The sequence below is a fragment of the Xenopus laevis genome, chromosome 2S (assembly GCF_017654675.1).
Source record: "Xenopus laevis strain J_2021 chromosome 2S, Xenopus_laevis_v10.1, whole genome shotgun sequence".
Classification (NCBI taxonomy): Eukaryota; Metazoa; Chordata; class Amphibia; order Anura; family Pipidae; genus Xenopus; species Xenopus laevis.
In genome coordinates, this window is record NC_054374.1 from 133,312,484 (window position 1) to 133,592,542 (window position 280,059).

Below are 280,059 nucleotides of genomic sequence, written 5' to 3' on the forward strand. Positions count from 1 at the left end.
CAACTCTGTAAAATGCTTCTCTGCTTTATGCATAGCTTGCAATACAATTCTTCAGGCAAATTAGCTTTATAGTTTGCCAAAAATGACACTTCGTTAACAAATATCCCCTTGTTCCCTGTCCTTATCAATAGACTCTTAGAAGACTCATTGAGAAGCCTCTTCCTGACATCTCCATCGGAGTTGGCTGCCGGAGTGTGCCCGAGCCTGTGTTAGAAGCTGTGTAAGTGCTGTTGTGTGACAGACTCAGGCTGTGGAGAGGGAGAGAGAGAGAAGGAGTACTAATGGATTCACATTTCAGATCCATGCAAGTAAGCTGAGAGCCCTGTTGCCAGCAATCCTGCTATGACTCACCTGCTGTGAGATAGGCACAGGCTATGCTAATGTAATATTAAAAGCAGAAATGAGTCTTATTTGCTGTTACTAAACACCACAAACACATCCAGTCATTACAGCCCTAGCTGCCTCGAACCTAAACACTTGACCAATATATATATATATTTATCCAAAAACCCATTATCTAGAATGCACACAACTACTGGAAGGTCATTCCCCATAAAGTCCATTTTAAGCAAGTAATTCTATTTTTAAATAATTAAATTTTTCTCTGTAATAATAAAACAGTACCTTGCACATAATGGGAACAAAGCTGCAGAGCCGGGCCAGACCGACTAGGTGCCCTATGCAACCTGGCCTCTCGTTGCGAGCGTGAGCATGTGCGCTCGCACGAGAGTTGGCTCATGCGCAAATCAGTGTGCACACATGCGAGGAAGTGCAAAAAGACGCTGAAATCACACACATAGTCGGGGAGAGATGGGATAGAGCAGGTACGTGCTTGCCCCCCCCAGTTTTGCGCCCTAGGCAAGTGTCTACTCTGCCCACCCCTAGTTCCGGCCCCACCAAGCTGCATGAGTCCATATTGTTAGTAAAACAATGATTTTTAGCAGACTCAAAGCGCAGTTCAAATTACGAAAAGATCACCTATCTGGTGTATTCTGATAATAGACAACAGATTTCTGATAACAGATCTTGTACATGTGTGTATATATACATATATATTATATCATAATAGACAATACTCACCAAAGTCAGTTACAATTAGTGCTCAATGATTTAATTTCTGTCAGATAACTCACTGAAACTTGTGTCTTATAATAAATAATGGGATATATTTTACTCTATATATTATATATATATATATATACTGTATATACTATATAAACTGGATTTGCTTTTTACTTTCATTTTATTCTCATATAAATGTTTACTAAACCTTAAAGGGAAACTGTTATAGTATAGTTTTTATTTCTAATTTACATTGTTTACACTACAAATAATTCACTCTTCCATATAAAATGTTATTCCTGAACCAACAAGTATATTATTTTCACTTGTAATATTAGTGTGTAGGTGGCCATATCAGGACATATTGCCTGGTCATGTGCTTTCAGAAAGAGCCAGCACTTCATGATGAAACTGCTTTCAAGCAGGCTGTTGTTTCTCCTACTCACTGTAACTGGAGGAGTCGCAGTGGGATGTGGATTTTTACTGTTGTGTGCTATTCTCATGTCTACCTAGTTACCTTTCCATTGTTCCATTGTTGGACTGCTGGGGAGAAAAAGGAGAGGGCCAATATCACTCCTTGCAGTGCAGCAGTAAAGAGTGACTGAAGTTTTTCAGAGCACAAGTCACATGACTGGGGGCAGCTGGGAAACTGAAAATATGTCTAGCCTCATGTCAGATTTCAAAATTAAATATAAAAAAATTTGTTTGATCTTTTGAAAAATGAATTTCAGGGCAGAATTCTGCTGGATCAGCACTATTACTGATGGGTTTTGAAAAAAAACATGTTTTCCCACGACAGTATCCGTTTAAAGCATACCTCCCAACATTATGGAAATGGAAAGAGGGACAAAAATATTTGCGCGTCAACATTTCTTTGACCATGTCCCTTTTTCGTGGCCACACCCCTAATTACCATGCCCATTTTACAAAATTTGCCAGGTTATGAAAGTTTAAACATATTTCTGTAGTTTTTATGTTTTATTACAGTTTTACTAATGAAGGTGAACTGCTCTTTAAGTGTCTTTAAGAGTCTTTAAGAGTCTAACTTCTCCCTAGAGACAAAACTATTACAAATGTATCTTAAGTATCTATTCTGGGCTCTCTGCCAAGAGCCAATTAAGTTAGAAACATTGTATCCTTTTTGGCTGTTCAGTGCAGAGAAATTGGGACTTTCCAGTACAAATGCGTGACTGCGGGTTGAGCTGTCAAAAGAGGGACTGTCCCGCAGTTGGGAGGTATGGTTTAAAGGGATTCTGTCATGATTTTTATGGTTTACAATTTATTTCTAAATTACACTGTTTACATTGCAAATAAAGCACTCTACCATTTGAAATTTTATTCTTGAACTAACAAACTTTTTTTTTTGTAGCTGTAATATTGGTATGGAGGCAGCCATTTCATTGTGCCTGATTCTAAACTTTGAGGAGCCAACACTTGGATGGAACTTCAAAATAAATTTGAATTTCAGACAGTGTTGAGCTAAAGTGGGTCTTTAGCTCGACTCTGCCTGATATTGAAATATTCATTTTGAAACCAATACTGTTTATACTGAATCACTTTTCTTGCTGGGTAAACTAATATATTGCTTATGTAACCCTATCATGACACCTTGTGAGCTAATGGCTTACCACTCCGGCACTGACACACTGTTCCCCATGATTAAAGCTGCCACCATCTCCAATGATTACCGCAGCCAATTATTGCATAGCATTCAGGCGTCCCATGTGCCAGGACCAGGGTCAGGGATGGATTTCCTTATTTGGCACCCCTAGGCCTCCAGGTCCTATCTCCTGCCAGCTTTCATGCCCCCCCCCCTCGCGTGTAGCGCTGTGGCTCCCCAGTGCTCCCTAGAATGCGGCTGGGTGGCACACCCCTGACATTTTGCCGCCCTAGGCCTGGGCCTAAGTTTTGTCCCAGTGCCCTGACGAGGCAGTCTCATTCTGATCACACTTAAGACACGCACTTTAAAAATATTTTTTAGTTTTTAAAATATGCATAATATATTTACTATATCGTTTGATATTGTGGTTCCTGATTTTTCTGTTTGACTCTCTGATTATACTTATGTCAGATATACATTGGAGGTCAACTAGATATCTTTCAGGAAAGTTTAAAATCCAATTCGCTTTGGACTGCATGGCCAAAAGATTCCCACCACCGGAGTGTCCGTACTGGCAACAAGCTTTGCATGCATGGCTAACTTCAATCTGGAACTGACTCAAAGTGGCATGTGTGTAATAAATGTGTTCCCATTATTGTTTTAATTAAAATGATAACGTTCTATTTGTATAAAACAGTGTAAACGTAATACACAAATAGATTTCAGTTTACAGCTGTTTCTCCTCTATATCCAACTCATATTTTACCAGAAACAGAAAATCAACCTATAACTCCCATGCACTTATTTGGCTTATTTACTAATATTTGAGGTAGAGAAAATCAGATTGAAAAAGAACCCTTAAATTTTTTGAGTTTATTTAAAAAAGTGTCCAAAAATATGAATTTTCAATTTGAATAGTTATACGGCTTTATCAAATGGTCACTCTAAAAACTCGAATGTATCGAGTTCCCAAAATTCGTGAAGGTTAAAAAAATCTTCAAATTGTTAAAAGGACAGCTGCCGTTGTCTTATACATGAATTCATCAGGTTTTAGATGGGAGTATTTTCAGATTCTGACATTAAGCAGCTTGAAAAAAAGTTTTTTCACTAGAAAAAAAAATAGATTTTAAAAAATAACCCCATTAGTATCAGGGCTGTATTTAGACTAAGTGATGGTGAGGTCACTGGACCTCAGCCCCAACCCCTCAGCCTGCAATTGGTACATGCGCAAAGGGGCCTACTATACTGCTCATGTACCAATTACAGAGGATCAAGGTGCCCCCTTCCACCCCTCAGTTCTGCTTCCAGAATATCTGGGGAGGTTTCTTTATTCTATGAAATAGGCACATTTGGGGCTCTCTCTCTAAAGCCGCCACCCTAGACACCGGCGCTTGGGTGCTAATATGATAAATATGAACCTGTTTCTCATCACTTTGGGAGGAAGTGATTGTCTTGTATAAGTAATCCCCCTTTATTTGTTTTATGATTTATGATGGAGCAAGAAAGAAGCCCATTACCTGTCCTTGCACTGACCCTGCAGATTCCCAGGGGAAAAAAAAATTAAAAAACAAACCAGACATTGTTGACACTTTGTAATTAGCTTGATAAAGGGACATTGTTTGGCTTGAAACGTTGTAACTGTCCTGATCATTAAGCCTAAGAAAAGCAAAATAAAGGTTTTTTAAACAGATATTCCTGTTGGTGCTGTCTGCTACAGTGTTTGTGGACTCTGTAATTATCATAAAATTCGAAGAAAAATTACTTTTAAATTGACAGATTTGTGTAGATTAGTGTTAGGATGTGCCGCATTCCCTCTGGTACAGTGAGTTTCATTGGATAATGGCCTACACTCATTGCCTGTCCCTGGAGCTGTCCAACATGACTTATAAAAGACTCCATAAATGGAACAAATGCAGTAACATCCGCACAACAAAATAGATAACGTAACACAGTCACCATATGGAAAATGATTCTATTACCCAAAGCACAGCTCACCATCTGGCTCATTGCAGCTAAACTCTGTTGAAAAACAAGCGGAAAAAAAGCCATTCCTTATCCCACTCAATGCAGGACAGACAGGATGGGTTGCGAGGTGAACATCTCTACTGTTCCTGGCTGCTCTGTTGCCAAATGCACTCTTGCCGGATAGGATGTGCTCCTCTGGGACATTGTTAGAGCTGATACATTCACCTTGCTTAATCTGTTGTGGGAACCAACACTAGAAAAGAAATACTTAGTGTCATTAATGCAGAATTGCAATCACTTGTCTTTCCATGGTGCTTTGTTATTGTTAGTTTACAATTTAATTTCCCACCAGCGCAAACGCCCTAGTGTAAGAATAGAGCCAGACGTCTATGTCCCCATCGTTTCTTTTGGAACGCACCAGTACATTGGATCTCAGGTTAGAGAGAGAGTTAATTGGCAGGTCTGTCACAGCTCCTACTGCTGAGCTTGACAATTCAATCAATTGGTGACAAGGGGATTCAATCCATTGCTGAGACAACAGCTTGTGCGAGTATGTCAGCCGGGGAAGGGTCGAAGGCATATGATCGATTTTCTTTCTAATAAATAACGGTCATGGTGACTGAAAGATCTGCTCCTGTCTCAAAAGGGTTGGGAGGCCATGACATTATTAAGGGAATGACTGCAAGTGGGAGGAAATATATAGATAGAGTCCAGAAATATATCAGGAGGAGGGATGGAGGCAGAATATGACTTAGAAGGGATGCTGAGAGTTGTAGATTGGCTTTAATTTTATTGTAGCCAATGGGAGCGGTAGCTTAGAGAAATAATGAGATTGTTCATGGGATGCTAGGAGGTGGGGTAGATGCAGGTTGGCTGTTGCTACTTGAAGAATAATGGGCAGGTTTATTAACTACAGACATAGGATCCCTTATATGGAAACCCATTATCCAGAAAGCTGCAAATTATGGGGAGGCCTTCTCCTATAAACTCTGTTATAATTCAGATTTTTAAGAATTATTACCTTTGTCCTTGTAATAATAAAACCGTACCTTGTATTTGATCCTAACTAAGATATAATGAATCCATATTGGAGGCAAAACAGTCCTATTGGTTTTATTAATGTTTAAATGATTTTTTAACAGACTTAAGGTATAGTGATCCAATTACGGAAAGATCCCTTATCTAGAAAACCACAGGTGCCGAGCTTTCTGGATATCAGGTAACATACCTGTATTAAACCAGGGAATCCAAAAGGTTATGTGATGTTATACCCAGTTTGTAACACTTTCTCAACTGTCCGAATAAGGTCCCTAATAGCAAAAACATTGCCCTGTGTTAAATTGCTGGTGGCAATATGCCCCATACCTTTCTGTTGCTGGCAATGTAAATAGCTACGGGTACTGTATGTCAGTATAATTGTACAGAAATACCTGCTGAAGCATTTTCCTATGATTGCGCGATTACACTGACATACCCGCTGCGATTTACATTGCCAGCAATGGAAACCTATTTTCAGGGGGTTTTGCAGCCAGTGATTTAATGATATCTAAACTGATAAATGTGTCAATTCATCAAAATGTATTTGACTGTGTTATGGGATGTTAGAGACTATTCAGATCATTTTCATACTGAGGGGTCTATTTACTATCATTTAGAATAGTCTTATTTTTGCTTCCCGATGTGCTTCCTTTGATGCCAATTTACTCATCTCCATGACATAATCTTCCTGGCAAGATCATATATTCTGTATTTACATGAATTCCCCATAGAAGGTTTTTGCAGGAACTGAAAAAAAAAGTGTTAACAGATGAACAATCCCTTTAAATGAAAGCCAGAAGAAGTGTTACTCTGGCCATAGGTTTTAATGGTTTATATGCATCACAGGTAAGTGGATAGGATTTAGGCAAATGTATATGTTCTGAAAACAAATCTGTGTGAGTTGGATATGAAGGCACCATGCTGATTATATTGTATCTGCCCTCTGCTCTGTGACCCTCCCAGTTATCAGCTTTATCTGGGTATCTTCTGGGTAAATAAAAGCCTTACAGGTTTAAGGGCTCTTACACATGAGCGTTTTTACCTGCGCTCCCCTGCGTTCCATTTTTCGGCGTTCAGCCGCAAGGGAGCGCAGGAATAGACGCATTTCATTATTTCAAATGGGGCTGTACTCACACAGGCGCATGTAGGCGCCGAACGCAGGTTGAGACGCAACATGCTGCATTTTTCCTGCGTTCGGTGCCTACACGCGCCTGTGTGAGTACAGCCCCATTTGAAATAATGAAATGCGTCTATTCCTGCGCTCCCCTGCGGCTGAACGCCGAAAAACGGAACGCAAGGGGAGCGCAGGTAAAAACGCTCATGTGTAAGAGCCCTAAGACTTCTTTTGTGGTTTGGCCGATCCAATCTTACAGAATAACATCATTAAGAAACCATCACCCTGCTATAGTCTAATGAGTATCTAAGACAGCAAATACGTTCCTTCCACTACATAGGGTAACAGCCGCATATATTGGGAGGCAAAGCCTTACAACATCCCCTCCTGGATGTCTCCAATGGAGAGAACCCATAGGAAAAAGTCTGTTTTACATATCTATTGTGAACAATGCAGGTATCTATTTTATATGCAGCAAATAGAATTTCCCTTCTAGTTCATTTTTATACAGAATCCTGCTCATTTGAATTTTCATTGTGCATTTTATTATAAAAAATAGCATCTGTATTAGCTTGATATTTATCTCCTAAACAAAACGCTCCCGACAATAATTTGCAACTTGGTACGTTTTAGGTGGACATTTCAGTCTAATTCCATTTATAATTCATTTTAAAATTTTGCAGTCCTGCTTGAGCCTTTTTATAAGACACAGGTTCTGTGAGCCAGAACTTGTATCATCTGGCCAATTCAATGATGGATCACATTAGTATCATTTAACAACACACATGTGCTGCCAAATCACACACCTTGCACGCTAAGGGATCTTACAGACGAGCGGTTGAAGCTGCGCTCCCCTGCGTTCCGTTTGTCTGCGTTCAGCTGCAGGGGAGTGCAGGAATAGACGCATTTAGCTTTTTTCAATGGGGCTGTACACAGGCGCGTGTAGGCGCCGAACGCAGGTTGAGACGCAACATGCTGCATTTTTCCTGCGTTCAGCGCCTACATGCGCCTGTGTACAGCCCCATTGAAAAAAGCTAAATGCGTCTATTCCTGCGCTCCCCTGCGGCTGAATGCAGAAAAACGGAACGCAGGGGAACGCAGCTTCAACCGCTCGTCAGTAAGAGCCCTAAAGGCAGAATGCTCAGAGGGGAATCAATCTATCATGGGGCAGAATAATATGTAGATCCTGGTGCATATACAACTATATAACTTATTTTACCCACCTACTTAAATAAGGGCTCTTACAGACGAGTGTTTGAAGCTGCACTCCCCTGCGTTGCGGTTTTATGTGTTCAGCCGCAGGAGAGCGCAGGATTAGATGCATTCAGTTTTTTTCAATGGTGCTGTACTCACACAGGCGCATGAAGCCGCCTAACACAGGAAAAATGCAGCATGTTGCGTCTCAACCTGCGTTCGGCGCCTATGAGAAAATGAGAAAGTTAAAGGGGTGGGTCATCTTTGAGAAAACTTTTAGTATGATTTCGAGAGGGATATTCTGAGACTATTTGCAATTGGTTGGCATTTTCTATTATTTGTGGTTTTTGAGTTATTTAGCTTTTTATTCAGCAGCTCTTCAATTTGCATTTTAAGCAATCTGGTTGCTAGGGTGCAAAGTTCCATAGCAACTATGCACTGATTAGAATAAGAGACTGGAATATGAATAGGAGAGGAGCTGAATAGAAAGATCAGTATTAAAAAGTATCAATAACATGTAGCGTAAGGGCTCTTACTGACGAGCGGTTGAAGCTGCGCTCCCCTGCATTCCATTTTTCTGCGTTCTGCCGCAGGGGAGTGCAGGAATAGAGGTATTTAGCTTTTTTCAGTGGGGCTGTACTCACACAGGCGTGTGAAGGTGCCGAACGCAGGTTGAGACGCAACATGCTGCATTTTTCCTGCATTCGGCGTGTGAGTACAGACCCATTGAAAAAAGCTAAATGCATCTATTCCCGCGCTCCCCTGCAGCTGAACACAGAAAAACGGAACGCAGGGGAGTGCAGCTTCAACCGCTCATCAGTAAGAGCCCTTACAGAGCATTTGCTTTTTAGAAGGGAGTCAGCAACGCCCATTTGAAAGCTGCAAAGCGTCAGAAGAAAAAGGCAAATAACTATAAAACTATAAAAAAAATAATGAGAACAAATTGAAAAGTTGCTTAGAATTGGCCATTCTATTACATAGAGGCGAACCACCACCTTATATATATACTTGCTTTGCAATAAATGAGGGTTATCTCACTGAAATTTGGGGGGATTCTAAAATGATATTCTGTGGGACCCAGAAGTTTAGCAGTTAACTTTCTCAAGAATCCTTCAGAAACCTGTGCACTAATTAAACTTGTATTTATTTCTTAAGTACTATATGCATAAATGTGTTGATATCTGGGCTCTATAAAGAACAAGTGCAGGAACAAAATTGCCCTGCCTTGAAAAAAATGAATACATTTCAGAAAGATCCCTTAACCAGAAACCCCCAGGCATTCTGCAGAACAGTACTATGAAAGAAACAGAGACTCAACTACAAGATTAGCACAGCTACAGGGTTACCACAGTTTGTAGTCTTCAGACTGCACAAATAACATTTTTACAGATTTACAAAGGATCTTTATTATTTTGGAAGTGCAAGGATGGGTACCACTGAGTGAAAAATAAGTGATCAGTTTTTGATTTACAAACATTTTGCTTCATTATTTAGCCATCATTATTTAGTCAACCCAAAGACTTGGGCTGAGTTAGAATGAACACAATGCCCATTCATTGGTGACATTTACAAATCTGTTCCCTGATATCATTCTGTGCAGACTTGCAAGATTTCTGCCCTTATGAAACAATGGAATTCAATTCCTTTAACCTCCAGAACAATTTCTGGCAAAAATGCAGGCGTGGGTAGAGGGAACATTGATTTTAAAGTCTTAGAAATTCGCAAAACGATTGCAGAGTGTTAGCAAGAAAAATCATATTCAAATGTACTTTATTATTTCCCATCTGATTTTTAACCCCCTCAAACCCAAACAGCAAACTCATTTGAGATTGTAGAAGTCAAAAACCTTTTTGTGAAAAAGCCTTTTAAGCAGGGGTGTAACTACAGAGGAAGCAGACCCTGCGGCTGCAGGGGCCCAGGAGGTATAGGGGCCCCATGAGGCCCTAATTCCTATGAATTTCCAAGAAATATTGTTAAAACAAGTCAACCTTTAGACATTTTGGGGGCCTAAAAAATAATTTGCTGTGGGGCCCAGTAATATCTTATTACTCCACTGCTTTTAAGGGAGCTGCACTTTCTGAGAAAAGCTTCCGTCAAAAGGTGTTGTTTGTGCTGCAACTGATGCTGATCCCCTTTCCTAGCAGCACCTAGAAAATTCCCCTTTTTACCCGTTTATTAGAGTTTTCCTCTGCAGGTAGGTTATGGCCGAATGCTAAAAGGTATAAGGGCACCACACATTAAAGGGATTCTGTCATGAATTTTATGATGTTGTTTCTATTTCTAAATTACACTGTTTACACTGCAAATAATTCACTCTACAATATTAAATTTAATTCCTGAACCAGCAAGTGTATTTTTTTAGTTGTAATATTGGTGTGTAGGCAGCCATCTCGGGTCATTTTGCCTGGTCATGTGCTTTCAGAAGGAGCCAGCACTTTAGGAGGGAACTGCTTTCTGGCAGGCTGTTGTTTCTCCTACGCAATGGAACTGTTTTGCAGTGGGGTCTGGATTTTACTATTGAGTGCTGTTCTTAGATCTACCAGGCAGCTGTTATCTTGTGTTAGGGAGCTGTTATCTGGTTACCTTCCCATTGTTCTGTTGTTTGGCTGCTGGGGGGGGGGAAAGGGAGGGGGGTGATATCACTCCAACTTGCAGTACAGCAGTAAAGAGTGATTGAAGTTTATCAGAGCACAAGTCACGTGACTGGGGGCAGCTGGGAAACTGACAATATGTCTAGCCCCATGTCAGATTTCAAAATGAAATATAAAAAATGTGTTTGCTCTTTTGAGAAATGAATTTCAGTGCAGAATTCTGCTGGATCAGCACTATTAACTGATGCATTTAGAAAAAAAATTCCCATGACAGTATCCCTTTCAGTTAGAGATAGACAGGTGGCCAGTAGAGGCCTCTGTCCTTGGCTGGTACACACAGTGCAATTTCTATGATCAAGTTATAAAACTGGCCATGTAAAGGCCATTTTGGTTGGCAGTAAGCATGCAGGGGCTATTTATCTGCAGTAAATTAGTAGTGAGGGGTTTGGGGGACAAGAGGGACACAGGGAAAAGAAGTAATGGGATGCTTAGTAATCTTCTACATAAATACAAAAACAGCACCTTGTTGCTAAATCACCCCACAGTCTTGCCTGGCAGAGCTTTAAATGTCATGCTTATACTGTCATGCAATTTTTTTGTGTATGAGGCATGAATGCTTGTTGAATTTGTTGTGGAAAGGAAACCATGGGAAAATGACCAAGTCATAATAGTCCCATGTATAGAAAAGCTCTCAAAAAATATAAATACCAGCTGAGAGGGGTTACATCTGGTTTTGCGTGGAGAGCACAACTGCTATCTTTATTATTAAAAAGCTGGTCTTGGCTTTTAAATTTACCAGTGGTGATATAGTGGAGCTTGTGGCTAGTTTTTTTAGCTTGTCTTCTGTCAGACCTGGCCTCGCCAACTAGAAACCAAAACATTCATCAGTGTTAGACTACTCTAAGGGAAAATAAGGAAGCACTGAATCCAGGATTCTGCCTAATACTATCACTTTTTGCTGGATTCTGGTTCTGCTTAATCCAAAGGTTTCATCCATACGAAACACAAACCTTTAGTCTTATGACTGTTATGCTTTTCATTTTCCTCAAATCTGCGTATGCAAATGGTATTTGGCTAAATCATTTGTAAATCAGTATCGAACTGAATCTAAAAATAATGGACATGGGGCATCTCTTATATGAATCATTTTCACAATAGATATATTTGCTTCATATTGTTTATATATGTGGGCTCATGCTTTAGCTATTTACCATCTGACCCTGAATAACCCCATCTAAAGGACAGGCCACCTTGCAATGTGCACTAGGCTTCCCCACTCGGCACTACATGATTTAAATGACTCTAGGCAGTTGAGATGTCTTTCTGGCATTTTGCTTCCATTTGTAAATGGTAATATTGATATTTTCATTATTAATATTTACTCTTTGCTTGGTTTTCTTTCCAAATTTAGCCCACCTAAGGAGAGTAAACACTGATATCTGCAAGACTGATATTACCATCTACAAAGTTAGCTTTGTGCTTATTTATTCTGCAAGTGGTTTTACATTTTTCTTTGTAAAATGATTTATGAGAAAATAAAAAGAAACAAATAAACTCAAAAAAATATAGAGAAAATAATGTACCCCCCCCCCTATTGGAAAATATAAGGGTATTATAAGACACCGAGGAATTTCATGACCATATAAAAGCATGAGAACATGTTTTTAGATCTCCAAGGTGACTACCAAAATCCTCAAACATTACAACAGGGGGTACATTATTTAGTTTAATACACAAGTATTAAACTAGTCATGCAACATAAATGACATCATTAAGCACTGGTTATAACTGATGACATCAGTAAGCATGTATGGATAACATAATAGTTATGGCTCCCAGCATATATAGGGGCAAATTCACTAACCTCCAGAAATTCGCCAGCGACGGCTTCGCTCACATCGCCACACTTCACCAGGTGAAAATTGGCCAGGACAACGCTAATTCACTAAAATTCGAAGTTGCGTCCAAGGCGCAGAACGATGGCGAAGTTTTGCTAGAGTTAATTCGGCAATGAAAGCGAAGTTGAGCTAACGTTGGCTAATTTGCATATGCCAGGAAGTTAAATTTCAATGGATGTATACTGTATGTTGCAGCAAATACATTACACAGGGTCGGACTGGGGGGCCCAGGGCCCACCGGGACTAATGTCCAGGGCCCCCTCCGACCCCCTGCCGACCCCTCGCCCCTATATGACGCGCCGAGCGCTCACGGATGCAGGCGCCACTCGTAGCGCCTGCGTGAAGGCGCCGCTCCTAAATCATCAGGTGCTGAGCGCATGCAGCCCTGCGCAGCGCCTGAAAAAACTTTTGTTCCTCTAAATCTGAGCGGGAGAGTTGTTATAATGCCCTACACATGAGCCCAGTGTATAGTTTATGTGCCATATGTAAGGAATGTAGGGGGGAAGCCGGGTACCCTAAACAAAATTACGATATTTTGTAGCCTATCACCCTGAAACTGAAAAGTCGCCAGTGTTTTTTGGGACTTAGAAAAATTTTCATATTTTTTTCGAGGAACTCCTATCTACTCTATTGCACTTCGACCTTGTCTGAGATGGTGAAGGCAAGTCTGGTGCAAGAGGTAACATGCATTAAAAGTCGCATCTTACTGAATTTGCGTAGTTACGTCCATTCGCCAGAGCGAAAATTCGCCTGGCGTTAGAGTGCAAAGCAGCGCCAGTTAGTAAATCAGCAAAATCCTGAAATGACGTCACGCTGGGAATTTTCGCCATCGTTAGTCACTTCGCCGTTTAATAAATTTGCCCCATAGTGTCGGCCATTACAGATATCCAGTTCTTCTATGCAGAGAACTAGTAAAGAAATGATCATGAGATTTATAGAATCAAATTGTGATTTTCTTTCTGTGACTTGGTTCACTGGATAACACAGTTTTAGACTTGGTGCAATGGGCAATGGCCAGATCACAAGACAGAGGGGCCTCTATATGTAGCATGGATTAAACAGTTGGAGATGGTGTGGAATCATTCGATGCTGTAGTAATGAAACTAGACATGCTCCAAAATGTGTCGCCCTTTGTGTACTGTAGGACACGACAATAAAGAAGTTCTTATCCAATGCCAGTGCTGCAGCAATGGATGAAAAAGTAATTCACCTCCGCCTTCCATGGCACTGATTAAAAAAATACATTTTGTTTAGCATAATCAAGTCTGTGAGTGTGTAATATACAGACAGTTTGATGGTTTTGGATTAAATAATCCTCATAGACAATTTATTACAACTTCCTTCTAGCAATACCTTCTATTCCTTACACAGCATCCAGATGATAAGCGTCTAGGCAGCTGTCATTGCTGAAACGGTTCTGTTATTCATTACTCCAACTCCCTGTGATTAATCAGTACATCTAAAGGAACCAGAAAGTAATTAGCAATGTTCGCCATTCAATTTAAAAAAGAGACTTAATTAATAGAAGCTGTCCCATAATGCAACAACTGGATTTCATAAACCAAAGCCACCTTGTTTTTGAGTCTGTTCGGGGGTACGGTGGTAAAACTAAATGTAAAGAGAGTATGCTCACTTCTGATGGATAGGATGCCTTGCTTATATGCTAGGGTCTCTCAATGTCTCTTCTTATTATTGTATACATGATTAGCATGGATTTGTATATGTGTGTGTGTATATATATATATATATACGTATATATATATATACGTATATATATATATATATATATATGTGTATATATATATATTCCATTTGAGGAAAGAATTAGGCACCAGTGTTTCTTAATCAAAAGATGTTTTATAAACACACAATAACTTGAATAAGGTACTTCCACAGTAGAGCAGTGGTAAAGCAGTTTGAAAATGTAGCAGTGTTAAAGGGGTTGTTCAGCTTTCAGTAAACTTTTTTTAATTGGTTTTCATGTTTTATTATTTGTGGTTTTTGAGTTATTTAGCTCTCTATTCAGCAGCTCTCCAGTTTGCAATTTCAGCAATGTGGTTACTAAGGCCCAAATTACCCTAGCAACAATGCATTGGTTTGAATAAGACACTGGAATATGAATAGGAGAGGCCTGAATAGAAAGATGAGTAATAAAATGTAGCAACAACAATCCATCTGAAGCCTTACAGAGCATTTGTTTTTTTAGGTGGGGTCAGTGCTCCCATTTGAACGCTCGAAAGAGTCAACAGAAGAAGGCAAATAATTCAGAAACTATAGAAAATAAATAATGGAGACCAATGAAAAGGTGCTTAGAATTGGCCATTGTATAACATATTAAAAGTTAACCACCCCTTTAAAGCAGTTTAAAGAAGTTAGTGCACCCTTACCCACCATTACCCATAGAAGATTGTAAAGAGACAACTTACCGAAATGGACCCTCTCCAGTGGAAGCTTCTCAGCCAAGAAAATAGTCTTGTTTCAGTCCTTACAATTAGGCTGGTGTCATCTGGGGAGTTCTAATTCTACAATACGTCTCCTTGGTGGAGCAGAAGCTGATTTTTTAAGCTGGAATGTCCATTTTTATAATCTCCAGCAAGTGGTCTATAATAGAGCTGATTACGGTTACCTTTTGCATAATTCAGAGCCCCTGATCTCTCACTTCTCTAAGGTAGTTGGTCATCAATGAGGTTCAATGTTGATAAATGCAAGGTTATGCACTTTGGCAAAAATAATATAAATGCAAGTTATACACTAAATGGCAATGTGTTGGGAGTTTCCTTAAATGAGAAGGATCTAGGGGTCTTTGTAGATAACACGTTGTCTAATTCTGGGCAGTGTCATTCTGTGGCTACTAAAGCAAATAAAGTTCTGTCTTGTATAAAAAAGGGCATTAACTCAAGGGATGAAAACATAATTATGTCTCTTTATAGGTCCCTGGTAAGGCCTCATCTGGAGTATGCAGTGCAGTTTTGGACTCCAGTCCTTAAGAGGGATATAAATGAGCTGGAGAGAGTGCAGAGACGTGCAACTAAATTGGTTAGAGGGACGGAAGACTTAAATTATGAGGGTAGACTGTCAAGGTTGGGGTTGTTTTCTCTGGAAAAAAGGCGCTTGCAAGGGGACATGATTACACTTTACAAGTACATTAGAGGACATTATAGACAAATGGCAGGGGACCTTTTTACCCATAAAGTGGATCACCGTACCAGAGGCCACCCCTTTAGACTAGAAGAAAAGAACTTTCATTTGAAGCAACGTAGAGGGTTCTTCACAGTCAGGACAGTGAGGTTGTGGAATGCACTGCCGGGTGATGTTGTGATGGCTGATTCAGTTAATGCCTTTAAGAATGGCTTGGATGATTTTTTGGACAGACATAATATCAAAGGCTATTGTGATACTAAACTCTATAGTTAGTATAGATATGGGTATATAGAATTTATGTGAAAGTAGGGAGGGGTGTGTGTATGGATGCTGGGTTTTCATTTGGAGGGGTTGAACTTGATGGACTTTGTCTTTTTTCAACCCAATTTAACTATGTAACTATGTAACTATGTAACTAACTATCTTAGGGCTCAAAGCTTTTTCGTGGAACCTTATGCTCCAGGCTTCCAGCACTTCAACCCCTGGTACTAAGTGGAGACCAAAGAGTCATGTGTCCTCTAGCTACAGGAATCGCCACAAAACCTTGGGTAAATTGGGAATTCCTCCAACTTACAGGACATAGGATACAGACCCTGGACTTTCTGAGCAGTTGGGAAAATGAACCCTTTGGGTCCCTTACAACACTTGCTATTCTGCTTGGGTTTGTCAGGTCCATGTTCTGCTTAGCAGCTCACAATTCTTATTCCTATAATTAGAAACCAGGAACACAGATTTTAGGGTCTAAAAAATGTCTGACCTATCTCAACAGGGTTGAATACAAATATAATTTTACATTCAGAAATGTCCTTCTTCTCCCAACGACAGGCCTGAACTGGCACTCTGTAGACTCTGGCCAATAGCAGATGGGCTGCGAGATACAATAGACGGCTATTATTTATAGGGCTGTTTTTGCCACAGTGTACTGTGATTCAAGTGCTCATATTAAATTTAAGTTCAGACCTGCTCAATTGTTCGTCTATCCTGCACTTTCCAATGCTGCCCATAGCATAAGAGACTTTAAATTGCATGAGCTATAGTTCCAAAGGCCCCTCAAAAGGTTGCAGGAACTGTTGGGAATCTCAGGAATTTCCCATAAATATAGGCAAGATAACAGTAAGGTGAGCTGGTGATATTAGCAGTTTTATTATTGTTGCCCAGCCTACAGCTATTTGTTGTTGAAGTGCAACTCCCAGCATCCACTCTCAGTTGATTGGAGAGTGCTGGGAATTATACAGTAGCATTGGACAATAGGCTGGGCATTTTTATCCACATACCATGGCCATTACAAATCTGGAAATAACAAGATGTGTCATGTTTTTATCCCCACAATTATGGGAATCTTCCTACAGAGACTTGTGACGTGCACATCGCAGTCCTTGATGTTTATTTATTTTATGATGAAGATTTAAAGCCGACAGCTACACCAGTAAGTCATTTCGGATTTTTAGATGTTACAGAAACCATGTATTTATTGGAAATGATTATAGTACAAGGCAAACATTTAAGAGCCATAATTGGGCTGTGACAGAGAGTGCAGATGAAATGCATTAAGGAGCCAGAGGCCTGATGACCTATGAGTCTCTGTTTAGCTTCACAGCTACTAATGGCTTTCACCAGCCGCATTACTCCAAGCCAAGCTGCTTAATGGATTTATGGTAGCTTGTTAGGTAGGTGTTAATTACTTAAACACAATTAGGCAATTTCATATTTTTTCAGTGAATTTTTAATTTTAATATTTCTTTCATATTTATGCAGTGTATTATACTGTGTGTTGGATATTCATGAATGCAGTATAATCTATATCATGCATTTGGCCAGAGGTAGAAAACATAGGGATCTGACCAGTGAAGGGGCCATTAAAGGGATCCTGTCACCGGAAAACATGTTTTTTTCAAAATACATCAGTTAATAGTGGTACTCCAGCAGAATTCTGCACTGAAATCCATTTCTCAAAAGGGCAAACAGATTTTTTTTATATTCAATTTTGAAATCTGACATGGGGCTAGATATTTTGTCAATTTCCCAGCTGCCCCTGGTCATGTGACTTGTGCCTGCACTTTAGGAGAGAAATGCTTTCTGGCAGGCTGCTGTTTTTCCTTCTCAATGTAACTGAATGTGTCAGTGGGACATGGGTTTTTACTATTGAGTGTTGTTCTTAGATCTACCAGGCAGCTGTTATCTTGTGTTAGGGAGCTGCTATCTGGTTACCTTACCATTGTTCTTTGGTTTGGCTGCAGGGGGGGGAAGGGAGGGGGGATGATATCACTCCAACTTGCAGTACAGCAGTAAAGAGTAATTGAAGTTTATCAGAGCACAAGTCACATGACATGGGGCAGCTGGGAAATTGACAAAATGTCTAGCCCCATGTCAGATTTCAAAATTGAATATAAAAAAATCTGTTTGCTCTTTTGAGAAATGGATTTCAGTGCAGAATTCTGCTGGAGCAGCACTATTAACTGATTCATTTTGAAAAAAAAAATTTTTTTCCCATGACCGTATCCCTTTAACTTTTAGTACAGTATAAATTTTCTGTTCCTAGCACCTTTGCTATTGGTCTTCATTATTTATTCTTTATTGTTTTTAAAGTTATTTGCCTTCCACTTCTACCTCTTTCCATCTTTCAGATGAGAAGTCGCTGACCCTTGCAGCCAAAAACCCATGAAGCTCTGTGAGGCTACAATTTTATTGTTATTGTTAATTTGTATTACTTATCTTCCTGTTCAAACTTTACCTGGTTGCTAGGTAAAATAAAACCCTCACAGTCAGATTGCTGCTGAAATATCAAACTGCAAAGCTGTACAAAAAGGTAAATAACTGAAAAAAACATAGAAATTAAAAAATGATGACCAAACCAAATTGTCTCAGAAAATACCCCTATGAAAAAAAAAATATTATGTAAATTTAGAAAGTCTTTCTTGTATTTTGTAGAATCTGAGACAGCACAGGTGGGTGCAACTAAACTTTGACATGTGGCCAAGTACAGGAGTTAGGTATACAAGCAGATTAACTGGTTCCTGACAAATCTGAATATAGTGTGTGTAAAGGTCTAAGATCGGAACTTTATAATGCAGGCTTCAGTAGTGCAAGAACTGATGTGAATGGTGTATATTCTCAAATTGTAGCTACCTTGTCTCACTGCTGCCATCTTGCCAGGTCAGGTTTTAAAGGAGAAGGAAAGGCATTTTCTACTTTGGGGTGCCAAAAGTTAGGCACCCCAATTGATTCTATTTACTTACCTGACACCCTGGGCCACTGATCCTTATTTTAGCGAGCACCACAGAGCAATTGGCTTCTGACTTCTTATTTCTTTTCGCGGCTGTGCATGCACAGTAGAGCAAAAATTTCATGAAACAGTTGGCTCTTTCGTTCTACTGCGCATGCGTCTGCCCAGAGAAATTTGAAGAAAGAAGGTGATTGCGTGGGGTGTCAATTAAGTAGATACAGTCACTTGGGGGTGCCTAACTTTTGGCCAACAAACATACACCTGTGAATAATTTCCTTTCTACACTATTAGCATTTGTAGTGCATGTGAATTTGTAGTGTGTAGAACTCCACTAGAGCTCCTGAGCTAAGGGTAAGTGCACAATGGTCTTATTACTCAGTCACACTGGTTGCTGGGGGACTTGATTTTAAATGCACTACAAACTTATAATGCTCACAAACAGTGTAGGAGTCGCGGACTCGTGTACAAATACTCGCGTATTTTGGCCAAAGTGTGGTACAAACACCTAATTTTTTGTAATTGTTTTTTAAAGGCAAACCGAGCACTTGCAATTTTTTTCTTTCCATTCTACATAGTGGCTACCAGTAGTAAATAGCTCATAGCTCATAACTGGCACCTCCAGGAACTTTTTGCCTGCTTATGTTGCTTTCCAGCTTCTTTAACATTTGAATGTGGCTCATTCTACAAAATATGTAGATATTGGTATATATAGTTTACATATGTGAGTGCATAGCTAGGTCTGTATTGGTATTTGTATATATGTACACTGCGTTTCATTTGGAGGGGTTGAACTTGATGGACTTTGGTCTTTTTTCAACTTAACTATGTAACTATATATGTATCTAGAGCATTGTATGTAATTTAATTGTATGCATTTCATCTTTTTATGATTAAACCTTCTGTTGTACAGCTCTCCAGCTCAGCATTTAAAGGTTATTTTGTTGCTGGTTTGAATGACAGACAGACAGCTCAGTGGGGTGTGCCCTGGGCAGCAAGATAAGTAAGAAGAAATTATAGTTATTAACATCTAGCCTTCAATTAGTATACTTTTTGATTACTAGCTTCACAAACATAGGAAACCAAACAGGAGTTTATTTTTTTTTTTGAAGAGAAGTGGAAGACAATGTTGTGTTTTGTTTTATTTTTTTAAAAGAGCTAAAAAGAAAATAACTAAGTTCCATCTAATACATATTTCATTTATTTAGGTTAAGTTCCCCCTGCCAGCATCCTGTATTTTGCATGAATATTCTCAAGCAGGGGGCATCTTCCCACTGGTCTGTTTCAGTTGCTATTTATTTCGCCCCCTTGGCACCGCAGAAATGATTATACCTCATAAATAAATATTATTCACTCCTCTCCATAGCAAGGTTTGCTCTGCCTTAGTGCACTTTTCCTAGAGAGGACAATATTTAGGCTTTACACATTTCCATTATGCCTGTAGTGAATAATTTATACTTGCTTTTAAAAAAAAAAACATTTTACTGGAAGCAATTGTATATTTTAGGAAACATTCTGATTACCAACTTCTAAGGTCACTGTTATGATTTTGTAGCAGAAATCATTTCCCTTTCCTAGATACTTAGCTTTGAATGTTCTGTGACCACGATGTTTGCCACCATCTATCGACCTATTAACTATTTAACAACCAATTTTTCCAGTTTTGATGAGGACAGCAATCCAGAATAGCACAGCCCTACATCTGCTGTATACATACAGTCACATGAAAAAGTTTGGGAACCCCTCCTAATTCTTTGGAGTTGTGTTTATCATTGGCTGAGCTTTCAAAGTAGCAACTTCCTTTTAATATATAACACGCCTTATGGAAACAGTAGTATTTCAGCAGTGACATAAAGTTTATTGGATTAGCAGAAAATATGCAATATGCATCATAACAAAATTAGACAGGTGCATAAATTTGGGCACCCCAACAGAGATATTACATCAATACTTAGTTGAGCCTTTTGCAAATGTAACAGCCTCTAGACGCCTCCTATAGCCTTTGATTAGTGTCTGGATTCTGGATGGCTGTATTTTTGACCATTCATCCATTCAAAATCTCTCCAGTTCAGTTAAATTTGATGGCTGTTGAGCATGAACAGCCTGCTTCAAATTATCCCATAGATTTTTCATGATATTCAAGTCGGGGGACTGTGACAGCCATTCCAGAATATTGTAATTCTCCCTCTGCATCAATGCCTTTGTAGATTTTCGATCATTGTCATGTTGGAATATACAACCCCAGCGTAACTGTGACTAATGCTGGAACATTATCCTGAAGAATTTGTTGATATTGGGTTGAATTCATCTGACCCTCGACTTTAACAAAGGCCCCAGTCCCTGAACTAGCCACACAGCCCCACAGCATGATGGAACCTCCACCAAATTTGACAGTAGGTAGCAGGTGTTTTTTCTTGGAATGCGGTGTTCTTCTGCCACCATGCAAAGCGCTTTTTATTATGACCAAATAACTACATTTTTATCTCAACAGTCCCAAGCACTTTGTTCCAAAATGACTGTAGCTTGTCTAAATGAGCTTTTGCATACAACAAGTGACTCTGTTTGTGGCGTGAGTGCAGAAGGTTCTTCTTTCTCATCACCCTGCCATACAGATGTTCTTTGTGCAAATCACACTGAATTGTAGAACGATGTACAGATACACCATCTGTAGCAAGCTCTGCTTGCAGGTCTTTGGAGGTGATCTTTGGGTTGTCTGTAACCATTCTCACAATCCTCCGCATATGTCACTCCTGTATTTTTCTTGGTCTGCCAGACCTGGGTTTTACAGCAACTGTGCCTGTGGCCTTCCATTTCCTGATTATATTCTTTACAGTTGAAACCAACAGTTTAAACCTCTGAGATAGCTTTTTGTAGCCTTCCCCTAAACCATGATACTGAACAATCTTTGTTTTCAGATCTTTTGAGAGTTGCTTTGAGGATCCCATGCTGTCACTCTTCAGAGGAGAGTCAAACAGAAGCACAACTTGCAATTGGCCACCTTAAATACCTTTTCTCATGATTGGACACACCTGCCTATGAAGTTCAAGGCTTAACAAGCTAATTCAACCAATTTGGTGTTGCCAGTAATCAGTATTGAGCAGTTACATGCATACAAATTAACAAAATTACAAGGGTACCCACATTTTTGCACATTTGATTTAATTTCATACAACTGAATACTACTTCACTAAAAATCTTTGTTCAGAAAACACCCCAGTACTCAGATGTTCCTGGGAAATGAAAGACATACTACTGTGATCTTATTTGTTGAAAGTGGAGTAAATTATTATGCAGGCTGAGAGGGGTTCCCAAACTTTTTCAAATGACTGTATCAGTACTGGGAGCAATAATCAGCTTTCCTAAGCAATGCACACCTTGAATTTTGTTCCTAAACAAGAAGCTGCCCCATATGGATGGGGTTCTACTTCAGTGCCCTCTTAAGATAATTGTCCCTGTCAGTCAAATAGCCCAGAGTGTTGGTTGGTTTATTGTCATATTTTTCTCTGGATAAAATGCAGATGCAAAAATAGAACTGCAACACACTGCTTATCAAAGAGAATCACGTCAATCAGCAAAAGCATCACACACAAACCTAAATGTGCCACAAGCAGAGTATTTATAATATAACTTGTGAATAATATAAGAGGAAACATTTTGCAACAATTCTTGGTATTTTATTTTTAAAGATAAGCCTCCTTGTGTCCCCTGCACTAAAGAGAAGGTGGATAATCTCCTCTTTCAAATGAGATTAGACTCAGAGGTCTAGGAGCAGTGGGAACTGTAGTACATCTCTCTTCAGTCCACCTTACATTCTTCTCTGGAAAGAGGGATGTTGTAAACCTTAGATCTCACCCTCCCATTGCTCCAGCAAGGGCTTTCCCATCTCTATTCCCTACTAAGGGTAAACACTTGAGCTTTATTTCCCTGCCAATCAGATCCACATGATGACTGAGACTCAAATCCTATTGGCCTTTATTAAATGGGTCCTGTATTCAGTATAGAAAGGACTTCTCGACAGGTCCGCTATTCACCTGACTTCTGGCTTTTTGTTTTAGTAGCCAGAACTAGGAACAAAAGATACTGATTTTAAATGTTCACCTAACATTAAAATCATTAGAAATGTTTAATTAAGGCATATTGGAAAGTTGATTAAACGGATATTTTATTTCATTAGGCAAAATTTTATTTTTGGGCTTACGTCTCCTTTACACGGGTACTTGCAGCCACATCAATGCTGAAAATAGGAAAGATATAACATTGACATTCTTACAGGGCTCTTCGGTTGTACATTATGGTGGGCAATGCTGTAAAAAGCAGAGAGCAGACCTTGTGATTGTGCGTTCTGGCAAATGCCATAGAAAGTCAGGTGCCATAGAAAGTCAGTATTATTTGGCTGGTGGGGAGCTGATTGGGCCTCTGTGTACCTGAAATGCCAGGGCCTATTTTGATTCTCAGTCCAGACCTGGTTGCTACGACTCCCAGCAGCAGCAGCGACTCCTCCTCTCCTCAATTCCACAAGTGCCGGAAAAGATGTGCACAGTGTCAGACTGGGACACCAGGGCCCACCCAAAAACCTTTGACTAGGGGCCCACCAATTAATCTTAGACCAGGGGCCCACTCTTAGTACTATTATTCTTCCTTTCCTCACTCATCTCTTCTCCTTTTCTTTACATACTGTAATCCATTATTACATCTATTAAGCCACTTTGTTTTCATAGAAATAGGGAATGACCATGAAATAGTTCAAATGTTTAGCAGCATGAGGGGCCACTGACACCTTGGCCCACCGGGAGTTTTCCTGGTATCCCAGTGGGCCAGTCCGACACTGGATGTGCAGCAGCATCAGGTCGGCAGGTAAGACAAGTGACTGGCTACTACTCCATTTCACATCTCCCGCCCCTCACACACGTCAGGCCTAGGGATGTAGCGAACGTCGGAAAAAAAGTTCGCGAACATATTCGCGAACTTGCGCAAAAATGCGAGCGGTTCGCGAACGGTTCGCGAACCCCATAGACTTCAATGGGAAGGCGAACTTTAACATCTAGAAAAGACATTTCTGGCCAGAAAAATGATTTTAAAGTTGTTTAAAGGGTGCAACGACCTGGACAGTGGCATGCCAGAGGGGGATCAAGGGCAAAAATGTATCTGAAAAATCTGCCTGTGTGTGCTTGGAAGAGATAGTGTAGGGGGAGAGCTGTTAGTGATTTCAGGGACAGATGATAGTAAGTTTGCTGGCTAGTAATCTGCTTGATACTGCTCTGTATTGGAGGGACAGAAGTCTGCAGGGATTTGAGGGACATTTTAGCTTAGGTAGCTTTGCTGGCTAGTAATCTACTGTTCTCTTTAAACAACTGCCATACGTTGACCTTGTAGGCATTGTTTGCCCAGTTTTTTGGACGCAGCCACTGAAGCACAGTTGCCAGAAAAAATATGCCATATAAATGCTGAAAATAGTCATTTTTCGCCATACGTTGACCTTGTAGACATTGTTTGCCCAGTTTTTTTGGACGCAGCCACTGAAGCACAGTTGCCAGAAAAAATATGCCATATAAATGCTGAAAATAGTAATTTTTCGCCATACGTTGACCTTGTAGACATTGTTTGCCCAGTTTTTTTGGTTGCAGCCACTGAAGCACAGTTGCCAGAAAAAATATGCCACATAAATGCTGAAAATAGTCATTTTTTGCCATATACGTTGAGTCAACGTATGGCAAAAAATGACTATTTTCAGCATTTATATGGCATATTTTTTCTGGCCTCTGTGCTTCAGTGGCTGTGGCCAAAAAAACTGGGCAAACAATGCCTACAAGGTCAACTTATACACTACTACAGCGGTAGTAAAATAAAAAAAGTAAAATAAAAAAAAAATGAATATTAAAAAAAAAAATTAAAGTTGGTGCTGCTGAACTACTAGGAGCAGCAGATTAGCACACCAGTCCCACTCCCCAACACTGCTAGACTAATAGCACTGGGCTCTTATAGTAGTAGTAGTAGTAGTAGTAGTAAAACAACAAAAAAATAAATAAAAGCAGTCCTTACAAGGACTACTGTTATTGCAGCAGTCAGCAGATGAGATCAGAAGCAGGACAGCTGCCCACTGCAGCTACATACAGAGCACTGCAGTAGAAGGTAGATTACTAGCCAGCAAAGCTACCTAAGCTAAAATGTCCCTCAAACCCCTGCAGACTTCTGTCCCTCCAATAACAGAGCAGTATCAAAACGATTACTAGCCAGCAAACTTTCAACTGTCCCTGAAATCACTAACAGGCAGCAGCTCTCTCCCTACACTATCTCTTCAGCACACACAGGCAGAGTGAAAAAACGCTGCAGGGCTTCGGTTTTTATAGGGAAGGGGAGTGGTCCAGGGGAGAGCTTCCTGATTGGCTGCCATGTACCTGCTGGTCTGGGGTGAGAGGGCAAAAAAAAGCGCCAACAATGGCGAACCCAAAATGGCGAACGTCGCGCGACGTTCGCGAACTTCCGGCGAGCGCGAACACCCGATGTTCGCGCGAACAAGTTCGCCGGCGAACAGTTCGCGACATCTCTAGTCAGGCCCCCCTGATACCCCTCTGTGCGGCTGCAGTTGCTCAGCACCACCACCACCTCCACCAGGCATTGCACCTCAGCAGCACAAACACTCTCTCTCTCTCTCTCTCTACACGAAATGTTTTATTTAATATACCACCACACCGGAAGCAGTAGCCATATTTATCCATCCAGCCCTTAGTGCAAAGACTCCCCTTCCCTCCTGTGCCCAGTGCAATACAAACACACTGTCTCTCTATGGAGGAGCCTCATTAGCTGCTCTCTGTGTGTGTGTGACCCTGTAGCACTTACACACCACAGCCAATGAATGGTAAGGAACTGTTACTGTATGTACTGTATGTGTGTGTGTGTGAGTGTCTATATACATATATACATATATAACATGCTCCATGCACACACATGTATACTGCATGTCACAATGAGGCTGAGGCTTCCCCTGTACAAAAGAGCTGACCTTCTATTGCACTGTATGTGTAATATATATGTAATGCAATAATGTCATGTGTGTGTATTGTATGTGAGTGTGTGTATTGTATGAGTGTGTGTCAGTGTGTGTATTGTATGAGTGAGTGTGTGTCAGTGTGTGTATTGTATGAGTGTGTGTCAGTGTGTGTGAGTGTATGTGAGTGTATTGTATGAGTGTATGTGGAGTGCAGCTCATCTCCCAGTGTAACTGCCATTGCTCGGCGCTGTGTTGTTGCTTTGCAGAGAGGAGTCTGCCCGTGTGGCATCAGTAGCAGCAGCAGGAGGAGGAGGAGGAGGCAGGTGCTTGTGATGCGGCTCCCAGTGTCGGGCTCAGTGGATGGGGAGAGGCAGCAGGAGGCTGGGGAAGCTGCTGAGACAATAGAGGATCCCCGCGCGTTGCATCGGAGGGAGAGAGCGGAGCAAGAGAAGGGGAGGGCGGGCGGAAGGATCGCAAGGCTGGAGAGAAGGGCTTATATATAGGTCCCATCCCGCTGGATTATACACAACATCTGTACAGCTCGGAGCGATCCTCCAGGGCAGCAGATTTGGTCCCATCTCGCTGATTGGTCTACACGTCGTTTGTGGCTGTTTTGTACCTTTAAAGCTGGATATATTGTTGGAGGCTTGAGCCCCGTGGAAGGATGTCCGGGGCAATTCATTGTCATTCAGGGGGGCAGTGAGTGGGGTCCTCCAGCTGTCAGTTTACAGGGGCCCCTGTGCTGGTGTCTGGGCATGTGAGCTCTAATGCCATTGGCCGCTTTCTCCCAGTCCGACCCTTTATATAACACTGTGCACTTGCTCTTGGGCTACAGCCCATTGGCCCTGTTTGTTACCTGGTGCATTTCTGGCCTGGATCCCCCCGCGTCCAACTTGCCAGGGTTATTGTTCTGAGCTGACCCCATGCAGTGCGACCCCCTCCCTGGCACCGGCGAGCTGAGCAGCAGAGGGCCACTCGGAGCAGAATCCATGCCTTTCCTCCTGGGACCCGTCACACTCAGCAGCAGCAGCGGTAGCCATAGGGCCCCGGGGCCACCTGCCGGTGAATGATGTTTAAGTACCGGCTCCGCATGTTCTTCAATGAACTGAAGGTTCTGGTATTAACCCGATCCGGGAGAAGCGAGCCGGAGCCGGGCCAGGCCATGCGTGGACTCGGGGTCGGTGGCTGCGGATGGCCGCCCTTTGGCGACTGCTCCTCCCGAGACGACGACGAGGAATATTATGGGGCCGAGCCCAGACCCCGCAGTTTGGGGCTGGAGGAGAAGGACGGGCGGATCGGGGCTGCGCTGGACGCTGTGTCCCTGGGGAGCAGCATTGACAGTGGCATGAGAAGCCCGCAGTGCAGGATCTGCTTCCAGGGGCCAGAGCAGGTAAGAGCCGGGCCTTTGAGTCCTGCCGCGGGGAGTGGGGTGAGGGGAGAGCTGCTGTGTCACCTGAGGTAAAGGCTCTGTCTGCTGGAGTTTATCATGTGAGCAATAAAGTACATCAGGGGGGGACCCTCCAGCTGCTCAGCTGCTACATTTGACTGTGAGTAGGAACTGACAGTGATGCTGCTCAATTGTTACTGGGATGTGACCTGGGTGTGTCCAGGAATCCATAATGCCGGAATATTGTGTACACTGGGGGATCTAGCATCTCTTTTCACCTGAATCCCAGAGATCTACATTGTAGCCATGTGGGGCCTCAGTGAGCCCAGGATACACCATGATGTGTGGGCAGGACTGCAGGGCAATCTTGTTCCCAGGGCTCAGGCATTAAACACTTGCCCTGGGGTCTTTTCCTGTAACCAGAAGAGGCCCCACTCACACTGTAAGGGTCAGGCCACATTGGGCGTTTTGGGGATATTTGGTCGCCTGGCGACTAATCGTTTTTGCGGCGACCAATCTCCCCAAACACCTTCCCTCACTCTGCGCCGGCTAAAATGAAAAAACGCCGGCGCTAATCAAATGCAGCAATTCATTTTCCGAAGTCGCCCGAATCGCCGCGTGTGATTAGCGCCGGCACTTTTTCATTTTAGCCAGCACAAAGTGAGGGAAGGCATTTGGGGAGATTGGTCGCTGCAAAAACGAAGCGATTAGTCGCCAGGCAACCAATTCTCCCCAAAACACCCAGTGTGGCCTGACCCTAATGTTGTGTCATGCACTCACATTGTCCTGGCACTACACTGGGCACATGGCTATAGGCCTAGGTGAAGCCTGTGCTATGAAGCCTCTGTGTGGATGTGATGAAAGATAATGGAAAATTAAAAACAAGCAGTTTATTGCTCTCAGCGCTGTGATGCTCCAATATCTACATTTGAAGTGACTGTAGAACAAAAGCTCTTATACAGGAAAATGACTTCAGCTTGGGGTTTGATACCTTTCTTGTCGCTTGTGATTTGGTTGGTTGACATGCAGGGGGAAAGCTTTGGCTGTAACACATACATAGACCTGTCTCTCTTGCATTCCTTCTGTATTCGCCTTCTTTGTTTCCTGCTTGTTCAGTGCTGCAAAGCAATAGCAATGGGGTTAAGGTTTGGATTTGTTAGAATTTACCTGTGCCTTTAGCTGGAGTTGGCAGTTGAGGTGTAGTCCAACAACAACGTGAGGGAAGCTGCTTGGCCATTCAGTATCAGACTGGGTCTTCTAGGGCCCACCAGAGAAACTGACACTTTGGTCCCAATTTCTCAGCAATTATATATAGTATATGGTAAATAATTATATATAGTATATAATAGTAAATAATTATATATAGTAATGGTAAATAATTATATATATAGTATATAATAGTAAATAATTATATATAGTAATGGTAAATAATTCTATATAGTATATAATAGTAAATAATTCTATATAGTAATGGTTAATAATTATATACAGTATAGTAATGGTAAATAATTATATCTAGTATATAATAGTTAATAATTATATATAGTAATGGTAAATAATTATATCTAGTATATAATAGTTAATAATTATATATAGTAATGGTAAATAATTATATCTAGTATATAATAGTTAACAATTATATATAGTAAATAAGAATGGGGCACTGTGAGTCCACCAGGATATCTTCATACTCTTGTAGGCCATTCTGACCATGTGGGTATTCCTGATATAGGAAAAAAGGTGGATCAGCGCCTTTGGCAACGGAGTCGAACTCACCAGAAACAAAAAGAAGGGAGGAAAAAAAGAATCGACATATAGTATAGTATTTTCGGAAATATTAGTTCCACACCAGGTTTTTGTATACAAAATTTCTATTTTGTTATATTTGTTCCCCTTTTTCCAAAATTTCCTCTATTTTAATCCTCCATTTCGCTTAAAAAGAAAAAGTTAGGATGGTTAGAGAACTAGCTATACAGATAGGATGTATCTTTAGATAAAAGTAAGAATGAGAAAGTACTGTGTAGACGATTGGAAGTGATATTAGAGATTGTATATGCAAACAGCGGTTGCCCAGAAAACTTCGACATGGAAACGAACCACGAAGAAACATCGGAGAGAGGTTTGGACCGCATTTGGAACGCATAGCGGTAGGAAATACAGCGGTAACCATGGCAACTAGCCGAGGAACGGCTTTTTAAGGAAATCATGCGACGGATATCCCCATGCCTCTGAGGAAGCTGATTGGACCAGCGAAACGCGTCAGGCAGTAGGGGACAGGACTCTGACCAGCAGGAACGCAACCACGAGGGATAGGAAAAGCCGGCTCTTTTATTCCTACCCCGGAAAGACCTGGGCAACCTGTTAAGGACAGCTGATTTTATCGAAATGTTTGTGAAACTCGATTAAAATGTGAGTGCAAAATTTTTATGTAAGTTTTTAAATATTTATTAAAACGTATTACACAATATACGTCTCTATTCCATGTGGGAGTGATTGGAGGAACTGAGAAAAGAAGAAAGGGTCGTAAAATAATACTACATGCGAGTCATACATCAAGGTCTTGTAAGTAGGCATTTTAGCCATTTTTTGGTGGAAGGTACAGAAGTTTGTCCCAAAGGGAAAGGAAAACACTATTATACGTGGTTGAAAAAATAAAAAGTCTTGTAAGTAGGCACTTTAACCATTTGTTGGTGGAAGATACACATGCATGTTGAGAAGTAAAAGCACAGCCCCCGAAATGGAGGATTAAAATAGAGAAATTTTGGAAAAAGGGGAACAAATATAACAAAATAGAAATTTTGTATACAAGCACCTGGTGTGGAACGAATATTTCCGAAAATACTATACTATATGTAGATTCTTTTTTTCCTCCCTTCTTTTTGTTTCTGGTGAGTTCGACTCCGTTGCCAAAGGCGCTGATCCACCTTTTTTCCTATATGAAGCATTCCACAGTTGAGAGACTGAATTAGGATCGGCAGGAGGGGACTAAACTAAAGGACTAACTTTTTTCATTTCTGGTACATATTTTGCATTTTGTGCATGTATTGCATTTAGAGAATTTCTGTGTAATTTTGGGTATTCCTGATGTATGTACTAAAATATAAAGAATAGAATTATAGTGAAACCTCAATTTTACACCCACCTCATTTTACATTGTTGTTTTGTGGTCCCACCTATATATTATGCATAATACATTTCCCTGATTTTACATTTTTCTGGATTTTACACCATTTATTTCAAAAACTTTAAAATGGGGGTTCTACTGTATATTGGTTGTTTCTTTTTGCAGCCCAAACACTCAGGATTCTAGGGGCCCCAGCAGTGGCATAACTAGATGTTACTGGGCCCATAGCAAATTAATTTTAGAGCCCTCAACATATCCAGAGGTTTTTAGCAATATATATTGAAATTGTTCATTAATTAGGGCTTCATGGGACCCACTATACTGCCTGGGCCCCCCTGCAGCCTCTGTAATTTCAGCCCTAGGCCCCAGTTATAATTCCTTCTCTGCTCTTTCTTAAAACCAGCTCTGTTATAATCCCTATCTCTGTCTTTAGTATACAGGTATAGGATCCCTTATCCGGAAACCCGATATCCTGAAAGCTCCGAATTACGGAATGTCTCCCATATACTCCCATTTTATCCAAATAATCCAGATTTTTAGAAATGATTTCCTTTATCTCAGTAATAATAAAACAGTACCTTGTACTTGATCCCAACTAAGATATAATTAATCCTTATTGGAAGCAAAACCAGCCTATTGGGTTTATTTAATGTTTAAATGCATTTCTAGTAGACTTAAGGCATGAAGACCAAAATTACGGAAACATCCGTTATCTGGAAAACCCCAGGTCCCGAGCATTCTGGATAAGAGGTCCCATAATGTTCTGTACCCTTCTATAAATACATAGGAGCTTCACGGCTACCATACTGCCTGTTCTTATCACATTGTGTGACTAAATGCTTTCCAATGCTAATAATAACAATTATATGCTCTTAGTCAAAGTATTAGGTACGTGTATGTCTTAACACAGTCCAAAAACATAGTTACAAGTCTTTTGGCAATAGCCAGGGCTGTATATGTGAACCTGCAGTGGCAGAACATTGTTTCTAGTGCCCCACTATTAATTAGAAGAGTTTAGCTGGCATATTAGCTAGGGATGCACCGAATCCAGGATTCGGTTCGGGATTCGGCCTTTTTCAGCACGATTCGGATTCGGCCTAATCCTTCTGCACCAGCCGAACCGAATCCTAATTTGCATATGCAAATTAGGGGCGGGAGGGAAATTGCATGACTTCTTGTCAGAAAACAAGGAAGTAAAAAATGTTTTCCCCTTACCACCCCTAATTTGCATATGCAAATTAGGGTTTGGATTCGGTTCGGTATTCGGCCGAATCTTTCACAAAGGATTCGGGGGTTCGGCCGAATCCAAAAAAGTGGATTCGGTGCATCCCTAATATTAGCTATAGCAATGGCGAGGCCATGAAAGTATCAACTCTTTGGATTTAATTCTTCTGTATTTAATTCTATAAATTATGTCAGACAATAAGTTGAAAAAACAAGATATAATGTATCATACATATTTATTTACAATGCTTTTAAAGCATTTTGCTTTTAAAGATTTTGCTTTTAAAGATTAGAATGTAAGCACCAGGATTCTCAACTGTCAGTTATTTGCCTTTAGATGTGTGTGACTCCCCCTGGCACATAGGGCATTTTGTTTTGTAGTTTTCAGCATCTTCTCAGGCCTCCTTCCATGTTTAACGTGTGATTGAATTGCATGCTTGGCAAAACTGTGACCCTGATGTAGATGTGTTTATCTCTGTAGCTTCAGTATATGTTTGCAGATTGAAAATATGAACAGGCAAGGAGTCGATGATTAGTTATAGAACCTCAATAACATTGGTGAATGTTTCCTTTTCCAAAATGGAGGCTTGATGGTAATAATCATTGCAATCGGATTAAGACCACGGGCACTATAACAGAGACTTTTTTTTTTGTGGACTGCTTTGATTTATTTGTATTTGCACCAAATGAGCATGTTAGAGTTGTTGCTTTTATGTTCCGTAATATTAGTTACTTCCAAATTATGGGATTAGAGTGGGGAGAGGGAGGAATAGTATCAGGGCTGAATTTATCTTCAGGGCGCCCAGAGGCCGGCATCCTCCAACACCCGCTCCTCTGGATCGTGTGTAAGCACATTCTTTTATCTTAAAGGAGAAGGAAAGGTTAAAACTAAGTACACTTTATCAGAAAGGTCTATGTAAATACATCAGTAAACCCTCAAAGTAATGCTGCTCTGAGTCCTCTGTCAAAAGAAACACAGCATTTCTTTCCTTCTATTGTGTCCACATGGGCTTCTGTATCAGACTTCCTGTTTTCAGCATAAACCTCCAGGGCTAGGGCTTGAGCATGCTCAGTTTGCTTCTCTCTCCCTTCCCCCCCTCCCTACTTGATACTGACAAGTTCCCATGATTTTTATAGGAACGTGTTGGTATCGCTTTAAGGCATTTCAATAAATGTTCAGTTGTTAATAAGTATGTACTGTGGATACAATATGACTAAATTAGAATCTATGGAGAATTACTTTGCCTTGTGATACTACAGCTCCCATGTGTATTTATTGTATCTAGTGATGGGCAAATAAATTAGGCAAGCATGGATTTGCCGTGAATCTCCGCCTTTTGCGTCCGTGAATACTGTACATTTGCAAAACTGTGACAGAAATTTGGCAGCGATAATTTAGCTGCAACAAAAAAAAATTGTTGCACGTCAAAATTGTTGAGCTCATAAACTTGTGGCGCCCATTGACTTTCGCAATTTATTCACCGTTTCGCTAATTTTTCAGTGCAGCGAAACAGGACAGATTTGCCCATCACTTAGGGGCAGATTCACTAACTTCGAGTGAAGGATTCGAATGAAAAAAATTCGAATTTCGAAGTATTTTTTGGGTACTTCGACCATCGAATTGGTTAAATTCGTTCGAATTCGAACGAAATCGAACGATTCGAAGTAAAAATCGTTCGACTATTCGACCATTCGATAGTCGAAGTACTTTCCCTTTAAAAAAAACTTCGACCCCCTACTTCGGCAGATAAAACCTACCGAAGTCAATGTTAGCCTATGGGGAAGGTCCCCATAGGCTTGCTAAACTTTTCTTGATCGAAGGATATTCATTCGATCGTTTGATTAAAATCCTTCGAATCGTTCGATTCGAAGGATTTAATCGTTCGATCGAACGAAAAATCCTTTGATCGTTCGATCGAACGTTTAGCGCTAAATCCTTCGACTTCGATATTCGAAGTCGAAGGATTTCAATTCGAGGGTCGAATTTCGAAGTATTTTTAACTTCGAAATTCGACCCTTAGTGAATCTGCCCCTAACTGTATGATGTAAATATGGAGACAATACCACAGACTATCTATAACCCCTTCTCACCTGTACTATTCACGCTTTCTGCTGACAAGTTGAGGGTAGTTGCAGGCACGTACATTTGCCTTTTTTTCTATGCAGTATTGTGGTTTTATGGTAGTAAGAGTTTCTAGTGACACATATACCATGCCTCTTTGATTGTATACTGTATATCTATGCCCCTGTCTCCATTAATAATATCCATAACAAGAGTCTTCTAGTATGTTATCTACAAACACAGATTCCCTAACGCCATTCATTCTATGTAGTTGAATTTTTTATTAGTTGAATTTTTACGTTTGGGTTGGGATTTATTCTTCTTTAATTATGTATATAAAAAAAGCAAACTATTGTTATATATGCAATCCTTTGATGTTTACAGCGTATTGTTATAGTTCAAGTAATAGGTTCTGTTCAGGGTGTTATATTTGTTGCAAATCCAGATACTAATCAGTGGCTGTTTATTGCCTTTGTGTCTAAAATTTTGTTTGGCTTTGTCTGCCTTGTCCTCTGAGGTTGCCAGTTCCAAGATATGTTTGTTTTGTATTGTGTTTACCAAAGGCGTTGTGTTTGGGAACTACTAATCAGACTTCATAGGCAGCAGAAGATGGTTATGGCAGGGGGGCCCAAGAAGAAGTAAACAGGTGGCGCGCATAGTGCGCCACCGCGAAAATCTGGCAACGCCCCCTTTTGGCCGTTCCCTTTGGACTCCAAAAGTAGTAGCAGCAGCGGCCTCTCCGGACCCCGGGTAGTAGCACTTGGAGGAACATCATTTCATTTCTACTATGTATTGTATTTACTGTATAATGACAATAAAATCCACTTAACTTGACTCCACTTACTTTCCCGTGTGGTTTCACTAAATTTTCAGGAAAATCAAACCATAGCATTGGGGGGCAAAATCTGCTTAACGTCTTGCACTGCAGGAAGGGGGTATTAACACCACATGTATAATTTTAACAGAGAGCTGTGAATGCGGCACTAGAAGCACATCATGGGGAAAAGGATTCTGTAACTTAAAGTACATTACATGCAGAGACTGTGAGATACTCAAAAGACACACAAAGTAGCAGTAGGTACTGATCTCCCAAGGACATAATATAGAGAAGGCACCACAAGTAATATAAAGAACATTATATAGTAAGAAGCAGAGGGCACTGGCACACCAAATAAATACATAGACAGCAATGGACAATGGCACCACAAGCAGTAAGATATAGAGAATACTGGTAGGCCAAGCAAAATAAACAGTAAAACAAAGTGGGTATAAGCACAAGAATGCATTATATAGTAAGAATCAGTGAGCACAGGCACTCCAAGCCTATAAGTTCTAGCACCTCCTTTATTGCCAAAATGCAAGGTATGAGGAGCTGTAGGCCTGGAGCATTGTGTAACCTGTAGTAGGGAAAGCCATGCAGTGACTGCATTAGTAATGTGGAAAATTTAAATATCTCTCACTACATGGATCCCTTTTATGCTAGTTAGACAGCAATGCTATATTGTAATGGGACTGTTGAACACATTCTCCAATCTCACTGCATCAGCATAAGAATTATATATAAACATAGTAATTTAGGTTAAAAAAAGACACGTCTAGCCTTTTGGCCTAAGTAAAACCTGTCTAACCTTCTAAAGCTTCTCCAATTTGGTTCAAAAAATTTCTTCCTGACTCCAAGATGCAATTGGACCATTTTCTGGATTAACTTTATACTAAGATCTTTAACCCTGTATTTTCTGTATACCCCCCACCCAGAAAGCAGGATGTCACAGTAGAATTCCTTGTATAAATACCCCTAGAAATCATAGCGGAATGGCAACTTAATTTATAAATACCCCCAGAATTCATAGCAGAATGGTACCCCCAGAACTTATATCAAGATAGCACGGTGGCAATTCCATGTTTAAATACCCCCAGGATTCATAGTAGGATGGCACAGGCACAATTCCATGTATAAATGCCCCCAGAATTCATAATAGGATGGCACTGGCGCAATTTCATGTATAAATACCCCCAGAATTCATGGCAGGATGGCACAGCACAATTCCATGTATAACTACCCCCAGAATTCATAGTAGGATGGCACAGGCGCAATACCATGTATAAATGCCCCCAGAATTCATAGTAGGATGGCACAGTGCAATTCCATGTATAAATACCCCCAGAACCCATAGCAAGATGGCAAAGGCGCAATTCCATGTATAAATACCCCCACACTGCCTATAGTCGGAGAAGAGACAAATAGAGAGGACATTGACAAATTGGCAATGATGATCAGCTACTCACCCTCACCTAGGATGATTCACAAGGGTGCCTGGTGGAGAGGTAGAATCCCAGTCGGGCACAGATTTAGACGTGCTGGCTTTTTCATGCTGTAATGCAATCTCTGTCTTCCCACGGGGGAAGGGGGGAGCAGGGCCTTGGTGCCACTTCTCCCCCATGCCCCCCTGAAGGTACGCTGCCAGCCCGCCATTGTCTCCTGTTCCGGGCTCTGTGACAGGCAGGGCTATGGCACAATCTCAGTTAGGCCACAGGTGAAGGGGTGAATGGGCCCAGGTGCAACTTCTCCCCCATGCTCCCCTGTAGTGACAATGCCAGCACGACTACTGTGTCCTCTTTCGGACTCTGTGGCAGGCGGGGCTTTTAGTGCAATTTCAGGTAGGCCGCAGGGGAAGGGGTTAAGCGGGCCTGGGTGCAAGTGTGTCCCCCGTAGCAACACCACCAGCCTGCCCGCCACTGTCTCCTCTTCCGGGGCTCACACAAATGCACACACAAAAAAAAAAAATTGCAAAAAAAATTGTAAAAAAAAACAAAAAACTTTCCAAACCTAGAGGAGGAAAATTCTGGGGGGCCATGGCCCCTATTCCCCCCTGGTTCCAACATCTATGAATCAGATGTATGATGCCAGTAAATTTATTCTGAGGCTTTCTAGAGTCCAGTTATTTTACTTTGTACCTAGATGGTCATACACTTTAAAATGTATGTCAGAAATATTGCTCAGTAGAAGGTAGTGTAATATTAAAATTCTAGCATATGAGAAGAAAGAAAGAAAGAAAGAAAGAAAGAAAGAAAGAAAGAAAGAAAGAAAGAAAGAAAGAAAATAATTGTTTATTTGTTGTTGTCAGATTCACAAGACACATACCAATATTATTGCTGTTCAACAAACCAAAGAATACACAAGCTTGGTATGTGTATGGAACATTGGACAAAGGTAAACCTGTAGTGTCCTTAGATCCAATGATCGTAGATACTTGGCCTAAATGATGTGGAGGCATATCTGTGGTTACACTTGGCACAGATTTATTAAGCCAGTCCTTGATTTGATGGCTGGATCATAGAGGGTCCACACACACACAGACCAATGCAGTTGTCTGCCAATACCAACCACACTTTCACCTGACAAATTAATATTCTGAACAGGTTTTAGTCTTGAAAAATCATTTTGGTTCCAAAATGAAATGATGTATTGCCAATTTAGTTGAAAACTCGCTCAGCTCGTCTGTCTTATTGCGCGTTCTTTCACCAACTTAATGGTATTTATGGGTAGTAGTCACTGTTTGTAGAGATTGATGCTTTCCATTTAATTACTTATGCTGTCCGATGTGAGAAATTTGGATCTAAGGCTCATTTATGCATCTGTACCTAAAAACTTGTTTTGAGGAGTTATACATTTATTTGCTAAATATAGCAGTTTTATGTCAAAACCTAAATGTTTGATGTGTTCAATTCCAAATTTAGAATCCAATTAATACTCATTGTGCCTCTGGAATATATGAGTATATCAGTTGATAGCAGCTGTTAATTATTGGCTATGTGTCATGTTGTAGATTGGAGGAAAGGGAGGTCGGATGTTTTATGGTGGTTGAGTCTGGATTCAAGACATAAGAACAAGCATGTAATTGGCCGAGAGGTAGGCAGTTGTGATGGCTGGTTTGTATTCAGAGGAAATACAGAAGAGCACCCAAATGATCTCTTATTATTAGTTGTGTTATATTAACCTCAAATGATTGGAACCTTTGTCATCTTAAAAATGACACAAAAATCTTTAAGAAGTCTAATAGTCCACAGGATGTTTATTGATTCTGTTGAATAAGCGAAATGGCCAATATTATGCCAAATTCAATTAAACACCAATAAACACAACATTATGTTTCCGTGAATCAAATATTCCCAGCAGCAGAATTCGAAAGCATTTGCAATATAACTCCCACAAAGTCGAAGCTCAGCAAGATTTCCTATCCGCAGAATACACAATCCTGTACTAAAAAGTCCATCCCATTTATGTCATGCGATGTCTTATTGCAACAAACTTATTGTAATGTTTGGAGTTTTTTAGTACAGCTTCCAATACAGTTAATCGAGATCACCACCAATCTGGTTCATCATTTTTCACTGCAGAAATAGCGTTTATCTACAACTTCTACTTCTAGGACAGTGTAGTCCATCTGGAGACCTACTGTTTAGAAGATGTTGGTCTTCAACAGATTTGATTGGCCCCTGGAGCTTAAACTCCATGCCTAAAACCTGCTAAGATGCTGTAGAAGTCAGTGGGAAGTGTGGTTTGTAGCATTTAAACGAGGGACACACATAAGGGTAATGGAAATATTACAGTGTCTCCTCTGCTTATATTTCATCCGCAACAGCATCTGGCAGCACACGATCTGTATCATCACCATGATTTATGTATGTAGTTCCAGGATTTTTCCATCCCTGATGTGGGTTCACTTTGGCAAGCAAATTGTTCCAAATAATATTTATATAACAGATCTAAAAAATGCAAATAAAAATCTTATCAAAGAACAAGTCTGGATCAGCGTTACATATATCTGTCTAAAAAAAGTATAATCCTAAAGAAAAAAACAATTATTATGATAATACAGGTATGGGACCTATAATCCTGAATGCTCAGGACCTGGGGTTTTCCAGATAACGGATCTTTCTGTAATTTGGATATTCAAACCTGTAATCTACTAGAAGATTGTGTAAACATTAATTAAACCCAATAGGCTAGTTTTGCTTCCAATAATAATTAATTATATCTTGGATCAAGTGCAAGATACTGTTTTATTATTACTTATTTAGATAAAATGAGCCTATGGGAGACATCCTTTCCATAATTCAGAGCTTTATGGATAATAGAATATGTGTATATAGGGCGTTTCTGAAATCACATAAAATAAAACAGCAACAAAAAACGCTAAAGAAAATACCACAGAGTAAAAAAGATCAGCAAAAGAGAAAAAGAAAGGAAAGGAAGGGGCAACCACCAAAAATCATGTAGCATATAAAGACACATTTAACTTCTATAAAACTGTGCATACAGAGCAAAATAATATATAAAATGCCAAACAATAGTGGATAATATATAATGGGAAGGTATTCCATCTATCTTTATATGTGTCCCCTTGTGCCATTCTACCCAGGGAGGCCATTGTAAAGTTGTTTTATTCCCTATATTGTTGAGCCTTATTGCCATTAATTCATACTTGCCATTTGAGGAAATTTCTGCGATCAGTTGGTTTGTAATCTCCATCTTCTGGCAATTAATGACCAGGCTGCAAAAGTAATCTGATGGATTATATGGTATAATGTAATTTATTATCCCCCAAAAAACTAAGGCTGGTTTTATCAAACAGGACCCTTTGTAAATTCTAGTAGGATCCAGTTCACTTTTTTTCTGTAGAGTCATAAAATTTATCTTAATCTCCAGCAAATTTTACCAAAATACATAAGGGCATCAATTCAAATTAGCAGAAAGATGGTTTTATTCTAAGGAGCAAAAAGTGTTTTTAGAACCATGGCACCCAGACTGAAAAATGCCAGTGGAATCGTGCCCAAATGTGGTCTAGCAGCCCATTATTCACAAAAATTTTGTGTCTAATACAGTTTGTAAATGAGGCCTTCAAGGACTATAACACCATCCTAAAGTTGTTCTTTAGTTATGAGATCATAACAGGAGACCAAGAGCACAAATAGTATAATATAAATATAGTATAATATAAAATAAAAAACATGTTATGTGGAAATTCTTTCCTCACAGCTTAACTCTTCTGTCACATCTTTTAAACTGAGTTGATCCTCTTTGTACTTTGCCATTTACCTGTCTCAGTTACTATTTATGAACTTATTCTCATGTATCGTGCATTAAGGATTTATAAATGGAGAAGATTACGCTTTCCTCCCAGGCATATATGATCCATTTAATGGTGAGCTCTACTTTTAAATCTAGGGCTTAATATCTCCCAAATTCTTTCCATTAGGGAGTTTCCTAAAGCATTTCCATTAAATGTATACAGTATCAAGCAAGCTTATTTTTAATTCCCAATGGTAAAACCCATCTATCATTTTTTTGCCTTGCACCCCAACCAAAATACCCCACCAATTCAGTTCAGAGCTCTTTGTAGAAAATCACATCATGGCTTAACTTTATTATTCTGCATATAAACTACATTCAGACATTACTTTCAGTCCCAAATCACTAGCTTTCTTCTATATCATACATTATAGAGCTTCTTCTACAGATTTTTAATTAGGAAGAGGTGCAGAGAGCAGTAGTGCCATCATACAAGTGTTGTAGGAGCATAAGTACAAGTATGTAGGAGGACTAAGGGGTACGATTTTGTGACCCTTAGTGGCCTTGCACTTGTGCCTGGAACATAATTCAAAGGCCCCTTAAATCGCCTTACTGTTCTTTAGGACATGGCCTGGAGTCCTATAATTACAGTAATCATGATAAAAATAAGCCCATTAATATAAAAGAAATGCAGGTACAGGATACAATATCCAGAAGCCACACATTTGTCTATGCTCTATATTTTCTGAGGTTTTCAATGGAGGTGTTATTTCTCTATGCCGCACACTATAAAGTAAATGTAATGCCTAAATACAGGTTTGCCTAAATTATGTAAATCTGACATGCCAAAAATGATCAAAACAATCAAAACAGTATTATAACTATATATACTGTACTGATGAGCAACAAATCAACTGAAGTTGAACTTGTACTTATAGAATTATCATATGAAAACGTTACAGATATTCACAAGTACTCAAAACCGGAGCAGGAAACATTTCCAAATATCAGCCAACATGATGAATGTTTGGCTTGTAAAAATGATCCAGAGAATTATAATAACCCTCCAAAACCACATATTTCCTGATAACAAGAATTCTCTGAGCAGTCAAACTTTTGAGGGGGTGTCTAATCCCTGACGGCTATGGATAATGATAAATAACCACTGTGATCGAAATGGCCTAATTATTTGATTAATAATGGGTAAAATTGATCAATTAGATTTAAATTCGACAAAGATGGAATGGATAGGAATCATGGACTTTACATTTATTATTTGATCTTTTGCTAAATCTAATACAGTATATGTATTTCCAGTTATTGTATAAACATAGAGCATACACATGTACACTTACACTACACACATAAACAGTCGCATCATTAGTATTTTATCCACAACCCACAATTACTACTGTATATAATTATAGGGGAATTTAGGGGACTCTATAAAATTGTGGCAGGAAATAAAGAGACGGTGTGTTATATGTATGATACAAAAAATGTAAATCTGGCATTATTGCTTCATAAAGGTCCCAGTGAGGATCGAAAATTTGGGAATCGGATGCATGAGTGAAATAAAACAACACTTTTTTCACTAAATGGTGTGTGGCTCATGCTGCTGATCATCTATTTTTGATCCAGCACTGATCTTCATAATTTAATTATATAGTTCTAACAATGATAAATTATGATTAGAGATCTATTTTACCTTTAAGGATTACGGCTCGGCTTCTAGAACAGTAGAATACTGATGTATGGGTAAATCTAGTTTCTGAAAATTGATCTGTCGGTTTAGTCACTTAAGTTGCTTAACCTCTTGCTTTTGTGCTGATAATATTAAATTTAAAGACTTGTATGATCCCTAGACAGTAAGAAAGATCTTGTGTAAGCATCTGTTGGAAATCATCCTGAACTTTTAGTATAGAGTTATTTAATGATGACACTGGAGTGATAACAAAACAAGCCGGTGGTTTTATTATTGACAAGAAATGACTGTAATATTCTTCATAATGCAGTGGAACAAGCAGCACAGAGACTTTATGATTCAGAGAAACCTTTGATTGGAGCAGACATTTATTCCTATTCGAGATTAGTTTCCTTTAGTTTCTTATAGATAAATAATAGATTCAACTTTTTCTGAAAATAATGCCAGTCTTCATATGTCTGTTATATCCGTTCCTTATTAATAACATTGACACCAGGGTTAATATTTAGTCACTAGGCTGGTAAAACTAGCTATACTAGTTTTATATTTTAAAACTGCAGTTTGCTTGTCATTCATGTGTGCAATATCTATCTATTATCTATCTGTCTATCTATTTGTCTTATTTCTTTGTCTGTCTTCCTTATATGTAAATATATACCCTTGTTGCTTTTCCTGTCTATTCTGAGGGTTTGGGGTCTGTACAAGAGATGCTCCTCAGTTTTTTCTCCATATCTACTTTAAGGAAATTTTAGGTAAGCCAAGTAAAAATCAGAGATAGTATCATTATGAGTTCTTATCAGCTGTAAGATATTGATATAACAAGCTTAGGGTAGAGACACACGCAAAGATTCGGATAGATTTAGTCGTCCGGCAACAAATCGTCTTTTCTTCGAGCGACTAATCTCCCCGAAATGCCTTCCCGACAGCTAGAATCAAAATCACCGATGGGATGGTACTCGGAGCGATTCAGGTGATTTCGGAAAACGAATGATCCAAGTGCCATCCCGTCTGCAATTTCGATTCTAGCCATCGGAAGGCAGTTCGGGGAGATTAGTCACCCGAAGAAGAGGCGATTTGTTGATAGATCTCCCCGAATATTGGCGTGTGTCTCTGCCCTTAAAATAAGATTGAAGAGAAAGGCACACCAATAAGTGCATATAGAAATGAACATATATTAAGTACTACAATATTTGTCTGTTTCGGAATGATAAAACACAAATGTTAATGTTCTAATTATTTTAGGAAGCCTATTCTTTTTATACTACATTAGAGGAGCAGCAGTGGAGTCTAAAAGCCTTTACAATATATATATATGTATATGTCATTTTTGAAAAAAAGTCATAGTGAAGAGATATGCAAATATATAAAGGTCATGGAATGGAGTATTGCAGTATATTTTAAAGAGGGCTTTGCACTTTATGGCTAATACCTCCTCTTGTCATTTCAGATGAATGTAGAATGAAACTAAAAAGCATGAGCATTCTAATGTTTTTCAAGTGCTATAAAAAATAGTCAGTGGTTTGTTGGTTTATCTATCCTTCCAGCTCTCTATTTTGAAATTCAGTCTGTAGTGTATTAAAATTTCATTATATGCACACTCTGACCTGACTTGTCTAGTCTAGTAGCAACACTGCCTTCTCCTCGCAGTTCATCTAGGTTTCAGCCATGATTCTTCTGTTTATTTCTATGCTTTTGGCATAAACAGGCACCTCTGCAAAAAGCCCTTAAGCAGTTCATACCCACGCCTACTGACTCTCTCCCTGGTCTGACTTTTGTGCGCTCAACCTCATAGTTACAGATACAGGGAATTATGTCTTTAGAAAACAGCAGACTGATGCTTGGGGCCAAAATTAGCAGTGCTGATATAAGCAGACTGTACTGAAGCGGTGAGTATTGAATTTAACGAACAAACCATGTAATTCCTTAGCCCGCTTCCCAGTCCTGTTAATTGTAACTCTTCTGCTCCTGCTCAGCAACTTGTATTATTCTGTAATGACATTATTACTCTAGTTTTGTAGCAGTTGGAGGTAAATGTTAATTTTCTTCATGCTAGGCTCCAGCAAATAGATGTAACCTGCAACAAGATTTGCTGTATTTTGTTTTTCCCCCATAATATTTCCCTATGCAACCTGTAATCTAAACATAAGAAGATTGTAAACCTCCCACGTTAATCAGCCATTATCACACAATTGCAATATCTGTGCAATAGTGACACTTATTATTGCATACATACAGTATGCATACATACACTGTTTTCCAGAATACAGTGGTTAGGTTGATGTGGATTCAAAATACTATATTTTTTGGCATATTAAATGATTGTGTAGAATAGTTTTTCCTTGAACAGTCTAGGAAATGTGCGTTAAAGAATAAAGTTTTTTCTTTGTACAGTGAAAGTGTAAAAATGTAATTCAAAGACACTTTCCATCTAGTTATCAAGTCCAGCGATTTAGTATATTTATTCCAAATGTCATTAAAATTATTTGTAAATGTAATTGCTATTGAAGGCAGTATCTGTCTGGTTTATTTTCTCTGCACTCCTATTTCTGACTCCTGAAACAAAGTCAGACCTGGCGGAGAACTGGCTAGGAGTAACCATTAACAGACTGAAAGATGAATTGGTATGGGTCTGAATATAATAAAAACTTAAAAAATATAAGAATCTAACCCCAGAATGAATCTGCATGCTTGGTTGGCAACTATCACTGGTAGTGATGGGCGAATTTGGGGCGTTTTGCTGAAAAATGTGCGAAAATTCACCGAAACGGCAAAAAATTCACAAACGGCGCCGGGGTCTTGTTTTTTGGACGCTGGCGAAAATGTGTCGGCATCCAAATAAACGGACCATTTTTTTTAATTCTGTGGTGACTTTTCACTACGGTTTCGCAAATTTATTCGCTGGTGGCGAATCATGGGAATTTGTGGCAAATTTGCGCCTGTCGAATAAATTTGCCCATCACTAATCACTGGACTTGATAACTAGATGACTTCTTATATCAGAGGATACTAAAGAGGAAGGTATTTTTTTCTTTCAAGCCTATACAGGTGTTTGCACATCCCTTTCTTCATGGGTCAAGAGGAAACCTTTTTACTTGCATGCAAGTAGGTTTCAGAGTCTGACAGGCTGTTCCATCCTTTTCAGTGCTCTGTCATTTGTTAATGAGACTTGTAACAGTAGATTATTCACAGTAACCTTAGTATAGGGAGGATGTTGGGTTTCACATCCATCTCTGCAAATGACAATGACAGAAGAATGTGAATAGGGGCTGGCGTGTCTTTTTTTAGTTGACATATAGCATTTGTTATAAAGATGCTATTCTTAAAAACCACTATACGGGTATGGGATCCATTATCTGGAACCCAGCTATCCAGAAACCTCCAAATTACGGACTCCATTTTATCCAAATAATCCAACTTTTCTTTTTATCTGTAATAATAAAACAGTACCCTGTACTTGATCCCAACTGATATAATGAATTAATCCTAATTGGAAGCAAAACCAGCCTACTGGGTTTATTTAATGTTTACATGATTTTCTAATAGACTTAAGGCATGAAGATCCAAATTACAGAAAGAAAACCCAGGTTTCGAGCATTCTGGATAACAGGTCCCATACCTGTATATTATTCAGGCAATAAATACTTGCCTTGCCCAGAAAAAAAGCTGGTGAATGGAAAGAACTAAATAACTAGCTTCTCCTCTAAATAAAAATACTACTAATTGGGAAAAGTTTGAAGCATGGTGACATTGCGTTTGTCTTCTTCAGTATATTTCAGTATTCCTCTAGAAGTGGAAAAGTTCTGGCCTATAAAATGATGAAGAAAATGTCAGAAAAGTCTAATAATGAGACAAAACAGACTTATTATATAAAGAAGGACTGTTCAACCTATGGCTCTTCAAGCTGTTGCTGAAATACAAGTACCAGCATATTTATTACAGCCGTAGTTTGTCAGTGAGGGCTGAGAGTTGAGTGTTATCAGCAACACTGATAGAAAATGTCACATCTTACACTCATGTTGCCATCTTTCTTTACTATCTTCAACCTTTCTTATTCAACTGATGCTTTCTGTAATCCACCCCTCTTTGGATCCCCTAATGAAAACCCCTAACAGTCTGATTCAGGGTCCTAAAGATCCAATAACATCCAATATGGTCCATGTATAGAAAGTTGCATACCTCCCAACTGTCCCGTTTTCTGCAGGACAGTCCCGATTTTGACAGCTCAGCTAGCAGTCACTGAAATGTCTGTAGTTTCTCTTCGATCTCCTGCAGTGACTCAAGAAAAAGATACAACGTTTCTGAAACTTAATTAAAATACAAAGCTTTTTGACAGTTTTTGAGAGCCCAGAGCACTGAGCAGCTGCACTTTGTCACATTTTTAATCATTTAAGATAAGCAAAGAAACAATTGTAACAATTTAAGGTAAACCAGTCTCTTGGGGAAACAGTGACTTGCAGCTTAAAAGGCAATTTCAGCTTTATTAGCAAAACTGTTATAATACATAAAACATGGCCTTAAAACTCTCAAATGTGTTCAAGACAATGTAATGTAGTGTTGCACTAACAAAACTGGTATGTTTGCTTTAGAAAAACAACTATAGTTTGTATAAACATGCAGCCATTCAAGCACAGGACACTGAGTAGATAACAGACATGTTCTGAAGAATCCCATTGTTTAGTACAGTACATTATAGTTTCATTACTTTAGGACACTTTTATTTTTTGGTATTACTGTTCCTTTAACATATACACTGCAGTGGGAGGCCGGATAGGCAGTTGCTGCTGAATATGTTCTGTTTATGTCACGTAATATTAAGGGGCACATTTACAAAGCTCGAGTGAAGGATTCGAATTAAAAAAACTTCGAATTTCGAAGTGTTTTTTTGGCTACTTCGACCATCGAATGGGCTAGTTCGACCTTCGACTACGACTTCGACTACGAATCAAACGATTCGAACTAAAAATCGTTCGACTATTCGACCATTCGATAATCGAAGTACTGTCTCTTTAAGAAAAACTTCGACCCCCTAGTTCGGCAGCTAAAAGCTACCGAACTCAATGTTAGCCTATGGGGAAGGTCCCCATAGGCTTGCCTGCGTTTTTTTGATCGAAGGATATTCCTTCGATCGTTGGATTAAAATCCTTCGAATCGTTCGATTCGAAGGATTTAATCGTTCGATTGAACGAATAATCCTTTGATCGTTCGATCACAGGATTTGCGCTAAATCGTTCGACTTCGATATTCGAAGTCGAACGATTTTAGTTCCTGGTCGAATATCGAGGGTTAATTAACCCTCGATATTCGACCCTTAGTAAATCTGCCCCTAAGTTCCCGTGGTGGAGAATATTTCATAACCGAAAAATTATGACAATTATCAGTAATAATATAGACATTTGTGAATGTTGCATTCAACGGATGGTTCATTTGTGGCAGCGTTGCTTTAACTGCCAAATCCCTTTTCTCTGTTGTTAGCAAAATTCCATTAAGCGTATAATCTGCCTTTGGGGTTTCATGCCCTAAATGCATTACTTAGCATTTGTGGCATTACATTTATGATCACTGTTTCTTATCTGTTTCTCAAAACTGTCATTGGTTCTTTGTTTTAGCAGGAATAGCAGTCCTCATCCAATTATTTGTGTCTCTGGCAGATATACACAGATGCCTCCTAGCCCAGTAGCAACATTACATTATGAGCAAATGAAAGAGAACAGCTATCAGCCCTGATCCCTGGGATACCCCACAAGTGTCAGTTCCTCCCTGTGAGGGCATGCCAATAATTAAGGCATTAAGATCATACTGCTTATTTTGAAATCCCATCCTTCCACTAAGCTACTCCTCAAGTGATACAGTTTATACTTGTGCATTGTGTGTAATGCTTACTGAAACCAAAAATATCAATAACCTCTATTTAAATATTCTATCACTTTAGTTGCCCAGTCAGAAATCCATTTTGTCTTTTTTCTGATAGTCCACCTAAAATATTTTTAGTGCTTGTTTAATGCAAGCAAACAAAGCTAAGGCCTATTGTCATGTAGAGACATAATTTAATTGAGAAAAATCTCCTACCACACCAAAGGACAATAAGTGCATCCACATGCTCCACCCTCCTTATGCATTTCAAACCATTGGAGGATGATTAACATATGCAATTCATTCATGTAGAATAGTGCTGTCCAACTTCTGTTGTACCAAGTGCTGGAATTTTTCTGGCCTACATGGTTGAGGGCTGATAATGGAAGCAAGTGTTAGCCACTCCCTGTACCACACCCACTTTAAACCACGCCCATGATACCATAAGGCCATGTCCACATTAATGGTGGAAGCACACCAAAAAACCAAATGGTTGGTTCTAACTGCATGGATATCACTTATCACTCTAATGTGAAAAATGTGTCCTATTAAGATACAGTATACCCTTAAAGCCATATGCCTCATCCTCCCCTGTGGCTAACACAGCACCCACCCCCAGCACATGATTAAATACTTTAGGTGCCCCTAACAATAATTTTCAAATGCTAACAAACCCCCAAAACAAATACCAGGCTTATGTATGTATGGCAGGGGTAGGCAGAGTATGGCACACACAGGGAGCATAGGGAAGGCAGAGCAGGAGACAGGGAAACCTATCAGGCCCACTCAAAGATGTACTACATACAGTGACACAATGCTGGTTCAGCAAAAGTTGGGCATGGGGAGGAAGGGCAGCAGGAGCAAGCCTCCTCATGGCAACAAAGGGGCCAAGATTGCCCCATGCTTATAATCTCGCCTGACTGATATCTGGCTGAAAATCAAGTATCATTATAGTAGGTTTGAAAATTCATTCAGATGAGGACTGTATCAAACAGGCCCAGGCCAAGTAGTATTTGTGCCCTAGAAAATACTACTTGGCCCAGAAATTAAACACAAAATAAAGACAACTAAAATACACATTCTCTGCATCTAACCTGTGACCGTTCTGCTCACCCCTCTATTTCCTTCCTCAGCTGCCTCCTTTTGCCTGCTGTCCACTGTACACCTCCTCTGCCTACCGATACTTTAGTCCCTGCATCTAAATGTTGACGTGGTTCTCTTCAGATGGATTGCCATAGGCAAAAAGTTTTGATTCTTTAGTTATTACAACAATTGGCAAAACTACATACACAGTGAAGAGACTTAAAGGGAACTCCACCTGAAAGCAGTTTCTGTGTAAGGCAAGATAATATAATTCTAAGCAACTTTCCAAAATACATGAAAGAACATTACAATTTCCATAATTTGCCAAAACCGGTGTCTACAATTTTGTTTTAGGGGTGTATGGTATCTCCTGGTGAGAGCTGTGCACAGGTCCAATATCACTTATTGTATACAAATCAAAAACATGCACAGCATCTCACTTAAAACATTTATTTGAGCAATTCAAACAAAATACAATTCACAAAAGCCTTCATGGCATTACAACATTACACATCAGATGATGCGCGAAACGCATCAGGAGGGTGCGGCTGAACTTAAGGTAGGCAGACTGGGGGGAGACACTGCACTGTGGTGTGTAATGTTGTAATGCCATGAAGGCTTATGTGAATTGTAGTTTGTTTGAATTGCACAAATAAATGTTTTAAGTGAGATGCTGTGCATGTTTTTGATTTATATACAATACCAGTGTCTGCTTGGTTGTTTATATTTTCTGCCATTTTGGTTCTTACCAGGGCCGATCCTGCAAATTTTGCCGCCTGAGGCAGGCTTCGTTTTGCCCCCCCCCCACCACGGCACTCACTTTTCCAGACTGGGATGGGGTAGGGGGAGTCTACGTCGCTAGTCCAGAGCACACAGTTGCGCGATCTGCACTAGAAGAGCCGAATTTCCGGAAATTCGGCTCTTAGTTACCAGGAGCGGCATTTTGGTAACCAGGGGGGCGATGCCACCTGAGGCGAGTGCCTCAACTTGCCTCATTGGCGGAGCGCCCCTGGTTCTTACTCCTGAAACAATGTAGCAGATGGAGATGAACTGGCCTGAAGAAGAACTCACTATTGCCAGAAATTAGAGAACAGAAAAGGTTGCAATTACAGTACATCTCCAAATAACTTTAAAACCATTGAAATGTTGTGATTTATTTATCATGGGAAGTTGCTTTTAATTATGCTTATTATTTTGCATAAAAAAATGATGGAAAACTGTAAAATGTCAGGTGCCACATTGGTATGTGTGCAGTATGGGGGCCATTGGAGGCAGTATTTTATTCTTACCATTGCTCCAAACTATGCCTGGGTGCAGAAACACTTTGGTAAGTATGAGAGCTGTAACACACAATAACCTTCACTCCGACTCCCTCCCCTACAGCGTGCCTCACATATCAGCTAATGATTCATTCTCCAAATGTGACAGATTGAGTCAGTGGCAGGAATGGTTGTCGCTATGTTGTTAACCTTTTCACCGCTAAATAAATAACCAAGACTTTTTGATGAAGGGCCAAGATTACTACATAGGGAAGTAAGTTATACAGTCTTAATGAGATCTCCTAAAAACGGTAAGCAAAAAAAAAAAAAAAAAAAAGGGCATTACATTGTGATATCAAACTAACGTGCCGGATAGAGGTGTTTATGTGGAGCTTTGCATCGTATAAACAGGGCTTGATCGGAAATTTCTGAAGGAGCCCAATATTTTCCATTAGCCAAAAATACACTTGTGCGTGGCTGTGGGTTTTGGCAGTGGATGGGGTTAACTACTTTGAACACACTGAGTTGTTTTTTTGTTCCAGCTGTAAACTAATCCTATATTGAAATTCATTCAAATGAACATTTAATGAGGAAATTATAGGTTTACAAGGCTTTTAGTAGGCAGCCTGATTTCAACCGTGTGGTATTTTAGTCTCAATAATTCTCATCTGTTGGAGGCAGACAGTGGGAATCTTTAACACATTAAGGCCTATCTCCAATGCTTAAGAATTTGTACAGGTACGGGATCCTTGTTATCCAGAAAGCTCCTAATTATACGGAAAGGCCATCTCCCTTAGACTCCATTGTAATCAAATAATCCAAAAATTTTAAAATGGTTTCCTTTTTCTCTGTAATAATAAAACAGTAGCTTGCACTTGATCCCAACTAAGATAGAATTAATCCTTATTGGAAGCAAAGGCAGCCTAATGGGTTTATTTAAAGTTTACATGATTTTCTAATAGACTTAAGGCATGAAGATCCAAATTATGGAAAGTTCCCTTTTACGGAAACCCCCAGGTCCCGAGCATTCTGGATAACAGATCCCATGCCTATATATGTATATTAGCATTCATCAGTAGTTACTTCAATAGATACATTTATCTGCAAGATGCTTTGCTAGTATCTATGTGGGAAGGTATGGATCAATAATCACTAATAAATACACTAGCAGTTGTGGTCAGTGTATAGCCCTCCATGAATCACTTGATAATTTCCTGTTTATTATTATAATGCAGGAGCTATGAATATCCTGTAAATGATCTTCTTAGAAAGAGTGCTTAATAATGTCATCAGTTAAAATCTGTTCTTAGTGATGTCATTCGTGTCACATGACTCATTGAAACTTGTATATTATATAAAAAATGTACCCCCTGTTGTAATATATAGTGATGGGCAAATTTGTTCGCTAGGCGCAAATTCGCGACAACTTCCCGCGATTCGCCGCCGGTGACTAAATTTGCGAAACCGCCGTGAAAATTCGCCAGCAAAAATCAAAAAAAAAATGGAAGCAATTTCGCCAAAAACGGATGCTGGTGTCCAAAAACTAGATGCCTGCGCCGTTTCGCGTATTTTTCGCCATTTCATGAATTTCGCAGAAATTCGCTAATTTTTCGGCAAAGCAAGACGCCCCAAATTCGCCCATCACTAGTAATGTATGAAGATATTTGATGTCAACTTGGACTTCCATGACTTGTATTATATGATCATGGAACTCCTTGGTGTCTTATAATTTCCTTATATTTTACAAAAGCTACATTGTGATGATGTTACTTGTTAATGCATGACTATGCAAATCTATATTGTTTCACAATGGGACCTGTTATCCAAAATGCCCAGGACCTGGGATTTTCCAGATAAGGGGTCTTTTTATAATTGGATCTCCATATCTTAAGTCTTCTTAAAAAATGATTTAAACATTAAAGGAGACGGAAAGTCATTTATACCTGGGGGTACCAAAAGTTCGGCACCCCCAAGTGATTGTATTTTCTTACCTGACACTCCGGACCAGTGCTCCTATCAGCAGAAAACTGCGTTGACCAGGGGTTCTTCCAGTGTCGGACTGGGACACCAGGGCCCACCCAAAAACCTTTGACTAGGGGCCCACCAATTAATCTTAGACCAGGGGCCCACACTTAGTACTATTATTCTTCCTTTCCTCACTCATCTCTTCTCCTTTTCTTTACATACTGTAATCTATTATTACATCTATTAAGCCACTTTGGTTTCATAGAAATAGGGCATGGCCATGAAATATGTGAAATATTTAGCAGCATGAGGACCCACTGACACCTTGGCCCACCGGGAATTTTCCTGGTATCCCAGTGGGCCAGTCCGACACTGGGTTCTTCCAATGACCACCACAGATCGATCATCTTCCTACTTCTTCTTTCAGCTAACGGCTGTGCATTCACAGTAGGACGAAAAGCTGAACTTTAACAAAAAAGCCGCTACTCAATTCTACTGTGCATGCATCTGCCCCTGGAAATTTGAAGAAAGAAAAAGCTGAAAGAGGGTCGCTGGTATAAACCCGGGCCGGTCCAGTTTTCTGCTGATACGAGCACCGGCTCAGAGTGTCAGGTAAGTAAATACAACCATTTGGGGGTGCCCAACTTTTGGCACCCCCAAGTATAAAATAGAAATCCTTTTCCATTAATTAAACCAATAGGAATGTTTTGCCTTCAATAAAGATACATTATATCTTAATTGGGACCAAGAACTAGATGCTGTTTTATTGTTAAAGAGGACAAAAGGAATAATTTTAAAAAAATGTCATTATTTGATTAAAATTGACACTAAGGGCTATGGCTTTTCTGCAATTCAGCGCTTTCTGGATAACGGGTTTCTGGCTAACTGATCTCATGCCTGTACCTGTGCCTTACCTTTTATATGGTCATGGTGACTTTTGCTATCTTTGTGCTATATATTAGCGGCTACATTTTGCCCTGTTTATTTTTTTAAACCTGTTACTTGACTGTAATTTATAAAGTCCATAAAGAATTCTTGAAAATAATATTCAACACTGCAAGGTAAATATTCTTAGCTTCCTGATATCCCCATCTCCTTCTGTATGTGCCAGTTCTTCCTTTGTGTTTCGCAGGTAGGATGAAGCATCTGCTTCCTTATAATAAAAGCCTCACATGCCAGATGTCTCCATGACTAGGAAACACAAGCACATCTGTTCCTCTGGCTTGACCCTCACTGTGCTTCAAAATATAGAATTTTTCTTGTTTTTGGGGTGGAAAATACTCACTCTAATAAACACTTCCCTGCTGAGCTAGTTGATTAATACTGTTTGTAGCAATCGTGTTTTTTTTTCTGTAGTTGGCTAGATAACCGTTGAAAGATTAAGAAAAAATATATACCTTGGTTACTTTGTCAAAGACATGTAGTGATACATAAAGGTTCAAAAAGCGTGTAAAGATTTCATGTTGTTTCACCACTTTTATTGCCAAGACATTATGTTATGTACAATATGTGCATGTAATATAAACATTTCATTAGTTTATACAGTAAGTTCTAATAAGCATGATCCTCTATACCTGCGTTGATCAGTATTATTGTGTAATGTGTAATATTTTGTTACTTTATAAATGGTACTTTTATCATAATTTCTACAAAGTGTTTGATCCACCATCAAAGTTTTGCATAAGGTTCATGGCACATGCAACATATTCTCACCCTCATCTCTCAGCTTGCAGAGAATGGCCTGAATCCAGTTGAGGAGCATGTGATTAGTCGTAATGGAAGCTCACTGGTGACAGGTGTTTCCAATGCACATTTTGTGGACAAAATCCGCTTGTTCAATAAAACTAGGGATGCACCGAATCCAGTATTCGGTTCGGGATTCGGCCTTTTTAAGCAGGATTTGGATTCGGCCGAAACCTTCTGCCTGGCGAACTGGAACTGAATCCTAATTTGCATATGCAAATGGAAGAAAAGTGTGGAACTGGGGTTGAGTGTATTTCTGACATTATAACCTACTGTATAACTGGAAATTAGGTGATGGCAATTACAGGGCAGTTTGTGGGATACATTATTTTATTTGGTTACAGTTCAAACCTGTTTATGCCACATGTGCCATTATGTTTAAAAGTTGTAACTAGTGATGGTCGAATTCGCGAAAATTCGCTGGCGTCAAAAAAAATGGACGCGGGGGAATGTGTGCCGCTTTGCAATTTTTTTTATTGTCTATGAAAACAATATGCAGCTGGTGACTTTTCTTTCATTCTGCCTTGGATCAATTAAGAGTTAAACCTCTGTATTTTCCAAAAGTATTCATACGATTCTTAAAATGAATATAATGTATCTGCTATTACAAGCACTTCAGGGAGAGAATCATCTTTACAGTCCTCTCTGCAAAAACGTATTTGCATCTTAAGATACAAACTCTTCTCTTTTGATCTCTGGTCCCTTTATAAATTCATACATATTGATTATATCCCCTTAAGCTCTTATCCTTCTGTGTAAACCTTCTCAACTTGGCCAACCTTTCCGCATCACTGAGACCTTCCACTGCTTTATCAGCGTTGGTTCATTTTTGAGGATTAAAACATAAACATTTTTTAAAAAAAATGTGTTTGTACTTAACGAAAAAAAAAAAACCACCAAGACACTTTTAAGTTTAAATTCGTAAAGTCTTTATTAAGAAAGAACTTAACGATTCTCTGCTTGCGCTCCTCTTCAGAAACGGCGACAGGGCGGCGATCCATCATGCGGCGCTCCATTTTTCCTCCCTGGCTATCTCCTATAGAAGGCAGGGAGGAGAAATCGAGCAGCGCATGACTGATAGTCGCCCTGTCGCCATTTCTGAAGAGGAGCGCAAGTGGAGAATCGGTAAGTTATTTCTTAATAAAGACTGCAAATTTAAAGTTAAATGTGTCTTAGTGTTTTTTTTTCCGTTATGTAGAAACGCATTTTGTTAAAAAAATTCTTTCATGTTAACGGTGTTTTAACTGCATATTCTAGATGGGGACTTACAAGTGCTTTTTTATGGGAAAAATTAACCCTCTAAATCCCTTGAATATACCTGTTTTAGTACAGCCCCCGCTGCTGCTGACTAGCATTGCTACAACTAAGATTATTATACACAAGTCCTATTTACCTAAATTAATCCCACATAGGGGCACATTTACTTAGCTCGAGTGAAGGATTAGAATGAAAAATACTTCGAATTTCAAAGTATTTTTTTGGCTACTTCGACCTTCGACTACGACTTCGACTTAGAATCGAACGATTCGAACTAAAAATCTTTCGACTATTCGACCATTCTATAGTCGAAGTACTGTCTCTTTACAAAAAACTTTGACCACCTACTTCGCCACCTAAAACCTACTGAGCACCAATGTTAGCCTATGGGGAAGGTCCCTGTAGGCTTTCCTAGCAATTTCTGATAGAAGGAAAATCGTTCATTCGATGGATTAAAATCCTTCTAATCGTTCGATTCGAGATTTTTCCTTCGATCGAACGAATTGCGGTAAATCCTTCGACTTCGATATTAACCCTCGATATTTGACCCATAGTAAATGTACCCCTAAGAGTACTTTGTAAAAAGTAAGTATTAACAAGTAGTCTGAATAGTTTTAAAACCCAATACATAACTATACTTTTATCAACAAAAAATGTAGCAGTCACTTAGCTGACGATATTGTCCAACATCCCTGAAAAAATGACATATCCTAGGTGGATGCAGTCGCGTCAAACTACCGTGAATACATTGTGTTACATTCCCTTCTCCATGACCTTAATGAACATAAATCACTGTGTACCTAATAACAAACCTTACAGCACTTCCAACTGTTAACAGTTGGATGTACCAGATAAATATGTATTTATGTCAAAACAATCATGTGGTTACTTAGGGGGTTATTTATCAAAATCCGAAGTTCTCGCTATTTTCTGAAACCGACATCGACCAAATCCACACTGACTTCCCCCCCCCCTATTTATCAATAAATGTTCACAAATGTTTCTTGCGTGGAAAAAGTCACGAAAAAAAAAACGTATTTTTTTTAAAATTTTGTGCTAGAAACCTATGATTTTTTCGTAAAATCACCCAAACGGTACGATTTTTGCAGAAAATCTGCCATTGACTTTTCCATGTTCTTGGCAGGTTTGAGTTGGAGTACTTTTTTCATTGAACTTTTAACACCATTGGACTTAAATAAATCTCGAAAATGTATTTATTTTTTTCTCCATAAATTGTATTTTCCCCTTTAAAAGTGCGACTTGAAAAATTTAGACTTTAATAAAGAACCCCCTAAATGTCTGAACATTTTTTTTTTTTTTAGTAAGTTGATTGAAAAGTGCTAAGCTTCTTGTCCAAGGAATTTCTGGTAGAGGAAAGAGACCTGTTATCCAGAATACTCGGGACTTGGGGTTTTCCAGGTCTTTCTGTTATTTGGATCTCTATACCTTAAGTCTATTAATAATAGTTTAATATATAATTTAAATATAATTTAACCCAATAGGATTATTTTGCTGCCAATAAGAATTCATTATATATTAGTTGGGATCGAGAACAAGGTGCTGTTTTATTACTACGCAGAAAAAGGCAATTGTCTTAAAAAATGTTTATTAATTTGATCAATATGGAGTTTATGGGAGGTGTCCTTTCTGTAATTCTGAGCTTTCTGGATACCGGGTTTCACGGATCCCGTTCCTGTTTACGGTAATTGAAAATCCATTTTGTACTGTACAATGCTAAACAACTTCAGTCTCTTTACATATAGATAAGACATTCAGCCAAAGTGTGCGTGAAAAAGGTATGGGATCTGTTACCCAGAAAGCCCCGAATTATGCAAAGGTTGTTTTCCATAGGCTTCATTTTATCCAAATAATCCAAATTTTAAAAATGATTTCCTTTTTCTCTGTAATAACAAACCAGTACCTTGTACTTGATCCCAACAGGTCCCATAGCTGTATGCGTGTAAATATAAACAATACTTATAGCATGCCAGATAAAGGAAACTGGCAGTTGCTATTCCTAAACTCAATGCTTATCTCCTGGCATTGATCAGTGGCAAAGTCTAACAAGTTTTTATTTTCATTTAAACTTTCTGTTCAAATGATTTGCTAATTTACAATATATAACTGCGGACTCTCGCTGTGATATGGACATCTCTGGCCTTCTTCTTTCAAGGGATTATGCTCAAGCTAATTGCCTATTTTACATGCTGTAGAGCTCTGCCATTGATCTGATTTTCTCTGTTTGCCATTGTACAGCTTAGGCCTGATTTTCTGTCTCTTCTGGCCAGGATTTTGACACTTAATGATTCCTTAGATTCTCTTAATTCAGTGTTGTGACCTGAATTTATTACTCCTTAACAAATATCTTTCAGTGCTAATCCTTTATTAGCTGTTAATAGAATTCTGCCAATTCTTTTGTCTTGTCAGACTTATGAATATTTCAGTAAATCTATTGCCACCAAAGGCTCAAGTGAAAGGCCAAAGAATCAGGAAATAAATTGATATGAACGCTTGTAATTGTAACTTATTTCTGTCTGTTATTTAGCAGAAAAAAGCAAAAAGTTAGTGTATAAGACGTATAATGTAAACCATGGGTGCCCAATCCATAAGGCAGATCTACCAGTAGACCTTTAGTTGATGATCCGTAGATCTCAAGACACTGTCAACAAACAGCTTGACTAAATTACCCTACTATTTTATTCTTTATTTTATTCTTTTTTATTCAGATATTTATTCTGTTATAGTTACATAAGAAATCGTTGTTTTTTTTAAACACAGCAATACAAAAGCTCTTACAAATACAAGATATATAATAAATATATCATATTTAAACCATATTTTCCATGGAACAGAATGCCAGCTATGCTATTATGGATGTAGGTCAAAATGGGACAACTACACTAAAAGTAGACCCCACATTAGTAAAGTATGGACACTCCTGATGTAAACTGTATATTCATTTGTCTGAAAATACCCATTTGCTATATATATTTTAAGAATGAGGACAGGAATTGGTATTCAGCTATACTGTACAGAGTTGAAGGGAATTAAAAGAGAACACAGCCTTTCTGCTTCTGCTGCCTGAGGCAAACAGAGAAATGATACCTTCCCTTCAAAGAACAGAGCTTCCCCATCCACGGGAAAGATAAACATTTTATTGGGAACTTAGGATATTAACCTAGAAGGAAAACATACTCCTGCCACTACTCTATGCTGAGAAGCAATTTAAAGCAATGAAGAACTAGAAACCAGTAAAATATAGAAGGGATCTACTGTCCTATTGTTAAATACATTTTATTAAATTGGCCCTTCATTTTCTGAAATGAGAGTTTAGGCTACTTTAGTAGTTGTGGCATAACAAGATGAATCCTAATGAATTCTACTACTTCATTCTACTACTTAATTATTTGATTAAAATGGATTATAAAAATAGATTTAAAATCGAATCTAAGGGAGGTGGACTTTCAGATTCAGAGCTTTCTGGATAACAGATCTTATACCTGTACTTGGAATGAAGTTAGCAATTATATAAAGATTTATCAGCTTTAGAAAACACATAGTTGTGCACAATACACTCGAAAAAATTTGAATAAAATATCACATAGTCATTGTGACACGCAATTAGAAAAGTAAGACTAACCAAAAATCCACGATTTGGCCTTATTTAGCAATAAAAAAACTTGAAAAAATAAGATCGGGGAAAAGGCGACTTTTTCGGATTGTCACACGCAAACCGGGACTTTTTCAGATTTCGGTGATGTTCGGATTATGGTACAAAACTTAGAGCAGACGATATTATAGGTATAGGACCTGTTATCCAGAATGCTCGGGAACTGGGGTTTTCCGGCTCTTCATACCTTTGATTATACTACTAAATCTTTTAAACATTAATTAACCCAATAGCATTGTTTTGCATCCAATTGAGATTCATTATATCTTAGTTCGGATCAAGTAAAAGGTACTCTTTTATTATAACTTTAAAAATCGGATTAATTTGATTATTATGGAGTCTATGGGAGACAGCCTTTCTGTTGTTTGGAGCTTTCTGGGTAACAGGTTTCCAGATAACGGATCCTATACCTGTATCTTCAAATTGCAAATAGGACATCTGCCGTTGACTTCTACAGGACCTCGACAGGTTGTATTTTCGGATTCTGACTTTTTGCAGCCATTATATTATGGTATAATAAATCTCAAAAAATATATTATGGTATAATAAATCTCAAAAAATTCGAGGTTTTTTTTCCATTAAAAATTCAGATTTTATAGTAAAAAAAACTAAATTATTTTTAGAGTTTTTAGCATTCAGACTTTAATAAATAACCCCCATAATTAATAGCTTCCACAATTAATTGTTACAATACTTTCAGATTTAAGGTCAAGAGGTCAAGAGTCAGGTGTGATATCACCTCTTGACTCGGCTTCAGTACCCCAGAACTTAACCCAGCTTCAGTACCCTAGAACTTAACCTGGCTTCAGTACCCCAGAATTTGACCCGGCTTCAGTACCCCAGAACCCGGCTTCAGTACCCCAGAATATGACCCGGCTTCAGTACCCCAGAACTTAAGCCGGCTTCAGTACCCCAGAACTTAACCCGGCTTCAGTACACCAGAATTTGACTCGGCTTCAGTACCCCAGAACTGAGAAACAGCAAAGCTGAACATTGTCAGCACCATTATGGAGGCATACAGCACTAGTGAATAAACTATTAAATAAGCCCAAATTCACATTCAGAGGGTTTGTCTAATTTGTATTCCGTCTTTAGTTTATCTGAAATGTATTGATTTTCTATTCCATTGTAAATGTTTGTAAAGGTCACTGTGATGATCGGAGACATTAAGCTGCATTTCTCAGGTATTAAAAATAAGGAAGATAATAAACATGCTGCTTCGCCATTAACTTTGAAAGACAGAGTTTTCCACAACATTGAACATATTGAATTCCGCATTAAATTAACACCACACATTTAAATCCAGCCGTTTCTCTTCCAGGAGTTAGTGAAATGTTCAGGCTTAAATAGGCTAAAGATCTGACTTCTACACCACTTCTCCTGAATGCTCAGAGCAATGTGAAATCAAATTAAATGGTAGTGCTTAGAGGAGATTCTTCATTGTTATGTAACATAATAAAAATATAATTCATGCATGTTTTTCATACTTTCGGCTTGCACGTCTTCGGCTCCCTTTATTCATTTTGCATTAATCCTTAACCACCCGTAATACATTAGGGTGTAGTCGCATCCAAAAACTTTGGGGGGTCATGTAAAAAAAAAGCAAAGTTTAGATACTCTGCCACCTAAAACCTGCCAACTTCATGTAGAAGTCGATGGCAGAGGTCCGTTGAACCATTTGAAGATGTTGATTGCTTTCCTGACATTCAAGCATTTTTTTTAAAGGAAAACTCGATTCGAATTCAGTTTAAATTTTTCGGGTCGTTCCTGTTCCATCGAATGTTAGATGTTTGTTTTTTCATAAATAACCTCCCATTCCAGTTGTGAGTACATTCACATTTTTACATTAGAGTAAAAAAAAAATCACATAACTTCAAAATTCGACCTTTTGATAAATGTCCCCCTTAATGTAACTCCCAACGACTTCCCCACTTAATGGATAACTGCGGCTTTTCCACTATTTTTCGCATATTGATGACAAATCTTGAATGGGTTAATCATGTTAAGGTGCAACCAAAAACAAGCCTGTCAAATTTTTCCATTTAACTGAGAATATGCAACTGATGTAGAATCGCAGAAAGAAAAAATTGAATATCAGCTTGCTTGAGTGCTTAAAGGAATTCAGTCTTGATTTTTATGGTGTAGTTTTTATTTCTAAATTACACTGTTTACACCTCGAATAATTCACTCTACCATGTAAAATTGTATTTTTAACCCAACAAGTGTATTTTTTTAGTAGTATAGGCAGCCATCTTGGGTCATTGTGTCGTGTCGTTCAAAGAGAGCCAGGACTTTAGGATGGAACTGCATTCTGACAGGATGTTGTTTCTCCTACTCAATGTAACTGAAGGTGTCTCAGTGGGACATGGATTTTTACTATTGAGTGTTGTTCTCTGGTTACCTTCCCATTCTTCTGCTGATGCCCTGCTGGGGGGAGTGATATCATTCCAACTTGCAGTGCAGCAGTTGAATGAAGTTTATCAGATCACAAGTCACATGACTGGGGAACCTGGGTAACAGACAATTTGTCTAGCAATATGTCAGATTTCAAAACTAAATATAAAAACATCTGCTTGCTCTTTTTAAAAAAACATATTTCAGTGCTAAAGTGTGCTGGAGCAGCACTATAACCTGATGCCTTGTGAAAAAAAACATATTTTCCCATGACAGTATCAATTTAAGATACATTTCCCATTGACTTCTATGATATCTCAGCAGGAGCTAGGTGGCATCATTTTGATTTTTTTTCAACCTTCTAAACTATTTTATTTAAATCTTGGCAAATTGCCTAAAAAACCCAGACGCATTTTTTTCTGCAGTTTTGCATGAATCAGAAAATTAAATCACCATTGTTGAAACCCCATTTCAAGTAGATAATTTAGCACCTTTGCTTTATTTGTTAAATAACTCCTCTGTTGCTAAAATCTCTTTAATGCAGGGGTCACCAACCTATTTGTTTTTACCCGTTAGGCACGTTCAATTATAAAAGAGTTGAGGAGCAACACTAGAATGAAAAAAAAGTTCCTGGGGTGCCAAGTAAGGGCCATGATCCTATGTGGACTGACATCCTACAAGAGGCTCTGTTTGGCAGTACATATGGTTTTTATGCAACTAAATTTACCCTCAAGCTAGGAATGCAATGATAAGCACCAGCTTTGAGGCTATTGGGAGCAATATCCAATGGCTGACCACTGCTTCAATGGGCTTTGTATTCCTAGCAAGCCTTATACTGACCATACAAGAATCGATTGCCAGGATATCCACTTGTTCTGACTGTGAGCCATATGAACATATGATTGCATTGATTTGACTAGACTGCCCGTCTACAGTACCAAATCTTGTTGCTCCGAATATCCGAACCTCGAATAATTTGTAGTTTTTGGAGCAAAAAAAAACTACAAATTTTTCGAGATTTATTAAAGTTCGATTGTCTAAAAACTCAGAATCTGAAACCCAGGCATCTATAAGTCTGTATAAGTCAGTGGGGAAGGTCCCAGTGTCTGCGCTGATGTCCTTACCGATATCCAATGATTTCAGGGGTATCTGTGCAAAAAAGTTTTTGCAGAAAACTCCAAAGTTTGCCTGACCCTATATTTTCAGGCTTTTTTCTTCATAAATAAGCTCCATTTGGGAATTCGAAGTTGCTCGGATTTCTAACTTAGAAATACTGAGATACATTTGGACCTTGTTAAATTACCCCCTTAAAGTCAGTTAATGTGACTCTGTTTCAGGTAGGTTTTGCTGTGGTGTTGGTAAAGGTTCTCCAAGCTGACTCACACACACTCAATAAGGCGATAGGACTGTAAACAGTAACCATTTGGCTCAATAGAATCTTCAGATAAGTTGTGCTCTACTTGATCAGGAGTCTCATGACATATAATGACAGTTGCTCTCATAGGTTAGTCTCATTGGTGACTCAAAGTTGTTCAGTGCTCCTTACCTTGAAGCTCAAGGTCCTACTGAAGTTCCATCCGTTCTACAGGGCATACCTACACTAGGGGATGACGCACAGAAGGGATACAATTAATCCCCTTAATCCCCCAACTCTTGAACTATATTGACTGCATTTGCTGCAAAATCAGTTTGTATGTATGCGCTATGTATACTTTAGAAATGTAGCTGAAAAGCTGAAATATGATTCACATGATAAATCTGCAGAGCTATACACCCACCTACCATATGGTTTTCAGTTCTAGGGAGAATAGCACCATTCTGTATTCTGTTATGACTTTCTTATAATGATTAACGGTAGTTTAATAATTTTAGGAAAATGATCATGCATTAAAGACACAGATGCATGTGCTCAGTATTTACTAATCTGAACCTTTGCCTTACTACTGTCTTATGTGCCACTAGGGTGGGTGAATATGCACACAAAGGTTTTTCCCTTTGACATATAACAATCTGTAAAAAAAAATTGTGGTGTGTATACATTTTAAGCCTCCTTAATTTTTTGGGTAACAATTACAATTCAGGTGCAAATTTCAGGGAGCAAATTTTCAGTGCTATAACTGTGGGTGGCCCTGTTGGGTGGCTCCAAAAAAGGGTGACTCTGAAAAGATTTGTGTGAGTATGGCAGGTCTTCTTTTCAGTTTTAGAGATTGTTGAGGCACCCTGACAGCATTTAATTAAAAAGAATGTGATATTAAAAGGAAAAAAAAGTAAAGGAGCTTTTAAAATACACCTGCTCCCTTGACCCCATACCCTCTCGCCTTCTCCACCCAATCTCTGATACACTCTCTCCTGCACTTACCCACCTATTCAATCTTTCACTCTCTACTGGTACCTTTCCATCATTATACAAACAAGCACTAATCACTCCTATCCTCAAAAAACCTTCCCTTGATCCCAGCTCTCCCACTAACTATCGACCGGTCTCCCTTCTTCCATTCGCCTCCAAATTACTAGAAAGGCTTGTTTATAAACGCCTGATCCAGCATCTCACTCACAACTCCCTCCTCGACCCCTTGCAATCTGGCTTCCGCCCATCACACTCGACTGAAACTGCCCTCACCAAAGTAACCAATGATCTTCTATTGGCAAAGTCTAAAGGTCATTATTCCATTCTAATCCTTCTAGATCTCTCTGCAGCCTTTGACACAGTTGACCACACACTCCTCCTTGACATTCTACACTCATCTGGCATTCGGGACACTGCTCTTTCATGGTTTACATCTTATCTGTCTGACCGTTCCTTTAAAGTTTCCTTCTCTAACTCTACTTCTACTACTTTCGCACTCTCTGTTGGAGTTCCTCAAGGCTCTGTTCTTGGCCCCCTGCTGTTCTCACTCTATACAACTTCACTAGGAAAACTCATTCAGTCATTTGGACTTCAGTATCACCTTTATGCTGATGACACCCAACTCTACTTGTCTACTCCTGATCTTTCTAATTCTGTCCTTTCCCAAGTCACAGACTGTCTCTCTGCTGTCTCCTCCTGGATGTCACAGCGCCACCTGAAACTGAACCTTTCTAAAACAGAACACATTATATTTCCTCCAAGATCTTCCCCTGTCCCTCAGATATCACTCACCGTAAACAACACCACCTTTCATTCCACCACACAGGCACGCTGCCTAGGAGTTATCTTAGACTCTCATCTGTCTTTTTCACCACACATTCAAACACTTGCAAAATCTTGCCGTATTCAACTGCGCAACATTGCTCGAATACGACCCTATCTCAGTTCAGAATCAACTAAAACACTGATTCAGTCTCTCATCATCTCCCGCCTTGATTACTGCAACTTACTCCTCACAGGTATTCCAACAAGTCACCTTTCACAACTCCAATCTGTTCTAAACACGGCCGCTAGACTCATTCATCTAGCTCGCCGCTCAACATCAGCTGCTCCCATTTGTATGTCCCTTCACTGGCTCCCAATCTCTTCTAGAATCAAATTCAAATTACTTACACTCACATTCAAGGCCCTTAATAATGAAACCCCTCCCTACATTTCATCTCTAATCTCCAAATACACTCCTTCATGAAACCTACGCTCTGCTTCTGATCTTCGCCTCACTTCTCCTCTGGTCACTTCTGCCCATTCTCGTCTACAAGACTTCTCTCGGGCTTCTGCTTTTCTCTGGAACTCTCTGCCACAAGCTGTCAGACTTTCTCCTTCCTTCCAAACTTTCAAGCGCTCCTTAAAGACCCATCTGTTTAAAGAGGCCTATTCGATGTACCTTAATTAATCATTGCTGTATCAAAAATGACAAAGTGTTTATATAATCCTAATATCTCAATTGTACCCTAACCTTTTAGTTTGTAAACCCTATTGTACTCTGTAATCCTTGTCTGTTATCCACCATTTATTCCCTGTTTGCTATAACTGCAGTAAAGCACTGCGTATCTTGACAGCGCTATATAAATAAACGATGATGATGATGATGATATATATTTCAGAGATAATATTATAAATGATGTGCAGCTACGTCCAGCTACATCGAGACTGCGGGGGTGTCTTTTCCTTTTGTCACTGAATCGCATAGAAGGGAACAATATATTCCTATATAACCTTGCAGAAAAGCAGTAACATCTCCCTGTCACAAGGCTCTGTTCTAACAGGGTGAGGGGGATGCATGCATTGTAAAAATGTTGCTATATAAACTGAACAGTAACTTCTTATTATCTGAAAAGCTGGCAACAATACAATGATTTAAAAAAAAAAAGTTGAGTGTTTGCATTGCCATTGCAAGCTGTTGCCAGCAGCCGTGTCTCACTTTGCCCTGTCTGTCAGCTATTATTCTCTGTCTGCACAGGTCTTCTATACAGGTCTGTCACATAAAAAATGTTTATTAATTACAGATTGGGAGCTTTGCTTTGTATTCTTTATGCTCATCACTAATGATTGAAAATTGCTGAAACCCCCTTTGAGAGCATACTGGGCCAGTAAGTCAGCCAGACTCTTTAATGGCCATCTAATTCTGGTTCATGTGTTTCTATGGAAATAATGGATTCATTGTATAGTGCTTTGTGTTCAGGGGTTAACTTTGGGCATTCCAAACACATTTAAGTGGGAGTATATTGGTAGATCCAAAGACTGTGCCTAATAAATCGGGGTTGGACAGTGACCCAATTATTGTTATACTGTGAACACAGCACCTGCAAACAGCAGAAGTATTTTATAAGGACTATGTGCATCACAGGTATAGGGATTGCATTGCACTTACAGTCATGCCGCCCCTGTTGTAGTCTGCGAACCTGATGATAACCATTTTTCTATGCATCTCTGCTGATTCAGAATGTCTAAAAACACTACTGTTTGCCACATCTAGGAAAGTACCAGACCTTGAGTGTGGGTACAAACACCCCCAAGGAGTGATACTGTCATGGGAAAAAAAAAATCAAAACGCATCAGTTAATATTGCTGCTGCTGCAGCAGAAACCTGCATTGAAATCTTTTTTTTCAAAAGCACAGATTTTTTTATATTTTATATATATATATATATATATATATATATATATATATATATATATGTATAATATATAATATATATTTTATATGAAATCTGACATAGTGCTAGACATATTGTTTCCCAGCTGCCCCCATTCATGTGACTTGTGCACTGATAAAGTTCAGGCACTCTTTACTGCTGTACTGCAAGTTGGAGTGATATCACCACATCCCCCCCGCCCAACAGCCTTACAACAGAACAATGGGAAGGTAACCAGATAGCAGCTCCTTAACACTAGATAACAGCTGCCTGGTAGATCTAAGTACAGCACTCAATAGTAAAATCCAGGTCCCACTTCGACACATTCAGTTACATTGAGTAGGAGAAACAACATTCTGCCAGCAGTTCCATCCTAAAGTGCTGGCTCTTTCTGAAAGCACATGACCAGGCAAAATGACCAGAGATGGCTGCCTACACACCAATATTACAGCTAAAAAAAAATATGCTTTCTGGTTCAGGAATGAAATTTTCTATTGAGTGAATTATATGCAGTGTAAACAGTGTAATTTATAAATAAAAAAATACATCATAAAAATCATGACAGAATCCCATAGAGAAATGGCTAGTTCTGGATTAGTGCTTTAAGGACAAGGAAAGATAATACACTGGGGTGGGGCTGCTGGTATATTATGTAGTGGTGTAAGTAGGTGGCACTCCCGCCCGCCCTGTGCAAAAAAAAAACCTTTTAGAGAGCCCCAGCGCACAGCCAACCCAATCCAGACCCACTCCCCCACCCCCTGCCCTCCTTCCTTCTTGTGTCCTCAGCTCCTCACCCGCTCTCATATAGGAGATAAGCTTGGGAGGCGGATTCTATATCACGGGTCTGATTCTGCTATAGTTGCTCCTTTAATATTAGGTACCACCCACATTATTCACACTAACATTATTTCCCTGGCCTGTTAAAAAAAGATTTGCACCAGTCTGGAGATCTTTCTTAACCAGAGCCACATTGCCATCTTTTCAGTATATTCAAAATCTTTCTAGGCTTGCTCATGTGCAGTATAGTATCTAGGTTAGAAAAATCTCTGGATTGGTGGATTTTTTTCCAAACAGTAGCATGGAATAAGGTTATTATAGTGTATTACCATTTCCTTGACTTTTTATTGTGTTTTTACATAAAACATGTTCTGCGTGCGCCACAGTTAGTATTAGTTGATGGGTAAAAAACGTAGGTGCTTATGCAAGAGAGAGTGTTACCCAGATATAAATTCCTGTGAATGCAGAGGTTGTATATTTACTAACGATTTCCAGTTGTCTTGTAATATCCAGTGAGCAATTAGCAGAAAAGTATTCTAGTCTCAGAGCCACAAGAGCTATTTCAGTCCATGTGATTGGATGGATTCCTTTGGCCTCTCTGGATTATTATCCTTCCTCCTCTGTGTATCAGTAGATAGCCTCCTTCTGCATTGTATTTAGCAGTGGTGCTCATTGCCGAATATTTCTAGTCTCCTGCTGCAGGACTTTTAAAAAACCAGAGATATTTTAGTATATATGGCAGCAGGAAATCCTGTGTAAGACGCGCCGGGAGATCTCTTCGTTCCCTTAACTTCCGGCACGTCTCCTTGTGCGCAGGCGCGCATTTGCCGGGTTGTGCGAATTAGGACTCCTTGATGCTGGCGTATTGACGCTGGGTGTCATGACATCATCAGAAGGCGCAAAATTCAAACTTGACGCCAAATCCTCTTTAAAGAGCCCGCTCGCCATTTTGTAAGTGCCCAAGCTAGGCTTCAGTTTACCTGTACCTGCTCAAGCATTAATTCTACTTCTTGGATTCCTGGTTTTGACTACGATTATTGCCGCATGCCTTGAACTCTTCGCCTGACTCTGACTACGCCTTCTCTTCATCCCTGCCGGTACCTCGCTTACGATCCTGCTATGCACTTCCTTGTTGGCTTCGGCAGCAGAAAAGGGCCCCAAAAGGGCGTCAGTGAACACCGGAACCCACGGTTTTGCAGTCACCTGTGCATCCGTGGGTACTTTCGCTGAACAAGGTTCCTGATAACGTGGTTGTTACATCCTGCATGTGACATCATATATTCTGTACCTTGCATCTTCCTTTAGTAGTATATACTTTTCCCTATCCCCACAAAATCTAGCTCTGCAACACTAGCCCAGTCTACTAAACATCATTAGCTTTCCATCATATGCTGCAATATGATGCCACTGTGAGAAAGTTAACCCCCCTCCACTGCCAAGAAAAAAAAAGCAACAGCTTGCATGATAATGGCAGAAAGTGGCTGCAATCTACCTATCAAGGTCCTTATTAGGAGATGTGACTGTTTAGCACTAGTTATCACAACCACAAACTTGCTATTAATAAGTGAAAATTCACATTAATAAACATGAAATCCTTCTGAAACACATCATTGCTCCTTTTCCCACCGAATAATTGTTGTAAGTTGCGGCAAATGCATTAATTGAATCTACTACATCTTTGTTTATTTTTTATTAAACCTTTAGACAGTGACTATTAAATAGCATTTGGGTTTGTAAGTGCATTCCTTGTGTATGCTACTAAGCATGCCTTGTATTAAATGATCACCAACACTGATATGTATGTGCTGGGCAACTTCTGAGGGCTGCACAGACCTGTTGTGTGTTTGGGGAAGATGCTCCTCTCTTCCCAGCCATGCACAGTTAACAGATAGGCAAGCAACAGCCATGCAGGGAGTCTTCCAAATAGAAAAGCACTGGGAATTGACCCCTGTACCACCAGGCTTAGGGCTCTTACACACAAGCGTAACAGGGTGACATAGTCGTCTGGGTTGCTTGGCCCACTTGGCCCGGCACTACGAAAAAGTATAATTTTGCTTAATAAAAGGAAACAATTCTAAGAAACAATTTTGCAATATACATCACCCCTGTATATATAATGCTATTAAAAGCAGTGTTTGCTATTTATATTTTCTGCACTGGTGACTCTCTAAGGGGGTTATTTATAAAAGTCTGAATGCTAAAAACTCGAAAAATTTAAGTTTTTGTACTATTAAATCTGAATTGTAAGTGACAAAAAACTCTATTTTTTTATTATACCCCGAGGCTGCAAAAAGTCAGAATCTGAAAATCCTCCATCTCAGATCTGCGGAGGTTGTACAGTATATAAGAGAGGGAGGTCCCTACTCTATTTGGAAGTTTCTGTGGTCTGCACTGGAATTTGCCGAAAGTCCCACTATGTCAGGCTTTTCATGCAAAAATGAGAAAATCTCATAATTCAGGAAAAAAAATCTGAAAAAAATCATGCGATTCAGGTTTTCGCTCAATTTTATCAAGTTTTCCCGCGATCCGATTAAATCAAGCTTTTTTTAATAATAAATAAGTACAAATCATGGATTCTAGTTTGGTTGGACTTTTTTTAATGAAAAAATCAGAAAAATTCAGATTTTGATAAATAACCCCCGTAACTGTTGAGACAATTTAAGACAAGCCAGCTGCTTTAAGGCTCTTACACACAGGGGCACATTTATCAAGGGTCGAATATCGAGGGTTTATTAACCCTCGATATTCGACTATCGAAGTTAAATCCTTCGACTTCGAATATTGAAGTCGAAGGATTTACCGCTATTCATTCGATCGAACGATCGAAGGAATTTTAATCCATTGATCGAATGAAATTCCTTCGATCAGAAATTTGCTAGAAAGCCTATGGGGACCTTCCCCATAGGCTAACATTGATGTTCAGTAGGTTTTAGTTGGCGAAGTAGGGGGTCGAAGTTTTTTTTAAAGAGACAGTACTGTAGTAGTATCGAATGGTCGAATGGTCGAATAGTCGAACGATTTTTAATTTGAATCGTTCGATTCGAAGTGGTAGTCGAAGGTCGAAGTAGCCAATTCGATGGTCGAAGTAGCCAAAAAAAACATTCAAAATTCGAAGTATTTTTTCTTCTGTTCCTTCACTCGAGCTAAGTAAATGTGCCCCACAGTGTCTATTAACTCATGGCTATTAATCGGTATTTGTAGATATTGCAGAAATCGTTTCTCTGTCTGCCCTTTTAATTAATTAAAATGTATATTCATGAATATAAATATATATAATGAATATATATACATGCATTACTGTCTCACCTATTGTCTCTTTTCTGTGGAATCCCATAACTTTACAATAAGTAAAACCCTATATATGCTAATTTCGAAATCACTTGTCCTCTAATGTAAATGGATGTCCTCTTGTTACATATGCTGCCTTAGGGAGGAAAAGGGCTGCATACATTTTTATACTGGCCTTATAATGCATGTTCATGTTCATCATATACTGTAACTTCTACTTATAAAAGAACACTAATATGTTAAGCCTTGTATATTAAATATCAGTTCTCTTAATTAATTGTGCTGCCCTTCTGATAACATTTTTTCAGTTCTCCTATATCTGAGCTACAAAGGATGTTGGGAGATGGTCCTATACTTAAAGGGATTCTATCATGATTTTTATGGTGTCGTTTTTATTTCTAAATTACAATGATTACACTGCAAATAATTCACTCTGCCATGTAAAATGTCATTCCAAACCCAACAAGTATATTTTTTTATTTGTAATATTGGTGTGTAGGCAGCAATCTTAGGTAATTTAGCCTGTTCATGTGCTTTCAGAAAGAGCCAGCACTTCAGGATGGAACTGCTTTCATGCAGGCTATTCTTTCTCCAACTCAATGTAACTGAAGGTGTCTCAGTGGGACATGGATTTTTACTTTTCAGTGTTGTTCTTAGATTTACCAGGGAGCTCTTATCTGGTTTCCTTCCCATTGTTCTGCTGATGGGCTTCTTGGGGGGGGTAAGTGTAGCAGTACGGGTGGTGGCAGACGGGGAGATTAGTCGCCCAGCGACAAATCTTCTCTATGCAGGTGAGTAATCTCCCCGAAATGCCTTCCCAAGGCAGCAAGAATACGAATCACTGGCGGGATGGCATACGAATCGCTTCGGATTTCAACGACTAAGCTCCCCGTCTGCCACCACCATAAAGAGTGATTGAAGTTTATCAGAGCACACTGGGGGCACCAGGGAAACTGACAATATGTCTAGCCCTATGTCAGATTTCAAAATTAGAATTAAATATAGCTAATACATTTTGAAAAAACTTGTTTTCCCATCCCTTTAAGGACCAGTCTAAATAGTGAAGTATTTGCAAGCACAATGCTTGCAAGCAAATATCCATTTATACAGCTTAACGTCCTGTTAGCCTTTGCACCAGCTGATTGCACCATAAAGTAAAACCATAAAGTTTTACCATGAAGTAAAACTTTTTCCAGGAGTATTTCTTGGCAGCAAATGCCCTGTTTAATATATTACAGAGGTTTTTATTTCATCGTTCTGTACAGAGCCCTAAATGCCATCTGGCTTCATCAGGCCCGGATTTGCGGCAAGGCCACAAAGTCCCAGGCCTAGGGTGGCACAAGCTCAGGGATGGCATGCCGCCCGCCGCACTTCAATTTACGCAGAGCCGGAGCGCTAGGGACTATCGGAGGGGAGGGGGTGACAGAGGAAGCTGGCCTCAGGGTGCACGCAGCGCCAATCCCTGGCTTCATTTTTAACTGTTAGGCCCAATGCCCAGTGTTGCCTTCTTAACAGTGTCACCCCCTACTAGCCTCAGTCCCCTGTATTAACTAAGTGACTCTACTCGGCATGGCTGGTGGTCGCATCCCAGACAATGATTACCATCAAGGAGTATTTGCTGTAAAAATTTCAGTGTGGATGCTCCTTGGCAGAAGACTATTGACAAAACACATTTATTTAATACCCAATACAGTTTAGTGGATTTTTTTTTTAAATAAAGAAAGTTAAATTTTACAATTTAAATGTGATTTCTCCCCTCCCCCGTCTTACTGGTTGTTTAATCCTCTCCATTACCGATTTGCTTAATGGCATATCTTTCAAAGTAGGATCAGCTTTACATTTATTAATGTTAAATCCCATCTGCCTCTTCCCTGTCCACCATCCCCCCCCCAAAGTCCGAGAGGACTTTAGGGACAAAATATCTGCAATTTCAAACCTTTGCACAAAGGCGATACTATTTTATTTAATGTATAAATACTGACAGGGATAAGAAATGGGTTAGACGGATGGTGTGCTTGCTGATATATGCCTGTGAGAGTAGCTCAGCTATTAAATATGGAGATCCTGTGCTGGGTGAAAAGGGCAGCAGCATGACAGAAAATGATAGCGGTAGAAAGGCAGACAATTTTAAGCAGAACTATTTCCCTGACAAGGGGGAGAAATATATAGAACTGCAGAATCAATAGAACTAGGAAATCTATTAGAAAGCTATAAACTACTGTTATCTGAGAAGTATTGCCAGCATAGGAACAGGGGAAGCACTTCACCTTAATAGAGTCCAATTCTATGTTTAAGAAGTTTTCGTAATAAGTATCTGTTTTAAAATTCATGATACACTGGGTAGATGACATATCCGGAGGGATAAAGGTCTGTGGAAAAGTGATTCCCAGCATCTATCATGGAGTCCGCAGCAATAAACCCCCACCGATAATGAAATATCACTATTACAAATTGCAAAGTGGGAGGAGGCGTCTGACAGGAGTCACAATAAATCCTCCTTTGAGAAGAAATTGTCAGGCATTTCATGGCCATCAGAAACCAACAGCTTTAATGAGAGAAATATTGATGGTTCTGATTGGACTCAAAGGAGATAAATAAAATGCTCCTTTGTGGAAATGCTCACATATTAACAAGCTGTTTGTTAATATCAAGGCTGCTTGCCTTTGCTAATATGGTAAAGGGGAAGGATGGAGTTGGGACTAGAATCCAAAAATCTAACACTGAAAAAAAGCATAAATGTATAATTATGCCTAGAGCCCTAATGCAAGAATTAGATGCAAATATGGCTCCTTAAAGGGGCTGTTCACCTTCCAACACTTTTTTTTCAGTTCAGTTGGTTTCAGAGAGTTCACCAGAAATAAAGACTTTTTCCAATTACTTTCTATTTTCTATGTGTGACCATTCTTCATTTTTCATCAAAGCAGCTCTGGGAAAGGGGGGGTCGCCGACCCTCTAAACTGTTCTGGATGGATACATTTAGTTGATACATTTCTTATCTGCTGAGCAGAATCCTTGAGTTTCATTACAGGCAGCTGTTAGAATTGATACAATATTGATAATATGCCAGAGATGCTGCTGAGAAATGGATCAACTAAATGTTGCAAAATTGTAGCAGTTCAGAATCTGCACCTGAATTACTGAGCTGCCAGACTGAAGAGGCCATTCAAGCTGGAAAAAAGAATTTTGCCACAACTTTGGGGGCGGAGAAAATATTCGCAAATCAGTTTCGCAAATTGAGAATTTAAGTTACTGTCAACGCTATTTTTGCCCACAACAACAACCTCGCACAGTGGGCGCACTCACGCAAACACCCATCACATTTGCGAGCCGTTTGCAAAAATGTATTCTCAATGCGAATTCTCAAAAACTGGAAAGATGCGCAGAGCAGTGCAATCCATTAGAATTCAGGAAAAAACATGGGCAATACTGATCTTTATAAATGACCCCCAGTATTTTTGTAAGTCCCATTACGCATTTCTGAGGTTCTTAGAGACTTCTTTCATCATTATGCTTCCTGGATGAATCTGCTGGGACAGCCTGCCCTGGGCAAATTTGTAGTTGTCTGACATCTTCTCAACTTGTAGCCAATCTTCCAGACAAAGGAATAATTGGCCGTTTGTTTGGCGATCTTTTTAAAACCTTTCCCAAACCCATAGGCATCTATAACCTTGTTTTTAAAGGCCTCAAAGAGCTCTTTTAGTCTAGGCATGGTTATACTACACAGATGAACAAGAATGAGCAAAGCAAACTAAGTGCCTGAGGTTTAAGACAGGTTTCTCCAAAAACAGGTTCCTCTAAAAATGTGCATCTGATCTGTTTCAACTGATCATTATTTTAAGTATTTGAGTAAGTGATAAATGAAGGGGTGTTTTTGTTACATGTGAACTTTGTATTTTTGTTTACTTAAATTACACCATTAACTGCAAAATGCTAATTATATTTGTTACATCACCTTTATCTATCAATATTATTGAAATTAAAATCAAATATCTGTATGAAGAGTCAAAAGCTGCCATTTTTACGTGACTTTATATGAACATAGAAATATGCACAGCAGTATTGGAATATCAGAGACATTAATGTGCAGTTGGAGGTTGTGTTACTTTTAGGACTTTCTATGCATACTGCATCTATATGTGCAACTGACTTGTACCTAATAATTTGATGGCCAACGCCTTTTCCAATACCACAAGCATCGTCACAATGGAAATGGTGTAATTCCACCCCATACTGATGTCAGGAAAATGATATTTCCATACAGATGATGCGGTTTCATTCCTAAATTGTGTGCAAGTTGTGATGCACAATGCTTAGCAGGGCAAAATCTGGGTAAAATCATTGCAGTGTTCATGAAAAAAATTGAAAACTTTATCTGTTTTTCTGTTTAACACACTACACTAGCATTAGTAAATGAACTGTTATACGTATGTTATATTATATGGACAAAAATATCTAGAACACCTTTCTCTTCAACAAATAACCGCCTGTCCAAAATCCTCTTTAGAAATCAATGGTATAAGTGAGAAGTTTATCCTGCTTTTGCTGCTATAGCATACCTTATAATTCCACAAAAAATATAAAAAAGTCCTTGCTGAAGTTTGGTGAATTGTTTATTGAAGAAATGTAACAGAGTTAATCTGGAACATGATGTGCTACGTTTCTTCAATAAACCATTGAACAGCTTTTTTTTTAAAAAAAAAATGTACAAGGCATTGCAGACATGTTTCCTTTTTGTAGACATAAAAGCTTCACAGTGCCTAAATCTCTGTGGTTAAAGGAACAGTAACAGTATCTGTTATGGCATTGAATGGCTGCCCCATGGCTTCACAGAAGCTTTTTTATATAAACTATAGTAATCTTTCTGAAGTAAACGCAGAACTTTTAGGGTAAGGGCACACGCTAAGATTCAGGGAGATTTAGTTGCTATAAATCGCTTCTTCTTCCTTCAAGCGACTAATCTGCCCGAAAAGCCTTCCTACTGGCTAGAATCTAAATGCCGGTGGGATGACACACAGAGAACTTTGTATTCTGAAGTCGCCTGAAGTTGCCTCACAAGGAAACTTCAGATGACTTTGTAAAACGTTCCGGGTGCCATCTAGCCGGTGATTTAGATTCCAGCCGGCAGGAAGGCTTTTCGGGCACATTAGTCGCCCAAAGTAGAGGCAATTAGTCGGCAGGCGACTAAATCTCCCAGAGTCTTCCTGTGTATCTCCTTACCAGTGCAAGGCAACATTATATTATATTTAATTACGTTGCTACACTTTTCGTTGTATTTAATTACGTTGTTCATTTTTTGATGTTACTGTTCATTTAAGGTCCATACTTTTAATAGATAATGATATTGTACTGCCATTTACAATGAGAAATTTGCAATGAGCTTTGGTTAGCTTCTACTTCTCTGGCATTTTTCGATAGATCTTGGTTTATTGATGGTGTAATTTGATTCCTGGAGGAGTTATCACCCTTTGTCGTTTATTAATTGTAGATGGGGCTTGATTCCATTCAGCTAAAGGGACATTACATTAATGATGCTGGGCACTGATGTTATCACGCCTATCTCTTGGTTAGTTTTCCAGTTCATCCAACAGTTAGGTTCATGCACTGCCATCTCAGCAAACCAAACTGTGTATGGACCTTATTTTGTGCACAGGGGCAGTAAAGCCTGGGTTAGGAAAGGGCCTTCCCCATAACACAGGAAGCAACATTTTAACAAGAATTGTACTCTGTAGAGTTTGCTTTCAAAGAACCTGAAACCCCCAACATAAAACCATGGCAAACCTTTGACCAGCATTCCTCCTACGCCACCAAACCTGTTGGCGTAAGCCTTCAGTAAGTCATTCCTCTAAACCCAGGCTAGTCTGGGACTGCAAGATGCTGAGGTTTCAGTTATCATTTTAAAGTGCTCATGTTATGCTTGCCTATTAAAAAATATTGTTATGATCCCAACAAATACTCTTGTGTTGTTCTATGCACAAACTCTGTAGTGAGTATTCCCTGCATTTATGCACTAGGTAGTTTGGCACTCTGGGGTCTCTTTCTGTGAGCTGTGGATGCAAATCTGCCAAACTGTTGCTGCTCCTAGATTCTAGATAATAGTTACATTTAAATACCAGACTTGACCAGGCAGCTCTATCAAGGTAGAGATTTGACATACTGAAAGGTGGCATCTTATGATGGTACCATGTTGAAAGTAAAGAAGCTTTTTAGTACTTCTCTAATTGGAGGGGGACAGAAATTCCTTCCTTAGCATTACCACTCAAACCAGACCCTGGAATAACTTTTTTGATGATTAGACCACCACAGTGCTATGAAAACCACAACAGTTAAAATAGAAGATTTCCCAAAGGCAGATGCTAGTGGTGACAGGAAGACATTATTTTTGTGAGAGCTCACATTGGTTTCCAAGCAATGCAGTTCCGTCACCACCAGCATCTGCTATAGGCAGAGCATTTCCCATTCTCTTTATTGAGAAGCTCTGAAAGGCAAGAATTGGACTTATGCCCACCATAGGTATCCCCAACAACTGCCTGATGTGCTATTGGCTAATTTGTGCCATACATATATACAGAAAAGATGTCAATGTATGTCTGTATTTATTTACTTATCTCATAAAGCAACACTTGGGGGAAAATGTCATAAGGTACCCTCTTCAAGAGCTTAATGAATAGGACTTGTGCTGAATGTACTTTTGTCTGTTTGTTTTAATCATAAAATATCTAAGCGATAGGTTTTTAAAAAAAAAATATGCCACTTATTTCTATTGAAACAAGTGCTATGATTTAAGGAAATTCTCTGTGTCATTCTCATCTGAGAAAAATTGAGGGCAGATATAACTGTCAGACTAGACATATTGTTTATATCATGTGTCATCTGCTTGAATGGCAAAAATGTATAATGTTTAAAGAAAGATTTAGTGAACATTAATCCCATGTGGTATAAAGAAGGTAGATTAAAGTGGGAAAGGAATGTATTAGCTTTACTCTATGAAGAATTTAATTCTCACCTTTGTCATTTGAAAGCCCTAGTCATTGACCTTGTGCCTTCACTTTACACTTTTTGTATCCAAAATGTTTACAAAGTGTTCTGAAGAACAGCACTATCCTACATATCCTTGAGCTTGAATTTCTCAACAAAAAAATGTTCAGAAGGCCTTGTTTAGTCTGTTACGCTGAACTACCAGACCTTGGTTATGTTTTGTGGAGATGAGGAGATAATGGCAAAAGAACATTTGCAATAGGACATTGTATGGAACTGCTGCAGCTAGACAGATAATGGACATGTAGTAGCTTGGGGAATTCAACACTTATGATATTTATATATTATATGTTACTATACTAAGCCCTTATTCCATTACATAAAAATATACAATTTAAAGGAATAATTTAGGAGACACACAGGATAAATGAAGAATATTAATGACAGACCTTTAATTTAGTGGCTTCTATAATTTCAGGATAAAGACATGACAGTTGCAACATCGAAACTGCACCCATCCCCCTCTGACCCAACCCCATACCACCTGCCCCAATGAAACACCGACAACCTGTTTGGAAAGAGAGGAAAGAGTTGTTTATTTATCAAACAATAACCATAGCTTAACATGTATAACATTAACAACTTGTAACAAAGCGTTTGTATAACAAACATGTTATAACACAGAACCTTATGTAATTTTTGCCTCCCGGGGACTGACCCAACTGCCGAGCCTGGTTCCTGCTCCATTTCACCCTAACCCTAAACTGGGCTGCTTACATTCCCATCAGGACCCCAGGCCTACCGGCTACTTCCGCTCCTTGTCAAATACCCCATTTTCACTTCCCCTGGGGCTCAGTGTAAAGGTACCCTCCACCAACTACGACAACTGTGAGCTGCTGCTGCTTCCCCATCCTGGCGCCGAATGACCAGTAGCTCTGCCCCCTTCTGTACGGCCCGGGAACTCTCAGCCAATCACAGCCCGCCCATACCCGCCAAGGAAAGAAAAAAAAGGGGGGGGTGCCCCTCCTAGCACTGTCAATCCCTGCTTTCCTAATTCTGCGGATCATTGGGATCCAGTTAGTTGTTCCTTACTTGAACCATCAATTACACTTTCTTTAAAATAAAAAAATAGCTCTGCTATGTTTCTTATCCCAAAGGGTCAAAAGGCTAAAAGACTAGTGGCAAAGCAGTGGAGTATCTCCACTACTCTGCCTCATTGTCAGATAAGCCTCAAAGAATTTCTGAGACATAAGAAAAATTTAATGATACCTGAGAAATGACAGGCAGATCAAATGTGGAATGAAAAATCAGTATGCCTATGAAGATTTTTATTTATCCAGATCATGACATATAGGGGCACATTTACTATGGGTCGAATATCGAGGGTTAATTAACCCTCGATATTTGACCATCGAAGTTAAATCCTTCGACTTGGAATATCAAAGTCGAAGGATTTACCACAATTCGTTTGATCGAAAAATCTAACGATTCGAGGGATTTTAATCCATCGATCGAACGATTTTCCTTCGATCATAAATTGCTAGGAAAGCCTATGGGGACCTTCCCCATAGGCTAACATTGGTGCTCGGTAGGTTTTAGGTGGCGAAGTAGGTGGTCAAAGTTTTTTTTAAAGAGACAGTACTTCGAGTATCATATGGTCAAATAGTCGAACGATTTTTAGTTCGAATCATTCGATTCGAAGTCCAAGGTCGAAGTAGCCAATTCGATGGTCGAAGTAGCCAAAAAAATACTTTGAAATTCGAAGTATTTTTTATTCTGATCCTTCATTCGAGCTTAGTAAATGTGCCCCCTAGTATCTAGTAGAATAAATTCTTAAGCAAATTCTTGGAAACGTCTCACCACTCATCCTAGCAGCTTCTTCAGTTAAGTTCAGAATAGTAGGGAATTCCCCAGCTTTTAAACCCTTAGCGCAGGTCATAATATTTCAATGTACATGACTGGAAGTGTGAAGGTTTTTCCAGTTGGGCATAAATGGCCTCCTTCACACAAATTCAACCCTTCTGTCTTTTTTGTCCAAAATATACACATTGCAGTCTTTAACGTGGTTTCCCTTTTCAGTTAGCTGTACATAGATTTCTTAGTATTGTTCTGAAGAATTAGCCATTCTCTTACTGAGAAAAAGAGAACAGTTTTGTTGACAGAAGGATTCACCACAATTTTCAGCTAAATTCAGTGTGCACAGATTAGTGATAAGCAAATTTATTCTCAAAGCATGGATTCGCGGGCAACTTCCGTACTTCGCCACCAGTGAATTTTTACTCGAAACTGCGACAAAAATTAGCTGCAGAAAAATTGCCTATTGACTTTAATGCATTTGCACAAAAAAAGTCTCAGAGACAAAAAAAAGTTGTCAAGACAAAATTGTCGCTGAGACAAAAAAAAATCGGCATAAGAAAAAACTCCCATTGACTTTAATGCATTTGGAGAGAGAAAAATTTGTTGCGCGTGAAAAATTTCTTTAAATAAATTTGCAGACGTGGAAACTACATTGTAAATTTTTATGTGCGAAATAGAACTTTGACTTTATACTTGGATTGCCCTTGACCTGACAATTACTTCATTGGTTTTGGTTACAGCCAGTTCGATCACCTCCAGCTCCATTCTCCTAATTACATAGATTTTCCACAATAAGCTTAATAGCATTCCATCCCATTCTATATTGGGATACTATAAACCTTTTATTTATTATTATGCATTCATACAAAAAAACTTTGGAAATAGGTTTATACAGCTTGGTTAATAAAACAGGCAGTGAAATACATTATAATTTATAAGGCTTTCAGAATCCTGCAAAAGTGAACTGCAAACCAATACATTATGATTAAAATAGGCTGTTAACCTTTGAATAGGTGGCACCTCCAACTAACATCTATGAATGTAATATCAGTCATTTAGAAAGCTGGAATTCGGATTTAAAAGCTTTGCGCAGTCAACCATAGCTGGGTCTCAGGGCAACACATTTGGTCATCAGAATGAGTAATGAGGGTCTCACACATGATATGTATAATTGACCGTGGAAAGTAAAAAGAAATGAGACGAATAAGAAAAGATAAGGGGACATTGTCTATGTCACCAAGTCCCTGCCTTAAATGTTATTGCTAATGACTGAAGAACTTGTTTGTTTGTCTTTATGTAATTTGTCACTTCATTTTTTTCCTTTATTTTGCACAGAATTATCATATCTATTATTGCATTTTGCGCTTTGCACTTGTGTTTGTGTTAGTGAATGAGCCCTTTAGTGTAAAATTGATTAATGCATTTAGGTTTTAAGTTTAGCGATTATCTTTTGTTTGTTTTTGTTGGTGTCTGTGATGCAAGAAGTTTCGTCGTAATAAACTCTGAAGCGCCCTGGACAAACATTTTTCTTCAGGGAAAAAGTCAAGCAAAATAGGGGTGGCAGCAACGGAGAGAGATATGAACCACACAAAATTGTCACACACACGCCCATTGACTTTTATGACTTTTTGCTGTTTCGCAAATTTTCGGCAAAGCAAACTGGTCAGATTCGTTATTACTCATAAAAGCGAGTGCAAATTTGCACCTGTGAAAACACAAATGGAGTAAGTACTTGTGCCTTACTTGTGTAAGTGCAGAAGTATAATTTAAGAAAAGTTAAAATGTAAATGCTTATTTATTCACCTTCAGTTTGTGAATGTGCCCCCTCTTGATTACAATTGGTGTCTGGTTGAAGTTCTACACAGGTAGCAACCGCAGGCCCTAAAGATGGCAGCAAGAAGGAGGTGCTCACTGAGCTGCATTTTGTTGTCAAAGATATTAATGGTAGAACACGCCAAGGGCTGAACAGATCCCTTAGAGGTATCATGCTGTAGCGAAATATGAAAGATTTTTTAAGTATTGCACCTGGAATTGAGGACTTGGCTTTCAGACAGCATTCCACAGATGCAGCTCCATTCAGCCTTATGTGAAATTATCCAGTTAGAGCCTCGTGGAACTGTACAGCTTGAAATGATTTGCTTTTAATTGCAGCTACAAAATCTGAATAAGGGCAAATGTTTCCTGCTAGAAAACATGCAGAATAAATCCCATTGTTAGAGATTATATTCAATCTAAATTCAATCAAGTTTGTTCATTACCAGGAAAATAATTTCCGCAGCTAAAGTTTTCTTGGGTTTTTAGGAACCATTTCACAAGATGTTTTAAATGGTGTCAAAAATGCCATATGCATTTATTTAATAGTGAATGACAGGGCTAGGGGCTGCCAGCTTCAGTTGCCAGCTTGTAGTAGACTGTTCAGTGGTAATTGCTTTTGCCAACTGCACTTGTACAGCTTAACACTTATGTTCTTAAATAAACCCTTATAGTGAGATTAAAGTTAGTGTGAAAATCTTTTTCTCTTCTTGACACTATAACACATATGTAATAAAAGGCACTATGTTTGCCCAGGTGCAGTAACCCATAGCAACCAATACGTTTGCTTTTAAATACAGTAGGTGGTTGCTTCTAGCTTGCTATAGGTGATTAGACCAGTAGCAAACTTTGCATGTTTTATTATATATCACCATTTACAAAAGGCAAGATTATTTTTAAAGTCTTAATTAGTGATCTACTTAGCAGAAGAGCAGAAAGTAGGTAAACCAATACTTGGCAACTATTTATATAATGATTTCTTTATCATTTATTATTTTTGTCATTGCTTCCCTTGAAATCTGACGTAAGGGCTTCTTTTTATGGTTTGGTCGAATTTTTTCACCTTGTTTTGCCTCGAAAATGACGCTCATAGACTTGTATTTCGTTGTTCGACAAAAAAAAAAAAAAAAAAGACGTGCGTCATAAAAATTTTGCCGCACGACAAATTTTGGGAACCCTTTAAATCCTTTGGAGTTTTGTTTATCATTGACTGCGCTATCAAAGTAGCAACTTCCTTTTAATATATAACATGCCTTATGGAAACAGTAGTATTTCAGCAGTGAGCTAAAGTTTATTGGATTAACAGAAAATATGTAATATGCATCATAACAAAATTAGACAGGTGCATAAATTTGGATATTGATATTACATCAATACTTAGTTGAGCCTCCTTTTGCAATTGTTACAGCCTCTAGATGCATCCTTAGAATATCCAACCCCTGCATAACTTCAACTTTGTGACTGATGCTTGAACATTATCTTGAAGAATTTATTGATATTTGGTTGAATTCATCCGACCTTCGACTTTAACAAAGGCCCCAGTCCCTGGAGTAGCCACACAGCCCCACAGCATGATGGAACCTCCACCAAATTTGACAGTAGGTACCAGGTGTTTTTCTTGGAATGCGGTGTTCTTCCTCCATTTGTTATGACCAAATAACTACATTTTTGTCTCATCAGTCCAAAGCACTCTGTTCCAAAATGACCGTGACTTGTCTAAATGAGCGTTTGCATACAATACAACAAGCGACTCTTTCTTCTTTCTCATCTCCCTGCCATACAGTTCTTTGTGCAAATTGCGCTGAATTATAGATCGATGTACAGATAAATCATCTGCAGCTAGGTCTTTGGGGATATTCTTTGGGTTGTCTGTAACCATTCTCACAATCTTACACATATGTTACTCCTGCATTTTTCTTGGCCTGCCAGACCTGGGTTTTACAGCAACTGTGCCTGTGGCCTTCCATTTCCTGATTCCTTACAGTTGAAACTGACAGTTTAAACTTCTGAGATAGCTTTTTGTAGCCTTCCCCTAAACCATGATACTGAACAATCTTTGTTTTCAGATCTTTTGAGAGTTGCTATGAGGATCCCATGCTGTCACTCTTCAGAGGAGAGTCAAACAGAAGCACAACTTGCAATTGGTCACCTTAAAACATTTTCTCTATGCCTATGAAATTCAAGGCTTAACAAGCTAATTCAACCAATTTGGTGTTGCCAGTAATCAGTATTGAACAGTTACATGCATTCAAATTAGCAAAATTACAAGGGTACCCACATTTTTGCACAGCCAGTTTTTCACATTTGATATAATTTCATACAACTGAATACTGCTTCACTAAAAATCTTTGTTCAGAAAACACCCCAGTACTCAGATGTTCCTGGGAAATGAAAGACATACCACTGTTATCTTTTTTGTTGAAAGTGGAGTCAATTATTATGCAGGCTGAGAGGGGTTCCCAAACATATTTCATATTCATATATAATCTATATATTTATATAAGCAAAGTCACATCTGGTGCACCTGGAATACTGCCTGTGTGCCGGTTATATATAACACCATATTTAGTACAAAAAAAAACACACTCACAGGTCTTTCTCCGTATGTTAGAAGGGGATTTTATTCAATGATTCGACCTAAATCCAAGCTGTCTTTAGTGCTGTTATTTTTTTGTACTACATATATATATATATATATATGTAATGGTATTAGAAGGAGACCAAAACGTTGGCATGATTTTAAACTTTTTTTAATAAACATTATGTCTTTTTAAAAAAAATACCTCGGGGAAGACTCACTTTACATGGATCTGTATATATACACACATATATATAGTAAATAAATAAATCCTGACGACAATTAAGAGAGAACCGAAACGCGTTGATGTGGGGTAGTTTGTAAAACTCCAATAAAACTTCTATTTCATGATACCCGTGAGTGCTCCTAAATTCATTTACTGTATGCTCTGCCTGGGACTTGATGGATTGGTGGTGAGTGCCGGTTAATAGTATGACTATATATCTCTATATATATATATATATAGGGAAAGGTGGGTGCAGGCTGCACACCTTAAAGTACACCAAATCACCTGGGTGCTCTGGTTAGAAAATAGAGAAAGACTGCACATCAATAAGGTTTATTGGTTTATTGAATCCGACGTTTCTGTTCCTCACAAACCGAAACGTAACAAAGGTTTATTGAATCCGACGTTTCGGTTCCTCACAAACCGAAACGTCGGATTCAATAAAATTTATTTTTTATTTTCACAATATCAAACGTTTGATCTTTCATGCAAATATATATATTCCCCTTGTAGTTTATCTATATTGCCTTCTGATGGTAAATGGCTCATCAATTTATGTAAGAAGAATTTGTATTTTATTGGCACTCTCTCCTCTTTGTCTCATGTTCCCTGTCCTTGGTCCTGAATTGAATGGAGGAAAACAGCCCTGTGCTTACTAACAGCTCACTAACTACATCTCAGTTCCAGCCTAATGTGTGCTTTTGATCAGGCATTGTGACTAACATGTAGGGCTGAGCTGTTCCTTCTGGCCCCCTGTTGTCAGCTGTCCTTGCTTCACCTGTTCCTTTTATGGGATGCTTTAGGCATTTTGTATCTGTCTATTGCTGAGGCAGAGCACAGTCTCTCTTTCCTATTTCTGTATATTATCTTACTTAATATCAATACCAACTCCCCAATGGCTACAGCACAAGCAAATACTTAGGTTCAAGGTGTTAATTAGTATAGGAGATATTTGCAGTCTATTTCCAGTGAATTTACCACTGTTTTCATTATCTCTGTACTCCAAACAAATGTATTAGATTTTATTATAAAGATTTCCAATATTTTGCAGCCTCTGTAATACTGGTAGCCCCACTCTCCACTATCTTTTGCTTTTCCCTGAAAATCTTTGGAGAACAACGATTTTCTGCAAATGCTTAAAGAGGTAGTTCTTCCAAACAAGCAGAACAATGCGTATATCCTGCCTCCTGTAGCACTTATGGATGTGGGTAGTTAAGAAGGTATTCAAGAGAGGTCCACAGCTTTATATGTCAATCAAGGATCTATAGCATTAAGCTGTAGCTGAACTACAACTTCTAACGCCCCTCCAACGCTAAAGGGAGTTGTTTGAAATTGCAGTTTATCATTATCATCTAATTGGCCACATAATTATGCAAATATGTTTTCTTTTAAAAAGCACCAGGGCAGTTTTACACATGTAAAAAGGCGAGGCTGATTTACACCAGTGATTCTTAAAGGGCAACTCCAAAATAAAAATTTGCCTAATAAAAGAAAACAAAATTCTAAGCAACTTTCCAATATTATTATTATTATTATTATTAATTGGCCACATAATTATGCAAATTAGTGATGGGCGAATGTGACCGATTTTGCTTCTCCAATAATTCATAAAATGGCAGAAAATTAGCTAAAGGCATTGGTCAATAGGTAACAATTTTTTTCTTGATGCACAACAATTTTTTTTTTGATGCACAACAATTTTTTTTGATGCACAACTATTTTTTTTTTTGATGCACAACTATTTTTTTTTTGATGCACGACAATTTTTTCACCCATTGGAGTCTTTTTTGTGGTGAAACCTGCGGCTAAATTTCACTCATCACACGTGGCAGGGTATTCAGGCCATTACTGATTATAAGTCTGGTAATTCAAAATCAATATTTATGGATCTGTCCTTCTTGGATGAGCTAAATGTCTTTTATGCCCGTTTTGATAAGGACAACTTGGAAAAAGCTGTCAAAACAGAATACTCTCTTGATCATCAGATCCTTACATTTACACGTACAGATGTTTATAATGCACTGAGCCGAATTAATACACGTAAGGCAGCTGGCCCTGACGGCATCCCTGGACGTGTGCTCAGAGCATGCGCTGCTCGCTAGAGTTTTTACTGACATTTTCAATCTGTCCTTGGCCCAAGCAGTAGTACTAGCATGCTTTAAGACTACCTCCATAGTGCCAGAGCTGAAACATTCATCTCCTAAGTGCCTGAATGATAACCGCCCTGTAGCACTTACACCTGTTATGAAGTGCTTTAAAAGGTTGGTCCTGGCACACCTTAAGATGTGTCTACCCTCTACATTGGATCCTTACCAATTTGCCTATCGAAGCAATAGAAGTACAGAGGATGTGGGATCTACAGCGCTGCACTGTGTGCTTTCACATTTGGAAAATAAGAACACATATGCTAGAATGTTGTTTGTTGAATTTAGCTCAGCACTGTTGTCCCTTCCAAGTTAATCATCTTGGAATCAATGACCCCCTCTGCAATTGGATTATGGATTTTTTGACTAATAGACCCCAGCATGTTAAGTCTGGTTACAACCTCTCCACCACTATCACACTCAATACGGGTGCGCCACAAGGCTGTGTGCTGAGCCCGTTTCTCTACTCCCTCTTCACTCATGACTGCAAGCCTATGTATGGATCCAATTCCATTGTTAAGTTTGCGGATGACACCACGGTGATCAGACTCATCAGAAACAACGATGAATCAGAGTACAGGGCAGAGGTTCAGCACTTAGCTGTTTGGTGCACTGATAATAACCTGCTCCTCAATACTAGTAAAACCAAGGAGCTTATTGTGGAAGGAGAAGAGTGACACACACACACCCATTCATATTAATGGTATGGCTGTTGAACTTGTCACCAGCTTCAAGTTCCTTGGAATCCATATCTCTGAGAACTTGTCATGGACAATTAACACCTCCAGCCTTGTTAAGAAAGCCCATCAGCGACTCTTCTTCCTGAGGACATTGAAGAAGAATCATCTTTCGGCTGACATCTTGGGTAATTTTTACCGTTGTGTGATTGAGAGCATCCTAACCAACTGTATTACAGTTTGGTATGAGAATTGCTCTGTCGCTGATTGGAAGGCATTGCAGAGGGTGGTAAAAACTGCCCAATACATCACAGGGATCCCACTACCTGCTATTGAGGATGTCCAGAAGAAACGATGCTTACGTCGAGCTAGCAGTATTTTTAGTGACCCCTCGTATCCTGCTCATAGACTTTTCCAGCTCCTTCCCTCCAGAAGATGCTTCAGGAGCCTTCGGACCAAAACCAGCAGGTTTAAGAACAGTTTTTTCCCACAGCAGTGTCCCTTCTGAACTCTGTTCCGCGTTAAAGCTCCAAGTATTTTAAATTCTCATGATTCCTCTTTTTTTTTTCCCAAAGACCATGTTTGTATTTAATTCAACACTTTCGTTTTTATATTGTCAATTGTACCTGTCCATATTGTTCCCTATTTATTTGTACATAATCTACTACAAATTACATTGCATTTTACGGTACATTGTACTATATTGAATAGTATATATATATATTTATAGATATTGCATTTGCTGCTTCTTGCACTACTGATTGGATGCTAAACAACATTTCGTTACCCTGTATTTATACATGTGTAATGACAATAAAGTTGAATCAAATCTAATCTACTCTAATATACATTTATTAAAATTTTTTAGTGCTTTTTAAAGTTATTTTTAAAAAGAATTTCTACTGAAAGCAGCATTTGCTGAACTTCTGGTTGTTACATTTTAAACAGTGTTGTAAAAGTCTTAGTTCCCCAGTAAAGACAGGTCTGTTAATCAGCTGCCTTGTCTTACATTGTATTAACAGTCGAAGCCACCAGGGCAGAGAATAGAAACAGACAAACATTGCTTTCAGTAGCAATACATATACAAATAATTTTAAAAACCATTAAAAATGTGTATGAATGTATACTGCAATTTTACTTAACATTGTAGGGGATATTTATTAAAGATTTTATCTGTTTTTTTTACTTTTAAAGGGGAAAACACCATTTTTTTTTGTAGAAAAATAACCAACTCAAATTTTTCGTGCTTTCTTAAACCCTGATGGTGTTAAAAGACAGAATAAAAAAATACTCCATCTCAGACCTTGTAGAAGTCAATGGCAGATGTCCAGTTTACAACTGGAAGTTATCTTGATCTGCATTGGGTTTCTTACAATAATCCGAAGATTTTGTGGTTTCCAGCATCAAATCAGAAAAAGTCACAAGTTGCAGGTGTCTAATCTAAAAAAGTCACAGTTTTCTGCAACAAATTGGAAACATTTGTTCAATGTGGATGTTTTCACAATTTCATTAAGTCTTTTCATGCACAAGAAATTTTCGTTAAAATTTATTTATAAATAGGGGAGGGGGGAGTCCTTGCGGATTTGGTTGGAGTGGTTTTCAGAAAGTAGTGAGAACATTTGGAATTTGATAAATAACCCCCTGTGTTTTCTTTTATTAAGTAAAAATATTTTTGTGGATTGACATTCTCCTTAAAATATTGGCTAGGAATTTCATCAAATTTTTGGCAACATTTACATATATATGCCAGGATAAAGATGGGCAGTAAAAAAAGGGGCCATAGTTACAGGGAAACTAGCAAAAGTCGTCTTGCATTCGGAGTCCCACCCAAAAAGGTTTAGAAGAATTAATTTGTTCTCTTCTGTAATTTATTGTGCATCAGTTCTGGTACTTGAGTCAAGCACTAACATACCAGAAGGCCTTGTATATGATTGCTTACAAGTCAACTAAAGGTACTAATGGCAAGGTAGTGAGCCAATGGGTAGGGGAAATATCTAGTTATCAAATATGTATTACACTAAAAACAGCACACGAGCCTTAAAGGAGAGCTAAACCTTAAAAATGAATATGGCTAGAAATACCATATTTTATACACTTAGGTGCCGATTCACTAACTTCGAGTGAAGGATTCGAAGTAAAAAAACTTCGAATTTCGAAGTGTTTTTTGGGCTACTTCGACCATCGAATGGGCTACTACGACCTTCAACTACGACTACGACTTCGAATCGAACTATTCGAAGTAAAAATCGTTCGACTATTCGACCATTCGATAGTCGAAGTACTGTCTCTTTAAGAAAAAACTTCGACCCCCTAGTTCGCCATCTAAAAGCTACCAAACTCAATGTTAGCCTATGGGGAAGGTCCCCATAGGCTTTCCTAAGTTTTTTTGATCAAAGGATATTCCTTCGATCGTTGGATTAAAATCCTTCGAATCGTTCGATTCAAAGGATTTTAGCGTTCGATCGAAGGAATAATCCTGCGATCGTTCGATTGCACTATTTGCGCTAAAATCCTTCTACTTCGATATTCGAAGTCGAAGGATTTTAATTCCCAGTCGAATATCGAGGGTTAATTAACCCTCGATATTCGACCCTTTGTGAATCGGCCCCTTATTGAACCAGCCTAATGGTTCAGCATCTGTATAGTAATAATGATCCAGACCTTCAAAGTTATACACAGGAGCTTCCCATTTTTGGTAGGAGTGTCAGTTATATGCACATCCTCAGTGTGTTCTGAGCAGCTGCTGAGAAGCTAAGCTTTGGAGTCACTGCAAATCATCAAGCAGAAAATTAGGGTTGCCTGTCATATAAGCTAATGCTTCAGGGCTGATAAATAAATTCTGATGCTAATTGTGCTGGTTTCTGAGCTGCCATGCACCAGTAATCTGAATTATTGACTAACCAGCCTTGTACTGTGACATTTATATTATATGTTTTCATATATTGTGCATCCATCCCTAAGCTCAGTAAGTGACAGTAGCACAGAGCATGTGCAGTGAATCAGTAGAAAAGAAGATGAGGAGCTACTGGGGCATATTTGGTGGCACAGATCTTTACTGCTAAAGGACTGTGATGGCCTTGGGTTGACAGAGAAGCCCATAACATAATTTATATTTCTGCCCTACTTCTTTATATAAACTTTATTTCTCCTTTAAGAGAGTAATGACTGCTGGAGACATCTACTTCTTGGAAAAATGTTCCAGACATAAGCTTCATCAGTTCCATAAAGGGAGGATTAAAGAAGGAGAAAACAAATACATGATTTGTTAAGCACAGGAATAGTCTAAGTCATTACCTTACTTGAGGCAGGTTTTTCCTTTTGCCACCGAATGATGCTGCCATTCTGCAGCAGGCCTACATTTGTAATGTAGAAACACAATAGCACTTAGGGCTAAAATCAGAGCATAAAAATTCAGATCTTATTTTTTGTGAATAGCAATTAATATTTTGGCAATCACAACTGTTCCATCATAACACTCTGCTTTCCTTGCCTCCTGGCAGAATCACCACTGAACCAATTTTGGGTCAGATTCAATTCAGTGAGAAAAAAGATCTCATGGTTAATCACATGAAACTCATGGAAAAGTTTCAATTCAAAGAGAAAAAAACTTTTCTCCAAATTCAGTTCCAGTTCTTTTCCGATAGACTTCAATAGAGTTTTCATGTGATACACACTTTAAAGATACACTTTTCTGAATTGAATTGCATCTGAAATTGAATCTCGTCCATTAGTTTTTATGTGAATAAACCTTTTGTCTCACTGAATTGAATCTGGCACAATATATGATATGTACCACTGATGTAGTGGAGGTGATACTGTAATGGAACTATCAGCTACAATGTTATTGCGTTTATTTTATGTCTGCTGTTTTTAATGAAGTTCCTTATCGGAGTGGTTTTAATTGTGTATCACTCATCATCCAAATTCCAACATTAATTGCATGCCCTCATACAATTGTCGCTTTGGGAAAAATCAGTAGGAGGTGGTGGAGAGGAGTTAAGTGATGAAAATAGCATTCTGTTGTGAGATGTATTCCATCTGAGATTTCTGCACATGACTTCATTTAATGGTCCAGATATGTCACAAGGTCCAGAATGACAACCAATTCCCTTTGGTTAATGATCTGTATCAAAAAAAGAAAGTGCTTCATTACGACACTTCTAATAAATAAATTAGGGAAACAGGATTTTGTGTGCAAGCATTCTGGATCAAGCATCTTTTCTTGCCTAGTAGTATAAAGCTCACTATACATACCAGACAGAAAGCTTACTGTCCAGGACTACCTGCAAGGAGTATTAAAGCTAAACTTACACACTTTTTAAAATAAATAAAAATAATGTCTGTCTTTTTTATTGTAGTGCAACGTTTATCGGGTATGCAATGTTTTTAAAGGGCAATTTATGTGACACCAATTCGGTGCTGACAGCTGTCAAACTCATGCTGCACTGTCCCACCATACTGATAATACTTTTTAGTAGTCGTTGGGTAAATGTGTTTACAATCAGATATGATGTAATAGTTGAAGATTGCCCTATGATGTATATTTTCTTGACACAGCATTGAGCCCTGCAGTCGCAGGAGGTCACTGTCCTCAATCTGAGTGCCAAACAGAGGTTATACCAGGTACTTCATTGTACAGAACAGAGGTTATTCCAGGTACTGCATATTACAATAGAGAGACAGAGCTGCAGGGAAAACCATATTAACAATCTTTTAAAGAAAACAGCCTCCATCTTAAAAGTACTTATGTATGGGTAATCAAGTGGTGCCATCTGTTGAGAATTTCCAGAATCATTTAAGTTTCTGCAAAGGCATGCAAAATAATTCATAAAGGCTTACGTTCTGCTGTTATTTACTATTATTATTAACATTTATTTATATAGCGCCAGCATATATATATTCAGGACTCACATTTTCATGGACAAGCATACATGCTCAGACCTATTTTACAGACTATGGGGCATATTTAATATGCAGTGTAAAACGAAATTCAGCAAAAGAAATATGTAAAAAGCTATGTAAAATGAATAGCGAATTTATCACGGTATGTGTAATTTTATGCCATGTGAACGCCAGATTTGACTCCATTATTTTACATTGCTTCCGGCGGCAGCCACTCTAAGAAAAAACATATAAATAATTAACATAGTTTTTTACATGGTGAAACCTGGTGATGTGCGGTGTATTATTTTGCTTTTTTTTTTTTTTACACAGCACAATAAACATTCCCCTAAATGTATTATTAAACAGTGCATCACAAACATATAGGTCTATGGTGATGAGATGTGACTTGGTTTAGCATGCCTTGCAGTGACTAGAACATGTGTAATGCTATTTTAGAACAGCCTCTATAGACTCCAGGAAGCCATACAATATACAGGGATCTCTATCTCAGGTGGATTCTCACTGACAAGTTCAGGAAAGTATTGTACTAACTTAGGCATGTGTGATTCTTAAAAATAAAAGAAACATATTCACTTTATTGACTTGTTCTTACACAGTGATGGTACATAGTGAATTATTTCTTCAAGTGAACAGACGGGGTAATAGTTGCGGTAAGTGGTAAGCCTTACCCACTTGAGTCTTTACACTGTGAAATATACTGTACCTAGGGGGACTAACGCTTTTATTTCTCTTGCTGGAGCCTCTGACTGCTTTACTAAATACCCTAATCTATTTTGCACTCATAGGCCAACCTATATGGAGACGCTAACCTTGACACAAGCTAGTCCTCTTTCATGCAGTCCCCTGACTTCCGCTAAGGTGTCTCTTTTACCTCAGGGTTTTCTATTCCCTGGTGCATCCCATTTTTCCTGGCACCATCCACCCTTCTCTGTAAGGGTTATGGAACAGAAACACGTATTCTTGTTTACAGCTTGACATGTTGGTAGCAAAACACTTGCAGTCATCCTGTAGACTTAAACAATTCATTATTGGTCCTCTAGGTACTCACAATGCAGCACAAAGGCTAATGTCACACTAAGCATGTTCTCTTTTGGTGATTTTTGGCCAGTGCCACCCTGTGAACATAGTAAATGAATACGATCTGCCGTTACTGCACACACAGTGCCTTGCTTTCAGTACTGCTTAGGTCTCTTTTTCTGGCATGGTGTAATATAGAAATGTCACAGAATTTATACACAAAATTACTGAGTTAGAAAAATTGTTATAAATCTGACATGTATGTGTAAAACCAATTCCTTTACAGATTTTGATCTGTGTATCTGCACAAAGATACAATTAACACCTACACTGTATTTGTGAGGTGAGAGCCATACTAAGGCAAGTATATTTTAGAAATGTAAAAGGGTCTTTTGACTGGATCCCTTGGGTGCGGAACTCAAAAACCCCATGTTACATATTAGCTGTATTTGTATCTGGGCATAAAGCTTCTGTCCCTGCTAAGGCTGCAATGTAGGAGTTAAAATGTCTGCATGAAAATATATTTACACTCTTTTCTTATAAGAACTGTATACACCTTACTACTCTTATTAAAAAAATGTTGGTTGTTTAACTTTAACTTTTCAGTCCCTTATAAATGAGCATAATACTTTTTCTGTGAAAATTATACTTAAATTATATTTAAATGATAGTGTGAACTAGTTACTGAGATAGCAATGAGATTTGGTATGTTTAGTTTCTCTTACAGAAAAGATACATCAGTCCATAGAAAGCAAGGTATTTAAATTGTAACATTATAGCTTTAGGCAGGCCTAGATTTGTGGGAAGACCACAAAGACCCAGGCCTAGGGCAGCAAGATTTTAGGGGTAGCATGCCTGGTAACTGAACTGAAATCATTTGCTTTTCATGCCTCATGGCACTGCCACAGTTTCACCTTACTGCTGGCATAAGAAAACCTGGGTGTATTCATGCACCCAAAAAGTACTTCTCACATGGCAATGTCTCAGCCTTCGTACATTAATGATACTCCTTATACACAAACTTTACAGAACTGAAAGGCAAATTGTAGTTTATCACAGATCAATATAATACTCAATATAGTATAGTATCAATATAATCAATATAGTACCCCTGACTCCTGCATACTGTAGTATTTTCCCCAGGAAAGGACCAGGCCTGAAACAGGATCCAGATTCACCAGGTGCCATTTTATTCTGAAGCTTAGTGATTAGCACTTCTGCCTTGCACTTCTGGAGTCTAGTTATGTGTGAGCTGGTCTGAAATCCATGGGACCCGTTCAAGCCAACATCCACAAATCCTGATTGAAGCGAATGGACAGTTCACCAGGTCGGGTTAGGGCAGCTCAGCCCGCATTTTTTTTAAAAGTCCCAAGTTTCTATTTGATCTCCTGCACTGATGCCAGAAAAAGATACAACTTTCTGAAACTTAATTAAATATTTGGCTTTTTGTCAGAGAGCCCAGAATACCCAGCACTTAGATACATTTGTTAATATTTAAGATAGGCAAAGATACATTTTTAACGATTTAAGATAAACAGGTCTCTTGGAAGAACTGTGATTCACAGCTTAAAGGACAATTTCACCTTCATTAGCAAAACTGTTATAACACATAAAACATGGCCCTAGAACTCCCAGAAATGTATTCAAGCTTTCATAACCTGCCAAATGTTATAAAATGGACATTGTAATCAGGGGGTGTTTCCATACAGAAATCTTTACCGCACGCAGTGTGGCAGATCTTTTTATCCCTCTTTCCATTTTATAAATGTTGGGCAGCATTAGTGAGAGGTGCAGGTTGGCTTTTTGTCAACCCTAATATCTATTACTCCTATTCGTATGGAGTACGTTTTTTTTTTTGGCCTATTTGAAGGGGTAAAACATTGCTTAGCACCTAGCTAAATGGGCCACAAGAAATGATTATTTCTGCTTTAAATTCAGATAAATTATACTAGCAAGTAAACATAAACAAGCTTCACTGTTGAAACAGCTTCAGAAAAAAACAGCATTTGTGGCTAATAGGGATACAGCGAAAGCAAAAAATAAAACATACAGCTGAGTGTTTATCCTGCAAATTGAATTTGCCTCAGATCTATGTAGCAATTTTTTATTCTCATCATTTGGCTGCGTTTGTTGTAGAATATATTTACATTTTGCCTTCATGAGAGCCTAAGAATATCTTGTGACTATTGAGAGGTGTGATCGAATGTCAGTGTGTTACAGTGTGTCTTTTGCTGACAAGGAAAAACTGGTTGAGGCCTGTACAGTCAGAATCCATTTTTTTCCTGTTACTTCACTAGTGTAGTCACAGGGGAGAGGAAGTTGCTGAGCTGAGTCAATGGATGACAGAACTCCTCCCCTCTCATTTCTCATAGGTCCGCACGGCAGGGCAAAGTGTTGTTGCTATGGGTATAAGGGGACAGCTGGGTTGCTGTGTGTCACTAAGAGCTGCTGACATTCAGAGGCCTAATAGAAATACTGTGTGAGAGCTGTCGAGGCTGTGGCAGTGTATTTGATTACGTGTTTGTATTAATAGGTTGGGGCTTCTGATCAGTGTGATGTGCCCACGCTGTGCATTTGATGGGTGTAATTAGACTGCTGGGTCAAGTGATTCACTAAGAGCAATAGTGATTGGCTGCCCGTGAAAATAAGATGGTGACCTTACTTTGCCTGTGATGCACCCTGGTATATGGTGGATGCTGATGGAAACCTGATTACTTCTGTGCATGTCGGGGGGTCGCAGCACTAATTAGCTAGCAGAGCCTAGTGCTTTCACAGCCAGTCGCTCCGCTGTGCTCCCTTTTCCTCTCAGCTGAAAGCTCTGCTCATAAATATGCTCCTTTATGGGGCTGGTGTAAAGCAGGAATTCATTTTATTTTTTCCGTTTGTCATGGGAAAAGCTTTGAATCATCTGTTTAAGAAGTGATGTGAAATCTGCTTTTATGATTACTACAGAGAAGGTTCTCTGAATATAGGAAAATAAATGCTCACACCACTCAGATCAAGAAAGTCCATGGCAAGCTGTATAAAATTACAGGCATTCGGTATGGCCAGAAGAAGGTGATTTTTGCCCCATAAAGCTTACAATCTTGGCAATGCATTGCTAAGATGTATCATGTTAATTGATTAAATAAACTGTAGAAATGGGAAAGTTGTGCTCACCACTACGTTTTAAACCCTTAGGCATGGATGCGATGAGACTGTGACCATAGTCTTCTGTATAAATCTGTATGAATAAATGAAATGAAATATATGTTGGGACAGTTCCCAGAAGTCCATTCAGATATGTTAAATGACTATAGGATCTGTTATTCAGAATAATTTGACTTGTGGTTTTTCCAGATAAGGGATCTTTCTATAATTTGGACCACCAGATCCATTGTAAACATCAAATAAACCAATAGGATTGTTTTTCCCCAGTATCAATTCATGCAGCTTGGTTACCATATGTACAAGGTTCTGTTTTGATTATTACAGTGATTTTTTTTTTTTTTTTACAAATTAGAATTACTTGCTTTAAAGGGAATCTATGAAAGATGATCCTCCTATAATTCTGAGCTTGGTGGATAACAGGTTTCCAGATCCCATGCCTTAAGAAAGAAAGCATTTTTGTTGCCTTTTTATTGTGATATGTGTTTGTATTTATTGCATATACACTGCATATGTTAAAGGATCACCCATTTTTTCAGGAAAATCAATTAGCCTCAATTAACCCACGCCTCTGGTGGGGGAAACAATTATGGGGTGATATGTGTTTGAAAATGAACCATTACAGCTGCAGCTATGATTGTTTGTCACCATTTTATATATAGTAATTAACGACTGGTGCTATATAAATAAATGATGATGATAATATAGCAATAGGTCACTGTATATCAGACACATTGCTCTCCCTCCATGGAGTTAATGAGACACACAGGGTAAGAGAGTCTCTGAGGGGGCACCTTAGAATTCTGCTTACCTATTTTGTACAGCAGTTCATTATAATTTCAAGTGACAGTGCCAAGTTGCCTAAGTTTGTTTCAAATCTGGGAGGCACATTTAGAATATTTACTCCCATGTAACTGTTGCAACTTTCTAATAGTGTTTAACAAAAGTGCAGACCTCATCTTCTTCTGCATAAAACTTTGAGTAAGGGCTAAACTACACAGGAGATTTTGTAATATTTTTTGGGTCAGGCTTTGGGCCAGATTGAGTTCAGTGAGAAAAGGGTTTATCACATGAAAACACAGGATAGGATTCAATCTGAGATGCAGTGGCGTAACTATAGAGACAGCAGACACTGCAGTTGCAGGGGGCCTGGGGAACAGGGGGCCCAGACTGTGGGGTCTGCTTCCTTTTTAGCTAATAAGAAAACACCCTCCTCCCCAGCCGCTCTCTTACTGGTGAGAAAAGGGACACAAGTCGATGGCGGGACATGGGAGGAGCCAGGGTGGGATGTGGGGTGGAGGCAGGCATAGGGCGGGGCAGGAAGTAGGCGGGATAATGGGGATTGGAGTGCGCTTGGCCCCTCTGAAGGTTTTTTGCATGGGGACCGGCACACTCTAGTTACGCCACTGTTGGGATGCAATTAAATTCAGAAAAAACTTATCTCATGGTTTATCATGTGAAAACTCTATTGAAGTCTATGGGAAAAACTGGAACTGAATTTAGAGAAAAGTGTTTATATCCTCTTTGACCAACAAGATAGAGACTTGCATTATTTATCAGCATTAGACCAGTATAAGCACACCACTGCTTGCTATGAATTATTGTGGAGTGTACTTTTTCCCATTACTAAAAAAAATGGTATTTTTAGTACCGGTAACTGTTTTGCTCTGATTGCATTAGGTACACAGTGCAAGTTCTGTGGGTCACTTAAGTGTATTTTGTTTAATTCAATCCAAAAACTGAGCACAGGTTCTGTGATTCCTAGGTTCATTTCTGAATACCATTTCTGAATGCCACTGCTTTGATTTAACTGTGATGCAGCGTTCATTTTCTGTTCTCAGTGTATTGCTCGTGGTATGCCTCTCTACGGCGCATGTATGGTGTAAATGGCATGGTAGAAAAGTGGCAGTGATTTAGTGAATCTGTTATTGGAGAAAAATAGTAGCAGATAGAAACAGTTTATGGATCTTGAGAGCATTGCGTTCCCAAGGAATAAGCTGAATGTGCAAGACATTCTGGCTGAATGGTCCATTTGTTTTTACACTGGAGTGGGTGAATGGCAGCACAATTAGATTGCAGACTGTATCTGCTGAAGTTTATGAAAGGTTGTGAAACTGTGTTGTCATAACAGATAAGTACATCCGTCAGCTCTCTTGGTACAAAATGTGTGCTCTTGATGTTTGTCTCTGTTTAGAGTGCATGTTAATACTACTTTGGTTCTCACCATAATGTTTCCATTTAATTGGTAATGGGTACAGTATAATAGAATAAATGCTGAGCTAATTCAGCTTGCATATAAATGTTAATTAGCAATCAGATTCGGAGAATCAATTATGTTATTTGGGAATACATTTACGGTGCATATATTCCGTGCAACTGCAACTGTAACAAGCATCTATAGAAGGGATGGGCAACCTTTGGCACCGCAGCTGTTGTGTATGGATCAGCAGCAACCTGCTTTGTTATATACTGGGATGAATATACAATATTCCAAAATTTGTGGGCTTTGTTAGTTTAAAACAGTGTCTCCACACAAGGAAGTCTTTATAGCCAAGGAATAGGCTTAGGGTAATAACATTAAATAAAAGAGCCACATCTGACCAGTTTCAACAATCCTGATCAACATTGTCATTGTGTCACACCTGTAGGCAATCTATTCTCAACACATTCTCGTAACAGTCAAAAATTAGTGTGCCAATAAAATCTAGTTACCTGGTAATCTTAGCTGTTACAATTTTGCTAATCATTTCCATAGCATGCCTTTCTGTTGGGATCAAAACTAATTGTTGTTACCCATGCAGAGAAACCTATCATCACTACTTATTTAAGGTCTCTTAAATACATCTGACCAGATATAATAGAAATGTGATTGTAATTAGCATATTAGGCAGTGGCATTTATAAAGTATCTATTTTTTTAGTCAAGCTGTTTGTTGACAGTGTATTGAGATCTACTCATCGCCAGCTAAAGGTCTACTGGTAGATCCCGATCTACCTTTTGGGCACCCCTGTAGATGCATTGATGATGTTATTGTACTGTGGCTGGGAAGTATTGACTCTCTACAGCAGTTCCATGGTAGACTGAATGAGGCGCATCACTTTGTCGCGTTCATTCGATCTCCATATCATATATTTTTTTGATGTTATGGTTTAAGAAACCTCACTATACACAAATTCCACCAATTGTAATCAGATTTGACATTACAGCATCCACCTCACACTATAAAAATCAATTCTAGTGAGTCAACTTTCTAGGGTACAGAGATCCATGAGTGGAAATCAGGAAAAGAAACAGGAACATAAAATGTGTCTGGTAAGCCTGGTATTTGTTCTGGGGGTTTGTTAGCATGTGTAAACTATTGTTAGGGGCGTTTAATCATGTGCTAGGGGGGTGCTGTCTTATCCACAGGGGAGGAATATCGATTTACGGGTATGTCTTAAAGAGATACTGACACAAAAAAATAATCTTTTTTTTTTATATCCACGTAACATCATTGAATACTATTTATCATTTTGCCGTAAAAGTATTCGCCTGATACTTTTCCATTACCTTTAATATCCCCATGTACCTCTATGAGGGGGCTGCCATATTTGTGCAGCAGTAGTCCACATTAGAAACTCTAACTGACAGGCTGAGAAGGGACAGCCAGGTTGGCAAAACAGTCAGGTTTAAGAAATTCAAGTAACAATTACTTACAAAAGCAGAATTATCAGCAAAAAATGATCAATGTGACCTATAGGTAATTCTTAATGTAGTATGTAAAATCCCTGCAGACAGTAAGCACCAGCCATTTGGTTTTTTGGTGTGTAGACATGGTCTTGTGGTAACATGGGCTGGTTTAATGTGGGTGTGGTTTAAAAACAGGGAGTGGCTAGCACTGGCTTCCATTATCTGCTCTCCACCATGTAGGCCAATAAAAATTCTGGCCCATAGTACCACAAAAGTTGGACAGCACTGATATTGGAAGACAATCTGCAATTGTTTTTTATTAATTGAGGTTTTTGAGTTATTTAGCTTTTTTTTGAGCAGCTGTCCAGTTTGCAATCTCAACAATTCGGTTGCTATGGTCCAAATTACCCTAGTAACCATGCATGATTTGAATAAGAGATTGGAATGCGAATAGAAAAAGGCCTGAAGAGTAATAAAAAGTAGCCATGACAATAAATGTATAGCTTTATTGAGCATTTGAAAGCGTGAAAGAGTTAGAAGAACAAGAAAACTATAAAAAAAGCAATGAAGTACATGAAGGCCCCATTATATGTGCACTGGGTGTTAGGTGCCACACTCTGCCTGCAAGGGGGACTAACACCTGAAAATGCAAAATGAGGTACATGGGGGAGGGGAGTGACAACCTTGTGAGCATGGATACTGTACCTCTCAACATTTGAAAAATTGTGGGGGCTCCACACCTAATAATTGAATATAGTTGCAAAATAGAACAGTGGTGTATTGTTGGACATACTAATACCAACACAATATCATTATTAAACAAACAACAGTAGTCCTATGTCAGTAGGTAACTCACTAGATCATGGAGGAGGCCCAGGTGCACTGCCCTGAGCCTTTAGCAAAGGGAACGGTTCAAACCAGAATTTTGTAGAGCAGGCACTCAAATACAATCTTACATGGTATATTTTAATTAAGGGAAGCGCCCCTTGTATTTCAAACATGTTAATATTGTTATTATATTTACATTCTGTAAATGTTTTTATAATCTTATTTTGAGTATTGCCACATAAAAGGACACAATAAATAAATATATTATTATTTGTATTGTGATTGGTTGTTCTTTGTATAAATGCTCATATCAAAGCCCATGACTAAGTGCCCTGAGTGGGTGCAAAACGCATAGGGCAGATGGAGATGCAAATATACATTTTTAACTTTGTACAAATAAAATATATTTTTTAACTAACTTTCCTTGGTCCTGTGGATCCGTTTGAGTGCCGGTTGGCCCTGCTTTTTCCATATATTTGTTGCCATACCGCTCCCTATAGCTGGCAGTCTGTGGCTCCCACATTTACTATTCGGTGAGCCATTTACAATTTATTCTGCAGCTTTTCTTCCTACTTTTGACACAATAAATAAACCCGTTTAATAATGATGAGTAGTGTTCTGTATCTTCGGGTTTTCTTCAGGTTAGTTCCCCAGCACTGAGCTTGCTGGCACATGCGCAGATGAAGATACTCTACGCCCCAGCAAGCCTTGTGCTGGAATACTGATCTGAAGAAACTCCGCTGGGCTATTATGCATCTATAGGTCAGATTAGCAAACAGGCACACTTTTTCTTGTAATAGACTCAGTGGGGAGGGTATGTTTTTTGGGGGGTAAGTTTTCCTTTGATCATGTATAAATGTAATAATAGTTATCATATAGCATAGATTTTCCAAGACAAATTTAATATGTAGGTTTGGTTGACATTCACTTGGCAAAAAAGTAATATACTGTATGCTGACCTTCTGTAGGCAGGGTAAAGAATGAATGGATTATTAACAGTGCAGTTTGAAAGGCAAACAACAGAAAGAGGGGATCTTTTTAATACTAGGCTGAATGCTGAAAGCTTTACCCAGACTTATAATCAAACGCCAAGCCAGCCAATGTACAAAGCTAGAAAATGTATAGAATGCTCATTAGTGGTTATAGCGGAGCAGCTGGTTCTCGGCAGAGACTGAGTAGCAGGGTCCAGTCCTTACTTGAGTGTATATCTGTGTGATGTGCAGCTGGAGCCCAATCCCCAATTAAGCACAAACCATACCTAGTGCCCATGCTCCGTGGAGACAAAAGGCATATCTGCGGATTCATATTCTGATTCAACTGACTGAATCCTAACTATTTCATTAAGTGCGCAGGCTAAAAAAAAAGGAACATTTATTCACAATCCGCAGGGCAAACAGAGAATGTTGTACCGATCTGAAATAGCTTTATTCACCTGTAGGAAACATATTGCTGAACTCTGCAAGTACATTAATAGACAAAACCTTTCCAAATACAATATACAGGTAACAGCTTTCATCCAAAAGAGGAGCCATGAAATCACTTGAAGGCTAAACAATTGTAAAAACATACCAAATAAATAAAGCTTGCAGATCTCCAGACTGTGTAGGTTACATCTTCTAATGTCTGAGGATGTTGGAACTGGAACATCTGGAGGGATAATGGTGTACAGGTATAGGACCTCGTATCCAGAATGCTCGGGACCTGGGGTTTTCCGGATAACAGATCTTCCTGTAATTTGGATCTTCATACCTTAATTCTATTGGAAAATCATAAAAACATTAAGGGGGTTATTTATCAAAGTCCGATTTTTTTTCTGGTTGGACTCTTAAAGGGGAAAACAGAATTTTTTCGTTGAAAAAAAAAACTTTTTTGGAGATTCATTCAACTCCGATGGTGTTACAAGTCCAAATTAAAAAGTACTCCAACTCAGACCTGCCGAATTTATGTAGAAGTCAATGGCTATGGATATTCTGAACACGGTGTATTCGTATACTGCTGAAATAAATAAAGTTTACTTTGACTTTGACTTTGATCTGGCGTCAAATCCGAAAAAGTCTGAGGTTATGGGCGTAAAATCTGAAAAATTCATTGATTTTGATTTTTTTTCGATGTTTTATCGAGTTTTTTCCGGCACAAGAAATTTTCGAGAAAATATATTGATAAATAGGGGAAAAAGTCAAGGGGGATTTGTTTGGCGTAGTTTTCAAAAAATAATGAGATCTTTTCAGATTCTGATATATAACCCCCTACATAAACCCAACAGGCTGGTTTTGCTTCCAATAAGAATTAACTGTATCTTAGTTTGGCTCAAGTACAAGTACTGTATCACCATACCTATATCACCTCTGTACTAAAAACAGTGCAAAAGAGGAGTTTACTGTGGTAATGTGATGCCAAGGTACTGTTTTTTTTAAAAAAGGTAATCATTTTGAAAAATGTTAATTATATGGATAAAATGAAGTCTATACGAGACAGGCTTTCCATAATTCAAAATTTTCTGGATAACTGGTTTCCGGATAATGGATCCCATATGTGTATTGCTTATGTACTGTTTGGAGCAGGATAGGGGAATTTAGAAAAATATATAAGATATAATGAATCCTTATTGGAGGCAAAACAAACATATTAGGTTTATTTATTACTTAAGTTTTTCAAAACACATCAGTAAATGGTGCTGCTCCAGCAGAATTCGGCACTGAAATACATTTCTCAAAAGAGCAAACAGATTTTTTTATGCATATTTAATTTTGAAATCTGACATGAGGCTAGACATCTTGTTTCCCAGCTGCCCTCAGTCGTGCTTATGCTCTGATAAACTTCAGTCACTCTTTACTGCTGTACTGCAAGTTGGAGTGATATCACCCCCTCCCTCCCCCCCCCAGCAGCCTAACAACAGAACAATGGGAAGGTAACCAGATAGCAGCTCCCTAACACAAGATAACAGCTGCCTGGTAGATCTAAGTACAGCACTCAATAGTAAAATCCAGGTCCCAATTCGACACTTTCAGTTACATTGAGTAGGAGAAACAACAGCCTGCCAGTTCCATCCTAAAGTGCTGGCTCTTTCTGAAAGCACATGACCAGACAAAATGACTTGAGATGGCTGCCTACACACCAATATTACAACTACACAAAATATACTTGCAGGAATTGAATTTTATATGGTAGAGTGAATTATTTGGAGTGTAATTTAGAAATAAAAACGACATCATAAAAATCATGACAGAATCCTTTTAAATTATTTTTTTCTGAAAGAACCTTTATACCGGAAACTCTGGATAACAGGTTCCATACACAACAAACTTTAAAAATATACTTTTAAATTCTATAACATGAGGATTATATAAGTAACACAAACTAAACCAGAAACATCTTTAAATCTTGCCTCAGAGGTAGTAATTCATTTTTATCCAGTCTATATGACTTTCGGTCTGTATCTGCCCTCTTAAACAATCATTTTGAAAGTTCACACAGAAACCCAGGTTGCTAATGATCAACTAATTGTAATAGGGGCAATCACTGTTATATATCGATTTAGCAGTGGGTCTACCAACATATAAGTTCTAATTGGCCAGTGTTTTCATGTATGGCCAAACTACATTAGTGTTGCCCCCCCCCCTTCCTCCTCCCCCCTGGCCTACCTGTCCCCCGGGCAAATGCACCTATCTTGTTACTCACCCCTCTGCACAGGTCCTGTCCACGGAGCTCACAGGTGTCTTCTTCTCCCAAGCGGTCTTCTTCCTGCGTTGATCTGCGTTTTTGGTGCATGCGCAGTAGGAGCATTTACCGGTACAGATCTACTGCGCATGCGGCATGCGCAGTAGATCCGTACCGGTAAATGCTCCTACAGCAGATGTGCCAGAAGATGCCGATTAATCTAGGAAGAAGACCGCTTTGGAGAAGATGGCGCCTGTGAGCTCTGTGGACAGGACCTGCGCAGAGAGGTGAGTAACAAGTTAGGGGCATTTGCCCGGGGGGACAGGTAGGCCAGGGGGGAGGAGGGAGGGGGGAAACACAAGGGAGGGGAGGGATTTTTGCGCCCAGGGGGTTAAGCGTAGAATATTTCATTGGGATTCTCATTATTATAATTAATTTATCTAAATAACAGTAGCTGTATTGTTGTCAGCACTTTCCATGCCTGAGTGTTGGTGAGACACACGGAGAGATCCGCTCATTTGACAATGTCGCCAAAACGAACGAATCTCTCCCCAATATGCCCACCTTGGGCAATATCGGGCTGATCCGATCGTGGGCCCTAGGATCGGATCCTAACAATGGCTAATGGGCTGTCGGATCACGGGACCACATCGACGAACAGATACGGGCGCGATCCGATGGGATTTTAAGTCCCGTCCGATCTACATCTGGCCGACTTTCGGCCAGATATCGATCGGGGAAGCCCGTCGGAGGGCCCCAATAAGCTGCCGACTCGGTCTGTCGGCAGCTTTTATCGGCCCGTGTATGGCCACCTTAAGTTGTAGGGCCTCTCACAGCAATGGCCAAGGCAATGGGTATATGACATAATGAACAGGAAGTAAGTGTGAGATGGTTTTATTTTCGTTATGCGTGTCCTTTTGAATCTTAAAATGGCTGAATACTTTAAAAACACAGGCAATTAAAGGCATCACGTTACCACAGTAAACTCCTCTTTTGCACTCTTTTTAGATAACTAATGCAAATTTTGTTTTGTCGTTTTCAAAACTAAAGGCTATGTAGTAAATCAAAGGCAACATAAAAGCATAAAAAAGGTTCTTCTGGTTCTTTTTATTGTATACTACACAGAATCTGTGCCATGTTGGAATAAAGAGTTTATTTTTGTAATAAATACCAGGAGTGCCATTGCTGTTTGTATAAGTGTGTGTATGTATGTATGTGTGTATATATATATACTCACATACACACACATACAGTATATATAATACCATTTCTATTTGTTGTTAAACTGTCCTTGGTCTAGCAAAGGAAAAGGAGAACAAACATAGAGAAATACAGAATCTAACCTTCGATATGCTTTGTTGCATACCTTCTGAATTAAGGACACTGGCTACTGCTGTATGGTGAGCATTCATACACTAAAAGTGGTGATATAAATTGAGGACAAACATTAGAATATCAAGTCCAACGGACGGTCCTTTAGAGAATTGGTGTCTAGGACTATGTCAGGATAGCTGCACCTCACCTTTACTACCTAGGAAAAAGACAAATGTCAGGACAACCCCTAATACCAATTCTGTTCTGGGTATACAGTCCTATTTGAAGGAAAGGTATGATGCCAGTGTTGGCACTTCCCAATGCCAGAATGGAAAGAAGAAAGTGATAACCTTATGCTATGCATGAAAACTTCAGATGTCTACACAGCACTGAGAAAAACAGTGGATGTATTGTGAGGCACCTGTATTTGTTTTTTTGTTTGTTTGTTTTTTTAATATCAATATCAATTGAATTAAATTATTATCCGTACTACTGGGCAAAACCATAGCTTAACCATAGGCTTGGCTTAGGCTAATCACATGTAGCTCAATTTATGTAATTATACATCTGTGTATCTTCAAGCTAGAACTGTTTAATAGTGCCTTCAAAACAGTGTCCTTTTGCATGCAGTTGGTGTTTTAGAAACTCTTTTATTATTACTACCACTAAAAGATACTCTGTGGAACCAATTCTTAACCTTTCAGCTAATCAAAATAAAAATGAATGGATGCCTATCATTGAACAGGCAGTAAAAGAGAACTAAAAGACCAGTTGCTTTTCCTAGTGCCGGATTGCATTGACGGCCGCCCTTAGGCTGCGTGGTCCGACCAGGCGGCCGCGCGGTTCTAGCGCCCACCTCACCTCCCCTTCCCAGTGTGCTGGCGAAAAAACGCCGGCGCAGCTGCTTTAATTGAATGGGGACGCACACGTCCCCATAATGCGGCTGGGCGGCATGCCGCCCCTATTTTTTTGCCGCCCTAGGCCCGGGCCTATGCGGCCTTGCCGCAAATCCGGGCCTGGCTTTTCCTATGAAAGAAAGAACACTTAAGTAATAACAGGTCTTCATCTTCTTCAACACTCACTGGTTTTTTTTTATATATATATTCTGTTTTTGTGGATTCCCTTTATCAGCCAGAGGGGGGAGTTTAGGCTTAATTTATTGTGAATGCTCCCTATTACTGTCCATAGCAGAGGGAAGACAAAAGAAGTACTAATCATATTAGTCTCTCCAGCCACTGTCATTTAGACAAAGCACTAGATGTGGAAACATCTAGACATATGTTAACCTCATTTAAAAAAGGCATAGTAGAAATATATATGTTTGCATCCATTGTTTTAATTTTTGTTTCTGTGTTTCTTTCATATATGTTCTTTAGTTGTCTGTGATTCTTTAAGCAGTTATGCATTACCAAAAACTGTACATTTCTCTGCCTTTAGGGTGAACTGTTGAGCCCATGTCGATGTGATGGGTCGGTACGCTGCACACATCAGCCCTGCCTAATACGCTGGATAAGTGAGAGAGGTTCCTGGAGCTGTGAATTGTGTTATTTCAAATACCATGTTCTAGCCATTAGTACTAAGAACCCCCTCCAGGTAAGTAAACCACAATACTTTCTAGTAGTATAGAAACATTTGTGTGTGTGTTATTATTTTTGTGCCATGCCCTGTTTCATAAGCATTTAAGATGCCATTGCACAACTAACTTCTGATGTCGACTATAGCTTCCACTTATAGTGCAATTCTAAGGCCACTTCTACTCGGCACAGCATTTCTGACATAAAAGTATGAATGTCTTTAGCAAACCTATGAACATTTTCTATAAAATGCTAATTAAAATGAATAGAGTTTATTTACAATACTATACTATACTAGGGAATATTATAATGCTTAGTTCATTTGGCAGTTTCTGTTGGAACACAGATGTGGCTCACTTGAAGTCATATAGTGTCAAGATGTAGGCGCTCTGAGACCATGTACCTCCCAAAGCCTAATACCTGGAACTAAGAAGCCTTTCCCTTATTAGCAAGAAAAAAACAGACCACCATGTTGGATGTCAAACAGCCACAGATTATTCCAAACTATATAACAAAATTATTGTAACATAATAGTAGTTTTGAATGCATGGGACCTTGGATCTTTCCATAATTTGGTTCACCATATTTTACCTGCTAAGAGTAGTTTAAAAATGTCATATAAAATACAAATTATACGTATGATACCTTATCTGGAAATCCATTATTCAGAGAATTCAGAGTTATGAGAGAGTCATCTCCTGTAGAGTCCATTTTAAGCAAATATTTCTGATTTTATAAATGATTTCCCATTTTATTTGTAATAATGAAACAGTAGCTTGTACTTGACAGTAACTTAGTAACTAAGTAGCATGAGTCCATATTGGAGGCAAACAATTGTGAAATGTTATCATGATTGTAAATAAACCCTATCATGGATAACACTCCCCTTTGGAAAGTTTTTCCAGCCAACACAGATCCACCACATGCCATAACATGCCACCTTATCTACTGACTAATACTTTAGAGGTGGGACGGTGTTGTCATGGAACGGGAATGGGACCTGGATGTGGTGGGGGCAGGGACTGAGGTGGATTGAGGGCATACATTTTTGGGTTGGGGGTATTGCTGTGCAGGACGCCAGGGGTAAGGATGGGGAACAACACATTTCCCTAGCTAAGCAACAGATGCAAAACCGGGAAATGTTTTTCAATGGTCACTCATAAAGCAAAGAATTACTAATTATATCATTAACATTTTCCAAACTATGTTGACGATGTTACAAACTCTCTTAAAGGGTACCTGTCCATGGAAATTTGTTTCCCTCACCAGAGGTGTGGACTAGGTGTGGTCAAGCTGGGACACTAAGCTTAAAGTAATACTGTCATGGAAAAACATGTTTTTTTCAAAATGCATCAGTGAATAGGCTGCTTCAGCAGATTGCTGCACTGAAATCTGTTTTTCAAAAAGAGCAAAGAAAGTTTTTTTATATTTATTTTTTAAATCTGACATGAGGCTAGACATATTGTCAGTTTCCCCAGTCATGTGACTTGTGCTCTGATAAACTTCTGTACTGCTGCACTGCAAGTTGGAGTGATGCGCTATCACTCTGTTACCCCCCCAGCAGCCCATCAGAGGAATAATGGAAAGAACAATAGGAAGGTAACAACTCCCTGGTAGAAATAAGAACAGAACTCAATAGTAAAAATCCATGTCCCACTGCCACTCCTTCAGTTACATTGAGTAGGACAGTAGCCTGTCAGAATGCAGCACTGGCTCTTTCTGAAAGCACATGACCAGGCAAAATGATCTTAGATGGCTGCCTGCACAATAAAATTACAACTAAAAGAAATATACTTGTTTGGTAAGGAATTAAATTTTACATGGTAGAATGAATTATTTGCAGTGTAAAAAGTGTGAATTAGAAATGAAAACTACACCATAAAAATCTTGACAGAATCCCTTTAATTTGCAATGGCTGCCTGCACCAGGAGCCCCAACTGCCTAGTGTGGGGGGGGGGGCATTTTGTATGAAAAAAATTGTATTGTTTCTCTCTCTTGTTGGAGAAACCAATTTTCACTGATAGATGTCCGTGAAGATTCCAGACCAGGTGCTAAAAAGGTTAATTGTTTATTTATTTTTTTTAAAAAATAGTTATTAAATAAAATGTTGTTATTTCTATTTCATATTTAATACTATTGCAATGTTGTTCCCTACTAGAGGATTTCACAACTGAATAACCTTTTCAGGCACATTTCATCTAAGCTGTTAATAGAGATGTGACTGTGATTTCAAAAACTCTTGAGTTTTGGAAATATATTTAGATCTGGAGATGGAATCTTTCTGCCAGGAAGGAGTTTACAGTGATTTTACAAAGAAGACTCAAAGTCAACCAAAGTCCTTCATAAGCAACGATGTTTTGGGAGTATATTTAATCAAAGAGTGAAGAGACTGTTCCACATAAAAGAATACTCCAAAAGCCTGTACAAGTTAAAAGGGTTGTTGAGTGCTCTTCTGGGGAATTTTGTGCTGAATTGGCTCTTCACCCTTTGAAAAAATATACCCTGTGGTAACTCTTGGTTGCTACGATAAAAATATGCCTTGAGGAAAGACAAATTCATACTACAGCAATAGAATACCTTCATTAATTGAAATGGGGCTCCTGCTTCAGCACGTGAGAATATGAAAGAAAACTGCAAGCACCTCGCTGCTGGCAGCTGCAAGGCTTTTGATTAAAGTAGCAGTAGTTTGAGATGGTCAGTATAGAAAGCATACAGCTCAAGGCCAGTAAAATCCATCTGTGAAGATCAAAACAAATCCAGTGGTAAATGTGCTCTTTAAGGATGGTAAAAACTCCAACACATATTTTGCCACCTTTCTGCATCCTGGACTGAATATTCATAGCTCCGTGCTAAGACACCTAATCATCCAATTTAATTGATCCAATAATTTGCCTTTGGCCATATTATTTAGTCTGGCACCTTTCTTTTTTTAGGTAAGGTGTATCCTGACCAGAGCTTTAGCCCTATAGTTGGTTCGTTTATACAAATATGTCTTATATAAGGCATTGTGTAACAGTTGTAGCTTTGTTTTAAGGGTGTTAGCACAATGCACATTTTTGGTCTGCTTTTTTGCAGAATAACGCATGAAAAGCAGACCAAAAAGGTTTTAAAATTCCTTGATATCTTGTAATGGACGTACTTAGGATACAGAAGTAGCAACTAAAAATTTTAGTGCTGTACTAGTATTATGGGTTTTTGTAATAAAATGAACAAGAAAAAAGAGCCACTGGAATACAACCTGTAGTCACAAAAACTCACCAGTTTAGATAGGGTGGTCCAGGTGCTCCAGCCCCTTAGCTTGAGGGAGACAAACTGAAATAATATGAAGAAAAATTGGTATAGGCACTCTGGAAGTCAACAAACAGGCCATCAAAAAAGTGATAAAAGGTAAAAAGTCTTTATTTATACCATTATGGCAGGGGCACATGCACAGACTCGGGGAATCTCCCCGAACTGCCTTCCCCCTGCTAAAATGAAAAATCGCCTGCTGCAATACACTCGCGGCGCTGTGATTTCCGAAGTCGCCCGAAGTTTCAGAGCATGTTTTCCTTTGAAAATATCTCTTTAACAGGCCAACACGATAACAAGATGAACATCTTATAGGCACCACTATGGCTCCATGTTTTGCTGACATCCTCTCGAGGGCAGCGCAATGCCTTGTGCATACTGGAATTTAATTTAGCTGTCTGCTTAAAAATATTGCCACTCAGTACACAACGTTGCCCGATTTTTATATATGAATGCCATTTGCATTTCCTAAAATCCCTGATTGAGTAATTCCTCCAAAATAAGCAAAGAGGCCTAAAATAATTTGTTCCTGTTGTACCTAAGGTAAACTTTTATTGACCCGGTCCTTAGTGATTTAAGAGCCTGTCATAGAAAGAGATAAGGGGAAAAAGGCAGCCAATGGTACTGGCATTTAATAATTATAGTACATCATTTCTTGAATAAGAACCAGGATTATCTCAGTTAAAATGTTCTAAGACTGTGAGTCAGCTGACATCTGAAACATTTTGCTGTGTACATTCTGTAGCCAAAGTGCATGTTATGTATTCAGCTGCTGACTCATCGTCTATGAATGTCTGTTCCATTAAAAGTATCAAGAGTTGATCTATGAAAACAAAAAGAAAACAGCAACAACACAATTCTCATCTAAACCTACAAAGTAAAATAATTTTGCCAGATAAGGTTAAGTCTTTACTGTTTTGTTGGGAAATGCCATAAATGTGATAAGGTTTGGGGGAAAACAAATGTTGTGGGACCCTACTGTTTATGAAACTTTGGCTTCAGCTGTTGTTATACTACCCCGTGCCAGCCTTCAGCTGTTTGCTGTTTGCTGTTGTTAGTTGGAGTGGAGTTCTAGCAGCAACTGAAGTGACACATTTTGGGTAATACCGATATGATACTGTCTAGCCCTACTATCACCATGCTCTTCTACTCCATTCTACAATTGTTGCTCTGTAGTGCCCCTGTATTTGTGGGGCTTTTATACCATTAGAAAAAAAAGCCAATTCCATTAGCCATTTATATGATGTGTTGCCCGTGCCACAGTTTTATCTTATTTGTGTTAACGTATTATATTACAGGTATGGGATCCATCATCCAAAAAAACCTTATTTCATACCTATATATATAAATGGTGTTAAAAGCTGTAGGCAGTAAGAGACATTTTTTCTACCTACAGTATAACGGTCTTTCTGGTTCATATACAGGTATGAAACCTGTTATCCAGAATACTCGGGACTTGGAGTTTTCTGGATAACGGAACTTTGATTTGGATCATCATACTGTTTCTACTTTAAAACATTTAAATATTGAATAAACCCTATAGGATTGTTCTGCCTCCAATAAGGATCAATCATATCATAGTTAGGATCAATTGCAAGATATTGTTTTTTATTACAGAGAAAATATATATATTTTTAAAAAAAATTCAATTAATTGATTAAAATGGACTCTCTGGGCCTTCCCTTAATTTAGATCTCTCTAGATAATGGGTTTCCAGATAACAGATCCAACACCTTGTTATAATAATGTCATTTCTAAACCTCAAGATTTCCAATCATTATTGTAAGACAAGGGCACTGGTGAACCATTTAGGAAAAGACTTCATTTCTCACATTCATTCGTCATCTGTAACACAGCCATTTCTTCTCATCTAACATTACTGCACTCTTATATGCACTCTGGTTTTCATCTCCTCTTTTTCTTTTCAATTAGTTCCTTGTTTCCTCTTCCCTTGTTTCATCTCAGTATCCTTATCTGCTTTTTTCATCCTGCTGTGGTCTTTTATTTAATTGCTTTTCATCATCTGTTCTCTTTCTCCTCTTATTCTTATCCTGTTCAGGTTTGCCATTCCTCTTTGTCTGGTTTCCATTCTTCCTTCGTTCCTCATTTCAGAAAAATCTGTTTCACTTTATTCGTGGGGATAAATAACAATGGGTTGAAATGCTTTCCAAATATTCAATATTTACATTTGTAGGCACAATTGTCATATATGTAGAAAAGTACCATGTTGGGAAATTTTCACACTCAATAATCCCAATGAGCTTCAAGAGTTTTTCTGATCGGTCTGAAGATTTCATTCATTTGCTTCTTTGCCTGCTTCTACCTTTGTGAATGCTTGGAATTAGTATGTGTTCCAGAGTTAATACCTTCTGTAAAGGTTTGTTCTGTCATCTGTAATTGCACCTTTATGGTTTATTAACTCCACCAAATGTTTTGTATTTTACATTTTTATTGCTACAAATTGAGGAGGTTAAGACATGATTTGTTTTCGAAAGATTTTTCTGTGCAAAAACAAAGCAAATTCATGTTTTTTCGTTCATTAAAAGCCTGATAACGCCACATCGTATCATTTTAACGTGTTCAACAGTAAAACAGCGATGGCCTTTTTGTCTCAGCGCGGTGCTGTAATTGGCAGACTAATTTTGTAGGTGAATTAGCAAGCACAAAACCTTTTCACACTCAGCTGAATAGCTTAATCACCGAAAGTTTATTATTTCCAAAGGGAAGCAAATTCACAAAATGACAAATTAACAAAAAAAAAAAGCTTTGTTATTTATGTTAACCCTTAGAGGTAAATAAGGAATTTTGACTCACATAAATATGTTTAGGCCTGGTATTAAATGTTAAAAATGTGTTAAATCCAGATAGCTCCAAATTACGGGAAGGCCATCTCCAAAAGACTCCATTATAATCAAATCATTCAAATTTTAAAAAATTATTTATTTTTTCTCTGTAATAATAAAAAAAGAACCTTGTACTGGATCCCAACTAAGATATAATTAATCTTTACTGGAAGCAAAACAATCCTATTGGGTTTAATTAATATTTAAATGATGGGTCCTATATTTGCATCTTATGTAGGCATTCTAGGGATTAAACACATCCTTTCTGTGTGTGACAGAGAAATAAAGTCTGTTCTCACCTCCCTAATCTCTGACATCGATTGGGAAACATTTTTCCCACTCCTGAATGCAGATTTTTTTTTTAGCTGTGCAATGTTTGAGGGGTTTCTTGCATGCGCAGCCGCATTCCATCCTCCACAGCATCCAAGTGGATTTGGATCTGGGCTTTGACTTGGCCATTTGAGAACCATTCATTTTTTTAGGTAGATTTAAGAGACAGAAATGGGGGGGGGTGAGGAGGGGGCAGCATTGCAGGAGCCTCCTCAGGCAGCTCCTCATATAGAAACGCTGCTGGTTTTGCCCCCTTTTTTTTGCAGCAAAGGTTTCCTCCTGTTGCATCTCTCATCTAATTTGTGCATTCTACCCGCAGAGGAACACGGGGCAAAACGCCTATGGGCGTTTGAAGCTGAGCTCCCCTGCGTTCTGGTTTGATGCGTTCAGCCGCAGGGGAGCGCAGGAGTAGATGCAATGAATTCTTTTCAATGCGGCTGTACTCACACAGATTCATGTAAGCACCGAATGCAGGTTGGGACGCAGCATGTTGCATTTTTACTGCGTTCAGCGCTTACATGCGTCTGTGTGAGTACAGCCGCATTGAAAAGAATTCATTGTGTCTACCCCTGCGGCTGAACGCATAAAACCGGAACGCAGGGGAGTGCAGCTTCAAACGCCCGTGAGTTACACATGGGCATTTTGCCCTGTCTTCCTCTGCGGGTAGAATGCACAAATTAGATGAGAAATGCAACAAGAGGAAACCTTTGCTGCAAAAAAAGGGGGCAAAACCAGCAGCGTTTCTATATGAGGAGCTGCTTGAGGAGGCTCCTGCAGTACAGCTTCAAACGCCCGTTAGTAAGGGTCCTTAGAGCCCATATGCATTTATAATTTCAGACTCTTTCAATTTTAGAATGGTGATACCACACACTTCAGGAAAAAAGAGCAATGCCTGAGATGCAATTAACACCGGTTCCTCCAAGATCCTTCTAACAATATTCTAATCATTTGCACCTGATTGTAATTATAGTAATTGTCAATGATACATATAGGGATGGCCCTTACTTATTTCCTTATGCACAATTTGAATTATATTTTTGGTGATTAGCTAGTGATAAATGTACTTATGATGTCACATTACTGTACATGAAAGAAATGGCAAAGCTACCATTTGGAAATGTGAAAACCATCAAACATAGCATGCTTTTTACTTATGTGTTGCTTATTTATCAGTAGTCATGTATCATTATGTCATTCTTTTTAAATCTGTAATGTTCTGACATAATCTTTTCCTTTTTTCCTGCAGTGGCAAGCTATATCCTTGACCGTGATTGAGAAGGTCCAGATTGCAGCTATAATCCTGGGCTCCCTTTTTCTTATAGCTAGCATCTCCTGGTTAATTTGGTCCTCCCTCAGTCCTTCAGCAAAGTGGCAGCGACAGGATTTACTTTTTCAAATCTGCTATGGAATGTATGGCTTCATGGACATTGTCTGTATAGGTGAGAAGAACAAATTCCATAAACTGCCCTCTTGGTGATGTTTATTTTTTTTTCAATTAGAGGCCATTTGATTAGACTCTTATGTCCTTGAAATATCTCTCAAGATTACAGGGGGGAAATGATGTTCTCAAAGGCTTTCTGAGTCTTTGATAATTCAACCACAGACTCTCAACTCCTCTCGGAGGCAGAATACATGCATACATCCCTTATTGCTCAGATACTTGTGTCCACCCATGTATTCACTGGCTACTTATTTGTACATAGTACTAAAGGATAAGGTAGATTTCCCCTTCAAGGGGTATTGGATTCAGCAGCAACCAGCTAATGGTGGTGTCACCAAAGCCATTCCACATTCAGAACGATTGTACTAATTTATAATGTGCATTTTACACCCAGGTGGTCGGGTGAACAAATTATGCCACAGTATAGCATACCTCCCAACTGTCCTGTTGTTTTTGCGGGACAGTCCCGGTTTTGACAGCTCTTCCCGCAGTCCCAGATCTCTTTGATTTCCTGCACTGAACAACCAGAAAAAGATTTCTACCTTAACTGGCTTTTGGCAGAGAGCCCAGAACGCTCAGCAGGTGCACTTTTGATTCTTTTGTAACAATTTAAGATAAGCAAAGAAACTATTGTAACTATTTAAGATAAGAAAGTCTTTTGGGGACACTGTGTCTTGCAGCTTAAAGGGCAATTCACCTTCATAAGCAAAACTGTAATAACACATAAAAAACACATAAATGTGTTCAAACTTTCATAACCAGCCAAATTTTGTAAGATGAACAATGTTATTAGGGGGTGTGGCCACAAAAATGGGCATGGTCAAAGAATCTGACACACGGCTATTTTTTATTTTTTTTTTGTCCCTCTTTCTATTTTCAAGATGTTGGGAGATATGGCATAGTACAATTATATCAGGGAGAGTAAGCCCACCTTTTGTTTAGGATAGAATTAGCTTGTCTAATTTAACACTGGGCCATAAATGGGTCCATGCTCATTCATTCAGTGTGGCATTCATTCATAGGTCAGAGTATTACAGGACATAAATGAGCATACAGAAGATAAGCACTTTTCTATTATTTGTTCTGCCTGTAGGATCTGAGTTTTTTTTATCCAATATTTTGGTACACTCTCTTAAATGACGATCAACACTTTGCAATCCAGGGCCCTCAATTCTCTTTGCGTATGAAAAATACTGGGAACTGGGATTTACAGCACAGGGCCTCCACCTAGTGGGCACAGAGGAGCACACCTCGGGGGGGGGGAATTCCACTAGGAATATAAAACACACAGCTTGCAGTAAAAAATGTAACTTCATATAGAGGATAAAAGAACAATCTGCCTTGGCCTTGTGCTTTTATATGGTTAAGGATTCTTCAGTGACTAATATAATATTATAATATCCTTATGTTCTACTATAGGGTACATTGTCCAATATTTAAAAGAACCATAACATCAAAAAAGGAAAGTGATTTAAAGTAATACATATATAACACTGTGTTTGCTTTAAAAACACTACTATTGTTTATATAAATAAGCTGCTATGTAGCAATGGGGGCAGCCATTCAAAGGAGAAAAGGCTCAGGTTACACATCACATAAGCTCTGTAGAACATAATGGTGTTATCTGTTATCCACTATTTAACCTGTGCCATATAACCTTTTTTCAATTTCCGGCATTGCTACACAGCAGCTTGTTTATATAAAGCAGGGATCCCCAACATTTTCACCCGTGAGCAACATTCAGATGTAAAAAGAGTTGGGGAGCAACACAAGCATGAAAAATGCTCGTGGATGGAGCCAAATAAGGGCTGTGATTGGCTATTGGTAACCCCTATGTGAACTGGCACCCTACATGAGGCTCTGCTGATCAAAACTTGCCTCCAAGCCAGGAATTAAAAAATAAGCATCTACTTGGAGGCCACTGAGAGCAACATCCAAGGTTTGGGGAGCAACATGTTGTTCACAAGCTACTGGTTGGGGATCACTGATATAAACTATAGTAGTGTTTCTGAAGCAAACACATTAGTTATACCAGTGCAGGGCAACATTACATGATATTTTCATGACTTTAAAACACTTATTTTTTTGGTGTTACTGTTTCTTTAAATGGTTATTAGTCATAGAGATGGAACTTGTTTCGCAACTTGTTAAAACATGTTTTTTAAAACATATTTATTATAAAGAGTAATATATCCCTTGCTGTAAAATATAAGGATTTTCAAAGTCACCACAGTATTTATAATATGAAAGGCCTTGTGTCTTTATATAGTTGTGAAACATTACAGGAAACATCTGTAATTTCAATTAATGGACAGGATACTAAATGTCTTGCTAATCTATGTAGGAATAATAGCTATTTTTCAATAAATGTTCAGAAAAACCATAAAGCATGGAGCCTTATTTTATGTGCTTTTGAATGCAGTCACAGTAGTTTCACAAATTTAATTAGCCGGCGGAGAAACGAGGGAATTCACCAAAAAAATCTTGCCTGCCGAATTTATTCGCCCATCACTATGTATGACCTGTGAATGTGCTTCCATAATACATTTTTTAAAAAAAAACTAAGTAGGGCTCATTTATCAACACTGGGAAAATTTGCCCATGGACAGTTACCTATAGCAACCCATCAGTGATAAGCTTTTTAAAGCCAGCTGCAAGCAGTACAATGAATGCAGCAATCTGATTGGTTGCCATGGGTTACTGCCCATGGGCAAATTTGCCCAGTGTTGATAAATAACCCCCAGTAAGTTTGTTTTCAATTCTTACAAGTCACAGACCCACTTAATGAACAGTTGTCATAGACATTTGTCTTGAGACTTCCTACCCAGCAAAAGTACATTTTTCATGATAAAATATTGTCGGCCGTAGATAAAGATAAATGCACAAGTTGTTATTGTTCTGATGCTATAAATATCACTCAGTTTTACATGACTGCCCATGAAAATATCAGGGAAATTGTGCATTGCAAGTTTAGCTTCTGATATGTGAAATCTTAGGCAGCCTAAAACAGTGCACATTTACATTACTGGATTGAGATCGCTACAGTCACCTGGTGATTGTTGGATTCTGGGACACAATGTTGTGAGCACAGGTATGAGACCTGTTATCCAGAATGCTAGGGACCTGGGGTTTTCCGCATAATGGATCTTATCCGTAATTTGAATATTTATTTCTAAAGCCTACAAGAAAATAATGAAAATATTAAATGAACCCAATAGGGTGGTTTTACTTCCAATAAGGATTAATCATATCTTAGTTGAGATCAAGTACAAGGTACTGTTTTATTATTATAGACAAAAAGAAAATCAGTTTTAAAAATTTGGGTTAGAGATGAAGTCTATGTGAGAAAGCCTTTTTCATAACTTGGAGCTTTCCGTAGAATGGATCCCATTATTGTACACTGTTTGTCCATGTGTCTTATTGAGATTTTTTTCTTCAAGAAAGTTATGGGCGATAGAATGCAGACAAATTACAGAATGTGGCCATGCCCTCAGCAACACCTCCAGGGAAAACAAATTCAAGAGAGCTCATAGGGCCCTTTACGGTGACTGCAAAGAGAATTCAGATGCTAGCTACAGAAAACAGGAGACTGAGAGAGGTGGCAAAACCATACTTTGTCTTGTCTGCTCCCATTAAACGGGTGCTTCGCCTTTAAGTTAGCTTATAGTATGTTATAGACTGACCTATTCTAAACAACTTTTCAATTGGTCTTCGTTATCTAATATTTATAGTTTTTTTTCACTATTTGCCTTTTTCTTCTGACTCTTTCCAGCTTTCAAATGGTCACTGACCCCATCTTAAAACAAATGCTCTGTAAAGCTACAAATGTTTTGTTATTGCTACTTTTTATTACTCATCTTTCTATTGGGGCCCTCGCCTATTCATATTCCAGTCTCTTATTTAAATCAATGCATGGTTGCTAGGATAATTTGGACCCTGGCAACCATATTGCTGAAATTGCAAACTGGAGAGCTGACAAATAAAAAGCTAAATATCTCAAAAACCACAAATAATAAAAAATCAAAAACAACTGCAAGTTGTCTGAGAATATAATTTTCTACACCATACTAAGGGGCAGATTTATCAAGGGTCGAAGTGAATCGGAGGGAATTTTCGAAGTAAAAAAATTTGAAATTCTAAGTAATTTTTTGGATACTTTGACCATCGACTAGGATACTACGACTTCGTATTTACTTCGATTTGAAGTAAAAACTGTTCGACTATTCGACCATTCGATAATCTAAGTACTGTCTCTTTAAAAAAACTTCGACTTCAATACCTCGCCAAATTAAACCTGCCGAAGTGCTATGTTAGCCTGTGGGGACCTTCTAGACCATTTTTCTAGGTCTTCACTTAGTAAAATCGCTCGATCGAACGCTAAAATCGTTCGAATTGTTTGATCGAACGATTTTACTTTGATCGTTCGATTGCCAAATACTGTGAAAAATACTTTGACTTCGATATTCGAAGTCGAAGCATTTTAATTTGAGGATCAAATTTCGAAGTATTTATCACTTCGAAATTCGGGCCCGTGATAAATCTGCCCCTAAAAGTTAACTCAAAGGTGAACCACCCTTTCAATACAAATTGTTCTGCATTCTCATCTGACTATAATAATTAAAATGTTATTTTGTACTTGATGTTAACTAAAGTAGCATAAATGCTTTGGCGGCAAAACAATACTACTTTTTAAAAAGCTTTAAATAGCTTTCCAACATGGTGCTCCACTTATGTTAAACCCAGATCGCTAACAAATCTGCTTACAGATGCCATGCCTGTAATATATACATTATACAACAACAAATTGTGTATGACTAGTGATGGGCGAATTCTAAAATTCACCGAAAAATGCAAAAAATTCACAAAACGCATTGAAGTCAATGGGCATCAAAATTATATTTATACACACGCCTATTTTGTCCAAATGCATTAAAGTAAATGGGCGTCCGAATAATTTTGACATGTGACAATTTTTAATGCATGTGACTACTCTGACGCGGCGGAGTAACGAGGAAATTCACCAAAAAATTCATCCCTGCCGAATTTATTCACCCATCACTATGTATGACCTGTGAATGTGCTGGGCTTCCATAATACATTTAAAAAAAAAAAAGTAAGATTCATTTGTTTTCAATTCTTACAAGTCACAGACCCACTTAATAAACAGTTGCCTTAGACATTTGTCTTGGGAATTCCTACCCAGCAAAAGTACATTTTTCATGATAAAATATTGTCGTCTGTAGGTAAAGATAAATGCACAAGTTGTTATTGTTCTGATGCTATAAATATCACTCAGTTTTACATGACTGCCCATGAAAATATCGGGGAAATTGTGTGTTGCAAGTTTAGCTTCTGATATGTGAAATCTTAGGCAGCCTAAAACAGTGCACATTTACATTACTGGATTAAGATCGCTACAGTCACCTGGTGATTGTTGGATTCTGGGACACAAGGTGCTATATTTAGCCTGGACCAATTACATCCTGTTTCCATGTAACTGAAAACACTGGCACATTTACATTTAAAATCAACTGGAATTTAATGAAAACCAATATAGTTAAATAATGCTCACACCTGTCGAGAGCAAATTGTTGAGAACATATTGCTTATAGCAGGAAGAAAAACCCACATAAGTATTGAAACTTTGTCATAAAAAATGACAAGATACAAAATGCACTGGACCAAAAACTGAATTAAAAAATAAGTACTTTTATGTTCCAAAGATCAGTAAGTTAAAAATTAATACCTGTAGGCAGTCAGAAAAACATATTGTAAAAGCCAGATCTAAGCACCCTGGCAGGAGTAGATGGGTTTCAGCCAAAAGTTTAAATTAAACAAAGTATTAGAAGTAAATGATCTGAAAATGAGCAGTAAGATTAAGAGAGTTGACAATGAAGAAACACAGGGCTAGAACCAGCATTAACTACAGTACTTCAAGCTACCGAAAAAAAGATAGGATTGTGTTACTAGCAACACCAATATATGTTATCTTAGTTACCATCAATGATTGGCCACATTTTAATTATTCCAAATAAATAGGATTAAGAAAGAATTAAAAATAGGACGTTATGGAAAATGGTGATCCCAAATTTAAGAGGTTTCTGGATAATGGGTTTCCAGATAATACATCCATGTTTTCTGGCAATTAGACAGAGTCCACAATGATACTGTGTACAGTATGTGCAGATTATGTGTGTATCCTTGCATTCAGAATGAAACAAATGGAAATGGTCAAGGGTTCCCCATGTCCCTGAGTAGGAAGGAACAGTTACTTAGATCTTCAATTAAGTGTTATTTGTTGTTTTAAAATATGTCTGGCATACAGTATTTAAAGTTAGTAGATGTATTTAAAAGATCCAGCCTGTATCGCCTTTAGGGCTCTTACACACGGGCGTTTTTTGCTGCACTCCCCTGTGTTCTGATTTCCTCCATTCAGCCTCAGGGGAGAAAGTGGAACGTAGGGGAGCGCAGCAAAAAATACCCATGCGTAAGAGCCCTAAATGAGGGTTTTTTATTAGTCACGTTCTCTTCGTAAATGGGCAAAGCTGTGCTGTACTGGTATCTACTCACTGCTGAATGGAGCTAGACATACACCTGGGAAACTTCTGGATCTCTTATAATGTCTTTGGGTTCTAAGCTGGAATTTGTTCTTGCTAAGCCTTTCACTCTTGTCATATCTATTTTCCTGGTTATTGACTCTTGCCTGGATTACATATTATCTTGTTTGCCTCCTGTTGGGCGCAGGCTGTGATATAATAAGAGCAGAGTAATGACATATAAGGGACGGACTGGTTATGGAGCAGATTGCGAAGGAAAAAGCTAAGATTTGGGCAGATCAGGGGCAGGCCAGGGGATAGGGGTTGTTCGCCTTTAAATTAACTTAGTATAATATAGAGAATGATATTGTAAGACAATTTGCATGTAGTTTTACTTTTTTATTGTTGTTGTTTTTGAGTTATTTAGCTTTTTATTGAGCAGCTCTCCAGTTTGAAATCTGAAATTTGAAGTCTGCAATCTGGTTGCTCCCTCTGGCATCCCAGTCCGTTGCTGTAGATAATTCAAATACTATAGAAAAGAAAAAATGATGGACAATTGAAAAGTTGCTCAGAATCGGCCATTCTATTATATACTAAAAATGAACTTAAAGGTGAACCACCTCTTTAAGGGTATTACAAATTTACCGCACACTTTACAATACCGGCCCCAGCCATGGCAGGTGTTTTACAGGCTAGGTAGCAACCCTACTATATATAGAGATGGTTCAGAAAACCATGACTTGCTAGATAGACGAGAACACATGGAAAGATGACATATCTCTTAAATGGAATATTACCCTCTCCGCATAGGGGGGCACTGAGTTCCCCTAAGAGATGTCGATTTTTGTTAGGCCTATTACATAAATGTGCCTGGAATTCTTCCTTTAAGGGGTTGTTCACCTTTTAAGCATTTGTTTCTGTTCAGTTGGTTTCAAACAGCCCTCAGCCCTCAACCAGCCCACTAAATAGTGTCTTTCTATGGCATTGTACAACAGCCCCTCTGGCATTTGCCAGAACCCACAGATTGCTGGGCCTGATTTAGGGGGTTATTTATCCGAATATCCGAACTTCAAATAATTTGTAGTTTTCAAAGCAAAAAAAATTCCGATGGTCTAAAAACTCAGAATATGAAACCTGGGCACCCAAAAGCTCTCGAGGTCCTGTATAGGTCAATGGGGAAGGTCCCAGTGTCTGCACTGATGTCCATACTGATATCTAATTATTTCGGGGCTTTCTGCACAAAAAACCCTGAAAACTCAGAAAACATCGAGTTTTCAGGGAAGGCTCCGTAGTTTGCCCAACCACATTTTTTCTGGCTTTTTTCTTCATAAATAAGGTCGGATTTCTAACTTAGAAATACTGAGTTAAATTCGGAGCCTGATAAATAACCCCCTTAGTTGATACATTTGTTATCATTGTCCCGGCTGAGCAGAATCCCTGGGTGTCATTAAAGGGGTTGTTCACCTTTGAGTTACCTTTTAGTATTATATAGAGTGTGATATTCTGAGACAATTTGCAATGGGTTTTAATTTTTTATTATTCAAGGTTTTTGAGTTATTTAGCTTTTATTCAGCAGCGCCCTAGCAACCATGCATTGAGGAGAGGACTTTTCTAAAAAGATGAGAAATAAAAATTAGCAATAGCAATAAATTTGTAGCCTTACAGAGCATTTGTTTTTTAGATGGGGGTCAGCGACGCCCATTTGAATGCTGGAAAGAGTCAGAAGAAAAAGGCAAATAATTATAAAACTATAAAAAATAAATAGTGAAAACCAATAGAAAAGTTACTTAGAATTGGCCACCATTACATACCAAAAGTTTACTTAAAGGTGAACCACCCCTTTAAAAGTAGCTTTTAGAATTGATACAGGTGTGCTAATATTCCACATATACTGCTGAGAAATATATCAACTAAATGTATCAACAGTGACGGAACTACCGGGGGAGCAGGGGGTGCAATTGGGCCAGGGTCCGCACCCCCTCAGGGCCTCCCGGCAGCTCACGCCCCGCCGATTTCCAGGAAGATAATTGCCTACAGAGGGGGGCGGGGGCCCAGCTGCACGTTTCGCATCAGGACCCGCCCCCTCTAGTTACGTTACTGTATATCAACTAAATGTATCAACTAAATGTAGCAAATTGTAACAGTTCAGAATCTGCTCCTGGGTCACTGAGCTGCCAGATTGAAACACCAGAGACAGGAACGTCAAACTTGGGAAAACATTAAAAAAATAAAAGATGGAAAGCAATTAATTTGCTTATGGTGAACAATCTGAAAATAACTGAACTGAAATAAGTGTTTGGAAGGTGAACAACCCCTTAAAACAAGACATTTTCTAAAATACTATTCTTCTTCTTCAACTAGCAGAGTTTTCAGTCGTGCCCAGCCATGTTTCATTTGACCGAATCCTTTACCTGTGATTCACCAGTCAGAATGTAGTCTGCTAATGAGCAGTGTTTCTTACAGAGAAGGCAGCCATGAGCCTGCTGGGAATCTCTGCCTGATTCCATTCAGTCCTTTTTAAAGATGTGGGTTCTTTCAATACAGCCCACATCCTATAAAATTTATAGTGCCAGATTTGTAGTGATGAAATAAACTGTGCCTGTTATACTGCAGATATCCAGTCCATTTTGCTATAAATAGATACGATGAAAAATCGTTCATTTTATTTTCAGCAACATTTATGGGCTGATATTTCCCATTAAAGCAGCACAATTCCCAGCAAGCTATAGGTCTGCCAAGCTACATATCCAATAACTGGGACACATGAACAGGATTTATATGGTATGCTGTTTTGTCAGTCTAGGGATATTGCAAAGCAGTTTTGCTGCCATTTGCGTGTCTAATCCTCCGACATTTACAAATCTCACAAATATTTTCATTGTGTCTTTATAGAGCTCTGACAATACCCTGCCTTTCACTGAAGGTGCTGCTTAACAGATACAATTAGTTGTGGATGTGACTAAAATGACAATACTAATCCTGAGTGAGTTGTCCGTTGCATATGGAAGAGAAAGCCCTTATCTTCAAGAAATACTTTTTATATGCAGCCCATATTTCACCCTCTACTGCTTTCTGCATTCGTTCTCTATAAAATCATCAGCTGCAACTACCACAGCTCGCAAACTTCATTTATTATGAATGTAGGCATTGGTGTTTTTATATAGACCCAATAAGTCAGCAGCACTTTCTATGATTTCCAAGTATAGAGTTGTATACAGGGATGTGATCTATTCCCTGGAAACCCATTATACAAATGCACCAAATTACAGCAACAGTTTCCCTTGGTGTCCTAGTTTAATAAACAATTCTTCATTTTCTTTCTCTTAATAAGACAATATATTCTACTTTATATTTATTAAACTAGCATTAATCCATGTTGATTGCAAAATTCTTATTTTTTTAATAGTTTTAAGGCATGCCCTGTAAGAACATATGTAAAGAGGTAAAATAATTTATTTCGTATAGTATATAATAATAATATTTTTTTTTAAAAAGTTAAGGTAATGCGCAATTTCAGTCAGCAGGTGGCCTAATGTTTTGGAAGGCAGCATTTAGACTGAAGTGGCCAGACCTACGGGGAGGTTAGTATCGTCAGGGCTAACTAGACAATAGCAGCAGCAAGTGAGTTCACTCTAGATGTGAAAATTAGTAGAGGCAACCGAGCATGGATAGCCTGGTCTCCCAACAAGTAGTGACTAGTTAGGGCAGGGCTGTCCAACTGGCGGCCTGCGACCCCCCACTTCTGTGGGCCCCCACATGCTGTGTCTGTTTACCATATGTACATTTTAAAAGGTATCACTACAGAGATTAACTGGCCCCTGCATTGTTTAAACCTCAAATTCAGACTCTAATCCCCTGTATTGTTCACACCTGTGATCCTCCTGTATTGTTCACACCTGTGACACCTCTATTGTTTATATCCTAAAGCCTGTACTGTTCATACCTGAGACCCAGACTGAAACTGCCCACATTGTTCACCTATTCACACCTTATTCAAAATGCTAATGGTGCACCAGCACTGTGTCACTGTATGTAGTACATATTAGACTGATAGCTTTCCTTGTCTCCTGCTCTGTTCTGCCTTCCCTCCCTGTGTGTGCCGTTCTCTGCTTACTCAGTGCTGCTTGTTTGTGCCATTCTCTGCTTACTCAGTGCTGCTTCTGTGTGCCATTCTCTGCTTGCCCAGTGCTGTTTGTGTGTGCCATTCTCTGCTTGCCCAGTGCTGCTTGGGTTTGCCATTCTCTGCTTGCCCAGTGCTGCTTGTGTGTGCCATTCTCTGCTTGCCCAGTGCTGCTTGTGTGTGCCATTCTCTGCTTGCCCAGTGCTGCTTGTGTGTGCCATTCTCTGCTTGCCCTACACTATCTGTGGAATGTAAGCCTGTTAGGGGTTTGTTAGCATATGATTGATGAGGGATTTCCCGGCAGTGTGCACTAACCATTTGGTTTTTTGGTGTGCTACCACCTTTAATGTGGATACGATCTTAAAAGTTCTTGTGGTAACATGGGTGTGGTTTACAGTGGGTGTGGTTTAAAATGGGGAGTGGCCAACACTGACTGCTTTTATTGGCCCTCCACCACATAGGCCGGTAAAATTTAGTTTGTTAGCATTTGGAAATTGTTGTTAAGGGCCCCTAATGAGTTTAATCATTTGTTGGGGGTTGTTGTATTATCCACAGGGGCGGATGAGGCATATGGATTTAAAGGGGACCCGTCACCCAAAAAAATTATTCAAAATTCTATTTTATCACATAAGTCAAGCAAAATGAACTTTAATTACACTATATAAATTATTTGAATCTTGTTTCCTTCCGTCTGGGAATTCATAATTATAGCAAGCAGGCAGGAGCCATTTTGTGGACACTGTTTTTAAGGCAAGCCTTGCATCATCTCAGACTCTTGTTTGTGCACCAGAATAGGGGGCCCGATGTCCATCCCCATGCCCCTGGCTACACAATTAAATGGTGAAGAGAACGGGGGAATGTGGGGAGAACAGTGACATCTAGGAAGTGCTGAATGGAAAGTGAAAGCAATTGTCTGCCCCTCCTCTATGCCTAGGCATAGAAGAAGGGCAGACAATATTTGATTGACAGTTGAGATTTCTAAATTCGCTTACAACAGCTATGAATGCTTTAATAAAAAATAGAAATTAGATTTCATGTTTAATTTGAAAAGGACTTTTATAATACAGATTTTTGTCTGGGTGACAGGTCCACTTTAAGGGTGTGTTTTAACATGACTTCAATTTTTCACATATGATTGATGAGGGATTTCCCTGCAGTGAGCACTAACCATTTGGTTTTTTGGTGTGCTACCACCTTTAATGTGGATATGATCTTAAAAGTTCTTGTGGTAATATGGGTGTGGTTTACAGTGGGTGTGGTTTAAAATGGGGAGTGGCCAACACTGACTGCTTTTATCGGCCCTCCACCACATAGGCCAGTAAAATTTTGGCCCTCCGTTCCACAGAAGTTGGACAGCACTGAGTTAGGGAATAGAGCTTCTTAAGGCCCATACAAGGGCCGATAAAAGCTGCCAACAGACTGAGTTGGCAGTTTATTGGCCGTGTGTGGGGCCATCCAATGGGCTTCCCCCGATCAATATCTGGCTGAAAGTCGGCCAGATCTCGATCATTCAGGTTAAAAAATCCTGTCGGATTGCGTCCGCATCCGTGCGTTTATGCGTTCCCGTGATCCGACCGGCCGTATCAGATGCATTATGATCCGATCGTTGAGCCCTAGGGTCCATGATCGAATCAGCCTGATATCGCCCACTTTAATTTGGACATTGCCAAATGATCTCTATGTCTATTGCCACCTTAAGGCGATTGTGCGCCGATGTTAGGGAAGTAAGCGTGTAGGTATAGGTTTAGTTAGTGGGGAGCTACAGTGGCAACTTGGACACTGTACGTGTGGTCACGGCAGAGTAAGGTTGATGGTTGGATTCCCCCTCGAAACAGCTAATGGCACTTTGTGCATGCATTCTGTGGAAAAAGGCCCTGGAGGTTTTGGTGAGACATGCTCTAGCTGTTTGTGTGAGTGTGTGTGAGCTAGGTTCAGAAAGAGAGAGAAGGAGAGCATTTGCAGAAGTAATAAGTATTGTATAATTATGTCTAATTATATAAACTATAATAATGTCGGCAGACCAGAGCCCAGGTCTTAAGTTTACCTCGCTGCAAGAACCTGTTCATCAATAAATTGTGTCTGAGTTCATCGCACTTGTGTGTGAAGATGCCTGATTCTTTAAGCAAAGGCTGTACATGTTACAGTAACACACGCACCATACCCCTAGGAATGTAATGTTACACTTAGGTGTAAAGTACAGGTAGTACAAGTACTTGCATTTCAAGAATGACATACAGGTATAGGATCCCTTATCCGGAAACCCGATATCCAGAAAGCTCCGAATTACGGAATGGCTGTCTCCCATAGACTCCATATTATCCAAATAATCCAAATTTTTAAAAATGATTTCCTTTTTCTCTGTAATAATAAAACAGTAGCTTGTACTTGATCCCAACTAAGATATAATTAATCCTTATTGGAAGCAAAACCAGCCTAATAGGTTTATTTAATGTTTAAATGAATTTTTAGTAGACTTAAGGCATGAAGCCTTAAGCAAACCCCAGGTCCCGAGAATTCTGGATAACAGGTCCAATACCTGTACTTATGGGGGCATCAATACTGATGCCCGTGGGCCACCCTTATGCAGACGTATTAGGTGCACTAGGGAGGTGCAAAAAGTTCAGTTCTGTATGGGGGGCACATAGTGTTGTTAGGCACTCCATGGCAGCCATAGCATAAGTCCTCTTGCACTTTTCACCCTTAGTATATAAGCCAAAGTTTGTTTTATCTCTTTAAATAACAAATGTTATGGTTGTTCATGATCACTTTTCCTATGTACCTAAAACACTGCTACAGTTTGTCACTGCCCTGCTTGCATGGGCGTCCACAGACAGGGGCAAGGGTACTTCATAATAAAGGATTTTCCCTTATCATATGTATACATATATTGTTTTGTTATTTTTTTTATATGAACACATTTTAAAATTACCATTAAGAACCAGCAATAATTTTATAAAAGGCTTAAAGGAGAAGGAGAGGATAAAAATAAGTAAGCTTTATCAGAAAGGTCTATAAAAATACACCAGTAAACTTTCAAAGTTATGCTGTTCAGAGTCCTCTGTCAAAAGAAACACAGCATTTCTTTCCTTCTATTGTGTATACATGGACTTCTGTATCAGACTTCCTGTTTTGAGCATGCTCAGTTTACTCCTCTCTCCCCCTCCCTTTCCCCCTTCCCTGCTGTAACCTGAGCCCAGAGCTATGAATGAGCAGGGAGAGACTCAGGCAGGAAGTGACATAACACCAAACTCATATGGCAGCTGCTATTCTAAACAAACAGAGAGAGCTTCTAGAGCTGTTTACTTAGGTATGGTAAAGCTTTCTGCAGAATAAATATAGTGTTATAGCTTGTACTATTGTGGTTAATCTATTGGCAATAAACTGCTTCGGTATCTTTCCTTCTCCTTTAAATCTTGTAGTCAGCACCCCTTCAAGGGGAGGGGGAGGGCTTTTGTGCCTAGGGGGTTTCCTTCTCCTTTAAGGTTTTCTGGTGGGCCCATAGCATCACAGTTCTACATTGATTGTGGTATGTTCTAATAGATGCTTCACAGACAGCAATCATACCTCCCAACATTTTGGAAGTAAAAAGAGGGACAAAAAATTTTTTCCGCATGTAGCGCAGCAATTTTTTGACCACACCCCTTTGTGTGGCCACACCCCCTAATTACCATGTTTGTTTTGCAAAATTTGGCAGGTTATGAAAGTTTGAAAATATTTCTCCTTATCTAAACTGTGTTTTTGTGTCTCAAAATTGTTACAAAGTATCTTATTTGCACCTGTTATCTATTCTGGGCTCTCTGCTAAAAGCCAATTAAGTGAGAAACTTTGTTTCTTTTTCTGGCTGTTCAGTGCAGAGAAAAGAGGGACTTTCCAGTACAGGTATAGGATCCCTTATCCGGAATCCCATAGACTCCATTTTATCCAAATAATCCAAATTTTTAAAAATGATTTCCTTTTTCTCCGTAATAATAAAACAGTACCTTGTACTTGATCCAAACTAAGATATAATTAATCCTTATTGGAAGCAAAACCAGCCTATTGGGTTTATTTAATGTTTAAATTAATTTCTAATAGACTTAAGGCATGAAGACCCAAATTACGGAAAGATCCGTTATCCGGCAAACCCCAGGTCCCGAGCATTCTGGATAACAGGTCCCATACCTGTACAAATGAGGGACTGCGGGTTGAGCTGTCAAAAGAGGGACTGTCCCTCCGAAAAAAGGGACAGTTGGGAGGTATGAGCAGTGATGTACTTGAGTGTATGGAATAGAAACATCTTGCATTTTATCGAGGGACTCCAGTATAGTTTGGGAAATGGGCATTGTTGAAAGCAACTTTAAGTGGGTGCCAGAGTGTAGAATTACTGAGGCATGCTTCTAGAATATGATGGTCTCTAGAGAGAGGTGCTGCAAGTTTAAAGAAATAATTAGGAAGCATTCGCTAGCTATATAAAGAAGATGGTCATCAGCAGAAAGTGGAAGGGAGTCAAGACAATTGAGCTTTTTCTTATTGAATAACAAATGTAATACAGGGTCAGCTGAGTGATTTTAGTAATAGCTGTGGCTTTTGTCATGAACTGCTGAAAAACTGTCCCTCGTCATGCCAACTGCACTTGCATCTGGATCTCTAAAGCGGATCAGCATCAGCATTGCTTACACTGACACTGGTGTTATCACAGCAGTGATGGAAGCATTAAATACCCTTTCTTTGGAATTTAAAAAGATAGCAATGGATAACGAGTGTCCTTATCAGCAATAACTGTAGTGATTTTAGCCTTTTATGTGCCAATAGGTCCAGAATCCAATAACAGCATGCAGTAACTGGAGTTTAGTTTGAGCCCTGTTGAAGATAAAGTATGAAGACCTGTTCTTGCAGTGTTTCTGAAGAAACTGAAGCAATGGAATAATTCAGGCTGATCTAAAATTCACATTTATTAAACAAGCGGTAGGGTCCGGCTGATTTACCCTTAAAATGATCCCACCATGTTCTGCCCTTGCACCCAGATGATTTCATTTCAGAGACAGAGATGCTAGAGCAAGAACTAAACCCTAAAAATTAGTAAATCTCAGTTGCAACTCTACAGTAATAGTTTTACATAATTATTGCCTAATTATTCTCTTGAGATCCACACAGAATTGGCCTAGATTAAATTATATAAAATATTATATGCAATCTTAGAACCATGGGTTTTGTGTCGCTGTAAAGCTTCTTTTTACAGTATATAGTAACTCTGTGGACATTTCTTTGTAAGCATTATTGCTACTTTAAATGTAGTTATAGGCATGATAGGTCCACTTCATTGTAGTTTCACTTAATAATAAAATGTCAAAGAGCACAAAAAAGATTATTAAAGCCACTATATAGCATAAATGAATTTGTCATTTATGGCTGTAAAGCAATTTTCTGGTTAGCCTATTACTGGTATGGGATCTGTTATCCGGAAACCTGTTATCCAGAAAGATGGATTATGGAAAGGCCATCTCCCATAGACTCCATTTTATCCAAATAATCCAAATTTTTAAAAATGGTTTCCTTTTTCTCTGTAACAATTAAACAGTAGCTTGTACTTGATCCCAACTGAGATATAATTAATCCTTATTGGAAGCAAAACCAGCTTATTGGGTCTATTTAATGTTTACATGATTTTCATGTAGACTTAAATTGGACCTGTCAACCAGATCAACCAGATACAAAAATCTGTATAATAAAAGTCCTTTTCAAATTAAACATGAAATCCAATTTCTATTTTTTATTAAAGCATTCATAGCTGTTGTTAGCTCATTTAAAAATCTCAGCTGTCAATCAAATATTGTCTGCCCCTCCTCTATGCCCTGGGTATAGAGATGGGCAGACAATTACTTTCACTTTCCATTCAGCACTTCCTAGATGTCACTGCTCTCCACATATTCCCTCATTCTCTTTACCATTTAATTGTGTAGCCAGGGCATGGGGATGGACATCAGGTCCCCCATTCTGGTGCACAAACAAGATTCTGAGATGATGCAAGGCTTGGCTCCTGCCTGCTTGCTATAATTTTGAAATCCCAGACTGAAGGAAGCAAGATTTAAATAATTTATATAGTGTAATTAAAGTTCATTTTGCTTGACTAATGTGATAAAATAGGATTTGGAATAATTTTTTGGGTGATGAGTCCCCTTTAAGGTATGAAGATCCAAATTATGGGAATATCTATTATCCAGAAAAACCCCAGGTCCCGAACATACAGTATATATATATATATATATATATATATATTTATATATATATATATATATATATATATAAATATATATATATAGTCAAATACAAGAGTCCTCTGCACTCAACCCATTATCAATATATTTAAGACAGCGACATTTTGTGCATACTGCTACTAAAAAATGCCTTACCCTTTAAACAAAACAGGGATTGTTTGTCCATATATTGCAATATATTTAAGCTGGCCAACTACGTCAAAGTCATCCCATATCTGGCCAGTCCTATGCTCAATTTTATCTGATTCATTAAGAATTCTATTGCTTCATTATACATTTTACAAAGGGACTAGGTATTACCTGCAACTTAACTTGCTGCTTTCAAAGTAAACCTCCATACTTGGCTGCCCTTTTATTAGACACCAGTGGGATCACCTGACTATAGCTGGGAAGGGTGGGAGCTACAACATGGAGCTGGTCACTGCTCCTGTATAAACTATAACAAACAAGGGAAAGTTGTGCTCACCACTATTTTTTAAAACCATTAGGCGGGGGTGCAATGAGGCTGTGACCACAAAATACATATAGTCAAATACTCCATGTTGTAGCTCCTACCCTTCCCAGCTATAGTCAGGTGATCCCACTGGTGTCTAATAAAAGGGCAGCCAAGTATGGAGGTTTACTTTGAAAGCAGCAAGTTAAGTTGCAGGTAATACCTAGTCCCTTTGTAAAATGTATAATGAAGCAATAGAATTCTTAATGAATCAGATAAAATTGAGCATAGGACTGGCCAGATATGGGATGACTTTGACGTAGTTGGCCAGCTTAAATATATTGCAATATATGGACAAACAATCCCTGTTTTGTTTAAAGGGTAAGGCATTTTTTAGTAGCAGTATGCACAAAATGTCGCTGTCTTAAATATATTGATAATGGGTTGAGTGCAGAGGACTCTTGTATTTGTCTATATGTATTTTGTGGTCACACCCTCGTTGCACCCCCGCCTAATGGTTTTAAAAAATAGTGGTGAGCACAACTTTCCCTTGTTTGTTATATATATATATATACATACAGTTTGTTGTTTGTAGCAAATCGAATCTGCATGTAGTTTTAAAGGGAACAATAAATTACCTCCTTTTGACATGCAGACAAAGACAAGAGGTCCTCTGCACACAGCCCATTCTCAATATAAACAGGACATTAAGACGTTTTGAGCATTAGGCTACCACAATTGTCCTCTCCTGGGGATTGTTTGTCCATATATTGCTAATTATACTGTATATTCAAGCTGGTCAACAATGTCAAAGTTAAAGTCATCCTTGGTCTGGCGAGTCCTACAATTTAAGCTGATTCATTAAGAAATCTACTACTTCCTTACACATTATACACAGGGACTAAGTTTTACCTGCAACATGCCTGCTTTCAAGGCTTAAATCAGGTGCATAAACACTATCTGAATTTCCAAAAAATATATATATTTGTTTTTTTGTTTGTTCTTTACACAGACATACCCGATTATACAGATTGAAATAAAACCATGATATGCCTTTGGCTCATAGAAACTATTTCCCAACACCACTTATGCTCACAGAGTCGATCAACCCCTTCATTACCTTGCTCCATTGTGAAGTGATGGATTCAATTCAAAGGAACAAGATGAAGCAGAGGTTGTATGATATTGCCAGCCTAATAGGGGAAATGATGCGTCAGAGGCAGATTATCATGGTTTTATTTCAATATGTGGAATCAGGCATCATGGTGTAAAAAAAATATTTACAGGTATGGGATCCATTATCCGGAAATCTAGAAAGCTCCAAGTTACGGAATCCATTTATCCAAATAATCCAAATTTTTAAAAACAATTTCCTTTTCCTCTGTAATAATTAAACAGTGCTTTATACATGACTCAAACTAAGATATAATTAATCCAAATTGGAAGCAAAACCAGATCATTGGGTTGATTTAATGTGTTCATGATTTTCTATCAGATTTAAGGTACTAGGATCCAAATTTTGGAAAGATCCATTATCCCGAGCATTCTGGATAACAGATCCCATACCTGTATATTTAAATTTCTTTTTGGAACATTTTTCAAATATGCCTGATTGAATGAGCACATATCACTCCCCTGTAAGAAAAACATAAAAATTCACATTGCCTTAATTTCTAAAGGTCTTCTATCTACAGAACACACAGTAAAAGAAAAATGCACTAATGGGTTTATGAAAGATTCAGCCACATATACAGTAAATACTGTAGGTTTTATAATCCTTTTCAGACATGTGCTGTGGTTATTTATTCATTTTGTACTCACTGAGGAGCCATTGTTAGCCTTGCAGTTGTAGCAACAAAAGATCAGCACTTCACAGTGAATAATAATCTGTAAAGGATTGGGATTTAGAACCAAAAGTCACTTTTTTCCAACACTTTTTATGTATCTGTCATTATTATGTTTGCAAAAAAATGCCATTGCAGGGATTTGTAGCAATAACTATAACACTACTGGATTTATATGTGAAAAAACACAAGAGCTGATTATTAGTAACGACTGTGGTTCTTTTGCGATTGGTTCTTTCTATTGTTTCCATCAATTTTTGGAATAAGAAAGGTTTTTGAAATCAGGCTAGAGAGAGAGAGAGAGAGAGAGAGAGAGAGAGAGAGAGATATTTGGGGTTGCTATTACATTAAGCTCCTCTTGCAGAAGAATTTGTAAGTGAAACTATATATTGGACTAATAAAAGCATGTTTCTTGTGTGTTTATTAGGTCCAGGGATTGAGAGAAAAGAAATGAAATCTATACTAATGATAAAGTATTAATTATAGTGACCCATCCTTGAATGTGGTGGGAAATGGTAACTAGGGATGCACCGAATCCAGGATTCGGTTCGGGATATGGCCTTTTTCAGCAGGATTCGGATTCGGCCAAATCCTTGTGCCTGGCCAAACCGAATCCTAATTTGCATATGTAAATTAGGGGTGGGTAGACAAATCACGTGACTTTTCATCACAAAAGAAGAATGTTTTCCACTTTTTCCTTACCTGCCCCTAATTTACAAATTCGAATTCGGTTCGTTATTCAGATGAATCTTTCACCAAGGATTCGGGGATTCGGCCGAATCCCAAATAGTGGATTCGGTGCATCCCTGATGGTAACATGGGCCTTATGCTTCAGAAAGCTAAATGTGTTAAAGTTGTCTGTCCGGAAGCCTCATGGTTGGTTAGTGAGGACTGAGTTGGAAGTTGATATTTGGGGCAGGCAGGTTAGGCAAGTACTGGAACAGGCAAAGTAGGTATTGTAGCTAGGTAGAACTATGAACTATGGAGAGAAAGAGGAAACTCACAGGTCCACATCGCGGCCACTCTTTCGTTGTGTCCAGTCCCAATAGTGTGCTGGCTCCCTCTTACTGGTCTCCAATCCAGTGGACATCATATATGGGGGGTTAGGTAGGTGAGAAAGCCAATCCACACACTTTGAATAAAAATCACTGTCCGGCTTTATTGAAATAATTAAAACAACAGACAGGCATCTTTAGCAGTTGTACTCCTACCCTATGACATGTTGAATCACCTGTCTGTTGTTTTAATTTTTTCAATAAAGCCGGACAGTGATTTTTATCCAAAGTGTGTGGATTGGCTTTCTCACCTACCTAACCCCCCACATAGAACTATGAACTATGCCCACAAGGCATGAAACGCATAAGGCCACCCCTTGAGATGTTCCTTTTGTTTAATAAATTACCTTTTATTTGCATCATACTTCGGAGTGAAGTCCGGTTTTTGTGCCAGCCTACAATTGACTGACTTTACAGGCAACACTGGCAAAGCTCGATAGTGAGGTGTAAAGAGTCATTACAAAGGTTGGGTCAAAGTCCAGGTACAGGTCAGGAAAGGCAACGTTCAACAGAATAAAAAGCCAAGGTCAAACACAAGTACAATAAGAGCAGTGTGAACCAATAGGAACAAGGTAGGAGGACCTACAACTTGGCAAAGGCATTAGTGACAGTGGGGACTAAAGGAGAACTAAACCTTAACATTGAATATGGCTAAAACTGCCATATTTTATATACTGAACTTATTGCACCAGCCTAAACTTTAATCTTCTCAATAGCAGCAATGATCCACGACATTGTCATAAGGGGTCACCATCTTGGAAAGTGTCTGTGACACTCCCATGCTCAGTGGGCTCTGAGCAGCTGTTGAGAAGCTAAGCTTAGGGGTCGTCACTAATTATCAAGCAGAAAATGAGGTTGGTCTGTAATAGAAGCTGATGCTACAGGGCTGATTATTAAATTCTGATGCTAATTGCACTGGTTTCTGTGCTGACATGTAGTAATTATGTGCATTGATTACTAATCAGCCTTATATTGTGACATTTATATTCTATTTGTACTGTATATTGTGAGTGGGTCCCTAAGCTCAGTAAGTGACAGCAGCACAGAGCATGTGCAGTGAATCAGCAGAAAAGAAGATGGGGAGCTACTGGGGCATCTTTGGAGGCAGAGATCTTTACTGCTAAGGGTCTGTGGTTGCCTTGGGCTGGTACAGAAACACAAAACATAATGTACAATATTTCTAGATACTTCTTTAGTTAAGCTTTAGTTCTCCTTTAAATATTCAATCTTCACGTGACACATGGTGCATTCCATTTGCACAGAGCTGTCTCTTCAGTGCCAAAATGAGCTTTATAACTTCACAGCACTGGCATGATGCTGACATTATCCCACATACTGTATTTGGTGCAGTGTCAGATGCTTTCACAATATCTTGAGTCATCTTTCTTCGAAACAGTAACATTTCCTAAGGACATTAGAAAATAAGATATTTGGTGCATTCAGAAAGGGTACTATGAAGCTTAGCAAAGTGATTGTTGCTGTAATTATGTACAGTGTTGTGAGATTCCTTAGCCAAGGTCAGATAACTGAGAAACATCTGATGGGTGAGGTTACTATTTCTCAACTGAATTGTATGTTTGGTGTTGTCATTTGCCTAGTATGAACCCAGGATTACTTGGATGACAGTAAAAATAGTAAAGGCAGCCAGCCAGTTAAGTGGTTTTCCAAAGACATTTCTAGGCTCATTGTTGAAACGGTTCATAGAGTTGTGATGCCAATTAAAAAGTTCAGTAATGGGTTTTTTACGCAACAAGAAGAAAATGTGTAGAGCAAAAAACCAAAAGCATAAAGCAAGCATATGATAGTGGCAGGAGCCATGGGTTGCAATGACTCATTTATACCATTGCTCTGGAAAAACATTCATTGATGTAGGGAAGGCCTCCAGACATTGATCATATCTCTTTATTTCTGCTCCTGCTGTAACCAGTAGCCAAACAAGGCAGTGTGTAAGTTGTTAGGGTTATAATACAGAATAATGTGAGGTGAATTTACTAACACTGGTTCCTTATTGCACCCGTTTAGATACTATTAGCAAACAATCACCAAACATTTTTTATCAGTTTCCTAAAAATTAGAAAATTACAACAAAGATCTAATAAGTTGCCAATGCTGCTAAACACTGCCCTAAAATTGTTTTTTACTTCTGTGAGTATGAATCCACATGCATGTGTAAGAGCACTAAATGCACTCTCTAATAAGCATTCTTAAATGCAATGCTGCTAAACACTAGGCAGCTCTGTATTCATAGGGCGAACACAGGTCTCACCCCATAAATACCTGCAGGACACAGGGCACAGAGTGTAAAAACATGGTGATTGGTGCACATTTTTTGCTCATTGAACCCTGCCTTGCATGCAGTGCTATTGTGCATAAAATATAAAAGTATCTGAATTTATGCACATATGTAAAGTATTGAGTTGTCTAATGAATGTGTATATTGTAAGTGTATAAATCATCAATGTGTATGTATTTTGTATTTTATATATATATATATATATATATATATATATATATATATATATATATATATATATATATATCTATATCTATATATATCTATATATATATCTATATATATATCTATATATATCTATATATATATATATATATATATATAAATAGAAGATCAGCATTCACTGTATTATGGTGAAAAAGTGTCGATTTATTTCACACAATTTTACATCTTATCCGACGTTTCGGTCCCACATGGGTCCCCATCGGAGTAAGTTCTGTCAACTCCCCATTGCAAAGGAGAACTAATGCTTAACTAAAGTAGCTAGAAATGTTGTACATTATGTTGTGGGCTTCTGTACCAGTCCAAGGCAACCACAGCCCTTTACAGGGAAGATCTGTATCCCAAAAGATGCCCCAGTAGCTCCCCATCTTCTTTTCTGCTGATTCACTGCACATGCTCTGTTCTGCCGTCACTTACTGAGCTTAGGGACCCACTCACAATATACAGTAACATAGAATATGTCACAATATAAGGCTGATTAGTAATTAATACAGATAATTACTACATGACAGCACATAAACCAGTGCAATTAGCATCAGAATTTAATAATCAGCCCTGTAGCACCAGCTTATCTTACAGGCCAACCTCGTTTTCTGCTTGATGATTTGTGACGACCCCTAAGCTTAGCTTCTCAACAGCTGCTCAGAGCCCACTGAGCATGTGAGTGTCACAGACACTTTCCAAGATGGTGACCCCCTGTGACAAGTTTGAAGTCCTGGACCATTGCTGCTATTGACAAGCTGAAACTTTAGGCTGGTGCAATAAGTTCAGTCAGGGGTGATCCTGGAGCTGCTGCCATCCTCCCACTCTGCGCTTAAAACATCATAGTTGGAGAGGGTAAAAGGGGGCAGTGGCATAACTACCGAGGGAGCAGGGGGTGTAAGTGCAATTGCGTCAGTAAGTAAACCGCACCTCTAGCGTGTCGGGGGGAGGGGCCCCAGGTGAACACCCTGTGCCCGGACCTGCAAGCATTTAGTTCTATTACTAAAAGGGGGCTGCATCGCTAGTACAATTGGCGCAAATAAAACCTGGAAATTCGGCTCTTAAAGTTGTGGTTTTTGCCGCCCCTTGTAACTGGCTCACTCCCGTCTGAGGCAAGGTTCTCACTTTGCCTCATCCCAGGAGCGGCCCTGTGTTCAGTCTGTAGAATATGGCATTTTAAGCCATATACATTTTTAGGGTTCTCCTTTAAAAAAATTAATGATTCAAGAACAGAATATTTGTAATAAGAACAGGTATTTGCTCATTGTGGTGCATGGTGTTAACCTAAGTTTAGAATGGTAATGCAACATATAGGAATAAAGAAACAATTTATGGTATGCTGATCTATAGCTTCCGCTTTTCCAGACCTTCCATTATGATACAACCATTTTTTTTTCTCGTTTGTCTAAAACAGGTTTAATCATCCACGAAGGATCGTCAGTATATCGAATCTTCAAGAGATGGCAGGCTGTTAATCAGCAATGGAAAGTTCTGAACTATGACAAAACAAAGGACCTTGGAGAACCTTTGGGTGGGACTTCAAAGCTGGGGGGAAGAAACTCACGGACGAACCATTCCTCTCACAATGACAGAGGACCTGGTCGGAGCCAGCGAGTTAGGACTATATTGAACCATCACTGTGGTTATACGATTCTGCACATCCTTAGCCACCTGAGGCCTAATGAACATCGAAGTAGCTCAAACTCCAACAGAGAAGTGGTGATGAGAGTGACAACAGTATGAGGGACTTTTTGTTGGAATAATTAAGAGAATGGGTTCGCTGTTATCCTCGACACTTTCCTATGGATGGCAGCTTGTTGTCAAAGGGGAGGGGAAGAGCTTTGCTTTGATGTGGATCACAAGCGAAATGCGTTGGTTTCACCCAGTGAGCAGGCATTCTAAAGCATTCTGGTCAACCTTCTTCTTATACCAAAAGCCCTGTTTATTTTGTGTTTTTTTTTAGAAGTTGGGCCTTTTTTCAGCTAGTGCTATCCTGTGCAATTTTTCAATTACAAAACCGCCCAACCTCAAGAAAAGCTGAAAACGTAACGGCTCCTTCAAGCATTGTAATTGTCTCCGAGAAATCCCACTTGAGCCATTACTTTTTTTTGAATACGTTGAAAGCACAAGCCAACGTTTTAACAGCAAAAATCACAGGAACACAGGAGTCTTAGCATTTTTACCTCAGATTTACCAAACACAGCAGCTCCACAAAAATTGCAAATCAAGCAGAAATACGGTAAATAAAGTGATTTTCCAACAAGCCCATCTTTCCAGAATTGCAGAACCCGAATGCTAATCATGTGTGAGGGGGGAAAAAAAAGACAATGATACGGTTCAGAAATTTCTAAGCGATGAATAGGTGCAATAAAACATATTTTTACGGCAAAATGGGATCTTTGCAATAAGACGCTTGTACTTTTCCCCTGATTTTACATTTTTCGCATGAGTAAATGTAATTTTTTCCCCCCTCTTTTCTCCCTGCGGGAGGATAGAGAAAAAATATTTATATGCAAATAGTCTCCAACTACATTTCTTTCTATTTACATACTGGGATGTGATATTAAAGCATCAGGATTTCCCTATAACGTCTTGTATTCCATATGGTGTCACTCCACAGAGCAAGAGTTACATACGCTATCATCTGACACATCTTATTCTTTTATACACACTTCTATTGAAATGCACGTCACGTCACATGTGAATCTGCCACGTTAAAGTCAAGCTCACCGTATTTTCCACTTTAAAGGGGAAGTTCAATCTCTTTGTAGAATTCAATTTTACCATGAAGGAGGCATACTGCAGATATTCTCGGAGAATTGTAATTATTTGCCTTATTTGTCCTGCCTTTAGTTGGGAATGTAAAATGGTTAGGCTAGATTATTTACTATTATAACCTAACTTTTATTGAAACAGACATTTAAATATTCTAGCCTGTCATTCAAACTCTTGTCTGGCTGCTAGGGATCAATTTTAGTTCTGTGCTGTACTAGGCACCGGACTGCCAAATGGCCCCTCGTCACTGATATATATATTTATATATATATTTATCTGTCTAGTCATAAGCCCTGGTGTGCCTATATAAATACAGCCCTGCTGGTGACTTGGGCAATGGGGCCATTACAACCAGATAACCAACTAATTTACAAACTAGAGAGCAGCAGAACAAAACATCAGGTAACTAAAATGGTAACCTGTTCCTTTAATATGCTGTGGGTTAAGACTACCTGCCTTAATTTCAGTTTGGCCCGAGCAAATCTTTATCTGTATGGCCTTCATTACTACCCTACAGTCATTCCAATACTCAAATAGAAGATGAAGTCACATGCCAGCCAGAGGCACTAATAAAAGGCAAATAATTCAACCAATACAAATATAAAGACAAACAGATGTCAGTATCTTCCATAAAGGGGTAAATACATAAATATCATGTTATTATGCTTAGGTTTCTTTTATACAATGGAGAGCTTTGTACATAGTGTATGTTGGGTTATATTAACCCTTATGTGACACTTTTGTGCTTTGTCCTGGCTTCTGGGATGTGCATCTATACCACCCCTGAGCAAGAATGCCTTAATGCAAATTGTGATTTTTTTTTTGTAGTGGATAAAGTTAGGACTGTCTTTATGGTACTGGGGCCCAGGCCAAACAGTGTATTGGACACCCAAACATTTATTGTCTGGTATTGTCTCATTAGCTGCAATACATTTTCTTTTGGGAGCAGTATGCCCAGAACACCTTAAGGGCTGTAGTTTGCCATCATGTTATAAAGAATTGTTCGACAGTCACAATTAATTTTCAGAGGTCCCCACTGCTACTATAGGCACCATCTCTCCCTACTATACCTGCTATCCCACAGCCACACTCCCTTCCCAGAGACTATTATCCCACTGCTACTATAGGCACCATCTCTCCCTACTATACCTGCTATCCCACAGCCACACTCCCTTCCCAGAGACTATTATCCCACTGCTGCTATAGGCACCATCTCTCCCTACTATACCTGCTATCCCACAGCCACACTCCCTTCCCAGAGACTATTATCCCACTGCTGCTATAGGCACCATTTCTCCCTACTTTACCTGCTATCCAACAGCCACAGTCCCTTCCCAGAGACTATTATCCCACTGTTACTTTAGACACCATCTCTCCCTACTATACCTGCTATCCCACAGCCACTGTCCCTTCCCAGAGACTATTATCCCACTGCTACTATAGGTACCATCTCTCCCTACTATACCTGCTATCCCACAGCTACAGTCCTTTTTACCACTTACCAAGGTTATCTTCTTTCCAAGTGACAATCGAGGGCCTCAAATGGAGATAAAGCAAAAGGTACTGTAAGTGCAGGAGACTGCAAATGAAAATCAGGGGTTTTGAAATACAGGTGTAGCGCTATAATAAATTGAGTGGCATTGTCTCTATTATGAGCTTACTTTCAAATATAATTGTGCCACAGATAAGACCTTTCTCTCAGGTGTAAGCCCTCGCAATGGTGTGGATGAAGAGTGTAGTGCAATTGTAACAATGTACGTATACACAAGAACTGGGTGCCAGTTGTTCTTTTATACTTAAACAGGTACTGAGTTTATTTACAAGATGATCCACATCGGAGTACATAGAACATATAGCATAAAGGATTAGTTTACACTCACAGTACCAAAGAACACAGCTTGATCCCCTCCTGTACCCCAGCTTACAGCCTGTGCCCTAAGTGGAACCTAGGGGAAATTCTACCATCCCTAAGTCTATACATTTAGTCCCTACTTCTGGGTTATTAGTACCCGGGATCTTAATCCCTCTGACTTTCCTCTTCGGAGCCTTGATCTGCTCAACTATATAAACTATCTATCACTCCGAGAGTGATCTATGAAAGAGTATAGCTATCCACTTTACTAGGGCCTAAGCACCTAGGTTCCACTACCCATTCCCTTCCTGCCTGCTTGGTAAGGGCTAAAGCAATGGACCCAGACCGCATGGTTGCCTAGACCTTTATACTATAGCACAATGCCATCTACAGTACACTGTGAGAACTACAGGGGCTTACATAAGAAGCACAATGACACAAGTCCCCATTAGGACCCAATTAGGTGTCTAAAACAGGAGGGAGGCTTTATCACAAGTGGGTAATCTCTCCAATGAGCAATAAAGTTTACAAAAATACCTACTTATCTACATCTATTGGAATTGCCACATTTGAAACACTTTGTGTGGCGATCCTGGGTAATCACACAGAAATGCAGAAGAAGCCATTTTTGTGCTATTATTTGGATTTGCCCATGTAAAGTGTTTTGCATGCAGTGATTCCAGTGACTCTGAAAGGGCATGTATTTTTGGATGGGTAATAAAGCACCCCATCTGCCTTGGGGTACTAAGCCTCCCTACGGCTAAAAGTATCAGTAACTACATAGTCATGTTCTCCAATAGAAATCCTTCTTTTGGTAGCTCCTCAAACAAAAAAACTGTAACAAAATTTTGGCTGAAATTTCAGAATTATTTCTGAACCAAGTCTTATATAAGATATATACAGGTATACTTGTGTGCATTCTAGTGGCACGGACATGATACACATTTGACACTTCTGGTAAGTTCTCAACAATCAGGAACCACAGGCTTTGTATTATAGTCAGGATTTGTGAGTGATGGAAGAAAATTTGTTGATACTATGACCAAAGGCAAAAAAGGTAAGGAGACAAGGGGGTTTCAAACTGCAAATAAATTAATTAGAGACGAGAGAGTGTGCACTATGTGGGCCTAGTCTGAGCTTTACAGGGGTGGTTCAACTTCAGGTTAACTTTTAGTATGTCATAGAATGGCCAATTCTAAGCAACGCTTCAGTTGGTCTTCATTATTTATTTTTTATAATTTATGAATTATTTGCCTTCTTCTCCTGACTCTTTCTAGCTGACCCCCTCTCTAAAAACAAATATTCTGTAAAGCTACACATTTAGGGGCAGATGTATGAAGGGTCGAATATCGAGGGTTAATTAACCCTCGATATTCGACTAGGAACTAAAATCCTTCGACTTCGAATATCGAAGTCGAAGGATTTAGCGCAAATCCTACGATCGAACGATCGAAGGATTATTCCTTCGATCGAACGATTAAATCCTTCGAATCGAACGATTCGAAGGATTTTATTCCAACGATCGAAGGAATATCCTTCAATCAAAAAAACTTAGGCAAGCCTATGGGGACCTTCCCCATAGGCTAACATTGACTTCGGTAGCTTTTAGCTGCCGAAGTAGGGGGTCGAAGTTTTTTTTAAAGAGGCAGTACTTCGACTATCGAATGGTCGAATGGTCGAATAGTCGAACGATTCGTAGTTCGAATCGTTCGATTCGTAGTCGTAGTCGAAGGTCGAAGTAGCCCATTCGATGGTCGAAGTAGCCCAAAAAACACTTCGAAATTCGAAGTTTTTTTAATTCGAATCCTTCACTCGAGCTTCATGAATCGGCCCCTTATTGTTGTTACTTTTTATTACTCAGCTTTCTGTTCTGACCCTCCCCTAATAATATTCCATATTCTCATTCAAATCAGTGCATGGTTTCAAGGGTGATTTGGACCCTGGCAACCAGATTGCTGACACTGCAAACTGGAGAGCTGTTGAATAAAAAGCTAAATAACTCAAAAACCAGAAATAATAAAAAATGAAAACCAATTGCAAATTGTCTCAGAATATTGCTTACTATATCATACTAAAAGTTAACTCAAAGGTGAACAACCCTTTTAATATTACCCTATGCCAAATATGGCAGCTAGCACTACATAGTAATTCCAACACCAACATAAAAATATAAAACTTTTTATCTTCCATTCTGTGTAATAATACTAAGCCACACACACGTCTGTCTGAAATGGGCTGCTGTGCGAATCAACAGTCCACACCTTGCTGTTTTTTTCACAGGGGGAAGGATCCAGTACAAACATAACATCATTTTTGGAAAATATCATATGAAAGCGCTTCCAAATCATGATGACTGGCATTATCAAGTTCCACTTATTAGTTCCATTACAAGCATACACCTAGAGCCACCAGAGCCAAATAAACCAAACTTGTATTGGGAACGCTTTTGCCTTGTCTTTTGATTAAAAAACTAGCATCTTTATTTATTTATTTACTTTCTAATTAAAAAAAATGGAATGTTGAGCAAAATAATTTTTTTACAGTTGCTCACTTCCTTTCTCTTGAATCAGCAAAATTAGTCAAATCCGGAGGAATGCCCTTTTTCCATCTATGGGGCAAATTCTCCAGCGTGACGTCATTTCGTTACTTCGCCGATTTACTAACGGGCACTGGGGTAAATTTGCTAGCGAAGTGAACCTACTCTACTTCGCACCCTTACGCCAGGCGAAGTTGCGCTATGGCGAAGGAACGTAAATGCGCTAATTCACTAACTTGTGCATTTTACTCTACTCTGTCTGCCCTTGTAATAGCACTGCTCTCTACTCTGGCCAGAACTTGCACTAGCACAGCTCTCTACTTTGTCTGCCCTTGCACTAGCACTGCTTTTTACTCTGGCCAGAAATTGTACTAGCACGGCTCCTTACTTTGGCTGCCCTTGCACTAGCACAGCTCTCTACACTGGTCTGCCCTTGCACTAGCACTGCTTTTTACTCTGGTCAGAACTTGCACTAGCACGGCTCTCTACTGTGATCTGCCATTGTACTAACACCACTTACAGTGTATATGCTTATATTACCCTGTAGTTGCTCACAGGCAAGCAGTGTATTTTCTTTTTTTTTTTTTTTCTGCTGCCCTGATAAGCTCTAATGTAACCTCATTTAACTGTTACTATATTCCCTAATGTAAGCATGACTCAGTCATTAGTAGTATTTTAGCAACACTGAAATTAGCACTTTAGGAAAGCAGCAGGAACTCAGAGACTACTATACAGACAGGTGTTTAACCTACTACTTACAATCATGATATACTGAACTGGCCTGAAATGAACTTACATTTTAGTGGGATGGAGCTGACTTGCTGGATTTCATTAGCAGACTGAGGGAGTTGTTTGCTGTAATGTAAACTTAGAGCAGGGTAAATGTGAGAATTGCAAAGGCAGAAATTCAAAGTGAAGGTGCAAAGTAGAGCTCACCATTCAAAAGAGACACCAAAAATTATGCTACGGTCTTTGGAATAACCAGGGAAAGCTCTAGCACAGACAATGCAGTTTATCATTATTTTGTGCAATGCACAGTATAATTGCCAAGGAACAAAAAGAGACTGTGCATGTAATCTTTAGAAAACTGAGTTAGGGAGATTGCAGTTCACAGTAAAATAGCACCAGCCACCTATTATTTTCAGCGTCGCGTCTGACAATGCTTGCACATCACATAATGACTGAGCCATGTGGTCTGACATCTATAGATAATCGCTACCATGCTACTTGCCATTCAGCCAACATCTGAAAGAGCTAGAAAATAACAAGACAGCACACGGAGCTTGAAATTACACCACACCGTTTGCAGTTATTACAAACAAGTGATCTACAGGATCTGGATTGCAGATAAAAATTACTTTTAAAATGCCATGGAGCAGAGCTGTAGAAAATACCTGACCCAAAGGGCTAACAATCATCCTCCTCATCAATAGGGATGTAGCGAACGTCGGAAAAAAAGTTCGCGAACATATTCGCGAACTTGCGCAAAAATGCGAGCGGTTCGCGAACGGTTCGCGAACCCCATAGACTTCAATGGGAAGGCGAACTTTAACATCTAAAAAAGACATTTCTGGCCAGAAAAATGATTTTAAAGTTGTTTAAAGGGTGCAACGACCTGAACAGTGGCATGCCAGAGGGGGATCAAGGGCAAAAATGTATCTGAAAAATCTGCCTGTGTGTGCTTGGAAGAGATAGTGTAGGGGGAGAGCTGTTAGTGATTTCAGGGACAGATGATAGTAAGTTTGCTGGCTAGTAATCTGCTTGATACTGCTCTGTATTGGAGGGACAGAAGTCTGCAGGGATTTGAGGGACATTTTAGCTTAGGTAGCTTTGCTGGCTAGTAATCTACTGTTCTCTTTAAACAACTGCCATACGTTGACCTTGTAGGCATTGTTTGCCCAGTTTTTTTGGACGCAGCCACTGAAGCACAGTTGCCAGAAAAAATATGCCATATAAATGCTGAAAATAGTAATTTTTCGCCATACGTTGACCTTGTAGACATTGTTTGCCCAGTTTTTTTGGTTGCAGCCACTGAAGCACAGTTGCCAGAAAAAATATGCCATATAAATGCTGAAAATAGTCATTTTTTGCCATACGTTGACCTTGTAGGCATTGTTTGCCCAGTTTTTTTGGTCGCAGCCACTGAAGCACAGTTGCCAGAAAAAATATGCCATATAAATGCTGAAAATAGTAATTTTTTGCCATATACGTTGAGTCAACGTATGGCAAAAAATGACTATTTTCAGCATTTATATGGCATATTTTTTCTGGCCTCTGTGCTTCAGTGGCTGCGGCCAAAAAAACTGGGCAAATAATGCCTAAAAGGTCAACTTATACACTACTACAGCGATGGATACGGATTACGTAAAATATATTATGGCTGCTTGAAAAAAGTCACTCCGGTGTTTTTTCTGGAGACGGTAATATTATGGATATTTAGACAGAATGTGAACAAGGTCACACAGCTAGATGGCAGTTGGTTGAATAACACACTGGGCAAAAAATGCCTACAGGGCAAATAATGCCTAAAAGGTCAACTTATACACTACTACAGCGGTAGTAAAATAAAAAAAAGTAAAATAAAAAAAAAATGAATATTAAAAAAAAAAAAATTAAAGTTGGTGCTGCTGAACTACTAGGAGCAGCAGATTAGCACACCAGTCCCACTCCCCAACACTGCTAGACTAATAGCACTGGGCTCTTATAGTAGTAGTAGTAGTAGTAGTAAAAAACAAAAAAATAAATAAAAGCAGTCCTTACAAGGACTACTGTTATTGCAGCAGTCAGCAGATGAGATCAGAAGCAGGACAGCTGCCCACTGCAGCTACATACAGAGCACTGCAGTAGAAGGTAGATTACTAGCCAGCAAAGCTACCTAAGCTTAAATGTCCCTCAAACCCCTGCAGACTTCTGTCCCTCCAATAACAGAGCAGTATCAAAACGATTACTAGCCAGCAAACTTTCAACTGTCCCTGAAATCACTAACAGGCAGCAGCTCTCTCCCTACACTATCTCTTCAGCACACACAGGCAGAGTGAAAAAACGCTGCAGGGCTTCGGTTTTTATAGGGAAGGGGAGTGGTCCAGGGGAGAGCTTCCTGATTGGCTGCCATGTACCTGCTGGTCTGGGGTGAGAGGGCAAAAAAAAGCGCCAACAATGGCGAACCCAAAATGGCGAACGTCGCGCGACGTTCGCGAACTTCCGGCGAGCGCGAACACCCGATGTTCGTGCGAACAAGTTCGCCGGCGAACAGTTCGCGCCATCTCTACTCATCAAACAGTCTTCCAGTGAATCACTGCATGCTAACACCGATAGATGCAAAGAATCTTGGGATTGCTGCGCTGTCACTGTTTACTTAGAAGGATAGCCATGCAGTTATGTGCCGTACCAGATATGGAACTTGAAATGTTAAATACATAGTGCTCAAATCAGTGGCAGTAAAAAAACATGAAAATATATATTTCTGCACTTTGCACTATGCTTTTTAAATAATTGCAACATATTCTGGGCTTCTGGAGTCCAGCCAGTTCTGTATTCATGGGGGGTGCATTTTGGGAGGCAAGCAGCCCCCCCCCTTCCAGCATCTACCTATCCCCTAATTTCGCATTGTTCAGACTTAATTTATGGACAGGCTGCTTTGTGGCATTTGACTACTTTCTTTCACCAATGATTCTACAAATTTTCTTTAATTTCTAATTTACATCTGGGTATCTAAGTTCTTAAAGAACATTAGTTATTATAATATTCAGTATCTGAAAGTAAAAAGATCTTTTCCATGTTTTTTACCAGGATTTTTGGCGTCACATTATACATTTTTGCCTGTAAACTGTGCATAATCCTCCAGAAACTGGCCAAACGCCAATGACTCCCGGAAGTGTTTTGAAATAAATAGTTCCGATAGTGCCACCTTAAGGATAATAACAATATGTTTTCTTTAATCATGATCCCAGCCACTTGATACACCCTGACGTTCAAGTCAAGTCAATTGAAACGATTCAAGTCAATGCCTTGAAAACCCATTATATCTTCTCCTGCTGCCAGCTCTGTAGTTAAAATGGTTTAGTGTCTAAGCTTTCTGGATATCTGCTTTAAATACTTAGCACAAGTCCCCCAAATTAAACTGTTTAGACACTTCTGCATTCACTTGAATTTCTTCTAGGCAGAAACATCATCAATGCAACATCCGAGCGCCTAGGGATCTATTTGCCTTTACTGAATGTTTTTGACTATGATTTGCATCGGCCTCCTAGATCCATGTCCCTTAAATTGTCGGCATAAGTTGTGCACCTACAGGAACAACAAGGCACATTTGAGGATCTGTAGTCAGTACTTGCTCAAGGCATTTGATAAGTGTTGCTAGAGCTGAATGCTCTATTAAAGAAATATTCACTCCTAATATGTCACCCCTGACTGTGCGCCGGTTCAGTGTTATTGTTCACCACTGCATGCATCTTATTCTCTGTACCATGTACTGACAGAATCTTTCATACAAAAGACAAGCAACCCACACAAAAGGACTGTTCCATGGAGGAAGACCCCCTGCCTGCAGGACATCTCCCCACTTGGAATTGCCCTTGTCCTCCATTTGGCGAGAAGCCGGGGGTGGGGGGATAGGTTGCTTCTCTTTTGTATGAAAGATTCTATCAGTACATGACACAAAGAATAGATGCACACAGTGGTGAATAATAGCACTAAGCTCATGCCAGTTTGAGGTCCAACAAAGTTACAGATTAATAAAAACATTGCTTTATCAGGCATTCAGCCATATTTCTGCATCTTAAATGTTTTTTTTTTTGCTTTTTTTTTCCAATAATAAGCTTCTGCTGTGTTTGTACAGAGCAATTGTCGGCTCCATTTAAAGCTGTACTCAGTGTTGGTTTATTACAATGCCCCCAACCTTCCGCACTCTTTCAGATTTCATGCTATAGATTTAGGTTGATGGACAGATTTGTAGTGCTGCATGTATATCCATGAGCATATTCTGCATCTAAAGAAAAGCTATTAAGGAACCAGGTCCTCTGTACTCCTCTCATTATCTATCAAGGCAGCATCATTTAACCCGTTATAGCCAATGAACCTAACTCTTCCATTAAAGTGCAATGTAAATTTCCAAATAATTAAAAAGACAAATATATATATATTAGAACCCCTATTTTAAGTTTTTATGGAAAATTTGAAAATCAGGGAAATGTATTATGCATAGGTGTAAAATAAAAACATCAATGGAAAATGGAAAAACTTAAATTCATGGGATGTAAAATTAAGGGTCCACTGTGTGTGTGTGTTACCTACATTGGTTCAGAAACACTGAGGATGCGCAGAAAAAAAGATTTTTTTTAAATCCCCTGTGCGCCAATCCCCATTGCTCTGGTCCCGATGAAAAAAAATTGAGCAAATAAAGGGAATGTCACAGTCGGCACCCAACACCAGAACAAATGCCAAGCACCCTGGTCTTGGCTCGTGCGTCACCTGTAGTGTGACCGCCATTGGCCTTGGGAGGAGCCCTCAGCTACTTGGATGCCACCAGGACTTAAACGAGAGGTGCAAGGCGAGAGGTTCTGGATAAACAGAGGGGCATGGCTGTTAGCAAAGTCTTTGGGCTGAAGGTCGTGATACAAGGTGTTTGACGGTATCGTAGTCGGAACTGGACGGGTCGAGGCAGGCAGAAAGTCAGCGTAAACAAATCAGGCCGGGTCTGGGCAGGCAGCATTCAAAGCGAGGTCAGGCAGGCAAGGGTCAAAACTGGGAGATTAATCAGAGGGATACAGCAGAAGAGGTAGTCGAAATTCAGGCAATGGATCAGGATACAGAGGTCCGAATCATCAGGAACAGGCAGGGGTCACAACAGGTAGTCAGAATCAAGTTCAGAATCAGAATAGCAAACAGCTAAAGGCACCAGGAACAAACCTATAACGGGCAATGAAAACTAGTATGATGGCCCTTTAAATATTAGATTTTTCGCGCCGTTGCATGCTGACGTCATTACGTCAGCGCGCATACGCAAACAAAAGCAGCAGAAGCACGCCGCGCGCGCCCCTAGAAGACCTGCACCTAGGGGTGCCCGTTATGTAAATCGGACCCTGCACATGGGGAATGCAGCTAGCTTTGAAACCAAACACATAAGCAAAACTGTACCATGATTGTCGATTCCTGCAAAATTCAATGACAGGTGATGGGAATGACAGAATGAAGCAACTTCTTGCAGCCAATAAGAAGACAGCATGTACTACAGAACAAAGATGGTATCATTTTGGGACTTGATTGCGTTGGCGGGACCTGATTGTTTTGGCTCTGTACGTTGGAGTGATTTTCAGTCTGTTGAAATTCTGCAAACCAAACTTTTGGGTAAGACGATTCTCATCTGCCCTGTACAGCCTTTTATAATATACATACATTTTTTTGTTAGTTTATATGTGCATCTTGTGCATTTCCCTAGCATCTTAAATCTGATTAAAGTGAATATTAAGAGCCTTAGCCTAAACAGCTTGTAGTTTCACTGATTTATATCCAATTACCACAATTAGTCTTAGTTTACACATTTAATTCTTGGTTCAGGGTATTAAATATACACTTAAGAATTTAGCGTCACACTATCAATTGCAGAACAAGTGAAACATTTATTCAGCCCTCGAAAAATGTCAAGCAGACTGCTTAACATTTTTGGAAGACTGAATAAATGTTTCCCTTGTTCTGCAATTGATAATATGCCGCTAAATTCTTTGGTGTATCTACAATTACGTCTACAGTTGCAGGCTAGAGACCCATAAGCGAGCACCTACCATCACAACAGGTGGCTGTTATACCTGCATGGGTATGAGCACTCTAACTTTTTATTGATTCAGGGTATTAAATAGATTTGAACATGAGGGGTTTGTTTTCCGCTCCCTCTTCTGCTCTGGTAAGTATTTCCCTAGGATAGAGAAGCTATGACAGCCTCACAAGTGATGCTACTTCTAGTATTTAGTTTCAGTTTTTATGGTTCATGTTTCTATTATGTTATACAGAGGCAAAGCAAAGATTTAGATTTTAAAAAACAACCAACAGTACAAGACACAGACCAGAGAGAATGCACCAATGATCCAATCAACAGAAATCTGACTGTATTTGCTTCCTGTAAGAACTAGTAAAAAAGTGGGGGCAAAGGGCACATAGTTTCATTTAGAAAATTGTGATTAGATACTCATGAGTAACAAAATAGCAAATAACTTCATATCTTAACAATGTAACAGCAAAAAATCTCCCCATGCAAACAGGGGAGAGTATCATACATAAAATTGCTCTTAAACGCAGAGTAAATAATAGTAATGCATAAAAAACCCCCATAAAAAACATACAAGAGTGGAAGGTAAAAAAAACAGAAAAAGAAAAGAAAGTAGTAACTGCTTCCAAGTCCTTAACAGCTTAAATTATATCCAACATAATGGTTGGCTATCTGAGTTTGTGTCATTATAATAACGCATACATTTAATGATCAATTAATTAAAAGTACATAATGGCCTGTTATAATAACACCCGGGGTGAAGAACCCTTTTCTCATCTGGCTTGCCCACGATAGGTGCATATGTGTTACAGACCTGTATATTCAATTAGTGACTCTGCCCGCATCACTTCAGTTAATTTAATTAATAACTTTCTCTGTATTGATACGATCATAAGGTGTAAAAACCCCAAACAGGACTGGTTTGTATGAGTAGTATCTGCCCTTAGATGAGTAGGGGTCTCTGACCAACTCAACGTTCCTATGTGTATGGGATTGGTTCGTACACGACGTTCCTAATATGTCACCAAGTAGCTGTCATATTTTAATGTGTCTTATATGTTAAATAATATAACACATGTAGTTCTTAAATATCCACATAAATCTAACCCACCTAGAACAAGGTGGTACACAACTCTCAGGATTTCGTTACTATACATCATTCCAACGGAGGGACTTGATCAAACATCATCTCAGGCTCGCTAAAGAATGTTTGTGGGTGAGGAAATGTTGGGCAACTGGAGTGTCAGCTTTCCCTGTCTCCAGGACAGACCTGATTGAAGCACAGTGGTTCCCATCCCTTTGTGAACGGTGGTAATTGTCTTGCCCATATAAAATAAGCCACATGGGCATTTAAAGGGGAACTATCGCCAAAATGAAAATTTAATATAAGCTTCCTCATACTGAAGTAAGAAACTTTCTAAATACAATCAATTAAAAAGTCTGCATTGTTTCTGAAATAATCAAGTTTATATTCACTATCCCTCTCTCAGAATCTGTTTCTCTTCATTCTGTCTTCATGCAGCAGTTGGGTGTCAGATATTCATTGACAGTTAGATCCAATATATCTTATAGGGGGGCTCCCTTTCTTAGCAGATGTATTAGAGCTCACTCAAATAACTGATTCCAGTACAAACAAAATCAAACAATAACTGCCTTTGGCACAAATTCTGCATGTAGAGAGACAGGATTTCTGGTGATTTTAATAGAGTGAGCTCTAATTCATCTTCTAGGCAAAAGGACCCCCCCTATATGATATATTGGATCATTCATCTGACTCCTGAACTCCTGAATGAAGACAGAATGAGGAGAAACAGATGCAGAGAGAGGAAAAGTGAAGATGAACTTGATTTCCAGAACAGGTATAGCATTTTAATTGATTGTATTTAAAAAGCTTATTATTTCAGTATGATGAAGCTAATCTTAAATTTTCATTTTCGCGATAGTTCCCCTTTAATAAAATAAACTAGTCTGTGTACAATATTAATAGTTCTTCCCGTATGTGGAAGGAACTATTAGGAACCCAAGATCAGGTTATTACAGGTGATACAAGAAGGGCATTTGAAGCAACCAGTTGTATAAATGGTTAGCCACGTCTACATATAATATATATATATATATATATATATATATATATATATATATATATATATATATATATATATATATATATATATATATATATATATATATAACCCTAATTTGGTTACAGTCTCTTTAAATCCTGTACAGGAGACCCTGTATATTTTGCTCCAAAGTCAGGCACACCCTCTCTACCAAGGATGCACTGGGATGCCCAGCCAATCGAATGGCTTTCTCTGGTCTTCTATATATAGATATATATATATAGAGAGAGAGAGGGGGGGGGCTGTGCTTGGGGGTGCCAGTCCAAAATTAAATTGTTTTTGTAAAAATAAAAAATCTCCCCAGCTGCCATTGGAGACTTGTGGGCTAATCTAGTAGATAAACTGGAGGGGGGGGGGCAGCGAGTGATTTGGAGCACAGTCATGTGCGTTATGCCACTTGCTGTAAAGGTTGAGGGTGCTCTGGTACTTAGGGCAGCACTGGGTATACTGCCCCTTAAATATGCCATGCCAATCGTTAGGTGCAGTATCGGACTGGGATGCCAGGGGCCCACCAGAAAACCTTAGGCTGAGGGCCCACTTTCCAAACTACTATATGTCCTCTCCTCACTCAACCTCTTTATTCTCCTAGTCTTTTTTCTCTACATATTATACTTTATTCTTCCATTATTAAGCCTTTTTGTTCTCATAAAGAAATAGGGAATGACCATGAAATTGGTCAAATGGTTATAAGCAAGAGGCCCACTAACCCCTGGGCCCACCGGGAGTTTTCCTGGTATCCTGGTGGGCCAGTCCGACACTGATTAGGTGCCTGTTCTCTGGAATAGACCAGCAAGTCACAATCAATTCTATCTCCTGGCTGTGTCCCAGAAGCTGTATACTAGTCAGTTTCCAATTGTTTAGGGCTATGCTCGCTCATCAGGGTGTTCCGGTCGTGTCCTGATTTATTGCCCAGAATTCATTTTGTTGCCTACAAGGCGTTATTGTAAAACAGTTACAAGAAAGAGATTTAGAAATGAAAAATGTCCAGTAGCTCAACACAAGACACTTTAATGTTCTTTATTGAGCTGCGCTTCTTAACAGCACTGTCAGGGCCCGGGAGATTACAGGAACTTTATTCCCATGTACGTATATGAGGCGGAAAAATCTTTCTTGAATATATAGCAGCACATCACTTTTACTAGGGTTCTATCTCCTTGCTGCACCAATACACCGACTGCTCTCTCTACCAACACGGGCCTTGATAACCTACATATATATTTTTTTTTACAGTGCAGATAACACAGGCAGAAGCCATGGAGCCAGTGTTTGTGACAGATGATAAATCACTTGGTTGCTCTTAAGGCTTTAATGCGGACATAGTTATGTGAGGTAGCTCTTAAATATTTATTAAGGTCATTAGAGAATACAAATAGTGCGCCGGCTTTATTGACTTGCAAAAGGACATTGATTTCAGTAAACGTATAAAACACTGGTTTTTATAAAATCAGGGCAAATGAACCAGAGATATTCTTAGTTCAGCTGTGGTAGGTCTCATTAATCATGGGATTTAAAAAAAACAGCAACTTAAAAAGTGGACAATTAAGGCCTCTTACACGTGGATGTTTTTTCCTGTGTTTTTTAAATGCATGCTGAGGGTGAAAAAAATATTTAATGCATCTCAACACTTTTATTACGCAACTAAGCGTGTTTTTTTTTCTCGCTCCAAACAACCCTCTGTTCTATTGATAGCTGAACGCATGTCATGCACAACTGAATGCAACATGCTGCATCTAAAAAAATGCACAGAAATGCAAACAGAGTAAAATGCAACTCAGAACGCTCCATTACATCCAGGCAGAATATAATGAAATCAATTAGCGAATACGTTGCCTAAGAAATCCAGGGATAAAGCCCTCATGTAAGAGTCCTAAAAGATGTTCACTTAAGGTTAAATATTGTTCCAGATATGGATCCCAGCTATCGGACTCAATGGTCATAGTACTAATTTTGGTGTAAAACCTTTCTTGCCCCCTAAAATGATACAATTATCTGCTAAACAGACATCTAACCTTTCTTTTGTTTAAGCCTCCCACCAGCCTGCAGATTAAAATACTATTTCATTGTCAGGGTCACTAACCCCAGCAACCAAAAACAAATTGACTATGAGACTTTATTGTCCTGCATAGCCTCCACAAATAATAATAATGACCAACTGCAAAATCTAAATATACCATTGGCACTATAAGCACAGGATACTGATGTTACTAAATAAGGATATGCACATTATCTTTATATGCATAGCTTAGTGTTGGTTATAAAGGAGTAGTTCACCATTAACATTAGGGTCAAGGCTCACTGGCAGATTCGGGGACATTATTCGCCCGGACTATAGGAAAACCAATAGTTTTGAGTGCCATCCCGCCGGCGATTTACATTTTAGCCGGCGGGAAGGCAGGGGAGGCAGTTCAGGGAGATTAGTCGCCCCGAAGAAGAAGAGATTTGTCGCTGGGCGCCTGCCTGTGTGTCCTGACCCTTAAGGGGCCTATTTATTATGCTGTGTTAGCATCAGTTCTGGGGAAAATCACATTTGATAAAAGTATTTGCATCAGGATGCACTCTCTGCACTTTCATACATTTTTTGCACAGTTGTGACTATTGATGCAGGGGTCAAGGTTTTAGACACCTAAATGGGTCCTAATGGGGACTTGTGTCATTGTGCTGCTTATGTAACCCCTGTTGTTCTCACTGTACTGTAGATGTCACTGTGCTATAGTATAAAGGTAGGTAACCATGTGGTCTGGGTCCATTGCTTTAGCCCTTACCAAGCAGGCAGGAAGGGAATGGGTACTGGAACCAAGGCTCTTATGCCCTAGTAAAGTGGATAGATATACTCTTTCACAGATCACTCTCAGAGTGATACATAGGTTATATAGTTGAGCAGCTCAAGGCCCCGACGAGGAGAGTCAGAGGGATTAAGATCCCGGGTACTAATAACCCAGAAGTAGGGACTAAGTGCATAGAATTTTCCATAGGTTCCACTTAGGGCACAGGCTGAAAGCTGGGGTACCTTCTCTACCTTAACTATTGCTGTAACTGTTCCCTTGCCTGCAGGGAACAAGCTATGTACTGTGAGTATAAACTAATCTCTTATGCTATATGTTCTCTGTACTCCTATGTGGATTGTTCTGTAAATAAATGAAGTTCCTGGTTAAGCATAAAAGAACCACAGGTGCCCAGTTCTTGTGCATAAGTACATTGTTACAGTTGCACTACAACCTGCCTCCACACCGTTGCGAGCGCTTGCACCTGAGAAAAAGGTCTCGTCCGTGGCACAGTTATACTTGAAAGTAAGCTCATAATAGAGACAGTGGCACTCAATTTATTATAGCTCTACACTAGCAATGGCCTATAGTAAATAGTGGTCATATCTCTGCTTTTATTCAGACTTGAGGTTTACTGTTATTATCTTTATTGTTATTTCGCTTTATATTCCTATTAGTTCCTGCTCTGCAGAGTTTACAGGCTATTTTTGGTGCTTGATGTGCAGGAAGATTAAGAGGTGTGCCGAAGGCTGTGAGAAGCTGATACACTAAAAGTGGCCATACACAGAGAGATCCGCTCGTTTGGCGATGTCAACCTAGGGCCCAACGATCAGGTCATGATGAAAGGAATACGGGTGGTCGGATCGCAGGACCGCATCAATGAACAGATGTGGTCTGTAAGGATTTTTAGCCCTGCCTGATCAACATCTGCCTGACTTTCAGACAGATAGCGATTGGGAAACCTGTCGGAGGGCCCCATACATGGACCAATAAGCTGCTGACTCGGTCTGTTGGTAGCTTTTATCGGCCCGTGTATGGCCTCATTTGCACTCAGGCCCAGACCTGCAGCTACCTGACTATACTGGTTATACTTCCCCTTATATTTTTTTTCTAGTCTTTATATACCTCCAAAAATATGGTAATATAGTACATTTTGTACCCATGTATCATACCCACACACCTAGTGGTGTAACTGTAGAGGAAGCAAACCTTGTGGTTGCACGGGGGGCCTGGGCCGCAGGTCTGCTTACTTTATAGTTTTAAAGAAATCCCTCTCACGATGGGGAGGCAGGAGGTAGGATGGCTGGGTGGCCAAAACGAATAGAGGGAGCATGGGAGGGTGGCCAAGAGAGAGAGGGAGAGAGGCTGGGCTGCAAAAAGGGAGGGAGGATGGGCGTCAGAGAGGGCGGCTCAGAGAGCGAGAGGGAGGGCGCTCAGAGGGAGGACAACCAAGTTGTGGCCATAAGGTTGAAGTGTGTGCCCGGAGCCCACCTGCCGACCTGCATCTTCTGGGGGGCCTGCAGTGTAGGGGGCCCAATAAGGCCTAATTAATGAGAAATTCCAAAATATCTTGGTAGAATTGGTCAACTTACTAATGTTTTGGGGTCCTAAATTGAATTTGTTGTGGGGCTCGGTAACATCTAGTTACACCATTGCTAGCATAAAATCACTTCCCATGTAATGCCCTTGAATTTTCAAATTAAGAGCAAACAGTGGAAACCAGGCAAATAAAAGCAGAACAAAGCATGAGAAAGAATGTAATCATATCAAACAGTCAATCAGTGAATCTGTATCGACTGTGATCCCTGATATGGCAGTACAATTCCGTGAAGCTTTACTGCCTAGGCTGTAATTTTAATCTATCAAGCATACAGGATTTTGTCCCCCTCAATGGTGATGAGTTATTTCATCCAACATATTTTTATCCAAAATCCATTATTTCTTGTGATGTCTATAGATAATTATAAAGCACAAGTGAAAATGTGAATGCTTCATAAGATTCATTATCAGATGAAAATGGTTCATTCTTCGATAAGCTCCGTATCAACCAACAAAGCCTTTGTTTTTTTTAAAGATATGGAGGTTATAATAAGGAGCGTCTCCTACCAAGGTGCTGGGTCCAGCCATAAATGATCTCCCATCTGAATAGGAATGAAAATACAAACATGAAGCACTACTGACTGCTACTGTTCTCTTAGTCATTTGATGTCTTCTATGTTTCTTAATCATATGAAAAATTAAGGGACCAGTGACCTTGGCTTCCCTAACATATTGCACCATAAATCACTCAGCTGACAGGCGCTAATACAAACCTTTTTGCTCATGAATAAGTGGCTGGGGAAGAAAAACACACCAGTAATCCTTTATACCAACTGTTACCTTTCTAATTCAATACGCCATGATAATGCAAGCATGTTTGATCACAGGGTCAAGCTAATTTGGAATTATGACATTTTTTCGCCCCAAAAGGTCAGACCTATATTCTTTCGTTTCAATAATATACATGTAGAATAGTTATATTGATGACTGGATAACCTGGGTTAAGGCATCGGCAATATTTGTCTCTAATATTTATTATATGTTAGATACTTTTGTATTGTGACTGACAGTTTGGACTCGGAGCTGTAAGTTTCTTCTGCTCTGTAGTTCTCTGTTCTAAAATTTACAATTATTAGAAGCCACAGAGGGTATTTGCCTTTATATGGCTCATGGAACTTCAAGGTGACTTTTACTTTCCTTAAATTTTATAGCACACAGGTTGGAATTGATTCATAATGCTGCATTAGTTGTTTACAAGAGATCAGAAGCCACATTTGTAATACCGAGGCAAGCAGCATACAGCACTTATGTTTGGCACCTTGCCCTTATGAGATTTCCATCTTGTGACCAGAGACTTAACGCTTTGCACTCACCAAACTGAGCATAAATAGTTTTAGTACTTTCTTGTATGCAGTGCCAACAGAGCTTGTTGGCACTGTAGGTGGGACATAGGCATACCATCACCATTCCCAGCTTGTATGTCATTTAGATGAGCAAGCTAAGGAGTATCCGCACATATAGGTGTAGTTGCTGCCTGCAATAGTAAAGTGTAGGGCTTCCTTGCACAAGGTGGACAATGCAGCTATGAGTTATACAGGTTCCTGGCCTGTTCTTTCAGAAAAGAGGATGGGTTTTCCAAACAGAACTCTCTCAAGAACTTTGCACAGGCGCTAAACAATTCATTTATTCACAAAATCCAGTATAGATACTTAGATAATGTTATTGGCACAGTTAGGATTTTAGCTAGAGGCAACCATAATGCTAACAGGTGTCCAGTCCCCAGAGCATAAGGCCTTCCTAGTGGTGCTTCTCTTGCCATCTATTAATCCATCCAAGGTACACAGTGGAAACTGAGGGGCACATGAGAGAGGTGCCCGAGTGTATGTATTCTGCTGACCGAGTGCAATATCCAGAGGTACCACAAGAGGGAGGCAGTAGGGGAGATTTGAACCCTGTGAGACGTGTTCCTGTTTGTGTGCTAAAGAAGAGTGATGATATTAATAAACAAGTTTGGCTCAACTGCAACTCCTGGAAATGTAAGTTCCCTTCCTGATGAAGAGCTTACATACAGATTACAGACAAAGCACATTCCTTGTGCATGCTAACCAAATGATCAACAAGCAGTTATTATACGTTTTGCCAGGACAAAAGGTTGAACTTGTTGGATGTTTATCTTTTTCAGTCACAACTACTATGATACAAACCCACCAATCATTGCACTGAAAAGCAGGGTGAAAAGCATCCGTAGAGTCCTGCACGGCTCCAATGGGCCAGACTCGTGCCTAGGGTTGTCACCTCACCCCTTTAAAACTGAACACATATGGAATCCACAGCCTGCATGGCTAATTAGCAATTCATTTAGATGCATGATGCATGGCTGCACATAATTCAGTTCAGTCTGCAACATCTAAATGAATTGCTAATTAGCCATGCAGGCTGTGGGTTTCAAATGTGTTCAGTTTTAGAGGGGTGAGGTGGCAACCCTACTTATGCCCGACCTAGACCTGCAGAGCTGCAAGCTGACCCCCGCACCCACTAGGCCCAGCCACCCAGACCACTACCCGACCCACCCCGCAAACAGCTTGCTTAACCCCCGACCCACACGAAAACCAGAAGTGACATCACTTTTTAAACCGGAAGTAAGATCACTTTTACCTGGCAGTTACATTACGCGCGATACTATTCGGCTACAACAAACTCAGGAGACAGTAGGAGGGACCAGTCCTGCAACATAGCCGGGTACCCAGACGGGTTACCCATACCTCCCAACTGTCCCGTTTTTAGAGGGACAGTCCCTCTTTTGACAGCTCAACCCGCAGTCCCTCGTTTGTACTGGAAAGTCCAGATTTTCTCTGAAGTGAACTGCCAGAAAAAGAAACAAAGTTTTTAACTTAATTGGCTTTTGGCAGAGAGCCAGAACAGCCAAAGCTTCAGATAAGATACTTTTGTAACAATTTTGAGATAAGCAAATAAGTCATTGTAACAATATAAGATAACAGGTATCTTAGTAGAAATTAGACTCACAGCTAAAAGGGCAATTCACCTGCATTAGCAAAACTGTAATAACTGAAATAGTATGTCAAAATTTTATAACCGGACAAATTTTGTAAAATGAACATGGTAATTAGTGGATGTGACCACAAAAATGGGCATGGTCAAAAACATTTTGCCAAAAACCCAACATTCTGCCTAAAACCCAACCACCTGCAGGTATTCGGCAGGAATTTGACCCGATGCACGACTCTACCCATGCCCATGCACTGGCTACACAATTAGATGGTGAGAAGGGAGGGGGGAATGTGTCGAGTGCAGTGACATCTAGGAATTGCAGAATGGAAATTGAAAGTTATTGCCTGCCCCGCCTCTATGCCTAAGGTAAAGAGGAGGGGCAGGCAATATTTGATTGACAGTTGCATGAGTTTTAACATAACTTTATATGCAGTTTATGTCTTCAGATGCAGTTTCACTAGACCTGCACATTGGCACAACTCTGATAGGAACACTTTTCCCCCACTGATGGCAGACCTGAGTATAGATATAACTATGGGATATGCACATGCCTTTGACAATTGGATGCAGTTTGCAAACATTTCAAACAAGCTACATTCTCCTATTAGGTTAGTACCCTGGCTAATTTGGATATTTAGAGAGGTTATGTGAGGTTCAATAATTACTGTTGAATGCAAGCTGTAGGTGTATAGAATATTGCCATAATATGCTGTGCAGTAACACACTGATGATGAATCAGCAAGGCAAGAGCCTAACACTGACTGACATATTTTCTATAGTACAACATGTGCCGCAGCCAAAGCACTGAATCACACTCTGCAGATAATTATTTATACAGAAAAGCTTACACAATTCCAATTTCCGTCCAGAACAAAGAACTGATTTTTGAGATTTTCCTGTAAAAATTAATCCTGGAAACCACATTTCAACTTAATGGGAATCCATCGCATTAACCAGGGCTCAGTAGTCGTAACTGTTCAGCTGAGCTCATGGATTTGCCTTTATTTAACAAAACCCATAAGGCACTGTAATAGCATAGAAGCTTCTGCTACGAGGCAAGGTGAGACCATTGCAGATCAGGTGACAGTTTCCATGGGGCAGTTAAAGTGTGGCGATATATATACAAGTGATCAAGTCTATTATTATTGCACTAAAAATGGCAGTTTTAAGCAGGCATTTAAATGATTACAGTTGGTGCTAAGTGCAATTTTTGGGTGGATATCACCATGTTTTATTCTTATAATGCAACATTATTTTTTACCAGAATAGAGATGCAAAAGTAGTGACTGTTTGGTAAGTTCCAATGGTAGCATTGCACATGACTTGCATTAGAATGGTGTCACTTCCAGCGCAGAGCTCTTAACCCTCTCCCTCCAAATTTTTTGGAAGTTAACAAACATTGTGGTCTGTCCCCATCTCCTGTCATTCTAACACATTCCCCTGAGGATTTTTCATGCTTTTCAGCAAAAATGTGGTGTGCACATATGCAGAACATTTCAGTGACATCAGTTGGAGTGATGCATGGTTTATTTGGCTTCAGGAGTAGGTGTGCACATGACGGCAGTTCTGCTGATGACACATACTGGAAATTTTCCAGGGCCATGCCAACACATGCCACATGTCCCCCGACTATGTGAAAGCTCTTCCAGTGTCATATTTATTATTGCATTAACATGCGATTCCCTTTGCCAAGTCTAAACATCTTCTTCTGATGCAACTTTCTAGAGGCCACATCCAGGCTGGTGCTAATTCCAGGGTTCCTTTGTGCCAATGATCAGGATTCATCAGAAAAGGCAGGTCAGGTGCTTTATTGTTGCCTGCAAGTATTTGCAAGTACAGGGAGGGTATGTGTGCAAAAGTATTTTTTATGAATGGTGTTAATGTACATTCTTAAATGAGCCCTTTTGTTTCCTGTGTATTTAAAGGGATACTGTCATGGGAATTTTTTTTTTTTCAAAATGAATCAGTTAATAGTGCTGCTCCAGCAGAATTCTGCACTGAAATCCATTTCTCAAAAGAGCAAACAGATTTTTTTTTTTTTTAATTTTGAAATCTGACATGGGGCTAGACATATTGTCAATTTCCCAGCTGCCCTAAGTCTTGTGACTTGTGCTCTGATAAACTTCAATCACTCTTTACTGCTGTACTGCAAGTTGGAGTGATATCACCCCCTCCCTCATACTGTGAGGACGGAGGTTGTGTGAGCTCTGTGAAGTGTGCTTATCCCCAGGCGGGTCTGGGGGGGTTACTTTATATAGATTTTCCCTTTATCTTTTGTTTTTTTTTGTTTGTTTTTTTTACCACATCTCCCTCATTGATTTTTGACTCTTTTTTTTTTTTTTCACCTTGTTTTTTCCCTCCTTTTCTCATGATGAGAAAGAAGGGAGCTGTGGCCCCTGCAAGTGTGCCGAGAACCCGGCTGGGTTATGGGAGAAGGGAAACTGAAGCCAGCATGGCGGTATCTGAGGAGCGTGCAGCAAGGAGAACCTGCAAGTCTAAGGCAGCAAAAAACCGCTTGAGGAAAGGAAGTGGTGCTTCCTCTAGCAGTGATGCAGAGGAGAACTGTGATGGCCGACCGGATCCAGGTGCTGATACAGGAGGAGCTACGGGGAGCTGTGGCACTACTGTGGAGGCTATGGAGTTGGAAGGGAAAGCAAGTCTGGCTGAGAGTGGTCACAGGGAGTCATGTGACCTGGAAATGGCTGCTGGTGCAGAGAGTGCTGCAGGTGCTGTTGCACGCAGGGTGGCTGAATGTGCCCTACAAGGCTGTGATGATCCAAAGACTCCCGATGCAAAGCTGCGGCCCAGCATGGTGGTGAGTGAGGACTTGTTTGCAGCTGAGGGGGATGTTGGGGACTTACCTCTAGGGGAGGAAGTGACTGCGGGGAAACCTGCTACGTTTAAATCTGATTTTCCCTCCTCTGATAAAGGGATTGTGGATACAGAGACTGTGCTTTCAGCTAAGCCTGTATCTGGAGAGACTGGAGCTAAACACTATAATGTGGCCAGTGGCAGTCTGACTATTGAATATGATACCATCATAAGGGGTCCGTTTACTAAAGTGCGTTAAAAATATTCGCACAATATATAGACAGAATTTTCGCCAAATATGTTATCGCCAGTTTACTAACCTGCGGTAAATATAAATTTGCGAATTTTCTTGCGCAAGAATAATTGTTCGCCAGTTATCGCATTTGCTGAAAATAACGCTACGTACACATTAATGCATGGTTTACTAAACAGCGAAATGTGCTAAAGACAAAATTAACGCCAGAATATTCGCAAACTTTTACCGCCACATATGAAGTGGCGTAAAAGTATTTTTTCCGCCAGAAAATTCTCAAGGGGCAGGAAATATCCCATAATAATGTTTTTTTTTTACCCATCATTCTTTGCTGACAGGAGAGAGATCTGTAGCTATTGCTGACAGGATGTTTTGGCTTCTGCTTCTATCTGGTACAACAGCAGCAGTTTCATCTCAGAGGCGTATTATTGGCAGTGGCATCACAGTCCAAGGATTCGTCAGCCTCTACACTTTTTGGTTTCATTGTGATTGGCTACATTAAACTGTGCATTTCTATGAAGCAAAGAGATTGGTATCATTTCCTATGATTCTATTGGCAGAAGGGTTTATATGATGCATAAATGTTTGATTGGTGTTACTCTGGTGATGTTCTGTTGGATGGTATAATCATCAGTCAATAAAGTTTATAAGTTTTGAAGATGCATTTCTGGCCATAAATGTCACAGTAAAAATTGCCATAATAACCGCCATAAAACAAGACTATTTTATAGCATAAATATTCGCAAAAACGTAATTTTTCGCCAGAAAATTCGCAACTCGCTAAAATTACCGCTAACGTAAGCTGGTTCCTTAATGTAGTTACCGCAAGTGATCGCAATGACTTCTGAGCGCATCGCTGTTTAGTAAACTTAGTCGCTGCGAATATTCTGGCGTAAAAATATTCTCAGCGATAACATGCGGAAACTTAAAGTCAGATTTACCGCACTTTAGTAAACGGACCCCTTAGCATTGCACTCTGGCTAAGGGCATTGATTTGCTCATTAGGGAACTAAAACTTCTGAAAGGACAGAAAAGGACTGACACTATCAGGGAACTGGCCTACCTGAATAAGGAATTGGAGGAGACTGAGGCTCATATTAAATCTGTTCTGACTGTGTTGGAGCCATGGAAAGAACTGTATGATAACAAAAAACGGTTTGATGAGATTAAGAGGGGAGGAGGGGATGTGGCTGTGCTGAGATCCGCAAAAGTTTCTAAACTGCTAAAAGAAAATGCACCTGTGGGTTCTGATGGGTCTCCTGCTGCTCCTAACACTACTGATATTCCTGTTGTGTTGGGTCAGAATCAGAACATTCTGTTGCAGAAAGAAAGTGTTTCTGTTTGTGTAAATGCTGCTCCTTTCTCTGAGCAGGTTAATCATGCCAATACTGCTGTGCAGCCCTCAGGTATGCATACTAATGAGCAGCCCTCCAGCACGCATGCTAATGAGCAGCTTTCCACTGTCTGTGCAAATGTGCAACCTGCAGCTGTGTGTGCAAATGTACAACCCACAAGTGTGAGTGCTAATGTGCAGCCTGCAAAGGTGAATGGTAAAGTTCAGCCTGCAAATGTAAAGCCTATAGGTGTGAATGCAAAAGCTTCAAGTGTGAATAAGGTGCAGCCTGGGGGTGTGAGTGCAAATGAGAAAGCTACAAATGTCAGTGCAAATGTGCAGCAGGTTGGGGCCAATGCTTAGGGCTCCAGTGAAAATGTGGGGACAGGGGACAGTGTGTGGGGAAAGAAAAAACTATTTGATTCTGTGCAAAGTAATGAAGAGGAGGAAGAATATGGCAAAAGGCGCAATGTGGTAAAAATAAAGTGGGTTGGTGAGAGGGAGGACTTCCCAGGTAGGAGATTTGTTGCTAGAAATCTTATTAAACAAATTCTTGGTTTTATCCCAGAGGATGTGTATGCGCTGCTCAGCTTTACTGACACCAAGTTTGATTTAAGTTTTAAGCTGCCCCTGGGGTTGGAGGAATTTTGGAGGCGCTATAACTTGAAAAAGGGAGCTAAAGAGTGGCAAAATTTTAAAGTAATACCCGTCTCCAAACCCGAATTAAAGAATGTGACAATTATAATGAAAAATGAGTCTGTACACGCTGAGGACATTCTGATCTGGTTACGCAGGCAGTGCACTGTGTTATCCCCCCTTGTGAAAATATACGATGAAGAGGATTTTTGGGTGGGGGGTTATAAGGTGCAGGTGAAGTTAAACACAGAGGGCTACTCACAGAAACACCTGCCAACCTCTTTCTTTATTGGTAAAGATAGGGGTGTGTGCTACTATATTGGGCAGCCCAGGCTGTGTTTCAAATGTGGAGCCAGAACTCACCTAGCAGGAAAATGCAGCATGAAGAAATGTGCATTCTGTGGTGAGACTGGGCATATTAGCAAAGATTGTGTCAATCAGATCAGGTGCAATTTGTGTTTAAAAACAGGTCATGCCTACAGGAATTGCCCCGATGCCTGGTGTAATGTTAAGAAATCTTGTCCTAATTTAGAGGAGCAAATGAGGGAAGAGATGACAGAAAGTGTGCCAGTCATTCAGGAAAAGGGGGGTGCTCAGGTGGAAAATGACAGACATCCCCCCCAAGAAACTTCTGTTTCAGGTGAAGGTGGTGGCTCAGAGGAAGAAGAGGGATGGGAAACTGTGAAAGAGGGGAGCAGGAAAAAAACTGTAAAAAGAAAGAACATTGTGGGCAAAATGGTTTTAAAAGACCAAAATAGATTTAAGGTGCTGGGAGGTGGATCCTGGGGTGAGATGGTTGAAGAGGCAGAGGATCTGGATAGGATAGAGGAGGAAAGAGAAAAAGCAAGGTACAAGATACCAGTAGAAAAAAAAGAGTAAAAAAGATGTGGATGACTTATCTTTAGACTTAGAGTGGGAGTCTTTAGATGAGGGGGAGTCCATGGAAACAGGGGAGGATTTGAATCTGGGCCCCAGGGTGCAGGTCAAGAGAACAGGTGATAAGAGTCATGTTGTCCTGGAAAAAAAACAAAAAAATGGATCTGTCCCTTGATTTCCTTACAGTTAACACCTGTAGTATCAAAAGTAGAAAGTGACGTTTTTTGGCGTATGAATACTTTAAGCAATGTGATGCAGATATAATCTTTCTCCAGGAAACAAGGCTCTCATCCTTACAGCATATTCGAGAGGCAAAAAGGGAATGGAGGGAAGGGCTTTCTTTCTGGTCCATGGGTACAGAGCCAGAGGGGGGTATTGGGGTTCTGTTCAAGGGTAACAAGCATTTTGTAATAAAGAAAGTAGTTGATGTCCTGTTTGGTAGATGCATGGTACTAGATGTTTTATTTGAGGGACAGATGCTACGGCTCATTAATATATATGGGCCTCATACAATCGCAGAAAGGAAGTCGCTCTTGTTAGATATCAAACAGTTCCTATTCACATCTATGCCAGTCATTTTTGCTGGCGATTTCAACCAGGTGTTATGTGATAAGGACAAAACAGGGACAATCAATAAATATGAGTGCCTGTTTTTTAAGAACTTCATAGAAGAGGCAGGGTTGGTGGATTTGGCCACATTTGGTGGGAGGCAGAGTCAGTACACCTATAGATGTGGTCCCAGAGGTAGTCGGATTGACTTAATTCTTGTTAAAAAAAATGAGACTTTTTCCAATTTTAAGGAGGTGGTGGTAGAATTTTCAGACCATTTAGGTTTATCCTTTCACTATGGTGCAGTGGGAAGCTCAAGCTCTGGTAAGGGGCTTTGGATACTAGGGAAAGAGTTGTTGGAAGAGGATGATGTGAAGACAGGTTTTAGGTTTTAGGGACTTTTTGAGGATACAAATATCTAAGATAGAGTTTTATGATTCAGTTATGGATTGGTGGGATGCAGCTAAGGATACTTTCCGGACCTTTTTCAGAACTGCCTCTTTTAAGAAAGGGATGGCTAAAGAGAAAGAGAGCTGGTCTCTAAGAAGGAAACTTGAAATCTGTATTTCGGATGGGGAGGCGGGAGAAAAAGTTAACCGGCTTAAGTACTTGTTGAGGCGGTGTCAGTACAACCGGCTTAAGTCCCTGGTTCTGGAGAGGGACTATGGAACTTCATGTTCCCCGGACCCTTACCAGAACTGTAAGGAGACGGTTAAGAGGAAGCGGGTTGGGGGCCTTTACAACCTTCAGGGAGAATTGGAAGTTTCTAGGGAGGGTATCCTGGAGGTTGTGGGATCCTACTACACTGACCTTTACAAAGAAAGGGTTTTGGATAAGGGTAAGATTCAAGCTTTCCTGGAGGCAACCCCAGTTTCAAACACTGACAATTTGGACTTTTCCCCTTTGGTGTCCACTATAACAGAGGAGGAAGTACTGCAAGCGATTGAGAAACAGCAGAAAAGGAGGGCCCCTGGGCCAGATGGTTTCACTGCAGAGTTTTACAGCACGTTTAAGGAGGAGTTGGTTCCGGTTCTTACTGAAGTCTTTAATGACTGTCTGGCAAAGGGGCGCCTTCCTACATCTATGCAGTCCTCCTCTCTGATTCTGATATCAAAGGGGAAGGATTCGAGGCACGTTGAGAATTGGAGGCCGATTGCCCTTCTCAATTGTGATAGGAAGATTCTGGCTAGGATTCTCTCACAAAGACTGGGTGAGGTGGCTGGGTTTCTTCTTTCTAGTTCTCAGTTTTGTTCACTGGAGGGAAGGGACATTTTTGGTGCTGTTTCTCTCAGGGAAGCATTGGAGAGGTGCAAGGCTTGGCAGTGGGGCAAATACTTTCTCTCTTTAGACCAAGCGAAAGCCTTTGATAAAGTCAATCTATGGGCTGCTTTGCAAAGATACTGCATTCCGGATGAATTCATTAGATGGCTTAGAATTTTGTACAGCGGGGCAAAGAGCTTCCCATTGATTAATGGTTGGAAAGGTGAGGACTTTTTGGTGAGAGCTGGCGTGAGGCAGGGATGTCCTCTGAGTCCACTTCTGTATGTTTTCTCGTTAGACCCATTCTTGAGGAGACTGCAGGATTGTGGGCTTGGGGGTGTTTCGTTTCCGTTGGGTCGATCCTTTAAGTCCATAGCCTACGCAGATGATGTCACTCTGGTAATATCAAAACCTGAGGAGGAGGGAAAGGTTTTGGAGTGCATCGGAAGATACTCTGAGGCCTCAGGGTCTCAGATCAACCAGGAAAAGTCGGAAGCTTTTTGGACTCTAGACGGTGAACCAAGCTTTAGGCTTGAGAAATTCCCAGTGGCCCCAGGTTTAGTTAGAATTCTGGGCATTAAATTTGGTAAGGGAGACCTCGCTAAGGCAAATTGGGAAGACAAACTGAATGCTGGTCTAGCAAAAGTTCAGCGGTGGAAATCATGGAAGCTGACATATAGAGAAAGGGTTGACATTATTAAGACTTTCCTAGTTCCGCTTTTTCTCTTTGTTTCTTATGTCTTTTTGTTGCCAGAATCTCTCTATGCCCGAATCCAGAGCTTGTTCTTTCAAATGCTTTGGGGGAATAGGCTCAATCTGGTAAAAAGGGGGATCACTTTCCTACAGAAGAAGAGGGGAGGCTTGGACATGCCATGTCCAGTGGTTTTCTTCTGCGCCATCTTTCTGAAGTTTAACTTTGGAGGGGTGGTGCAGAGGAGAGAGTCTCTGTGGGAAATCAGTGTTAGAGACTGGGCATCGCCTTTTATTACAGATTGGCTACTCGGTGGCAGGGTGAAAGAGGTCAGGATAAGAGGAGGCTGCACCCCATCTTATCTATGGCAAGCTGTTAAAATCCTTAAGAAATGGAATATTAGTGCAGGAGACATGCAGTCCCTTCACAGAAAAATCATTTATTGGAAAGTGCTGGATCTTCATTTTATTTCACCTATTTGTGTCAAAGACTGCCCAGAGAAAATACTAGAGGAAAGTATTCGCTTCCTCACAAGTAAAAGGTTACCCAGAAAGTTCTGGGACATTTCTTGGCTGTCCCTACAAGGCAAACTCCTTGTGAGAGGTAATCTCAGATATCTCAGTATTGTTGATAGAGAATGCCCTTGGGGGTGTGGGGTGGAGGAGACACAGCAGCACTTTCTCATAGAATGCCCAACATCATCCTCTTTAAGGGAAAGTGTGGCGAGGTGTTTGAATCTGACTGTGTTAAAAAGTCTTGAGTTTTCTGAGTTTTCGTATGGAGTGGTGGAGGGAAACAGAGCGGCAGGGAAAGACAGGCTCACATTGTATATAATAATTGCAGTATTGAGGTACCATCTGTGGCACATGAGATGCCGACTGACCACCAGTCAACTCCACCTGTCAGTAGCAAATGTTACAAATGCAATCTGTCGGGACATTGTATATATCAAAACCAAAGAAATTGCTTTTACTGATATAAACAAAAGAATGTGGGATGGTATTCATTTTTCTTTTTGTTGAAATTTAATGTTTGATATTTGATTTGAATTGTAAATATCTGTGTTGTAATTTGATTTGTTATCATTGTATTCTTTGAATATTTTAAATAAAATTCCCTAACACAAGATAACAGCTGCCTGGTAGATCTAAGAACAACACTCAATAGTAAAAACCCATGTCCCACTGAGACACATTCAGTTACATTGAGAAGGAAAAACAGCAGCCTGCCAGAAAGCATTTCTCTCCTAAAGTACAGGCACAAGTCACATGACATGGGGCAGCTGGGAAATTGACAAAATGTCTAGCCCCATGTCAGATTTCAAAATTGAATATAAAGAAATTTGTTTGCTCTTTTGAGAAATGGATTTCAGTGCAGAATTCTGCTGGAGTAGCACTATTAACTGATTCATTTTGAAAAAAACATGTTATATATATCCCTATATAGCAGATACATTCTAACAGAAAGAAATGACTACATACCCTGCAATGTTCCAGCATGAGCCGCAACATAAAGGACAAAGGCGCATTATATTACAATGAATATTTGTATATAGTATCTCCGAATGATATCCAAATGGGGCCAATTAAAAGGATCGTTCGCCTTCTGACACTCAGCTCAGTTGTTTTAACATAGTTCACCTAAAATAAAAACTTTTTTTCAATGACTTTCCATTTTCTATTTGTGACCGTTTTTCTAATTTTCTAAATATTCATTTTTCCAGACTGAAACACCAGAGACAGGAACATTAAAATTTAGCCTTCCGTTTTGGGAAAAACTGTCAAAATTAAAACATGGTAAATAATTAAATTAAGAAAAAGACTATTTCTGGTGAACAATTTTTTAAAACAACTGCACCGAACAAAGTGTTTGGAAGGTGAACAACCCCTTTAAACAAAAGTCAACCATATTCAATATTTGACTGTAGAAAGGGAATATACCTTTAGATCCATATGACTTGCTTATTTAATATAAATAAGGCTGTGAGAGGTTGCCGCCACCTATTCTCCATAAATAAATATGTTAGGTGGCTCACCTTTGAGGTAACATTTAAGTATGTTTATTTATATGATATACTTTTTGAGTTATTTGCCTCAGATTTCAAATGGGGGTCACTGACCCCATCTAAAACCAAATGTTCTGTAAGACTACAAATTAATTTTTATTGCTTTGTTTTATTACTCATCTTTCTAATCAGGCCTCTCCTATTCGTATCCCAGTCTCTTATTCAAATCAGTGCATGGTTGTGTGGGTAATTTGGACCCTAGCAACCAGACTGCTGAAATTGCAAACTGGAGAGCTGCTGAATAAAAAGCTAAATAACTCAAAAACCACAAATGATAAAAAATGAAAACCAATTGCAAATCGCCTCAGAATATCACTCTCTGCATCATACTAAAAGTTAATTTAAAGGTGAACAACCCCTTTAAGTAACAAATATGTGAAACTGAAATACGCAGGCTCAATGTCAAATAGATTTTTTCACCAACTTTTGCTGAATGTGCTCTAATTTGTTCTTACTTAGACAGAGTCGAACTGGACTGACAGGATTCCAGGAAATCCTGTCCCTGACCCTTGTGGGCCCTTGTGGGCCTCTCTAGCCAATCCCCAAGGCCCATTGATCATTTACATGACCTTCCCGCTGGATGCCCAGAGATATCAGTAGGTGCACACTGGTGGAGGGGGGTTGCAGCAGCTCTGGTGGGCCTGAACCAGGACTGGACTGGGATTCAAAATAGGCCCTGGCATTCCTAGTACAGAGTGGCCCAAACAGCCCCCAGCAGGCCACTTAATAGTCACTTTCTATGGCATCTCACAGCAGCCCCTCTGGCATTTGCCAGAACCCACAGATTACCAGTCCTGCCCTGGCCCGGACCCATGCCCCCCTCCCTCCCCTATCTGACACTGTATTATTAATTAGTTGTTAGAGATGTGCATCTGATTACATTTTTCATTGTGTGTAGTTATCTGTAATGCCTCCAGATGGCAGTAGTGTCACATTGCTGGATGGTACAAGCACTAGTTTGGCTGTACTCATTATTGTCTTGTGTGTGTGTGTAAATATATAAAGGGTTTGGTCGAGGTGTAAAACTTTTGCAATAAAAGAATTATTTAGCAATAACTGTCTGCAAACATTTTTTTTAAGATGCAAATGTAAACAGTAAGGATGTACGGTAATTAGTAATGAATGATTCAGCAAAAGGCTGATTCACTAAACTATTCTTAATCACGTGACATACAATGACATACTGCATGGAAAAAAAACATCTACACGGTGACGGCAAAAATGTCTAGAATCAATTCATCATAACTCCAAGTTAAAGTTTTCTACCTGATTATACTCTTTCAACTGCCAGGTGCTTGTACTGTGTATAGACCCAATCCTGCCAAGGTTCACAATATTTATTATATACACAGTTACTGTAGCACACTGAATAAGCTGTGAAGTGCTCAACAGTGATTTATTGTGGAAAAAAAGACATACATCAGATAAGCAATGTTTCAGGACTCACTGGGCCCTTTATCAAGCCTTGTGTGCAGCAGTAATCATATTTATTAGAATCAATTCAACATGGACTGGAATAATAAAAGAGGAAAATAATACCCTTAAACATATACCTGAAAGGGTAGTAAGATTTACTCCAAGGCTTGTGAACACTACCTGCTTACCAACTGCCTTCCCCATTGCATAACACATCTTAATGGCCTTTACTTGGCTATTTAGGTGCAGTTAATCAGCAGCGTATTTAAGCCTTTCCTTTACTTACTTCTGGCTGGAGGGCTCATTTATTACTTAATAGACATACTTGCCACTGCTTTCAGCCCATTGCCCCTATGCCATTCTCTTGCTGTGCTGAAAGGTGCAACTAGTTAAGCTCACCAAATAGAAAGCAACTCATAGCAGTGCTTTCCTGCATGTGGCTGCTGCACCGTTTGCCAATTATTTTGCACCCCTTAGTGTTCTAGCACGGGGCCAGTTGTAAAGGATACTTGAAACCCATCCTATCCTAGCATGTTCTGAGAACTCTGGCCTGACCTTAGATTCCTTGTGGAAGTTCTGAATATCTTAGCCTGTTCTTGGTAGCAAGGCCCGACTTGTGGCAAAGCCTTCTTCGTTCTTCTATGTTGCGGCTTCTTCATTCTTTTCCATCGTGGCTTCTTCATTCTTTTCTGACGAGGCTTCTTCGTTCTTTTCCGTCACGGCTTCTTCATTGTTTTCTGTTGCGGCTTCTTCATTCTTTTCCGACGTAATCCCTAACCTTGGCTGACTTTGTACCACTGTAGTAAAGAAAAAATGGCCAGAATCTAGATGGTCTTTGTTTCAAATCACTGCAGAGCCTTCTCTTGATTTAACAATATCTTTGCCCCTATCACTAACAAGATATATTTTTCCCTTTGCCCTTCAACAGAGCTTCCCAACTTTTTTTTACGCTCCACTGTTTCCCAATTCACCACATCTGCAATTTAAAATTGGGTTACTGTTGTCTGGAAATATATAAATTATAAAATCTCCAAGGAATGTTGTAAGAAGAACCCAAAGCAAAGTTCTTTTATTAAATTATGCCCTTGAATTCAGTTTCTTTCTAAGAAATTATTTTGGTTTACAAGGAGAGGATACTGACAGCTTTATAAATTATGAGTAGAGAACAAGAGAAGTAGAGAACAAGAAGTCTTTTCAGCTCCAATTAGATTCGAGCACAGGTCTTATATCTCAGTTTGAGAAACACTACTGTAGCCATGGCTGGATTTCTAAAAGGTGTGCCCCTAGGCTGCACACCTCCCTGCCCAGACCCCGCTCACCCCCCACCCCTCATCCCCCTACTGCCGATCCGCTCACCCCCCCACCTCTGACTCGCTCATCCCCCCACCACCGACCTGCTCACCTCCCTCGCGATTCTCTCACTTGCTGGCACTGGGATGGTGGATTCAGATGCAGTGGTGTGCAGGTTTATAGTGGCAGGTTCGGAGTGTGGTGGGGACAGGTTCAGTTGCAGTCAGCGGCGGCATGCCGCTCCCAGCATGTTGCCAGCCTAAGCCCAGGGGTGCTTCGCCAATGAGGCAAGTTGAGGCCATCGCCTCAGGCGGCAGCGCCCCACTAGGTACTAGGGGCAGCAAAAATGCTGCTCCTGGTACTTTAAGAGCAAATTTTAGGGGGAGGGGGGGCAGCAGCAACTGCTGCTGCCTCAGGCGGCAGAGGGGCCAGGATCGCCCCTGCCTAAGCCTGGGCCTTTGTGGCCTGCACCTAAATCCGAGCCTGACTGTAGTGCTTTCTCTTAGCTTACTATTAATATACTAGTATTAGAAATAACAAGAACATACGGTCCAATTTCCAAACATATATTTTAAATTGCACAAGTGCAGTTTCCCTTACCAACCAATAACAAATTACTTTCAAACTGCGAGTTGCAAGATAAAAGTAAAGGCCTAGTTCTTGCTATTGGCCACTTCACTTGTGCAATTTAAAAGCTAGTTAGAGAACCAGTTAGAGAACTTAGTCTTATGGGACTGGTTCTGTGGTGTATTGGGGGGTTTGTTTATGACTGCAAGAGGAGAATATTAAATGTACCTTGTGTTATAAAGATGAAGGTGTTCCGAAGAAATAGCGATAAATGTGCAAAACACAGTCAAGCCAGTTGAAGGAAAACTATATCTCAGAACAATGTAGGTCTCTATAAAAATATAAATATAAAAATATATTGTAAACCCCTGCTTCATGTAAATAAACCATTTTCATAATAATTTTGTTAGTAGTATGTGCCATTGGGTAATCATAAATAGAAAATTGCCATTTTAAGAAGTAAGGCCGCCCCCTGGAATCCTACGATTCACGTTGCACACAAACAAACCATACATTAGGTCTCATGAGCCAATTAATGGACAGAGTTCTGTCTTTTGCTTCCACACTTCTTCCTGTTACAGTTAGAGCTGCAGTATTTCTGGTCAGGTGATCTCTGAGGCAACACGTAATGGTGGCTCAAGGCAAGAGATGTAAAAGGGCAAGATTTACTTAATTTATATTCCAGTTTGGTGAGATTCTTTTATATTCTATTTAATATGATATAATATAATAATGATTTATTTTGGGGTATAGTTTTCATTTCAAATAAACTGTACAAGTCTATGAAACAGTACTGAACCACAACATCCTTGTCCCATTCTGAGCCGGAAACACTTGCAAAAAAATATGCTGTGATTCTATTCTTGTTGACGGATTTCTGCATGAGGTCCCTGCCAACTGCTCACTCTAGTAAATACTCTGGGAGCAAATGAAATTCTCTGATTTGATGCCACTTGTTGGCGGATTTCTGCATGAAGTAGTAAATAAAGGACAAAGCAGTGACCCATTGAGCCTACCATTGCATGACAGCCAACTGGACTTCTGCCTACCTAAGTGGCCTGTTGCTTCAGCACTGTCTTTTAATTACTTCCGTTTCATCTCATTATGAAAGTTTGCTATTACTCAACTAAGTGAAAATTTAACAATATTACTGTGCTATATAATTCTGTTTATGCTCAATAAACTTACCTGAACAAAAAAAAGAAAATGTAGGTGAATCAAATGACCTTATGTACTGTCACAAGCTGTTGTTTAAGTATTCAAAAACAGTGTTCAAAACAGCAAAATCCAATTTTGCCAAGCTAACACGTAACATAAAGTGTAAATCAGGTATTTGGTCAACACAAATGGAAAATGACACTAGGGGAACTATAATATGTAATGTTATGTTAGAATAACTTAAAAAAAAATTAGAACGGGCAAACCTTTTTTCCCCTGTAATATACAATGAGTCAAACACGGGAAATGTTAATACAGACATGGGATCCGTTATCTGTAAAACCCATTATCCAGAAAGCTCCAAATTACGGAAAGGCTGTCTCCCATAGACTCTATTTTATCCAAATAATCCAAATTTTAAAAAATTAAATAATTTTTCTCTGTAATAATAAAACACTGCATTGTACTTGATCCAGACTTATATATCAGATTCATTGTTGCTTCATGGAAGCAAAACCAGCCTATCAGGTTATTTTTTAATGTTGACTAGTGATGGGCGAATAAATTCGCCTAGCGCGAATTTGCGGCCGGTGAATAAATTTGCGAAAGTCCAGCAAAAATTGTACTGCGTCCAAAATTTTTGCCCAAAAAGTCGCTCGCGTCAAAATCACTGTGTGTCAACACTATTTGGATGCCCATTGACTTTAACGCCTGCATCGAAATTGACGCACACGACTTTTTGGGTGCCTGTCCAAAATTTACCTAATTCATAAATCACGTATAGGTGCAGAGTAAGCACAGTGGAGCTCCAGGGTACCATCTTCCGGCTCTTCTGTATTCTTCCGGAAGTGAACGCCATATTGGCACATGTGCAGTTGGAGTAGTGTTTCGGTTTGTAGCAAGTGCGCATGCGCCAAAAATTGCCGGAAATTGCAGAAGGGAAGGAAGAGAACCCAAAGAAAACCGAAGAGCCGGAACATGGCGCCCATGAGCTTCGCTGCACTTACTCTGTACCTAAAAGTGAGTAATGAATTAGGGGCACTTTCAGGGATAATCACTATGTATTGTAGTGGGTAGGGGTTTTTATTATTGGGGGTTTAGTTCTCCTTTAAGCTATCCAAATTACAGAAAGTTACATTATCTGGCAAACACAAGGTCCCCAACATTCTAGAAAACAGGTCCCATACCCGTATGCTATCGTTATTCTGTATGATCCTGAACACAAATGCAACTTCCAAGGTGAGCAGACATAAAAGAGATACACAATGTATGAGGCCCTGCAGTAATATGAATATAACATGAGTAACACGAATATAACATATAACATGAAGCTGACAGATGAATTAATACAAACATTAAAACAATACAATCCCAAGTCAGATTCCAGAAATATGATGATGATGATGACGCACCATTCATATAAATTAAAGGAAAGTGCTAATACTGTTCTGAAGCAATCAAGTGTAATATTAACAGAAATTGCAATCTAGTCTGCACAACTCCATGGATCTAAATACAAGTTTAAATAATCCCTAACCCCAAAAGACACACATGAACCATAAAGTGTTTTTCAGCAATAGACCTCAAAGTGGTAGATTTCTTAACGCAATAACATTAAAACCTTAAGATTTCTTCCTTTCCTGTATGTGATTCTAGGAGTGTTTTCCACCATTGTGCTTAAAAATGGATCAACTTTCAAAATACCCCAGTGTTTCCCAAACATTTCATCACTTTGGCAGCTACAATACTGTATAATTCTATTCTATTTTGGGGGCATTTTCACCCATGTTCTTATCTTTGCATTGGCCACACAGAAGTGAATCCCTAGTGTGGGACAATACCTTGTGATATGCTTTGTTTAGGACTCAAATTTTACAACCTTGGGCCCTCTCATACAAATCTCAAGCATGTAAACTGTTCATCTGTAGAACGGATATTTCTCAGTGTGAGATACTATTTCAGTATTCCTTCAATACATTTCCAGGGATTAGCTAGCCAAGAATAACCTATTACTTGCTGTAGGTTTATGAAGCAGGCTTCAGAAAATGTTAAGACACATGTGCAAGAAATTAGGTTTCTTGTTGTTAAATGTCATAGTAAACATTAAAGGAAAAAATTATTACTGCTCAACCTGTCAACAAATGAATTAGAGGGTCCTTTCCAAATAAAAAAAATATCATCAACGTATCTCATCAAGTGTTGCAGTAATCTTCTTAAATAGATGGACATCAGCATATATTTCATGTGCATCATGTCCTACAGTAATACTACATTGCAGTATAGTCTTTGTGGTCCAGTTACCCCTGAGTTGGGTACTATTAATTTAAAGAAATTATTTTAATTAAGACTGACATGATGAATATTAACAAAAGGAACATTCCACCTTTAAATATGACATATTTTGAAGGGTGCCTATTTAGTGGGTGTGATGTATAGAAACAGAAAATTGTTGGTTTGTTGAAAACCAGCTACTAGAATGTGGCTCTATAAGTATTTTTGGGGACTCCTTTGTTCTGTACTGCCTTTAGAACAATGAAGAAGAAAACAGTTCAAACAAGTCTGCATCCTGAACCAGCTGTTTAATAGTAGCAGAGTGTGTACTTTGTTAACCATGGAAAATGGACAAGTAATGGCATATGAGGAAAACAATATAGCCATTTGCCAAACACAGGAAGCAATACATTTAATATAATGAATTCACCAATTTCTCTCAGAAAGCTGCAATTAAAATCAGAATTTAATGGAATTTGATGTTATGATACAATGGCATACAATATTCTACATTTAATTAAATCGCAACCATAAATTGGTCAATTCCTTAGGACTTGAGCATTAGTTATCCCTGGAGCTCACCAAGTCAGTGCAATTGTATTTCATTTGCAGAAATATTATCAGCCCTCCAGCCCCACTCAAGCTGCCCCTGTAATGGAGCTGATAGACCTACCCATTTTCTACACATTTCCTGTATTATAAAAAAGCAACATCTAAGTAGGGACAGAGTGAATATATATGCATTTGTAGAGTTGCAGTGTTATAGTGTTGATATAACCTGTATATAAATATTCATCTGTGTATATAATGGTTACCTGAAAATTTTTGCCATGCCTTGTCTACAAGCTGCCTAAAATGGGAAGGGACATTCTTGCTAGGGATGGGAGGGTCAACATTTGCAAACCACGCTTCTTATTTAGATATTAGGCACAGTATCAAACTTAACTGAAGTATTATTTTCTCAATCAAATTTACATAAATAGAGTTAGGTATGAGGCAATGTTACATTGTCCTTTGTTGTCATACAAATATTCCTTGACATATCATTTTGTATATGTTACTTCTTGTTTGTAGCTGCTGGACACAAAACTAATACAGACTTTAGGTGACATTTACAGCTGCTAATTGCATCAATATTCATTCCCGCACTTACACGTGGATGCCAATGGCTCTATTCTACCTCTTCTGTGATTGGTGCCCAACCGCAACTACTAAAGCTGGGGATCCCTGGAGCTACCCTTGACATGAAATGCTGTTTCTCTCTCATTCCAGAAGTGAAGCAATTCCCATCCTGAAAATGCAGCATCAAAATGCAGGTATAAGTGTTATCACATTAGGAGCAATTGTGGTTACACAACTTGGAGTGGAGCACAATTACTCTTGGACTATGAAGGAAAATGCTCCAATATGGGTAATGGGTATGGAGATCTTAATCTGGAATTGCACTTAGCAAATTGGACCCACATTATCTTAGATGACTGAGATATCTCATAAGGGGATTTGAAGGTTTGGATGCTCAGATAAGGGTACCTTAAATGAGTTCACAATCCAGTTTCAACAGATGGGCCACAAAAAAGTTAATATAAAGTGAAAATCACTTACCACATTAGTAGAACGCTGTGTTTTTATGTCTTTAACAAGAAGGAATACCATAGGGGTGGAGAGAGAGCAGCAGATAATATGATGCTTATGCACTGTTTTGGCATAACTACATGGCAAGCCTCAAGATGGGGTTTTATCAGATAACACGACATTGATTAAAAAAAACAGTTAAAGAACTGCAAGACAGACACTCAAGCTCTGATAAACTTCAGTCACACTTTAGGCTTGTGGCACACGGTAAGATTCGGGGGAGATTAGTCACACAGCAACAAATCTCCTTTTCTTTGGGCGACTAATCTCTCCCCGAAATGCCTTCCCACCAGCAAGAATGTAAATCGACGTCGGGATGGCCTACATAGCACTTTGGATTTTCATGAGGCAACTTTGGGCGACTTTGTAAAATGAAGCAGTACGTATGCCGTCCCGCCAGCTATTCAAATTCTTGCCGGCGGGAAGGCATTTGGGGAGATTAGTTGACCAAAGAAGAGGAGATCTGTCACTGGACAACTAATCTCCCCTCCGAATCTTACCGTATGCCACCAGCCTAAAGGTGTCCATACACTGGCCAATAAAAGCTGCCGGCAGACCGTGTTGGCTTATTGGCCCATGTATGGGGCCCTCCCTTGGGCAGATGTCGATCGGGCAAGGCTAAAAATCCCGTCGGATCACTGACCACATCTGTTCTTTGATGCGGTCCCGCAATCAGACCGACCGTACTTTAGCATTATGATCTGATAGTTGGGCCCTAGGGCCACGATCGGATCAGTCAGACATAGGGAGAGATCCACTCATTTGGCAACATGGCCAAATGAGTGGATCTCTCTGTGTATGACCACCTTAACTGCTGCACTGCAAGTTGGAGTGACATCACCCCTTTCCTTCCCCGCCAGCATCCCATCAGCATAACAATGAGAAGGTAACCAAATAACGGCACCCTGGTAGATATAAGAATAGCACACAATAGTAAAAACAATAGCCTGTGTGAAAGCAGTTCCATCCTGAAGTGCTGGCTCTTTTTGAAAGCACATGAATATTACAACTAAAAAATACACTTGTTGGGTTAGGAATGAAATTTTATATGGCAGAGTGAATTATTTGCAGTTTAATTTGGAAATAAAAACCACACTTTAAAAATCATGACAGAATCCCTTTTAGGACTATCTGGATAAAATGGAGTCGATGGGAGATGGTCTTTCTGTAATTCAGAGCTTTCTAGGTAACTGGTATGGATTCCATACCTGTACCAAGATACTCAAACTTCTGCTCATGATAAGTGCACAGAATGGCAATGCAATTAGTTAAGCTAACCTCCAAACAAATTTTAATATTGATTTTTAGAAGTGAAGGGTGAATAAAGCAAAACAAAGAGGTAGCACCAGAGCTACACAGTAAGGGTGTTAGAGCATCAGAAGAAGTGGGTATCAATACTTTAGTGGTAGTTAAAGAGCATATTTAAAACATAGTCCTGTGCCTTTAGTGATAATAAAAGAAAATTCATAGGAAAAGTGTCAGTTGCCTCTTCAAACTTATTAAGGCTTGAGAGGAAGGTGCTAGTGTCTTAAATCCTCTTCATGTAATAGGATTAAAATAATCAATGTTATTCAATTACTTTACGTTGTCTGATATCAACATGGTAATAACTGTCAGCTTGGGAATGGTAACATTTGTAAGCATTTACTCTGTGCTACACTGCCAAATCTCAGCCTTCTTACCCAAACCCATTCCTTCAATGATATATCCACTTCTTCAATTTTAAATTTCCTTTTAACTGTATATTAAGTTGCTGAGTGGTTTCACCCTGCCCATCATACTCTTGCCACATTCCATAGCTGTGAGAAATATAAATCAATTGAGGAAGGCAAGGGAGTGTTTAATAAACACCGAACACAATAATGTAATAATATATTTTGTATAAAGTTTCCTGCTTGCAGCGGCAGGCACGTGGATAAACAGTACTACATAAATTCAGGTTCTTCTGGTTTCTGACACATAAGCGGACCTGATTAAATGGGTAGATCTAAACTCACAAAGGATGGAAGGATGTATGCCTTGTTTATAAAAGTTTCCTTTAAAAAAAATGACATCTTTGAAGCAATTTAGGGTGCAACTGCTTCACAGAAATATTGTGAAATATATTGAGTGAAAACAATAAACAGGAAGAAAAAGAATGCACAAAAGTTATGATTTGTAACTGTGTGATTTCATCTGTAGCACTAGTAGGACATAAGGAACTAGTTGTGTGCTCCTAACTATAAAACAATCCAGAAACCAATTATTACAGAGTATGAATTAACGGCTCTACATTGTACGCTGCATTAGTGGAAAGAATGGCAACAATTTTCCTTTGACCAAACATTTTTTTTACTCTGTGCACCGTTAAATTATACATTGGGAACACCTTGGGAGTCAACCGACAACTGAAAAAAGATTGCTATTTGATGTTTGACACAGTGAATGTAATAAAATGTATGCAACACAGAAGTAACATTTGCAGGGTCCAACCCGGACCCTCGTGCCCCGGATCCTTCTGCCTTCCTCTGACCCACCGATGATGTCACAAAAGGGGCGGGCGGGCAGAAAGGAGCCTATAAAACCAGAAGCCGGCAGTGTATGGTCACAGATGGGGAGAGCAGGTAAAGGAGCTCAACCTGAGCCCGCCAGATTAGATGCCAACATTTTCCCCCACTTCAGACCTTGCATATTTCATTATAATCAATAGGGAAAATTCAAGCAGCAAGTTAGTTCAGGTGGAAAAAATGCAGAAAAAAGCAACAATGGAAACTCCATATTTTCTATAGCATTTTAAAATTATACACAGAGGTTGGCAAATTGCTGAAAACTGATACACACCTTGATAACTACACCATTATTTACATAGTGATGCCTGGTGTTTACACAGCATGATAAATAGACCCCAAAATGTCCAGCCACTCTCGACCCATCACTTAAATCTTACTGACATGTTATTAATGCAAGGAATTACTAACACAGGGAATGAATTAGTGTATGCTTTGGGGCTCCCACATGGAAGTAATGTCCTCACCTGCTAGGGATAGATCCAGTTGGCTCAAGGAGGACAATGCCCGGGAAGTGTCCTGTCATTTGCAGGCTCAGCACTCCAGTCTAGAAGTAAGGAAAACATAAGTGAAAGGCAGAGCGAGAATTCTATTTGATAATGATAATTTTGTGATATTCAGATATAAAGATGCTTTGATTGCATGAAAAATGTATTGATAAGTAAAAGATAAGGGTATTTATAGTAGCTGATTAGTCACTCTCCTACTTAATTTCTGGCTGTATTTCCTTCTTTCTCATTTCCCACCTTAGCAATCCAGTCTACAATCACCAGCAGGTTATCTTTTTTGCAGGTCAATTTCAGCCCGGGCCTGATCACCTGCATCGGTTGTTGGGACGTTAACCTGTATGACTGTAATGCTGAATGTCTATTAATGGAGACACTCTAAACCTATTCCATGCCCTCATCCCCTGACCACAGCTGATCTGGCATTCGCTTGTCTCCCAACCCCTCTGGCAGTGTTAGTGCTCATGCACAATTCCCTGATGCTCCACCACTGCTCATGAGCACTCATACATGTACATGGCCTGATCATTTGTGTTACTGTGATGCTGAATGTCTATTAATAGAGACGCTCCCTGATGATGGGTAAGATCTGTATACAGGGACATCCCAAGTCCCCCAGATGTGTCCACTACATAAATAACCTAAGGCAGGTGAGCAGGGAGTCTGGTTGGTATATTAAATAATATAAAAATGTCACATGGGCCTGCTGGTCATAACACAGGAAATTGTATTATGTGTCAATCATACATACTATATATATAGGAGCTTTTCTTGTATTTAATTTACCTTCCCCTTTTATCCTTTTCTCTGAAAAGTTTGCCAGTAAGTTTCAACAATAATAAAGTGAAAACTATCTTTTCCGTTAAATATTTGCCTCTTTTATGGAAAGATATTCTGCAACATTCATAAATGTTTTTTTAAATGAGCAAAAGTTAAGAAATTGATATTCAGGGTGAACATCAGAAATCACTGTGCCACCAACACGGGGACATTAAATCTGCAATTTCTCAATCTGCCACAGCTATGCTCTGGAACCCCCTCTGAAACCAGCTCACTCACAATAAGCTCTGCCCCCTTCTTTAGGAGCTAACACGTGCCATTCCCTTATTCCAACCTTTTTGCTTTTATATATTTATCAGGTTTACCATGTATTAAAACATATAACTATGGGTGGGGGAGGTTAGGTCAGTTACCGGTACTTCATTTTTAATATTTCCAGGAATTATATCTTAAAGAATTACGATCAGTTCAGTAAATCCTAAAAAAATTTAAATCAATGGTATATTTATGAATTTCTGTCTACAAATCGTCTACAGCAACATGTATTGCAATAACACAAGTGCCATTATTGCAGAGCACTCTAGACTTGAGTTAACCCATTGAAGTCAAAAGGAACTGTTTGAAACATTTTGTTATCATATGTTAGAGCAGCAAATGCTTACCTGTAATGCTCAATCTCTGATTCACTCCTTCCAACAGAATTCTAGGGTTGAGACTTGTAACAGTGGTTCAACAATCGCTGAAGTGCTAAATACGCACATAATACATCATTAAAGGTCTGTAAAAGCAACACACTGGTTAATATTGCTCAGATGCGTGCCCATGCCAAAATGAACAACAGGAAATACCTTATTCTGAATATTAACCATGGAGATAGTTCACAGAAAATGTTACTCTTGACCTGCATTTATTTCTAAAATACTCATGAGCAGTCAGTGTTCCCTGTAATGCACATTGACATGAATAAAAAGGACGACTTCTAAACTCTGTGAAAAGCACCGAAGAGGTGGGAGTAGATCTCAACAAATTAATTTGCCTGGTTAGGTCTTATTAAACTAATATGTTCCATACTTTATAACATCACTGTTTATTTCTTTGGAAAATATTAGTAGAGTAAAACATACAGGTATGGGACCTGTTATCCAGAATTCTTAGGATCAGGGGGTGCTGCCGCCTGAGGCGAGTGTCTCAACTCATTGGTGGAGCGGCCCTGAGAATTATGCATACTAAAGTTAAATTAAAGGTTAGTTTTAGGTGCAATATATTTAAATAACGCTTTGCCAGATATGGCAGCCCCCAGCTGAAAGAGAACATTTTACCCATTTTGTCCTGTGTAATAAATGCTCAAAATGATAGAAGAAGAAATACAATGCTAGCAAAGTGCACAAAGCACGGACTGGATGTGAGGAACTTATGGGTGGTTAATTTACTAAAATAGTGTAAACTTATTTCTGTATTTTCATAACTGTAACATCCCATATCTAGTGAAAAACTCCCCTTCTCAGCTGACATATCACACAGATGACAGCAATAAGTATTTATAGCAAGCTTGTAGTTGCAGTTTCATCTATAAAACCCAGCTTGTGTAGTATGACTCGGCAGCAATATGATCCCTATATTTTTTAAAGGGAAATTGATCAGCAGACTTTGAAGAAATAATGACAAAAAAATACATCATGGAGCTCCAGTTTCACACGGAGATCACACTCTTGTTTTACGTCACAGAAATGCTGACTCACTGAACATAAAACCATATGGAACAGAACCAGGAAATCCTTGAATACAGTGAATGTAAAAGCATGAAAGGACTTGCCGCTCATGAGAACGAAACTGTTCTTCAACGTTTCTTAAGTAGCTGAGAATTAGTTTCATACCAAACCAGGAACAGATCCAAGAAACAGCCATCGTCTCAATAAATACAGTTGTTTAAAGGAGAACTAACCCCTAAAAATAACATGGCTACAAATGCCAGATATTATATATATATATAGAATATATTGAACCATCCTAAAGGTTCAGCATCTTTATAGTAGTAATTAGGGATGCACCAAATCCACTATTTGGGATTCAGCGAATCCCCGAATCCTTGGTGAAAGATTCGGCCGAATACCGAACCGAATCCTAATTTGCATATGCAAATTAGGGTCAGGAAAGGAAAAAGTGGGGAAAAAATCTTCTTTTGTGACGAAAAGTCGCGTGATTTCCCTACCCGCCCCTAATTTACATATGCAAATTCTGATTAGGTTCGGCTAGGCAGAAGGATTCGGCCGAATCCTGCTGAAAAAGGCCGAATCCTGGATTCAGTGCATCCCTAGTAGTAATGACCCAGGCCTTCAAAGTTGGATTTTGTTAGGAGTGTCCATGGAATCAGCACTTTCAGTGGATTCCCATCTGAGTATCCAAAGGGGCTGGATTTGCACTGAGTGTCCATTAGTGCTAAACTCAACTGAAGATTCTGTGTAAAGCATCCAAAGAGACTTTTGGAGTGAGTACCATATTTAAAGTGACCATATCCTTAAGGAGTGCTTGACGATTTCATCCATTGTGTTGGTGGGACTGAGTTATAGGACTTGCCATTCTTTAGTTAGAGTACTAGGCCTAGTTAGATAGTGAGGCCGCTATTGCCTCCTGTTAGGAGTGCTGTTTGTTTTAGCTGGAAATTTATTTTTAGATAAACATTTATTTAGTTTACCAACTACTGTGTGTGAATTATTACTGCTCCTAGTGGGGCCATCCGTAGGTGCATTCCCAGATCACATGGGGGGGGGGGTACTGAGCTAGTAAGTACCAGCTATCCAGTCTTTTCCAATACCACTGCAGAGTGGCTCAGGTTTGTCCCGTATCATCAGGTAAGCACCACACGTGGAGTGTATCACTGACAGAAGGTTGTGGAAAGGGTTATATCTACATTAGTCTAGAACTGTCTGTATCTAATATCAAGACTCTACATACGTGAGAATTGTACTGTATCATCTGTGGCAGAGGGATATAACAATATTTATTAGATAGCCAATACAAAATGTAATATGTTCATGCCAAATCTACTCCACGTTAAATGTTATAGAAACATACAATCTTGGGTTAAAACTAAGACGCTTGTATAAAATGGAACTTTTACGTCACATAGTAAAACTGGATTTGGGAAAGTACAGGACATTGCATAACTAAAAGGCGTTGTAGTTTTAAGCCCATAAATCTTATGTGTATACATACAAGTCGCTTTCTGCACTGAAAAAGGTGAGGATCAAAGCAGAAATTCAACAATTGTTTCTCTATCACTATAAGAAAACACTCCCTGCGTGTGACCTTCTGCTTGTGATTCCAGAGATTCCTTGAAAGTTACAAATGAAATACCTTGTGGCATGCCAAATATAGCAATATGTACAGCCAAAATATATTAGACATCACAACGGAATGTGAAGAAAAAAAAGATATTTTCAAATATATATTAAAAGGTGGTTCGCCTTTATATTAACTTTTAGTATGTTACAGAATGGCTTATTCTAAGCAACTTTTTCATTTTATTCTTTTTTATAATTTTTGAATTATTTGTCTTCTTTTTTAAGCTTTCAAATCGGGATCATTGACCCCATCTAAAAATGCTCTTTAAGGCTACAAATGTATTGTTATTGCTACTTTTTATTGCTCGTCTTTCTAATAAGGTCTCTCCTATTCATATTCCAGTACCTTATCAAAATCAATGCAGGGTTGCTAGGGTAATTAGGACCGCAACAACCAGATTGCTGGAAATGAAAATTGGAGAGCTGCTGAATAAAAAGCTAAATAACTCCAAAACCACAAATAAAAAATGAAAACTAGTAGCACATTATCTCAGAATATCACTTTCTGCATCATACTAAAACTTAATATAAAGGTGAACAACCGTTTAAAATCACAGCAAACATACCAAGGTATAAAAGCATTAGAATTTTCTACTGGATTTAATGTTCTACAGTTTGTTACACAATTGATCATTCCAATACCCATCTTGCTAAAAAAAAAATGTAATTTCATAAGGAAGATACCATAGGCTTTAATCATTGTTGCTATAAAATACAAATAAAAGCGAAAACATGCAATTAATCTTTTCTTTATTATGTATTTGAGAGTTTATATTAGTTTATTGTATCTAGTGTTAGCGATCTTTATAGCCAGGGGCGTTTCAGGGCTCCTTGCTGCCCTGAGGCTGCCTTTCTTGTGCTGCCCCCCTCGCCCCCGGCGCATACCATTTCCAGAGCGGGTGTAGGAGGGCCGCATTGTGAGTCCGTAGAGTGCAATTGTGCTCTCTGCAGTAGCAATGCCGAATATCCAATTTAAAATTTGGAATTTCAGCTCCAAAAATTACAAGAAGCTGCTTTTTTGCCACCCCTGATAACCTGCAGGCTGCCGCCTTCTCAACTCACCTCCTATCATCTGGACTCCAAGCTTGTGCATTCTAAATTACATGCAAGCCAGGGGCACTACTATGCCCAGGCCAGAATTGTGGGAAAGCCACAAAGGTCTGGGCAGCAGAATTTCAGGGGTGGTATGCTGCTAAATCTGAATGGGTTCCAAACACTGGAGACATGCAAGAGATTTGCTAGTTCTTTAAATCTCCTGTGCACCAATCCCCCGTGCTCTAGACCTGTCGAGAATGGACTTGCGCTTGTTTGCACAGGAGAGCACAGGAAGGGAACTTGGAACAGGAGCGAGGGATGAAGAGCAGTGCCGGCCTAGGAAGTTGTTGAACACAGGCAGCTCCTTATAGAATATGCTGTAAAACTTTTCCCACCATTCTAGGAGAGTGCTGCCACTGGGGCAAGGTGTGATGTACAAAAAACATTTATAATTTCATAGGCAGGGTGCAAAATGCAAAAAAATTGTGGAATTTACCCATTTTTTGCACACTGCTATCCTTGACTTTTTCAATTTCTTACACTGAGTGCACTAGGTTCTCTGCTGTCGTCGTATGTGGATCTGAGTTGATTGCTGATCTGATCTTCTATGAGAAAACATTCAAAATGTGTGAAAAAAAGCATTTTTTTCTGTTCAAGGATCAAATTTGCATCCCAGCCTTTGATAAATTGGCTCTACAGTTTGTAGTAGCAGTTTATATGTTGGAAAGCTTGGAGCAGCTTGGAGCAGCGCTATAGAGTAGGAAACCTATTAGAGACTACTCAATTTATAAAGAACTATCCCTTATACACGGGATAGACTCTTGAAATTGCCTCTGTGCCATTACTTTAGTCCCCTAGTAGCTGTAAAATATATGGTAAGGGGTCCCTTATCCAGTGACCCACTGAAGCTCCACATTATGGGAATGCTATTTTTTCCAGTCCATTTTAAGACAATAATTCAAATTTTTAAATATGATTTCTTTTTTCTCTGTAGTAATAAACAGTAGCTTGTACGTGACGTTAGGTAAGCTGCATGAATCTGTATTGGTGGCAAAATAATCCTATTGGGTAGGCTGTATTTAGAGTTTAAATGTTTTTTTAAGTAGATATAAAGTATGAAGATTAAAAAATGAAACACTTAACCTGAAGACCCCAGGTCCAAAGCATTCTGGATTATAGACCCAGATTTTTATCTATTCTGATTTTACGTCATATCTGTGCACATGATTGGAAACCAGTTTGGTATAATGCCGTGGTTTATAATATATAAGTGCATTATTTTCTCAATAGCCTGTAAGTCAGGTAGAGTATTAGTGTAGAGGAAATTTTAGGAGAGGTGTGGGTTATACAGGAGATAGAGCCCGCGCTCCAGTTGGGGGACAATATGTTTTGGGAGGGGAAGTTGATAGCTCCTGAAATCTCCTGGAGTGTGGCCATGTTTGTCACACGCATGTGTTTAATGAGAGCACCTCCTAGCCTGCAAGTTAGTAAGGATCATTTCTGTTCTTCTAGACCTGCCTTGGACATCTGGAAGTGAAGTTATTATAAAGTGGGAATGACTTGGTGGTAGATAATGAAAGAGAACCCAGAGTGCTGAATAGCGTAGGCCATGAAAATGGAATTTCTACAATTCAAATTACCCACTGGAAAGTGACTTTCTGTGGAAGCATTGGCAGCATAAAACCCCTCAGTTGAGAACTTAACAACAAGGGTTTCCATGGATGAGCAGCCACACACATCACCATGCGTAATACCTGATGTCAGACTGAGCGGGGTAAAGTCACCACGATTGGGCTCCATGAACCCATGAAAACACCATCTTACAGGGATGGAGCTCACTTCACCATCTGCAGTCTGATAAGAATCTGGGATTAGAGATGCCAGATGAACACTACCTACATGAATGAGTAATATCTGCTGTAAAGTTTTGTGGCTTTTCCTCAGCAGCACCCTGACTGACAATGGAAACCCTTTGGGAAGTATTGAAGCATGACCTGTGAGTACGGCATGTCATTATTTTCACCTGTTTGCTTTTTAACTATATTCTAGAAGGTACAGTATTTCTAGAATATAGTTAAGATTAATTAACTATATTTTTTCAAGTTATATGAAAGGAGCAGCAACATCTAAACATTACTGCTTTAAAGAAATGTCAATATAATGTTCTGCTGCCCTATACTGGTACAACCGGTGTGTTTGCTTTAGAAAGACTATTATGGTTTATATAAACAAGCTGCTGTGTAGCCACTGTGCAGCCATTTAGCCGGTAGATAACGGAAAACTTCTGTAGAAACCCATTGTATGCTACAGAGCTTATTTGTTATCTGCTTTTTATCCTGTGCCTTTTCTTCTTTTTCAGCTTTGAATGGCTGCCCCCATGGCTACACAGCAGCTTCTATATAAACTATTATAGTCTTTCTGAAGCAAACATACCAGTTGTACCAGTGCAGTGTAACATAAATTATATTTTTAAAATATTTATATTTTTGATGTTAATGTTCCTTTAAGGAAAACCTCTTTTCTTGAAAACCCCAGACCCTATGCATTCCATATAAAACACCTGAGTAATAGTATGGGATCTGTTATGCGGAAACCGATTATCCAGAAGGCTCCAAAATGCCTGACTCCCATAGACTCTATTTTATCCATAAAATCCAAATTTGTAAAAGTGATTTCCTTTCTGCAATAATAAAACAAAACCTTGTACTTGATCCAATCTAAGATATAATTAATCCTCCTTGGAAGCAAAACTAATCAATTGGGTTTATGTAATGTTTACATGATTTTCTAGTATACTTAAGGTATGAAGATCCAAATTATGGAAAGATCCGGAAAACCCCAGGTCCCGAGCATTCTGCATAACAGGTCCCATACCTGTATATATATTTATACTTGCAGAAATCTCACTTAACGGTATTAAAACAATTTTCCTTTACCAATAATTAATCAGACATATCTTTAGAAAAGATAGTTATATAATAAATAATAATGACACAAGGAAATGATCCACATGTAGAAATGTTCACATTTATTAGGACAAAATAATAAATATATATTAAATACAAAAAAAAAGTTTTTTGGTACACAATGTTCTCACATAACCTCAAAGTATGTTTCCCCAATATATAAATATAACAATTTTTGAATACATAGTATTTAGCCTTAAATATGGAGATCAAAATATAAAACTCTTTGGTAAAAGGTCAATATATACATATAAATAAATACGCTTGAAATATGTATAAATAGTTCCTCATTAATAAAATAAATCGCTGAAAGGGAATGGGAAGTAACCAAGTGAGGTCTGTGTAACTCTTAGGGGCCGATTCACCAAGCGTCGAATATCGAGCGTTAATTAACCCTCGATATTCGACTGGGAATTAAAATCCTTCGACTTCGAATATCAAAGTCGAAGGATTTTAGTGCAAATAGTTCGATCGAACGATCGAAGGAAAAATCCTTCGAATCGAATGATTCGGATTATCCTTCGACCAAAAAAACTTAGGAAGAACTATGGGGACCTTCCCCATAGGCTAACATTGACTTCGGGAGCTTTTAGATGGCGAACTAGGGGGTCGAAGTTTTTTCTTAAAGAGACAGTACTTCGACTATCGAATGGTCAAATAGTCGAACGATTTTTAGTTCGAATCCTTCGATTCGAAGTCGTAGTCGAAGGTCGAAGTAGTCCATTCGATGGTCGAAGTAGCCCAAAAAACACTTCGAAATTCAAAGTTTTTTTACTCCGAATCCTTCACTCGAAGTTAGTGAATCGGCCCCTTACTGTTTCTAATGGAAATACAAGAAGATGATGGTGACTCACAAATAACAAAGATATTATTATGGACATTTAAGTGATTTGTTTCCATTAGGCTTCTCCGTTATATACATTAAGTAGAGCAAAGAGTTTGCTTGCTACAGTCCATTATTAGCCACACTGGTGTGTAAACTATTCCTTCCTGTATTATGTGATTCACAAATATTTATCTTACAAAAGGGAAGGCAGATGGGAACCATGTTTATAGTACATTTTGGTGACATACAGCATAGGAGCCATACAGAGATTGCTGAGTTAGGAAAAGCACCACAGAATAGTACCTGGATGCTCCAGTGCTTGGAGCCCCTTTTGACTTGTATCACAAAATGTGTGAATTGTCTAAATAATTGGTTGAGCTTTCCTCAAATAAACCCAACAGTTAGACCCTTCCCCTAACCAGGACCAAACTGTAATGTTCACAGTAATTCTTGTGTTACACCGGAGGCTTTTTTAATCCACACTAAGCACTGGCTCATGTCATCGCTCCAGAAACTGCAAGTTGATTTCTTTCTCTGGCACCAACAGAGTTCTAGTCATTGGCATGACAAGGCTGCCTGGCTGCTCAGGTTTAACTTCAAAGTGGGTAAGAATCTGCAATGAGAAAAACAAGGCGGTTATGGCTTCACTTGTAGAATAATTGTAACATGGTTCACGGTAAGTCTTGGCTTTTAGTCATGAAAGACCAAAAAGGACCTTTTAAAGCTAACAATATGGAGAATTGAAAAAGTAAATACAAATTGAGTAATAAGTTAACAGTGTCATTTTTACCTTGTATAAAAATTTCCTTAACTGAGGAGGATCTATGGGTTTTTGTAGATAACAAGTTGTCTAATTCTGGGCAGTGTCATTCTGTGGCTACTAAAGCAAATAAAGTTCTGTCTTGCATAAAAAAGGGCATTAACTCAAGGGATGAAAATGTAATTTTGCATCTTTATAGGTCGCTGGTGAGGCCTCATCTGGAGTATGCAGTGCAGTTTTGGACTCCAGTCCTTAAGAGGGATATAAATGAGCTGGAGAGAGTGCAGAGACTAAGTGCAACTAAACTGGTTAGAGGGACGGAAGACTTAAATTATGAGGGTAGACTGTCAAGGTTGGGTTTGTTTTCTCTGGAAAAAAGGCGCTTGCGAGGGGACATGATTACACTTTACAAGTACATTAGAGGACATTATTGACAAATAGCAGGGGACCTTTTTACCCATAAAGAGGATCACCGTACCAGAGGCCACCCCTTTAGACTAGAAGAAAAGAACTTTCATTTGAAGCAACGTAGGGGGTTCTTCACAGTCAGGACAGTGAGGTTGTGGAATGCACTGCCGGGTGATGTTGTGATGGCTGATTCAGTTAATGCCTTTAAGAATGGCTTGGATGATTTCTTGGACAGACATAATATCAAAGGCTATTGTGATACTGAAGTCTATAGTTAGTATAGATATGGGTATAATTTATGTGAAGGTATGGAGGGGTGTGTGTATGGATGCTGGGTTTTAATTTGGAGGGGTTGAACTTGTTGGACTTTGTCTTTTTTTAACCTGATTTAACAATGTAACTATGTAACATACAAACCTACTACAACCCTTCCTTAAAAATCAAATTGCTATAATTCAGCTGTTTAGTATTAGCACTCGATAAAGTGCCAAATACGGCTTGAAAATTTGCTGTTTCCCTTCATGTGAAATAAACACTTTTTCATTTTTTCAATGGAGCGCTGCCCATAATCTATTGTCTGCTATTTGTCTCAAGAGTGGAAGGACCTTGGAGGATGTGAACCAATTATCCAATTTTAGTGCATCAGTGAGTGCTACCTATTTCTCTTTTTTAGTATCAGCATTACCAACAAATAATTATACCAATGCCTCTGTAAACACTTACCCTTGCCAGGGCCAGATAAACCTCTAGTTCAGCTATCCGTCTTCCAATGCAGCTTCTCTTGCCAAATCCAAACGGGAGAGAGGCATATGGGTGGTGAGTAACTTCCTTCTTTAGCCAACGTTCAGGCTGAAATTCATTGGGATTTGAGAAGACCTTCTCATCCCTGGAGGTGGCATAGTGGCAAAGGGTGATAAGTGTCTAGAAAAGCAATAATATGTAGTTAGTTTGTGCTAAGAATCAAATTGGATATATGCATTGATGGGTAGCATGGCATTGCCTTGTTCCAAACACCAACAACTAATGATTATTACTGATTTCTTTAAACTTTATAGGATCTATTTTCTGGAATGCTTGGGACATGGGGCTTTATGGATAAGGGATCTTTCTGTAATTTTGATCTGATTTTTGGGTAAGGGAACCCATATCTGTACTATTCACAACTACATGACTATGGTGTATAATTTCCTAAAATAAAAGAACATTGTGGTGCCTATTTGTACTCACCTTCTTTGGAATTATATATTCTCCCACTTGAATATCTCTGTCTGCTACAACACGAGCATTGCCAGGAATAACTGGGTACAGTCTGGTAAAAGAAGAAGAAGATTCGTTATCGTTAGGCTAGCTAAACTGTCGGCATGTGTGTACAGTGTGCTTTTTGTTTGTGTGTATATATATATATATATATATATATATATATATATATATATATATATATATATATATATATAGATATATATATATATAGATATATATATAGATAGATATATATATATATATGTATATGTATATATATATATATATATATATGTATATATACACATATTTAGCTGTCAATGAATGTTTGAATGGGTTTATGAACTCTCACCTTAAGACCTCTTTTACAACAGCTTTCAGTAAAGGCATTCTGGCTACATCAGCTGGTGATGGGATTAGTTTGCCTTGAAGTATCTCCTTGACCTCACTGTACAAAGCACACTGGATGTCTGGATGCTGGGCTAGCTCATAAAGACTCCAGGAAAGAGTACTTGAAATCTAGAGTACAAATAAAAATCATAACCAATCAATTTAGTGCATTACATGGTGCAAATCAAATCAATGTGTTTAAATCTTGTCCAATCAAAAAGAAGAATGCAACAAGTGTTATTCTTTTCTTTTGATGCAATGCAAATACTCCTATCTCCTAGGCCCTATGCTTCTATATACAAATGAGTTTGTACTGGCAAGCACAGCATGAATACATATCTGCTGGAAGGAATGTGAGTTGTGTAAGAAAATAAAGAACTGGCTGGAAAACCATTTTTTTCTATAATTAAAAACCCTCCCCTCTCCGATAGTCCCAACAGAACCTTAAACTCCCCACCCGTGTTTAACATCGCACTACCTACATCCAAGTAAAACAACTGTTCTGCCATCGCTTTGAGCTAAAAAAAAGAAAAAAGGTCTTACCGTGTCCACTCCAGCCAAGAGAAGTTCTGTGACATTGCTGTAGATGGACTTCATTGGAATTTTTTCCTGTGCCAGATAATAGGTGAGGTACTTTCCCTCCACTTTTTCACCTTGTGCTAACTTCTGTGCAACGTCCTCCATTCTTTTGTCAATGTGTCCTTTGGCTAAAAATAAAACATTCCACTGTCACTTTAAAACATTAATAAACTTCATGCAGACAGATAATGGTCTATACAATCTATATTCCAGTCTCATTCTCTGTACATCACTGCAGACATAACTTTTTCTCTTACAGCAGAGGCTCCAAAACTTTACAAGTTCCAAAGCAGCAATTGTAGAGTGCAGGTGTATGACCAGTTAGGAAGGGAATGCTTATTTCTGGTCTAGGGTCTTATGAAACTATATTACTACATGTCTATTACTACTATGTTTTCATATATAAGCTAAGCGGGAATATATGATCATCCCCAAAGTGGGGCTTTTTATGATCCCTAAAGCCCAACTAATGCATATAGAATATGATTACTTTGAAATAATATGGCTATAGAATGTTATAGTAGTATATAGTAGTATTAAACTAGCAATACTTTATGTACACTGCATCACTCTGACTATACTGTACTACTGTGTAGCTAAATATAGGCCTTATCAGCTTGAGACTGTTCTACTTTCATTATTTACCTAGTAAAGTTCAAAGACCATATAGCCGTAAGCCTGCAAAACTAGTCAGGCTGATGAAAACCCAACAGTGTCCTTCACAATATAGGAAATCATGTATAGAGCTTGGAATGTTTGGTTTTCAAGGTTGATGCAAAATGTACACATAACAAGAATACTGTCATTTACACAGGCTTTCAAGGCACAGCAGAGCAAATGTTACATCATTTCAGTCCCTCCATCCATTAGTTACATCTCATCTCGGAAAGACTACTTGTAAATCAAACTTAAATATATATATATCATAATGCCAAAACGTATAGCTTCTTACCAAATGCAAACATATAATCCCAGGATTCGCAAAATCTTTGCCAGGGCTTTCGGAATATTTTGTGTAGAAATTTGGGCATAGCCATGGTAAGAAGTGTCATCACAAACATGGTGTTGATTGACTGAATGAACCTCTCTGTTTCTTTGGGTACAGTGGGCTCCAAGCACCCGATGCGGGACTCAAAAAGCACTGAGGAAATTCCTAGTCAGTGAAGGAAAAGGAGATGTTTAGAATGGGTTTTGACAATCATCAAAATAATTATTTGAAATTAATTAGCATATCACCATAAAATATTCTTGAGCATACCTTCCAGCCCAAACATGTAGAACTCCTTGGCTATATCTTTGACAATATTGTTTTGGTTTTGGCTCCGCTGATATTTAATTTTTTTTATGAGGTCTCCAACAACGTCATTTAAAACATCACTGTAAGCTTCCACCTCCTTGGGCTTTAGCATGTGCTTTCCCAAAATGCTGCGGAATTGCTGCCATTCTTCACCTTCCCTGTACAACGGAAAGTCACATTTATCAACATCCAGTATTTTGTTGTCACTGAAGCAGGAGTTATTGTAAAATATGTAGGATGATTTATGATCATAAATTAACGGTCCTCAAGAAAACTGCATCAAATATACTGCTTACAATTCAATATGAAGAATATATTTCTGCAACTGGCCATACATGGGTCAAAAGGCTTGATATCTGACCAAGTGGCCTTCAGCACTGGTCTGTGGGGTTGGCCAGCAGGGAAGTTGGTTGCATCACACATTGAAATGGAGACTGATTAAAGAAGTTAATTCAAAGCATCTGAACCTCTGCAGTAATCTGTCTATGCTTTGCCTCTAGTCCAAACACTTACGCTGTAAGGAGCCCATATGAGTGTCCCCTGCATTGCCTGTAATCTTTCCAGGAGGAGAGATCTGAACGAATGGGGTGCTTTCCTTCTTGTCTAAGGACCTGCTCTATTAGTGATGGTTCTGCCACATGAACAGTCAGAATAGGTCCAAAGCTTGCCTTCCAGACTGGGCCAAATTTGGCTTTCCCTTCCAGCTGTACAAGAAACAAGACAAGCAGACACACATATTACACATATACAATACAATATAATGAATTATGCCAGTTTATAGCTTATGGTGGACTACAGCTGCGGCACCAATTATAGTTTCAGAGTGATCTACCCCTAGAATTTCTGATATAAGACATTTTACTGATTAGTCTTCATATTTTAAAGGAGAAGGAAAGCTCCAAGACAGTTTATTGCCAATAGATTAGCCACAATAGTGCAAGCTAGAACGCTATATTTATTCTGCAGAATGCTTTACCATACCTGCGTAAACAGCTCTAGACACTGTCTCTGTTTGTTTAGGATAGAAGCTGCCATATAAGCTTGGTGTGACATCACTTCCTGCCTGAGTCTCTCCCTGCTCACTAACAGCTCTGAGCTCAGATTACAGCAGGGATGGGAGGAGGGAGGGGGAGAGGAGCAAACTGAGCATGCTCAAGGCCGTGCCCTGGAGGTTTAAGATGAAAACAGGAAGTCTGATACAGAAGCCCAATTGTACACAATAAAAGCAAAGAAATGTGGTGTTTCTTTTGACAGAGGACTCAGAGCAGCATTACTTTGAGGGTTTACTGGTGTATTTATATAGACCTTTCTGATAAAGCTTACTTCATTTTAGACTTTCCTTCTCCTTTAAGTAAAAATACCTGCAAGTTCAGATAAAAAGCTTGTCTTATATAAACTGTGTAGAAATCTGACCGTACAGCAATATAATATGGATAATCCCACATTTCCATTTGTCTCCAGTTATATGATTAAATTATCTGTTTTTATTACGTATGTTTAGTGGGAACCCAAGCAGCTTTCACGAGATAAAGAGAAGTTTCCACAACATAAGCTCAGCAGCTTTCAGATCTGCTTTCTAAATTCTCACAGGCTAAACGATAAACATACTATCAACAATAATTATACCAAGCATTCAGGCTTTTTTCCCCAGCCACTGACACATTGCATCAGAAAGTGAGCGGAGGATGGCAGTGTAAGCAGAGAAGCACATGCTCTCAATAGAATCCAGTCACTCATCATGGAACCCAACACCAGTAACGTCTATGATTAGAGCTATGCTACTCATGTGCCCCACAAAACTCTAGCAAATCTGTTACAGAACTCAGGGAGCAACAAAGGGATGTGTTACCTCTTAGACTCTCAAGCCTTATAGGAACAATTACAACCCTCTTAGGTTTATTTAATTCTTACATGATTTTTAGCAGACTTGAGGTATGGAGAACAGAAAGATCCTTTATCCAGAAAAACCCAGGTCCTAAGTATTTGAAATAATAGATCCCATACCTGTACTTTAAAAAATGAACGCATGCCTCAATTCTTTCACCTAGGAAAGATCAGTTCATGCAGTTACTAGGCTGTTACTAGCATTTTCTTAGCAAAATGTTAAGGCTAAAGTGAGACAACCAACCTCCCAGCTTATATTATATCACTATTATATTATATCACTATTGGAGAAAATTAAGTTTAAACATAAGCAGTTTTGCATTATACTTTTTATTATGAGACATGTAATTTTTTTGTGCAAAGCATTACTTTTTTCAGTAAGTTTGTTTTACATACACTGCCCATTGGCATATACTACAACTATAACCATGAAAACTCTTTTTCACTAGCAGATGAGAGGCTAAAGGATCACAAAATCCATTTAAAAAATCAGGAATATTATTTTTTTCTATGAATGACATTTATTACATTGTCCTACTAATCTACAAAGGAAATTTATATTTATTATTTTACATACAGGTATGGTACGCCATTATGATCAAACAATTCAAATTTTTTAAAATGATTTCCTTTTCCTCTGTAATTATAGATCAGTACCTTGTTCTTGATCCAAACTAAGATATTATTAATCCTTAGTGGAAACAGAACCAGCTGATTGGGTTTATTCCATGTTAACATGATTTTCTAGTAGACTTAAGGTATGAAGATCCAAATTACAGAAAGATCTGTTATTTGAAAAACCCCAGGTCCTGAGCATTCTGGATAACAGGTCTCATACCTGTATATATTAATCAATTAGTTCCTTCTACACTTGTATCCTAATTTCCTATTATATTTATATAAAAATACCAGCTCTGTACAATATGGGGCAGATTTATCAAGGGTCGAATTTCGAAGTTAAAAAACTTCGAAATTCGACCATCGAATTGGCCAAATTCGATAGTTGAACTTTTCTTTTTTAATTTTTTGCCCGTTTTCGGTCGAAGTAAAATCGTTCGATCGATCGTAGCAATCGTTCGAATAGAACGATTTGATCGATCGAACGAACGATTTTCAAAAAAAAAACTTTGTCTTTTTAAAACTTAGCCAAATTTTGGCTCTAGGTTCTAGGAGGTCCCCCTGGGCTAACATAGCAATTCGGCAGGTTTAAAGTGGCGAAGTCGAAGTTTTTTAAAGAGACAGTACTTCGATTTACGAATGGTCGAATATTCAAAGTATTTTCAATTAGAATCGAAGTCGAAGCCGAATTTGGCCTATTCGATGGTCGAAGTACCCAAAAATTACTTCGAAATTCGACGTTTTTTAATTCGAAAATTCACTTCGACCTTTGATAATTCTGCCCCTATGTGTCAGACAAAAGCCTATACTTTTCTTTATCTTCTTCTTCTTTTTAAACTTTCTATACATGATAGAGGTCAGTTTCAGGAATAGTATGACTTTTCTAGAAGGGAACGTCTGTATCAAGGCAAACAGAGTTTTTTTTATTAATTTTATGATCATTTGGGCACACTCCTTCCTCATATGTGAATAAATACTCATATGCAGACAAATAACCTTGGCACACTGTGCAGAGTGACTATACAAATTGAAAGTAATCACTATTACTCATGCTTATGTATGCCTATTTAAATCTTCCCCTTCTAAAGGACAATTGGTATCTTCAGATTTATTGATTCGGAATTTCTATTTGAAAAACAGCAATTTTGGGTTTGCAATATATACATTTTTGTAAGAGAGAAGGAGCATAGATGAGCCCTTACAAATCATGCACTTGCACAAAGCCTTGTCCATTAACTCTGGTGCTGAAATGCACTGGTATCAGTTGTGGTTACAGCACGTCACTGCTCTATTTCCCGAATTTCTTTTATACACTGATGTGATGAATAAATACTGTATTACTAAACAGGAAGAAAGAATGAATCAGCTCAGACTAGCCTTAGCCTCAGGATAAAGCAAAGCTGAATTCCCCGGAACATTTTCTGTTCTACTTCTTATAGAAACTAGGAAACAGTTAAATAGCTTATGAAATAAGGTAATAGATACATCGCTGTATTTAGAAATCCCACTATTTGTAAAACTGACACTAAGAAAAAAATAGCAGCTGGTTCGAGGTGTTGTGTGACTTGCCTGGTCCCCCTCAGCAGAATATAATGTAACCCCCCCATCCTCAATTCCACAATCCCCCCCTTCTTGACCCCCATCCTCTGGTACTTATACATTGGAAAGCATATATACAGGTGGGGGGTCCTCACTGGGTTCCAGTACAGTTACACTACTTGCAATCGCACAAAGGGACATTTGGGGTGTTTCATCAGACACATTTTTGTAAGCAGACCAGATATTCCTACATTTTGGTGAAAAACGTTGCAAATTTAAAAGAGATGAGACTAATTATAATAAGGGACTAATACTGAGATGAAAACCTGCATGAGCTGATACATCGGGTCAAATTCACTAACCTCCGAAAATTTGGAAGCAACGGCTTTGCTCACAGCGTAATACTTCGCCAGGCGTAGATTCGCCAGGACAACGCTATTTCACTAAAATCCGAAGTAGCATCCAGGGTGCTGAACGCTGGCGAAGTTGCGCTAGCGTTACTGCGCCTACGCAAAGTGAAGTTGCGCTAGCGTTGCCTAATTTGCATACTGCTTGAAGTTAAAGTACAAATATGTTGCAGCAAATACATTACACTACACAAGCCAGGGAAACCTTAATAAAAGAAAATAGATTTGTAATAATGCCCTACACATGAGCCTAGTGTATAGTTTAAGTGCCATATGTTAGAAAATGTAGGGGGGAAGCCGGTTACCCCCCAAAAAATTTACGCTCTTTTGCAGCCTATCACCCTGAAAAAAGGAAAAGACGCCAGCGTTTTTTTGTGACTTACAAAAATTTACTCTATTGCACTTCGCCTGGTCTGAGGTGGCGAAGGCAAGTCTGGTGTAAGAGGTAACGTTCAGTAAAATCTGCATACATTTGCCAGATCAAATTAACCAGGCGTTAGGGAGCAAAGTACCGCTAGAGTCTATCTCCTTCGCTAGCGAATTACGCCAGCGACCGTTAGTAAAGTTCCGACGAAGTTCCGAAATTACGTCACTCTGGCGAGTTTTCGCCAGCGTTAGTCACTTCGCTCTTTAGTAAATTTGCCCCATAGTATTTACACACTCACATATACATATACTCACATATGCAGGTCTGATATATATAGAGTACAAGCTCTGTGCCTCATATCCTTGCACCCACTATTTATATATGAATCGAATTAGTCTGCACAGAACTGGACGATCTAGTCTGCTTATTCCTACTGTATTTATGATACTATAAATATGCTTTGTACTGTATATGATCCATGCTAATTAGATTTGCTGATACCACCTCTACTGGAAGGCTACTCTATGTATCTACCAACCTTCTAGACAAATACTGTGAAAATAAATTCATATAAATAATATGCATGCACAGAATTAGTTTTTTAATTAAAGCTTCATTTTCATTTTTGTAAATAAATAGAAAAGCTGCTACTACCTATTTTGCAGTTTTAGACACAATTGCCAGAGCAATCACTGTGCTTTACGATGTTCGCATGATATCTAATGCAGACACTGTACAGTATGGAAATAGTTCCTCGCTAGCAGCGCCGGCCATTCAACGGAGGGAATACCACTGTTTTAATATCAATCCGGCTTTATTGTTACACACAGTGTGGAGTTACATTCTCAGTGGGTGCGCTGTACAAACCTACGCGTTTCGTGTCTAAGTGAACGACACTTCCTCAGGGTAACCCTGTGTGTAACAATAAAGCCGGATTGATATTAAAACAGTGGTATTCCCTCTGTTGAATGGCCGGCGCTGCTAGCGAGGAACTATTTGCGTGAAGATTGGTGTATATGGGGCTAATACCCGAAGTCTCGCGATAGCTGCAACCAGGAAGGGATCGCTGAACGCCGAGGTGAGCTCCGCCATAACCGCTTCTCCAATCTAATTACTGTACAGTATGGAAATGCAGAATACAGTAGACGTCAGGCTAATTTTGGAAACACGTCGGGCAGCCCGGCTGGGATGCACATAAATGTCAAGCTATGGTTGAGTTACATGATTCTGACTCTCTGGGGATGAAACAGAGATGCCTTCAAACTGGGACAGGCAACCTCTAGGGCTGTTGCATCACCATGGACCCCAGTATCCCTCTGGCTGCTCAGTGGATGATGAGATGATGGGAGATTTTCTGTCACTGGCATTATGCCTCTATGGATTCGGCCGAACCCACTTAATCCTTCACAAAAGATTCGACCGAACTGAATCCGAATCCTAATTTGCATATGCAAATTAGGGATGTGAAGGGGAAAACATTTTTTACGTCCTTGTTTTGTGACAATAAGTCACAAATTTCCCCTCCCCGCCCATAATTTGCATATGCAAATTAGGATTCAGATTCAGTTGGGCAGGGCAGAACCCGAATCCTGCTGAAAAAGGCCGAATCCCGGATTCGGTGCATCCCTACATTTTAAAGTGCCCACAACGATGTAATTTGCACCACCAGTGTGATGTCAGAGAAAAGATCTAGTAACCCATAGCAGCCAATCAGGGGTTTAAACAGCTGACCATTACTTACCTGCTGGTTGGTTGCTATGGGTTACAAGACCAGCAGCAAACTTTGCATCATTAGTTGCATTACCCATAGAGAATACTGAAGCTGCTTTGTTATTGGCTGCCAGGTCAGTAGTGCAAATAATAAAGTCCATATTAATGGTACCTGTAAGTGGTGCAGCCGTGCCAGCCCCCTCCTGCAGAACAAATCCGAGAGGAAAGAGACTGTGCTGGGTCCGGGCATCTCTGCCAATGACTTGTGCCCTTTGATGACTTTCTCTGAATTCTTGAGCACAGTCTCAGCCCAAAGCTCTTGGAAGCCTCGGAAGAGCGAGGAGGACCTGCTGCTGCCAGTGCCCAGTTTGAGGGTCTGAGCCATGTTGAAGCACCTTTGCGAGTAGTAGCATCTCTCACACTTGTCAGCTGCCCTATTTATACTAAGAAACAGACAGCGCTAGCTTCCCTGGGCGATGAGGCTGAATAGTAAGCGAAAAGCCACGCCCCCTCCTGCTTTTCTTTTCTCAATAGATTTCATCATCCTACGAGCTGAATTACTTTTCTTTTCTTTGCGATCACTTATTAATGGTGAGAGGCGGGGCCAAGCCGTGCAGCCGCGGTATCGCCCAGTCAGTGAAAAGGGGCGTGGTTTGGACGGCTGCCGATTGGGCGCCTCATGTGTGTGAAGTGGAGTAGCCGAAGCCTGGTCTCCACGTGCCTTGTTGCTGCTGCTGAGGGGACAGAGCTGGGGGGCGATATCCGCCAGTCACTAGATTGGCAGTTTGGGGACAAATGCTGGGAGCGTTTTTAAAGGATAAGTAAACCTTTTAAATAAGTGAATGTAAAATTGACGAGGGTGCTATTCTAAGCACTTTTCTCATTTACATTCATTATTTATTTATTATTTTATTCCAAGATATCAAAGGATACATGTATTGTTAATATGAATGAATTTTGTTACAGCTCCACCTGCTGGACAGTTTCCCACCAGTCTGACCACCAAAGTAGTCAAGGAAGTTGTCAGGAGAAAGATCTTAGTATATAATTGACCAGAGTTTCCTTTGTATTTACACCTTGGCCATTACACTATGTATTTACCTGTACAGAATATTAATCATACAGGGGCCCATTCACCAAGCTTGAGTGAAGGAATACAGGAAAATAGAGTAAAAATAGTTTGATTTTCGAATGTTTTTTTTGGCTACTTCGACCATCGAATTGGCTACTTCGACCTTCGACTACGATCTTCGACACTAAAAATCGCTCGACTATTCGATAGTCGAAGTACTGTCTCTTTAAAAAATACTTCGACCCCCTAGTTCGCCACCTAAAACCTACCGAGGCCAATGTTAGCCTATGGAGAAGGTCCCCATAGGCTTTACAAGCTTTTTTTGATCGAAGGAATGTCGTTTGATCGATGGATTAAAATCCTTCGAATCGAACGATTCGAAGGATTTAATCGTTCGATTGAACGATTATTCCTTCGATCGTTCGATCAAACAAATTGCCCTAAATCCTTCGACTTCGATATTCGAAGTCGAAGGATTTCAATTCGCCAGTCGAATATCGAGGGTTAATTAACCCTTGATATTCGACCCTAGGTAAATGTGCCCCTAAGTGTGGTCATTAAATGGAAAGTACATGAGCTCATTCAGTTGTAAACTTCTAGAAATACACATCTATCATTTTCCATTTTAAATACAGACATACCTGATTCCACACACTGAAAGGAAACCATGACTTAGCGGAGGAATCATATATGTCTGGGTAAAAACTTACATTTATTTTTATTTCTGGAAGCTCAGATACTATCCATCTTTTTTATGTAAGTCCAACGGAATGAACTCATGTAAAAAAACAGTGGTTATATCAGATAACTTGAATGTAAGCCCCTTTACCACTTATTCTCTTTCTTGTTTACTTGCTAGAAATCCATACTTATATGGTGACTTGCCTATTGAAATGGCTTGTAATATACTGTATACACATACTTGCTTCCAGGTGACACAATTTGTGGTTATACTCTTTCATGCCAATTGTTGTATGAGCCATAAAGGAAATGACAGAGATTTGCTTAATTTGTATCCTATTGATGTTGCAAAGAGAGAAGAGCGGCTCTGTTGGCTAATCTTGTGCCAATTGGCTCTAATTATGTGACACTCACAAGGAATCACAGTATTGATGAAACATTATAGAACTTATATAACAAGTTCCTTAGTTCCAGATCAAGCATTTCTTTTTTCTTTTAATTGACTCCTCATGTTAAACTTGCATAAGTGCAAGTATATTAGGAGCCTACCTTAAGCTGACTCATTACTATGGGAAAAAATTGCACCTTTGCTTCCTTTAAATATTTATATTATTGCATCTGCAAGTACATATCTCTCATACACAATTTTAATTTGAAAATGTAGTGCCCACTCATATTGTGAGTTCTGTCTTTTTCCCAATTGTCATGTTTTCTAGGCTGGTGATTACACAGTTGCATTTTCTTGAGTAAATGTTTGCCCCAGAGTAATGCCTTAAAGGAGAGCTCAACCCCCCCAATTAATAAAAGCCCTAGCCCACTAACTAGTGATGGGCGAATAAATTCGCCTGGCCAAGAATTTGCGGCGAATTTCCGCGTTTTGCCACCGGCGAATTCCTATTTTACTATTTTCACGATTTTTTCGTGAAAATGTTTATAATTGCTCGATTTTTTTGTGAAAATATTGGAATTGCTCGATTTTGTAGTGAAAACGTTCGAAATGCTTGAGTTTTTAGTGAAAATGTTCGAATTGCACCATTTTTTCATGAAAACGTTCAAATTTCACTTTTTTTTCATGAAAACGGTCAAATTTCACGATTTTTTCGTGAACATTCCGATTTCATGATGAGAAATTCACCCATCACTACTACTAACCTAGATAGTCTCCCCTCCCTGCTTCCCCCTCCCGCATACTTCAATAGCCCTGAAAATGTCCCTAAAATATTTCTCACCTAACAGTGCAGAGTAAGGGCAGCGGAGCTCGTAGGTGGCATCTTCTCTGATCACCGGACTTCATCTGTAATAGAGCGCTATATTGGAGCAGTCTTTCAGCTCGTATTAGATAGTTGCCTCCCTCCCAGCACATAAACATGATTTTGTAAGAACAAATGATAAGGTAAAGGAAAGATCCTGCCCAATCTAATCCTTTTCAATAGAAATAAATTTTACGTGCTGAAAAAAATGTGTTTCCTGGATACATTCAAAATTGCAAATTAAAAATAAAATCACATGGTGTAGTAGATTACACAGCATACTAAAATTAAAATGCCCTTAGCATTAAAGACATCAAGAATTACATATGTGATTGACTTACAAAATGTAAGAAATGTAAATATAAAATAAGCTTATTACACAAAATAATAGGGTGTGATTATATGATCTGTATAAGCAATAACGTGATTAAAATCATCAAGATTTTTGTTTTTGAACAAATATGGGTTAGGGTGAGTTTTAAATTTACTGACTGAAATCATACATCTGCAAATATAATTATTGGCTATTGAGAGACTGTAACTTGCTAATGGTCTTTGCTAAGAGTTCATGAGGATCATTTTTCAGTACGTGGCTTTTCTTAATACAGTATAAGCAGAGAAACATTTCTTTTTTTTAAGCTTTTCATCAGGATCTTAGTCCCTGTGCAAAAATAGTAGAAGCTATGGGGAGAAGTTATTAAGAATTCTGGATGATGATAATAACCAGCCTTGTCCATACTGAGGCATTATGGTTGGTCCATGAGGAATAGGTTGTGCGGGAACACCATTTGCTACAATTAAAACAACGTTCACAGCATTGGGTTTAAGCAAACTTATTGTGAAGCCTGCCCCATCTTTAGGAAAACTATACCATAAAAATGAATACTTCAGCAACAGCTGGTTTAAATCATATGAAAGGGGAAGTAAAGTCTAACATAGAATAAGGCTAAAATGCTGTATTTTGTATACTAAACATAAACTTGAACTTACTGCATCACAAACCTAATCAAACAAATGATTTCTGCGTTCAAAGTTGGCCACAAGGAGTCACCATCTTGTAACTTTGTTAAACATCTTTGCAAGAACAAGACTGTGCACATGCTCAGTGTGGTCTGGGCTGCTTAGGGATTGTCATAAATTATTAAAACAGCACAAGTCAAATAATATCTGCCAGAAGCCAATACTGCAAGACTGATTAATAATCAGAATATGCAAACTGCAGTGGGTCCTGTGTTGTCATGTGATCTAATGTGGATTTTATAGTTTTTGTATTGTTTAATACAAACTTTCTCCAACTCTGCAGAACCAGTGGCTGCAGCAAAATAATCCTCCCCCTGCAGCTGGAGTTGGAAACAGTAAAGGCAAAAATAAAATCCAATACAAATCTCTACACAGTCACCGACAGCTCTACAGAGAAACAAACAAAGCTGCTTGAGTTCTGCATGGCTGGAAAGTAAGGCGGGGGCTCCCCCTGCTGATCATATTTATGATTGTTTCCCTGCAGAGCAGTTAGGGACCATCTGACAATTTCTATCCACAGAAGTAAACGAAGGGAGAATTTCACTGCATACAGTCAGGTTTCTTATAAAAACGGTACACATTTTTTTAATTTAAGTATATTGGAGATAGGTTTCTTTTTCATTAAAGTAAAAATGGGATTTTATTTTTTTTGCCTTTACATGCCCGTTATGTGGCATATTAAAGAATCCTACCAGTATTTAAGTAAATATTGCCCTTTTACATATCTTCCTTAAGCCAACCCTATTTTGATATTCTCTTTGCTGCCTCACAGATCACCTGACCAGAAATACTGCAGCTCTAACTATAACTGGAAGAAGTGTGGAAGCAAAATAACTTTGGCTCATGTGACCTAACATGTATGGTCTGTTAGGTTTGTTTGTGTGCGGCTGGAATAGTAGGATTCCAGGGTGTCCCAATTTCTAAAATGTCGATTTTCTATTTAGGATTACCCAATGGCATATACTACTAAAAATTGTTTGTGAAGAAAAAATTGTTCATTCATCCAGGTCATGTTATATCTGTAGAAATAAGTCAAATCAACTGGACTTGCTGCGTTTTTTTTTTCTTGAAGATGTTTCACCAGTCATCCAACTGGCTTTCTCAATTCAGAATAACTTGTAAATAGGATCTTTCTTCAGGAATATATCTTCTGGAATATTGCTTCAATTAGCATAATCTGTTTATCATAATCCGCAATGAGTTAGGTGTTGATTGTATTAGCATGATTGGAGCTTTGAGGTGTAGTGATGGGCAAATTTATTTTGTGGCGAATTTGCGTGATTTGCCACCGGTGAAAATTTTTTCGAAACGCCAGGAAAAATTCGCTGGCGAAAACTCGCCGGCGTCAAAAAAAAATTGAAAAAAAACTAACGCCGGCGTCGAAGAGCGGGCACCGGCGTCAAAAACAGACGCCGGTGTCAAAAACGAGACACAGGCGCCGTTTTGCGAATTTTACGTGAATTTCGCTGAAAATTATCGCATTTTTTGGCAAAACGGCGCAAATTCGCCCATCACTATTGAGGTGTTATTAAACCTTCCAGGGAGAGATGCCAACTACTACTAAAAATTGTAATATTATGAAAATGGTTTAGTTACATGAAGCAGGGTTTTACATACTGTATGAGCTGTTTCATGCAATACATTTTATAGAGACCTACATTGTTTAAAGGTGTAGTTTTCCTTTAATTCAAGCATATTGTACATATACTGATCCAGAGAAATGAAGACAGACAATATCCAATGAAGCCTTAACCAATCTAGACACAAGGGGACTAAATTCCATATTAGGAGAAACTGGCAACAGGAGGTCCTTTGTTTTCTATGAAGAAGAGCATTTGTGCATAGCCTAAAGGAGTTTCTCTAACAAGGTAGGGCAATGTATATGTTATTACAGAACCAAAAGCACCTTAACCTCAATGCATTTGATTACATTTTGTCTTTTACAAATTTTTCCTAGGCTAGTTTCAAGCACCACTAGTAGTGCCAAAGATGCAATTACAGCAAATGGCAAGTAGAATTGGGCAATTAATTGTGTTTGTGACGTGGTAGAAAAATGAATGGCAAAGAAAGAATTATAATTATTATTATTTATAATGTCCTTCATCCTAAACTAGTAGTTCCAAAGATGCAATTAAAGCAAATGGCAAGAGTAGAATTAGGAAATTAATTGTGTTGTGAAGTGGTAGAAAAATTGCGTTAAAGAAAGAATTATTATTATTATTAATAATGTCCTGCATCGTTAATTAATTTATTTGTGTATCCTATAATAACGACTAAAACTAGTAGTTCCAAAGATTATTATTATTAATAATGTCCTGCATCCTTAATTAATGTATTTGTGTATCCTAAAATAACGACTTAAACTAGTAGTTCCAAAGATGCAATTAAAGCAAATGGCAAGGGTAGAATTAGGCAATTAATTGTGTTGTGAAGTGGTAGAAAAATTGCGGTAAAGAAAGAATTATTATTATTATTATTAATAATGTCCTGCATCGTTAATTAATCTATTTGTATATCCTTTAATAACGACTTAAACTAGTAGTTCCAAAGATGCAATGAAAGCAAATGGCAAGGGTAGAATTGGGCAATTAATTGTGTTAGTGAAGTGGTAGAAAAATTGCGGCAAAGAAAAAAATACGATTATTATTAATAATGTCCTGTATCCTTAATTACTGTAATTGTGTATCTTAAAATTACAACTTAAATGTATATTATTTGTCAACTAATGCCAAAATAGTGTTGCTATGCAAATAAAATATTCTGGCTCTGTCCAACGTCAAGAAACTCGCATTCAAACAATGTCTAAGCTTTTTCCACCATTTTACAGTATGTCATATGTGGTCAGAACTTCTGTTTTACGCTTCTTATTGTATACAGATGTCTCTGACATTTAAACATAAATAGGTTTAAAAAACCTAAATGTCAGGTGGACTGCAAATATAAAAAGCAAAGAATGCGCACCTTATTCACGCGCATGAACACTTTTTTAGGTTATGGGTTGGCTATATTGGGGTTACATTGAGGAGGCTGCATATGCAATTCATCTTCTGGAAAATCTGAATTACTGGGCATGGCAGAATTTCTGCAGCCACCTTGCACCAGCATTGTTCTGTAGAAGACCTGTGCAGAAAGTATGTGCTTATGCAGACATACGTAAAGAGGATCTTGTATCTGTATTTTACTGTTGCTTGGCAATGCACCAGTGTGTCAATTAGGGATGCACCGAATCCAGAATTCGGTTCGGAATTCTGCCTTTTTCAGCAGGATTCAGCCGAATCCTTCTGTCCGACTGAACCGAATCCGAATCCTAATTTTTATATGCAAATTAGGATTCTGATTCAGTTCGGTATTCAGCCGAATCTTTCGCGAAGGATTCGGGGTTCGGCCGAATCCAAAATAGTGGATTCGGTGCATCCCTAATGTCAAAAGATGAAAGTATGGTGAGTAGTGGGTTAAAATGTACCAAAATATTTTTACAGTGTCTTTCCACCTGATTTCAAACAGCTGGGTGTTGTGATGCATGCAGATTTTTTGTAGTGCATTAGGAACGCATCTTCCAGTTGTTAAAGGGACCATCTGCAAATGATTTCTCTATGATTTCGACAGGTTTTAGCTGGAGTATTTTCGGATTCCAATTTTAAGCAGCTTGAGAGCATAATATCAAGGGTTTTTTCCTCTAAAAATTCAAAATGTTCCCCTTTAAAAAATTGACCATAAAAATTTGAAGTTTAATCAATAGGCCCCTTAATGTTGAGTTTAGAGTCCTGCATGGAAGCAATTTTTGAGACCTGGATCTGACTCGAACCTGCAGCCCATGACCCAAACCACAACCAGCATATTTATCGAATGCGCTACCCAACCCGGCCCACAACGGTCTTAGCTTCAACCTGATCTGCAGAAAAACGTTTTGTAAAATTTTAAAAGGAGTAAAATAAATATAACATAAGATAAGAAATATAGATGAGACCAGCAACCCAACCAGCAGACCTGCATCTATACCCACACCCGAATATCTTACCCTCATCCAGTAAGGTACCCACTTATTTTGCATGGTAAACAGCTGGTACCCGACCCGCTAGTTGAGCTGGGTCATGTTAGGTAAACAAAAGTAATATTTATATTTAGTTGGCATTGATATGTAGTGGTGAGCTGGATACCCTTTGTATAATATATACCCCAGTGTAAGTTCTCCACAACAAATATGGGATGAAACATACTTTCAGTTATGACTATGAAGATTTTCATTCATCCAGGTCATGGTATATCTAGTATAGGTAAATCTAAAACAACTGGACTTGTTGAGTAATCATTGAAGACATTTCACTACTTATCCGAGCAGCTTCTTCAGCATAAATTCAGTGACATACAGCATTGCAAAATTCTTGGCTAACATCTTAGCCCCGTTGGTAGGCAATACAGTGCATCATATCCAGAATGCCAAAGAGTTTGTAACCAAGATTCATGGCGTTACACTAGAGGCAGAAGAAACAATGGTATCATATGATGTCACTTCATTGTTCACATGTATACCCACTACAGAGGCAATTGAGACTGTAAGAAATCGACTGCAACAAGATAACACCATCAGCAGCAGAACGAAGCTCAGTCCTAAACAAGTATGTTTATTGCTAGATTTGTGCCTTAACACCACATACTTCAAGTACAAGAACCTTTTTTATAGACAGAAACATGGCTGTGCAATGGGTTCTCCAGTCTCTCCCATTGTAGCAAACTTGTACATGGAGGAAGTGGAACTGCACAGAGTCACTGGTTCAGGTATGTGGATGATACTTGGGTTAAAATCAGATCCAATGAAGTGGCGGCCTTTACAGAACACATTAACTCAGTGGACAATAACATCAAGTTCACAAGGGAAGATGTCCACGAGAACAAACTTGCCTTTTTGTACTGTTTGATATGCATCCAAGAGGGGGGTAACTTGAAGACGGAAGTATACAGGAAACCTACTCATGCGGATCAATATCTGTTGTTGATTCGCACCATCCGCTGGAACACAAACTGGGTGTCATTAGAACTCTGCACCACAGGACCATGCCATGTGTGGCAACTGATACAGAGTCCAAAGACACAGAGCAAAAACATCTCAGAGGACCTTTGAAAGTGTGTGGCTACCCAGACTGTACCTTTGTCAAAACAGCAGCAACCAAGCCCAACAGGAACACCAATAGAAATAACCGCCCGGAGACACATAGTAGGCGAAACATAGTCATCCCATATCTAGCTGAAGTGTCAGAGAAACTCAGGAGGAATTTCAACAAACACCACGTCCCTGTGGTTTTCAAACCTAGCAACACACTGAGACAAAAACTGGTACACCCAAGGATCAAACACCAAAAGAAAAACAAAGCAATGTGGTATACGGAGTCCAGTGTAGCGAGGAGTGCACAGATCTATACATTGGGGAGACAAAACAACTGCTCTCCAAGCGAATGGCTCAGCACAGGAGGGAGAACTCTACAGGGCAAAACTCAGATGTCTTTCTACACCCAAAAGACAAGGGACACTCCTTTGAAGATAGCAAGGTCCAAATCTTGGATAAAGAAGGCCGCTGATTTGAACAAGGCGTGAAAGAGGCGATTCATCTCAAGGTGGAGAAACCATCCCTGAACAGAGGCGGGGGCCTTCGACACCACCTGTCTGCTACATACAATGCTGTTCTAACATCTGTACCCCGGCGGTTTCAGAATTCTTCACACATCCATTCATGCAACTCTCACAAGTAACAACTGTTTCTAGGAGTTGCATGACACATTGGATAATCCTATCACAGTAACTTCACAGAATCAAAACTCTGTGAATTTTCAGATGTCACCTCTTTGAAGAGAGATCTGTGTCTCCAAAGATGCCCCAGTAGCTCCCAATCTTCTTTTCTGCTGATTCACTTCACAAACTCTGTGCTGCTGTCTGTTACTGAGCTTAGGGAACAACTCAAAATATACATATACATATACATTACACAATATAAGGCTGATTAGTAATTAATACAGATAATTACTACATGGCAGCACAGAAACCAGTGCAATTAGCATCAGAATTTAATAATCAGTCCTGTAGCATCATCTTATATGACAGACCAACCTCATTTTCTGCTGGATAATTTGCAACGACCCCTAAGCTTCTCAACAGCTGCTCAGAGCCCACTGAGCATGTGAGTGTCACAGACACTTTCCAAGATGGTGACCCCCGTTACAAGTTTGAAATCCTGGATCATTGCTGCTATTGAGAAGCTGAAACTTTAGGCTGGTGCAATAAGTTCAGTATATAAAACATGGCATGTTAAACCCTATTCATTTTTAGGCTTTAGTTCTGCTTTAAGGCTGAGTTGGGTGCAGAAGACCTTGAAGAGCTCGAGCTGAGGCAATGGATGAGCCAGTGGTAGTAAGTAATTTTAGAGATTAGCTTATAGTTCTGCTGAGGGACCCAAGTGTATAGAGTATGTTCTTTTGGAACAAATAAAGTTCAACAAGCAAAATAGTGTTATTTTAATGTACCCAATTTGGGGCCAGGTCTGCAAAATACCCACTACAGAAGAAAGGACTGGTGCTGTAGTGCTGAATAAGGCAAATATTTTGATCCAGGCTGTAGCTGTTGGTGCATGGAGAACCTCATATAGTTCCATAAGTGGGGTATCCATAGTTTTACTGCTACACTAAAAATGTGTGGGGTAGTAATACAACGCCTCCTTATTGGGCAGAGATGAAGCCCGACACCTTTGTGTGGATGGCAATTTACAGGGGCAAGTGTGTTAATGAAAAGAGAGTGATAATGAAGCCTGTATGTGGATTTAGTGGCACCATATTTATTTGGTCTGTAGTCCATTGAAAGTGGGTGTCAGAGTACTCTGACACACTAAGTACACAATCAGTTTCCTCATTGTGAGTCTGAAAAAGCTATAACTAAAGCTGGCCATAGACGCAAAGATCCGATCGTATGAATCAACGTACGATCGGACTTTCCCATCTCCCAACCCTCCACTAACCATTCAGATCAAAGTCTTACCATTCTAATCAAATAAAGTAGTAAAAGAACAGATCTGCCCCTGACAGCAATCGTACGATAGTTATGTCTGACAAAGCTGGTGACAGTCTCCCACTGAAAATCGTACGATCGGCAATACATGCAGAGATATTATCGGCAGCCGACAGAAATTTTCTAACCTATCTTCACCAGACGAAAAATGACGGGACTCTCCACACATGGTCCAAAAATCGTATGAATCCACGATTCATACGATCGGATCGTTGCGTCTATGGCCAGCTTAAAGATATCTTCTGGAAGTCAATAAACTATTAACATATTTGATATGAACCCAAGATTTACCAGATTTTGGGATGAGAAATCCATAATTTGACCAGTCGAACCCTTTCCCCTTAAACCAGATTCCCTCGAAAGTGCATAAAATTGTGATTTGGGACTTACTATTAAAACAGACTGGAAAGGGACATGCCAAATACTGCTCTTTTTTATTAACTAAGCAATTGTTCCTGAATTGATCCAGAAGGGCTGTATTGACTATGAAGATTTTCATTCATCCAGGTCATGGTATATCTAGTATAGGTCAATCTAAAAACAACTGGACTTGCTGAGTAATCATTGAAGACGTTTCATTGATTACATTGAAACATCTTCATTGATTACTCAGCAAGTCCAGTTGTTTTTAGATTTACCTATATTAGATAAGGGCTGTATTATACAGTAAGTGCTGTAATATACAGTGCCAGTACTCTGTGCAACTCTTAACTTGCTCTCTTCTATTGAGTCTCTTATATCATGTAAGTACTCAGGAGATGCCACTAAAGAGTAACATTAAAAACGTCATGTGTCCCATTTGTATAAAGAGTAGATAATGTAAGAAAGGAGTAGACAATGTAAGTTCCCTATAAAAATTATGGCATTTATCTTACATTTTATAGAGTTCTTCCCTAGTGTAGACGAGTGGGAGATGCATTTTTAAAGAAGCAATGTCTGTAAATGAATGTATTATATGTATTTAATTACCATTCTTATAAGTGTATACAATGAATTGAATAAATGATATACTTTCTCTTGGAAGTAAGGAAGGAGGATAAAGTCAAGGAACCTTGACAACAAAGGTTTACCCAGTGGTAGGAATATAGTCTATATTTATGTGCTCTTGATGCTTAAGAGATGAAGAACTTAAAGGAGTTGTTCACCTTGGGGTTAACGTTTTATTAAAGTCTAAATGCCAAAAACTTAACAAAAAAAAAATAAAAATCGATTTTTTTTTTTCACTAGAAAATTCGATTTTTTAGTAGGAAAAAACATCAACATTTTCAAGATTCATTATACTCCAATACTGCAAAAGATCTGAATCCGAAAATCCCATAATCTGACCTGCAGAGGTTGTATATGTCAATTGGAGAGGCCCCTATCCTATTTGGAAGTTTCTATGGTCTCTGACTATTTTGGGGTTTCCTGGGCAAAAATCCAAAAGATTTTTCAGGAAAAAGCCAGACCCCCCATTCGAAAGCTGGCAAGAGTCAGAAGAAGAAGTCAAATAATTAAAAAAACTATAAAATATAAATAAATAAAATAAATAAGACCAATTGTGTTCTATAACACACAAAAGATGATTTAAAGGTAAACCAACAATTTAAGGCTGTTGTTGGAATTATACAAGAGCCCAAGATCTACAGTGATCCAATTAATGCTTTTGAAACTAATACTGACTCTCCAGAAGCACCTTTCATTTTTTATGAACTGATAAAGAACCCTGGTGGCCCGGTGAGTGTGAGGGCTTAGCCCATTATTTAACAAATAAGTTTAAAGGGATCCTGTCATTGGAAAACCTGTTTTTTTCAAAACGCATCAGTTAATAGTGCTACTCCAGCAGAATTCTGCACTGAAATCCATTTCTCAAAAGAGGAAACAGATTTTTTTATATTCAATTTTGAAATCTGACATGGGGCTAGACATTTTGTCAATTTCCCAGCTGTCCCAAGTCATGTGACTTGTGCCTGCACTTTATGAGAGAAATGCTTTCTCGCAGGCTGCTGTTTTTCCTTCTCAATGTAACTGAACGTGTCTCAGTGGGACATGGGTTTTTACTATTGAGTGTTGTTCTTAGATCTACCAGGCAGCTGTTATCTTATGTTAGGGAGCTGCTATCTGGTTACCTTCCCATTGTTCTTTTGTTTGGTTGCTGGGGGGGGTGAAAGGGAGGGGGGTGATATCATTCCAACTTGCAGTAGAGCAGTAAAGAGTGATTGAAGTTTATCAGAGCACAAGTCACATGACTTGGGGCAGCTGGGAAATTGACAATATGTCTAGCCCCATGTCAGATTTCAAAATTGAATATAAAAAAATCTGTTTGCTCTTTTGAGAAATGGATTTCAGTGCAGAATTCTGCTGGAGCAGCACTATTAACTGATTCATTTTCAAAAATTGTTTTTTTCCCATGACAGTATCCCTTTAAGACTCTTAAGTCTTAACCTGCAAGTAGTCTTAGGGGCAGATTTACTAAAGGGCGAATTGTTGCAAGCGACTGATTCACACACATCACACCACCTGGCCAGGAGCAAATTCCCTACCACTATGCTAATTCACTAATATGCGAAGTTGCACCCAGGGCACCAAACGTTGGCGACTTTTCGCTAGCGTTACTTCAGCAGTGCAAGCATTGCATAGTGCAGGAAGAGGAGGGGGCCCGGGCAGTCATCGCATCACATCCATGAGGCATCCATGTTGCTCCTTCACATGCCGTCAGTAGAGTAGCCAGGAGGTGAAATCGAGCCCAGCAGGATCGATGGTCGCCCTGTCGCCTTTTCTATACAGGACAGGAAGTGGAGTTTATGTAAATTATTTCTTAATAAAGGCTTTGTGATTTTAAAGTATAATTTGTGTTGGTGTTTTGTTTTTGATGTGTACTAACGAATTCTTTGGATTTTTTTTTAATGTTACTGGTCCTTTAAGCTGTGTGACTAAATAAAAATAATTGGACGCCAGAAGGTTCTTGAACAAAACAAACAGCAATAGGCTTTGTTCTCTTAAAGGTCAAAGCAGGGTTTTCATACTCACAATCCTTTGTGGTTTATCACATACATGTTAGGTAACATCACAGCATTTCAGAGCTAGCACCTTGTGACATCCCTGTGGAGATAACAACCATGTTGATAGGCGCACCCTCCTCGGGATCTCTGAATAGTGTCCTGGATCAGGGAAATCACATAACCTAATTCCCTATTACATAGTTAGTTACATAGTTAAATTGGTTTGAAAAAAGACAGAGTCCATCAAGTTCAACGCCTCCAAATGAAAACCCAGTATCCACACACACCCCTCCTTACTTTCACATAAATTATATATACCCATACCTATACTAACTATAGAATTTAGTATCACATTAGCCTTTGATATTATGTCTGTCCAAAAAATCATCCAAGCCACTCTTAAAGGTATTAACTGAATCAGCCATCACAACATCACCCGGCAGTGCATTCCACAACCTCACTGACCTCACTGTGAAGAACCCCCTACGTTGCTTCAAATGAAAGTTCTTTTCTTCTAGTCTGAAGGGGTGGCCTCTGGTACAGTGATCCACTTTATGGGTAAAAAGGTCCCCTGCCATTTGTCTATAATGTCCTCTAATGTACTTGTAAGTGTAATCATGTCCCCTCGCAAGCCCCTTTTTTCCAGAGAAAACAACCCCAACCTTGACAGTCTACCCTCATAATTTAAGTCTTCCATCCCTCTAACCAATTTAGTTGCACTTAGTCTCTGCACTCTCTCCAGCTCATTTATATCCCTCTTAAGCACTGGAGTCCAAAACTGCACTGCATACTCCAGATGAGGCCTTTCCAGGGACCTATAAAGAGACATAATTACGTTTTCATCCCTTGAGTTAATGCACTTTTTTTATGCAAGACAGAACTTTATTTGCTTTAGTTGACACATAATGACACTGCCCAGAATTCGACAACTTGTTATCTACAAAAACTCCTAGATCCTCCTCATTTAACGAAACTCCAGACACACTGCCATTTAGTGTATAACTTGCATTTATATTATTTTTGCCAAAGTGCATAACCTGCATTTATCAATTGAACCTCATTTTCCAGTTTGCTGCCCAGTTTCTCAACTTAGACAAATCACTTTGCAAAGTGGCAGCATCCTGCATGGAACCTATAGTTCTGCACAATTTAGTATCATGTGCAAAATAGAAACAGTACTTTCAATGCCCACCTCCAGGTCATTAATAAACTAGTTGAAAAGCAAGGGACCTAGTACAGAGCCCTGCGGTACTCCACTAACAACACTGGTCCAATTAGAAAATGTTCCATTTACCTCCACTCTTTGTAGTCTATCTTTTAGCCAGTTCTCTATCCAGGTACAAATACTTTGTTCCAGGCCTTCTGTGGCCCCCCACATGCTGTGTCTGTTTACCATATGTAATCTTTAAAAGGTATCACTACAGAGATTAACTGGCCCCTGTATTGTTTAAACCTCAAATTCAGAGTCTAATCCCCTGTACTGTTCACACCGGAGACCCAGACTGAAACTGCCACATTGTTCACTTGTTCACACCTTATTCAAAATGCTAATGGGGCACCAGCACTGTGTCACTGTATGTAGTACATATTAGAATGATAGCTTTCCCTGTCTCCTGCTCTGTTCTGCCTTCCCTCCCTGTGTGTGCCATTCTCTGCTTACTCAGTGCTGCTTGTGTGTGCCATTCTCTGCTTACTGAGTGCTGCTTGTGTGTGCCATTCTCTGCTTGCCCAGTGCTGCTTGTGTGTGCCATTCTCTGCTTGCTGAGTGCTGCTTGTGTGTGCCATTCTCTGTTTGCCCAGTGCTGCTTGTGTGTGTCATTCTCTGCTTGCCCAGTGCTGCCTGTGTGTGCCATTCTCTGCTTGCCCTACGATACCGGGGTTTGTTCTTGGGGTTTGTTAGCATTTGGAAATTGTTGTTAAGGTGTTTAATCATGTGTTTGGGGGTTGTTGTATCATCCACAGATCATCCACAGGGGAGGATGAGGCATATGGATTTAAGGGTATGTTTTAACATAAATTTTTCACATATGAGTGATTTCCCTGCAGTGAGCACCAACCATTTGGTTTTTTGGTGTGCTACCACCGTTAATGTGGATATGATCTTAAAAGTTCTTGTGGTAATAAGGGTGTGGTTTACAGTGGGTGTGGTTTAAAAGGGGAGTGGCCAACACTGATTTCCATTATCGGCCCTCCACCACATAGGCCAGTAAAATTTTGGCCCTCGGTACCACAGAAGTCGGACAGCACTGTTCCAGGCCAACATTCCTTAATTTAACCAGTAACCTTTTTGTGTGGCACTGTATCAAATGCTTTAGCAAAGTCTAAGTAAATCACATCCACTGCCCTCCGAGAATCGAGGTCCCTGCTTACCTTCTCATAAAAAGAAATTAAGTTAGTCTGGCAAGATCTATTATGCATAAAACCGTGCTGGCACACACTCATAGTATTATGATTTGCTATCAAGTCCAGTATCTTATCTTTTATCAATCTTTCAAAAAGCTTTCCTACCACTGACATCAGACTAACTGGCCTATAGTTTTGAGGCTGAGAACGGGATCCTTTTTTGAATAGAGGCACCACATTAGCAATTCGCCAGTCTCTCTGCACTATGCCAGACCTCAATGAATCCTGAAAAATTAAGTAAAGAGGTTTGGCAATCACAGAGCTAAGATCACTAAGTACCCTGGGATGAATACCATCTGGTCCAGGACCTTTGTTTGTCTTAACATGTTCTAGTCTCTTTTGAATTTCCTCATGTGTGAACCATGCATCATTAGTTGTATTACTAGAATTAGAATTATTAAGAAGGAAACCTTCATTAACTGGTTCCTCATTTGTGTAGACAGACGAAAAATATGAATTCAGAATCTGCGCTTTTATTTTGTTTTCATCAACCAGTTGACCCCCCTCTGATACTAAAGGTCCTACCCCTCCTTCCTGCTTCATTTTTTTACTATTAACATATTTAAAAAATATTGGTCTGTGATCCATACATTACAGGTCTGTCTTGCTATCTTTCTATCCCTCCTAATAAGGAACACAGGCTTCTCTTGCTCACTAGTTCTATCTGCCTCACTCTCCTAGAAAGTGCTGTTACAGAGAACTAACCCGTCCTGTCTACACCTCATTCGTCCCTGTATCCCTGACTTCACCAAGGGCCTCATCACCTTTGGGGTCTTCCTTTACTGGGGCCTTAGTCCCAGGCTTCCAGCAACATCCACTCCTTCCAAAAGTGGAAGGCAATAGAGGAAGATCCACCCTCTGCCAACATTATACTGAAGCATGACCGGAAGTGGTCATCAGCCACTGGGCCAATGATACACATTATACATTATGCTAATAACTCAAACTGGATGCATTCCCTTCTGCCCAGCAAGCAAGGGAATATGGAAGTGTAGGATATAAAGCCATAGTGGAACATTAACCCTATTGATCTGTACATCAATTAACATCCATATTGTATCAAATCATAATGGAACACCAGAAAGCACAAACACTTTCTATAAAAAGGATTCTATGAATATTGATATTTTATTAATACTGGGAGCATTGCTTTGGGATCTGATCGGTTGATTCCCAAGAAGGCAATGTTAAAAAAATAATTTTGCTATCAATTTGACAGAAACAATAAGACGTGATCCATTAGTTTAAAATTCCAGCAAAGCTCAAACAGATAGGAATCCTGCTGGAAATCTGCATGATCCACCAACATCATCTTAACGCTTAGTTATTTATCTTTTTTTGTTATTTCCTTTTTATGATATATTTTTATAATTTTTGTAGTGATTCATTGACTATACATCTGTTTACCCTTTGGAACTACAAAAGAATTGGACACAAGTTTTGGAATTGTATGTGCTGACCACCACCCCCTCTTCAATTTGAACAAATAATACAATTTTTGGCAAATTAGGAAAGCTTTTGATATTTTTATATTCTATCAGTGGCGTAACAATGTGCCACAGATCCTCCCCAGGCACACAAAGCCATCCCTGACCCAACCCACCATCACTCAGTTAGGAGAGTAGCTGGGGAGCAAAGATTTCCATGTAACTGTAACTCTACTTTGGCTAAGCAAACCAAAAAGGGGTTAATGTCCAGCTAGTGCTTAGAGCATGGGTTACATGTGATTCAAACACCCCAGGCTAGGGCCTTCAATGAATGGAAGATTTCAGGAATGGTGTAGTGCACCCCTGGGCACACCCAGCTGGATCAGCATCCAGCAGCCAAAAAGTAAGATCCACCCCTTCTCACTCACTATACCAGAGTGTGACAGGACGTGGTCACAGTGCCTCCTGGCCAATAATATAACTATGCAAATCATCTCTAGCTACATGGGAATCTGCCCAGCATCTAGGGAAATGAGGAACTGAAGGGAATTAAAGCCATAGGGACACATTTAACTATATAGGTCCCTACATACACCTGGGGGAAAAATCCATTTCACCCGACAATGGTTCTAAACATTCCCCACACATATCAATTACACAGTACCATCACATACTCTTCTGCTACCCTCTCCTGTGGCATATCACGAAACAATGGTTACTGTGGAGAGAAAACAGTAAAGGCACACAATACTGTATAGAAACATTTTCAAGTTGAAAATAAGCAGTTGCAATTACTCAAAACTCATGAGTGTCTGTATCAGATCACTCATGCACTTTGGGAAAACTTGGGATCATCCTGCCCTCAGGCTGAACAAGACGAAGAAAGTCGCTCAAATGCCTTGCCACTCTCTGCTCCACATACATCCCACTCCAAAAGTACTATTGCTTTCAAGATTTCAGTATAGGATCTCTGAATGACAATGGAGTCTGTCCCTCTGCAGCCTCTGGGTCGGGCCAACCATCCAAGCCTGGATCCGCCATCTTAGCTTGGTGCAGGGATTCCACATAGCCATAGGAAAAACAGACGAACAGCTTGCACCTGTAGCCGCAGAACAATAGAACAAACAAGTTGAATTCCACACACTGGATCCGGTCACAGCCATGATCTGGAGGAAATGCGGCACAGAGGACCTGGAGCTGAAATTGGGAGGCACAGGCAGAGTCCCTTAGCAGTTGCTAAGGGTTTGGCCCAAGTCCTGATCAGGAACCCTGGCAACATGTCCATCTCCGATAAAGTCTTCTCTCAGAAGATAAAGTCAGTGCCCGCCTTTTCTTCCAGCGTGCCAAAATATTTCCCCGCCCAAACTGAGCGACAAGGTGCAGGCCAACAAGGGTAGTGCAGGAAAACCTCCAAGCCCAAACCCACGGCCCAATAGTTTAACAACAAAATTTTTAAAAAATCATGCAGGACTGCCTTTTGCCTAATGGGTCCGCAGCCAGTCACGGAAATTAAAGCAGCAGTAGCACAGCCTGGTTTTGAAAAATTGAGCACCATGTTGGGCGCCAAAATGTAACACTAACTTGGCTAAGCAAACCAAGCAAACCCTGGGCACACCCAGCTGGATCAGCATCCAGCAGCCAAAGAGGAAGATCCACCCCTTCACACTCACTATACCAGTGTGTGACAGCACATGGTCACAGCGCCTCCTGGCCAATAATATAACTATGCAAATTACCTCTAGCTACATAGGAATCTGCCCAGCAACTATGAAAGAAATGAGGAAGTGAAGGGAATTAAAGCCATAGGGGCACATTTAACCGTATGGGTCCCTACATAACTTTAGAAGAAGCAGACCCCTGCAGACTGGGCCCCCCTGTTTCCTGCTTTCTCTATAGTTACACCACTGGGTTTTCAATTCACTGACAATTTCCTGACAATTTTATGTGCTCCATGTTGATTTGCCCTCACATAGAAAGCAATATGTAAAAAGCTTCTGTCAAAAACTACAACATTTTCCAACATTTCACTGCATTAAAACATAAAGAAATCCTATAGAACAAAGGAAATCCCTGCAACAATAATATTATTATACATTCTTATTGTAACCACTTTGCAACCAGTATTATAAATACATCACAGTAAGACATAAGAACCACACTAATTACATAGAGCAGCCGGCAGCTATCAGCCCATCAAACAGGTGATATATCCATTACATCAATGTCAAATGCTTTAGCTGTTTATCACAGGCAACACCCAGGCTTCACCTAGTTAGAATATTACTGCACAATTAAAAAATATGTGGCTTCGAGTGTTACTATTTCACTAACCATTAAAGAATATGCAGTGTCGGACTGGGGATGTCCCACCGGAACTGCCACATCAGGGGCCTGCATGCACTTCCCCCTCCACAAACTCCAGGGCCCCCAATGCCAGCCACAACCATCCTCTATCCAGGAGAGGAGGGAGTGCAGAATGTCAGGCAGGCGGGGGGGGGGGCTGGTGTATTTTTTCCCGGCGTCCTGCTGGCCTAGTCTGACCCTGGGAATATGTAATAATCAAATAGCTTGCCATGCAAAATGCAACTCTTTCAAACAATCAGTCTTTCTCATCAACAAATACTGTATATCTGTGTTTTTATCAGACTGTCCCCCAAATACATTAGCCTCTGCATACTGTATTTCTCTCTCCAGCAAATTGTTGCCAATCTTAAACCTTTTCCACCAAAAAAGACCAACCCAACCTCTTAATCACTCTCTCTCCTCACTAATAGCGTGAATCTCATTAATAAAGTTTTCCCTATCAATTGCAGGCACGGGGGACTTTATCAATTTTACGAACAATCACCACAAGTAAGTGTGGTGGTTTTTGTTTGTAGAGAGACAGTGAATTAGATGAATAAATAAAAAAATGGTACCTTATATGAAAGATTTTAGGGGTCATTGTGTCCACAAGTGCAATAAGCAAAGTTGTTGGGAGTGGGCGGTTTAGGATCGGGTGCAGGTCAAAATTTTATTGTCCCACACAAGAGTGGTTGTTAATGGTACATTCTCTACTGGGAGTAAGGTTCTTAGTGGGGTCCCTCAGGGCTCGGTATTGGGTCCACTTTTATTTAACTTGTTCATTAATGACTATGGGGCGGTATCAGTGTTTGCAGATGACACAAAACTATCCAGCCCAATTAAGTCCATCCAGGTATGTGGCATCCTTGCAACATGATCTTGACAAACTGGCAATCTGGGCAGCTAAGTGGCAAATGGGATTCAATGTTGATACATGTACCTTAATGGGACTGCACTAGGCAAATTCATAATTGAAAAGGACCTTGGAGTCCATGTAGATGATAAACTGGGCTGTAGCAAGCAATGCCAGTCAGCAGCATCAAGGGCAAATAAGGTCTTGAGCTGTATTAAAAGGAGCATTGATTCACGAGGAGGGGGTCATTCTTCCACTGTATAGAGCACTGGTAAGGCTCCATCTAGAATATGCCGTACAGTTTTGGTCTCCATCACTCAAACAGGACATTATTGTATTAGAGAGGGTACAGAGATGGGCAACTAAGCTGGTTAAAGGTATGGAAAATCTCAGCTATGAGGAAAGACTGGCCAAATCGGGGGTGTGCACGCTGGAGAAGAGGCGCTTAAGGGGAGATATGATAACTATGTATAAATATAAAAGGGGATCATATAATAATCTCTCTAATGCTTTATTTACCAGTAGGTCTCTCCAGCTGACACAAGGTCACCCATTCCGTTTAGAACAAAAGAGGTTCCGCCTAAATATTCGGAAAGGGTGTTTTACAGTGAGAGCTGTGAAGATGTGGAATTCTCTCCCTGAATCAGTTGTACAGGCTGATACATTAGATAGCTTTAAGAAGGGGTTGGATGGCTTTTTAGGAAGTGACGGAATACAGGGTTATGGAAGATAACTCATAGTACGAGTTGATCCAGGGACTAGTCTGATTGCCATTTTGGAGTCTAAAGGCAAATTGGAGAGGCTTCAGGTGGGGTTTTTTGCCTTCCTCTGGAGGCAGGTTAAAAAAAAAGTGAAAAGGTTGAACTTGATGGACGTGTGTCTTTTTTCAACCTAACTTACTATGTTACTATGTTACATCATTGCTGTAGCTCTAACTGTAACAGGAAGAAGTGTGGAAGCAAAGTACACAACTTAGTCTGTTAATTGGCTCATGTAACCTAACATGATTGGTTTGTTTGTGTGGACTGTGAATCCTGGGATCCCAGGGGCGGTCTTTATATCTTAAAATGGCAATTTTCTATTTATGATTACCCAATGACACATACTACTAAGAAAAGTATGTTATTATGAAAATTGTTTATTTACTTGAAGCAGGGTTTTACATATGAGTTGTTTATGCAATATACAGTACAGTATTTAAATTTTTTTTTGGTGCAATTTACTGTGGGGAAATGGACCCTTATGTGTTAGGGAGTACATTTTAGAATGGGGGTAGAGTACATTTAAGCTCTAAGGAAGGTTGTTTACCAAGCTTACAATGTATAGAAACACTTCTGTAAATCTATATGAATATCCAATACTTCCAAGCTAATAAATATATATGTTTTATAAGGGATATTGTTTTTGTAATAAATAAAATATATACTCAACACACACATTTACTACGTTTTGCCATGTTTGGCATATGAGCTTTGTCCTTTTGTTCTGTATTGTATTTGTATGTAAAACTTGCTTTCTTGTTTATAAATGCACATATAGTTAAAGACAAGATTTTAAATACAAAAAACTGTATTTACCTAGCACGTCAAGGGAACGTCTAGAAAGACAAACCCTATTTTCATTCCATTGTATGTCACGCATGGGCTAATATTCATGTGCTAACTCTTCTGCTGGCAGGGAGGTGGCCCTTTGAGATTTTTTATCTAACTATAAGTTTAAAATACTTTATTAATGGTCAAACGTCACAAAAGCCATTCATGGCCTACAAACAAAGTAGTAAAGCATGTGAGGTTACCACTTGAATATGAAAACCATATGATGGAATAAATGAGTTGGGAAATTCACATGTTGTCATTTATTCATGTGGTTAGGGCGAATGAACATCTTTTATACAACCAATGTTGAAAAAATCCCAGTTTAAATAAACTTGTTGAAGTCATTGCTTAGTGGGGTTTTTACGCTGTTTTTCCTGTCTTTGTGTGCACACTTGATACTCTTGTATTTGTCTGTGTGTCTGTCTATGTCTTTGTCTGTAAATCAGTTTTTGGGAGGGAGCACATGGTTCCTTTTCTTTGGAGTCCACCTGTTCTCAGGGGTCAATGCTGCTGGAGAACCTGGATTATAAAACCCTAGTAAAGAAATGGTGCCCTAAGGGAACCAACCCCTTAGTGTAGGTCGCTGAAGAGGGGCCTCATCAATGAGGTCTTAGATAGTACACCTCATAGCTGTAGCACAGTCAGGGAAGCAGATCTTGCCTCCAATGAGGATTGATAAACTGATGTTTTCTCTTTAAACAATACCTTGCCAACAATAAAGGGACACAGGCTAGTTTTAACTCCCTGATGGATCCAGAACATTTGCAGGTATTACATAAAGGTGAGCTTAAACAGTCTCATCTCATTTATTATACCAGTGCGTACTTATATTGAATGTCACTACAACTTTCAACTACCTTATAAAGTCATATGAAAAAGTTTGGGAACCCCTCTTAAAGGAAAACTATACCCCCCAAATGAGCACTTAAGCAACAGATTTATATCATATTAAGTGGCATATTAAAGAATCTTACCAAACTGGTCTATATATTTAAGTAAATATTGCACTTTTACATCTCTTGCCTTGAGCCACCATTTCGTGATGGTCTCTGTGCTGCCTCAGAGATCACCTGACCAGAAATACTTCAACTCTAACTGTAACAGGAAGAAGTGTGGAAGCAAAAGACACAACTCTGTCTGTTAATTGGCTCATGTGACCTAACATGTATGGTTTGTTGGTATGTTTGTGTGCACAGTGAATCGTACGATCTCAGGGGGCGGCCCTTATTTTTAAAAATGGCAATTTTCTATCTATGATTACCCAATGGCACATACTACTAGAAAAGTATATTATGAAAATGGTTTATTTACATGAAGCAAGGTTTTACATATGAGCTGTTTTATGTCATATCTTTTTTAGAGATCTACATTGTTAAGGGGGTATAGTTTTCCTTTAATTCTTAATCTCTTAATTCTTTGGAGTTTTGTTTATCATTGGCTGAGCTTTCAAAGTAGCAACTTCCTTTTAATATATAACATATAAGTATTTCAGCAGTGACATAAAGTTTATTGGATTAACAGAAAATGTGCAATATGCATCATAACAAAATTAGACAGGTGCATACATTTAGGCATATTACATCAATACTTAGTTGAACCTCCTTTTGCAAATGTAATAGCCTTTAGACGCCTCCTACCGGAATATTGTGCTTCTCCCTCTGCATAAATGCCTTTGTAGATTTCAAAGTGTGTTTAGGGTCATTGTCTTGTTGGAATATCCAACCCCTGCGTAACTTCAACTTTGTGACTGATGTTGGAACATTATCCTGAAGAATTTGTTGATATTGGGTTGAATTCATCCGACCCTCAACTTTAACAATGGGCCCCAGTCCCTGAACTTGTCACACAGCCCCACAGCATGATGGAACCTCCACCAAATCTGACAGTAGGTAGCAGGTGTTTTTCTTGGAATGCGGTGTTCTTCCACCATGCAAAGTGCTTTTTGTTATGACCAAATAACTACATTTTTGTTTCATGAGTCCTAAATGACTGTGGCTTGTCTAAATGAGCTTTTGCATACAACAAGCGACTCTGTTTGTGGCGTGAGTGCAGAAAGGGCTTCTTTCTCATCACCCTGCCATACAGATGTGTACAGAGGAGAGGAAAACAGAAGCACAACTTGCAACTGGCCACCTTAAATACCTTTTCTCATGATTGGACCTGCCTTTGAGGTTCAAGGCTTAACAAGCTAATCCAACCAATTTGGTGTTGCCAGTAACCAGTATTGAGCAGTTACATGCATTCAAATTAGCAAAATTACAAGGGTACCCTAATTTTTGCACAGTCAGTTTTTCACATTTGATTTAATTTCATACAACTGAATACTGTTTCCCTAAAAATCTTTCTTCAGAAAACACCCCAGTACTCAGATGCTCCTGGGAAATGAAAGACATACCACTGTTATCTTTTTTGTTAAAAGTAAAGTATTATGCAGGCTGAGAGGGGTTCCTAAACTTTTTCATACGGCTGTATATGTGACCTTGTACTGAGTAAGGAGCCGCCAATGTCCATTTGTTTCATTTTGCAGCTCAACAACATTATCCTTTCCTCCAAACATCATTCCTTTGGGCAAATTTACAAAAAGGCGAAGTGACGTCATTTTGGTACTTCGCTGATTTACTAATGGTCGCTGGTGTAACTTCGCTAGTGAAGGATATAGACTCTGGCGGTACTTTGCTCCCTAACGCCTGGCGAATTGTCGTAACTATGCAAATTCTATAAAATGCGGATTTTACTGAACATTACCTCTTGCGCCAGACTTGCCTTCGCCACCTCAGTGGGCTCATGTGTAGGGCAATATAACAAATCTATTTTATTTTATTAAGGTTTCCCAGGCTTGTGTAGTGTAATGTATTTGCTGCAACATATACGTCCATTCAACTTTAACTTCCCGCTGTATGCAAATTACCCAATGCTATCGCAACTTCGCTTCGCTTGGGGCAGTATCAATAGCGCAAATTAGCCAGCGTTCAGTGCCCTGGACGCAACTTTGGATTTTAGTGAATTAGCGTTGTCCTGGCGAATCTACGCCTGACGAAGTGTTGCGCTGTGAGCAAAACCGTCGCTGGCAAATTTTCAGGGGTTAGTAAATCTGCCCCCAAGTGCCCAGCTATAACAAATATAATGGTGTTCTACACTGGAGAAAATAGAAACATAGTTTTAAGTCAAAAGTGGGTTACAAAGAGATCTAGCTTTTCTACTTTTTTTTAACATTAAACTAAGATTGGATAATATTGTTAAGTGCTGTGTGGTGGTGTGGCAGGTCCTTGCTGTTGCCCAGTCCTGGTATGGCCCACTTGCTAATGCTTAGTGGGCAAATATTGGTTGGGCCATTTAGTATGTAGTACCATGGCCTGGAAAATTCTAAATTTACCTCTAACTACTTTAAATTCCTCTTTAGGAGATTTTATGAATCATCAGATATCTTTGTTATTTATAGTATAACCTGTGCACTAGGAACTACACTCCTGTTACCCAGTAGCATAGCCAGTACTTTAACTGTGTGGACATATATTTGCCCACATCCATGCAAGTCCACTTATACTCTTAAAAAGAACATTATGGCTTGTTGACTGAACTGTCTGTCTTATTCACTTCCTTGGCTGCTTTATGTTTGTTCCTTTTTGTTAATATGTGTAGTATGTGCTAGTGCGGTTCTTCTGCCCTACACTGGGGGAGGAAGACATTATTGATGTGGCACCAGAGAGCCTTCTGGTCTTATAAACAGGTGGATATGATGAGGAAGGATTAATTACATAAGCAACTTATTAAAATGTAATTGAAAAAGAGGTTAAAAGGCTTACATAAGCCTTTAGAGAAGTTTAAAGTCTTTCAATGTGACCTTCCCTAAAGAACCATTTGGATGAAAAGGTAAAGGTGTTTCTAACATGTGTCCTGGTTACTAATAAAGCCAAGCAGTCAAAACCACTGTCATGCTTACTCCACTATTTTCATCCTTATTCAGGCGCTCATAATTATTTATAGGAAGACACCCGTAGCAGTGATATCAAGCAATAGGAAATATTCCCAAAGTATTCGTTATTATATAACATTACGTGAGAAGATCAAGTTTCTTGCAAATTAATTCCCTTATCATACAATTACATTAAACTTCTCATGCAAAAGGCAACATCCTGTGATTTTTGCTTTAACCAGATTTAATGGTGCCACCTATTTTCGCAATCATTGCTATTCAAATTGTCATTGCTATTCAAAGCAGTATAAAGCTGTGTCCATCCTTATGTTTTTAAACCCTGTCTCTAAAGGGAAGAAAGTGTGTGTCTAAGGCAGTGGTCCCCAACCAGTAGCTCGTGAGCAACATGTTGCTCTCCAGCCCCTTGGATGTTGCTCCCAGTGGCCTCAAAGCAGGTGATTATTTTTGAGTCCCTAGCTTGGAGGCAAGTTTTGGTTGTATAAAAACCAGATGTACTACCAAACAGAACCTCAATGTAGGGTGACAATCCACATAGGGGCTACTAAATGGCCAATCACACCACTTATTTGGCACCCCAAGAACATTTTTCATGCTAGTGTTGCTCCCCAATTCCTTTTACTTCTGAATGTTGCTCACGGGTTCAAAAGGTTGGGGATCCCTGGTCTAAGGGATAGAAAGTGGGCAAATTTTTCAGCGGTGAGCTCTAATCTCACATTTTTAAAAATCTGCCCCTGAATATTTTCCTAAACATTCATTGTTATTTACTTATGGCCACTGATCATGCATATCTTCAAGACTTATACAAAGCTGCACAGTGTTCCATACTTTTCTCATTCAAACTCTTAAATTATACTTGCGATGTATTAAGGCAATGACACAAGGAGATTAGTCACCAACAACAAATGCTTTTGCCGGTGGTAAAACAATGAGTCGTTTTGCTTCTTTGAAGTCGCGCAGTGTTTCCCCAGAAACTAATCTCCTCCAAATTTTTTTCCACCAGCCATTCACTTTATCGTTGGTGGAAAAGAAGTTTGGAGAAGATTAGTTGCCTGTAGAAGAAGGGATTTGTTGTGGGTGTCTCCTCATGTGTCATTGCCCTGGCAAGATCCATAATTTAATTTACCATCTGTAGATGTGCAACAATAGCTCCTCAGTGCTTCATGGGATTTTAGGCCAATTTACAGGAGAGAGCAATAACAGAAAAAAATAATTAATTAGTTGGGATAACAGAGATTGGAGAGGTAAATTGATGTGTGAGTCCAGAGTGCATTTTTTAGCCAAAAAAAGTATTCCTAAACTATGCTTTGCACAATATTATTATTTTGTTGACATACAAGGAACTGTTTATTGGTTACCAACCCTTTTGGTCCACAAACGGAATGGAAAGAACCATAACCAGGCAATCCCTAAATATGGTGTGATGAAACTCAAAGGGTTTAAAACTGCATTGCTTTCGAATATCGAGAAAATAACAATTCAAAATTGTCAAAATAAATTTTAAATTTTCAAATGAATAAATTGATCAGATGAGAAGCATTTTGTCAGCATTCAATCAAATGTGTTTGTTTAGCTGTGAATTCACATAATTAAGTTTCTATGTTTAAAGGTTTTTATAAATATGCTAGTGATCACGTTTAATTGTGATTTATTTTCCTGTGATTGAATTTCAGAAAACCAGAATTTGAAAATGCCAAAATAACCATTTCGTTTTTTGCATTGTGAGAGAATTTATTTGTAGTGATGACTTTATTTCCGTTGTTCTCTCAGCATACACATGTTTACTGGGTTTTGATACTTCAATAAGTTTGTGACTGTGCAGTGTATAGCAGCGTTAAAAACCTTAAGCCTGTAAAAAAAAACCCAAAAAAAACCTAAAGCCTTTCAAAACTAAAAATCCATTTTTGAGGCATTGCTCTTGGGAGACTGTAAGGGGCAAATTCACTAAGCGCCGAAGCGCCGAACGCTAGCGTTAATTCACTAGCGTTTGGCATTTTCGTTACTGCGCAAATTCACTAACGAACGCTGGCGTAGTTTCGCTAGTGTTACTTCGCACCCTTACGCCTGGCGAATTTTCGCTAGCGACGTAACTACGCAAATTCACTAACGCGCGCAGTGTACTGAACGCTACCTTTTACGCTAGACTTCCTTCGCCACCTCAGACCTGGCGAAGCGCAATAGAGTAGATAGGGATTGTTTCAAAAAAAGTCACATTTTTTTCTAAGTCCCAAAAAACGCTGCCGTGTTTTCTACATTATGGGTGATAGGCTGAAAAAGATCGAAATTTTTTTTGGGGCTCCCCTCCTTCCCCCCTACATTTCCTGACTCATGGCAACTTACCTAGACAGTGGGCTGATGAATTGAAGGTTTTATAGGCATTTGTAGTGCTGATACGTATTCCTCCATTGAAATTTGAATTTGGCGCCCTATGCAAATTAGCCTTCGCTAGCGTAACTTCGCTTTACTTAGCGAATCAACGCTAGCGCAACTTCGCAACCTTACGCTACCCCTGTGCGCAACTTCGGATTTTAGTGAATTTGCGAAGCGCTGGCGAAACTACGCCTGGCGAAGTGCGGCGAAGCGCGGTGAAGTTGCGCCTGGCAAAACTACGATTGTTAGTGAATTTGCCCCTAAGTACCCAGTTTAAATATGAGTGCAAATGGGTTTGCCAGTATCACTCAGTGTGTGTCTTTTCACATTTATCTGGTGTTGGAGCAGCAGTTCCATGCAGTATTTATATGTGAGAGATGTCGTGGGTTTTCATCTTGGAATATGAACTGCAGACTCTAAGGGGGAAACTTGCAGCACTGAGGGTGGCGGCAAACGTGAGGAAGGAAAGGAGGCTTGCAGAGCAACCACTGGCAGGGGCATGTGTAGTGGTGGGTGGAGATGGGCAATAGAGGTGAATGAGGGAGGAAGGATTTTACAGTCAAGATGGAAAGTAGGGGATGGAAGTTTAGAGGGGCTGGTCCACAGCTCGTCCACAGCTCGTCCAAAGCAATAGATTCACCATTTTGGCTGAAGATGCTGGGGAGGACAGTTTTGAACTGGCATGTATGGAGCAGAGAATGATACTGTTAGTGCAAAGAATGATACTGTTAGGAACGTGTGTATTCTTCAGTGAATACAATTAGAACTGATTAGGCAGCTTTTTGCTACAACCATGTGTTGCTTTTTTTGGTGGATTTGTTATTTTATATAGTGTAATTGGAACATAATTGTTTCACAAACTTTTGGAGGATTCGGTTTTTCTATGGCTTTGGGGCTTTTCATTACCAGTTTGGAAAAATTGCATACATTGTAATAGTAGATATAAAACATGAAAAAAATGTATGGGAATCTTTGGAGCAAACGTGGAAATCCTCACCATAATTAAATACACAAGGTTGAGTTACAATATCAATAACTGCATCAGCAGATTTAAAAGACTCAATTCCAGGGCACATTAAACATAAAACTTTTTTATGCATTCAGGTGTTTCTGATTAATTGTTGACTTGGTCAATTAAATGAAGCTGACTACTCATGCAAAGGTTATTTAGTACATTTGGCACAATTACCTTTATTATCATGTTAAGGGCAATATGAGATTCGCTGTGTAGTTGGAGAACTAAAGCTTAATAAAAAAACAGAAATGCTGCTATATTTGAGTTTCTTTACCAGTCCAACGCCCTTTAGCAGGGAAGATCTTCTGTGCTTCTGAACATGATTTATCATATAGGCCCTCAGGTGCTCCTTAAAATAAAATACAAATTTTTGCCAAAAAATGTCTCCACCACTGTTGCATCCTTCCTCCTTAAATCTAGCAGCAAGGGGGGGGTACATACAGGCCCATGGGCAACCAGAAGTGACATAATGTGTGTCACTTCCATACATGCATGCACATTTCCCACATACATTCTACTCATGCGCTGATGGGGTGCTCTGAAAGTCTAGAAAAAAATTGCTGTGGTCAGTTTCACTGTAAATTTCCTTGTTTTGCCACAGGTGAAAAGTTTTGCAAAACTGCAGCAAAAATTTGGCATCCGTTTAGCTTCTTGCATCAAAAAAATCACGTAAAAAAAAAATTGACGCATATAAAAAAAAATTGACAGTCGTGTTAAAAAACGGTCTTTCGCAAATTTTTCAGTGTTTCGCAGATATTATCAGAGTTTCACAAAAAAATTTCAAAGCGAAGCGGGACAAATTCACTCATCACTACTGAAGTCCTGTGACTAGAGCATAACTGGGCTTAAATACAGAACAGTCTCTGAAGATGCACCAATAGCTTCCTATCTGTTTTTTTAATGATTCATCTCTCTCTCTCTTTCTCAAGGCAAGGTGCTGTGCAGAAGCTGAATTGGTACTCAAGAAAAGTCATATGCAAATATGGGGTCTCTACAGGTCTCATACGTAAATCTACACATACTGGGCATTAAACTGTGCATTAGAAGGAAATACCAAAATTGATATAGCAAAATGGTTTTCCATTAAAGTTGGTGAAACCTGAAAGCATTGGTGCGTGAGGCTTATTATAACAATGGGTGTGGCTTATGGTTGTGGGATGGGCTTTATTTTAGCACACCACGTTACACTCACCACATAGAGCATCCCTCCACTTTTTTCACTCCAATTCAAGCACTGGTTGGACACTAACTGAGACATCTGTTGACTAATATTTGCCTGTAATATTTCTAGTAGTTCTAGTATATTTTAGCTGATTGACAGCTTACAGTGAAGCTCTTTGGGGAAGGAAGACTTTTATTATCTGCCCTATGTTGTTGATAGTACAAAAATGTTTTAAATCTTGCCATATAGCAGGAAGGAGGTCCCTGCCCTGTAGAGCTTACAATCTAAGTGGGTGGATAACCTACAGGCACAAATTGGAGAGGAAAAGTGTACAAGATAAAGGTATTGTACATTAAGTTCCAAGACTAGACTAATGTTCTGCTGCTCCAAAAGGCAGAATCCGAGTGTGCCCTACTGATATATGGAATAATCACTTTAGATTCATTCAATAAAGAACCAGAGCAAGAGAATTTGTGACCCATACCATGTTCTACATTGTAATGTAATTAGGACATTATCCCTGAAAGTTTACTGTACAAATCAATTCAAATCAGTAATCTATTGGGAAACTGCATATCCATTGAGGGAACAGATTCCCATTGCCTTGACAGAGAACACAGCCAACCTCTTCTAGTGTGTCTATGCACAGTAGTGGTAAATGCTGCATACATAGTAAGCATGGTTTAAAAAAGCCCTTTAAGATAAATGGATAGATTAAGGTAGCTGGTGGGGTATAGATTATTTCTTTGACCCCAGATGAGGAGTACCAATACCAAAAACAATCCTTGTAAATTCATAATTATTACTACCTACCTTTTCAATAGATAATTACTTAAATATTCCTTAGCTAATGACTTGAATTTAATTTTTTGTCCTTTTGGCTTGTTCCTTTTGATTTTTGCTTGCTACAGATGATAATGTCCTTATTTTGCTTCCAGTGAGACAAAGTAAAGGTACAAGGTACTATTTTATTACTACAGAGAAAGAGGAAATAATTAAAATATTTTAATTATTTAATTAAAATGGAGTTTATTGGAGACTGCCTTCCTGTAATTTAGAGGTTTCTGGATAATGAATCCCATACCTATAATATGGATCCTGCTGCAATGCAGAATGGCAACTGGAGAGCAATGCAATACAAGGACACTAGTGCTTAGGATTGGGTGGGTGATTTTGTGTCCATTTTGACCTCTTAATATGCACCCCATAAAAACTTGAATTGAAAAGTTGGCGTGTTTATGCTCTAGAATGGTTACACTGAACACCGCATAGACGAGTAATTAGATCAAAGCCTGATCAATTCTGACCAATTTGAGCCCAAATCAAAATGGAGTTCATATGTGTGACACTTTGTTAAAATACTTTCCTGGCTGTCAGGAAAGAGTTAATAACATTCAATATGTTAGACATTCTTTGGGGAATCCCCAGTTCTAATTTTAGTGATTCTGCCCCTACCGTAGTTGTAGGCATTGTATGCAAAGCTGGTATTTCAAATGAGAACAATAGAAACTATTTGTGACAGACAGAAGAGAAGGACACTTAAGTACAATGGAAAGCAAAAACAAATAAAGGTTTGCCTGCTTTAACCCTTGCTCTGCCCCAGCTCTATAAATACATTGGTATGGTACATTTCTTGGTATTCTGTTACACTCCTTCAGTCACAATACATTAGATGCTGTGTTATTGTTGAAAAAGGCTATTTTCTTTACAAATGGGTTTCATTTAAATGTTAATTCATTTAATACCTAGTGTAAAGAAATCGCTTGTGTCTTACATGGGCCAATAAAGGCTGCAAATAAGCCAAGTCGAAGGCTTATTGGCCGTCAATGGGGCCCTCTGACAGGCATCCCTGACCAATACCTGGCCACAGATCCGGATCAGAGTGACATCTCAAGCGAGACATACCAGGGAAAGATCTGCTCATTCAGTGACCTCAACAAACGAGAGGATCTTTAAGTGTATGGCTAGCTTTAGTCTTACAGTCCTGAAACCAAATTGGTGACACTGCAAAACTTGCATTTCAATTACTCTATAGTGACCCTGCCTTTCTTGTTCATCAGCAACAAAGTGGGAGTTTGCAAACATTGGGAAGATAAAGAGCTGCAGTAGACAACCTTGGAACATGGATCTTCACTATCATAGGATTTTTTAATTGAATAATTAAAAAATTATAAAAATATTCAGTGTCACAGGGCTTCCAAGTTGTCAATATTCATTGACTCTACCTTAAAGGTACTCTAGCTGTCAGGAGTGCTCTGTTTTGGTCTTGCAAGGTCGTCGGAGACCCATTTACGGTGCCCAAATGAAGGTTCTACTCCTGAGTGTTCATGGGTGCTCTGTAACTCTGCTACTGACTGATTCATGGATTTTGACCTCTTGCCTTGTTGCTGACTACACTGATTGCTGCCTGCCCTTAACTCTTTGCCTGGATTTTGATTTTGAGCCTGTTTAACCTCTGGTGTACCGTGAACTAGACTTTTGCCTTCTTATTTGCATTGAAGCTTCCTTCTTGGTCCCAGCTCCAACCTACAAGTGCTGCAAGGCCTGACACTTACACCTTCATGAAATTGCTAGGGTTGGCAATACCATTCCCAGGATCCATGGGATGACTTTTCTTTTTTTTTTCAGATTGCTCAGTTTTTTAAGATATCCTATCCAACTGCCACAAAGAACTTTCACAAAGTCATGTTATGAAGGCAAGAGTGAATTAATATGAAATGTAGTTATAAGTATGCCATGAAATAGAAACAAATATAAAATAAATACTATACAATGACCATTATAAATTATAAAAAATTATAAAAAAACTGAGCACCCATATACTGTAATAGAGGACTTTCCCAGACAAAATAGTTACATAACAGACAAATACCAAGGTGTGCATACTCCCTCCCCCTGCATAGTTACCATTCGACCCAGAGATGTTACCTTTCCATTATTTCATTGTAAATAAGGAGTAACATTTTTAGATTCCCTTTTGTCTTTGCACAAACATTGAACCTTTAAAATAAATGGAAAAGAATTCTTCTTACCTGGTTAGGTCTGAAATGCTTCTCGCCTACTTTTGAGTTTGAAGGAAAAAATTTCTAGAAAATGGCATTGAGAATTAATTTGTTTCCATTCAGCAGTTTCCTATAAGCAGGCTTGCTTTAGTTAATAAAGATTTCTTTCTCAAATAGAAGTGAATTAAAGTCTAACTGATTCTGCTTTCATTTTCTCTATAAAAATGATATATTCCAAGGGCAAAACAATAAAAAAAATTGAATAAAACAATTTGATTCGTTTTTAAATTGCATTATTAATTTAAATCCTGAATACAACAGGCTGAATGTTTGTAAGAAAATGGCATTATGGGGAAGGTCCCCATAGGCTTGGCTAAGGTTTTTTGGTGGAAGGATAATCCTTCGATCGTTCGATTAAAATCCTTTGAATCGTTCGATTTAATCGTTTGATCAAACGATTATTCCTTTGATCGTTCGATCGAACTATTTGCGCAAAATCCTTCGACTTCGATATTCGAAGTTGAAGGATTTTCATTCCCAGTCGAATATCGACCTTTGATGCATCTGCCCCTTAATGAACTCATTTCCAGAAATGGTTTATCGATTGTTTTTTTCTGGGTTTTCTACTTCTATTAAATTATGCCCTTGACCTTTTTTTCCTTTCTTTACCCCAGCACATAAGATATTTGAAAAAAAAACTAACATGAAAATATAAAGAGAAAAACACTAATTACAGATGGTTTGAGGCAAGAGTGGAGAGTTTGATAACTGATAGAGAGTACTAGGGAGACACTGGGAAGTGTAATAATGACATTGTATTCACCCTCCCCTGTTGACCAGTATCAGGAGGTATTTGAGCACAAGAGAAAGTGATAATATCCATCCATTCCATCCTATGTATAGAAGGATGTCCTAATTGCACAGAGCACCTTGTCATGCTTGGAGGCTGACTTTAAAAATACATCAAATGACCAGGCAGCAAATGTAATAAGTGCCTTTCAACTGCTGTGCTGTCAATGCTGCTACACTAGCTGAAACTAGTTTACTGGTTCTCTTATATTATTGCAAAGAGTGGCACCCAGCTGGCTGCATACAAGATGCTTGGAATATCTGTCATGTTGTGCACAAAAGGTGCTTCATAGGACACAAGATGTTCATGGACTTGCAGGCTTATGAGTATTAAATAAAATAAGACCCCCCTTGATCTGTGCCAGTATAGTGACCCAACACTTCTCATATCAAGGTTAAAGACATATAAGACCTTTTTGTACAATATCAGCCATTCTGCTATAGTTCCAGTAACATTAAGGACATAGGATAAGTACTGACCCTAATTATCACATTTAGGCCCCTGAGCTTATTATTAGGGTACATAGAAATACTGGCGTAGCCATAACCCTGTGTTATTTGCAGTAATGTATTGGACAGCAAATCCACATAAAGTAAATCCTAACTTGCCTTTAGACTGGTATCCTATCCACTCTCTTGGTTCTTCCAAGAGCCTGTAAACCTATATTTTAGATCCTCAAACTATAATTGATGCATTCAGAAAATCTTCAGTGGTGAACAAGAAACAGGTATTCTGCACTCTGCCCGTCTAGAAACTATGCATGGACCCCTGAAAAGCTCTGCAAACCAGATATCACATAATAATATACTCGGGGGGGTGAGTGATGGAGGGAAGACAAGCAAATACATGCTTAAAGGTGCTTTTACTGGATCATATGGGACAATCCAAAACAATAAAAGCACCTTGGAAGGAGTTGTTCCACCCATCTGAACCATATACGGTAATATAAACTTGAATTTTCTGTGTGTCCCTGCAAGAATAATTATCAGCATGATAAGCAATATAATGAGATATGTGTTTTACTGGCTTGTGTTCAAGTACCCATATACCGAGATTCCATTAAGGCAACTCATACATAATGGATGGCTAACTTTCCACTAAGCTTGTTTTATAACAGTGGAAAACATAGCAAAAGCAAAAACCCTACTTGACAAAACAAGAAGTACCGACATTGTTTATCCTCATATAACCAGACTCATTTATAAAGGATGTTCTCTTTTATTCTGTTTTTTTTAAGAGGGTGCCATAGTAACACAGGCTTTTATACCATCTGCAGCTTCCAGAGCACATTTGGTAATTAAACTGTTCCAAACCAGAATGGTTTATATAGTCCATGAGCAATGTAATGCTGTATATTGCTATTTAAGGTGTTTGTTGTCTTAAAGGGAAGAGTAACAAAATAATGAGTACATGCATGGGATCTGTTATCAGGAAGCCCATAATCAAGAAAGCTCCAAATTACAGAAAGACCATCTCCCATAGAATCCCATTTTTAGAAATGATCCTGTAATAATAAAAGGGTACCTTGTACTTTATCCAAACTGAGATATAATTAATTCTTATTGGAAGAAAAACCAGCTTATTGGGTTTATTTAATGTTTACTTGATTTCCTAGTAAACGTAACGTAGAACGATCCAAATAACGGAAATATCTGTTATCTGGAAAGCCCCAGGTCCCGAGCATTCTGGATTACAGGTCCTATACTTGTATAATAAAAAAATAGAAATGAATGTGAAAATTGTTGTTTGTTTTCTTTGGGGCTTTTAATATACTACAGTATATTTAGGTGGAATGGGAAAACAGATTGAAGATGATAAAATCCTGAAAAAAGCAGAATTGTTTGAATTTTTTTTATTTGTCACCGAAAACTGAGACTTTTTTAGATTTGATGCCCGAAAACCACATAATCTTCCGCAGAGCAGATTAGGATATCAACAGGGCATCTGCTATTTACTTTTTACTCTATTTACTACATGAATCTGAGTTGTAGTACTTTTTTATTTGGACTTTTAACAGCATCAGACGTTAATAAATCCAGAATAATTTGGGGTTTTTTTGTGGTTTTCCTCGTCAGACTTTGATAAATAACCCCCTTAATAAAACCAATAGGATTTTTTTGCCACCAATTTATAATCATTCAGCTTAGTTGCCATCTTGTTCAAGATAATGTTTTATTATTACAGAGAAAAAGGAAATATTTTATTGATGGAGGGCAGACAAGCAAATACATGCTAAAAGGTGCTTTTACTGGATCATACGGGACAATCCAATACAATAAAAGCACCTTGGAAGGCGATGTCCCACCCATATAAACCATATAACTCGTAAGGTAATATAAACTTGAATTTTCTGTCTGTCCCTGAAAGATTAATTATCAGCATGATAAGCAATATAATGAGATATGTGTTTTACTGGCTTGTGTTCAAGTACCCATATACTGATATATACAGTATATATTCCAGTACAGAATGTGTGTGTATGGAGATTTCTCACTATTATAAATCATAAGCTCAGGAGTATAGAAGAGTACAGAAATATACAGGCAGTTGCCTGGATCTTTCTTATTAGCGACTAGGCTACTTTTCCACACTTTTTGCCATGGGGTAAAAAACTTCTTGAACCAAGTATATCTTGTTTTAATAATAACTTACATACAATACGCTATGTTTTCCCTTTATAGTTTCTAGTGTTGTCAGGCACAAATCATTGTTCTTTTGGCATGGAGGGCTTTCATCCACCATGGACAGGATGGTGGGCCTTAGAGCTCTAGTACTGGTGCCTAGCCTGTACTAAATAAGCTTTACTATTTGTAATGTATATGTCTTAAAAACCCCTAAAAGTAAGATAACAAGAAAAAATCCTAAACGTATGCAAAAGCTCTAAAGAGTTAAAAATTGGTACATATGTATTAAAGGAGAAGGAAAGTCTAATAGCACTTGGGTGCCAAATGTTAGGTACCCCCAAGTGCAGATTACCTTTCCTTCTCCTTTAATATGTCAAAATGTTGGGAGGTACAGTATGCTTTAGTGCCTTTAAGTATTGGACCAAGGCTGGTGGTGACTTCAATTCAAATCAGATGCCATTTTAATGATAGACATTCAAATTGTTGGTTCTGCAAGCAAACAAGCTAGAAAACAGAAAAACAGGAAAGAAATAAATGTCAGAACACTTTAAAAATGCAGTAAAATATATAGCTCATTGTCTTTCTTTTTCTGTAAAAATGCCAGAATTCGAGACACATTTACATTCAGCAATTAAAAAATAAATTAATGGATTGAGTTAAATGCAAAACAGCTGAGATGAAGAAAAATGCAGAGGTCATGAGAGATTACAGTCTATTGCAGTTTTTACTTTAGTAATGGGGATTTGGCCTCTATGAGTCTCTAACATAATATCAACCATAAGTCAATATTACCAGAGCCTACCTTACATTATTGAAAGATTTCTCTAACTGAAACAAAGCTTTTTCTTCTTTGGACTGTACAAATCCTTAAAGGAACATACAGACAAATACAAGAGTCCTCTGCACTCAACCCATTATCGATATATTTAAGACAGAGACATTTTGTGCAAAACAGGGATTGTTTTTCCATATATTGCAATATATTTAAGTTGGCCAACTACGTCAAAGTCATCCCATATCTGGCCAGTCCTATGCTCAATTTTAATCTGATTCATTAAGAATTCTATTGCTTCATTATACATTTTACAAAGGGACTAGGTTTTACCTGCAACTTACTAGCTGCTTTCTAAGTAAAACTTCCAAACTTGACTGCCCTTTTATTAGACACCAGCGGGATCACCTGACTATAGCTGGGAAGGGTGGGGGCTACAACATGGAGTTGGTCACTGCTCCTGTATAACTATAACAATCAAGGGAAAGTTGTGCTCACCACTAATTTTTAAAACCATTAGGCGGGGGTGCAATGAGGGTGTGACCACAAAATACATATAGACAAATAAAAGAGTCCTCTGCACTCAACCCATTATCAATATATTTAACACAGAGACATTTTGTGCATACTGCTACTGAAAAATGGTTTACCCTTTAAATCCTTAAAGGAAACAGTAGCACCAAATATTTAAGTGTTTTAAAGTAATAAAAATATAATGTACTATTGTCCCGTACTGTTACAATTGGTATATTTGCTTCAGAAACTCTACAATAGTTTATATAAACAAGCTGCTGTGTAGCCATGGGGGCAGCCATTTAGAGCTGAAAAAGGAGTAAAGGCACAGGATACATAGCATATAACAGAACTTATCTGTTATCTGTATATCCTGTGCTTGAATGGCTGCCCCCATAGCTAAACAGCAAATAGACCGTTTATATAAACTATAGTTGTGTTTCTGAAGCAAGCACACAATTTCTACCAGTGCAGGGCAATAGTACATTATATTATCATTCCTTTAAAGCACTTTCATTTTTCCGTGTTAATGTTAATTTAAGGACATGGGCACACCAAGCTGTAGACCCCACTGTTCTCAGCCTTCATATTTTTGCAAGCTGATAGAAGTGGGTACACTCTGAGCCCCTGTTCCGTTTATTTGAATTAGAGCCTCCTGTGTGTACATTCAAACAGGAAATATGCAGAAGGAAGCATTTTTGGGACAACGTCTGCTCTGCTGTGTGTGTGTGTATGTGTGTGTGTGTGTATGCACACAGGTGGAAGCAGCTTAGATCAATGGAGCAAGGGCCCAGAGCAGAGCTGCTTCGCACAGCCTGCAAAAATATGTAGACTAAGAGCAGCGGAGCCAACAATCCCCATGTCCTTGTGGTATGGTAATGGCAGTGCTGGAAAGTAGAAATATTTGTAGTATTCTGCTTGTGCAACTTTGGGCGAGTTAATACTTTCAATGTAATGCTTAATTGTTAATGCTTTCAATCCATTTTCTGCAGTGATGGGGTTAATGGAGTGCTCATCCATTTCTGCAATAATCCCACTGGCATATCTGAGTAATTATAGCTAAAGGTAGAAGTATAGGGCCCAAAAATTTTGAAACTGTTCTAAGCATTTCCTTAAGCTTCACTTTCCTCTGAGACCCCATATGTTGTTGTGAAAGCCCTGCTCATCTGTGTATATATAGCATTAGCAGAATGTTGAAGGGTGACATACGCTGTAAAGGGTTTATTATTTCATATTTAAAAATGTATTTTATGCTCTGCAACTAGTTGTTCCAGCACAAAAAAAAAACTAACAATTCAGAGATGTGTTACACCTTATCACTGCCTCAAACATACCATATAGCAAAATGGCGCTCAGCTGCTGAAAGCAGTCAACACATTCTTCCCAATGTATAGCCTTCAGCTTTTGTAACTTTGCATAATTTCAGACTGCTAGGAGTCTTTTAGGATTACAAAGTTAAAAGTGTTGCAACTTTGCCCCATGATTAGACCAGCTTTAATGACGGTCAAGAAACAATAACACTCTAGATTTTATCCCCCGAAAATGAATACTTATATTAATTAATGTAAGATAATAGAGATCATGTTCATGCTACATCAGATATAGAGGTCCCTTTCAAAGCAACAAGAGCAGTCTTGCTCTACATTAGTACTACAAGGGCAGTAAACATGTTGTACTGTATGTATTTGTCTCACCAGTTGAGCTATGCATTCATTAGAAAAGTAGAAGAGACAAATAACATACAGATTACATAATTACATATTTACCTTGGGCTGACAAAAGACAACTGTCCAGGTTCATCCTTTTACTATACGTCTCAACATCAACGTTATTGATTTGTTAAAAATGAAATGTATTTTTGGCTTTACATCACCAGAGTAAACAAAAAACACTCAAATAAAATCCTCTTTAATACAGGTGCCACATTGTGAAAAATGAAGTTGCCAGAAGTAAACAATCAGGTCATAAATTTCCTTTTCATTCTTGTAGAAGACTGTACAAAATTGATTGCTATGAATGTATAAATAACAATTAAGGGGAAATAAAAGTGGCATGTGGTGCTAAATGCAATACAGGGATAGATTATTTCAGATAAAATACTGTAAATTAGTGTTAGGGAAAGCAAACGGCTCTGCAGGAGAAAAAAGTCGTTTGTACTGGCACATTTAGGTCATTATTATTATTAATAATAATAATAATAAACATGACACATTTTCTAAATACTGACATAATAAAATCATTACAAATGTCAAAAATTCAAACATGATGATGATGATTGAATGATGCCTGCTAATTATTTGGATCCGTATGAATGTATATTTTTTTTTTTTTAACAATTCTTTTATTATGCAATTATAGCAATACAGTCAGACAGTTGTATAATAGCATTGCATCTTTGTTTTCTTTTACACAAACTAATTAAACAGTTCTTACAAACTTTAACCAGCATGATGTCATCATTCACGTACAGGTCAATATACTCAGGAATGTTCCAATTAAATATATATAAAACTGAACAGCATAACATACAAGTATATACTGCTACTGTGGTTAACCCACACCCGTGTCCTCCTCCGTCCATGGTGCCCAAATTTTATTAAATTTCTCTGGACAACCCCTCCTCATATAAGTGAGTTTATGTAGGGGGAGCGCACTGTTAATGAGTTGCTCCCATTCCTGAACCGTTGGGCCCCTGCTAGATTTCCATTTCAAAGCTATTGCTTTTTTAGCATACATACATAAAGTGATTAGAAGCGTCCTTTGTGCCCTGTTGTGAGAGATCTCCCCAAATAGATTCAATATCAACACCTTAGGATTCAGTGGCACTGGGAGACCAGTTTTTGTACTAATGATTTGATTGACCTCCCCCCAAAACCTCAGCATAGCCGGGCAGTGCCAAATCATATGCATAAAGTTCGCTGGCGAGTCAGAACATCTGGGGCATTCATCCCGCAAGTCCTGGTTCATTTTTTTTAGTCTGTAGGGAGTAAGGTATATTCTATGCAAATAATTCAACTGGGTCATTTTGTCCCTACTGCAGATAATCCCATCCAAACTCAATTCTAGTATCTCCTCCCAGTCCTCCAGAGTAAGCCCAGGGATATCCTGCTGCCATCTAGACAACAGTTTAGTAAGAGAGGGGCTACCAACTCTAATCAATTGGGCGTAAAAGTATGAAAGAGGTTTCTGAATAGCCTCTGAGTGGATATCTACCTCTAGTTTCCTGGGGGTAGTGTCTGGTGGGCCGGCCTTAAATTGATTTTCTATAGCATGCCTGAGTTGTAAATACCTAAAAAGCATAGGATTAGGGAGAGAGAATTTCTGTTTCAAGTCCTGAAATGAGCTGAAGTTACCATCAGGCATAACATCTGAAAGGTACTTAACCCCATACCGTGCCCATATCTGCGGGTCCGGTATAGTGCGGAGATGTTGGAGTCTGGGGTTACACCACAGTGGGGAAAAAGCTGAACAGTGCGGTTGATGCTTGGGGTAAAATTGCAATACAGTGCGCCACACCGCAATTGTGGTGGTCATTAGGGGTGACAAATTCTTAGTAAGGGAGGTACCTCTATACAACAGATTCTTTAGTCCTTCCCATGAGCCCACTATTTGTGCTTCCAGAAGCGTTGCTGCATTAGTGAGGGAAGGGGTAACCCAGCTTTTAGCCACCACCAATTGCGACGCTAAGTAGTACCAGTAGAGGTTAGGAGCCGCTAAACCACCCTGGGTAATGGGGAGCTGCAGAGTGCTCAAAGCTAACCTGGGTGGAGCACTGTTCCAAAACAGGGACAACACTATACTCTTTAGTTTGGAAAAAATAGCCTTGGGTATGCCAATCGGGGACTGTCGAAATACATATGTTAGTTTCGGAAGAATCAACATCTTAAACAAATTAATCCTACCCAAGAGGGTAAGGGGGAGATGAGCCCAAGCTTCCCGTCTTTCCAGCATATATTTGAGGATGGTTTGTACATTCAGCTCAACATATTTCTGAAGGTCCGAATGTACCCATATCCCCAAGTATTTAAATGTTTCCGCCCATTGAAGACCATGGATATTCTGAGGTAAGTTCGATGGAAGGGGGTCAATGGGAAAAATCACTGATTTAGACCAATTGATCTTCAGCCCTGAGTACCTTGTGTGCATATTTATTATGGCGAGTGCCCCAGTGAGAGCATGACTTGGATTAGGAAGATAGAGGAGGGTGTCATCAGCGTACATGGAGATAATTTCCCTACACGAGCCCAGGTGCAAACCCTGCACTTCTTGCGAAAGTTTTATGCGACGGGATGAATGTATATTTAACAATTAAGGGGAAATAAAAGTGGCATGTGGTGCTAAATGCGATACAGGGATAGATTATTTCAGATAAAATACTGTAAATAAGTGTTAGGGAAAGCAAACGGCTCTGCAGGAGAAAAAAGTAGTTTATACTGGCACATTTAGGTCATTATTATAATTATATAATAATAATAATAATAATAATAATAATAATAATAATAATAAACATGACACATTTTCTAAATACTGACATAATAAAATTACGTCAAAAATTAGTAAGCTTGCATGTTCAAAAGAAATTGATAAACATGAGTCTTACCAGGGTATATTATATATATTCTGAAGCTTTATTTTAGCACTATAGGCACACTGCATGTTTCAGGCCAAGCGTTTTATCACACTTTATAAAAAGCTTGGCCCCAAACATATACCCACCTCATAATGCACTGTTGGATCAGTGGCTGACTCAGGATATAATTCATAAAGCTTTATTCAAAATTAAATGGAACAAGAGATCTTAGTTCAGCTTTTATACCGGCCTCTATTTCTGATTTACTCAGACTCGCTTTCATCTGGTATGGTACCTATGGATTGGAAGAAAGCCAATGTCATTCCTATAAAAGGGGATTGCGATTTCAGTCTGGCAATTATAGGCCTGTAAGTTTGACATCGTTGGTGGGCAAATTATAGGAAGGCCTTCAAAATGATGTCCTGGTGAATGGCATTATGAGCAGCTTGGGTTTATGAAGGTTAGGTCATGTCAGACAAATGTAGTTGCTTTTTATGATGAGTTTAGAAAGATGCTCGATGAGGATCAGTAGATGTGATCTATTTGGATCTTGCCAAGCATTTGATACTGTGCCCCACAAACGACTGCTTTCCAAACTAAGGGCTGTTGGTCTTATTGAAGTAATTTGCACATGGATAGGAAACTGGCTACAGGATCAGGTACAGAGGGTTGTTCTTAATGGTACATTCTCTACTTTGAGTAAGGTTCTTAATGGGGTCCCTCAGGATTCGGTATTGGGTCCACTTTTACTTGTTCATTAATGACTTAGGGAAGTATAGTAAGTAATGTATCAGTGTTTGCAGATGACCCAAAACTATGCAGCCCAATTAATTCCATGCAGGATGTGGTATCCTTGCAGCAGGATTTTTACAAACTGGCAGATGAGATTCAATGTTGATAAATGTAAAGTCATGCACCTGGGGTGTAAAAATATCCAAGCCACTTAAACCCTTAATGGGACTGCACCATACCAATCCATAATGGAAAAGCACCTTGGAGTACTTGTAGATAATAAACTTGGCTCAGCAACTGCAAGAGCAAACAAGGTCTTGAGCTATATTTAAAGGGGCATTGATTTGCAGTAGGAGGGGGTTATTCTTCAACTGTACAGAGCTCTGGTAGAATATGCAGTACAGTTTTGGTCCCTAGTGCTATAACAAGACATTATTGGTTTGGAAGGGTCCAGCTAAGCTGGTAAGTAAGTATGGAAAATCTTAGCTATGAGGAAAGTCTGTCCAAATGTTCACGCTGGAGAAGAGGCGCTTAAGGGGTGATTTGATAACTATGTATAAATATATAAGGGGACCATATAATAATCTCTCTAATGCTTTATTTACCAGTATCTCCTTCCAGCTGACAATCTCCTCAGTATCTCCTCACAGCTAGAATAACTGTGAGTCTGTGATTAAATTATCCTGTTTTTTTAGTAGTTGTTAAAAAACATATGAGGAAGTTATGAGGAAAACCAGAGTAAGAAAATATATTAAACAATTTCCCTCAATAATTCTATAGGTGGTTTTGAAAATTACCCTTAAAGGGAAACTATACCCCTGAACATTGCAGGTCTTTTTGAAATTATATTACATAAAACAGCCCAAATGTAATACACTGCTTCATCTAAATAAACCATTTCTGTAAAAAATATACTTAGAATGTAGAATGTATGTGTCATTGGATAATCCTAAAAAGAAAATTGCCATTTTAAGTACTCTTGTCCTCGATGCCTGTTCTTCTTGTAGCTCCCCTGGTCCACCCTTAATGTGTTTACATGCACACACTCATGCACATGCAGAGCAAGGTGGCTAGCCCAGATGCATAGGGTGCCCAACCAGCCGGCTTAGCATTGTCCTGACTGCAACAACAAACAAACGTGCATGGCATGCAACATGTGCTGAGCATAATTTATCATGCACCTGCCTTTGTAATGGATTGCTGCATTGTAAGTAAGATATATTGTGACTTGCATCCAAAAATTGCAATTTGCTTAGTGCATTGCCTATGTAAACGAGATGGCATTTAGTCACGAGACAGCAGAGTCCCTGAATGTGTAATATAGTAGCTATAAATACATCTGTGGCAACGTTAAACTAATAATGTGCTTTTCTTAGTAGCTTTCAAAGTGATTGTGAGACAATGGCATATGACTCTGTTTGGCAATTACAGCTATAAACATGACCTGAAAAAAATCTCCTGCATGTAAGAGCGTGTTGCTAAACTAACAGAAACAAACATTACAGGCCCATGAACGTGACCTTTTAATCTGGGGAAAGGTTATGTTTTGACAAGATTTTCAGATAAAAGCAGGTTGGTAGGCGTAGAGCACAAAACATATGCAGTATTATTAATAGCTTGTCAATGAAGAAAACATTGTGCTGAGTCAGCTAAACCATTGTTTAGGTAAGAATTAATATATTGTAATATATTTCTTAAATTTTTTAGACCCCCTGAAACATTGTTCTTTGTGTGGCAAATATGGCTAAATAAAGAAGTAAATGCATAGCAAGAAGTGGTGAAGTGCTATGACCACTCAGAAATCAAAACCATAGGCCGCCAGAGCAATTGTATGTTGTTGCAAAATGGAGCAAGAATACAGGACTATAATTAAATTCATGGGGACTGATTGAAGAATAATGAGACATGGACACTCACTGAGAAATCTTCTGTACATGAAAATGTGCCATGTGCCAAAAGCTGTGTCCATCCAGCATAAACCACTGATGTTTATTTCTCTTATTTCTCGGTTCATTTCTTTGTATGATTTTTACAATTTCTTGTACAGCCAAGACTTTAGAAAGCAAATATTTAGAAAGCAACTATTTATGTGGAATGCTAAAAACACCAAGTCCAATTAACCAGAAGACCCTAATGGAACGCTCAAGGAATTTTTTTAATATGCATACATAATACACAAGAGTCATAGATATCCTGTAAATTATATCACTATGAATGGTGCTTAGCGTTGTCATCAGTTATCATCAGTGAAATCATTTCTGTTACAAAACTCTGAAACTTGTGCATTATAATAAATAATGTATACCCCTGTTGTAAAATATGAGGATATATGAAGCAACCTTGGAGTTCCATGACCTGTATAAAAACACTTGGCCTGTGTTGTACCTTTATATGGTCATGGAAATCCTTGGCGTTATACTGTAATAGCCTTATATTTTACCATATGGCTTCATTATTCACTATATACTGTATGTATGTCACAAAATCTGTTCTGGCATCAAAACGCATGCTATAAATTAATAGTTGACTTGGCTGTTTGAAGAATCAGTTGCACTACATGAATTAGATTATATAAAGTGAATGGTATTAAACTGGATTAGAACAAGGCAATTGACACTATACCGCAAGGGCATGTTTAAACTATCATTTTTAAGCATTTCTTTTTATTTTATGTATTAAAATACAAAACTAAATACTAGTTACATATCTGGTGCTTTACTGAGCATTTAGGTTTTGATCACTGGATTGAAATGAAACTCCTTCGAGCTGCCACAAAAACAATTAAGCTGTTCATTGTTGTGGAAGTGTTTTGATAAATATCCCGGACTTCGTCATGTGGGAGCTGTCTGAAGTGGATCTATAGTTTCTGCTACTACGTGTATTTTTCATGTGACTGTGACTAGTCAGTGACTCACAAGAGTGCATTGTTGGGTTATCTTTCCACTTTCTACTGTACTGTATATTAATATTGTTTTTGTTTTGTTTTTTTGATGCTATGCAACCAGGACCCAGTCATGTAGGAGCCTAATTCATGGCTTGAGCAGAAGTCAGTTGACTACTGTGTGTGTACAAATCCAAAGGTGACTTCTCATTGCCTTTTCAATTTTACTAGGGGCATATTATTCTTTATAATGCAGTGCTAGCATTTTATTGGCAATAATATTGTAGTGTTCTCAGCAGCAAATAAACACCGTAGACCTGACAGTGCCCTCAATGCACATCCCATGCCCCCCCCTTTTAGAAAGATCCCCTTTCCTTTTAGGAAACCCCCACTCTTGCTATTACCTAAACCAGAGGTCCCCAACCTATTTAAGTGTTCTCAGCAGCAAATAAACTGTGTTCCTTGTACACTGTAGAATTGACAGTGCCCTCAATGCACATCCCATGCCCCCCCTTTTTTAGAAAGATCCCCTTTCCTTTTAGGAAACCCCCACTCTTGCTATTACCTAAACCAGAGGTCCCCAACCTATTTAAGTGTTCTCAGCAGCAAATAAACTGTGTTCCTTGTACACTGTAGAATTGACAGTGCCCTCAATGCACATCCCATGCCCCCCCTTTTTTAGAAAGATCCCCTTTCCTTTTAGGAAACCCCCACTCATGCTATTATCTAAACCAGGGGTCCCCAACCTACAGTCTACAGGAGGCTCTGTTTGGCAATGCACATGGTTTTAATGTGCCTTCGTGCAAGACATTTTAAAAATACACCTGCTTAGAAGTTGGATGACCGCAAAGCTTTATTTTGACTACAACATGGGGGTCAGACGCAAAATGTTGATCATAAGCCACTGGTTGGAGATCACTAAACTAAACCATCTATAAGTATTGCTTTCCTTTTCCTACTGCCTTCAAATCCTTCTACTCTTTTATTAAGCTTTTTAAGCCGTACAGTTATCCTTTTTATATCTCTAATTCTATAGACTTCCAATGCACCATGCTATTTTAGGTTAATAACATGTGCTATCAGGCTGTTCTTTTCAAGTGTGTTTTTCTTAATTTGTTAATGAAAACTAAACAGTAAAGGGAAAGAAACACTGCTATGAATATTATTTAGCAACTCTACTATATACTGCATTTAAATCATCTTTAGGAAGCTGTCTAATATGTAACCATACAGAATTTATTGTGTCTATTATAAGTGAAAATTTTCCCAGTGATGCAATTTATCAGTTGTTCTTTTGTGGAAAAGTTGAAAAAGGAAGAGGTGAGTTTATATGGAATTTGATGATAGCCATTACAAATTTCATTTTTATTGTCTTTGCCATTACAAATTTCATTGTCATTAAAGACCTATCGTGTGTAAGTTTAGAGGCTAAAAACATTTTGATTATAAATAAAATAATACTTTTTATTAACTGAATTTTAGGTGGGTGTCCATCGTCCAAATTTGAATTCTAGTGATTAAGCCCTTAAGCAATTCATGAGCTGAAACAAGAGTGTCCAAAGTCAGAATCCACTGCCACTAAGTCACCTCTTCTACATTAAAGGGGTGGTTCACCTTTAAGTTCATTTTTAGAATGTTAAAGAAAGGCCATTTCTACACAACTTTTCAATTTATTTTTTTATACTTTTTTAATTATTTGCCCTTTTCTTCTGACTCACTTCTTCAGTCCTTATCAAATTGTTATATATATGTATATTTTTATTTACTAAGAGGTTTTAAAGGTTTTCAGAATTTTTTTTGTTTGTAATTGCAGAACAACTGCAAGTTTTTCATGCTTTTTTGAAATATTTTGTAACAAATAAGGAAACATTCAGGCTTTTTTTAAATGAGAGTTTAGTCACGACTGAAAAAACCTCTAATCCACATAAATCCTAATTTTGATAAATAAGTGTTATGAGAGCACAAAACAGATAAAGCTACATCTGTTCTTGGTACATCAATAAATGTACTTGAATTTTAAAAGGCTGGAGGACTGCTCATTAAATGCATATTTCCACTCCCCTAGCTAAAAGTTATTTGGACAAAGTTATCTTTATTTGTGCATGATATATATGTTTCTGGTGAAATTATACATCACCTTGGGTGGAGAAAGCCAAGAAATATTTGTTTTTTAGTAGACCTGGGATGTCAAACAACACCCCTGATTTAGCCCATTAAAGGCCAGTAGAGTAGGTCAAGAAAAAGTAGAAACACAAAATATATATGAAAAATAATATGAATTAATAAGGAGTTTGCCAGCCTTCACATACACATCTGCTTCCATATTCCCTTGAATATTTTTATACAGGTTTTAATGTGGTATTGGACCATTTATCAAAAGGGACAGCCTTCATATCACTAAAATATAAAATAATTCCAAGCCTGTGCTTCAGATGTTCTCATAAAGGCTTTTTTGAATATGAAACTGCAACTGGGGAGGCCATAGAATTGAAACCACATATATCAGTTTCTCAGGTTGTGAAATAGTTAAACCCTTGGAATACATAGTGTTTAGCAAAAATTATGTTTGCCCCACAAGGTAAGAGTCTATAATAGAACCCAATGAGGTTTGGCTTCTAATGTCATCACTAATTATCAGAATTTCTTTGTGAAATTATTGAAAACATTTTTTGCTTTTTTATTTTTTTTTTAAATTTAATGATTGTATCTAGATAAATAATCACAAATGAATCACAAAGCAGTACCAATTAATAACCATTATACACTATTGCCATTTTTCATTAGAATAATGGCAAATTACTGGCATATTAGAGGTACTGTTTTATCATTTTTTTAATCTACTACTGGATACATCATTCCGAGTATATAGATATAGATATAGATATAGAGAGAGAGAGAGAGAGAGATTTGTTGCAAAGACCCGCACACCAATGTTATTTTCTTCAAAAATAGTGATTTTATTTAGTACATAAATGTATAAGCAAATAATTCTTTTTTTTAATGATTATCTTTTACTCAGTAATAATAAAACAGTAGCTTGTAGTTGATGTTGATGAACTGAGCTACCTGCACAAATTTTAGTGGCAAAACAATCTTACTCTTTAATGTTTAAATTATTTTTAGCAGACTTAAGGTATGGTGATCGAAATGACAGAAACATCCCTTATTCGGAAATCCCAGATAACAGACCCTCTACCTGTATACTCTACCCTTTTTGGCAGGTGTCATCTTAACAGCACTGTTTCTCTTTTGCCATACAGTTCTTTCTTGTGCATTCACACTGCTATTACTACAGTCTTAGTCCTGTATAACCCCGACAAACAGCTATAACATAGCAGCACATACATTGTAAGTACATCAACAAGTAGTAAAGCACTGTAGTAGTACTGTCCCGTTGTCTGCTAATGAGTTGCCAAAGTCACAAGTCTACATATATGTGCCCTAGATACAAAGCAGAAAGAATGTGATGCCTTGGCTCTGTATGAACAGGATCTTTATTCCATTTGTTTTGTACCAAAATATATTTTTGCAAAACTGTTCCCTTGCACCTGACAGAACAATTCTATACTCAGAGGTATCAACATCCAAATGTTTTTCCAATTACTAATAATTTATAGTAATTTGCTGCTCAATAAACCAAATGTCGGTCAATATTTTATATATTATATAGAATTTTCACATCCAGTACATATTGTTTTAAATGCATGCATCTTTAAAGGATTGAAGATTAGTGACTCAAGTGATATTTTGAAATAAATAAGAATGAGTTAATATAATATTCTGTTCATCAATGTTTCTTTAGTGGCAGACTATGTAAACCCTAAATCATGTAAATCTTACCTTCTGTATATGCTGGGAATCTGAGTCAGCTGTCTGCGGCCAGATTTGCTTGTAATACTTTATCCGCTGACATTGGGCCACATCAAAGGATTTATATGAAATGATCAGGATATTACAGTTTTTTTCCAAATGTCTAATGTTTTGGCTAGAACAAAAATAGGGAGAGGTGCTACAGAATACCAAGATAGATAACTCACCAAGTAGAGTCAGTGATCCAGGTGCACCAGACCCTTGGCTTTAGGGAGAGACAAACTGATATGCAGCAAATAAAAAAGGTTGGGCTGTCTGGCACTCAAGGAAATCCACAGAAACAAAATTATAAACGTACAAACAGTATTTTTATTGTTTAAAGTTAAGAAATACACATCTCCATAGATCTTATGCGCTTCGTGCCTGACAGGTACTTAGTCATGGGCTCATCGATGTCTTTTTAGTGGCATTTAGATTATGTAACCCCCAAATCATATAAACCTTACCAACTGTACATGCTGGGAATCTGAGTCAGCTGTCTGCGAACAGATCTGCTTGTAATACTTTATCCGCCAACAATGGGGCAGCAATCCACATCAGAGGATTTATAAAAAAATTATCAAATCATCAAAATTGTCTAATGTTTTGGCTAGACAGAAGAATAATTATCATGAAAGCATTGCTTTGGACACAGATGACATATAGATTGCTGTTCTAAGAACCAGGGCTAAAAGACCTACAAATACAAGAATACACATCCAGATGTAAAGTCAGATTTCATTAAAAGAACAGTCCCTGCTTATAGAATTTCTGAATTTAGCACATTTTAATTTAAAAGCTAATTTTAGAACAACACATTGGGGCCCATTTACTTAGCTGGAGTGAAGGAATAGAGGAAAAATAGTTTGAATTTCGAATGTTTTTTTTGGCTATTTCGACCATCGAATGGGCTACTTCGACTTCGACCTTCGATTCGAACGATTCAAACTAAAAATAGTTCGACTATTCGACCATTCGATAGTCGAAGTACTGTCTATTTAAAAAACACTTTGACCCCCTAGTTCGCCACCTAAAACCTACCGAGGCCAATGTTAGCCTATGGGATTTAATCGTTCGATCGAATGATTATTCCTTCGAATTGCGCTAAATCCTTCGACTCCAATATTCAAAGTCGAAGGATTTAAATTCGGCAGTTGAATATCGAGGGTTAATTAACCCTCAATATTCGACCCTAGGTAAATTTGCCCCATTGTATTGCATAAAGGAGTACAATACACACATTTTCATATTGTAAGTTTTGTTATTGCTTTCTTTTTCCAAGTTTAATATGAAGCATCTTGCCTTTCCATTCACTCCAGCTTCCATCTACCTACAGTATCTCTTGCTTGTATCATTAGGATAGTAACTTCTACTATATGCACAATATATAAAAGCAACAGGAGGCATATAGCATACAAGCATATATCACTTTAGATACGGAGAAACCGGTGAACAAAAGCGACAGAAGGAAAGGAAAACAATCTGTATGACAGTCAGCAGTGGGAACAAACAATAACAAAACTTGGCATATATTAAAAAACGCGAAAATAATGACAGCAGAGCTTTAAAGATTTTATATATAAATAGAAGAAATCTGAGTCAGCAGTCTGTGAACAGATCTGCTTGTAATACTAAAATACAAATTTCATTGTCATTAAATTAAATATAGAAATAGAAGAAAAAGCATGGAATAAACTAATAAAATACATTTTCCTTTTTTTGCAGAAAAATCTTTTAAAATCTTCAAGAAACAGTAACAAATTGATGTTATCAAGTGAGAGCATAAGTACCAATGCAACACTGGTAGTTAGATGGGTGTACAATGAAGAAGAGAAACAAACAATGTATTGGCTTGCTTCTCATGTTAAAGACCCTGCAATCTGATTTCATACAGTTCAAACATTAACTGTTACAAAATTTGCACCCCATTTGAAATTTAAAAATATATAATCCTAAGGATTTTTTTCTAGAATGGCTGCAGAAGCTTTAAACTGTGTTTACACATAGGAGCCTATTTATCAAGCCTCAAATTTTTCCAAGGGGGAAAAAAACTTGAAAGGTTTGCGATTTATTATGCTCCTAAAATGCTATAAATCAGGATCCAAAAATGATCCAGCTAAAATGTGTCAAAAATCATTATAATCAATGGCAGATGGTCCTTTTAAAAATTGGAACATGTTTTTTACCTTCAGGATTCTTGATAGTTTCAGGTTGTTTGCACTGGTTTTTGTTTGATAATCTAATAAATTTGAGTTTTTCAGACGACAACTCAATAAATTCAAATTTTCTGAGCCACTTTTTGAAAAAGTCACACGATTCAAAATGACGGCGGATTTTTTTTCTCAGACCGTTTTTATCGAGAAAAAATATTAGTAAATATAGGGCATTCAGGTTTGGGCATTAAGTCCAATTTTTTTTAATAAAGTGAGAAAAAGTCACATTTTAGTAAACATGCCCCCAAGATTTTCCACTAGTTTGAAAGATTTATTCTGCCAGTATTTTAGGACTAATGATTGTCCAATTGTCCTTTGTGATGATCAGGATCTCTACTAGGTGGAAAAAAATATATTCTCACTCAATGGCCACAAGATTTACTTGTTCCATTAATTGTGGAGAGGTGTCATTTGGGCCTGATACATAGATCATTCATACATTTTTCAGTAAAAAAAAATATCGTGGAATATTGGCGTGATATGCTTGATATACAATAGTTTTCTGCTTTGTCATGTCCAACTTATTGCAGAAAGCATTATGGGGCAAATGTATTAAAATTAACCAGAACCGTAGTTTCAGTATTTATAAGCAAATGAAAAGTTTTAGTCACATTTTTACAGACTTTTTTCATTTGCAATTCCCTGGACTTAATGCAATAGAGTTTTTCAATTTGAAGTTCTTTTTGCTGCCCATGGTAACCTATACAGCGCTGCCACCTGGGATTGGCTGCCATGCTTCTTTTGATCTCTTCAAATTGAGGACAAAGGAGAGTCAATTTGTTAGGTACGTAATTGTTACCTTTTTTCCATGGCCCAGTGTGCCTCTTTAAAAAAAACACATTAGCCTGGCATCTTTTCATCCACAGCATCAGCCACCTTTTGTTCCCCACTCCTAGGAATCCCTTGCACCATCAGGGAAAACGATATAAAGGAGAAGGAAAGTCTAAAATTAAGTAAGCTTCATCAGAAAGGTCTATATAAATACACAAGTAAACCCTCAAAGTAATTCTGTTATGAGTCCTCTTTCAAAAGAAACACAGCATTTCTTTCCTATTATTGTGTACATATGGGCTTCTGTATCAGACTTCCTGTTTTCAGCATAAACCTCCAGGGCTAGGGCTTGAGCATGCTCAGTTTGCTCCTCTCCCCCTCCCTCCTCCCATCCCTGCTGTAATCTGAGCTCAGAGCTGTAGTTGTTAAGCATATATTCTTATATTTGCAGATTGAAAATTGTCTGTAATGTAGATTCCACTGTGCTACCCTAACAGCTCTTTATCAGTGTTATTACTGTATAGATTGCACTGTACTCCCTAGCAGCCCTGTACAGATTACACCAGCCTCCTATAGCAGCCCTGTATGGATTACACATGGCACTGCATAGAATAAAGTGCTTCTGTTTGATGCAGGTTTTACACATGCATTGTGCTTGCATAAGATTTAAGGGTCAGAAAATAAATAAACGTATAGTGCCATGTGTGCAGTTCCCACCTACCTCTGTAATGCATAGCTTTTCTAAAGATGGCACAATACCCATACTCCTCTACCCACAGCAAAAGTACTGGTGCCCATGGTTGACACATGTAAGAAAGCAAGAAAGCTAATAGGATCATGGATGCAATATACTCCCCCACCACTAGAGGGAGATGGTAAACCTAGGGGTATAAAAAGGGAACCACACCCAGGTTTTAGGGTCTACAGGTGGCAATACACAGAGAGATCCGCTTGTTTGGTGATGTTGCAAAATGAATGGATGTCTCCCCGATATGCCCACCTTGGGGCTATATCGGGCTGATCCAATCGTAGGCCTTAGGGCCCATCAATCGGATCATAATGCAGGAGTATGGGGCGATTGGATCGCGGGACCGAATGAACAAACTTTTTTAGCCCTGCAAGATCGACATCTGCCCGCCTGTCAGCAGCTTTAATATGCCTGTGTATGGCCACCTTTACTCGGGAAGAACATCACAGAACGGAAGACTGGAGGGGAAGAAAATTGGAGCAGGAATAGAAACAGGCTGAGCGTAGGTAAGAGGGAGTATAGCAGGCACTAGGTGTCTGAGCTAGGATAGTGAGCATGGGCTATCTAATGCCCCAACAATGAGGGTAGTGGGGATAGTGCCCGGTGTATTTTCCACAGGATAGGGACTCAAGCGGAAGGCTTTAGCCCAGCGGTAGGGTTTGATGGACTTCAGGACAGTGGTTTGCCAGTAGAAGAAAAGCCTGGTTGGAATAGTAAAGGGCCACCCATGGGAAGTGCCGGATAACTGAGAGAGGTGCGGAACAGGGATTCCCGTTAACTAGAAGCAAGTGTCTGACCCAGCCACCCCCAAATATCAATCCTCTAGTTAAATTGAAACAAGCCTGTGTGAAGGTTGTGCAAGTTGAATGTCCATTCCTTTATAATGTTTGAATGCATGTGACCATGGTGAATATAAAGTGTTATAAAGTCCCTGGTTGTCTGCTCATTTTGGAGTTCATGTGCTATGTGGTAGAAGTGTGTGTTCAACAAGCAGTTCTAATAAAAAAGGCAAGGAGCAGTAATCAAGCACTTACTGGTGTCCAAAGCAAATGTGTGGGTGAGTGCTTAGATGGACATTATGGGAGTGCTTTTTTGTCATGTATGAATTACTTTTGCTCTTTGACTGTTGCACATGTTCATCTTTAGACATGTTTTGTGGCTTCTTCTAGATGCAGCATCACAATCCTTATTGATCAGTGTGTCAAATTCAGCATTCCAAAAGTAATGTACAAAGTGTGATGTATTTCTGCTATTATCTTTTTCTTTTTTATGATGTGAAAAAATAAAATATAAAGAAGACAACAGGAACAAAATACTATAGAAACACTTTTCACAGGTACAATATATTTGATTTCCTTTGCACATACTGTGTGTGAACATTAGGGATGCATTATATATCAGATTCAATTCGGAATTTAGTCAAAGCAGTTTTTGAACTTTAAAGTTCTGAACAAAAGGCTGTAGCAATTTTTTTGTTCACAAATTATGTACTTTTATATGTATCGTGCAAATTATGCAAAAAAAAAAATTAAGGAATTATGTACAAATATGATGGATTTGGTGCATTCCCAGAGTGCACAGAGGACTTCACAGCCTCTTATTAAAGTGGCTACATGCTGAACTATTGAGTGAACCAGCAAATGTAAATAGCTCAATATGAGTGGTAATATAGTTAAAATATTTTGTTTTATTGTAATGCAGTTTTAAAGTAAAGGCCTCTGAATCTGAGTGTTCTCATAATGAATTGACAGCAATTTAGTTAATGGTTTAATGACTTCTTGAACGTTAAGATATTTCTCTGAGAATGTCTCTAGGGTAGAGATAACTTATTAACAAATTCTGGTTCCCATATTATGAAAGTAAATGCTAATAAGCAATACGCGCTATGCTTTAGAATTAATTTTGTATCTAACACAGAGTTGCTTTGACCCTCCGCAGTACAAAATGTTTTCACATACAACCCCTTCCATTGTTCCTAATATACCAAATATATTAAAACATAATTGTAATTTTCCTGCCAGTGTTGTATTACTGTATAGTAAAAAAGCAGATTTGAGTCTCTATTCACAGCAACTAAGCTGTATATTTATTTTCTATGAGCAAAGCCTACATGGCACACGCAGTGACTCAGTGTACAAGAGGCTCTGTACTTACTCTACAACAGAAAAACCCTATTGAGGAGCTGAAACTTTAGGCTGATGCAATAAGGTCATTATATAAAATATGGCATGTTTAGCCATATTCATTTTTAGGGTTTAGTTCTCCTTTAAGAAATGCTCAATGGCGTAATCTTTTGGAGCAAACAAAAAAACTTTTCACTAAGTGGTTTTATTACATACACTTAGCACTGGTGCAAGCTATAAAGTTTGCAGTCTTTCTTACACTGTTGAAAGTGGTCGCTAAGCAGTAGCACAAGCTATATTAAATTTGTGCAAAGGAAAATTTGTTTGAGCAAAAGCATATATTTTTACATTGCTAATACTTTTTCTGTTACCGATTTTTTAATTTGTTCCCCCATATTTCTCTTAAACCACATGCCATTAAAGGGCACCTATTACACCCAAAATCAGACACATAATAACAATCTGACCAGTACAACATAAACACGTTTAATCAAACTACATATATTGTTTTTTGAAAAAAACTGCAGGTTTTAAAAAATCCCTTACTTTGTCAAATGGGTTCTTGAGGTTCACTGAGGGAGGCCATACTGAGACTATAATATGCAAATTTCAGGAGCATGCTCAGATTGTAACACTGCTTTAAGTATTCTACCCAGAATGCCTTGTTTTAGTAAACTCCTCCACTAGAAGTATCAGGAGATTTCCCTATCTTGTCCCCTGCTGGTGATGTTATTATGCAAATGAAGGGCACACACTAACTTTCAGCAGGTGGCAGCACTACTGAACAGCAGCTAACACACAGGTTTGGCTGATTTGAAAATAGCTTAGAAGGGTTGATAAGCACAAGGAATTTCAACTGAGCATGTGCGAGATTTCAGAGCTGCAGTTGGCTGGGAAGATATAGGTAGGAGGAGCCAGTTAAATCCAAGATGCCTGCCTCAGCTAGAACTGCAGGGGAGATAGGGGAGATCTTGCAGAAGGTATAGTGAGCTGATGATTTACATTATACAAACAATTCTAACTGTTTTAAAAATCAGATTTCTTGAACTTTCACATAGGGGCAGATGTAAGAAGGGTCGAATATCGAGGGTTAATTAACCCTCGATATTCGACTAGGAACTAAAATCGTTCGACTTCGAATATCGAAGTCGAACGATTTAGCGCAAATCCTGCGATCGAACGATCGAAGGATTATTCATATGATCGAACGATTAAATCCTTCGAATCGAACGATTCGAAGGATTTTAATACAACGATCGAAGGAATATCCTTCGATCAAAAAATCACAGGCAAGCCTATGGGGACCTTCCCCATAGGCTAACATTGACTTCGGTAGCTTTTAGCTGCCGAAGTAGGGGGTCGAAGTTTTTCTTAAAGAGACAGTACTTCGACTATCGAATGGTCGAATAGTCGAACGATTTTTAGTTAGAATCGTTCGATTCGAAGTCGAAGTAGTAGTCGAAGGTCGAAGTAGCCCATTCGATTGTCGAAGTAGCCAAAAAAACACTTCGAAATTCGAAGTTTTTTTAATTCGAATCCTTCACTCGAGCTTTGTAAATGTGCCCCATAGTGTATTTACTTAGGAAATGATTTTAGTTATGCTTGGTGCCCTTTAAGAGTATGAATAGGAAAAAATGCTGAACAATATACTAAAAAATACAAATATCTATAAAACCTCTTCCAGATAAAAAAAATCTGAAAACATCTGAAGTCTGAATTGTTAAAAAAGGCCCAATAAGATCAGTTCAGCGCCAATTGACTTCTTTACTTGGAGAAGTTTTGTATTAGAGTTTTTCGTGGTTTTTACACTAGGGACAGATTTATCAAGGGTCAAAGTTAAAAATCTAAGTAAAAAAATAAAAATTTCTACCTATTTTTGTGTACTTTCGAATTTTTTAATACATTTCGGTTGGTCTTTTTTTATTCGAATTTCGAAGTTATGGGAGTTCAAAAAAACTCACATTACTTCATAATTCAACCCTTGATAGATCTGCCCCTCAGTAAATCTAAATTTTTTAGATAAATTTAAAAACACAAATTTTTAGAGAAAGAAACACAATTCATGAAAATAAACAGAAATCCGTATTTTATTAAAAGTTATTATTAGCATCCCTATTACTTACAAATGATAGAAATTGGCCACATTTATTGCATAAGCTGAATAAAATAATTCACTTAAACCAGTGTATATAGTTTATATATGGCTGAAGAGCCATGGACACATGATGAGAAGGGTATAACAGTATATAAGCAGTTGTTCAGTATAAAAATAAAAACTGGCTTAATATATAGGCTGTGCAAAGAAGAAAATTTTTCAACATAATTAATGTATACAGGCTGGAGTGACTGGTTGTCTAACATACAGTAGAACCTCAATTTTACATCCCCTGATTTTAAGCTTTCCCTCATTTTACATTGTTGTTTTGTGGTCCCACCTATATATTATGCATAATACGTTTCTCTAATTTTACAATTTCTTGGATTTTACGCCATTTTTTTCTGGTCCCCTTAAAAACGTAAAATGGTGGTTCTACTGTAATAGCCACAATACTACTTCCTACTTTGCATCTCTCTTGGTTTCCACTGATTGGTTACCAGGTAGTAACCAAGTTTTCAGTTGGCCTCCATTGTTTATTTTGTATAGATTTTTAATTATTTGCCTTCTTCTTCTGACTCTTTCATTGACCCCATCTAAAAAACAAATGCTGTGTAATACGAAAAATGTATTGTTAATGCTACTTTTTATTACTCGTTTTCTATTCGTTCCTCTCCTGTTTATATTCCAGTCTCTTATTCAAATCAGTGCATGGTTGCTAGGGTATTTTTGACTCTAGCGTTCAGTTTGCTGAAACTGGAAACTGAAGAGCTGCTGAATAAAAAGCTAAATAACTCAGAAACCACAAAAAAAATGAGAACTGATTTCAAATTTTCTCAGATTATGCAAACTAAAACTTCTACAACTCCTTCTTAATGAGTATTCTCCTTTTGCATTTTCATAATTTTTACTCCTTTATTTCACAAAGATATGAGGGAAAACAGGGAGGCTACAACCTATTACTTGAGCATATATTAAAACAAACATTAAAGCCACATGAATGCTGCTTTTTTCTCCCATGAAAAATGTGGCACCCCAAATCTCCCCCAAAGAGCATATACATTTTAACACAATTTCCAAATGAAAACATAACAAAGCAGCATGCATGAAAATCCCTGCATATGTCATAGGCCTATATGTTATATTTATGAAATGTTTCAGTTTCAAGCCCCAGCAACAGGTGATGTAAACTAGCACAAGACCTGGATTTTAAAAAATGATGATATGCAGCAAGTTTGAGACTTGGGGACAGGTTGCAGAGAAATTACTGAAGTCTCCGGTGAATGTCCATTTTTTTGGAGCAGAGCCAAATGTGATTAAATAGTAATTTATTAGGTAACCTTGCCCTGACATCAGGATTCCCTGGGTGATTCAGCACAAACAAGTGCTGTGCCAGAATATGTCTTAAAGGAAGCACAGGATACTTCAACCTTTACACTGTAAGAAAGGATTATGCTGCCTGCATGCCAATACGTCCCACCAAAATGGAGAGCTTGAAAAAGACAGTTTACTAACTCTGGGCAAATCTGCACCAGTCTTTCATTAGATTTGTTCAGACGGGTGCAGGATAACCAATAAAAGCAAAAAACTGATTGGCTGCCATGCATTATTTTACTTTTGCAAATATTAGCAGGTGGGGTATTTGTATATTCAGGACCATTTGGGATGGCAATTGCAAAACTTTTATACATTATACAGATATAATAAACTGGAAAATGTATTAAAGTTTGTTCTATATAATGTATAAACGGTAACAAGACTCATAGTGGGGGTGGCATTATATAAATGGCAGCTAGCGGATGGTATCAAGTAGCAGCAAGAGAAGTGTTCACTCTGGGGAGTACATGCCTCTGAGGAAGCCGAGACTATCGGCGAAACGCGTTAGGCGATCAAGGACTACAAGATTAGGGTTGCAGTATCCCCAAGAGAGTGGACAGAGATATATACAATCTGGCAGCACCACAAAATTGGGACACAGCACCTTGTATGGACTAACTGCGATGATTTTAACAAACAAATGTGAGTGCAAAATTGGTTTTATTATGTTTTTTAAAAAATAAAGCAGGACTATACTATTTTCCTTTTTAATTCTTTACTCCTCGCACCAAAAAAACGGAGGGACGTGCGCAACAGGAGGAGGATCTGTGTACAATTAAGACTACATGCTGAACTAACCCTTTGGTCTGTGAGTAGGCAATTTAACTACTCGGTGAGGGGACGGCCGCCGATAATCTTACATCCATATGTAGTTATGTGTTATATCGAAATTTTAAGTCTGTGAGTATGCACTTTAGCTATTGGTGGATCTAACCCTTTAAAGGTGAAGGGGATTTGAAAGGATACATACTTACCAGTTTTCCTTTTTCATCTGAGTCATGGAGCAAATAGGAAAGGTGGAGGAATAGACACCCGTTATGGTCTACGATCACTGGGTGATGCCACTTGAACCAAAAATACTGCACCATATTGGTTTTTAACTCTTTATTGCCACAGGCGCTGGTCCTACTATATTGGTGGATTGTTTTGGAGCAGTTTGGAGAGACTGTAAAGAGACCGGCTTTTAAGGAGAATCCAAAGGACTGACTATTTCCTTCTTCATTGTTTTCAGCAGCAAGAGAAGTGTTCACTCTGGGGAGTATTGTCCTTCATCATATAGGGTGAAGTGGAGCTTAGAGAGGGAGTACAGTGTAGTACAAGTTTTTGTCACTGGGCAGGCCCGAATTTGTGGCAAGGCCACATCTTACCAGGCCTAGGGCAGCAAGATTTTTAGGGGGGGGGGGGCATGCTGTCAAGCCACATGCTAAGGAGCATGGGGGAAGTGCAGCTCAACTCCTATACATGTAACAAACTTTAATACATTTTCCATTTTATTATATCTGTGTAATGTATAAAAGTTTTGCAACTGCCATGCCAAATGGTCCTGAATATACATACAAATACCCAACCTACTAATCATGGGCACATTTGCACTAGTAAAACTCATGGCAGCCAATCCGTTTTTTGCTTTTATTGGTTATCCTGCACCTGTCTGAACAAATCTAATGAAACGCTGAATTTCACACTTTCCCTTTTCCACTGATTCCCAGACAGTTTCCACAGATTCCTATGCAAGTCTCACTTGAGTGGTTCACTGTTTAACCTGGTGCGGTGAGAGTGTATACCTGGCTCCACATTTTTTACTAAATTTACTAGAATCTAATATATATAACAAGAGTGGAATTGTTTTCTTGAATCTTTTTTTGCGTTGCAAATTGGTGAGGCCTGTAATGAAGTAAGGCTTTTGTGGAAAAAAAGGTTTTAATGAATAGGCTCATAGGGATTTTTATGAGCATCTTATATATTTCCAATCCAAGTCCCAGGCCAGCAAGCCAGAAATATTTAGGCAAGGAAAATCAATTTTAGTCCATTCTTTGGACTTGTGGTTATAGATAACTTTGTCACTTGAATTTTTACAGTACTCTTTCCATTAAAGTGAGCTTGGGGTTAAAGGGGACCCGTCACCCAAAAGAATTATTCCAAATCCTATTATATCACATTAGTCAAGCAAAATGAACTTTAATTACACTGTATAAATTATTTGAATCTTGATTCCATCAGTCTGGGAATTCATAATTATAGCAAGCAGGCAGGAGACATTTTGTGGACACTTTTATTAAGACAAGTCTTGCATCATCTCAGAATCTTGTTTGTGCATCAGAATAAGGGACCTGATGTCCATCCCCATGCACTGGCTACACAAGTAAATGGTTAAGAGAACCGGCGGAATGTGGGGAGAGCAGTGACATCTGAATGGAAAGTGAAAGTAATTGCTTGCCCCCGCCTCTACACTTAAGGCATAGAGGAGGGGCAGCCAATATTTGATTGACAGCTGAGACTTTTAAATGTGTTTACAACAACTATGAATGCTTTAAAAAGAATTTTGATTTCATGTTTAGTTTGAAAAGGACTTTTATTATACAGATTGTTATGTCTGGGTGACAGGTCCACTTTAAAGCAAAGTAACTAGAAACAATTGCTGCATCAGCTCTCTCACCCTCATCCTTCTACCTCTTCCAGACGGCCCTCCTTGTCAACTGTAGGCTTAGAGGGGCGACCTACTGCAGTTCAACAATGCAAGGAAGAAAAGCCACATCACCAGGGGTCTTCCAAAAAAACTATTATTTAATTTGGTTATATCATCAACCAACAACAATGAACAGCAAAGCCGGACGCATGATGCATTTCAGGTGCATGTGGTTGCTATGGGCAATCTTAGTGCTTTTTATTACATATGGGTGTTTAACCATTGTGAATACATACAAAAATTACCTTCCCATGATCTATTGCATTCTTTCAACTGTAGACTTTACATTTAAAAATTGAAATGAAAATTATCTCCAATTATCTCCATGAAGATGCCTGTTGAAAAAGCCTTGTTTCTGCTAGGGATGCGCCGAATCCAGGATTCGGTTCAGGATTCGGCCTTTTTCAGCAGGGTTTGCATATGCAAATTAGGCACAGGGAGGGCAATTGCGTGACTTTTTGTTATAAAACCAGGAAGTAAAAAATGTTTCCCCCTTCCTAGCCCAAATTTGCATATGCAAATTAGGGTTCGGATTCGGTTTGGTATTTGGCCGAATCTTTCACGAAGGATTCGGGGTTCGGCTGAATCCAAAATAGTGGATTCGGTGCATCCCTAGTTTCTGCCATGCAACGTGTGTACATGTGAGCAGCCAATGGCATTATTCATGATGCACCTGTATGAGTAAAAGACTCCTGGAGCACTGGACTTAACAACTGCTCGAGGCAGGCACTCAGTACTGGTCTCTACTGTGCCACTGTGTAGACTGGGTAATGCCCAAAGCTTGCTTCTTGCACTGAACTATGAGTAGGCACAATTGTGTATAGCACACTACTGGGCCTTAGCAGTGCAGCACACGTACCTACCCATGGGTAAATGAGTCCCGTTATGCTTTAGCTTTAAAGGTGATTTTGTGAGCTGATCTTGTACCGAGACATATGAATGTTTAACACTCATGAGCACAGTCTGTGTAGCTTGGCTGTGGGGGTTTATGCAATCTCTTCACCTGGAATCCTTCCAAAGTCATTGACCATCACAAGGCAAAGTCCCAAGTGAGCTGATTATTAATATCTGACAGGTCTCACTGCTCGGCCACATATTAGAGCCAAGCCCATCAGCTCCCATAATGGCTTGCTGTCCTCACAATTTGTTTGACTCGCTTGGATGAACATGTAACTATCATTTTACATGGCCCTTTCACCTAACATGTACTAAAGGGTCTGCTTTTATTTACACATGTTTAACAGTCAGAATTAACCCTTTACTATCTATATACATCAAGCTTCATGTGTTAAGCTGATAATTTTTGCCAAAAATATTAATTACAGTACAAAAAACATGAGGCCCATTTACAGTATTTTTTGTTACCACAAATAATACTTTATAAGCACTAAAAATCATATTTTTCTCATATAAATCAAATATTTTTTTCATAATTTATTAACGACTTTGTGGTTTTAGTACTTTAGCATCTGTTAGTTTCGAAATGTATGAAAATGAGGATTTCAATTTTTCATATTCTTTTTCGATCATTCAGCCTTCTTTGTTTAATTCATGATTTTTATAATCGGATCTTTTAATACATTTTAAGACATTGTGGTTTTAGAGAAAATTTATATTTTGTGGTTTCAAAAATCTCTAAAACCACACAAATACGAATTCTGACAAACAGCCTCTAATAGTTTTGATTACAATTCATTACAACACATAAAACAGCTTTTCCAACATTATTACACCTCCCTTTAACTTGCCCTGCATTAACTATAATTCAATGCTGGTTTATTTATTTCCTGAAGCTAAATGATTCACTGGGGTGTTAGAGCTCACTGCTGTTGTGGGGGTTTCACACTCAATAGCACAGAATAGAATATGACTGCTTAAAGCAGTTAAATACATTCTGAAAAACTGGAACAAGTAGAAAAGTCAAAAAGACTTTGATAAAATGTTAACACTGCAAGCAATTCACTTTAGGCAGTTTCCTTCAGTGATGTTGTTGAGAAACACTGATCTTTCCATGTTGTTTTATTTAACATATTGCTGAATATTGTTTGCACATTGTGGTTACAATGCTGTTTTTAAGGCACTGCTGGGCCCAGGACAAGCATGTAATGTCTTAATGAAACATGCAAACTTAATTTCAGATTTACAATGTTGTAGTACATGTATGGGACCTGTTATCCAGAATGCTTGGGTCCTGGGGTTTTTCCAGATAAGGGATCTTTTCATAATTTGGATCTTCATACCCTAAGGGGCAGATTTACATATGGTCGAATATCGAGGGTTAATTAACCCTCGATATTCGACTGCCTAATGTAAATCCTTCGGCTTCGAATATCGAAGTCAACGGGTTTACCACAATTAGTTAGATCGAACGATTAAATCCTTCGAATCGAACGAAAAACATAGGAAAGCCTATGGGACCTTCCCCATAGGCTAACATTGCACCTTGAACGATTTTTAGTTCGAATCGTTCGATTCGAAGTCGTAGTCGAAGGTCGAAGTAGCCAATTCGATGGTCGAAGTAGCCAAAAAAAACAATTCGAAGTTTTTTTATTCTGTTCCTTCACTCGAGCAAAGTAAATGTGCCCCTAAGTCTACTAGAAAATCACGTAAGCATTAAATAAACCCAAATAGGCTGGTTTTGCTATTAATAAGGATTAATTATATCTTAGTTGGGATCAATACAAGGTACTATTTTATTATTGCAGAAACAAATTTAGATTATTTGGGTAAAAATTAGTCTATTGGAGATGGCCTTACTGTATTTCTGAGCTTTCCGGATTAAGGGCTTCAGGGTAACGGAAACCTGTGTTTTATTGGGTGGGAATTCCATTGCAAGTGAAACTTAAAGGAGAAACAAAACCTTAATAAATAATCCCCTACCCCCCTACCCTACATAGACCCCCCTCCCTTCTCCCATCAGCCTAGCTGCCCCCCCAGGCAAATACCCCTAACTCTTTACTCACCCCTCCATACAGATTCTGTCCAGCGGAGTTCACAGGCGCGATCTTCTTCTCTTTGGTAATCTTCGGAATGAGACCGGCAAAGTGGCGCAGTTGGAGCAATTTTCTGTTTCGTGACAACTGCGCATGCACCGAAACTCACGAAAATTGCTGAAGTGCCGGTCTCATTCCGAAGATTACCGAAGCGGCTGAAGATAGCAGTCAGTTGCTGCGCTGCTGTGGAGGGTTTTTCAGCCTGCATGTTTTAACGTTAAGCCTGATTTATTTCTGTGAGTTCTGCGAGCAGCAAAGGCAGCACCCAGGTCAGCCATAAATCCTCTACAGCAGCACTTCAATTGACTTCTGGCTTAAGAAAAAGTCGGTACAGAAAATTGGGTCTGCACACTCAAAAGGAATTTTCGACTCAGGTGGTGAGATTTAAGATATGCTTTACTTAATAAAAACAGACAATGACATCATCATCACAGCGAACAAAAAAAACATTTCACATTGTCATGATATACATACCACCCTTAAGTACAGAAAAGGCAGACAAGGGAATACAAGTAGCGGATACACCTGCCTAAATGAGAATGACCCCAACGTTTCGGCAAAATAGCCTAGGGGAATCCCCTTGACAAAGGCTATTTTGCCGAAACGTTGGGGTCATTCTCATTTAGGCAGGTGTATCCGCTACTTGTATTCCCTTGTCTGCCTTTTCTGTACTTAAGGGTGGTATGTATATCATGACAATGTGAAATGTTTTTTTTGTTCGCTGTGATGATGATGTCATTGTCTGTTTTTATTAAGTAAAGCATATCTTAAATCTCACCACCTGAGTCGAAAATTCCTTTTGAGTGTGCAGACCCAATTTTCTGTACTTGTTATATTTGGTCGCTCGGTAGGGGCGACTCATGGTTTGTTGTGCACCTCATATTTAATATTTGCCTATGTTTATTGGAATTTGGTGTGCCCTCCGTTTACTTATATTAAGAAAAAGTCGGGTCAGGAGATGTGGAGCACGCACATAGGATAAAGCTGAGGGCATGTCGCCATATCGCCCTATTTCTGAGACACAGCATAACCGGAAGAAGATATACATTATGGGTTTTTTTAAATAAAGCATTAAAAATAGAAAACATTGTGCTGGAAGGAGGAGGTACTAGAGGGGACTATAATGTTTTTTTTAACTTAAATTTTTTTTGTGTTACTGGTCCTTTAATTTGAAGTAGAGTAGGTAGTTCTTTGTGGTGAGAGCAGTGAGGGAGGATGTGAAATGCCCTGCAGAGTGATTTTGTGATTGCAAATTCTATTTGAATGACATCTAGGATAACTTTTTGGAATTACTTCTTGGACTATTAGTTAGTGTATCAGTAGTCTGTATATGTACTGGGGTTCATTTGGAGGGGTTAAACTTTATAGACTAGTCTTTTAACTATGTAACCTTGTATGTTACAATTTCTGGTGTCAGATATAATTTCAAGATTATGTTTGGGTACTTCTTTTAAACCAGTAACACATTTTTGACTAAAATTACTTTAAAAGCACCATGTTTGTGTGGTTCAGCTAACCCAAACCTCAGGTGAAATTCTGACCTTTATCTTTGTATGTTGCCAGTATATGGACTGGAATTGTAGGTGCCACTTATGTAAGGGTACAGCAGTCTTGCTGTTATCATGGTACATTTTTCCTTTGTTTCTCTTTATTTGACACTGGGCCCATCTAGTTTACCCATGTGTAGTGATGGGCGAATTTGTGCCGTTTTCGACAAACAGCACCGGTGTCTAGTTTTTTACGCTGATTTAAAAATTTTTTGACGCGGGCGAATTTTCACGCACGTTTCACAAATTTATTCGCTGCCGGCGAATTCTGCAAATTCGCCCATCACTACCCATGTGCTGATGTTGAGGGTTTCAGCATTTAGCAGTAAAGATGTTAGGTGAAAGAGATGTTTATGCGTGTGCTTATACACCCACATAGTGGATCTCCCTATATTAATCAGTGTTCCATGTCTATGTTTTGCATTCACTTCACTTGGATTAACACAGAAGACCTTATCACTGATTCACGTTGTTAATTATTGCAGAGTGGCCAGTGGGATTTTCCATTGTAGTTACTGTACTATGAAATGGTCCCTCTAGATACAGTATTTTACTGTGATTGGAGTGTTGCATAAGCACAGTTGCTAAAAGGCCTTTGCCCAGGGCCCACTAGTACACAAGGGCCTGCCACCAGCCATTTCATTTGTTATACATTTATAATGACAAAGCTCACAGAAAATACAGATCCTGTATTTAATCAACTGTTTTCAAGGGAAACTACCGTGAAAATGAAAATTTAACATAAGCTTCAGCATATTGAAATAAGAAACCTTCTAAATGCAATCAATTAAAAATTTGTACTGTTTCTAAAATAATTAAGTTTATCTTCACTATTCCTCTCTCAGCATCTGTTTCTCCTCATTCTGTTTTCATTCAGGAGTTTGGTGTCAGATGAATTATCCAATATATCTTATAGGGGGGCCTAGAAGATGTATTAGAGCTCACTTTATTAAAATCACCAGAAATCCTGTCTCTCTAGATTCAGGTTTTGTGCAAAAAAAAAAAAAGATTTTGTTTGTCCTGTTATTAGTTATTTGTGCCAGCTCTAATACATCTGCTAGGAAAGGGAGCCCCCCTATAAGTTATATTGTATCATTCATCTGACACCCAACTGCTGCATGAAGACAGAATGAATATAAACAGATGCTGAGAGAGGAATAGTGAATATAAACTTGATTATTTCAGAAAAAATGTAGAATTTTTAATTGATTATATTTAGAAAGTTTCGTATTTCATTATTCAGTATTCAATTTCATTTTCATTTTCACAATAGTTCCCCTTTAAGTTTTGTGTTTTTTTTATTATTATTATGAGAGCAAAAAAAGAACGCTGTTCTTATTGCTTGAGGTGTACTGTTTGTGTTGTCAGCTTTTGCTCATTTGTTGTGCAACACTATGCACAAGTTATGGAGGTCTCTGGGTTTCTTTTTTCAGACCACTGTGTAAAAAAATAGGGTGCAATTGCTCTTACACATGGGTGTTTTGCCTTTGTTCCCCTGTAATGGATCTTATATGCGCTCCACCTGGGTTTGGTGCAATCAGTGAGCACGGGATGATCAGAAAGAATGAGCTGCATTTATTCCCTTATGGTGAAATGCATGCAAGATCCACCGCAGTGGAACACAGGCATAAACATCTGTATGTAAGAACCCTTAACAGCAATACAGCACAGCCTATCCATTCAGTTGAAAAGGCAACACAGCCCCAATCAAGATTCACCATGAGCACACAGCAAGTGCAGGCCAGATAGAGTTAAAAGGTTCTCAGTTGAAGAAAATGAACTCTCAGTACATCCATAATGGATCACGTAATATAGGTTTTCTTTTGAGATTTTCATTTACAGCAGGGGATGGTGGTGGTGCAATGTGCAAAGCACACAAGCACATGATTCTTGCATTGTGCCCCCCAGAATTTGTGTTCAGCACCCATAATTACAACTCTGCACTCTGTTTGCAGCTGCACAAGGCAGTGCAAAATACTGAAGGGACATCACTTGGGCCAGGCGTGGGGGTTCTCAGGGATGCCCATTCCTTGCATGTCATTTTAGAAATGTAATTGTTCTTATGCAGTTGCCTGCAGTAAGTGTGCCCTAAAAGATATGATCCCAAAAAAAAAATCAGTGTATACAATAGTAGAAAGAAAGAATTGAGCAAAAAAAGAAAATATTTACTTGGTCGTTAAAAAGCCCTAAAATGCCTAAATACTAAAAATATTTGTTATAAAATATATGCCATCTGTACATTTTATTGACTATTTTTGTTATCGCTTTTGAATGATTTGCTTTTCTCTTCTGCCATTCCAGGTTGCAAATGGGGGGGGGGGTCTCGGACTCCAGCAGCCAAAAATGTGTTGCTCTTTGAGGCTGCAATTGTCACATTTTATTACATCCTTCCATTCAGGCCCTCTCCTATTCATCTTTCAGGCTCTCATTCAAACCACTACTGATCAAAACGTATATTAATACAAGTCTCAAAATGTCAGTGCCGCCATCATTCCTTCTAACACAATGTTTTCTCATGCAGGGTTGATTTATGTGCCATTTGTCACTGCTGTATTGTTAATGGAGGAGTACATGAGAACATGTAGCCCCACCGAGTCACAATTATGCATTTGTAAACGGTATTTGTTTTCATTTCAATTATTTCATGGACTGAGTTGTACAAAACCCGGGGAGGCCCATTTACTAAGGGTCGAATATTGAGGTTTAATTAACGAATATCGAAGTCGAAGGATTTACCGCAAATACTTAGATCCAAGAACGATTCGAAGGATTTTAATCCATCGATCGAACAATTTTCCTTCAATCAGAAATTGCTTAGAAAGCTTATGGGGAAGGTCCCCATAGGCTAACATTGGTGCTCGGTAGGTTTTAAGTGGCGAAGTAGGTAGTCGAAGTTTTTTTTAAAGAGACGGTACTTCGACTAACGAATGGTCGAATAGTCGAACGATTCGAAGTCGAAGCTCGAAATTCGAAGTTTTTTTACTTCGAATCCTTCACTCGAGCTTAGTAAAAGTGCCCCTTGGTGTTGTCTAGGGTCCTTAGTTATCCCTATTTTCATACTTCCAGAGAAGTCTGGAATAAATCCAATCTCGTTCTCTGCAGTCTGGCCATTCCTGCACTTTAGACCTCTTCTGAGAAGTCCAATCCCGCAGAGGTATTTAAGACTTTCTTTAACAGTTACCCAAACCTCTTAACAGTAACTGTGTAGGCATAAAGTCATAAAGTCAGTTGCTGGAAGTTGCACAGGATAAAACATCAACCTATCAGGTGCTGATTGTGTGTAGATATTTAGTTGTGACAGGTATTTTACAATATGTGCAGACTTCCTGCTCAGAGATTAGTAGCATTGTGTATGTGTCTGAGCATTTCCAAAGACAGGCAGGATCTATGAGTCAGCTTAGACTGACTGCAGCCTTTCTTCTGCAGATCAAATGATTAACCCTGTATGCTTATGTGTTTAGCATGTTTCTCTGCTGAAAGAAGATTCCTATCAATAAATACTGAATCATACAGCCTTTATATAAATATTGCTAACATATGCTGTTTGTAGCTGAGGACAAGTATTTATTATGCTTTCCTTTTATTGTGTCCCTTTTTGTATCTGTAGGTGGCAGTGTGTTTAGCACATGGAACCTGGGGACAGATCTAAAGACTCATGCCAGTGTTTTCAGAAAAAGGCTGATGGAGAAACTCAGATCCTTTCTAATACCGCCCAGTGTGTATTAACGGGCATGAATGGGATCCAAATAAATTCGCCATACTTAAAAATCCTAAAGTAGGATTTTTCTTAAACTATAACAAAAAAGTATTATAACCTATGGGCAGCTTCAGTCTACCACTATATGCTCTCCTTATGGCAGTGCATACATGATTCTACACAGCCAGAATTGTGAATTTAGACAGTAATGTATATCACAAATAACTGATCGACACAGCCTGACATACCAGGATATAATGGTTCCTATTAAATACTGATACAAAATAGTAAGTAAATAATTGGGTATTACATACTATTGTTGCCTTGTTTCCCAGCTCTCTTAACAACCAGCAAATCAGTTTCATGTAAGAGCTGGAAGGCTATCATGATACAAACAAAGCAGACAGTATCTAGGTGTTGTTTTCTTAGAATTCAACCCTTTAAGAAATAAATCCGTACCCCCACCCCAAGTAGACCCCTCTCCCTCCTCCCCCGAGCCTAACTGCCCCCCGGTAAAATGCCCCATACCCTATACATACCCCTCGGCGCAGTTTCTGGCATCTGAGTTCCACGCAGCCATCTTCCGGGTCTTCGGCAAACTGAGTGAGAGATCGGCATGTCGACGCATGTGCAGTTGGAGCAATTTGCCGGCTTGCGACAACTGCGCATGCGACGAAACTCACGAAAATTACCGAAGCGCCGGAAGAAGAGGCATTTCCCCGGAGGGAAGTTAGGCTGGGGGGGAGGGTTTATTTCTTAAAGGGTTGAATTCTCCTTTAAGCTACACAGTTCTCATTTGCAGAGCAACACTAAAATCCCAGCTAGCAGGGCTGACGTGCCCAACTGGAATAAAACTCACACATAGGTTAGCAAGGTGCATGGAATCCAAAAGAGACAAAAAACTAATAAGGAATACGGAAAACAGGGTTTTTAGGAAAGCACATCTTCTAACTTGTAACAATGATAGCCTAAAGTTTAAGGCTAATACAACTTTGCTTGAAAGTTTGTAAACCCTATAAAAATACAGACACTGTAAAAGGGTTAACAAACTTTTAAGCACAAAAGTCTTCACTGTGAAACACAATAAATACAAAAGATGAGATAGCAATAACAGCACAAAGTCTGCACATGTATTAAATCCTGGAAGCACATTTATCAAGGATCGAATTTCGAATTCTCCCATAAATTCGAAATTCAACCAAAATTTATTATTAAAATCGGACAAATTGATACGACCCCAAAATTTAAATCAAACTGTATTCGAGTTTTTCTCTGAAAAAAAACTTGAATGTCAGGAAGGCTGCAAATATCTCCAAATTGATCCCTGGACCTCTCCCATTGAGCAATTCGGCAGGTTCTAGGTGGCGAATAGTCAAATTAAAATTCTAAAAGGGTCAGAGTATGATAAATCTTTAAAATCAAATTAGATTTTTTTTAAAAATTCTAATCGAATTTGCATAACTCCCTAGTCGAATTTGAGTTTTGACCATAAAAAAAAAATTTAAATTCAAATTTTCAATTCGACCCTAAGGTTAGGACTACATGGACGTTTTCAGCGTGATCCGACATGCTGCAGCAAAATGCCAGAGTCAAATCACATGTGACGGAAATAAGGTAAGTAATGGAAATGAAGTCGCAACGTTGATCTGACGCGACAGCATCTGCATCCAACAGTCATGTCGCGTCGGATCAACACTGCGACTTCATCCAACAAAGCACTAACTTACCTTATTTCCGTTGCATGCAATTTGACACCGGAGTTTTGTTGCAGCACGTCCGATCGCACCGAAAATGTAAATGTAGTCCTACCCTTATGGGCAGATTTATCAAGGGTCGAATGGTAAATTCAAAGTTTAAATTTTTTTGGTCAAAACTCACAAATTCTAATTTTGGGTAGGACTACACAGACGTTTTCGGCAGCGTTGATCTGACGTGACACAACTGTCGGATGCAGACGCAGCGTGCAGCATCTGATTCCGACAGTCGTGTCCAGTCGCATCAACACTGTAACTTCATCCGATATTTCTATATCTTACCTTAGTCGCATGTGTTTTTTCCCAACGTGTCGGATTGCGCCGAAAACGTCTGTGTAGTCCTACCCTTAATTTCACCAACTCGAATTTGAATGTGAGATTTATCACACCCTGGAAACAGTTCTAATTCTAATATGTGCCACCTAAAACCTGCCGAGTTAATTTACAAGTCAATGACAGAGGTCTGTTGAACCATTTGTATATTTTAATTGCCTTCCTGACATTTGAGTTTTTTACTGAAGAACACAATTCATATTTGATTTAAATTTTTGGGTCATTCCTATTAGATCGAATATAAGACGTTCCAGTTTTTTCATAAATAACCTCCCATTCAAGTTGTGAGTACATTCGAATTTTTTAGAGTAAAAAAAATTCACATAAATTTGAACTTCGACCTTTGATAAATAACCCCCTTACTGTATGAACATTTAATAGCTCAGTAGACAGGGTCATGGGTCTATGTCTATACACAAATACCGAAAGAAGCAATTCTATATTTATCAGTTCATAAATTTTCATTGGCAACATAAAAAAAAAGTCACGTCAGAGATATTGTCCATCGTACTGTTTGGAGTCTCTCTGTATAAATGTTCTGCTTTCTATGTGGCGAAATACTGACAAAAAGTTCTCTTCTTTTTTAGAGGATCTCTTGTCTTTATTTTGTTTCCTTGGACATTTTTAACAATAAGTGGCCACTTCAAGCGTTTGCACCTGCACTAATAAAGACATATATGACTTATTTGTTTCCGCCCTATATGTAAGTGTGTTAACGAAGTTTCGCTAGGCATAAATGAATACTAGTGAAAGTTTGCTTTGAAATTCTCAAGCTGAAAAAAACAGAAATCCTGTATCTCTACATGCAGAATTTGTGAAAAAGACAGTTATTTTGTTTGATTTTCTTTGTTCTGGCATCAGCTCTTTGAGTGAGCTCTAATACATCTGCTAGCAAAGGAATCCCCCCTGGAAGATATATTGGATCTAACTGTCAATGAATATCTGACACCCAACTCCTGCATGAAAAGAGAATGAAGAGAAACAGATGCGGAGAGAGGGATAGTGAACATTAACTTGATTATTTCAGAAACAATGCAGAATTTTTATTTAACTGTATTTAAAAAGTTTCAGTATTAAGAGGAATTATTTTAGTATGATGAAGCTTATATTAAGTTTTCATTTTCGTGACAGTTCCCCTTAAAAATAGTATGCAAATGTGACAAATGAATTTTCCGCTTGGACAGCCACAATGCTGGAATTCTAGGGAAAAAGTGTAGATTGTGAGGAAGAAAATGTTAGTTGATTTCAAATTTGCATTTTGCTTATTGCACTTGTGGACATAAATGAACCCTATAGTGTATTTATTTGAAATGTATTCCAGTATCTTATTGCTTTTTACCCCCTCCAAAAGCTTCTGATATTAAACTAACAGGACTATGGTTTTAGGCTGAGAACATGATCCCTCGTTGGTGTATTTGTTAAACAGCATTTTTAAGATATTAAATTTTTCTTCTATATCTAACCCTGTCAAAAGTATCTTCTAATCAATATATTGCACAGATGCCTTTATATTACAAAAGTCTAAAATGTTCTGTCTTGGTTTTGTAATGCTTCAAGATTTTTATATCTAGATATATTTCTATGAAAAACACTTCATTTTTAGAAAGTTCATCTCATTCCCTTTGTTTTCTAGAAGATTTATCTAGGGTCAAATTGAAAATTCGAAATTCTAATTTTTGAGGTTTTTTTATGGTCAAAACTGTCATGAGAGTTATTCAAATTCAACTTCAAAACAATTTCTGAATTCAATTTCGAGATTTATCATACTCTGGCCCTTTAAGAACTTGAATTTGACTATTCGCCACCTAAAACCTGCTGAATTGCTGTTTAAGCCAATGGGAGACATCCAGGGATCCATTTGGTGGTTTGCAGCCTTCCTGACAATCGAGTTTTCAAAATTTAGAATCAAAATAAATTTGAATTCGATTCGAGTTTTCGGGTCGATCCTATTCACCTGAGTTTAAAAAATGCTATTTTCATAATACATTTAGATTAGTCGAATTTCGAGTTCATGGGAGTTTATGGAAGTTTTAAAAAACTCACATGAATTTCGAAATTCTACAGAAACCAAAAAAGTGTTTTTCTCCAAGAGTAATGACCAAAAAGTATAATTGAAAATTCAAACCATTTATTAGGATATACAGGTGAAGGCCTGAAGTTTTCGTGCCTATTGGGGCACTTACTCATAGGGTAATGAGCATACCCCTAAGCATTCCTTTTAAAGGGGTTTTGAATGTTTTTTTTGAATGGTTTGAATTTTTAATTATACTTTTTCTTCATTACTCTTGGAAAAAAACTCACAACTTTTTGTTGGTTTCCGTTACATGTATATGCACCAATGGACTGGGGTGAACTGTGAGTATATTTCTTCCCCTTTCACCTCTTTTGCCCTTAATATTGAACATATACTTATAATGGTGCTGTTATCGGCAATCTGCATCAACTTTGCTATTTAATTTGAAATTTGTCCTATTGATAATGTGACTCCCCATGTTTGCAAATCAAATATCAGTTCCAAACCTAGATCTGTGTGTACAAGCCCATAAAACAGTCCCTTTAGAAGATCAGATATATGTACATGTTCATGCAACTGATATAAACAAATTATGATGACAGCAAACATTATGGGGGTGGATTTGCTAAATTCTATTATGTGGCCAAATAGTGAGACCTGTTGGATAATCACTCTTAAACTTGGGACACTGCTTTGTGATGGTCAATGGCTTTGGTATGACTCCAGGTGGATAGATTGCATACACGATGCTTGAATTTTACCCATTGACTTTAACGGATTAAACAAGGTCTGAAGTTGTGTAAAATAACGGCGTCAAATCAAGCATTCAAAAAATTAAACACACACCTTGAAAAATGTACCATTTATTTTACACCACATTTGACACAGAAAATCTGGTGTAAAATAGTTTGCACACTATGTTAATGCTGAAATAATCTGAGGACACTTGTATGTCTCCAACTTGCCTGTTGGCTATTATCATTATTACAGTGTGGCCAGTAAAATAATTTAAAAAGTCTCTTGAGGTTGGTAGTGTTCTTGTAATAGCACTTGTTTTCATTTTAAATCTGGTAAATAGAAGCGCACATTTTCGTCCTGTTTTGGAAGGTTTGTGCCAGCAGTCATCTAAATTTTTCCCCCAAAAAAACTTCACAGCATGTATGCAATTTAATTAAAACAATTCCAATTTAAAACAAAAAAAATACATATTTTTTAAAATGTTTTATTTATATTTTCCATCAAAAAAAGAATGAAATATATTTAATCTTAAATATATTGTTTTGAACAACAATCTGTGTCTCAGTTAAGACACATGCACCAGAGACACATGTACAGTAAATGACAGTTTATAGAGGATCTCAAAATTAAGGGGGCCACATGGGACATAACTGTTCAGTGAGTTTGCAAGTGATCCTTAGCATACAGCTCAGATTCAAAAGCAACAGTTATGACCCATGTGCCCCCCCCCCCACAAGTCACTTTGGTTACTGCCTGGTTAACTAATCAGTGGAAACCAAGAGAGCTGAAAAGCAGGAAGTGGCGTTCTGGCTATTATGTCAGACATCCAGTCACTCCATCCTTTATACATTAAATTTTTTGGCTAACTAACTATATTAGAAACATTTTTTAGGTTTTAGGCACAGCCTATCTATTTACCCAGTTTTTATTTTTATACTGAACAATTCTGTAGGGACCAATATAGTTAATGTGCCCCTATGGCTTTAAATCCCTACCCTTCCTCATTTCCTTAGTTGTTGGGCAAAAGCTCATGTATCTAGTTAACATTTGCATATCTCAGTTATTGGCCAAGAGGTGTAATGACCACTTCCTCACACACTTAATATGGAAAGGGGTGGATCTTCCTATTTGGCTCCTGGTGTCCTAACCAGCTAGATGTTCCCATTGAGCTAGGGTACACCAAGGCCCAGTAAAACCAGTTTACGCTAGAGGGACCAGAACCTCTAGTGTACAAGTCGGAGTGTAGGGATCCTGTGAATGAGGCTAGTGAGTGGCAGGAATATAATTGTTATAGACTCTCTAGGAGAGTAAGATAGTGATGAGAAAGAGAAATAGCAGCTTTGTGCTCCATCAAGGAGGTGTAGCAGGGAGTAGCTTCCCAGGCTGTAAGATTTGCCTACAGTGAGGGGACCACAGTAGATAGGGTGTCAGGCTTTAGGTTGTCCTCCCTGAACACTGCACTGGGTGAGATCCAAACCACTTTTGAGGTGTATCTGCCTGGAGGTCTTTCTTACTACCTGGACTACATCTGCAGGGGAGTCACATTCTCAGTAGGGATGGGCGAATTTTTTCGGTTCGTTTCACCAAAAAAATGATGCCCATAGACTTGTATGGCGGCGTGCGTCAAAAAAAAACAGACGCGCAACAACATTTTTTTGACGCCCATAGACTTTAATGGGCGTCTGCGACATTTCGCCGGTGGCAAATTTTTGGCGAAACGAAGCGGGTCAAATTCGCCCATCCCTAATTCTCAGCTGTCTCATCCAACTGTCCTAGCCTGCTGATGTTATTCTGCATATGCCTCATTTCTTTGTAAGTAACCCTGTGCATCGTTTGTCTCTTCGTTTGGTTACTGTAAAAACCTCTTGGCGTCCATTCTTTTACATTTTTATTGCACAGTAGCCTGTGGGAGTTGTAGTCGCACTAC

The 280,059-nt window shown here is 38.9% G+C and overlaps 2 protein-coding genes across 3 annotated transcripts; one reads left to right on the forward strand and one right to left on the reverse strand.

The window, feature by feature from the left end:
- The first annotated feature begins 25,522 nt into the window (after nucleotides 1-25,522).
- marchf9.S (membrane associated ring-CH-type finger 9 S homeolog) lies at nucleotides 25,523-139,320 on the forward strand. Of its 2 annotated transcripts, XM_041584437.1 has the most exons (5): nucleotides 25,523-25,679; nucleotides 26,078-27,201; nucleotides 105,958-106,113; nucleotides 113,802-113,994; nucleotides 138,150-139,320. In XM_041584437.1, the coding sequence occupies exons 2-5, from the start codon at nucleotides 26,878-26,880 to the stop codon at nucleotides 138,476-138,478; spliced, it is 1,002 nt and encodes a 333-aa protein (XP_041440371.1). In that variant the 5' UTR covers nucleotides 25,523-25,679; nucleotides 26,078-26,877; the 3' UTR covers nucleotides 138,479-139,320. The 2 variants fall into 2 exon arrangements, with proteins under 2 accessions (XP_041440371.1, XP_018105586.1); XM_018250097.2 differs by lacking the exon at nucleotides 25,523-25,679 and having other exon boundaries at nucleotides 25,950-27,201.
- A 51,504-nt stretch (nucleotides 139,321-190,824) lies between these two features.
- On the reverse strand, nucleotides 190,825-202,646 carry cyp27b1.S (cytochrome P450 family 27 subfamily B member 1 S homeolog). Its single transcript, XM_018250098.2, has 9 exons — nucleotides 202,270-202,646; nucleotides 196,086-196,276; nucleotides 195,534-195,730; nucleotides 195,228-195,428; nucleotides 194,240-194,403; nucleotides 193,659-193,825; nucleotides 193,295-193,376; nucleotides 192,791-192,988; nucleotides 190,825-191,512 (listed from the first exon to the last, which is right to left on the reverse strand). The coding sequence occupies exons 1-9, from the start codon at nucleotides 202,480-202,482 to the stop codon at nucleotides 191,399-191,401; spliced, it is 1,527 nt and encodes a 508-aa protein (XP_018105587.1). The 5' UTR covers nucleotides 202,483-202,646; the 3' UTR covers nucleotides 190,825-191,398.
- Between the last annotated feature and the right edge of the window lie 77,413 nt (nucleotides 202,647-280,059).

Bases quoted from the DNA above. Each gene is read 5' to 3' on its own strand.
- marchf9.S (XM_041584437.1), top strand. From the start codon at position 26,878: ATGATGTTTAAGTACCGGCTCCGCATGTTCTTCAATGAACTGAAGGTT. The intron at 106,114-113,801 runs GTAAGTAAACCA...TTTTTCCTGCAG, and splicing joins GTACTAAGAACCCCCTCCAG to TGGCAAGCTATATCCTTGAC. The intron at 113,995-138,149 runs GTGAGAAGAACA...TGTCTAAAACAG, and splicing joins CATGGACATTGTCTGTATAG to GTTTAATCATCCACGAAGGA.
- cyp27b1.S (XM_018250098.2), bottom strand. From the start codon at position 202,482: ATGGCTCAGACCCTCAAACTGGGCACTGGCAGCAGCAGGTCCTCCTCG. The intron at 196,277-202,269 runs GTACCATTAATA...TTTCTTGTACAG, and splicing joins CACGGCTGCACCACTTACAG to CTGGAAGGGAAAGCCAAATT. The intron at 191,513-192,790 runs GTAAGTGTTTAC...TTCTCATTGCAG, and splicing joins TTTATCTGGCCCTGGCAAGG to ATTCTTACCCACTTTGAAGT.